Here is a 274,953-nt window from a genome sequence, read left to right as displayed (position 1 = left end):
CCTCATTTTAGACGCAGGAAGACTAGCAACTTGATTTTCTGCAAGAGGACTAGCAACTTGCCTTTCTGCATCTGGGAGGGCCATAGGCTCCCCATACCCGTTTTAGATGCCAGAGGACTAGGAACTTGACTTTCCACACTTGGGAGGGCCACAGGCTCCCCCTCCTCATTTTAATTTTAGATGCAGGAGGACTAGGAGCCTGTTTCCTCAAGAGGACTAGCAACTTGACTTCCCACTTCTGCAAGAGCCACAGGCTCCCCCTCCTCATTTTAGACGCATGAGGACTAGCAACTTGACTTCCCCCATCTGAGAAGGCCATAGGCTCCCCCTCCTCATTTTAGACGCATGAGGACTAGCAACTTGACTTTCCCCACCTGGGAGGGCCACAGGCTCCCCCTCCTCATTTTAGATACAAGAGGACTAGCAACTTGACTTCCCCCATCTGAGAAGGCCACAGGCTCCCCCTCCTCATTTTAGATACAAGAGGACTAGCAACTTGACTTCCCCCATCTGAGAAGGCCACAGGCTCCCCCTCCTCATTTTAGATACAAGAGGACTAGCAACTTGACTTCCCCCATCTGAGAAGGCCACAGGCTCCCCCTCCTCATTTTAGATACAAGAGGACTAGCAACTTGACTTCCCCCATCTGAGAAGGCCATAGGCTCCCCCTCCTCATTTTAGATACAAGAGGACTAGCAACTTGACTTCCCCCATCTGAGAAGGCCATAGGCTCCCCCTCCTCATTTTAGATACAAGAGGACTAGCAACTTGACTTCCCCCATCTGAGAAGGCCACAGGCTCCCCCTCCTCATTTTAGATACAAGAGGACTAGCAACTTGACTTCCCCCATCTGAGAAGGCCACAGGCTCCCCCTCCTCATTTTAGATACAAGAGGACTAGCAACTTGACTTCCCCCATCTGAGAAGGCCATAGGCTCCCCCTCCTCATTTTAGATACAAGAGGACTAGCAACTTGACTTCCCCCATCTGAGAAGGCCATAGGCTCCCCCTCCTCATTTTAGATACAAGAGGACTAGCAACTTGACTTCCCCCATCTGAGAAGGCCATAGGCTCCCCCTCCTCATTTTAGATACAAGAGGACTAGCAACTTGACTTCCCCCATCTGAGAAGGCCATAGGCTCCCCCTCCTCATTTTAGATACAAGAGGACTAGCAACTTGACTTCCCCCATCTGAGAAGGCCACAGGCTCCCCCTCCTCATTTTAGATACAAGAGGACTAGCAACTTGACTTCCCCCATCTGAGAAGGCCACAGGCTCCCCCTCCTCATTTTAGATACAAGAGGACTAGCAACTTGACTTCCCCCATCTGAGAAGGCCACAGGCTCCCCCTCCTCATTTTAGATACAAGAGGACTAGCAACTTGACTTCCCCCATCTGAGAAGGCCATAGGCTCCCCCTCCTCATTTTAGACGCATGAGGACTAGCAACTTGACTTTCCCCACCTGGGAGGGCCATAGGCTCCCCCTCCTCATTTTAGATACAAGAGGACTAGCAACTTGACTTTCCCCACCTGGGAGGGCCATAGGCTCCCCCTCCTCATTTTAGACGCATGAGGACTAGCAACTTGACTTTCCCCACCTGGGAGGGCCATAGGCTCCCCCTCCTCATTTTAGATACAAGAGGACTAGCAACTTGACTTTCCCCACCTGGGAGGGCCATAGGCTCCCCCTCCTCATTTTAGACGCATGAGGACTAGCAACTTGACTTCCCCCACCTGGGAGGGCCACAGGCTTTCCAATCCTCACTTTACATGCATGAGGACTAGTAACTTGACGTCCCAGACACCCAGCTCCATGCAGCTCTACACACACAAAATAACACACACACACACCCCGTTTTGGGGGCGCGCATCGCTTGGCATAACAGGTTGGCAACCACTGACCTCTGACGTCATCAGAAGGGGCCGGACGTCATCGGGAGGGGCCCGGCCGTTCAGGCCCGCGTCGCCTACCCGGCTCTCTCTCAGCGGCGGAGGCGGCGGCGGGTTCTCCTGCCGCCCCGAGGAAGCCCGACCGGCGCAGCCTCTCCTTCTTCCTCCTCCTCCTCCTCCTCCTCCTCGCTAAGCCACTTCCCCCTCGGCCCTCCATCTCGCGAGACTTCCCGCCCATTCCCGCAGGCTCTCGCGAGCTTCGCCTCCCCTCAGGCCACGGAGAGCAGGTATAGGTCGGCCACGCCCCCACCCACCCGAGATCTCGCGAGATCTCAGGGCGAGAGAGCCGACTGTCCTTTCGAAAGCTCCCGCGGCTCGGTAGAGAGAGGAGCAGAGGCGAAGTCTCGCGATACCTTGAGCGACGGATGGTCGCTATGGCAACCGCGTCGGCCTTTCGAGGTCTTATGTTTTTGGCGGGCAAAACGTGTGGAAAATAATACCGGCAAATCACATAATAATAATAATAATATCGTGATAAAACAACACACGCTCCTTTTCCTCACTACTTTATAGGGTTTTTACATTCCCTCCCTTCATTTTATTTTACTTTTTAAAAATTAATTTGCATTTTTTTTCGTCAGTGCAAAATAAACGGGGGGGGGAGAATACGTTTCATTTATTTATTTGTGCTTCAATTTCAATTTATTTCAATTTATTTGTATTTTAATTCGATTTTCTGGTTTCAGCCGACTATGTATTTATTTATTGAATTTATATATATATATATCCTTCAATTTTTATTTATTATTTCCGCACCCCGCCCCTTTGTAAAGCTGCTTTAGAGAATTAAGCGGTACATAAAACAGCTTGAATTAAGTGTAAATCCACGTGGGAATTCGTGGGCTGTGATAATTAAATTCACTACAGTATTTAATATTAAAGCTAAAGGCAGTTTGACAGGCTGCCTTTGAGCCACTAAAGAAAGCTGAGGTGATTTTAAAGCAGGGTTGCGAATTTCCCTCAGTGTCGTCGTTTTATCTCCTCACAAAACGCTTTAAGGGATTTTTTAAAAAATTATCATTTTTAACAATCAGGCCGTCTCTAAATTTTATTTTATACATATATATATAACACCACAAACAGAGCTTGGTTTTAATGAAGGAGGAGGAGAATGCAGACGTGTTTTATATCCACTTAATATACGCGAAATAATTATTAACCACACAAAATTCAAATTTTATTACATTGATTAAGTTTAGAGGCAGTTTGACAGGCTGCCTTTGAGGAAAAAAGAAAAGCTGAGGTATTTTTAAAGGAGGATTGTGAATTTCCCTCAGTGTCGTCGTTTTCTCTTCTCACAAAATGCTCTAAGGGATTTTTTATTATCATTTTTAACAATCAGGCCGTGTCTAAATTTTATTTTATACATATATATATATATATAACACCACAAACAGAGCTTGGTTTTAACGAAGGAGGAGAATGCAGACGTGTTTTAGATCCATTTAATATAGGCGAAATTATTTTTAGCCACACAAAATTCAAATTTTATTACATTGATTAAGTTTAACGGCGGTTTGACAGGCTGCCTTGAAACCCTTAAGCTGGGGTGATTTCAATGTTTTAGTGTTTTAACATTAAAATCACCTCAGCTTTAAAGTCAAACCACCTTTAAACTTAATGTAATAAAATTTGAATTGAATGTTCGCCTTCGGCTGGCGTCTTTCTCCAGCAAAGTCCTGAGGAAATAAATTAGCAGATCCATCTAAATTCTACTCAGAAATTAATAGTCATGATCTTTCATTGCTCTGAGTATAAAACCTATTTCCCCTCGGATTTAAATTAAATTCTTCGATGTTTGGTGTTTTCTGCTTGAACTGTTCGGTTCACAAAGTCTGATCAAACGTTAAAAACTGCTCAATTTAAAAAATAAATAAATGTCTGGCTTGGCTAACAAATATTTTATTTTCCTATTAATTTTTTATTCGGTATTAATAATTGTATTATAAATTGGTATTGTTATAATGAGGGTATTATTGGATGGTAATTGAAAACTACTAAGGTTTTTTAATTTTATTATTATTAATTTTATTTTTTAATATTTTAAAATTAGATATTACAATTCGACACATTTAACGTATAAAAGAGAAAAATAAAACACAACTCCCCCACCCTGGGACTTCCCTCAGCTTCCCCTTCTGGTTCTTTAACTATTTGCTACTTCTGTTTAATTTTTGTCTTATTTTCCATCTTTAAACTTTATGCTCTCATCTTCTTACCATTTTTATACCCAATTTTCTTCAAATCTTGCATTTAATTAATTTCCATATGGTTATTTCTTAAGCTTTACTCTTGTTTTCTTAGGTGTACGTTTTTACAAAAATAATAATAATAATAATTATTATTTATATCCCGCCCTCCCCAGCCGAAGCCGGGCTCAGGGCAGCTAACAACAATAAAATAGTACAACATTCTAAAATCATTCCATTATAAAATTAATTCAAAAATAATAATATTCTTTTAAATTTTATTAAAACCACTGTTAATTCGCATTCAGAATATCCGGCCTGCGTTTACAGCCATTGGTTTCACTGAGCTGTTTCAAATTGTTTCCAATGCTGCAGCCTTTGGGCAAACAAACAAATACAGTGATATTATTTATGGGTCGCAATGTTGGGGGGTTGGACTAGATGACCCACAGGGGTCCCTTTCTCCCAACCCTGTTCCAATTCCACGCTAGAATTCTGCGCTCAATCATTCCATTTATTTGCTCTTCTTTGTCTCCCTAGCTGCCCTTCCCACGCCTAGAAGTTGCCCGGATGAAGGACAGATACCAACAGAAAGGCTTGAAGATGTGGATTCATGGTGGATGGTAAGTAGGGTGAATAAAAATCAACGATTTTTTAAAGTAATAATTTTAAAATCAGTTTTTTTCTGGGTTAAATCGGGGGTTTTTTCCCATTTAAATCGGATTTTTAAAATAAAATGCTTTTGGAGGAAAAATCTTTCTATTTAAGTTACATTATAGACCAAAGGCTATTCATCAGGAAATGAGGATTTGTTTTAAGTTTTTCATGTGTGCTAAAACTCAGTCTAAGCTTCTTTTTTTTAAAAAAAAAAAATCCGTTTAACCACATCAGTTAACAAACATGGATACATATGCTATAATATTATTGTTTTAGTTAAATAAACTGTTTGAATTGTTACCAAGGAAATAAAGTACAGCAGAAAAGTTGTCCAAATATGAACAGTTAACTTATTAAACCTCACCACAGTTTCATAATTATCTTTCAATGTATTTCTAATAGTATAACCAAATCTGTAATTTTTGATATAAGTGTAAAAACTACTCTGAAAATTTATTATTCCAAAAATGAAACCTGAAAATGAAACCTGCATCTGCTATTAAGATTAAACCAGCAAGGCGGAGTCTTTCTGTAAAAAAAGTGATTTAAATCAACTTTTACTGACTAGTGATTTAAATCAACTCTTACTAATGCTTTAAATCGTGAATCAAATCAAATCCACCCAGATGGTAAGGCAATATTTCAACGGCTGCTGGCTCCGTTAGCCCTGAAATTTTGGGCAGAATTCTGCACGTGTTTTGTGCTGAAAACCTTGCATTTCGCGAGCCTCCCCTCCAAATGGAGAAATTGGCGCTGCAAATCGGGGTCACAAGTTAATTAATGCCGGTCCTATGATGGACTCCAAACAGGTGCCAAATTTTTGTGCCGGTTTTGTACTGACAACCCTATGTTTTGTGCCGCCTCCCCACCAAAAACCGAGCGATCGACACTCAAATTTGGTCCACAAGCAAATGGCCCCCAAACCCAACCTGGCTCCAAACTGGTGCCAGGGTTGTGTGTGCTGGGTTTGGCGCTGTTTTGTGCCGCTTTCCGTGCCACCCCGCAAAATCGATACCCAAACCGAACCTGTTTCCGATTGGCTGCAAAACTCGCAGCTTTGTCCGAAAGCAATTCTGCCCGTGGCTGGGAAACGCATGCGAAGAGGGAGAGGAGTTTGCAGGGAGCAGGTGCCAAGCCAGGGTGCAACGGTGCCCGGGACCCACCCGCCCCGCCAAGCAGGTGTGCGTGGGCCAGGAGAGCCCCTGGTGACCTCGGGGGGCCGCTACTCACTCAAGCACTGCAGCCCCGCTTTGTTCAGCAGGCTCTTGCCGCAGAGGGAGCAGCAGGCGGCGGCCGAGAAGGCGCCCGGCGTCAGCTCATGCCCATGCAGTGCCCGCGGCCGCTCCTTCACCTCCACCGCCTCCTTCTCGCGGCCTTTGCTCTTACCCTGAAAAGAAGAGCAGAAAATTCAGACCGTGGGAACCACTGGGGCCAAACGCAGGCAAGCTCAGGTCCAGGGGCCGAAGGTGGCCCTCCGCACCTCTCAGCCTGCCCCCCACCTGCCTGCCTCCTTGCTTACAACCGGTCAAGGGGGTGACCCTCCTCCTCCAGCTCATTGCTGCCCCTTGCAGAACTCAAGAAGGGGGGAGCAAAGCTAGAACTAGTTGGCTCCACCTTTCATTGCCTCTGACTCTGCCTCCTTCCCGGGCTCCAGTGGGCACCAGCCGCCACTGCCCTTTGGGAAAACCTTAGCCCCACCTCTTGTTGTTTCTAGCTCCGCCTCCCTTTGGAGCTCCCTGCTTTCCCAGTGGACACCTGCCACCACTGCCTTTCAGGGAAGCCTTAGCTCCACCTCTCCTTGCCTCTGGCTCCGCCTCCTTCATGAGCTCCAATGGATACCAGCCACCACTGCCCTTTGGGGAAGCCTTAGCTCCGCCTCTCCCTGCCTCTAGCTCCACCTCCTTTCTGGGACCAGCAGCCACTGCCATTTGGGGAAGCCTTAGCTCCGCCTCTCCCTGCCTCTGGCTCCGCCTCCTTTCTGGGCACCAGCCGCCACTGCCATTTGGGGAAGCCTTAGCTCCGCCTCTCCCTGCCTCTGGCTCCGCCTTCTTTCTAGGCACCAGCCGCCACTGCCTTTTTGGGAAGCCTTAGCTCCGCCTCTCCCTGCCTCTAGCTCCGCCTCCTTTCTGGGACCAGCAGCCACTGCCATTTGGGGAAGCCTTAGCTCCGCCTCTCCCTGCCTCTGGCTCCGCCTCCTTTCTGGGCACCAGCCGCCACTGCCATTTGGGGAAGCCTTAGCTCCGCCTCTCCCTGCCTCTGGCTCCGCCTTCTTTCTAGGCACCAGCCGCCACTGCCTTTTTGGGAAGCCTTAGCTCCGCCTCTCCCTGCCTCTAGCTCCGCCTCCTTTCTGGGCACCAGCCACTGCTGGCCTTGGGAGAAGTTTCAGCCCTGCCTCTCGTTGCTTCTGGTTCCGCCTCCTTTCCAGGCTCCCTGCTTCCCACCCTGCAAATCTCCCGTGGGCACCCACCTCCACTGGTTGGGGTGGAGCAGGAGAGAGCTCTCCCTCCCAAGGCAACCAGCAAAGACCACCCAAACCTCTGCCCAGCTCTGCCCCTCACCTTCTCCTTCTGCCACGATCCGGTGACCCGGTTGCGGAGGTTGCTCAAGCGGCGCCTCACCTTGGTCCCTCTCTCGGCCTTGTCGCTCTTCCCGCTGTCTTCAGTCCTGGGTCGGGAAAGAAAGAGCGGAGGGTGGTTCAGGGGGCTCATGTGAGCTTTATTAAATTCATTTCTTACATCTTTGGAGCGCGCTGCCCCCACCCTCGCTAGAATGGCTCACTCACTCGTTAGACAGGAACTCGAACCAGGTCAGGTTCTGCGGGGCTTCGCCGTTGCCTTCGGGGGCGCACAGCCCGTGCTTCGCCCTGGAAGGGGAGCCAGGCATGGAAATATGTCAGGAGGAGGGTGGGTGTCTGTGGCTCCTCTGAGCTTAGCGTCAAAATAGTGGCTACGAAACAGAGATGCTTCAGGGAGCAGGCTCAGCCCTGGGGCTCAGAAGCTGGGGCCTTCAGCCACCCCCCCCCCCGTCCCACTCTGAGATGATTCATTCCCACAACCCCCAAGACTCACCCGTGGTACTGAGTCAGCTCCTTCAGCACCTGTTGCACCATCAGCCTGTTGTTGAGAGAAGGGATAACGTCAGAGACGAAGGCGGGGCGGTTTGAGGCGAGAAGTGATGCCCGTGTCATGTCCATCTGCCCCCCTCCCCGCCTTTGTCAGGGGTGCAGCTATGCCCACAGCCCTGAATCTTTTCCTGGGACCCATGGGCAGCTCAGGTGGTAGAGCATGAGACCCTCATCTCAGGGTTGTGGGTTCAAGTGCAAAAAAAGGTCCCTGCACTGCAGGGGGTTGTATTAAATGACCCTCATGGTCCCTTTTCAACTCTGCAATTCTATGGTGTAAATAAAATACACCAGGCCAATTTTCCCAGCAGGAGATTCCTCACAGCTCCGTTTCAAACGGACCTGGGTCCTTGCGGGAGGGGGCCCTCCAGTTCTGCACTCTGCAGCGCTTCAGAGCAGATGGTGGTGGAAGTGTTTGGGGGGCATCCTCAGAGTCTGTGGGGTGTGTGAACTGGGGGCAAAGGGCAGAGGACACTTACACTTGCTCCGGAGCTACCTGCTCCTTTTCAATCAGCTCCAGCACCGGGGGCGCTATCCCTGAAACGCAACACCAGAAGCAGCAACATTTATTCACTGTACTTTTCCGTGTATATTTGGGGGGGGGGGTTGCTGAAAATCACTCACCCGCACATGTTAACAAATCCGCCTCTCATCTGTCCCCTTGCTAGCAGAAGCTGCCAATAACACGCCCAATAGCCGCTGACAGCCGCGGCAGCAGCCAATCAATCCTCCACCCTATGCACTATCCATGTATAAGACGACCCCCACTTTTTAGCATAGTTTTTAAAGAAAAAACCTAGTCTTGTACACAGAAAAGTATGGTGCTTATTATTTGAAAAGATGGATAAATTGATCACATTGTAAAATGATCAGCCTCTGGGTTTAAAAAAAACAAAACCACAACAGCCCCACATCCTGATTTGTCTGCATGAAAGTTTGTGGGGTGGGGAGGCATGTGGATTAGCCGACGTCTCGCGCTTCTTGAGCCTCCATTCCGACTTACTTGCACAGGGAAGTTAAAACAACACGGCACCGGAGCTATCACCCCATTTTCCTGTGCATCTTCTTGGCAAAAGAGAGAGGGAGGCTGATACATTTTTGGGGTGGGATAGGTGCAGGAATGGGGTCGTTGCGCCAGATGGCCAAAGCAGCTTTGATCAAGCAAGCCAAATTTGCCGCTGTGTGATTTGCATCCTCATCCACAAACACGGTTTGGTGTTTTCATACTGCAAACCGCCCTGTGGTCCTTGGATAGAGGTGCGTTATATAAATGAAATGAATGAAATGAAATAGCAGCAGTCTCCAGAAGGGCCCAATAATTCCAGCCCAAGGCCTATAGACTCCCTTGGATGGTTTCACCGTAGGGAGAAGCCTGGGAGAACCTCTCTTCCAAAAACAACTTCGAAGGAAAAACGGAGAGTTCCCTTCTCTGGGTCTGGACCCATCAGCCTGCATAAATGAGTCCTCCCACCAAATTTGGGGCTGGACAAGAAGCCCCCTCCCACCTCTGTCACTGTGCCTGCATGCAATCAAGACCATGTCCCACAAGGACCACTGACCCATGGTGACCGGAAGCGAGACCTCCAGGCTGCGGGACATGCGCAAGGAGGAGGCGCCATCGCAGGGGGCTGGGACAGACTTGGACCTCAACCGCTTCCCTCCACCACTGCTGAAACCCTGGGAAAAGCAAAGGAAGAGGAGGAGGGAGGAAGGAAGGAGATTCTGTTAGCATGGAGGGCCATGGAGGGCTTTGAATCCTATTCCAAAACCACCCCCAAACCACAAATCTGGTTGAATCCCTTTCCACAGAAAACTTCATGCTGCAAAATAGTATTCTTATTCTTATTTAATACCCGGAACCTCGTCTCGTATGCCAGATAAGTCTCTGCCTTATCGCGACTCACATCTTTGCCAGGCTTCTGGACGAGGCCCAGGTCCAGGCGCAAGGGCTCAATCTCCACTTTGATCACTGTGCTGCTGCTGCTGCTGCCGACGCCGCTCCAAGCTGCTAGTCCTGCTAGAGGCCCGTGTGGTGGATCGGGAGGCGGCTTCTCCTTTTCGTCGTCCTCCTGCTCCGTGTCGCTTCCCATTTCGGAGGCGTCCAGGCTGAACCTGGTTGTTTGGGGGAAGGAAGGAGAGGTTTGGCAGCTGTGCGTCACAACGAGAGAAACTCTGCAGTTAGGAGTCACAGATGTGCTCCTTGGGTTCGTCTCATCATCTGTTTCTGAAGCCATCCTAGTCAGAGGTTCCCTGGGGGAAGTGACAAGTCCTAAGACGAATCAGGCCCTGACTCTTCCCCACTCCTTACAGCTCCTTGCTCAAGTTCCCCCCTCGAAATTTCAGACTCGACAGCCAGGGAGGCAAAGCCCTCTTTGAAATCAATGGGCATGGTCAATTTCAGTCGTTCTCTAATGCTGGAGAAGAAGTACCGGTGAGGGATGAGGGAGGAATCCGACCCGGTTCACATTTAAAGCCGGGATGATCAAATCCACTCTTTCCAGAACACCACAGGACTCCCTCCACAGTCCGCGCTCCTCTGAAACCTGCGAGGCCGTTTTCCAAGCAGAGAACCTTTTGTGGAAAACGGGCATATTGGAGAGGGAAGCTGGCATGGAAATGAATACATTGTTGGTGGAAAATAATGCACAACAATGCATTAGAGGAGGAGGAGGGATAGCTTGCAAATCTCGTGTACAGTCACCAAAGAAAGTGCGTATTGGCAGAATTTGCCCTAAAATGAGGATTTATAAAGAAATGCAGGGAGCTTGACAGAAACTGGCAGAAGGAAATGTACGGATACTTCTACCCCTTTGTGCTCGCTGGTGAGGGCTGGTCAGATGTGGGGCAGGGAGGGGTTCCAGCCCCCTTGCAAAAATAAAATTAAAAGTCATCTATGCGCAAGTTTGGCTCAGGTTGCCACCAGTGCTGCCCCGTCTGCCAGGCCTCAGACACAAGCAGCGCAGCTCCTGCCCCTTTTCGACAAGAGAGCCCTGCCAAGATCGCCAAGGGAGATTGTTTCCCCCACCCCCACCCTGCCCTGGCACCTTATAAGGAGGGGAGAGTTAAAAATAGCCCCTCTCTCTCCTGGCCGATCAATAGTGCCCCTTCGGAGCCGCAGGGGAGGGACGTCTCCCCGCGAGAGATCTGCTCAGCCGCAGCCTTAAAAAGGGTGGCCGCCTGGCATCAGTTCCGTAGCCCCGCGGAACAAAATGTATTTTTAATTCTCCTTCGCAGGCCCTGCCAACGTTTCCACTCTGCAGAAGCGGCAGGGCAGGTTTTAAAGCCCAAAAGCTGTCTCTGTCTCTGTCACTGGTGCTTGGCACCCTAAATGAGATGGCTTTCGAGCGGCGTCAATTTGGGAACAAGAAACAGGAGCCAAGCAGGCTTTGCGAGGCCTGGGGTCACCGGAGCAAACTGGGGGCACTTGGCAGACTATTCAGGCATTCCCCCAAGGCAGCTGAATCAAGGGCACATTCCGTGGCAAGGCAAGAGCTGAGTAACGGCATAGGCAGGGGTGGCCAACTGGAGCATCAGGGAAGCGGCTGGATCAGGCCAGGGGCCCCTCTAGCCCACAGTGGCTGACCAGATGCCCCCATTCCCAGCTAAAGCGCAAGAGCTGATATTCAGAGCCGTCCTGGCTAGCAGCCACCGCTAGCCCTCTCCTCCTCCAGGAATTTGTCCCATCCTTTTTAAAAAGCCAAGTTGCTGGCCTTCCTTGCATTTCTGTGGCAGGGGTATGTGGTTTGGCTCCGCACTGCGTGAAGAAGAACCTTCCAAAATCCACAAGTGTTATGAGAGAGGGAACAAAGGCTGTACTGGAGGTTGAACAGGTTGCCCCCCCCCCCCAGCACGCAGGCCCAGGGGTGCGGCACAAAAACCTCTCCTCTCCACTCCGAGGACGGATACAAGGAAGTCAGGCAGATGGACCAACAGTGGAGGGGGAGGAGGAGAGCAGGCCTGACTCCAGTGGCTGTGGAGGAAGTCACTGGCGGAGTGCAAAAGGCTCCCAAAGCAAACTTGTTGAGTTTCCAGTCTCTCTCAGCTTTGGAGGCGCCATTACAACTCCTTGCTTAAGGAGCCCAGGTACGCCTCTGAGAGGGAGGAGACGTATCTGCCTCCACTTTCTGCATGCCTCACATAATTTTATAAACTCCTGCCATGTCGCCTTTTCTCAGGTGGCTTTAAGAGGAAGGGACGCGTTTGTGGCAGTCGCTCTGCCTTCCGCAGTTAATGCTTCTGGATAACAAACTCTGGAAACCACAGGAAGGGAGGTTTCACAGAGGCTCTCCTGGCCTCCTTGCGGGCTTCGTGTCAAGGCATCGGGTTGACTGCTGTGATGATGCGCAGGGTGGGTCAATGCCCTTCTTATGCTCACAGATCGGGAGATAAGAGGGGCTCGGCCGCCATCAGGGATCCCCACTTCCCAGCTGCAAGCTCAGCACCCCACCAGGATGGAGCAGCTGTCCAGCCTCCCCTCCTCCTTCACGTCAACTGCCTTAGGTTAAAAGAGTCGAGCCCAGAAAGGGCCAAACCGCCTCCCAGGCGCGTGGGTCTGATCCCCACGTCGGGCAAAAGATCCCTGCGTTGCCCAGGACGAGACGGCGCTCGCGGTCCCTTTCCAACTCTGCAATTCTGTGATTCCCCATGTTCTTCCTTCTCCACCAGAAGGAAGCCTGGATGAGGGCTTGTTTGCACCAGCCTGGCTGCGAGGCCAGGGAGACGGGGCTGTAGACCCACTGACACAGAGCAGACCCATTGACTTCCATGGAGAGATGACTAACTTAGGCCCATTAACTTCAGCGGGCCTGTTTCCAAGTAGAGGCGAAACCATGGGAGGAGGAGGCTTCTTCCCGCCCCCCTTCCACTGTTTATTTTTTGTCTGAGTGGAGCTATTTTCCCACAACCGCACAGCATCCGCGAGGCTGTTCAGGGTGATGAGAAGCAGCAACTTGACAGCAGGTCAGAGAGAGTTGGGGAGAGAGAGAGAAAGAACAGAGACCGTCTCCTTTGTCAAGGCTGCCCCAGAAAATCTCATGGAAGAAAGAAACACCCGACAGAGCCAAAGGCTCGGCCCAGGCAAGCCTGTTCATCTGAACACACGCAGAGTGTGTCCCTGAGCAAACTGCAGGGCTCCATGCGCAGCAGAAGGCTCCAGTAGGGGTGGCTTTCCCCCAACTCTTCCGACCCGCTGAATGGCTCCTTCAGGCCTCACTATAGAGGATAATTTCACACTTGGGGAGCCACTATCAAAAAGGCCCTGTTGCAAGTCAAGGCCAACTGGGCTGCCCCTGGCGGTGCCACCCCCAGCAAGGCCTCACCAGCCTGTATGGAGAAGGGGTGCTTTGGCATGACCCTAGCCAGACTCACCTGCGCTGGCCGTCCGTCGGAGACAAGGGGGCCTCCCAGCTGTGCCTCCGAGAGGTGGACATGGACCGGGCCAAAATGGGGAATGCTTCCGTGCCCTCCAGGGCAGCTCCTGACTCCTCCCCGGAGAAGGCCCCCCGGCCCCCGGCTCCGCACGAGCAGGCACAGTCGGCATCCAGGTAGTGAGGTGTCGCGTCCAAGCTGGCCTGCCCCTCAGGGCCACAGGGGCAAGGAGCCTGGGGAAGCACCCCACCGTGGCCCCTGGGCCTCTCAGCCAATGTGCAACAGCCGGGGGCTCCCCGGGATGTCCGTTCGAGGGAGAAGGCCGATGCGGAAGCCACACCGCCAGCCACAGCAGCCTCCATGGGCGGCCAGGAGAGTCCCAAGTCCTTGTAATACTCTGAGCCCTGCAGAGCCGAGTCTATCGAGAGGAGGTCCTCCGCACTGCTGTGGATCGTGCCCGGGGAGGCGTCCTGTTCTGGAGAGGAGGCATCCTCCTGCCGAGAGAGAGGGAGGGAGGGGTCAGAGTGGCCTACCTCGCAGGGGTGCTGTGAGGGTGCTGCCACCCTCAAGCTCCCTGGAGGGATAGAAAGGCAACAGAGACTGGGGCACAGTAAATATTATATTTATTACATTTATTTGCCACCTTCTTCACTTGGGAGTTCCCCAGCTAGTGCCTCTCACTATTCCTCTGCCTGCAACCAGTCCATGGTGTTGACTGCGGGCTGCTTTCTGCCCCCTCGCTCTGCCCTCCGTCCGGACAAATGAGAGACATCCCTGGAGCCCAGAGGCACATCTCAGACAGGCAGAAACTCTCAAGGAGGGCTGGCAAGAGGCATGGCCTGGAGGGGAGGCCGACGGGTCCGGCAGAGGGGGTTTCAAGGACCACATCCTGCTCCCAGGCCCAAGGCTCCTCACCCAGGCAACGCAGCCCACTGCTGGGACGGATCCCATGGTGCTTCCTTACCCTCTCTTCCGCCATGCTGCCGAAGAAGACCTCATCCTCCGCGGTCAAGGACGGGGACAAGGTGTCTGGGCTGCTGCAACCCGAGGCCGGGATGGTCCGGCTGCTGGGGAAATCCTGCGCTGCCGGCTTGCACTCAGACCCTGAAGAGGAAGGAGGGAGTTAACTGCGGCCCCCATGAAAAAGAATCTCCCAACTGAGCGAGGAGTTTGTGTCCTCCATCTGGGCCAGAAAGAGACATTCTCGATGTTCAAGGGCACTTTCCAACCGGACAGAAACACTCCAGGAAGATGGGGGAAGGGTGTGTGGCCTCAGGAAGGTTCTGTGGGCCAGAAAGAGGAGCCTGGGGGCCGCATTCAGCCCCTGTAACTGATGTTTGCCACTCCTGGATTAAGAAAAGGACAGCAGTTCATACATCCTACGAAGTGTGCTCGCAAACTCCACGTCACAAAGATTAAGACTCCAGAACCTTTGTTCCAGACTATCTCTCCCTCTACATATTTTCTTCTTTCTGAGCTTCAACTGTACTCCATTGCTGTGCCAAGCAGGCATGACAGGAGGCAGGGCCGAGGGCCACGTTTTCTGCTGCAGAGGGGCCACTTCCCAGTGCCAGCATCTTCCCTACACCCCCTCATCTCTGTCCAGCTTCCTCCCCACCTAGCGAGCCTCCAAGGGGCTCCATCATTCTCCCACTTACAGGGGACCTTCTGGCTCTTCCCCTCTGCCCACCCGAGAGGAGGGGCAAACAGCTCTTGTCTGAACTGAGACCTTTGGAGAAACACAGTGCAGCACTAACTGTAGGCAGAACCGGAGCCCTTCTCCCCTACTATCCGTTGCCAGTAGCCATTGACAGCCCTCTCCCCCCCCCCCCCGTGACTCGCAGTAGAGAGGAAACAGAAGTGGGGGCAAGAAGAACCACCCCGGAACTCTTGCAGCGTGGGAAGTTGTTGGATTTCAGCAGGAAGGTACGGGGCATGAGATCCACCACGAATTTGCCCTCTCCTCTTTAGAAGCCATTCAAGTCAGTGTGGTAGGGAGTTCCACAGCTCAGCTCTGTTCACAGAGGAGCAGCTGTGCTTGCAACTGCTGCTGTTTCAAGTGAGAGGTGGGGAGAAGAGAAACACCCGGATGTTTTGCTGCCCCAGATGTGCTGTCCTAGGCTCACCCAGGCCCTCTCTAACATTGATCCATAAACCTGAACCTCCCCCCCCCCGCCACCCGAGAGATGGGAGATGCTCCAGCCTCAACACTCGATAAATCAGGCCCTGTGGGCTCCGGGACATGCCGTGCGCAGGAGGGGCGGCTGCTTCAAGGGGAGAGGAAGCGCCCGAGGCTTCAGGGAGACCATTTTAGGCAATGTGCGGGCTGCCATGGATGAGAACACCAGGCGCTCTCGTTGGCTCGCTCTCACACGCAGCACCAACAACAGACACAAGCCCCTCTGCGCGTCTGGTCTGCTTGGCAATCCCCAGTTAGTACCATGGAGAGAGGCAGTGAAGGAGCACCAGAGGCAGGAGGGGATGGGGAGACCCCCCCCCTCCATCAAGGAAGGCCAGACTGTTCACCTCTGGCCTCGCCCGTCCCTCCAGACCAGGTGGAGGAAGGAGCTGTCAAACTCCAGCTTTTCCCCTTTCCACATTTCTGCAACAAAATCCTTGTGAAGATGCATTAGCATTTTAGTGCTAAATTCTCCCAATAAGCACCTTTTTTGGGGGGGCAAACCGTTTTGTAGAATCACAGGACTGTAGAGTTGAAAGGGAGCCGCCAAGGGTCATCGGGTCCAACCCCTGGCAAGGCAGGATTCACAGCTAAAGCATCCCTTGACAGGTGGCCACCCCAACCTCTGTTTAAAAACTCCAAGAAGCAGACCCCACCACCTTCCGAGGGAGCCTGTTCCACTTTTGAATGGCTCTAGGAGACACCATCACCGAGAAGACCCTCTGCCTGGTTCCCTGTAGCTTCACTTTTTGCAATGAGAGAACCGCCAGAAGGCCCTTGGAGCTGGACCCCGGTGTCCAGGGTGGAGACACTCCTTCAGGGATACAGGGCTGAGGCCGTTTAGGACTTTGAAGGTCAGCACCAACACTTTGAATTGTGCTCGGAAAAGCACTGGGAGCCAGTGAAGATCCTTCAGGACCGGTGTTGTGTGGTCCCAGTGGCCGCTCCCAGTCACCAGTCTGGCAGCCATGTTCTGGATTAGCTGTTGTTTCCGAGTCACCTTCAAGGATAGCCCCATGTAGAGCATATGGCAGTAGTCCAAGCGGGAGATAACCAGAATACGTACCACTCTGGCCAGACAGGGAGCAGGCAGGTAGGGTCTCAAATGGAGCTGGCAGACAGCCGCCCTGGACACAGAATTGACCTGCTCCTCCATGGACAGCTGTGAGTCCATAATGACCCCCTGTCTGCACATCTCATCCTTTAGGGGCACAGTTACCCCATTCAGGACCAGCGAATCCCCCACCCACCCCCTGTTCCCCATAAGCAGTACTTCTGTATTGTCAGGATTCAACCTCAATCCATTAAGTTGCCATCCATCCTTCAATTGCCTTCACCCCCTTCACTGGTTCCAATTTACAAGAGATGTAGAGCTGTGTATTATCCGCATACTGATGAACACCCAACCCAAACCCCCTGATGATCTCTCCTAGTGGCTCCATAGAGATGTTAAAAAACATGGGGGAGAGGATGGAGCCCTGAAGCACCTCATAAGTGAGAACCCAGGGGTCTGAACACTTATCTTCCGGCACCACTTTCTGGACACGGCCCAGGAGGAAGGAGCGGACCCACTGCACCACACTGCCCACCCTGGTCCTTGCTCCAGACTGCCGCTGTTTCTGAAGAGGGAGTCAGGAAGAAACCAGAACCTTGGAGCTGCACATTTCCAGCAGATTGTGGCAGCAGATCTGCTCTGTTTAAAAACTGGTGAGCACAAAGAGAAGCAAAGCCTTTGCAGCTGAGAAAGCGACAGGGAAGTAAATGCATCAAGAAGCGTCCGGCGGATCGACAGGAAGAGCTCTAGGCAGCCTGCAAGGCAACCAGGATGAAATGCTCTGGTGACACCTCCCACAAGCCAGCCACAGCCTGCAGGGCATTAGGATGGAGGGCAGGTAATAAAAGGCAACGTTGGTAAAAATAAGGACAACAACAAATGCTGGATCAAGACCAGACACGGGAGGAGGCCCTTACTGGACCTTTCGCTTCACAGGCCAGCAGCAAGCTCAGGTTGTGCAATCAGGGGTGACGCGGGGACGCCTTGCGCAGCGAAAACCCACTTCCTCCAAAGGTCCTTCGGAGGGTGGGGGTTGTGACGAGGAGGGCGGTGGGGAAGTTGCTCCGGGGCATCGCTTGCCTTGCAGCAGCCACCGCCCCATCATCTCGCCTCTCCATTGCGTCCTCTAAGTTCCCCATAAACAAGTGGGAGGCAGGGGAACGCTCCTTAAATGAGGGGACATCACCCTGCAAACAAAACCTGTTCAGCAGCCTATTCAACAGTGCGCACCGCCCCCCCCCCCAATAAGGCAACCCTTCCCACCCAACTTTCAGTACCATGTTGTCCAGGGCCGGATTTAGGTTGGATGAGGCCCTCAGCTCCTGAAGGTATATGTCAACAACAAATTGTCACTGTTCTTTGTGTTGAATATATGCTATATGGTAATTTATGGACCTGCTAAGTATCTCAAGCCATTTGCCCATGTTGCCCTGCAACCAGTCCATGCAGAATGTCGGCACCCTATATATAGAAAGGAGCAAAGCAGTGATATTTAGGGAGCAAGCTAGCCCATGACTCACATCCTTGGAGCCTACACAACACAAAACACTGTTGCTGTAGGTAGGTTTTTTTTTTTTTTAATCTTAACATTTTGGAAATGTACATCCAGTCTTTCTTTTCCCTTTAATTTTTTTTGTGGGGGGGCCTAAGAGAGTGGGGCCCTATGCTAGAGCTTGTTGAGCTTATATGTAAATCCGGGACTGGTGTTGTCTCCTGCAAATGTTTTGGGGCTCCTGCACTTGGCTCTGTCCTTCCTCCGTGTTTTGAGGTGTCTGAACGCCACTTGCTGGGAACTTCAGAAGGGGGAGAGATGCTCTCACGCCCGGGTCCTGCTTCTGGGCTCCATCCCTTTGGGGCCTCTGGGCGGCCACTGCGAGGATGGATGGGGGGGGGCATTTGGCCTGATCCCACGGGCTCTTCTGACTCTCATTCCCTGTCGCTGCTGACTTCCTGAAACTTACCACGCCACAAGAGTTCCACTTAACCTGAATTTAATTTTGTGCCCCGCTTCCTTTGCTGTGTAGCACAAGAGTTGACCCCTCCCCAGATAGCAATAGGGTGGCAACCTTGGGGAAGCAAACTCACAAAGCGGAACAGCTGTGTGGACGGCCCACAGATATTGCATCAGTGAGACACTGCAGAATGCGGAGGATCTGGAGGGGAGAGAAGAAGGAGGGAGGCACAAGGGGCGTCTGCCCACCTCCCCTCTCAATGGGGAGTTCTGCCTCTTTCCCAGATTCCTGCCACCTTGTGCAGAGCCCTTCGGAGCCCTTCGCCTCCCGAGATGTGGCCTGCACACCCAGGAAAACAACACCCTCCCAGGCCCGCTCGTTGGTTTACTTCGGTTTATGAGTCACTTCCCATAAAAGACATCCCAAAGCAATTAGCAATAAAAATCCTTAACAACAGATGCATCTATATCAACAGTATAAAACCGGGCATAAAAACAACCTGAACCAGACAGAAACCAGGACGAGAGCCTCAGCTTTTGAAGCCTTCTTGGAAAAAGGACAGTCTCAAAAGTGCAGAAGGGGATCCTCAGCACACGCACCCCGAGGCAGAATGTGGCCCTCCAAGGCTCTCTGTGCGGCCCCAGGAAAGGGAATGCAGCCCACAGACTGGAAATGGGCCCATTCTCCTCCCGTCCACAACCCGATTCAGCAATGGCTGGGGATGGGTGTGCGTGCTCAGGTCAGCGTTCGAATTCAGCCAGGAGCCCCAGTGAACAACGCTCAGCCCCTCTCCCCAGCCTGGCCTTCCTTCATAGGTCTGTTGTGAGAATAAAACTAATGGGGGGGAGGCCCCTTTGGAGGAAAGTGTGGGGTGCGAATCTATCAGGGCACCCTTAGCCTCTCTAGAGAAGCTGGGTGCGTGAATCGAGAAGGCGAAAGGGACAGGCCAGATGGTTTCTCCCTGAAGGAGCTGCGGTCCTCAGACCACCAGCCCCAGCCAGCTGTGTACTGTCCACACCGGCTGGCAGCAGCTCTCCAGCCTAGCCCTACCCAGAGAGGATTGAACCCAGGAGAAGCATGCGGCTGAGACATGGTCCTCCCCTTTACAATGAAGCAAGTTCTCATGGCTCCGAGCAAAAGTCTGCATTAAACGCAGGAAGTCAGCAAACGCCTCTGAATAATACCAAAAGGAGAGAGTCCCTGTTATATTCAGGCCCCGCTCGTGGGCTGCTTCCCATTGGGACACCTGGTCGGCCACTGTGAGAACAGGGGGCTGAAACAAGGCCCCCCCCCCAGGCCTGACCCAGCTGCTCTTCCTAGTTTCTTCTAGGAAGACCATTTCTGGGCGCCACAATTTAAGGAGGACGTTGACAAGCTGGAAGGTGTGCAGAGGGCGGCGACCAGGAGGATCAAGGGTCTGGAAACCTGACGAGGAAGGGCTGAAGGAGCTGGGTATGTTTAGCATGGAAAAGAGGAGACTGAGAAGAGATATGAGAGCCATCTTCCAATATCTGAAGGGCTGTGTCACATGGAAGAGGGAGCCAGCTTGTTTCCACCTGCTCCAGAGGGTAGGACTCGAACCCATGGCTTCAAGTGACAAGGAAGGAGATGCCAACTAAACCTCAGGAAGGACTTTCTGACAGTCAGAGCTGTTGGACGGGGGAACGGTCTCCCTCGAGAGGTTGTGGGTTGGACACGGTCATCTGCCATGGATGTATTAACTGAGATTCCTGCATTGCTGTGATTCTGATTCCTCCACGGAGCCTCCATGGGCAGAGCCAGCCTACCTTAGAACAGTGGAGAACCAGAGTGGGAAGAGGCTGTTGCTCTCAGGCCCTGGCTTATGGGGGCTTCCCTCTGGGGGCATGTGAGGACAGGCTGCTGGACTAGGCGGGGGGCCCCGTGGCCTGATCCAGCCGCAGGGTTTTTTGGAAAGGTATTAGAGAAATTCGCAGAGGATAAGACTGGCTATGGTGGTCGGAATCGCAAGCAGTGAGAGTTGCTGCTGCTGCGCTCAGTCCTCCTTGGGGACATTCTTCCCCTGGGGACTCATGTCTGGCCATCACGAGGACAGCAGGCCGGACCCCATGGGCCCCCTTTGGCATGACAAACATCCTGCTTCAGGACGCTTCCGATGTTCTTAATAAGCTCCTGGGGACATGAAGCAGATCCTGCAAATTGCCCATCTCCAGCGGTGAACCATAAAAGGCCATGGCTGCAGCACGGAAGCAGAACGGCCTCTGCCCCAGGACCCAGGCGCCCGGTAGCAGCTCTCCAGGGCTTTGGGCAGGGGGCACCCGTGAAAAAGGTGCTGGTTTAAATAGTCCTGTTGAGTCAGAGCCTTGGTCTGCCCTGACTGGCAGCAGAGGGTCAGGCGGGGGGTGGAGATGCCGCCGTCAGAGCCTGAGCTTGGGACCTTCTTCCTGAAAAACAGTGCTTCTTGCCAGCCAGCGATGGGCCTTTCCTTGGAGGTTTCAGCCCCCGTGGCAGCGACAAAAGGATCGGTTCGCTCAGGAACAGAGGAAGCTGCCCAGAGCGCAGGGCCGCCAACACTGACTGGCAGCACCGGCTCTCCAGGGAGAGAGTCTTGAGCTACAACACCTCCCTTTGCAAAAGAGTCAAGATTTGGGGGTGTCAGAGTAAAACGGGAGTTGAGGCACAGGAGGGATTCCTGGCTACCTGGAGAGGTTGGCCCCTGCCTCAGACAGAAGCAGCTGGTCCTTTGAACAGGGCAGGTGAAGGTTCAACAGGCACAGCCCAATCCTGCCAGCTACATCCAACCCACATTTTATGCACCGGTTATTTATTATGGCAATTTCCAGCCTGAAATACCAAACCCGCTACACCCCTGGGGTTACGGCGTACTGTAGAACTCCGGGCACAATGTAAAAACCACGCAGCATGCATGTCGAACCAACCTCGCCCCTAATTAAAACCGTGCAGGCAGAAATAGCAGAGCAGGTCAACAATGGATTCATGGGGTTGCATCGATTCATTCAGCGGAACCCACTTCAAAGAGAAGTCTCCTGAGGCCGGAGGACCCTCGCTGTGCCGCCCCTTCCTCCTCCCTGGAAGCAGGAAGCCCTGGGTGCTGGCGGGGGTCATAGCAAATCCTAGCACACACCCGCCCCACTCTGCCGCCCTTTGCAAAGGCAGCCTCCACCCCACCCCACCCCACCCCGCTTGGCGTTGCCCTTTGGCCAGGTTACCTCGCTTGAAGGACCACCTTTTCATCCATCGCCTGGAGAAAGACGGCCAGGAGTGGTTGAGGAGCGAGTCGGCCATGGGGGGGGGGGGGCTTTGCAGGGGAGAAGCTGTGAAAAGAAAGAAAGAAAGAAAGAAAGAAAGAAAGAAAGAAAGAAAGAGGGAGGCAGCTTCTTCTGAAGCCAGCGAGGAGGACTGGGAGAGAGGAGACAGGCAAGGACTTTGTCAAAGGCATCAGCTGATGATGGAGGAGGAGGAGCACAGGAGTAGAGGCAAGCCGGCCGCCTTGGCACCTGCTCGGGCGCGCCCACCGGAGCGCACAGGCAGCTCTGGAGAGGCAAATCGGGACGCCCGCTGCCTTGGTATTTTTGCTTAACGCCCTCCAGTGAAATCCTTCGTCTTTCGCCCTCCGTGCACGGCCCTCGCATTGTGAGGATGGGATTTCCAGCCTTGACTCGGAACCCCCGTTTTCCTCCTGGCACGAAAGTGGCTCAGAGCGACTTGGCGAAGCCTCGGGGACCAGCGCACAGCCAAGAAATACCTGAACACACACACGCGACGCACACACCCCGAGCCCGAATAAAAGGCTGGCTTTGCAGCAGCTGCCCCACTTAAAGGGGGCCAGAGGGTGTCGCTGTCACTTTGGAAGTGGGGCCGGAGGGGTCAGGAGACTCTGGGGCACAGAAGGGGCAGGTCTCTCTTTACCCATTTCATCCATTTGTTAAATTCGTGCCTCGCCGTCTTCCTTCCCCGGAGCTCGAGGCTTCCTGAGCAATTCCCCACCTTCCCATTTTGTCCTCCCAATAACCCTGCAAGGTGGGTCAGGCAGAGACTGAGCGACTGACACCGCCCGCCCCCCCGCGCCAGGCTACCACCCAGTGGGGATGTTGTTCTGTCTTGTGGAATAGAGCCTCCCTCCCTCTTCCCAAACTTGGGTTTGGAGGTTTTATGGACTTCCTTTGAGACTGAGGCACTTGGTGAAGCTGGAGAAGGGCGCTGGGAGGTCTGCTGGGGCAAAAGGGGCCCTGCCCCACCCGACCTCCTTCTGCCCCCAGCCGGTTCCCCGCATCGCCTTCTTCCTCCTGCTGACCTTCCTCCCTTTAAGACTGTGGCAAAATTTGCAGGAGGAGGACCAGAAGACCTTTGCTCTCTCCTCCTCGCTCTCTCAACCCCACTTCCCTCTGCATTTTAACATCCAGGCTGAAGAAGCATTCTGCTGAGCTCAGAGGCTTGCTCTCTCTGCTGGGGCGGACTTACCCAGATTCTATTTCTCTTGCTTCCTGACGCCTCTTCTCTCGCTGGGCACTCGGAGCGGCCAAAAAAAAAATGAAATAAAGGCAGTTGGCTCGCTAGGGTAACCAGTTCGAAACCGACCACTTCCTTTTTCTCTCAAGAAACCTCCTCCCTTCTCCGGAAGGTGAGACTGACTCACCCCTTCTTCATGCCACTCGCTTTCCTTTTGTGGGGGGCCACAAAATATACAGACAGCACCTTGTATGGAGTCCTTGGCACCCACCTTGCTCACTATTGCCTGCACGGACTGGCAGCAGCTCTGCAGGCTTTCTGAGCGACTTTGTTACCAGGTTTGTTAACCAGGAGAGCCGCTGCCGGCCTGTGCTGGCAATCCTGAGCTCGATGGAGGGTCTGCCATGGTTTAAGGCGGATTCCGATATGGAACGCTGTTTGGTTTCAGTTAAAGTCTACATACCGCTCAATTGCAATGGAACTGCTAGGTGATTTTTCAGGGAGTATTAAAACCATCGACAAAAACCAGCCAGCAGCATTTAAAGATCCTCAGTTAACATTAACAGGCACTTATGGGGTACTAATAGTAACACCTTGAGTAGCTCAGTCGGGGGAGCATGAGGCTATTAATCTCAGGGTTGTGGGTTTGAGTTTGACCATTCTACGATTCTATGAACTTGGCCCGGCAGAAATGTGCAGATCTCTGAGCTGCTGGCAAGGCCTCACTCTTGCCAGCAGCAGCGCTGCATCTAGCTACCATTTGTGGGAAACATAGCACGGGGCCACTCCAGGACTCATCAAGGCGGCTGGCAGCTGCCACAAACGTATCTGGGCACACAGAGCAACTGCCAATGTACCTCCTCTTCCCCCTTGTGCTAAAACTCACAGAAACAGCCTTTCTTCAATGGGACACCCTCCAGAGCTTTGGAGCTCCAATATTACACAGGCTGTGGGGGCCAATGGGAGTTGTAGTCCCAAGGCGCCCAAAAAGCAGGGGGGTTGTACGTGCCACATTTCCGAAGGGTGTCCAGAGACACACTCCTGAAACAAAACACTGGCAGGGCAGGGAGTTCCTCTGGCTCATCTCAGGCACCCGGTACTTGCGAAGGAAGTTGGGCAACCTGACTGCTCTCAGCCAGATAAGCAGCCACTTCTCAGCCTCAAAGCCACAGGCCGAATCAGCCCGAGGGACGCATGCAGGGCAGGTTCCCGAGAACCAGTGCGGACAGTCCTTAGCGAGATGGACCGACAAGCTGATAAGGCAGCCCTTGAAGAACCACAGAGCTGGAAGGGACCCCAAGGGCCATCTAGTCCACCCCGCTGCAGTGCAGGAATCCAGAATGCTGCTTTGGGGAGAGCAACTGCTTGGTGTGCAGAAAGAACCCCGCTTCCAAATGCAGCTGGGGCTGGCAGAGACCCCAAGGTCTTCGCCTCCGCCTCTGCGGTGGACCTGCGTCGACAATACTGGTATAGGCGGAGCGAGGGTCGGACTCTGGACAAAGGAGGCAGGTCCTGCACCCCTAACACTTGTCAGCATGGGCAACAGGAGCTGGGAGTCCCGAATCGATCGCCAGCTGCCCACTGCCAGGCTTTTAAAGAAGAGGCTTTTAAACTAAGGTGTGACCCAGCTGTTTATGGGAACATGAACTGGTTTGCTATTCAGAGTTTGCGGGAGCAGCTTTTAGAAATCATGGGCTTCACAGAATCCTAGAAACGTAGAGTTGGAAGGGAACCCCGGGGTCATCTAGCCCAACCCCCAGGAACTAAAGCACCCATGACAGGTGGCCATCCAACCTCTGCTTGAAACCCCCCAAGGACCTGCCAAACCGTCAGGAAGCTCTTCCTAATGTGGTCAGAATCTCCTGTCCTGCCATCTAAATCCACTGAGTTGGCAGTGGGTTGCCTCCAGCGAAGCCCTACTCAGACTCACCAAAATTAAGGGCTTAAATGACTCTTGAGTAGGACAGCGGCACTGGACACAAGCCTGCATTTATATATTACAGTATTATTATTATTATTATCATCAGTAATCCATTTTTATCTTGGTCTAACGCAACACTCCCTGGTAGCTTCAGGCTGGGAAGAGATTTTGTGAGCCTGCAAAGGGGCACAGAAACAGCGAAGAAGAAGGCGGCGGTGGCAGCAGGCTGGGATTTGCAAGGCTGGAGAATAAAGCAGAGTTTAGCAGCGCAGACCAGGACCCTCGGGAGTCGGAGGCATTCTTGGATAATTTATTCAGAATTTTGCTTTTGTTTTTTTTTTAATATAAACAGTTAATTGTTCAATATTTTACACACAGCAAAGAAAAATCCGTTTGATATTCAAAGATACTCTCTGTACACATCACTGCCTGGGCTCCGATATGAAAAGCACTGACAAAAGAAATACAAATCAAGTGGGCCTACTCTTTTTCTATGAATTCTTCTCAAAACCATGGCACATATTGATATTGATCCTTTTATTTTAAAAACAAGAGGTATTTTCTTTTCTTTCTCTCTCTCCAATGCCGCCCCTTCTCGGTGTTCGGGGACCATCGTCTGCACGTGTGGGGAAAGTGGGGCAGCGGGGTTGGGGGGGCTGGCTTCTCAGGCACTCCACGGCGGGCTTGGGGAACCCAGCGAGGCCTTTGCTTGGACCTCGGGGGGACCCAGGATGCAGCCCCATCCTGCCTGCCCGCCTCGCAAGGGGGAAGCCAGCCCAGCTTTCTCCGTGCAGAGATCCGTTAACCTTTCCAACGTTCCGGCAATGGGGCAATTCAAAACGTCCCTAGAAAACGCTTGCATTGTGATTCTTTTTATATATATATATATATATATAATAAAAAAACAAAACACGTTTTAAGACAGCTGGACCAGTCCTGAACAGCAGCAGCAGCAACAAAAAATCAACAAAAAGCAGTGTGTGTTGGTGGCGAGGTGATTTTACCAACAGGCAAGGCGGTGGGAAAACCCCCCTTCTGCTTCCGGGACAGGGCTGAGAAGCGCTCGACGGATTTCCACAGAGATAAACCGGGGCGAAGGAGCATACACAAGAGAGATGGCTGCGTCCAGCAAAAGTCCTAGAGAACACGCAGAGCTCACAGAGTCGTAAGGGACCCCCGAGGGTCATCCAGCCCAACCCCCTGCAACGCAGGCAAGGGAACTCCGGCTGACTCCGAAGCGAGCTGGAGTCCCCTCTGTGGGTCTCGCTTGGCAAAACGGAGAAGGATGCTTCTTCCACCCTGCAGGATCCTCCACGGGGTTCGGACAGAACGAAAGGCTGGCGAGTCAGAGTTCTCAAGGCAGGCCGGAACTCAAAAAACCGGAGTTTGTGACCTTAATGGGAAACAACCTAAACGAAGCCCCACATGTGACTTAAGTCTTGCCAGTTGCTTGCAACTATTCCGAAGGGAGGCAAGGCACAACGGAAACTCCCCTCCGTCCTGGCAGGAGGAACCGCACGGGAGGGCAGCTACTTGATGGTGGCTGCGGGCAGAAGGGGCAATTGGGAAGGCGAGGGAGGGAGAGAAGGCGGAGGACACACAAGCCGAGCAGCCGGCCTGGTTCACTTGCAGCTCACAGCGCCCCGTCCGCAATCCCAGCACAAAGAGGTCCGAATGCCGCGCCCGGCCCTTCCGTTAGACAGCGCAAGGCCCTTGCCTCAGGGGGAAGCAGTGCAAAAGGGGGACCCTGACCGCCTAGCACCCCACTGGGCCAGCCTCCACCCTCACCCAACGTCTAGGGAGCTGCTTCCCGACCCCACGAGACTCATCTACGCAGCTCTGCGCCCAACACAGAGCAGACCCACTGATGCCATCGAGGAACTGGACTCCATTGGAGATGACCCAGTTTGCCCGGGCACGAAGAGAGCTTTTTTAAAGCCCCGCTGCCAAGGAGAGGTTGCTGGGGATTGGAGTAGGACAAGCCCCCTTCTCCCCCCGCGAAGTGCTCAACCACTGAGCTGAGGTTCTCAGGAGAGGAATCTTTTCGAAAACGGTTTTTTCTATGTGCCTTTCTGCTCTCCCTTCCAGCACCAGCCCCCCCTGGCTCCCCTCAAACGGACAGGCACCCTGGGCCCTCCTCCCCTAAGTGCAACAGGCTCCGCAATATGGATAGCACCAAAAACTTTTGAACAGCAACGTGGCACATCTCTACCCAGGCTGGCAGATGTGAGGCCTCCTCTCTCTCTCTGTGCAAACTAGGGCCCAAACATCGCACTTCCCTTCCCGCTCTGTCCCACCAAGAGATGCCCCTGCAGGCGGCAATAAGGCGCCAACGTCGAGGAAGTGTTGCAGGAACGCTGCCTGGAAGGCCGAGGAGGAGCCCACCACGAATGTGCTATTAATTGTGACCATGGCGCCCACGAAAAACCCCACCGCTCTGGGAGGGGGGCCCTTGAGGCAGCTCCTAACAACAGCCCTGCTTTCCTGGGAGAGGCACACCACCCCAAACAATCTTCCTCGCTCCCCAGCACACGCCCCCCCATCAAATTCAAACCTCCATCCTCCTTGTGCTCAGCATAAAAAAAGAAGATAAATCAAGGTGCATTTTCAACGAAGGCAAGCAGAGTGGATTTTTTTTTGGGGGGGGGACAGAACCACCTATGTGCAATTAGTCTGTCCAGTACCCACAAGGCCTACAGATCCGCTTATTCCGTCAACTTGACAAGATCCACACTGGTTTCTTTTTCTCAGAACGATTCACATTATAAGGAAATACGGGGGTTTCTTTCTTTCTTTTTTTCTCTTTTTTATAGAAAAAGCTTATTTCAAATGACACTGAGGTAAGAGAGAGGTTTTGGCGATGCAAATTCCAGCAGGCGAACAATCGCCTGGGACTGAAGAGGAAATCTGAACTGAGGGGGAGGAGGAGGAGGAGCAGAGGGCAGACCCCACAAATTCTGTGGGGCCCACTGACTGGAGCAGAAAAGCTCTAAAGTGCAACACTGGGGAGGTTAGCGGGGGGGGGCGGGCGGGAAGAAACCCTAAAAAAGAAAACCCTAAGGGCTGAAAAGGGTGAAGTTCTTGCCCCCACCTCACAGGCGGGAGACACACAGGCAGATTGCACAACTGACCGGGTTTAGCAGGGCAGAAACATTTCCCCACCTGCCTTCTCCTCCTCCTCCATCTCTGCCTCCCTGGCAAATAATCACAGCGTTTGGGCTTATCCCCCCCCCAAAAAAGGGGGGCTGAGGCAAAGGCACAGGGGGCACAAGGCCAGAGCAAGACCGTTTGCCTACCTAGGCTAGTGTTGTCTGCATGGACCGGCAGCACACTCTCCAGGCGGGGAGCCCTTTCGCCAGTCCTGCCTGGAGATGCTGCCAGCGGGGCGCGCGCCTGGGACCTTCTGCGTGCCAAGCAGGAGCTCTGACGGCGGCCCTTCCGGCAAGATGCCAGGCTTTGTGGTTCTGGGCAGAAGAACTACGGTCCTCCAGCCGCTGGCAGGCGGCCCCTCAAGAGGGGGGTGTCTCCACCCCCTGTCTACCCGGACGTCCTGCCTGCAGACCAGCAGCTTGGCCAAGGGGCTCCGAGACCCTAGGTAGCCGCGATGGATCCTGCGTGAACTTCCCACCAAAATTCCCTAGCGCCGTCTGCCAACGTTGCCAAAACAGAGACGCAAACACTGAGCGAGTCTCCCTGTCAGATCCGCCACCAAGCAAGGCTCCCCCCCACCCTCGAAGGTTTTGGGGTGGGGGGGAATCAAGAAAGGCAACAATAATTTATAAGGAGGTTGGCTACCTCGGACTTAAATATGTCACAACAAACATATATATATATTTATGTACACACACACACACGCACAGGACGCTAACCGGACAGGGCCCAAAGGGAGGTGGCTCATTCTGTGCTATTTTTTAAGCCGCCAAAAAGCACTGGGGGGGGATCCTAAAGGGGGTGTTGGCTACTGCTTTGGCTACCTCGCTTTACTGGGGGGGAAACGACGACAGGGTGGGGAACCCTTCACCCCCAAAGTTCTTCAGTATAAAAATAATCTCTTGAGAATCCATTCACTCTGGGGCGGGGGCTGGCTCTCCCGCCCCTCCGTGGCTGGAGAAAACGGTTCTGTACAAAAAGACTCGCTCGCTCCCCCCATATAGCTCCGCACACACACACACGCACCGATTAACCCACTGAGAAAAGCAGCAGCGGTTGGTCAAATCGGGACAGAAAGACAGATCTGGGTGGGACACGCCTTCAGAGATCCTTCAGATCCTAATATTTTTAAATAAAAAAAAGAAGGAAAGAAAAAAATGGCAAAGGAATCCCCTCCGAAAGAGGGGGACAGGCAAGAAGAGAGGGAACACGTTTCCGGGTTCTGCTTGGGAAGGTGGTTCTGGGCTGTGGGCGCACTAAAGAGCCCCCCCACCACCGTGGGACTGGAGGCAGGCAGAGGGGTCTCCCCTCTCCCTCCTACTCGCCAGAAGCCCCTCCCCGTCTCAAAGCCACAGCGTTGTGCATGGGGATCCGGGCCGGGTGGAAATGCAGCAAAACGGCCGCTTGCGTCTTTCACAGACGAAGGCTGCTGGCAGCGAGTCAACGTTTGCGCGCCCCTAACCCCCCCTCAAAAAAAACCACCCCGACCCAGAAATACGACATGATTTGGGGGAGAAAAGTCACTGTCCTAGTAGTAGTAATAAGAATAATCTTCCACGACGATTAAAAAGTTCTGTCTTTTCGGTAGAAAGCGAGTCCGCGGTGTGTCTGCAAAAATACTGCCAGTCCTGAGATTTGTGTGGGAGAGGAACTGCCGGGGGCAGGGGGGGCGGGAACCAAAGGAGAGAACAGCAGGGTGCGCCCCCACCCCTGCCATTAGGAGGGGCTGGAGCGGGGCATGGAGAGGATGCGCCCGTTCTTCTTGCTGCCGTTCATATGCGTGTAGGGGACGTGCTCCTCGTAGCCGCCCTTGAGCGCCACCGAGAGGCCATTGTCCCTGCCCAGGACGCCGTCGTCCCGCTGGGAGTAGGAGGAGGCCGGGTCCAGGGGGATGCTCTCCATGTTCTCAAAGTCCATCTCAAAGTCCTCCGTCTCGGGGGGCTTGTTCTCCTCGCTGTAGAAGAAGGAGACGTCCCGGAAGGAGGGGTGCAGCTCCTCCTTCAGCATCTCAATCACCTCCGTGAAGGTCGGGCGCATTTTGGGGTTGTACTGCCAGCACAGCTGCATGAGGTCGTGGCTGCAGAGGGGGGACAAAGGCGCCAGGGGGTCAAGCGGGCAGCTCCACGGAAACCGTTCCGATGCCTCCCCCAAGCCCTCTGTTTCTGGGGCTGCCACTAGCAACCCTGGGGCAAAGAAGGCTGAGACCCCCCCCCCCACTAAAAAAAAGGACCTGTGTCCCTTTTTGCGCCAAGGGGGCAGGAGAGGTAAGGTGTGGTCAAGGACCCCTGGAGGGTTAAGTCCAGCCCAAGGCGACTCTGGGGTTGCGGCGCTCATCTTGCTTTCAGGCTGAGGGAGCCGGGGTTTGTCCACAGACAGCTTTTCCGGGTGACTAAACCACTTCTGGACCAACGGGACACCATGACGGAAACGCCATTTACCTTCCTGCCACAGCGGTACCTATTTATCTACTTGCGCTGGCGTGCTTTTGAACTGCTAGGTTGGCAGGATCTGGGACAGAGCAATGGGAGCTCACTCCGTTGTGAGGATTCGAACCACCGACCTTCCCATCAGCAAGCCCAAGAGGCTCACTGGTTTAGAGCACAGTGCTGCCTGGCGGCATGGCATGAATTCACCACCACTTCCTGAGACGATGGGCAGGAGGCAAGGAGCCTGCCAGCAGGTGGCGCCAGAGCCCGCTTCTCTCCGGACTCAGTCATAAGGGACAAGCCTGAGAAACTGGCTGGCCGGGCAGAGGGAGCCTGTTCCCCCTAGTTAAGCGGACCCTGGACTGTCCCCACCTGGAGGGCAAAGGAGTTGCCTGGTGCCCCACCCACCCCGAGGGCGGCCCCTGCCTCCCCTCCCCGACTCACAGCCTCTCGGTGCAGTTCTCCGGCTGCTCCAGGCACCCGCCGTCCATGACGAACTTGAGGACCTGCTCGTTGGAGAGGCCTTGGTAAGGCTGCTCAGCCAGGCTGCTGATCTCCCAGAGGACAACGCCAAAGGACCTGGGGGGAGACAGGAGGGTGAGGGCCAGGAAGCAGAGGGGACTCCCCAGGCAGAGGCCGTTCCAGGGTGTCCCCCCCCCTCCCGCAAGGCTGGAGGGAAAGGATTCTCCGCACAAAGGGCGCAGAAAGACCCCCAGCCTTGAAGCTTGCAGAGCTGCTGCCAGCCAGTGCAGACCACACTGTTGTGACTCGGGAGAAGGCGGCTCCCCACGCTTCGCATGCAGAAGGTCCCGGGTTCAGCCCCTATAGGGGCACCAGTCCCTCTCAAGAGACAATGGAGCACACCTACGGTGTTAGCAGCACCGAAGTGACTTCCTTGGGGGCGCCATCTGGGCCGTGTGTCTGGGGGTCCTGGGCTGCCCAGACGGCAAGACCCCCCCCCTCGGCCTCGCTGATGGGGCCCAAAGAGAACCAGAGCGAGATGCCTGGCACCTGCTTGGCTGCAGGAGTTGCTGCCCAACTGCCTTAGGGATTCCGCTCAGGATTTGGGTGAGGTTTACTCCTGAGCCTTTTCTCCCCAAATACCCCACAAGGCAGCGGAGGTTTCGGATCAGAGTTTCCCTTCTCCCCAGGATGGGCCGGGACAAAGACCCCCTGCCTGAAACTCTGCAGAGCTGCTGCTGCCAGCCAGAGTTGGCAATATGGAGCCAGATGGCTTGACTCGGGACAAGAGCGGCTTCCTACAGCCTCTCAGGCCTGCGAGGAGAGCCAGCGTCCTGCTGCATGCAGCCAGGAAGGGGGGTTGGGGGGCTCCCCACTCACCAGACGTCCGAGCAGGCGGTGAAGACGCCGTCCTTCAGCGACTCAGGGGCCATCCAGCGCACGGGGAGGAGCCCCTTCCCTCCTTTGCGGTAGTAATCCGTCTCGTAGATGTCCCTGGTCATGCCAAAGTCTGGGGGTTGCGGGGAGAGAGAGGAAGGGGGGGGAGAGCTCAGAGCTTCCCTCAAGGACATGTCTGCAGGGGCATGGCTGGGGGGGACCCGTCCTGGGGGGCCACATTTGGACCCCAACACAGAGGCCCCCACCACCCCTGAATACATGGGGCCTTCTCAACTCTCGCCTGCTGTCCGGAGACCTCCGTTATTCAGTGATCTGGGAAAAGGCCTTCGGAAACGATGCAATACTGAATGGTTTAGTTTGTGTAAAATATGCAGGGATTTATGCTACGCTAAATGAACCATGGAAAGAGAAGAAGGGAAGTCGTTGATATTTTAAGGTTGTCTATTCTAAATTGTAAAATGGTGTGTTTATTTGTGGGGGTGTTGCTATTGGGTTGTTGTTTTTATTTTCATTAGGTATTTTGTGGTTTTATATCTTGATTTTATTCTGTGAACTGCCCTGAGACCACTGGGTATAGGGCGGTATGGAAACAAAACAAAACAGAAAAGTGTGTGTGTACACACACACACACACACAGACATATATTAAAGGCCTTTGCAGTGGGGGCACCCCGATTATGGAATAACTCCCCGATCCCCCAACCTCAATGTATTTCTTGTAGGACATGGAGAGTTTGGGGAGTTTTGCTGCTAGAAATGTCACTCAACGAGGACACGCGTCTTTCTGCTCTTCCTTGGCCGTCTCAGCTGCAGGGCTCGTGCCGTGCTCTGAGAGGGGCTCGGAATAAATCCCTTTTGGGGTCCTCCCCCCGCCCCCCAGGAGGAAAGCCGCCCTACCTCCAATCTTGACGGTGAAGTCCTCGGCCACCATGCAGTTCCTTGCAGCCAAGTCCCGGTGGACGAATTTCTTTGCGTTCAGGTAGGCCATGCCGTCGGCGATCTCAGCAGCCATCTGGATCATCTCCTGGAGGGTGGGCGGGGGGCGGCCGGGGTTGTTCTGGGGGAGCCAAGAGGAGGTGGTGTGAGCAAAAGGGGGCCCAGCTTCTCTGCCTCGCCACCCCCCCCAAAAAAACCCCCAAACCTGGCTGTTACCTCTGCATCCGGGCGCAAGGACCTCAGGTAGCTCTTCAGGTCTCCGTGAGCCATCAGCTCCATGACCACCAGGGTGGGCTGCCCTTTCGACACCACCCCTAAGAGGCGGACCTGGGGAGAAGGAGGGCGAGAGGGAAGGGCCCGTCAGCCAATGAAGAACCCTGGCCGCCTGTCCCCTCGGTGGCCAAAGGACCTGAAGGGCCAAGGAATCAGTCTTCCCCGTTTGCAACTGCCTCCCCCCATGGTTCCCCAATGGGTTGGTTGAGCTGCGACCCCCCTGAGGAGCGGTCTTCTCAGCCCTCCCCTCCCACCACCCCCGTATCGCAGGGGGTTGGGCTGGATGACCTTCGGGGCCCCTCACCACGTGGTGGCAGCTGAAGCCTTTCATGACGGAGGCCTCGTTGAGGAACTCGATGCGCTCCCGCAGGCTGGCCGACTCGTTCACCGTCTTGACGGCCACCCGCATCTCCGCCTCGCCCTTCACGATGTCCTTGGCGATGCCCTCGTAGACCATCCCAAAGGAGCCCTGCCCCAGCTCCTGCAGGAGGGAGATCTTCTCGCGGGGGACCTCCCACTCGTCGGGGATGTACACTGCAAGTCGGGGAAAGAGGGAAGCGGGTGGGGCTAGATGACCCTCGGGTCCCTTCCAGGCTTGGCTTCTCTAGGAGGGCAGAGGCCGGCCCAGGGGAGAATGGCATGGAGTTCAGCTCGGCAACCCAGAGGATTCTCTCCAGCTCGGTTCTGGTCCGAGTCCGGAATGGCTGCATCCACCTCCTTTAACGCCCGTGGCCAGAAGGGCAGCGGAGGCACCTCGAAGCTTCCGAAGGGAAGGAGGAGTATCTGTTTTTTCCCAGTGGATCGTGCCCTCCCAAAGAAGAAGGAGAGGAAGGGCCCCGCCGCCTCGGCCTGCCACTCACCATCGTTGGCGCTGAGATACTCTGGGTTGGAGGAGGCGTAAAGCGGCCCCGTCGGTCCTTCCTTTTGCCTGGGGGGGAAGCAAGCACAGGAGAGGCGCCTGTCACCCATCGGGGATCCCAAAAACAGCAATGGCTGTGCGTGTGGGAGGGGCGTGCCTGGGCACGGAGGGGCCTGCGTAATCCGAAAGGACTCGAGCAATCGCCTAAAGGCACAAGGAGGTTTCTAGTCCTCAGGACAGTGTGTGTGTGTGTTTTCTGGCACTTAACGGGACATGCTCAAGCAAAACCAGGGGACAGGAAAGGAAGGAAGGGAAAGAAAGAAAGAAAGAAAGAAAGAAAGAAAGAAAGAAAGAAAGAAAGAAAGAAGAAAACCCAGGGCCAACAGTCTCGTATTTCTTATGGGATTCTTTGCTTCATAATAAAGCCTTGAAAAGAGAAAGAAAAACCAGGCAGGTGAGGGCATGTGACCCCCCCCACCCCCAGCCTATGGAATGCTTCTTATTATAAGAAGACGAAGAAGAATAAGTTAATTGATACCTCGCTTTTTCCTCTACCAGGGACTCAAGGCGTCTAACAGATAAAACAAGAACAGCTAAAACCCATTTTTTGGGGGGTGGGAAATGTTGCTGCCCGGTCCGTGAGGGAGAAGAAGGTGCCGCCCCACCAGTCGCAGTGGGGAAAGCTATACGCGGATCGGGAGGGGAAGGCGGTGCCCTTGGTTGTGGCCGCAAGCACCTGACAGCTCCCCCCTCTTCCCCGCCGCAAGAAGTCCGGAGTCTATGGGGAGGGAATCTGCAAACGAGGGGCAGCCCCACCTTTTCTTGATGAAGATGTAGGCACCTCCGATGACCCCCAGGAAGAAGACGGCGAAGATGATGGGGACGATGATGCTCACCAGGTTATTGTTGGGGGGAACTGCAGTGGGGGGGAGAGGGGGGGACCAGGTCAGGTTGGGTTAAAAAGAACTCACCTCTCCCCAAGCAACTTGTGCCCTGCCCCTCTCTCTCACTCCCCATAAAAGGGCACACAACCTCGCTCCTCTGACAGCAACAAGCAAGTCCTGCTTTCATGGCATCCTGAGGAACCCTCTGCCACTAGAGATCCTGCAGCAAGCGCCTGCTGTTCAAACTCCCAAACGCCCGCCAAAAACTCTCCCTCTGTGGGCAATTTACGGTTCATCATTCCACCACAGCCGGTTGGTCCCCGATCGCGGCTTTTCTATGTGGCTCTGTCGCTGCAAACCGCTTTGATATATTTGATGGATTTATGAATGCTTTATCGATGTAAATAGCTAAAACCGGTATGTACGCACACACACACACACACACACACACAGTATGAAACACCCACATCAGGGTTTCCCAAACTCAGGCCTCCAGCTGCTTTTGGACTACAACTCGCATCATCCCAGGACTGGCCAGGGATGATGGGAATCGTAGTCCCAAAGCAGCCCAGTCTGGAAAGCCCTAATCTACAGTCGCATGACTGCCCGCCCGCCCGCCCACAAACCGTGGCCCCTGGGTGGGTGGTTGTGGGAGCCCAGCTCCTCCGTGCCCCCCTGCCCCCCCCGGATCTTACAATAGTCATAGACGTAGAAGTAGATGGGCTCTGTCCAGGAGCCGTTCCCCGCCAGGGATGTGGCTCGCACCCGGACGCTGTAGTTGCCTGTCTGCAGCCCCGTCAGCTTGCAGCCCTGCTGAGTGGCGAACTTCAGGCGAGAGAGGCAGTAGCGCTGCTCCTGTGGGGAGACGGCATGCTCAGTGGGGGTCTCCCGGCGCCCCCCACCCCACATCCTTCAGAGCAGCGGCTTGCACAGCCCTGGGTGGATCACAGCGCTGAGGGGTGAAATGGCGCTTTCCTGACCATGCTGCAGCGCAAGCGGCTACCAGCAGTCGGGGAAGGTGAAGAACGGCATATCGCATGCGCATCCTCTGGGGCGGAAAGCCAGAAAAGGGAGAGAGGGGAAGAAAGGGGTTCTCACCTCCGAATCTCCGAGGCGGCCGTAGTTCACCTCGTAAAGGATGATCAGCCCGTTGGGCTCCTTCGGCTCCTGCCAGCGCAGGTGGACCACGTTCTTGTCCAGTTCGTGGGTCACGGGCCCCACAATATCGTCGGCTTTCGCTGGGAACACAACCAGGAGAAAAGGCTTGCTCAGTGTGAATTGGGACAACCGACGCAAGAGCCAGCGGTTAGGAGACCCGGGTTCAAAGCCCCGCTCCGTCACGAAGCTCAAACAGCCAAGCTGACTTCACAGGGTTGTTGGAAGGACAGAAAATGAGGGAAAGAGAGAATCTCAGAGGGAGAAATAATGGTAATAATAATAATAATATTATTTGCACCCTGCCCATCCGGCTGGGTTTCCAGCATGTATATAAAAACACAATAAAACAAGAAATATTCAAAAGCTTCTCCGTATGGAGAGCCAGCGCAGTGTAGTGGTCGGAGTGTCAGACCTGGGAGAGACCAGGGTTCGAATCCCCACTCAGGACGCTGAGTGACCTCGCAGGATTGTTGAAAGGATAAAATGGGGGGGGGGGGCGATCTGCGTGTGCCACCACCGTGAGCCCCTCAAGATGGAAAGTGAGGAAGACGAGGGCACTCCGCACGCACCGCGCGACCCGTAAAACGGGCCTGGCCAGGCGCCTCCCTGCTCACCTTCCGGCATGGTCCTGGCACTGACATAGGCCTCGCTGCTGCACTCCTGGGGCACCTCGTGGTTGCAGGCCTGGATCTTGATGCGGTAGCCCGTGAAGTGCTGCAGGTTGGAGATGACGATGGACTCCTTGAAGACCACCTTGGAGAAGGGCTTGGGCTCCGGGGGGCTGGCGGGGGCCGCCGTGGAGCCGTTCCCAAAGGCCGGCAGCGTCGGGGACGGGGTGGTGCTGTTGGCCGGGGCGCCCAGGTCTCTCCTGCGCCGCGTCACCGACGGCCTGCGGAGAAGGGGGGAGAGAGGCGTCGGTTGGAGCCCCGATTCCGAAAGCAGGCGGCTGGGCGGCTCAGAAACAAACTGGAGTTGTCCATTCAGGATTCCCTTTGGGGCAGAAGTGGGCGCTGGGGGAGAGGGGCTTTGCTTTGGCCCTTCCGGGGGTCCCCCCACTTTTAAAAGAGAGTTCTTAGCTCCCTGAGCTCAGACTTTGCCCATTCATCTTGATTGGTTTTCCTTTTTTTCCTTACAATTTCCCCCCAAAGTTGACTTCCCGCTCTCCGTCCTGGATGCGTCCCCTTCCCCCCCCACCATCCCTGCTCAATATTACATTCTTTTTTGCTTTTTATTTATACTTTTCAAATGTATACGTTTTCATTCGTTTTACCATCAATTTAACATTTCAGAACTTGACTTCCTTCTCCCTCTCTCTGTGGTTCCTTAAATTTATTTTTAAAATATTCTTCCGCATATGCAAATTCCTTTCACTTGCTTAATTATCTGCTGCAAATACGCCGCTCGATACTGCATCTTTGTTTCCGATTCACAATCGGCTCCTCGCGTTTGGTCGAGGGATGTGTGACCCCTTTGGTGCGTGGCCTCGTCTTGCAAACGCACGGGCAGAAATGGATCCGCCGGCAGCCTCGGCTCAGGCTCTGGGTTTCAAAACGTTCCCAGGAAGGGGCTCCGGGAGCAAAGAGAGGCTGCAGGGCCTGGCTCCCTTTCCGGCGGGATTACTCATTAATCCTGGGGTTGTGAGCAGCACAAGCGCCCGGCTGGACTGTGCCCCCTTCCGCAGCAGGGCAGGGTTCACAAGCTCCGTCACGCACCCCACACTTTCCTCTGCCCAAAGATCCAAGGGCACAAACAAACACCTTCCTTTGGGTTCAATACTGCCTGCACAGACTGGCAGCAGTGGCTCTCAGGGAGACGCCACCGGGGGTTGAACCCGCGCCCGTCTGCGTGCTACACAGGGGCTCTAACCACTGAGCCGCAGCAGGTTAAGCGCGGTTATTATCCTCTTGGGTCTGACCTGACACAGGCCTACAGAGCCATTTAACCCAGCACTGCCTGCACTGGTTGGCAGCAGCAGGTCCATTTAACCCAGCATTGCCTGTACTGGCTGGCAGCAGCAGCAGGCTCTTCTTCCACTTGCGCTTCCTGCTCCCACACCTGAGCCATAAGGGGGGGGGGTGAGGATCCGCGCTCGGCCTCTTACTTGGGGACAAAGACGATGTCGTGGAGGTAGTTCTCAAAGACCTTCCGGAAGGCGGACTCCTCGGTCTCCTTCATGATCTGCGACTCGGTCTTGGGGCAGGGGCAGCACTCCAGGCTGGGCTCCTCGCTGTTGCTGTCGTTCGGCTTGTGGGGGGAGTCCTCCGACTCCAGCGGGGGGGACCACGTCCGAGAGGGGAGCTTCAAGCCTGCGGGGGGGGGGAGGTTGTGAGGCCAAGGAAAGGCAACGGGGGAGCCATGGAGACGGTGTCCCAGGGCACCAGGCAGACTCTGGACAGTCCCCCCCCCCACTCCCTCTGTCGCAGCCATGGAGAACCTTTTTCTTTAGATAGATATATTCCTTTTCTAACTCGTGATAAGCAGCAGCAACAACACTCCGGAAAAGAGAAGAGGGGGCAGGAGTTTTATCTGGGGGAAATTCCCCCACCCAAGGCCCACCCTGGGGTTTCAAGGAAACCCAAGCAGCGGGTCTTGCCCCAAGGAGGCACTTGCGGGGTCGGAAAGTGTCTGCCTTCCCACTGCTCTCGAAGGCTCCTCCTTCCCCAGCAGTCTAAGGCGCCATCGTCTTGCCTCTCGCTGCGCCACCCTTTTTAAATTTTTCTTCTGGCCCTGGGAGACCAGCGAAGAGGGGAGCCAGTTGCAGCAGGAGGGGGAGACCCCTGTGACTTCATCTCTGCCTCTTGGCTTCCCTCCTCTCCAGCCTCAGCTTCTGCGCCTAGACTGCTCTCTGCCACCGACTCTCCCCGCTCACAGAGCCCTGTTCCCTCTCCGGTTTCCAACACCGCCTCTTCCCCATCTTCTCCCTCATTGTCACCCCACCTCCGCTCCCTGAGCTCTGTGGCACTAGGTGGGACCCAGGCGGGAGGGCGGGCAGGGCGGTGCCAGCAGCTCACCCTTCAGGCAGTAGTCCAGTTCGTAGAGCTCACTGTCCTCGGGCTGCTTTTCCCAGGAGACCTTGTAGTGCGTGATGTTCCCGTTGGGGTCGGAGGGCGGCTTCCACTTCAGGAAGATCTGCGACGAGCAGTTGGACACCGAGATGGGGTCCAGGGGGACGGTGGGCACTGCGGGGGGCAGAGGAGAGAGACAAAAGGTCACCCCAGGGCAATCCCCCCTCTCACCCCAGCCCTCCGCTTCCAACCGTGGACAGCCTCTCACCCGAGGCGTTGGTCTGGACGTAGATGATCTCGCTCTTGGCCCCGTAGGACTTGCGCTCGTCCGAGTGGGTGATCAGGGTCTTCACGAAGATGGCGTACTGCGTCCAGGGCTTGAGGCCGCGCAGAAGGTGCCCCGGCTTGGTGTCGCTGTTGCGGGGAGGCGGCTCAACATCCATCACCGTCCAGCTGTTGGCGCCGCAGACGTCCTGCCCGTCAAACTCCGTCACGTTCCGGAAGGGGCTGGGGGGGGGGGGAAGAAAAGGCCAAAAGGGGCTTTTATTTCAGAAAGACCCACCTGCAGAGGGAATTACGCTTTGGTGGAGAGATGTGAAAACGGCAAAAGGTTGGGAAAGCCTGTTGCAGAAATGAATTAAGGTCACGGAAATTTTTGGAAACTGAGCCGGTTGAGCTGCGGCTGCTCTTCCCACGTTCTGGCTTTTATTTCAAGCGCTGCCTCTACCGACCCTTCAATCCCAGCCACAGAAATGGCAGAATCTACTGGACAACTTCATTTTAGGGGGCAGCCCTCCAAACTCTGCATCGCCCGAGACAAAGGAGGAATAGGAGGACACCTCATCCTAAGTTATTTTGCAGAGAAGCCTTTCAACTTAAATAATGCACGTTCTTAGCGATTCGCCGGGGATCTTGTGGGTTCAAATGAAATCGCTCTGCGCCACTCCTTCAAATAATGCCCAGCCCTTTTAAAATCCTTCTTGGGCGAGGATTGGGAAAATACAGTCTCTTTCTTCAGTTGACTTTTAGGGTATAGAAGAGAGCGTGTTCACATTTAGTTTGGACTAAGGTGAAGGGACCTTTGACCATTAGGTCCAGTCGTGACCGACTCTGGGATTGCGGCGCTCATCTTGCTTTATTGGCCGAGGGAGCCGGCGTCATGTGGGTCACGTGGCCAGCATGACTAAGCCGCTTCTGGCGAACCAGAGCAGCGCACGGAAATGTCGTTTGCCTTCCTACCGGAGCGGTACCTATTTAGCTACTTGCACTGGCATGCTTTCAAACTGCTAGGTGGGCAGGATCAGGGACCGAGCAACGGGAGCTCACCCTGTTGCGGGGATTCGAACTGCCGACCTTCTGATCGGCAAGTCCCAGGCTCTGTGGTTTAACCCACAGTGCCACCCGTGTCCCCTTTTATTCCTAGACTGGACCATCCTCTTCCTCTTCCCCGGCTGCAACGAAACATGTCTCTCCCGCATGGGTCTCTGCAGCCACAGCAGGTGCTGTAACTCTCTCTGATCAAGCTGGGTGTGTGTGTTGTAGAATCCTGGAATTGAAGGGTTGGAAAGGACCCCCCCAGGGCCATCTAGTCCAACCCCCGGCAACCCAGCCAAAGAACCCCCCTCTCTCCCCAAGACCCAAAGTGCAGAAAGGAGCTCCCCGCCCCACTTTACTCACGCTTCCCTATACAAGAGCATGAAGCCCAGGAGGTCGCGGAAGTCCAGCGGCCAGTAAGGCTCCCACTTGACCATGATCTTGTCGCAGGTGGTTTTGATGTAGGAGAACTTGAGCACTTCGCTCTCGCCTGCAGGAAGGACGGAAAAGGCGTGTTGGAGACGGGAGAGCGTGGCCAAGGACCCACCGGGGGGCTCAGGTCATTCATTTTGATCGTGTCACTTTATGTTGTGAACCACCAACCACGTGGGAGGCCCTTAAGCGGAACCCCAGTCCAAGAGCACGCTCCCCCCCTCTCCCTTTCTCTCTCTCCTCTTCCTCCTTCTCTCTCCTTCTCTCCTTCTTTCTCTTTCCCTGTCCTTTTCGTTCTCTTTCTTCCTCTCTCCCTCTCCTTTTCTCTCCTCTCTCTCTTCCTATCCCTCTTCCTCCTTCTCTCCCTCTTTCTCCTCTTCCTCCCCCTCTCTCTCTCTTTCTTCCTCTCTCCCTCCCTCTCCCTCATTCTCTCCTTTTCATTCTCTTTCTCCCCCCTCTCTCTCTCCTGGAGGCTGTCGGTGCCAAGGGAGGCCCCTGGGAGGAGAAGCTGCCCTGCGTTCTGCCAGCCTGGCAGGCGCTCCAGGAGGGAGGGAGCCGAGACTGAGCAAACATATAGATGGTACACAGAGAGGAGGCGCCGGCCAGGAGGGAAAGAGGGCCGGAAGACAACCCTGGAAGCGCTCCTCTGGGAGAGCGGAGGGAGGGTATTGGGTGTGTACAGGGTTCGACCCCACCTCCAAGTGGCGTAGGGCAGGCTTAAGGGGGTCTTTATTATTAATATAATTAAGCTCAGGCCCAGGAGCTTGAAGGGCAGCCCTTCTGGTCTCAGGAAGCCAGCAGCCCTTGGGTCCGGCTTGGGGTCCTTCCTCTGGCCTGATCCTGCCAGGCTCTTCTGAAATGCCCTTCTACAGAGCTCTTCTACCTCACTGCTGTCCACACTGACTGGCAGCAGCAGCAGCAGCAGCTCTCCAGGACCTGTGGGGAGAACCTGAGACCCGCTACTTGGCCGCTGAGACACAGCCCTTTCCTGCGAGCTACTCCAAAGAAGAAGCCAAGACTCCAGTCCTCAAGGTTCTAGATGAAGAAGTGATTCAAGCAGGGCAATCGGAAGCTGCCTGCTACCTCTCCCTCTGAAGCATCTAGCTCCCTATCTCCTGCTCAGGCTGGCAGCAGTCCTCCGGGGTTTCAGGCAGGAGTGCCCGGGGAAAAGTGCCACGATTCGAACCTGGGACCGTTGTGCGTGCAAAAGCGCAGGGCCCACCCCTCGGCCGCCCCGCTTACAAGAGGCCTGGTCGCCGTTGGTCTTGAGGGCGATGTCGTTCTTCTCCTGGCGCCCCTTGGCCCCCGAGATCTCCTCCATCTTGTCGATCTCGGACAGGCAGAGCTTGGGGTTGTAGTGGAAGAAGAGCTTCCCGCGGGCGATGGTGAGGTTGTGCTTGCTCCAGTCCCACAGCTGGCGCAGGTTCTGGTTGTCCAAGGCGTAGAAGGAATAGTTCCTGGCGGGGAGGGGGAAAGAGCAAGGTGAATACGGCCGGGGGGGGGGGAGGAGAGAGAGGTGCCCCTTGGCCAAGGGGGGGAGCGGGCTCAGCAAGAAAGGGAACTCTTCCTTCAAAGAAAAAAGGCCCCTGCCTTCCCACAGCTGCCTAAATCTTGTGTCCTTCCCAAGCAATCTGAGACTTCTTTCTCCGCCTCGACTGCCTTTGCTCTGCCCTCTTCATCCCTCTCCTGGTTGCAGCAGCAGAGGAAGCCAGACTCCTCTCTCTTCTTCTCCAGCCAGACTCCTCTCTCTTTTTCCTTTAGAAATTTATTTATTCGGTTTTTCAGATTAAAACTTTACAGCCACATCTCCCAACATGCAACATAAAAACAAGATTCCAAGGAATCTCTTGCACTCCCCCCCCCCTCTGTGGGTCCTATTGTTAATCATTTCCTCCTGCATCTTTTATGATAATCCAAATCTTTTACCTCTCCGCTGCGTCCAAAATTCACCCTTAAACTACAAGTGTTATTCCAATCCTACTAATGATTTTAACGGTTTACAATGGTCTTTCAGATACAACTGTTTACTTTAAGAGTGGCTGGGGAAACCCAGTCAGATGGGCGGGGTAGAATTAGAATTATTCCCCATTCCTTATTTAAATTTTGGTCTTCCTGATTTCTGATTCTTTTGGTCATTTGGGGCACAGAGCTCTGAAGCTGAGCTACAGCTTCTTGCCAAGCAAACAGTGCGACGCCAGCGTTTGTTCCCTATCTGTTTTTGGACATGTCCAACCCCCCTTTTCCTCCAGGGAGCTCAGGCTGGCGTGCGTGTCCCGTCCCCCCATTTGATACCCACAACGCCCCTGCGAGGCAGGCCAGGGCGGAGGTGCACAACCCAGCGAGGATCGGGGCCCTGCTCCTAGCTGCCCCTTCCCAGGGGCCCCACTCACCCGGCTTCCAGGGCCTCCCCTCGGATCAGGTGGAGCTTCCGGAAGAAGGAGAGGGAGACCAGGGCGTAGGAGCGTCGGATCTTCAAGTAGCCCGTGATCTCCTCAATCAAGCCCAGGTTGGCCTCCAGCTCAGCTGCAATGTTGCCTGCAGGGGGGATGCAGAGCAAGCCTAGAAACTGGCCCTCCTGCTTCACAGGCTCACGGAACTGCGGGGTGGGAAGGGACCCCCAAAGGTCATCCAGCCCAACCCCCTTGGCAATGCAGGGATCTCGGGTGAAGAATCCCTGGAGGACGCCCCCCCCCCAGCTCTGCTTCAAAGCCTCCAAGGAAGGAGATTCCACTAGCGACCAAAAGAGTCCACAGAAAGTTCTCCAAGGGGCAGGAAGATTCAAGAAGCATTTGGGTGTATTCCAGTATCAAAATAATTCTTTTCCCATTGGCAGAATACGGATAGACATCTTTTCAAAATGAGAGCCCTCAAGCGATATGGAGGCCGATCCTAGTTCTGGGTTCCCCCCCCAAAGGGATTTCTTATTGGTAAAAAGCTTGGCGTGGTGCGAAGAAATTTTCTGCCCTAACTTTTAGTCGGAATGGCCTTTCTTGGAAGACATCGGTTCAGGTCCTCCAGAGCAACAGAAAACCAAGCTTGCTCCCACTTCCACGGGGCAGCCCTCGAGATATTTGGAGAGGACTCTCGTATCTCCTCTCGGTCTCCTCTTTCCCAGGCTAAACACCCCTAACTCTATCATTCCATATGTATGATCTAGTTGGGATTCCTGCACTGGGCCCCTTCCGACGCCACTATTCTACGATTCCAATTCTCTCCTCTGTGCACCTTCCAGCTTCTCCGTGACCTCCTTAGGCCCAGAACAGGACCAAGCCCTCATCTCCGTCGCTCTGCCGGCTTTTCCCTCTGGCCCTCTCCGCTCCCCACATCGGCACATGGCCCCCGGAAGAAGGGAATGCTGCCCTCCACTGGAAAGGCTCCCCCAGTGCTGAAGCCGTGAGGTTCTGGACTGGAGCAGGAAGCCCTTGCGTCCCAGAGAGAAAGACCCGTGGGGCAGAACCAGCTTCCAGGTGACTAGCTTGGCGTGGGGCAGAGAGAGAGAGAGGACCCTCTGGCTCCCCCCACATCCCGCCCCCCCCAAAAACTCACTTCCTCCGCGGATGTTGATGGTCAGGCTGCCGTTGACGACGGTACACCCCTGGAGCTCCTGGGCCGCCGTCACGGAGTCAATGGTCTTCTCCTTGACGGGCAACTCACAGATTTTGGGGCACAGCCCCTCGCAGGGGGTGCAGAGCAGGCTGCAGAAAAGACACGGCGGGGAAAGGGAGATGCCTCTTGCGCTACAAACGGCCACGGGGCTTTTCTCGCCGCCGCCAGAACCGATGCGCGTGTTCAGGAAAGCTCTGGGAGTTTGGCTTGTGCGCAGAGGCCGCAGAGACGCACCCGCAGCCTCTCGGATGGCCCTGTGGGGCCTGCAGACCCACATTCCCAACAGGGGAGAGGAAAGGAACCTCAGAACAGCTGGCTGGGTGAGGCCAGTGGCCAGCCCAGCCCAGCCCAGCCCAGCACTGTTCTCACAATGGCAGCCCCCCCCAAACACTCCAGTGCAATCTGAAAACAAGAGTCTTCTCCCCTCCTGTGGTTTCATGCAACTAGGATTCATGGAGGCAGAGCAGCTGTCGGCAATCTGTCCAGTCCTCTATTAAAGCCATCGCCGCCTCCTGTGGCAATGAGTTCCACAGGTTTACGATGTGTTGCTTGGGACAAGGACAGTGTCTTGGGGGCTGTGGGGCGGCACAGAACGAAGCCTCGTTCTAATCTCTCTTCCCCAGCAAGCAAATCGAGCTCAGGCAAAACAGGACGGCTGAAAGGGTCTCCGCTGCAAGGTCCTTAAGCACCCTGCTGGTCGGGGGGGGGGCTGCCTTCGAGATTCTGCTTCCTGTTTCCTGCCCCCTCCCTTTCGCAACCCCGTCATAGCAAGGAGGTTCGGGAAAAGAGCATTCGGAGAAAATGCCGTCTGCTTTGAGAACATTCATCCGGTGCAGGAGGAACAAGGTCTGCTGCTGCCGTCAGCTACAATTAGAGGCCAATTAGCTGCCCTTTCCCAAGAATGATCAGAACAGGCCATTTCCTCTCCTCCTCTGGCTCCTGGCTTTGCCCAAGAGCGTCAGGAAGCTGGTTTGCCAAGAAGAGGGAGGCAGAGATCCCCCCCCCCCGATCTAGATGGGTTCTAGATAGATAGGGGTCTAGATAGGTCTAGATGGGGCGACAAGAAAGGGGTGCTCCCCTTGCATTTGGAGGGGCAGCAGCCCCCCCCCAGCCTCTCACCCCGTCCTCACAGCGGGCAAATTTCAGAGACCCCCGTGACCCTAAGCTGCCTCCGATAAATGGACAAGTAACTCTGTTGATATCTTAAATATCAAACATACATCAAGTGTGGATTAAACTCCCTCCCATGGCATTATCAGACAGAGGCTCCTTGAAGGCCTGCCTCTTTCAGGAAGCGGAGGTCTGGAATGGTTCTAACTCTTCTCACTGGGCTAAGAGGAGACCCACTGAAATGAATCGGCCCGTTTCAACGAGTCTCCTCTGGGCAGGGGCGCAACCCGCTGCTTTAAGTCTGCAAATTCGCTTTCGTCGCTTTTCACATGATGAAATTGCTCGGTGCTTCATCCTCGACCCCATTTTCCGTTCCTTCCTCCATTAATAAACAAGATAAACCAAAGATAAAGAACAGAAATATTGTCACAGCAGGTTGACAGCCGCCTAAGATTGGGCACGATCACTGAACGTGTTTCCAAAGCCTTACCCAAAATGCCCATTTCCCCACAAACCTGCTGGGCTGCATTGTGCGCGATCTTTCGTAACAGGTGAGTTTAACCAGAGATCCTGCTGACCAATTATCTCTCCATCAGGACATAGCTCCCCTCACCTCCGTCTTTTAGCCAATTATAAATCTTAGCAGCCGTTCTAAGGCTGGACGCTATTTCTCAATCGTTTTCCAGAATGGTTTCCAAAACGTTAATGTTCCGTAGGGAGGCGTTTTTCAGACAAGGACCCCCAGCGGGAGTGGGGGGGGGGCTCAAACGCCCCTGAAATAAAAGGGGGGATCTCTGAGACTAGGGTGTCCAGCTCTCTCCACAGCACAAGAGCCCTCAGGGATCGGCAGCGAGCAGAAAAAGGGCTTTAAATCCTCATCGCCTTCTTCCTCAACGGGTTGGGAGGCTCACTCTGCGTTGCACTGACCTCTTTCTCTTCCCCAAATCATCATCACTTTTATTCTTATTATTATTGCTCTGTTTCAGGGCGTCTCGACTTCCACAAAGCGGTGAGTTGCACAGACTCTTGCAACTGGGACAGGGAGTCAAAGCAAGACCCCGATATTGGGGGGATGGTTGCCGATGAGAAGAGCCCCCCCCCTTGGTTTCTCCGCCCCCCTCCCCGGTGTGTGTGCGTGTTGCCAACTCACTTGGTGGAGTTCATGGTGTAGCCGGAAGGGCAGCCGGGGGCGCACTCTCCGTTGTGGATGACGGGGCAGTCCGACTGGCGGGCGGCCTTGCACTTGTTGTGCAGCTCCTGGCAGAAGTCGAAGGTGACGCAGCGCCACCCAGCGTAGCGGTAGGACCCGGCGGGGCACCTCTCCACGCACCTGCCCTCCAGGCTGAAGTGGCGGCAGGCCAGGCACTTCTCCGGGTCGCCGGGCTCCAGGCAGCTGCCCAGGCACTCTGCGTGGCAGCAGATGCCCTCCGAGGTACAGCCCTGGGACTTGCAGGCGGAAGGGCAGACTGCGGGGAGCAGAGGAGAAAGAGAGAAATGGAGAGGGATGAGAACACGCCCCGCAAGCCCCGCCTCTCGCAGAGGGCCTTCTCGGTGGTGGCGCCCTGCCATCTGATGCCAAGGAGATAAACACAGCTTCCGGAAGACATCTGAAGGGAAGTTTTCCACATTTCCTTGTGCTTTGAGATGTGCTGGAAGCCGCCCAGAGTGGCTGGGGAAACATAGCCAGATGGGCAGGGTATAAATAAGAGAATTATTGTTATAAAGCAACGCCTGCCCACATCTCTGCCCTTCCGTCTCCCTCTCACCCACCCCATTACCTGTCCTCCAATTTGGGGGGCAAACTGCTTCCCATTAGGCTGGCCTGCACACAGAACAGGGCCTCCGGCAGGTGGCTCCCCTAGTTACCGTCGCTTGAAATAGTCCGGAGCGGCCGACAGCTACGGTCCTTTCTCCACAATTCTGAATAAAGGGCTCGCTTAATGGGAATGACGGAAGCTGCCTTGCCCCAAGTCGGACCATCAGAGTTTTGAACAGCCTTTCCCAGCCCTGCTTGGAGATGCTGGGGTGCGTCTGTGCTGTACCTGTGCTGTACCCCCCAAAAGCAGGTGTTCTAATCACCGAGCTGCAGCTTTTTGTTCTACTTCTTCCCCCTCCTGTATTCTGAGAAAGATCCAGCCAAGGAAGGGATCACTTGCACAACAGGATCTCATGGGGGGGTGAACTAGCAAGTTGGTTGCCGCTTGCGCATAGGAAGAACAACCCATGTGTTTTTTGGAGGGGGCGACCCCATAAAACCCTTCTCAAATGCAAAATGTGGGACACAGACACCCCCCCCCCCGCATTGTCTGTCCTGTCTGGATTTAGTATTCATTTAGTATTGCTTTTGAATTCTGGTGCTGGAGGAGACTCTTGAGAGTCCCATGGACTGCAAGAAGATCCAGCCTCTCCATTCTGAAGGAAATCAGCCCTGAGTGCTCACTGGAAGGACAGATCCTGAAGCAGAGGCTCCAAGACTTTGGCCACCTCATGAGAAGAGAAGACTCCCTGGAAAAGACCCTGATGTTGGGAAAGATGGAGGGCACAAGGAGAAGGGGATGACAGAGGACGAGATGGTGGGACAGTGTTCTGGAAGCTACCAGCATGAGTTTGACCAAACTGCGGGAGGCAGTGGAAGACAGGAGGGCCTGGCGTGCTCTGGTCCAGGGGGTCACAAAGAGGCGGACACCACTAAACAACGAAGTATTGCATTTATATCCCACCTCCAAGGAGCTGAAGGCGACGTTCCTGGTTCTTCCCCTCCTCATTTAATCCCCACAACCACCTCCCTGCGAGGTAGGCACGGCTGAGAGGCAATGACTGGCAGCCAAGGTCACCTAGGGAGCTGCACGGCTGAGCGGGGATTCGAACCCTGGTCTCTCCCAGGTCCTAGTCAGAACACTCTAACCACTACACCACCCTGCCTCTCAGGTTCAAGGTTATTTCTCAGTATACTTTTCCGATACCTAATTGAGTCAGTCTAGGCCACGGAACATTACCATTACAACTGCAGCAAATCCTGTTACTCCTTTACTGTCGGTTGTTGCAGCTAATCTCGATTTCCCTTTCGTTTCTTTGCCTGCCTGCCATTATTTTAATAATAATAATCATAACAGGAGTAAAGCAAACCAGAAGACCTGGCGTGAGTCCAGACCGCAGGCCACGGGGAGGAGGAGAAAAATATATAAACATCTATCTCTAGATATGTCACATGGCTGCCGATCCCGAGAAATCCAGGCCGGGAAACAGGGCTCCCCCAGGAGAACCGCCCCCTCCCTGAACCAATGCCTTGGCTGCTTGGAGTGGCGAAGGGAGGGGGCCGTCATTCAAGACATTTCCCCTGCCTCTGCACAAAGCAAACAGATCCTTAACCCCTTCGGCCTCTTTCCCCGGCTGAGATCCAGCGCTGAAAAAGTTGCAAGCCACGTTGCAGCATCGGGGCTCGCGATAAATAACATGCCAGATCTGACAACCGAAGCCAAAACAAGAGGAGCTTAGCGAATGGCGTCGCCTGGAAACGCATGCCAGGAGGGAGCTGCCCTATAGAGCCAGGCACTGGCTGGCAGCGGCTGGCCAGGGTTTCAGGAAGAGGGTCTCTACCAGGCCTGGCTCGTGGCTGCTGGCACGGACTGGCAGCAGCAGCCCTCTGGGTTTTTAGATGGGGTTCCCCCCTACCAGTGACTGAGCTTCCGCGTTCGAATCAGGCGTGTCTCCCCCCCACCCCAGTCAAAATCCTTCCCTTAGAAATAAAGTTCAGATGGGCTGTATCAGGAAGTTTTTAAGCTCTGGCGTTTTATTATGTTTTCAATGTTGCTGGAAGCTGCCTAGAGTGGCCCCACCAGATGGGAAGGGGTATAAATAATAATATTACTACTACTCGTTGCTCTGAAAAAAGGCTGGATTGAAGGCAAAATTGAATATCCAATCATATAGACCCTTGGGTTGCTGGAAACAGCGGGAGGAGAAGGGGCTCTTGTGTTTGAATCCTGCTGGGGTGTCTGGATGGCACCCCAATAAAATTGTCAGCGTTCTTATTTAGGCTACTGGCCTGGATGGGCCCCCTTTGGCCCGACCCGTCAGGCTCTCAGTAATGCCTGCACTGACTGGCAGCAGTTCTCTGGGGTTTCCCCCCAGAGATGCCCCATGGGCCTTCTGCATGCGGAGCAGGTACCCTAACCACTAAACCACGGCTCTTCTGAAGGTGTGTCCTGCCTCTCACCATAGAAAGAGGCAGCTCTGCCCCCACAAAACATAGGAATGGAGCCCAACAAGCAGGAGGCACCACGCTCGTTGCCAGGATCACGCTCTCCACTGTCTATCCCTCTTTTGGAGCCACCCTGCGCACTTCGCTAAGACGGCAACTGCGGAAAAAGTTCCCAGGTTGAAGTGAGAAACCCAGAGAGAGAGAGAGAGAGACTGAGACTTGAGACTGCCGGTCCATGAAGGCAACGCAGGGCCAGATGGGCTGACTTATAGATCATGGAACTGTAGCGTTGGAAGGGACCCCCAGGGTCATCTAGTCCAACCCGCTTTGGAAAAGCCCAGGGCGCAGGAAAGCAAGCCAGTCCTGAACAACGGAGGGTGCCAAGAAGCCCACGCCTTCTGCACGGCCAATGCCGACTGGAATACGGGTGTGTCGGATCCACTCCTGAGCCAAAGTTGGGACCTGATCGAGACCTGGCACACGCAGAAATCATGGTTCTGGGGCGGAGAGGAGAAGAGAGGGCTCCCCTCCCCACCAGCAAAACTGCAGACAACTCTGCAGGGAGGGCGCGCCTGGGCTTTGAGGTTTGTGTTTGTGCGAGGCTCCTCAGACTCAGCGTCCTGCTGACGGGAACTGAACTCACATCTGCCACCAAATAGCCCCACCATATGAAACAGGTGCAGGGTGGTTCCGTGCCGTGTCAGAATCGGGCCTTTCGAGGGGTGCAGAACCCACCCTTCGCAGCACCTTCCCCTTGCGCATAAGGCAGACGCTGCCACTCTGGCCTTCTCAGCGCCTAAGAAGAGCAGGCAGAGGGCCCGTTTAGCCCAGCATCCCGTTCTCAGGAGGCAACTCTCAGTTTTGACCTCGGAATACATGGCAGTGGCCTCCCCCAACTCCTGTGGGAGGCAGTTCCAAAGGCGAACACAGCTCCTTCCTGAACCTTCCGGCATTCAGCTACAGCAGGCGCTATCCCCAAGGCGCCTTTCCAGCGGCAGACATCTCCATCTTAGTCTGTGTCCTGAACCGGCGGGACGACGGAGAGGAGGAAGAGGATTCTGCTGAGGGGGGAAGCCAGCGCTGGCTGGGACACCCCCCCCCCCCGGGCAAGCCAGGGCCTGGGGCGCAGCACGCCTGGGCTGCTGACCGGAGCTGGTTATCGGCAGCATGTGACAAGCCTGCTGAGGAATCCGCCCCGGCTGCCAAGATGCTACCGGGCCAAATTTAAAGTGTTGCTGTGAGCGGGCGAAGAAGCCCTGAATCCGAGACGCTGCCTTTTGCTGCCTTGAGGAAACACCGCGAGCTGCTCCTTACGGGTCGACGCTAACGGAGTTCCCTGCCTTTCCACACGACTTGTTTTCATCTCTTAGACTCGCATGCCGCCCTTCGATAAAAATATACAAGCTAAAAAGCACAAATGAATAGTTAAAAGAGCGAAACAAGAATCTCCCCTCCCACACAAAAAACCAACACCCCACTCAGTGAAATTTATCTGCCAAGGAAGCGGCTTAAGACAACAAATAAATAACGCGCGCTTTAAAACAAGCACAAAAAACCAGTTTTCTTCTTCTTGAACTCATTCATCTTTTTTATCTGATAGCAGGGAAGCAACAGGCCCTCCGGCCATCTGAAGAGTGAAACTTGAGTGGGTGTGTTTGTATATGTGCATGCGAGAGAGAGAGAGAGAGAGAGATTTCCCTCGAGAAACTACGCAGCCCTGATTCTCTCTTGCGCAGGAAGGAAAGCTGCCTTCTCCAGAGCCAGTTTTGTCCACTGGGCTCAATACGGTCTACACGGGCCGGCAGCAGCAGCAGGGATTCAGGGTGGGGAGGGAGCCAAGATCCTACAAGACATGACCGAGGAAGAGGGGGAAGTAGCAGATCCTGCCACCGCCTTGGCGCTCTCCAACTCTGCTCCAAGAAGTGGAAGGGACCCCAAGACACATCTAGTCCAACCCCCTGTTCAGAAAGGGGTGCAGCCCCTGCCCACCTGACGCCGCTGTTCTGAGATGTTTTGTTTTTATTCATCTGCTAGAAGTCAAACAAGAAGCAGCAAGTTTCTTTTCAGCCCCCCGTTTCCCCTGAACGCCTTTCTCCCCCCCGTTCTGGTCCCCCCTCCACGCACAAGCCCTTCTGCTCCTGCAAGTGTCAGCTTCCCCGCTTGCAAACCCAGGGCGGTTATGATGCAAGCCCAAGAGGGAAAACACCAGCCCTGCACTCCTCGCCTTCCCCTTAAACGCAGCAGCGCTGAATCGAGGCAGCAGGATCCCTCCCCAAAGCAATTGCACAAAGGGGTTTGGGTGGGGAGGGAACACCTTTGTAAGAATGAAGGGAGTTGCAAAAGCATCTTCCCTCAAGGAGCTGCTGGCGAAGGGCTCAGTGAAAATGCCAGGGGGGCTGCAGTGAGGAAAGAGGATTCGGGGCTAGCACATTGGAACCCACCAGGACCAGAAGCAGCAAGAACAGAGGGCTGGCAGACTTTGAAGTCAGGGAAGCAGGAATCTGGCGCCAGAGGAGGAAACATCTGCCCAATCTTCGCCACAACCTCGTTAAGCCGTGCCCTGGCCTCTAGCGCTTGCCCGCTAAAAATAATTTTGAAAAGAAGGGACGCCTAAAGGCGGCAAACAGCTGATGGGGGGTCCCAGCTCTGCTTGGCGTCTGCCGCCCTCTGCACGCCCGGGTCGAGAGCCAGGATGCAAGCGCTTCCCGGGGCAGGAAGGAAGGTGGTGTCTGGGCAGACGTGACCCCCGGGCCGTGCGCGGACAGAGAGCCAGAGCCCCATCGTTCCGCACTGTTTTGACCAGGACTCCGGTGATGTCAGTTCCAGAGAGGCGGCGTTCGCCCACCGGACATCCTATTCCTCGCGAGTCCTGTTGCGGCCGCTTGTGCCCGTGACGGCTCTGGGGTGGTTTCTGCGTGATCCTGCTTCCGAATACAAAAGGTACCTTGGTTTCCGCTTGCTGCCGGTCCCAGAACTTCCTGCAGAATCCCTCACAGAAGGCGGGATTTTGTTCCAGGAGGACGGAAGAAAGAGCTTGCTGGGTCAGCCCAAAGGGAGCCCACCTCATCCGCAGTCCTGCTCTTCTCAACTGTGGCCAAAGGGAAACTTGATGGCAGGACCCGAGTTCGAGAGCAGCTTCCCTCCTCTCCTGCAGTTTCTGGCAACTCACATTAAGGAGGATACTGAGCAGGGACGCAGCACACAGCCATCCTGGCTAGTACCCCTCCAGAGCCCTCTCCTCTTCCAAAAATTTGCCCAACCCTCTTCTTAAGCCCTCCAAGTTGGTGCCTCCTGCAGCAGGGAGTTCCACAGTTCTGACCATGTGCTGTGTGAAGAAGCCCGTTCTTTTGTCTTTCCTGAATCTCCCAACACTCAGCTTTGCTAGATGTCGACAAGAGGGGTGTGGGGGGGTATGTCTTCCTGTTCGCTTTCTCCACCTCACAGAATCCCAGAATCGTAGACTTGGAAAGGGACCCCCAGGGGTCATCCAGTCCAACCCCCTGCAATGCGGAAATCTCAGCGAAAGCATCCAAGGCAGAGGGTCACCCACGTTCTGCTTAGGAACCTCCAAGGAAGGAGAGTCCCTCCTACTGCCAAACACAGAACTCGAAGGGAACTTTAGCGGACAAAAATTCACAGGGGCGGCTCTCCCCTAATCCACCTGCTTGCTGAACCAGAACCAACAAAATGAGCTGAATTTGCAAGGGGCAAAGCTTTGGTAGAAAGAGAACAGTAGCCCCGGAAATCTGCGAGGAGGGAGCTTTCGGCAGGCGCCCCCAAAATGCCTCAAGAGCGCTCTGCCAGGCTAGCTGATGCTGCCATGTATTCCGAGGTCAAAACTGCAATAAATCAGGTCTGAAAGCGAGGCAGGAGGTCAACCCGGATTATTGCCGTGAGCGGAGGGTGGCGATTTGGAGCGACGGTGTGGAAGCCACATGGAACAAGACCGAGTAAAACCCAGACAGGCGACTTCAGAAGGGTTGCAGTTGGGGGAAGAGTCCATTTTGGGACAGGCGTGGTTTCAAAAAGGAAGGAAGGCACAGGTGAGGGCTGGGCTGACCTCAGCTGCACCTGGGTGGTGACTCCCCAAGGCGTGACTCGGTTTCCAGGGGACCAAGACCGTGGCTTGGTTTTGAAACGGCGAAATAAACAGCAAACGTTCCCCCCAGGACGTTTCCACAGCCATTCATTAATTCTCAACAGAAGCATCAGATAAGCTGTTTATTCCACAGCTGCATGTGGAATCTTAAGGCTAACCAAAAAAACCATATATATTTTTCCAAGTTTCAAAACTTTGAAAGGCTTTCTTTCACTTGTGGGTGAAGACAAAGAGGCCCACGTCAGATCGCACGCTCCCAGGGGCTGCGTCTGCACAAGGGGTGGGGGGCGAAGGGCCTCAGGGAGCTCCGGCTCCGACAGGCAACTTGCCGCGTAACGTACAAGGGCAGCTCCACATCTGTGGGAAGAGGAAGAGTGCGCCCCGTCTTACGCAAGGCTGTTGCAACACCGCGGCAGCACGTGAAAGACTTTGCAACCGTGGGTAGAGCTCTTGGCATTTCAGCAGTTCATTAATTCGTCCTGTTCTGGCTTCTGAGAAGGGAGATTTTTATCTCCTCCCCACCCCCACCCCCAGCTCCGCAGTTCAAATTTCCGACAAGGGAAAGTTCCCAAATCCCTTTTGCAGAATCTGGAGGGGCAGGGAGGGCAGGAGGAGGGAAGGGAATCCCTCCATTTCCTTCCTCTGGTCAGCCTCACTCGGCGAAGAGGGGATAGAAATCAGAGGAGCAGGATTTCACCCCTGCGAGGGCCTGCGCTTGCTATTCTTTGGGTTCTGGGGAACGCCAGAGAGAGGGAATTCCAGGAAAACATCTGGAGCGAGTCGTGCCCGGGCGAGACGCGGGGAACGTTTGCTGGAAGAGCTCCGATTACCTAAAGAACAGCAACGCAAGCAGAAGAGAAAGAGGAGGCCCACAAGGTCCAGGAGCCGAGAGACCCTCAGCGCCGCTGCCACACGGGCCAGCCCCACAGGGCTGTTGTTAACTCAGGGGCGCAAGAGCATATGAACCTTCCCAGGCTCTGAGATCATCTTCCACGGCCCTCCTTCATGTGCCTCCTCCTCGAGAGGTCAGGAGGGTGGCAAGACGAGAGCAGGGCCTTCTCTGCAGTGGCTCCCAGTTTGTAGGAATGCTCTCCCCAGGGAAGTTCGCCTGGTGCCTTCATTACACACCTTTAGGCACCAGGCAAAAACGTTCCATTTTAACCAGGCCTTTGGTTGGTCTGATTGACATCCTATTCCCTTTTAAAATGTGGCTCTCTTTTTTGGGCATTATCGGGTTGTTGTTTTTATTTTGGTTATATATATATATATATATATTGTGGTTTTTATGTTGATCTTTGATGTGAACCGCGGTTTATAAATTCAATTAATAAATAAATAGAAAGACCCGAGGCCAAGCAGCTAGAAAACACTGCTTTCTTCTTTCGAGAATGGAGGCGTCTGAGAATCACTCCCTGGTGCGCTTACGGCTTCTGCAGGCAACATCCGTGGAGGAAGCGAGGGTCCCGGAAGCCCCTCTGCCCGGCCAAAGGCAGCTCACTCTGCTTTGCATTGGACCCCCTCAGCAAGGCCAAGGCGGGCGTCATCTGGGCAGGCCAGGACCCCCAGACACACTGGCCAGGCATGCACCCCGGGGAGGTCACTTTGGTGTGCTGCTAACGCATCAGTTTGGCTCTCCAGACAGATTGCCTCTCCGATGCCCAGCCGTAATCATGAGGACTAGAACCTTCTTGTTTATTTTGAAGGAAAGGACCGTCGCTCAGCTGCAGAGCGCCCGCCCGGTGTCCAAAAAGCGCAGTTCCCCAACAGCTGGGAAAGACCCTCTCTGCCGGAAATCCTCGAGAGCCGCTGCCAGTCCGTGGAGACAACACAGCTCTCGATGGACTTGTGAGAAGGCACCAACCATTCCTGCCTTTTGCTCTGGGCTGCTTCTTGTCCCGCCTGCTCGCTCTCAAATTCGTTTGGCAAGCTCCGTTCCGCACAGATTTCTTTTTAAAGAAGGAGAGGCCTTCGTCGTCATCATCCTCCTCTCTCCCCCACCCCCCAGCTGACAGTCAGGGAGCCGCCTGGCGGTCCGGGCCCAGCGATTCCAGCGTGGCCACATAGCCAGCATTCCACAGGAATTCCGGAGCGACGGGCCTCCCGTGGAAGCTCAGAGGGACAAATGCGTGCGCTCTGCTAAGTGGGAAAGCATGCAGTGGGGAGGCTGTGCAAGGGAGGGCACGGCGCAAGCCGCTCTTGCACCCCTGGCCTTCCATCTTCCACCGTCATTTCACGCCTCTGCACCAGGAACTGTGCAGAATGTCAGGGCCGAAGGTGAGCCAGGCTGCGACTAGAAAAGGTGGCCAGTCTCCTGTCCATGCAGTGTCCAGCTATCTCCGGCCTCTTCCATCGGAGGCGATCTATGCTTTCCGCCTCCAGTTTCTGCTGTGCATTTGGGGGCTTCCCTTGCGGGGTCACCTGTGGTTGGCCACCGTGACTGCAGGGTGCCGGGCGGGACCCCTTTGGCCTGACCGAGACTGCCGTGTTTGAAATTAGAATTTTGCATCCGGTGCTGCGCATCGAAGGAGAACTATATGAAAATTATGTGCCATTGGTATTTAACACCTACAAAATTATCAAAGATGTATTTGTTGTTGTTGTTTAGTCGTTTAGTGGTGTCCGCCTCTTGGTGACCCCCTGGACCAGAGCACGCCAGGCCCTCCTGTCTTCCACTGCCTCCCGCAGTTTGGTCAAACCTTCGAGAACACTGTCCCACCATCTCGCCCTCCGTCGTCCCCTTCTCCTTGTGCCCTCCATCTTTCCCAACATCAGGGTCTTTTCCAGGGAGTCTTCTCTTCTCACGAGGTGCCCAAAGTCTTGGAGCCTCAGCTTCAGGATCTGTCCTTCCAGTGAGCACTCAGGGCTGATTTCCTTCAGAATGGAGAGGTTTGATCTTCTTGCAGTCCATGGGACTCTCAAGAGTCTCCTCCAGCACCAGAATTCAAAAGCATCCATTCTTTGGCGATCAGCCTTCTTGATGGTCCAGCTCTCACTTCCATATGTCACTACTGGGAAAACCAGAGCTTGAACTATACAGACCTTTGTTGGCAAGGGGATGTCTCTGCTTTTTAAGAGCTTTTAGGCAAATTAAGATAGGGAATAAAGCTCTCCGTGGCCCCAATGGCTGTGTTCTCCTCAGCCATCTCTGAATGCCAGTTGCCGCGGATCACAAGAAACCAAGCGTTTACCATCGCCGGCCCTGTGGAACTCCCTGCCACTAGAGGCTCAGCAGGAGTCTTCTGTGCCTGCTGAGAACTTTCCCATTCCGCCAGGCCTATGCAGGCTGCTGTAGAACCACAGGATTGTAGAGCCGGAAGGGACCCCAAACCGTTCCACAACACTGAATTGGTGCCTGCCTTTAACCCTTTTAATGGCTTTTGTCGCAGGGTTTTATGCTTTTATTGCCGAAAACCTGCTCTGACACCGCAGTATACAAATACTCTGATGGGTAAATAGGAGGGGAGGGAGTTGCTGTTGCACCCAGGTCCTGCTCGTGGCCTCGATCCAGGAGGCTCTTTTTATGAGTGTTCCTTTTGGGCCCCGGGCTTGCACGGTGCAGGCCGAGACGGTTGTTTATGCCAAAGTGAGGGGTGCTGCTCTTCCTTCCAGGGCCTCAAACCCCCTGCAAGTAACAGTTTGCCGTCTGCTGCCCGGGCTAATCTCTCCTCCTCTCTCTGATCCAGCAGACAAAACAAGGCAGGCGTGAGTGGGTGGGAGCTGAGGCCTCGACCGTGAATCCTGGCAAGACGAGGCTTTTCCCCACATACACATCCGTATTTTCCATTTCTGCAGTTGTATCTCTCCCTCTAGCCTCCATCTTTCCACTACTGCTCCCAAAACTGGCCACTCCAGCCCCGGTTTTGGCCCAGGTTCCCCCCAATTTCTTCCTGAGTTTTCCTCTGGTGCTGATCTGCAACGGCTGTAGGGAACGAGTGAGGAATTACGGGTTGTTTGGGGGGGGGAAACAGGGGAACCCTAGACGGCTGAGCCCTGAAGTCCTCTCCACCTAGTCTGATCGTCGTCATTATTAATAATAGTAATAATTAGAATTAATTTCTTAGGGTTGTGGGTCCCTCATTCCCCGAAGGTCTCCAAGCAACTCGCAGCACGCTTGAAATGTCTTGGGGAGCCCAAGGAAAGCTCTTTGCCTGCAGGAACAGCCTCGCTTCCTCATATTTTTCCCCCTTTCCCTGCTGCCGAGACTTTGCCTTCTCAGAGGGTGGCAAAGTTCAGAGGTGTGTGTGGGAAAAACAGCGTCTTGTAATGTTTGCTTAGGTGGGAACATTCCTTAGCAACAGTTTCCTGCGACTTAAAAATAAAAATAAAAATCCTGGGAATTCCTGTAAATCGTAAGCTGGTCTTTGCTGCGATCCACTTCCTTCTCCCACCCCATAACCCCGTCCCCTCTTGACACGGGAAACCAGGCCTATAGATAGCTCTGGATTAAATCAGCCCCGTTCTCTCAAGGGTGTGATGTTTCTTTAAAGCTCCAGGAAAAGCAAAGGAAAGGAATATATTTCCTGTTGCTGGTGGGAGAGAAGGAAGGAGGCCATTTCTTTCTTTATTTCAGACGTTGGCGCGTCTATTATTATTGGTGGAAGTTGGCAGCCGGCGGTTGCGGCACGTGCGTTTCCCCATCCTAGCAAGTGATGATATTTCCATCACCAACACACGCAAGGTGGGGCTTCTGAGAACACGTAGAGAGCCCTGCAGGCCGAGAATTTATCTTCTTTCCATCTCGGGGCCGGTAGTATCCGCGCTGCTGTTGTCGCATACATAAAGAATAGTTTCTGCTCCTTTGGTATCTCCGCACCTAAAATTCCTAGTAGAAAAAAAAGCCTGTTTTTTTCACAGACTTTTTTAAAACTCCCCCGCCCCCCAGCTCATTATATATCATTTCCCAGAATGCTCTTGTTACCTTGCACAGCCACCACACGTGGTCGAAAGTGCCTTCCTTCTCCTTACACTTCCAACATAGACTGAAGCAGTTCCCTACATCTTTGCAATGACAAACCTAGGCAGCATCTTAAAAAGCAGGGTCATGAAGAGGCAGACACCACTAAACCACTAAACAACAATTTGCCTAACCCCCCCCCCCTTTAAAGTCATTCATAAGAACATGAGAAGAACTCTGTAGCAGCCGCCCTGGTTCAGCCTCCTGTTCTCCCCCCAAGGAACCCCAAGATGCCCCCAGGGGAAGCCTTTACAAGCAGGACTTGTGATGATTCCCAGCAGAACCGGCACCTGCGTTTTCTGCAAAGGAGGGGACCTAGCCGTGGGGTCTAACAGCCCCCCAACAGCCTGGTTCCCCTCCGTGAATCTGTCTAATCTGTGCACGCATACAACAGCCGCTGTCTACGTAGCAAGCTCCTTCGAAATCTGGCAGTCAAAATATACACAAAGGAAGTTCGGCCGTGGCAGGAGTTTGCGGCGTTCAGAAAGCTTTCTCCAAGCTCTCTCTCTGTGTTTGTGTGTGTGTATATATATATATATCTCACCGGCTGCAAACGCTACCAGTCCAAATGTTTGGGGCTTGTAAAACAATTAAAGGAAAATAAAAAAGAACGCACGCAGAACCTACAAGGAAGCTTTGGGCAGGTTAAGTAAACCGGAGAAGGAGCTTAGCCATCACAAAGCCTTTGTTGTCTCTTCTCTCCTAGCAAGCGAGACCCAAACATTGACAGGAGAGATTCCAAATAATGAAGAAAGCAAACTACAAAAAAAGAAAAAAACCCCAGAAAAAGAGCCCTTTCCAGGCAGAACGCAGAAGTTAAGCAGCTACTGAAGTTAAATCGAACACAAAGCCTCGGGGTTTGCTTCAGAAGCTTGAAGCGGGGAAGGAAACCGATTTTGGACTTTGGTTAGTCCACCTGCTGCCGTTTGGTGCCCACAGATATTTGTGAGCGGGCTTCTCCGCCGCAGCGGCCATCCAAACAGAAACCAAAACCCAGCGCAGCCGCACAAAACGAGTTGCGAGTTGACGACTTTCCAACATCGCCTGCCACTGGAAGAGCAAACCTGCCCCGGGGTCTCACTGAAATGGGAGTCTTAAAAATCACCACCATTACCACTAGGTTTTGGCTAAAGCACTGGTTTTCATTTCGTGGTCATGCGAGGGTGGCATGATGTCTATCGCTCTGCGAACTGCCCTTTTCGGATTCATAACGTGCCTTATTTGCACTGCTAATTCGAAAGCAAATAGGAGAGGGTGGGTCCCGCGGTACAGGCTGGGAGTCCGAGGCGGGGGCTTTGTGTCGGGGCCAGTTAAGTACAGCTGCCCTCGGCAAACACCACGGACTCCGCCCAGCAACAGGACGTAAGAATTTACGTTCCCAAACTTGGGTCTTCCAAGGAGTCCAAGGCGGTGAGGCGCACGTGGCTCTTCCTCCTCATTTTATCCACACAACAACCCTGTGAGGTAGGATAGGCTAAGCCTGTGGTTCCCAACGGGGGGCAATTTGATTTTTAAGGGGGGCAATTTGAGAATGAGTTACAGTCGTATCTTGGTTCTCAAACAGATTGCGTTTGACTTCCGGAACTGTTCGAAAACCAAGACACGGCTACCGATTGGCTGCAAGCGCGTCATACAGCCAATCAGAAGCTGTGCCGGACGTTGCCAAAAATTGTTTGAAAACCAGAACACTCACTTCCGGTTTTCGATCATTCGGGAGCCGAAATGTACAAGTTCCAAGACATTCGGCAACCAAGATACGACTGTACAGTGGTACCTCGGGTTAAGTACTTAATTTGTTCCGAAGGTCCGTACTTAACTTGAAACTGTTCTTAACCTGAAGCACCACTTTAGCTCATGGGGCCTCCTGCTGCTGCCACATCGCCGGAGCATGATTTCTGTTCTCATCCTGAAGCAAAGTTCTTAACCTGAAGCACTATTTCTGGGTTAGCGGAGTCTTTAACCTGAAGCGTATGTAACCCGAGGTACCACTGTATCAACAAATGAATGGCCTTTTAGGCTTCCTCCACATGAATAGGAGTCCACTTTTTGAATAATAAGAATTATATGTCATGGGAGGGAGGTGCCACCAGAATTTTAGAGACGCTTAAGTGGGGCATGGCCAAAAAAAGAGGTTGGGAACCACTCGGCTAAATGGTGTTTCTCAAATTAGGGTTCCCAGCGGTTGGGCTACAATACCCATCATCCCTGACCCGCTAGCTAGGGATGATGGGAGCTGTAGTCCAAAAACAGCTGGTTTGGGAAACCCCGGATTAGAGCAGAGACCCACCCAGTCCAGAATCCTCTTCTCCCCCTCCTGCGGTTTACAGCAACCAGCATTCAGAAGCATCCCTTACCTCTCTGGCAATGCTCGTGGCTCCAGCAGCGCTCGATGAAGATGCCGTTGATCACCGTCGGGGAGCAGACGCTCTTCCCCTTGGCCTTCCCGGGGCAGATGTCCCCGCACTCCTCGTCCCGCTTGTTGGCGACGATGTAGTTGTCCTCGACGGAGTCCACGATCCGGGACCAGTCGATGGTGGAGAGGTAGCACAGCTCGGCGTTCTTCTCGATGCGCACGGCCCCCCGGGTGATGTTCATCAGGCTGGGAAGGCCCACCTCCTTCAGGTGGACCATCTCGAAGATGACCAGGGCGTAGTTGAAGAAGAGCCGCGTCCCCCGGATGACCGTCAGGTTGGGGAAGAGCGTCTGGAGGCTCTCCAGGCCGTAGACCCGGAAGAGAAGCAGGTATTCAGTGACCATGGTGAGCTTGGGGAAGCTGAGGCCCCGGAAGTTCTCCGTCTTGGCTCCGAACATGAGCAGGATCTGCAGGTGGCCCTCGATCACCGTGCAGTTCTCCAGCTGGCGGAAGTTGGAAATGTCGTTCCGGATGTTCATACTGGGGCAAACTGGAAAGAGAAGCGGGGACAAAAATGGTTAAAATAATCTGCTGGGAGAGCTTTCCAGCTGCCAAACAGACACCTCTCCTCCCAACAGGCAGCGGCAACAGCTTGTGACTCAGTGTTTGAAATTAGGAAATTGCACCTGGCTATTGGCCACTTTCTAGACAGCATCTTAAAAAGCAGAGACATCTCCTTGCCAACAAAGGTCCGTATAGTTAAAGCCATGGTTTTCCCTGTAGTGATGTATGGAAGTGAGAGCTGGACCATCAAGAAGGCTGATCGCCAAAGAATGGATGCTTTTGAATTCTGGTGCTGGAGGAGACTCTTGAGAGTCCCATGGACTGCAAGAAGATCAAACCTCTCCATTCTGAAGGAAATCAGCCCTGAGTGCTCACTGGAAGGACAGATCCTGAAGATGAGGCTCCAAGACTTTGGCCACCTCATGAGAAGAGAAGACTCCCTGGAAAAGACCCTGATGTTGGGAAAGATGGAGGGCACAAGGAGAAGGGGACAGCAGAAGACGAGATGGTGGGACAGTGTTCTCAAAGCTACCAGCATGAGGGAGGCAGTGGAAGACAGGAGGGCCTGGCGTGCTCTGGTCCAGGGGGTCACGAAGAGGCGGACACGACTAAACAACTAAACAACAACAACAATTGGCCACTTTCTGTTCTCAAAGTTCTCAACCTGGCTCAAGGTTGTCCTCTGAACTAGCCAGATGTTCAACTGAGAATTAGCCAATCATTCCATCATTTGATAAATAATACTTTAGAGCCGTCTTGCCCCAAAATGGCAACTAGACATTCCATTTTGGAGACCAAAACTGTGATTTGAAGTCCATCTGAGTTTCTAGCGCGGCTGTAACTTCAAGCCCTGCGGGTTTGCAACTGATCCGAGTTCCACTCCGAGCAGAGCCACTGAAATCAATAGGCCTACGTCAGTCAAGGGAGGAACTTAAGATGGATACAACCCACTGCCTGTGGGTTACATTAAGAGGGTCTTTGGGTTTTCTTTTCCAGCCACTCAGCCCCAAAGGGCAAACCCACAGCATGTGAAAACCCCAAACCTCTCTTTCTCCACCCTTGCCCTTTTTGGGGAGAGGGTTGCCCACCCCTTGCCTGGCCTCTATTTCACTTGGGCCAACCCAGAGGGCCACCGCTTGGGACAGGAAGGGCCGGTCTTGGGAATCTGAACCTTCCAGGCCAACTATCTGCTTCTCTCCCCCCCCCCCCAGCCCTTGGCCACGAAGACGCTCCGGTGTCATAATCTGATTTAGACATGCTAATCTGCGTTGGATAACCAGAGGGCCGGGATTAATATCCCCTCCCAGCTGCGGGATAAGCTGCCGGCGCTTAAAAGTCTTCATCTCCGAAAGCCAATTTGGCCGGCTCTGAGAGGGGATTTGAGCTAATTCGCTCCGTGGCCACTGGCCACGACAGCGACGGGCCACCCTACCAGCGTTGGGAGGGAGTGGGTTACATTTTATCCTGCTTATTACTGGATTTATAGCACGCCTTTCTTCCCAAGGGAGCCCAGGGCGGTATCCTGCTAAACTGCACTCAGAGTAGACCCGCTGAAATTCATGGGCCTGATTAGTTAGTCCGTGACCTTCCATTTCAACGGGTTGGCGTTACTCATACTCAAAGCAGATCCATTGAAACCAGCATATAGGATGAATAGGACTAGGTGATATATCAATATTGTGATACCGGTTTCATGATTCTATAATGTCAAGGATCATTATACTTGTGCGCTGCGCAGAAATCACAATGCGGAGAAAAGCGTGGAGCCATCCAGTGCCTCTCCATAAATCCATCCTTATTTCGGACACCGTGATATAATATTGGTTCTCAAACTGAATCCGTTCCGGAAGCCCGTTCCAAAACCAAAGCATTCCAAAACCATACAAAGTAATGCAACACGGATGAATCCATTCCAGACCTTTAAAAACAACCCCTAAAACAGCAACTTAACATGAATTTTGCTATCTAACGAGGCCATCAATCCATAAAATGAAAGCGATAAACAATGTGCTGCAGTCACACAATCAATTTATCAGTAGCTGAACTGGGTTCCACACAGTCACCAAAACAAAAAAAGAGACGCAAATACAAAAATGCAAAATAAACAGCAAAAACAGACAGACCTCAGCGTAAAACTCAAATCGGAAGCGTAACACTCAAAACGGAGCACTTTCGAAATAAGTTTGCAAACCGGAACACTTACTTCTGGGTTTGCAATGTTTGGGTTCCAAGTTGTTTGAGTCCCAAGGCGTTTGAGAACCAAGGGACCACTGTATATCACAACTGGTGACGACACTGAAAACCAGATATCGCCCTGCCCTATTGACAAACGCCAAGTCCGTCGATTCCAAGGGGTCTTTCTTATCTGAATATTACTATCCTTTGCTGCGTTCCTATCCTGCCCTTTTCTCTAAACGGCCGCACGTGTCCCAGAGAGAAGGAGAGCAGGGCCAGAGGTGGGGCCAGAGGTGGCCGAGGCCAGGCAACCCAATACCTGCAAAGGTCGCCCGTGCTTAACCCCGACAAATGTCACCGCAAGGCATCCAGCTAGACCACTTCCCTGCGTGTCCTTGTGTAGGCGAGCGGCAGCAGCCTAAGGCCAGGTATTTGGAAACGCCTCGCCGGAGCCCGCCTGCAAGTTCTGGGGCCAAAAGCCCAGGACACTGGATGTTGCTGCAACCTTGAGCTCATTCAGGAGCTGATCAGGCTAGAGGGACCCAGAGGGGACGAATTGGACTGCAAGGCTGGCTCCAGAGTTGCCTTCTCCCCGTGCAATTAAAACTCGAAAGCTCCTTTTACGAGTAATTGTTTAAAGCCCATTAATCGCAAATAAATTTTTTAGCTGGCAGTGCTGCTGCGGAATCTGGAACAATATGGCTGCTCAACGGCATTCTTCTGGCAAGAGGTCCAGGCCGCCTTGTAAATCGGCAGTGGAATTTTTCACCTTCCCCTCTTTTTAAAGATGCAGAAAGAAACGCGGCGTCAATCTTGCGTCTTTATAAAGGCAAGGCTGGAAAAGGGGCCCCTGGACAACGGTTTCCTCTTGAAGAAGCAAAAAAACCAGCAGAGAGACAAAGGAAGTAAAACGTTTTGCCCCAGTTTGGCATTTTAAGGATTCCTTGTGGGGCAAGGTATCGATTTAAACAGGTGGTTTGCATTTGGCGCAGAATCTGACCGGAAGCTTTCGGGAAGCCTGCAAACAGCTTTGCCTTGTTTGTGCCGCGGGGACTAACGTTCACAAGTAGACTGCCTCGGAGTCTGGAGGTTCAACTAAGAGCCACTGACGGACCCATCCTGCAGCAGATTAGACTAACTCCCCTTCCACAAGGTAGCTGGAGTTTTCTACGCCATCTCCGACAGCAGAGCCGTTGTGGCAAGCAGCCGTCACCTGCCGCGAACCTCCTCTTTTTATTAAGATCTCCGAGTCGGCGGCCCTCAGGGCTCCCAGGCCCCTCTAGCTCCTTGCAGTCTGCACTGACTGGCAGAATTGGCTCTCCAGATTTTCGGGCGTTACCTGGAGACACTGTCACCTGGGAGTGAGCTTGCGGCGTTCTGAACGCGAAGCTGAGCTGATTTAAAGAGGAACCCAGAGAGCTGCCTTGTGCTGGTTTTGGTCCATCTTACACTTCGACCCCCCCCCCTTCATGGATCACTGCCTTGCCGTGGCAAAGGGGCTTGAATAACTCAGAGAAGCTATGAACTATGCCAAGCAGGGCACCCAAGATGAACGGCCACCTCCTGAGAAGAGAAGACTCCCTGGAAAAGACCCTGATGCTGGGAAAGATGGAGGGCGCAAGGAGAAGGGGACGACGGAGGACGAGATGGTGGGACAGTGTTCTCGAAGCTACAAGCATGAGTTTGACCAAACTGCGGGAGGCAGTGGAAGACAGGAGGGCCTGGCGTGCTCTGGTCCAGGGGGTCACAAAGAGGCGGGCACAGCTAAACAACAACAACAACACGCTCCCCCCCCCCAAGCTGCTGAAACCTCATCTTTGCCTGGCTGCAAAAGGGGGCAACTGACCCTCAGGTGAGAACAGCCTTGCTGGGGGGCACCCCACGGCTGCCAACCAAATACCACCAGGGCCCCACAAACCCACAAGAGACCAGGGCCCTGCAGGACTTGACATCTTTCCGCAGGGCCTGCAAGACAGAGCTGTTCCACCAGGCCTTTGGTTAGGGCACAGCCTGACTCCCTCCTTTGGCAATCTTTACAATACTTTAGTTTATGGTTGCCATCAATTTTGATTTTAATTAATTCTTATGATGTTTTTATAATGTTGCACTATTTTAGTGTTGTTAGCTGCCCTGAGCCCGGCTTCGGCTGGGGAGGGCGGGATATAAATAAAATTTATTATTATTATTATTATTATTATTATTATTATTATTATTATTATTATTATTATTTTGGGCCAGGGTGCAGTCCGTGGATATGTCCTGACCCGCCAGCTGAAGACCCAGCCAGACTGGCCTTTTCCCGTTAAAGATGGCTCAGGTGGCAGAGCCTGAAGCTCTTGATCAAAACTCTCCTCCCTTGTACAACACCCTTCCTCCGATTCCGGCCTTCCCCTCCATGAATTTGAGGCTCCAAAGGGCCCGAGTGCAAGCCAGGACGCCCTTCCCATGTGTGGCTCCCAGCGACCGGTAGCCGGGGCCCGAACATGAGCCATCGCGGCCAGTAGGCACTTTTCGGGCGACCTCTGGCTTGCAAATCCTCCTGGCCTTTCTTGCAACGCTCCTTAGTCCAAACAACTCAAAACTTGCTTGTCTTTCCTTTAAAGCGGAGTGGGGGCAGAAAACCAAAGTACTGGGGCTTTTTTCCTCGCTGCTGTTCCTGCGCAGAAGGTTAGACTTATTTGTTAACCTTGAAAGCTACAAGCGCAAACCGTCTTGACAAACAAATCCTTGAGGGAAAATGTGCTTGCTCGAGATATTGCGCCGTTATCTGGGCCGGGGAGTTGTTCGGCCAGAGGCACGCACAGGTGCCACTCAAGGTCCCTCTCCGCTGGGCCGGCCAGGTGGCCGCTCCGGCCTCTGGAAGAACCGGCCGGCCTTGAGTTCCGGTCCTCCACCATCTCCCCATCCCCAGAGGAAAATGTTCGGGGAGATTGCAGGGCAGCAGTGAGGTCAAGTCTGCTGGACGGACGCACCTTGGTTGAGCCACGCAACCCGGTTCATTTGCTGAGTTGCAGAGTTGGAAGGGACCCCTAGGGGACATCTAGTCCAACCCCCCTGAGAAGCAGGGATCACAAGTTTCACTGCACAAACTGGGTAAGGCAGGTGTGTGCTAGAGAGCCATTTATATCCTGGAATGGATGGCATAGCTTGGTGCTACCTTTGCATGGAAGGACAGATCGTGAAGCTGAGGCTCCAAGACTTTGGCCACCTCAGGAGAAGAGAAGACTCCCTGGAAAAGACCCTGATGTTGGGAAAGATGGAGGGCACAAGGAGAAGGGGACGACGGAGGACGAGATGGTGGGACAGTGTTCTCCAAGCTACCAGCATGAGTTTGACCAAACTGCGGGAGGCGGTGGAAGACAGGAGGGCCTGGCGTGCTCTGGTCCAGGTGGTCACCAAGAGGCGGACACCACTAAACGACTCAACAACAACACCTTTGCATGTGCAACACCTTCCAGTGCGGCTGGGAGACAAACCCTAGGGAGCTGTTCCAACGCTGAGCGAGGCGGACAGACTCCCTCACCCCCAGCCTGAGCAGAATCGGAACCTTCTCGGCACACACACCCCAAATCTAAATTTTAAAGCAAAGCACAAGTCCCAGAAACACACAATGCAAAAACAACAAAGATGTTGCTTGCCAGCAAGCCGTTTGGGGTGGGGGGGCGAGAGAGCATCTTACATAAGCTCCGAAGGTAGCGTACCCTTGAGGCACCGAAAGAGCGAGGGCAATTCTGGAACGCAGCAAGAGCGTGTTTGTAGTAAACAATCTGGATAACAAACCTTTAATGACTCACGAGGGGCGGCCTCTGCACTTCGCATTTGAAGCAGCACCGTGCCATTTTGATTTGTCACGGCTTCCCCCCACCCACCCACCCACCGCCAAAAAATCCTGTAGTCTGTGCCATCTGAGTTGTCAAGAGACCCTCTCACAATTCTCAGCCGTTCAACTCTGGAACTCGCCACCGCAGGAGGAATGCGACAGTCGGCAAGCTCTTTGAAAGAGGGTTGGGCAAATTCAGAGAGCGGTAGCAGGAAATAATAATAATAATAATAATAATAATAATAATAATAATAATAATAATAATAATAATTTTTTATTTATACCCCGCCCTCCCCAGCCAAATCCGGGCTCAGGGCAGCTAACAACCAATAATAAAAACAAGTTGATTAAAATACAATTTAAAAGATTAAGATACAACATTAAAACAATTAGAGAGCAATCTCTTCATAGGAGGAGAAAGGAAAAAGAAAGAGGGGGAGGGAATCAAACTGATTCTGAGCCAAAGGCCAGGCGGAACAACTCTGTCTTGCAGGCCCTGCGGCAAGAAATCAGATCCTGCAGGGCCCTGGTTTCATGAGACAGAGCGTTCCACCAGCCCGGAGCCAGTGTTGAGAAGGCCCTGGGCTCTGGTAGAAGCTAATCTAACTTCCTTAGGGCCCGGGACCTCTAGGGTGTTGCTATTCATGGACCTTGAGGCTCTCCGTGGGGCAGACCGGGAGAGGCGGTCCCGTAGGTCCGAGGGTCCGAGGCTGTGAAGGGCTTTAAAAGTCAAAAGCAGCACCTTAAACCTGACCCTGTACTCCACCGGGAGCCAGTGCTTCCAAACAGCACTTGCTGGAAAGGGCAGGAGGGGAGAGAGGACTCATGGGCTCAAGGTGCATGTTTCGCACACGCATCTCTGTGAGAACGGGACGATGAGCAAGAAGAGCGTCAGCCTGACCCAGAAAGATCTTCTTATGTTCTTTCGTGTGCCTTTAAAGAGCCAGCCCCTCTTCCCCCCACAGGGAACTTTAACTCTGCAATGAGGGGAACACAGGCCTCCTAAGAACTACCGGCGCCCGCAACAAACTACAGTTCCCAGGATTCTCCCAGCATGAAACAGCCACAGCAGGCGCCGCGACTCTCCAGCCGCCTGCCTTCACCCCTCTTGCCTTGCCTCCCGACGCGGGCGGGTGCCAAGCGACTAAGGATGGGGCCTGGCAAGAACGGAAGAGGAGACTGAGGAGACTCGATACTGCGAACGCCAAGAGGTTCAGCGGCGCCAGGGGCTGGCCAGCCCTCTACATGAAAGAAACTGGCACAATCTTTTTGGCAGAAAGATACTCCTCTGCTTGCCTAGTTATAGTTCGCCGGGAATGATGCTGGGCACGGGGCCCCAGTATCTGAGGTTATTCCCAGGGGGTGGGGTGGGGAGGAGAGGGAGGCACCCACACCCTTGGGTTCCTTCCCCCCGTTAAATCAGCTTTTCTCAACCTGGTTACCCAACAGGGGTTGATGGTAGTAGCAGTCCAGTGCAGGTTGGTGAAAATTGCATTAAATATTTGGGGGAAGCAGGCTGTCTAAAATATAAAAGAATATGATTCTTAACAGTTGTGAAATGCAAGCTGCGATTTCTCTAAATCTGCTGCACACAGGACAGATCCGACTAATGCTTTTCTTTCTTTCTTTCTTTCTCTCTCTCTCTCTCTCTCTCTCTCTCTCTTTACAAGAGTTCTCCGAAGGGCCTTAAAAAACAGAAACCAAACAAAACAAACTCAGTGGGAAAGTTTTACTGAATTGTACCCAGGTCTCCGTTTAAAGCCTCCACTTTTATAGTATTGTTCATGAGGCAGCGAAGGGCGTGTGGCTCTTTCCACACTAGGTTGGTTTGAACTGGGAGTCGGCGCCTCTTGCAGAGCAGTCGTGTGGGGGGGGGGCTCTGGGTAGCCTTTGCCAGCTTGGTGCCCCCTCCTCCAGAGGTTTTGGACTAAAAAACCCAGGGGTCGAGGGGGGGAATATTGCACTCCAGAGCATCTGGGGGGCACCACGTTGCCAAAGCCTGCTGTGGAGGGTGAGCGCACGGCTTTGGCAAGGGCCTGAGGTTGCGTAACAAGCCTTTCTTCGCATCGCTGCCGTTTCAGGAGCCCAGGAAAGGGGCCTTGGGCAGCCAGACCACTGAACCCAGTGCTGGCAGCACTGACTGGCAGCAAGGGTTCCCTGCGGGTTCAGGCAGGCGGGAATCCCGGCCCTATGCAGAGGGAATGAACCCGGGAGCTGCTAGGCATACAAAGCCCTGCTCCTTCTCTTAAATGCCAAGCAGGTTGCTAGTCCTCATCATCCCAATCGAGGGCTGATTGAAATAAGGATGGAAGAAACTACCGATATTCTAGCAAGCTCCATATTGCCCACACTGACGCGGCAGCAGAGACACCACCGAGAACAGAACCTGCAAGAGGGCCGGCCTACCCTTGTTCATCGTCGCTTTCTATTATTTCCATTTCTGCTCAATGTTTCAGGGCAGCACTTTCAAAACAAGGACACACGCCCTGCCATTCTGCACGGGCTGGCAGCCTGCTGCGCGGGAGGGAAGTCTGGCAGAAGAGCAGCCTCAAAAAACGTCTGTTGGCGCACCCCCAAGCCCCAGAACGCCGCTCCGTGTTTTGCATGGAATAACGCTTGCACAAATGTGGCCGCTTCGACGCCCGCTTTTATATATAGCCAAAGGACGGATATATAGACAGGAGGGGCACAATTATACCCCTCTGTGTTCCAAATGCCACAGTCCAGAGAAGCCGTTTGGGGGACTGGTTCGGGACCCATTTGAGAAACGCTTGTGGGGAGGCCTGGAAGGCGGCGCGACCCACACCGCCTCTGCTTAAGCGTGGAGAAAACAGCCGGGTTCCTCGTTATCCCCCGGTTAAGCATTGCAACGCGCGATGTCAAACTTTAACTCGGATGCACGTAAACACGGCCGGCAGCTGGGTCAGAAGTCACTTGCTCGCGAGTAACCTCACTGCGTACGGACTCGCAGCGGACGGGGGAAACTCAAGGAACCGTCTCCCCTCGTCTCTCATGCTCAAAACCTGTTGTGATGTTGCTCAGCGCCGGGAGGGGAATGTTCCCCACTGAAAAGCAGCTGCTGCCAGCCCGTGTAGCCTGTATCAAGCTGGATGGATGAATGTGGCGCAAGGCAGCTTTCACAAGTCTGAGCTCCTTGCATTCTGGCCATGTAGTAAAAGCCGGGGGGGAACCAAAACTTCTTTTTCCTCTCTCTGCAAAGCCTCACGTAAGGAACCAACTTTTGGGATCTCAAAACCACGGGGCTTCCCTACACAAAAAACAACAACCCGTATCCGGGGTAAGAAAAAACCCCAACACCAACAACTAAAACAATCCTTAGTCCCGTCCAGAAGAAAAAGAGTTTTGTTTTCCAGCGCTTTCAAGGAACGCATTTCAGAAAATGGCTTAGGTCACGTCCGAGGTTGCCAAATGCATTTCTCAGATCGACCGCCTCGTTTTTTTTTCTAACACACTGGGGAAAAAACCAAAGAATGTACAACTGGGGGGAAAAAGAGAGGGAAGGGGAAGAACGAAAACTGTGCAGAGTATAACGGCCACCTCCAGTTATTGCAGGGTGCTTGTTTGGCACTGCAATGCCGAACTGCTTCCAAACTGACTGTGTTTATTTACTTACAAAATTATTATTATTTTTATCCCATCTGTCCCCATAAGGTTCCAGGGAGGGGTTACTACAAAACTATGAAACCAGACCCAAATAAGGTTCCAGTGGTCTGTCTGTCTTTCTTTCTTTCTCTCTCTCTCTCTCTCTCTCTCTCTCTCTCTCTCTCTCTTTCTCTCTCTCTTTCACCCATTCCAAATGGTAGAGGGCTGTATTAAATTCGCATCTCCCCCCAAAAATAATTCCACCTTCCCAGGAGATGCAAGGCAAGCGACGTCTTTTCCTGAAAGTGATGCCCATCTCTGGGTTTCACATGGGCAGAACCAGTCTGGCCTGAGAAGCCGAACTAGAAGTCAAAATGGGAAAGGCCAATCCCAGCAAACTGTGGGAGGGATGGGGGGGCAGAGAGGGCACATGCCCCGGAGTTTTACGGGCTGCACAAGCAGGCCGCTTCAGCTGGGAGCCGGACTGTGTGCTCACACAAGCACAATACTAGATTAAGAGGGGATTTGGCCACCTCTGGAGGAGAACCCCTTTCCTCCTCCTCCTGCTTCTCTGGAAACGAGAGGCAGAGAGAGAGCGCCTGGCGGGGAGGAAGGCCGACGAGGAACGGAATATAAAAGAGCGTGTTTCGCAGAAGCAAACAGAACGGCTGCTTCGTGTTTTGATTGGGGATAATGGCAGCTGCTTGCATCAAGCACAGAGAGAGAGACGGCCCCCGCCAAACAGAACGATCCCTGCTAATACGCGAGAGACCGTCCCTACGCAAAGCAAGGAACTTTGGCCTGGAAACGGGAGAGCTCTGATAAGCCAGCTTCCAGGTGATTCATCTCGTCAACAGGTGTCTTTCTTCCTGTTGTTATTAAGCCACTGCTCCAAATAAAAGCCCCCCATTGCCGGCAACGCTCTTTCAGGCCCGGTTCTAGGAACCCGACATCGCCAGGGTCTCCGTGACCAAAATACATCCCAAAACGCAAGTGATGCAACTGCCCAGGAGCCACGAGGCACAGAGGGAGGACAGACTGGCCCCACACAGCCCCAAATAACAGCCTGCCCAACCTGTACGTCAGCACAGACCCACACCAGCGCTGCTCCCCACGGACTGCCTCTAATATATCTATATATTCTCTCCTAGACAATGAAACCCTCGCAGACGCGGGTATCTTCCAGCTTAACAGGGAGCTCCTTCCCCCGAAATCTGGGAGCTACAGAGGGAACTGCCTTGCGCAGAGCCAGGGCCGCTGACTCCATCTAGCTCAATACTGCCCGCACTGGCTGGCAGCAGCTCTCTCCAGGATTTCTGCCAGATATTTTTCCTGAAATTATAATGATTGTTGCCAGGTGCTGAACCAATCAGCTCCGACATGGGGCCTCGCCGTGGCAGAAGGGGGATGTGCCCTGCAGGACCCCCCAACTCTTAGCGAAGCAAGGAGCACTGGGCCAGCCCCTCTCCTCCATTTCCTTCTCCCAGCTGCTCTGCCCCGAGAGACGGTCCTTTCCTTACAAACAAGCCAAGGTTCAAGTCCTCATGGGTCTGAACGAAGCGCCGGTTTCAGCAGGAAGCTGCCTTGGGGGCAGAATCGCCTCCCTCCTGCAAGCGGCTGGCCGAGGGGGTCCATCTATCTCAGCAATGTCTCCTGCACTGACCGACAGCAGCTGCCCAGGAGATGCCACCTGGAACAGAACCATGGCATGCCAACCGGGCCACGGAATCCAGTGTGGCACTTAATTACTGTTATGGATGGTCAGGATGCGCGGAGAAGGAGGCCTCCGGGAAGATAAGCGCGATCTGTTTATTATCTCATGCCTGTTTTTGTGCTCGCCGCCTCTTCCGTCTTGTTACGCTTTTAGTGTAACACAGCTTTTCCTTGTGATGTTTTCGCCTTTATTCGCTTGTCTCCACGTCCCGCGTGACGCCTTAAGAAGAGACGCAAGCGGGAACCATCTTCCCTCTGACATTCAGAGGCATCAGCCAACGATCTTACACTTTCAGAGCATGCCAACGACTTTTCAAGCTCCCCTCGCCTCCATCCTTATTCCGGACATCGTGATCTATCGGTCTGCCGCGATGTTTAACTGGTGACAGATCACAGATATCGCCCTGCCCTATTAGCGGCTTATGAAGCCTAAACTATGTTTTATGTTATTTTATTTTGGCTGAATGGCTTCCCATCATCTCGTACAAGTGCTTCAATACTTTTGGATGATAAGTGGCGTACGGATGCTGTTGATAACTAACTAAAGGAAACTTGCTTTGTGAAGCATATAAAATTTTCTAGGCACATAACAAGTCTTGTGTCCAAATGCAGAAGAGAATAATTCTAGAGATCTGCTCTCCATTCCTATTATTATTATTATTATTTCTACTCTTATCAGTTTCGTTAAAGCTTATTAATCAACGCCCTCCAGGCAAGTACAAAAGTCATAACTACCGCAAGAAGAGAGGGCATAATCCCAGACGGCTCCTTTCCAGTCACCTGGAACTGTTATGATTAATTCTAATTCTGCTAGTTACGGGTGATGCAAGCCCACACACGCTGACCCCGAAGCAAGCCCCACTGAACCAGTGGATTCTGAGTAGACCACACTTCCAGGCTGCTACTACCAATTCTAATTATGCAGATACTAGAATAACGCCCACCACTGTTACTGCTAGCGTGCCGCCGTAATACTGTTTATATCAATAAAACAAACTCTCGACAAGTCAAAAACACGAATCATGGCCACTCCTCTTATGGGGGAAGAGAAGAGCATCAGCCCAGAGGTCTCTCCTCTTCACGTGCCTTCTACTATCATAATTGAGGCTACTCCCGGTAATACTACCAGTAGTAAATGGAGCAATCAGCCCAGCGGTCTCTTCTCTAGACACACCCTGTCATTAGGATTTAAATCTTCTGCTACTACTATTCGCGATACCGAAAAATCACCCCAGAGGACTTCCCTGAACACAATCCCTTCGGTTGTGATTTCAAGCTCCTACTCTTTTTTGTTAGTTAATTGATTTCTGCACCACAACGTCTCAGAGGAGCAGCAGCCACAGCAGCAGCGGAGAAGTTAAACAGAGCATTGCAAGGACACATAGTTACGTATAAAAACATTGCATTAATACAAAGTTACGATAGAATAAGTAAAAAGAGGAGCTTCTGGAAACTGAGGAAGTCAGCTTAGTCTTTTGCTCTAGAATTGCCCAAGGTGGGATCCAGCTCTTCCTTCACCCTCCTCTGTCCTCTCCTCCTGTTCCACACCAGAAGCCTTCTTCCCTGAATGTCACGATGAATGACATTTCCACAACCGCTCCCCAGTTGCAGCACCCCAAGATCTGGGACAGGGGCCCGCCAAGGCGACCCCGGTCTCCTAAACTGGCAGTGCTTCCATTAATAAATGCAACCGAGTCTCCTCTCACCATTCCAATTCTCGTCGGCTACAACCCTATCGCTGGCGCCGCCCCGAATATTGCAACTGCCCTCAAAATCCCCCCTATGTAAACCTGGCACCCTAAACCTGGCACCTGAGGCCTCCCTTGAAAGCACCCCCTTCCATTGCAACTTGTGCCAGAACGCAACTCTTGACTGTTTTAAGTCTTCCACTCCTGCCAAGCGCATGGCAGACACACAGATGGGCACCACCAACAACAGCACCCCAGTCTTGAACGGTTACCCCCTTTCAAGGAAAGTTTTAAGTCTAGTTGAGCTGGCAGAGAGAGGTAGGGCTGTGGGTCCGAGCCCCACGATGGGCAAAACCTTGCAAGGGGTCGGGCCAAGTGACATTTGGCGTCCATCAAAACTCTGCAAATTCTCGCATTCTACTAAACGCATTGCAAACACTCCTGAGCGCAACTCCAAGCCGTCCAAAATCACTCCGGCCCCCAATACAACCCCCAGCATCCCGGTTAACGTACTGCAGTCGCCCCAGATGCCTCCCCACCAGGCAGAACTCCCCATAACTACTGGGGGGCACCCCAGAGGCCTCCTCCCCTCCCCACGCGCCCTCCAGCAAGTGTGGCCAGATGTTGGGAGCCCCACCCCCCGAGGCCTCCAATCCGCTGCCAGGCAGCTGGGCTTGGCGTCTGCAGCCCAGTTGGGGCCCCTTGAGGTCCGCTATGGGGCAGAGGCACAAAGAGGGGCCACGGCCAGGAAGCAAGGTTTTGAGTTCCCCCATTGGGGGGCTGAGCTGCAAAAGCCAAGGCCGGTTTTCTCCTGACACCTGCAGTGAAGGGCCCACCCCACAACTCACTGACCCTTCTGGCTGTTACCCCCCCCATCCACCCCCCACCTCAGGAGCCCCTCGATTCCCTCTCCCTCCTGTCCATTCACCCCCTATTCCTGCCCCCCTATTCTCCCTCTACCCCATTCACCCCCCACTCCACCTCAGGAGCCCTTTGATTCTTTCCCCCCACCTGTCTGTGCACCCCCTATTCCCTCCCCATATCCCTCCTCTCTCTCTCCCCTTCTGCACCCCCCATCTCAGGAGCCCCTCGCTTTTCTCCCTCCCTCCCTGTCCACCCCCACATCCCCCCCACCTGAGGAGCCCTACGATTACTGTTTCCCCCCATACCCCCCACTCGCCTTTCTGCATCCCCCAATGCCCCCCACTCCCTATTTCTTCCCTTCACCCCCCCACCCCATATCCTACCCCACTCGCACCCTCTTGTCCTACTCCCCCTACGTCTCAGCCTCCGATCCCCCACCCCTTCGCCCCCCATATCCCTCCTCTCGCTCTCCCCTTCTGCACCCCCCCCACCTCAGGAGCCCCTCGATTTTCTCCCTCCCTCCCGTCCCTTACCCCCTATTCCCCCATATACCCCCCCACCAGACAGTGGCGTAGCGTGGGTTGTCAGCACCCGGGGCAAGGCAAGTTATTTGCGCCCCTAACCCGTGGATTTGCGCCCCCTAACCCTAACCCCCAGATGTTGCGCCCGGCCCCCCTGCACCCCCCACGCTACCAGAGGAGTCCTACCATTCCCCCCACCCCATATCCCTCTCACTCGCCTTTCTGCACCCCCACCCCTCATATCCCCCACCTCCTATTCCCCACCCCTTCGCCCCCCATATCCTCCCTCTCTCTCCCCTTCTGCACCCCCCCCACCTCAGGAGCCCCTCGGTTTTCTCCCTCCCTCCCTCACCCCCTATTGCCCCATATACCCCCCCAACCAGAGGAGTCCTACGATTACCATTACCCCCCCCCACCTATATCCCCCCCTCACTGGCCTTTCTGCACCCCCTGTCCTGCTCCCCCCACCCCATGTCCCCCCTCCTCTTCTCCACCCCCCACCTCTGGAGCCCCTCGATTTCATCCCTCCTTTCCCGTCTGTTACCCCCTCCTCTCCACCCGCCGTTGCCCCCCATCTCCCCCCACCTGAGAAGTCCTTCGATTACCGTTACCCCCCCACCCCCCCATATCCCCCCCTCACTGGCCTTTCTGCACCCCCTGTCCTGCTCCCCCCACCCCTTCGCCCCCCATATTCCCCCCTTCTGCACCCCCCACCTCTGGAGCCCCTCCCTCCCTCCCGTCCCTCGCCCCCCATCTCCCCCCCCACTCACTCTCGGCTCGGCCCCCCCCGGCCCCGGCCAGGAGGGCGAGGGCGAGCCAGGCCAGGAGCCGCCCGCCGGGCAGAGGCATGATGGATGGCGGGGGGCCCGGGCCCGACCACGGCGGCGAGGACGGCGGCGAGGACGGCGAAGACGACGAGGCCTCCCTGCTCCTTCGCGGGCGACGCCGCGGCTGCTGCTGCTCCCGAGGTAAAGAGAGGCCTCCTCCGCCTCCGCCTCCTCCTCCTTCTCGTCCAGGCCCCGAGCTCGACGCCCAGGCCGCGCAAGAAGCCGCCGCCTCCCCGGGGGAGGGAGGGAGCGAGCGAGAGAGAGAGGGAGGCCCCGAGGCGCCTCCTCACGAGGAGACCCGCCAGGCGAGGAGCCCGAGGGACGCCCCCCCCCAGCTCCACTAGGATTACTACTACTATTATTATTAGTATTATTATTATTCTTGTTGCTATTTAGTCAGCTCCCAGGCCGACCGCCCCGCCTCCCCCCCCCCCACACACAAACAAGGTCTTTCGTTATTATTATTATTATTGCTGGGGTTATGCTCACTAACGTCCTCCTGGGGGGGCTATTATTATTATTATTATTATTATTATTATTATTATTATTATTATTATTATTATTATTTAGTCCGCTCCTAGGCCGAACTCCTCCCCCCCCCCCATTAAAAAAGGTCTTTCGTTATTAGTATTGTTGCGGTTGCTGTTATCACTAACGTCCCCCTGGGGGGCTAGTATTAGTACTGCTATTATTATTACTAACGCCCCAGGTGGCTATTAGTATTATTATTGCTGTTATTATTTTTATTGCTAACACCCCAGCTGGCTGCTGTTGTTGTTGTTGTTATTATTATTATTATTATTATTATTATTATTATTATTATTATTGCTGTTATTATTATTGCTAACACCCCAGCTGGCTATTATTATTGCTATTATTATTACTAACACCCCAGGTGCCTATTATTATTAGTACTGCTATTATTATTACTACTAATACCCCCAGGTGCCTATTATTATTAGTACTGCTATTATTATTATTATTAATACCCCAGCTGGCTATTATTATTAGTACTGCTATTATTATTACTAACACCCCAGGTGGCTATTATTATTATTATTATTATTGCTATTATTATTACTAACACACCCCAGATGGCTATTATGATTAACATCCCAGGTGGCAATAATAATAATAATTACTACTATTATTATTATTATTACTATTGTTGGAAGGAGAAGAACAGCTACAGAACCACAACCATCTGGGGGGTGAGGGTGGCGGCTATTTTCTCCAAAGGTCTCCAGTGGCTTTCATTATTATTACTGCTATTATTATTACTAACATCTCAGATGGTTATTACTCCTCCTCCTAAGGTTTTTGGTACCTTTCATCACCATCATCATCGTCATCATCACCGTTATTATTATTACTGTTGTTATTATCGCTACCACCTTCCTTGGCTTCTACCATTATTGAAACCATTCCCATTCTTCTCATTAGTTCAGCTCATAGGTTGCCCTTTTCCCCCAAAGGTCTCTGGTGTCTTTCTTCGTTATGATGGCTGTCATTAACACCCCTAGCAGCCTCCTGGGTGGCTTCCATTATTATGGAAATTAGGCTTATTATCATCTTTGTGCTGGTTGGCTATTACTATTATTATTACTACTACTATTACTATTGTTGGAAGGAGAAGAACTATCCCTCCTTTGGCAACCTGCACAGAATTTTTGCTTAATGGTTGCCATCCATTTGATTTTAATTAATTTTTGTAATGAAATGTTTTTAGCGTGTTGCGTTATTTTATTGTTGTTAGCCACCCTGAGCCCGGCTTCAGCTGGGGAGGACGGGATATTAATAATAATAATAATAATAATTATTATTATTATTATTATTATTATTATTATTATTATTATTACACCACAACCATCTGGGGGTGGGGGCTATTTTCCCCAAAGGTCTTGTGTGGCTTATTATTGCTGTTGTTATTATCGCCAACGTCCTTGGAAGCTTCTATTATTATTGCCATTATTGCCATTAATGTTGTTATATAAAATGATGCGCTTTGGGGACCCAGGCCCCCTGGGGAGTCAGTTAGCAACACCCCACCCCATTATTTTTTGATTATTATTATTAGCATTGTTAGTTCTGCGCTTATCAGGATATTACCCAGTATTGATTTCATTGAGCCGAGATTCCTTCATCGCAGGGGGTTGGACTGGATGACCCTCGGGGGTCCCTTCCAACTCTGCGATTCTGTGATTTCCGGGGCAACAGCAAAGGCTTGTCGTGCTCAGAGCAGGCTCCCTGCAAATCAATGGGTTTACACTGAGTAGGGCTGCTTTCACAAGGGCTTAATACCGCAGACAGGGGTTTCGCCACAAGGTTTAATATATTGGCTTTTCCACAGAAAAGGTAAATCTGGATTAAATGTGGGGGGGGAGGAATTCTGGCTGGCATTTCAATGCGAAATTTCAGGCGTGAAGAGCACTCATCCCATAATAAGCACCGACCCGACTTAGCTGAATATCACCCATCCTAATTGGTTTCCTCTTGCTAGGAATTGTGGATTTCCTGAAATTATGATTGGTTCCCTTAGAAGCTGGCTGGTTTTCATTATTTTATTGATTATTATTATTGGCTCCCTTCATGACCATTACTACAGTTTCCCTTAATAATAATTAATGGCTGGCAGTAGTAGTTGTATTAACGAACATGCGCTCGCCGCCTCCGGTCCTGTGGCAGGCTTAATAAACGTTAAGAAAATGTAACCATGTAAGAAATTGAAACAAATGGGCTAATTAATTGGGGGCCAAAGGGACACGGCTTGAGTCATTAGGAACTGATCGCTAATGAGCGAGTGGGGGAAAGTATATTTATTTATGTGTCAAGACTGCAGTCCTAGCCCTGCTTACTTCTGAGAAGACATAGGATTAGCTATTCCAGCTGGGGGAAAGGGGGAGCCCGATCATTTATTAATTGATTTATTAATTAATTAAGCACCCCGTTAATGGGCCACCTTCCTATAAGTCTCTTATTTTTGACCGGAGAAATTGAGAAGAGGGCATCTGATTGCTTGATGAGGACAGCAAAGAGGATTTAAATGTATTAATTACTGCTAATAATAGGGAGTTAATTAACCAGCTCGCAAGAACAGCAAACTGAGGCTGACCCATGTCGTAATAAAGGAGGATACCAGCAGGTTAATTTGCTTGTTAATTACAAAGAAGAACAGATTAATTACAAAGAAGAATAGATTGATGACACCTCTGTTTATGGGGTTGAATGGTTATCTGCAGGGAATAAGGGGTCGCGGGTGTTGGACGTTATTCCTGGGAATATGACAACATATTAGTAACGATATTAATGCGGGGTTAATTTCTTAACTATTCCAAACCGCGAGGGATTAAGCTTTTATTCATGAGAATAAGGGAGCCTGATCTGAGTAAGAATTCGTTTGCAGCGAGGAAATAGCAGGGGGCGCGGAAACATGTTACTGGATTAGTTACACAAGGCACTGTGCATCTATGAATTCAGAGTTGGAAAGGGACCCTGAGAGTCAATCTAGTCCAGCCCCCTGCAATGCAGGAATCTTTTGCACAACGTGGGCCTCAAACTCGCATCCTGGAGAATAAGAGTCTCCCGCTCTACGAACCAGGCTACCCCTTTGGGCATGATTAAAGGCAAAGGGACCCCTGACCATTAGGTCCAGTCGTGGTCGACTCTGGGGTTGCGGCGCTCATCTCGCTTTATTGGCCAAGGGAGCCAGTGTACAGCTTCCAGGTCATGTGGCCAGCAGGACTAAGCCGCTTCTGGCGAACCAGAGCAGCGCACGGAAACGCTGTTTACCTTCCCGCCGGAGCGGTACCTATTTATCTACTTGCACTTGACATGCTTTCGAACTGCTAAGTGGGCAGGAGCAGGGACTCAGCAACAGGAGCTCACCCCGTCATTGCGGGGATTCGAATCGCCGACCTTCTGATCAGCAAGCCCTAGGCTCTGTGGTTTAACCCACAGCGCCACCCGCGTCTTTACGGGCATGATTAACAGGGGGCAATTCATGATTCGACATGCATTCATTACCACTTGTTGCATATGCACTCATCCGGCTAATTAATTGCCTTCCCTTCCCCCCCCTTCACAACCACCCTGCGAGGTAGGATAAGCCAAGACGGGGAAAAAGTGTTGGAGGGGAGAGGGTTCTGGGCACCACAATTTAAGAAGGATGTTGACAATCTGGAAGGTGGGCAGAGGAGGGAGACCGAGACGATCAAGGGTCTGGAAACCTGATGAGGAACGGTTGAAGGAGCTGGGGATGTTTAGCCTGGAAAAGAGGAGCCTGAGAGGAGATAGGGGAGCCATCTTCCGATATCTTACATGGGAGAGGGAACAAGCTTGTTTTTCCCTGCTCTGGAGGGCAGGACTCGAACTCGTGGCCTCAAGTGACAATAAAGGAGATTCCGACTAAACCTCAGAACAACTTTCTGATGGTCAGAGCATTTCGATCATGGGATGGACGGTGATGGATTCTCCTTCCTGGGAGCTTTGGATGGCCATGCTTTAGTTGAGACCCCTGCTTTTCCGCGGGTTGGACTAGATGACCCTGCGGGGTCCCTTCCAGGTCTGAAACGCTGTGCTTCTATGCGTTATCATTCAGAGGCGCACTGACAGTCAGGACATAACTACGGATCGCCTCCTCTTCTGTGAGTTTTGTCTAATCCTCTTTGAAAGCCCTCCCGGCTGCCAGCCCTCATCCCCTCTCTCTCCAGAGGGCAAATTCCACGGGTTTTAACTCTGCGCAGCGAGAAGCCTTCTATTTTGTCTGCCTCAGAGCTTCCAAAACACGAAGCTTCCTCCAGTTTCCTTCCCCAGGGGAGCTGGGTTTAAACGCAGGGACCTGAGGCTGTTTGGGCCCTTTGCAACACTTGCAAATCCTTTGCAAACTGATTTCCTGGCAACCGAGGGAGAGAAAAACAACAAAAAACTCAGCTGCCCGACTTGTGTTTATTCTCAGCGCCCGCAGAACGTCTGCCATTATTATTATTTACTATTATTATCATTATTACTACTACAGTGGTACCTTGGTTCTCAAGCTTAATCCGTTCCGGAAGTCCTTTCCAGAACCAAAGCGTTCCAAAACCAAGGCACGCTTTCCCACAGAAAGGAATGCAAAACGGATTAATCCCTTCCAGACTTTGGAAAACAACCACCAAAGCAGCAATTGAACGTGGATTTTACTATCTAACGAGACCATTGAGCCATAAAATGGAAGCAATAAACAATGTACTGCAGTCACGCAGTAAATCAATCAGCAGCTGAACTAAGTTCCACACAGTCACAAAAAAAGCAAAATAAATAGGAAAAACAGACGGACCTCAGCGTAACACTCAAAACTGAAGTGTGGCACTCAAATTGGGAGCGTAAAACTCAAAACAGAGCACGTTCATCTTCCAAAAAAAGTTCGCAAACCAGAACACTTACTTCCGGGTTTGCAGTGTGTGGGTTTGAGTATACCAAGGCGTTTGAGAACCAAGGGACCGCTGTATTTGTTAAATTTATATACAGTGGTACTTCGGGTTAAGAACTTAATTCTTCCGGAGGTCTGTTCTTAACCTGAATCTGTTCTTAACCTGAAGCACCACTTTAGCTAATGGGGCCTCCTGCTGCCGCCGCGCCGCCAGAGCACGATTTCTGTTCTCATCCTGAAGCAAAGTTCTTGACCTGAAGCACTATTTCAGGGTTAGCGGAGTCTGTAACCTGAAGCGTATGCAACCTGAAACGTATGTAACCCGAGGTACCACTGTACCACCCTATACCCGGGGGTCTCGGTGGTTCACAGAATAAAATCAAGATATGAAACCACAAAATGTCTAATTTAAAAACAAAACAAAACCACAACTCCCACCTGCCCAGCACAGCTGGGAGTTGTAGTTCAGAACATCTGGAAGGTGCCTGGTTGGCAAATCCTGACTCTGCCCTCCTTGCCAGGCTGTCTGGGAGCGGGTTAATTCTATGAAAAGAATGCAAGCTATTAACCATAAACCCAACCTGTTGCCACATGACCACCCAAAATACTGGACTGCATCCCATCAGCCGGGCATGACTCAGAGCCTCTCTGCCACCGTGCGCCCTGGATCCAGAACCGGGTTATTTATTAATTCCGCCTTATTGCGTTATTAACCCCTCAAGACACTCCCTCGGCGGGGCGTGCTAAACTCAAGGGCCCTTGCTCGTTCCTCTTCAAAACCATTTTCCTTTTTTTTCTACATAATTTTTATTAAATTTTCTGTTTCACAGCTCCTTTTTACATCCTTCAGCTGTCAACGACTTCCCTTCTTTCCATTTTACATATCATAAATCCCTGCATATTTTGCAAAAACTATACCATTCGGTCTTCCGTTATTGCATCCATCAGAGCTTACTTACGCTGTTGAATTTATCTTAATGCTGCCAGCGTCTTCAGCTGTGCAGTTATTTCCCATATATTCAATAAAATCCAATTTTCACTAAACGTATGTTCTTCTGGTTCTCTTATTCCATATGTTAAGTCTGCAAGCTGCGCATATTCCGTCAATTTAAGCTGCCGTTTTTCTTTGGTTGGGACCTCGCTCGTTTTCCATTTGGCGGCTAAAGAAACTCGGGCCGCAGTAGTGGCAGACGTAAAATAACCTTTTTTGTCACCTGAGCCTTCAAAACCATTTCTCCACCGCTAAACCACATTCAGGGAAGCCTCCGGCTTAATGGGTTGACAGTCTTATTACTCATGCAGTTTGGTTTTCCTGTCTTTCGTTTTGCGGTTTGCAACCTGCTCTAAAATAATCCCAACCCGGCCCATCGTTCAGGAACCCCCATATTTTATATATGGCACCCTGTAATGTTTTCTTCCAAAATGTTCGGTTTTTGGTGGGGGGATAGACTTTGCCGTGTTCAATGTCTTCTTCCGTAGTTGACCTTTGTAATGTTTTGTTTTGAAACCTTTGCAGTAATATTTTCGTTTCCTGTTCATTAATGTTGCTTCGATTGCGTATGTTATAGTTGCTATATTTTTTATCCTGGATTGTAATGGGCGGGGTATAAAGAATAATTATTGTTACATGTGCTGTCAACAGCTTTGAGATTTTTTTCCTTGAAGATATAAAGCCATATAGAAACGAATTTAATAATAATAATAATAATAATAATAATAATAATAATAATAATAATATATGGCAGCCTTGGGCCTCCAATCAGAATTAAAAGCTGCTGCCATTGCTAGATAAGACTAGCATAGAATGGCAGAATTGTAGGACCCCCAGGGGTCATCTACCCCAACCCCCGGCAGTGCAGGATCCTCAGCTAAAGAATCCCTGGCCATACAACCTCTATTAAAAATAAAAACAAGGGAGGAGGGAGCCCCACGGCCGAACGGCTCCTAACATTCGGAATAACGTTCGGAGGTCGGAATCCCATTTCTCGCCCTTTGAATCCATTGGTTCAGGTCATCTGAGACCAAGCTTGTTCCGTCTTCCCGTTCCCCTTCTAGCAGGCCTTGGGCTGATGGACATCCGATGCCCTTTAAGAATGTGTTGGGGGGGGGTCATTCTTGTTTTTATTTTTATTCTGGTTTTATCTTGTGAACCACCCTGAGACCGGCGGTGTACAAGTTTAATCGGTCGTAATCAATAATCCCAGTTCCTGCAAACTGCTGGCTTCAAGGTGGGGCCCCTGCAAGGACAGGATGGGACCCCAGAGTCTTCTCTTACGTTCTGTGCAAGGGTAAATCGAAGGGCACCAATTGCCCTTTCTGCACCCTCGGTTCGTAGTTCAACCGCCTGGAGCTGGCTTGACCGACTGGGTGCCAGCCATCCGAGGCAGGAGGAGAACGCTGCCCGCAATTGGACGGGGCGGGAGGGGGGGGTCACATGCCAGAAAGTGGCCTCAGCACCTCTGGGAACAGAGCAGCCTGAATGGGGCAGCTGTGCCCCCCGAAGGACCAGGTGTGCAGCCTGGGAGTCATTTTGGACTCACAGCTGTCCATGGAGGCGCAGGTCAGTTCTGTGTCCAGGGCGGCTCCATCTGGGATGCAGGATGAGACCCCACCTGCCTGCAGACTGTGTGGCCAGAGTGGTGCCTGCTCTGGTTATCTCCTGCTTGGACTACTGCCATGCAGTCTCCGTGGGGCTCCCTTGGAAGGTGACTCAGAAACTGCAGCTAATTCAGAATGTGGCAGCCAGACTGGGGACTGGGAGTGGAGACCATATAACACCAGTCCTGAAAGACCTACATTGGCTCCCAGGACGTTTCCAGGCACAATTCAAAGGGTTTGGTGCTGAAAGCCCTAAATGGCCCAGTATCCCTGAAGGAGCATCTCCACCCCGGACACCGGGGTCCTCCTCCTAAGGGTCTTCTGGTGGTTCCCTCCCTGCGAGAAGCAAGGTTGCAGGGAACTAGGCAGAGGGCCTTCTCAGTGGTGGCACCCACCTTGTGGAACATCCTCCCGCAAGATGCCAAGGAAATCAACAACTACCTGACTTTTAGAAGACATCTGAAGGCAGCCCTCTTTAGGGAAGGTTTTAATGCTTGATGCTTTATTGCAATTTTAATATTCTGTTGGAAGCCGCCTAGAGTGGCTGGGGAAACCCAGCCAGATGGGCACGGTATAAATAAATATTATTATTATTATTATTGGCTCTCCGTGGTTTTGGACTCCCAGCCTTCCTTGGAGACTGGCCTTGGGGTCTCTTGCATGCAATACAGGTGTTCTGCAGACCTTTCCCTGTGGACGTTTCTGGCGTCAGGCCGCTCGTCTCCCTAGGACCCTGAGACCCTCCCTGCCCGAAATCCCCTTGGCATCACCACTCACGCAAAAGAGCCGTTGCCGCTGGTGAATTTCCCCTCTTTCAGCTGTCACCTAGATACCACCACACACACACACACACACACACACACACACACACAAAAACAGTAACTGGAATCTGGTTGCCAAAAGAAATTATATTCTTCCCGTCGCTGGGAATTCTCAGGGGCAAGGTGGGTTTCTTACGGGCAGCCTGGGCGGCAGAGAGCAGTAAATTACGACACTCACTTTCTTCCTCTTTGTTAATGGGGGGGGGTGTAGGTGGGGGGCAACTGAATCTTCCGAGACCTCCCATTCCACACTGCTTCTTCCATGCTTCAACCCGATAGCTTTTGCTTCGACATCACCAAAACTGGTTACTTCAAGGCTGGATTGCTGCAATGTGCTCTCTGTGGGGCTTCCCTCGCAAAGTCTTGCCGGGTGTTTCAAAAGCCGATAACCCATTTTGTCCATTATTATCTTGGTCTAAGTTTAAAACCCCCCCCCCAATTGATAGTCATTGCTTTGGCTTTCTCATAAACCATCTTTGGATTATAATCCCCACCCCTGCCCAATTAATTTATTTTTCCCTTTGTACCCCCTTTATCTCGCCTCCCAAGGAGCTCGAGACGAGTGTGTGTGGCTCTTCCCTTTGCCAGGCTATCCTTGCGACAACCCTGAGTTGTAGGCCTGAGAAGCGACTGGCTCGAGGGTCACCCAGCCAGCTTTGTGCCCCGAGTGGAGATCTGAACCCTGGCCTGGCAGGAACCTCCTGTGCTCTTAACGGCCCCTCCCTGCCCCCTATCTCACTTACAGAGGCCTATCTCTAGCACAGACAGAGATCGAACTCTGGGGGCGTTTTCTGAAGATCCAGAAAGCCCCATCGTTCTGCAAGCCCAGTTTAGTGGCACCCAACCCCAAAAGGGAAGCCCGCTTACCCACAGAGGGCAGCTTGAGGGCCCCTTCTGCCTCCCCCACCCCTGCCCCGGCCCTCCAGGACCCACGGCCTGGAAAGTTCCCCCGGCCAGAGGATATCCTCCTCCGTCACCAGTCGCTGGCACCAAGAGCTTGGGAAGATGACCCCTCGCTGGTTCCTGCGAGCCTGGGAGCGCCAAGACGGCTTCTGCATCACCGCACCTCCCTTCCCGCTTCCTTCCAGGCGGGGAGAGCGCCGGCAGGATGGGGATCCTGCCACCTTAGGTGTGAAGAGAATGAAGGGCTTCCCAGAAGCGTCCCTCGCCCGCAGCAGGAAGCGCCAGAGGCTCCCGTTGAGGCAGAGCCATCTCAATCTGCCCCTCCGCCGGCAGGACACCTGCTTGGCAGGCAGAAGGCGCCAAGGCGTCTCCGGCTAAGCTGCCTCCCACGGAGGGGAGTTCCGCAGTTGAACTCTCCACCGCTGAGCGCAGAGCCCCACGACAAAGGGGGCTGCGGGTGCAGAGCTGCTGCCCCCCAACCGCCCCGGCCGCACGCACAAAAGAATCACACCGTGGCAGCGAGTCGGATTTTGCTTTTAATGCGCGAGTGGCGGCAGGCAGGCTGGCTGGCGTTGCATCACTCGGCTCCCTCCCTGGCAGGGCGAAGTGCATTTTCCGTGCGGCGGGGGGCAAGCAGAGGCTCATCGCTCTGGCGCAGGGAAGTGGGGGCGACGCAGAGCCCCGGCGTTTGGGCGGCCAAGGCAGGGCCTCTGCCCCTCGGGGGACTGCGCCTCTCCCGGCCCACATGCCAAGCTGACTGTGCGCAGCGTGAGGCCCCCACTGGGGAGCGGCGCCTCTTTCTGCAGGTGATTCACCGCCGCTGCGAGGTGGGGGCGCCTTTGCTCTCGAAATGGGGAGGTGCCTCCAGCAGCCCTCGTTCCCCCTGCTGTCGCTGTGGCACATGCACTCTAACCCCAGACGTAAGAACTGTGGCCAACACCCCCCCAAAGTTGTGTTTTCCTTTTTGGCTGGGAGGGAGAAAGAAGAGCAGAACCTGGCGGAGTCCTTATACCTGAATGTTTAGGACCTGGGGCTTTGGGGGGAGAAGAACAGAATAGGTGATTTCCTCCCCCCCCCCCCACCAACCTGCCCCAACTTGTCGGCCAAGAATCCCCCAGCTCCAGAGTCCTGGTTTTCCTCTACAGGCGGCAGAACCTCGTTAGAGGTAAACGAAACCCCAACGGCCTCGTATTCCTCCTTCCAGGCCGTCCCCAAATGGTAGCTGAGCTGTGAAGGTGCACTTTTTTGGGGGGGGGATACAGGGGGTTTTACACGATGACAGAATGGTCGCCCTCATCCAAACAGGGACTCGGCTCCCTGCGGGTGGAAAAGTAGCAGTCAGGAGGAAGAAGAAATGTTCCTGTCGGATTCCCCACTGCCCCCCGCAGGCAACAGAGACTGGGCCTGGTCTGGCAACTCCGCCTCTGCCTGGGGAAACCAGGCTCTTGGAAGCAACCCCCATACCCAGGTCCCAAACGGCTTGAACCCCCAACTGCTCTCCCTGCTCGGGCCCAGCTTATGAGCTGAAGGAGCCTCCCCACTGTCAACCGTATAAGCAGGCGGGACGTTTTCTCCCAGAGCAGCTCCCTTCCAGCGAGTGTCTTCAGAGACTCCGTCAGAGAAGCGCCAGGAGCTCCCTTCCAGCGAGTGTCTTCAGAGACTCCGTCAGAGAAGCGCCAGGAGCTCCCTTCCAGCGAGTGTCTTCAGAGACTCCGTCAGAGAAGCGCCAAGAGCTCCCTTCCAGCGAGTGTCTTCAGAGACTCCGTCAGAGAAGCGCCAGGAGCTCCCTTCCAGCGAGTGTCTTCAGAGACTCCGTCAGAGAAGCGCCGGGAGGCCTCGGACTTTGTGGGCAACGGTGTGAGGCGAACCGAGGAGTCGCCAGGTTGCCGCCCGCGGCCTGAGGAATCACCTGAGCTTGGGGAAGATGCGGATGAAGAGGATCATGCTGATGAAGATGAAGCAGACGACGATGAGCATCAGCCAGAGGAGCCAGTTGACGGACTTCTTGGCGTGCTGCTCCAGGCGGTCAGACTCGTCCTTCAGCTTCTCAAAGTTGTGGTCGGCCAGCTTGAGCGAGTGGGACAGAGTCTGCATGGAAACACTGAGTTACAACCTGTGCAACTGGGGGCGGGGGGGCAGGCAGGGGTATCCACAAGCCATGCTCCCCCCGTCTCTCGAGTACCCGCCTCACCTGGTTGTCTTGCTTGATCACGTTCTGCGCCACCAGAGTGTTGTTCTTGAGGTTGCGCGCCAGGTGGAGCATCTCCTCGGCCAGCTTCTCCTGGATGCTGTGGTGGTGCTGGAGGACGGCGTCCAGCTCAGCGGCCGACTGCTTCTCGTCCGGGAGGGGGCCCCTGGGGTGTATCAACAGAGAGAGAGAGCCCTCCTTACATTTGTGCTTGGGGCTGTGCCACTGGTCACTTCGCTCGCCAGGCACACCTACTCCTCCCTCCAACAACCCCAGAGAAGGGGGCCTGGGGCTGGCAGGCCTCAAGGAGCCAGTGGATCGGGGGGGGGGCTGCTGCAGCCTGCTCTGGCTCCCCCCCCCCACTGCTTGCCTGGACCACTCGCCCACCAGCTCTCTCCTTCAAGCTGTACTGCACAGCACCACCTGCCTGTGACCAAGTGAACAGCAGCGTGACGACATCCTTACCTTTTTATTATATAGTAAAGGGACGTCCAACTCCCAGTAGACTGCGATCTACTCACAGTATTAAAAAACTGGCAGTTATTTGATCTACCCACTGTCGTTGGATGAAGCCAAAGTTGTTGAGCTTTTTTGGGAACTTCTCCTACATCCCAGGTCAAAGGATAGAAGATCCTTCTTCCAGCCCAAGGTCCACATTCTGCAACTGCCTACCCCCCGCCCCCCGGACTGGCACACACACTTTGTGTTCCTGGCAGAGCAAGCCAGGACAGCCCCACCCTCCCCTTCCTGCCCCCCACCAAAACCCGGCCTCCCCAAATAGAACAAAGGACGTCTTCTGAGTCACGCCGCCCCAGAGCAAAAGCCCCGCGAGACACTCACGTGCGTTTTCTCAGGCTCGTCTCCTCCAGATCTGGGGAAGGAAGGAGGAAAAGGTTTTGTCTGTGTTCATCAGCTGGGGGAGAGGTGCAAAGGAAAGGCCAGAGGCCAGCAGAAGGTGACCTGCAGGCGGACAGGGGTAGAGAGGGAAGGGTGGAGGCACAGCGCCCCAAAAGTAATGGCAGGCAGGCAGGGGAAGGAGCGACAGGGACCCCCAAAAGCTGACAGACAGCCAGAAACAGCGAGCGCCCAAAGGATGGGATGATACAGGGTCCTACTCAGAGGAGACCCATTGAAATCAACAGACATGACTGAACTGAGGCCCTTCCGACTTTACAATTCTCCCACCCCGTGAAAACCGGTTTGATGAGCGACAGAACCGCCCCAAATGAACTCGAGGAGGAGGAGAAAGCAGTTCTGTCGGAAATAAAAACGGATCTCCCAAACGGGCGAAGTTGATTCCTCAAAAAGACACAAAGGCGCCTTCTGAAGCGCTTTTGTACGCATGGATCTGAGCAGACACTTACCAGGGAGGTGTGAGGGGTCCTGGTGAAGCAGAAAGGTGGGGAGGAAGAGAGAGAGAGCGTTCAGTGACAGGGGGGAATTGGGGTCGGAGGTATTGGGGCCTTTGGAGGCCTCCTGCCTCGTTGTAGGCTGAGGAACTACATTTGCCCAGGAACAGGGAACGTCAGGCTCCATGTGGCCCTCTGAACATCTCTACCCGGCCCCTGCAACACTCCCCAGGCCACCCCTCTCTCTGGCTCTGCTCGCAGCTGCCTTTAGCTCTTGGGCTTGGTGGACAGTCCCTGAATCAAGTGACTTTCCTCCTTCCAAGTTCTCTTAACCCTGCTCAAGGTTGTCTTCCGAACTAGCCAGCTTTTAACTGGGACTCAACCACAGCCAGTCCATCCTTTGCAAAGACTTGCCCCAAAATGGCAACCAGATACAGCCGTACCTTGGATCCCAGACGCCTTGCGAGTCAGATGTTTTGGCTCCCGGATGCCGCAAACCCGGAAGCGAGCGTTCCGGTTTGTGAACGCTTTTCGGAAGCCGAACGTCCGACGCGGCTTTCGGCTGAGCGCAGGAAGCTCCTGCAGCTGATCAGAAGCCGTGCCTCGGTTTTTGAACCATTTCGACTCCCGGAACAGATGTAAGTTCGACAACCGAGGTCCGACTGTATCTGTTTTTGTGACTGCAACCTCGGTTTAAGGAGCCATTGGCACCCAGCTGACGTAGCTAACACTGGTTCCTGGAAGGGCACAAAAGGATTCCCCCACCCTGAACTTGGCCTGTCCCTAAAGACAGAAGATGCCATTGGGGGAGACCCCACACAGAAACAGGTGCCCACACAGAGAGCCAGAGCCGAGGTGAAGGAAGCAGCGAGCCCAAGCGACCCCCCAGGGGGAAGCGGCGAGAGGATCCGCCGCCGCCAGCCTCGGCCGGTGAGACATAACTGTACCAAGAAGCTCGTTCCTCATCTCGCCCGTGTAGCGGGCCTTGGTTTGTAGGTGCACCGTCTTGGTGGCCGGCATCCTCTCCTTGGTGGTGGTGGGGGTCCTCCCGGGGGCCAGGAACTGGTTGGCCAGGGCCTTTTCGGACGACGACGACTGCGGAGGAAGAGAGAGAGAGGGAGAAAGGGGCTTGCGACTGTGATAGGAACTTTATGGTCTTAGATATATGGTAATGTTCCTAAGTGTGCCAACCAAGCACGTACATAGATCAGCACAGGAAGACCGACCTGGAACCATTTTGATTCCTAAACTGAGCAAATGTTTTCTCTGCAAGGTCAAAGTGGAAAAGCCTCCCCATTGTCTTTTCCTTCACAAATCCTGTCTTAAGGGTATGTCTGTGTTTGAATAGGGTGTGAGCCTGTGACCTGGCCCAGGAACTAAGCACACTGTATTTTTTGCTCTATAAGACGCACCTGACCACAAGACGCACCTAGTTTTTGGAGGAGGAAAACAAGGAAAAAAATATTCTGAATCTTAGAAGCCAGAACAGAACTGCTACGCAGCGAAAGCAGCAATCCCTCTTGCTGTTCTGGCTTCTGGGATAGCTGCGCAGCCTGCATTCGCTCCATAAGATGCACACACATTTCCCCTTACTTTTTGGGAGGGAAAAAGTGAGTCTTATAGAGCAAAAAATATGGTATATATCATTACAAAAGATTGGCCAGGCTCGCCAGGCAATCCAATCAAGTAACCTGCCAGACAGGAGATAAACAACAACAGGAGAAAACAATATTCAAATTTCTGTTTTAGACCGCCTTTTCTGTGATGTATCTGAGGGGTGGTCTTAGGTTACACCCCTTCTGTGATGTATGTATGATGTTTCTGGGGGTGGTCTTGATCTACAGGGTGGCAATTTCAAAAGTCTTTATAAGGCCTTGCACACCATTTTTCTGGGTTCCTCCTCTCTCCTGCAGGTGAGGGGAGCACCCTGTTGCAACAGATCAATAAAGATCAGGCTCACTAGCTGCTTTGCTTCTCAATATTCTCTGCTTGGCCTCTGTTATTCTCTCCTACCAAGAGGGAACCTATGTAAGGACTCTATATGGGCTCTTGGGTACCCCATAAGGGAAGAAGGGCAATTTTTGTTTACAACATGACGACGCAGCCCGGCCTTCTGCTATTGGGGAGAAGGACCACCACGAAGGAAGTCCACACACAACGGGCCTTACCAGCTTGTCTGCTTCCAGCAGCCCCTTCAGGAAATCCACCTTGCGGGAATATTCGTTCAGCACCTCGGGAGCAGGTTTGCTGAAAGGGGAACATCGGGATGTTAAGGAAAGTGCCTGGATCAGGCTGGTGGACTGCCTGGTCTCTGGCATCCCTGCTCTCCCCCTGCCTGAAACCCAATGGTCCGACATGGCAGAAAGCAGTTTCCTACATCTGTTTTGCTAAGAGTCTGGAGAAGGCCCTTGAGGTCAACTGTGTGATGCAGCAGCAGAAAAGGCGAGTGCTGTTCTAGGCTGCCTCAAGAGAAGTCTAGTGTCCAGATCAAGGGAAGCCATATTACCGCTCCATTCTGCCTTGGTCAGACCCCACCTGGAGTCCCGAGTTCAGTTCTGGGTACCTCCAGAGGAGATTGACAAGCCGGAGGGCGTTCAGAGGAGGGCGACCAAGACGATCAAGGGTCTGGAGACCCAAGCCTTACGAGGAACGGTTGAAGAAGTTGGGAGTGTTCAGCCTGGAGAAGAGGAGGCTGAGAGGAGATATCTGAAGGGCTGTGTCACATGGGAGATGGCGCAAGCTTGGTTTTCTCCTGCTCTGGAGGGGAGGACTCGAACCCAGGCCTTCAAGTTCCAAGAAAGGAGATTCTGACTAAAGACCAGGAAGAACTTTCTGAAGGCAAGAGCTGTTCGAAAGGGGAAGGGACTCCCTCAGACTCGCCTTTCTTGGGGGTGTTTAAGCAGCGATTGGAAGCTTTGGTTGGGATTTCTGCCTTGCAGAATTCTATGGTTCTGAGACCTCTGCAGATCCCACCAGGGAAAGGAACTCACCTGGAGTGTTTCTTGAGGTCCAGGAGCATCTCTTCCAGGGCAGAGACGTACTGGGAACGAAAGAGAGGGAACTGGTGTGAGCAGCACTGGGCCAGAGGCTTCTTCAAGCGAAGGAGCATTCGGTTTGGAGGTGCCACAGAGACCCGCCTTCAGGTAACCTATTTAGGGCATTTAAAGGGGCTTTTCGTGGCCGCACTTCTTCACAGAGAAGTAAGGAGGAAAATGTACAAATGCTAAAAGATGTAAAAAGAAAAATTCAGGTAGCCACGAGTTGGGAGGGAAGGAGGTCGACATTTCAACTGAATCAATATCATAGAAAAATGTTATGGTATTTTAATAATATAAAATGGAAATTTAATAAATATTGCATTTTTTTAAAAAAAGATTTGGAAGAATCTGGTTTTATTTCAAAATTTAACTGGGATAATTGTGTGATTTATTTTGTAAAACCATTTCCCCCCCCCCAAAGAAAGGGGGTGGTCAGGCCCTCCTGTCCTCTCCCAGTGGCTGGCTACATGCACCAGTTTGCACCAGTTCCAGTTGCAACTGGAAGCAGGATTTGACTGTAGCAGCAGCAGCAACTCTCCCCGCTTGCAATTCCTAGCAGAGTGTTAGGACTTAAGGGACGTTCCCTGCCTCCAACGGTGGAGGGAGACCACGAGGGGACAGCAACCCTCTGGCTCTGAACGGACCCATGACGTGGCAGGTTGATAGGGGGGGGGGCGGAGAGGCTCGTTCCGTCAAGGTCCTCCCAAGGCAAAGCTGGAGCGGAGCCCCTTTAGGCCGAGGGCGACACCCAGTGGCGACCGTGTGGCAGGTGGCAGGACATTCCATGAGATTGCCAGCGCTCCAAAAACCTTCTGAAATTACAACCTTCGGGTTAGGGGTGCCACCAAGACCCACCCACCCCCCAGCTTAAAAAGGAACTTAAAAATGGAAAGCGTAATGCTGGTGGTCAACAAAAGAGGTTCAAAGACCCTCTCAAGGCAAAGCTAAAAAAATGGAGTATAAACACCGACAACTGGGAAACACTGGCCTGCGAACGCTCCAGTTGGAGAACAGACTTGACCAAAGGTGTCCTGGGCTTTGAAGACACTCGAACTCAGGACACAAGGGAGAAATGTGCCAAGAGGAAGGCATGCTTGGCAAACCCTCACCGGGATCAACTCCTGCCTGGAAATCAATGTCCCCACTGTGGAAGGATGTGGGGATCCAGAACTGGCCTCCACAGTCACTTACGGACTCAATGTTAAGACCGTGTTTATGGAAGACAATCTTACTCGGCTACAAGGGATCGAAGAAGAAGTTGTGTGTGTTTAAAACCATTTTTGCTACAATATGATATGACCTCAGAGATTTTCTTTACGTTTTCAGATTCCTTGCATGTGTTACACGGACGTAAGGCCGAGACTGGTAGCTGGAATGTGTGATCTAATCCAGACATGCCTTTGATCTTGTGCCTTGACATTTTAATTTGTACTTTTAAAAAAATAAAACCCATTGCTATGCTGCTCCATGAACTTTTTTGAGCCACGGGGCAGCATAAAAATTAGTAAACAACAAAGCACAACGGCTGATAATAATTGCAAAGACTGTTTGCAAATAATGCGCGTCTACTTGTAAATCTACGTTGAGCCATTTAAGTGATCTTCAGACTTATTGGATTGGAAGTTGTTTATAATCTAGGAAAGATTTTTTAATTCTTTTAACAAGTGAAAGTATTTATAATTGCTATTTTTAACTCTTCAAATCCTGAGAGTATATGAAATTGCGTATTCTTATTTTTTAAAAACCCAAATCTGATAAGAGAGACCTGCGAGACAGGCAGGCGGCCTCCGGGTGCTGCTGCTCTTTGCAGGGAAAGCTGCCCCTGCCGGATGCCGGCCTGCCAGGCAGCTGCCCAAAGGGGGCGGCCCCCCCGTTCCCATAGCAACCCCGCCCTGCATTGTGGGTCCCCGCCCCTCGCCGCCGCGCACGGACCTTCTCCAGGCGCCACTCCTCCGGCCCGCGCCGGTCGGCCGCCAGCGCCTCGCAGCGGCTCAGCAGCCGCACCAGCTTCAGCTCCGCCCGGGGAACCGGCATCGCCGCCGCCGCCGCCGCCATGTCAGAGCCAGAAACGACAACTTCCGGGTCGGGACGATCACATCCGTCCTCTCTGGGAAGCGGCGTCTCTATGGTTTCCTCCATTTCCGGCGGGGCTGGGTCGCGCAAGCGCACATAGCCGCCGCCTCCACTTCCGGCGTTCCTTTTTCCGGCGGGACCTGGAGGGAGCAGCAGCGGCGGCAGGTGAGCTCCGCCGGGGCGGCCAGGCAGAATCCGCGGCCATCCTCCGCGGCGGGGCGGCGGGCGAGGCGGAGGGGAGCCCGGGGGAGGCGAGGGGGTCCCGGCCGAGGCGGGGCGGAGGGAGGCGGCTCCGTAGGGGGCGCCCTTTCCAGGGCCAGGAGGGGCCCCATGGAGACCCCACTAGGCCATGGTGGGGGGGGGGAGCTGGAGGCAGAGCGGGGCCCCGGAGCATGCTGGGAGTGGCGCCCCCCCCCAGAAAGAAGTGGGGGGCGCATTACGCCCAAAGGGCCAAAAAGAGCAGAAAAATCGGAAATCTGCAGGGCCAAAACTAAAGAAACGGGGGCAGTTTCAAAGTTTGTCTTAAAGGAACCATCGTGAAAAAATAGATGCCTTATTGGTTCAGAGCTTTATAACAATAGGCAAAGTGAGAAATGAAAAAAGAAGCAATTATTCCTGCTTTTAGAAGACATCTGAAGGCAGCCCTGGCTAGGCAAGCTTTTAATGTTCGATGTGTTACAGTATTTTAATATTTTTCTGGAAACTGCCCACAGTGGGTGGGGTTTAATTATATTATTATTATTATTATTATTATTATTATTATTATTATTATTATTATTGTTTTGTGTATACATTTGTGATTAAGTTTTTTTACAAGGCTTCCCATCTTCCCCTTTTGTTCCCGAATCAAATTCCTTAAATACCCGCTTAGACTTTAGTTTCTCCATGTGATTTGACTTACTGTCAGTTTTATTTTATAAAAATAGCCTCATTGCACATCGAAGCCCAACCAATGGATTGCTCTTTTGGCAACGTTCTTTTACGTAGACTCTGTGTATATCCCATCCCATTGCGAGCTGTTCCAGTCGTTAGTGGGGTTGCAATTTCACTTAGTATTTGATCCCCTGCTAAATTTGCCCCCTGACGAAGAATTGACCAGTCCATAATTTGAATGGTAGGCTTGTTGTAGCTGTGAGAGACAGAATAACAACAGGAAAAACCCCAGAAGACAAAAGTGAGAGGTGGATGTGCATTCTAATGAGTGAAATAAGTATTTGATCTGGTATTTTCACTGTCTGTAACGAGCTGAGATTAGAAGCACCTGCTGCAAGGGAGAGAGGTCTGGCCTGTAATCTCAGATTTTTGTAATAATGGTGATTATGCCTTACTCAGTTGAATTTTCTGGGTAGCCTGGCCATTCCTGGGAGATGGTAAATACTCAGTTCCTGAATCTCTTGCGCATCTTGGTAGTTTGCTCAGCTTAACAGATACTTGCCAGACTGTCTTTTGAAAGGGAGGTGTAAGTCCCTGCAGTCCAAATGGAAAGACACTTATTATTGTTCCCCTTTCCTTCCTCCTTGCAGAGAAAGAGTTGAGGTCAACTTGGGAGAGTTGCTCTCCTGTAAACGTGGTTTCTATACTTATGTGTTTGCCTGGTACATTTATGAACGTTTTATTCTACATTTGAGACCTTAGAATTCTTATAGGGGGTGCAAGGGGGCAAACAAACTATTATTTTATTCTCATTATAGTTATTATTGTAATTGTTGTTGTTATCTTTATTCCTGCTCTGGTGTGTTTGATCCCTTCGCAAAAAATGACTTAGTACTTAGTGGCAAAACCCTTGTTGGCAATTTCAGACGTGTCTTGTAGGCGGCCACCAGGTTTGCACACATCTCAGGGGGTATTTCGTCCCACTCCTCTTTGCAGATCTTCTCCAAGTCAGTAAGATTTTGAGGCTGATGTGTAGCTACTCAAACCTCCCTCCACAGATTTTTGAAGGGATTAAGGTCCGGAGACTGGCTAGGCCACTCATGCTTCCTCTTGAGCCACTCCTTTGTTGCCTTGGCCGTGTGTTTCGGGTCATTTTCGACCCATTTTCAGGGCCCTGGTTTGATTGTTTGCTTCTGTCGACAGGTGTCTTTTGGTACTGTGACGAGCTGGGATGATGGGCAAGACCTCTCCCTTACAGCAGGTGCTTCTAATCTCAGCTTGTTACATACAGTGAAGATACCAGGTAGCCTGACACCGGGCTGGTTGATGGGGGATCAAATACTTATTTCACGCATTATGATGCACATCAATCTGGGACTTCTGGGTTTCTTGGGGGGGGGGTTCCTGTTGTTATTCTGTCTCTCACAGCTACAGCAAACCTACCATTAGGTTTCTTCACCAGACGGCAAAAGGGCAAATTTAGCAGGGGATCAAATACTTTTCCCCCTCACTGTAAGTGAGATATAAAAATTTGGATTGTTGTAAAAGATGCAGAAGGAAAGAGTTAACACTAAGACCCCCGTCCCCAAAGGGGAGAAGCCCAGGAGATTCTTGGGAATCTTGTTTATATAGAGTATGTTGTGCTGTGATTGTAAATTTTAATGTGGAAAATCAAATTTTGGGGATGGGGGGATAAAGAGGAAGAAATGACTAAGCCCCATGGAACTCCTTGCCACAAGGTAAAGGGGTGTCACAGGCATAGATGGCTTTAAAAGGGGACGAGAGGGGAAAGGCACAGATAATATCTAGCCCAAAGGGTCACCCAGTTGCCCCAAAGCCATGCTTCTCAAACGGGGGTCCCCAGCGGCTGTTGGACTACAAATCCCATCATCCCTGGACTCTTGACATATTCAGTGGCCAGGTCTTGTGCTGCTAGGATTGACACATGTGCCATTGAAGGTTTGATTGACATGCTCTGTGCGCTTTCATGCTTCGCTGTGGCCATAATAAAAGATTTGGAGTTGGTCGGTCGGTCGCTGACCACTGGTCCTGCTGGCTAGGGATGAGATGGGAGTCGTAGTCAGACAAGAATCCTTGCTTGAGAAACGCTCCCTCGCCGTGGCTTCTGGTATTATTCAGCCGCACAGCTAGCAGCCATCATTGCTCACCGCCTTTTCCTCTCTGGATGTGTCTAATGTGTTTTTATTATGTATTTTGCGGTTTTAGGTCTTGATTTTATTCTGCCCTGGGTATAGGGCGATATATAAATCCAATAAATAATTACAATAATCCTCTTTGGAAGCCCCCTAAGGCTACAGCCGTCACTGACTCCTGTGGCAAGGAGTTCCACAGGTTAACTGTCCGTAACTATGGCACTCCTCATTTGGAGAATGCAATCAGAACCACCTTCAAATCCCTGCTCAGCCCCAAAGGGTGGCCTTGGCCTCGCCTGCCCCACAGGGTTGTTGTACGGTGAGTGTAGATGAGGTAATAACAACCTTTCTTTCTCTCTCTAGCCATGGCGATCCGCTACCCGATGGCCGTGGGCCTGAACAAGGGCCACAAGGTGACCAAGAACGTGGTGAAGCCACGCCAGTGCCGACGCCGTGGGGTGAGTTTGGGGTCAGGGGAAAAGGGGGGTGGGTTGTGGGCTCCTGCTCTTCCGAACTTGTCTGGGATCCTGTAAAGCAGTCACCCCCAAACTCGGCCCTCCAGATGTTCTGGGACTACAGTTCCCATCATCCCTGACCACTGGTCCTGTTAGCTAGGGATGATGGGAGTTGCAGTCCCAAAACATCTCGAGAGCCAAGTTTGGGGGTGCCTGCTGTAAAGGATCTGCAACTGCCAGGCGAGTGTTTCCTCAAACTTGGGGTCCCCAGCTGTTATAAACGACAATCCCCATCATCCCCTGCCCACCCACCGGTCCTGCTAGATGGGAACGGTGGGAGTTGTAGTCCGGCAAGGGCCGGCGACCCCCAAGTTTGAGAAACAATGCCGCTTAAGCTGACAGAATAGTTGCAGCTTGCAGACTGAGAGAACAATAAGAACTTAACATTTAGAGGAGATTGGAAGACGTTTATTGAATTTATAGGGGAAACTGTATTTTTGAAAACGCTGGCAGCATTAAGATAAATTAAACAGTGTAGGTAAGCTTGGGCGGATGCAATCATGGAATACTGAATGGTTTATGTAAAATAGGCAGGGATTTATGGTGCAAAACAAACCATGGAAGGAGCAGGAGGGAAGTCATTGATCTTTGAAGGATGTTAAAATGAGTGTTTCAAATTGCTGAACCGAAAATTTAATAAAATATGTGTGTGCCTCCAGAGACCTAAAACAAACCAGTGTTCTAGTCTTCATGACTCTGAACAAAGGCCCAGTTGAATAGGAGCCTTAACCCAAGTCGCCCACCCAGCCCTCTGTCCACAGTGGCTGCAGCGCTTCCCTTTGCTCTCAGGGTAAATGCTTAAAAATAAGTGTACACCGGAAACATTGGCAGCGTTAAGATAAATTCAGCAGTGTAAATAAGCTTTGATGGGTGCAATAATGGAATACTGAATGGTTTAGCTTTTGTGAAATATCCAGGGGTTTATGATACGTAAAATCAACCGTGGAAGGAGAGGATCATTGATATCTTGTAAAAAGGAGTATTTTGAATTGTAAAACCTAAGAGTTAAAACAAATGGTGTATACAATGGAACCTTGGTTGTCGAATGTCTCCATTGTCGTATGTTTCGGATGCTGAATGTGGCTTCCACTTTGAGTTTCCCTATTGTGTTGAGGCTCCCGCTTTCAGAACGGTCTTCTGGAATGGATTACGTTCGAAAACCGAGGTTCCACTGTGTGTGTGCATATATGTATGTACCCTATTTTTGCTCCATAAGACGCACACACATTTCCCCTTCCTTTTTAGGAGGGAAAGTGTGCGTCTTATGGAGCAAAAAATACGGTTCTTGCTGGCTTTCCCCGAGGAGGGAGAAGGGCAGCCCGTCAATCCCTTCTTCCTCCTTGGAGAAAAGCCCCCAAGAGCCACTGCCAGGCTCTGCTCAGTGCTCCCTTGTAAGGGCTCCCTTTCATCCCGCTGGGAAGCCAGCAGAACAAGACGCTCTGCGCAGCTATCGCAGGGTTGAAAGCAAGAGCTGCTTACATGCTCTGGGCAGAATATCTGAAGAAGTGTGCATGTATCTGAAGAAGTGTGCATGCACACGAAAGCTCATACCAAGAACTAACTTAGTTGGTCTTTAAGGTGCTACTGGAAGGAATTTTTTTATTTTGTGCAGAATATTTTTCTTCCTGCTTTCCACCTCTAAAAACTAGGTACGTCTCATGGAGTGAAAAATACGGGGTGTATGTATATACCGTATTTTTTGCTCTATAAAACACGTTTTCCCTAGTAAAAAGTAAGGGGAACTGTGTGTGTGTGTCCTATGGAGTGAATGCAGGCTGCGCGGGTATCCCAGAAGCCAGAGCAGCAAGAGGGATTGCTGCGCAGTGCTCCCTCTTGCTGCTCTGGCTTCATCCTGCTGCCCTGAGGTCAAGGCTTCATGGGGCTTTTGCAGGAGATTTAAGTGTATATGTGTGTATATAGCAGGAGGAGGCTTGTTACAGTGGAATTGACAAATCTATTGCTCAAGGTCTGACTTGAACCCGAGATGAAGAGTCTTGTGCTCTGCCAGCTTGAGTTAAACTCAACAGGGCAAAAAACAACAACACCAGAAACGAGTATTTTTCCCCACTGTCTTGCTTTAATTCTTGTATTTCTTCTCCTCCAGCGGCTGACCAAACACACCAAGTTCGTCCGCGACATGATCCGGGAAGTGTGCGGCTTTGCCCCCTACGAGAGGCGCGCAATGGAGCTTCTCAAGGTCTCCAAAGACAAGCGAGCTCTGAAGTTCATCAAGAAAAGGGTGAGTGCTCCAAAATGCAGGGGCCAGGGTGGGGGAGCCTGCAGGGTTGTACTCGAGTAGAAGCTGACCCACCTAATTTTAGAACAAAAAAGTGGGAAAACTTGACTCGAGTAGAAGCCTGTTCACCCACCACAAACCTGGGGGTGGCGGAAGGACAAGCAGCCCAAAAGGAGCAGTGAGAGGTGGGACCAGTGGCGAGAAAGGGCTCCTTTTGGGCTGCTTGTCCTGCCGCTGCCGCCTCACTCGAGTCTAAGCAGAGAGTGGCTTTTTCAGCATAAAAAATGTGCTGACAAAGTCGGCTTATACTTGAGTGTACTGTATTTTTCGCTCTATAGGATGCACTTTTTCCCCTCCAAAAGTGAAGGGGAAATGTGTGTGCGTCCTATGGAGCGAATGCAGGCTCCTTGGCTTCAGCGAGAGCAACGCGACATCTCCGAAGCGCAGAGGGCGCGCTCCCTCCCCACGCCGGAGGCTTCGCGTTGCTTTCGCTGAAGCCTGGAGAGGGAGACTGCACCCCTGACCCCACAGCAGAGAGTCAGGGCACCACCTGAGTCACCCCTCCAGCATTTATCCGGGGGGGGGGGTTGTAAGTGTGCCCCCCAAGTGCACACAACGTCCAGAGCAGGGCCTCCCGAACTTGGACTCTTTTCAGCTACAATTCCCCTCATCCCTTCTGCCTAGGGGTGATGGGGGCTGGATCCCCCTGTGCGCCCCCCCCCCCGGTCTCGTGACTGCTTCTTTTTTGCTTCTGCAGGTGGGCACCCACATCCGCGCCAAGAGGAAGAGGGAGGAGCTGAGCAACGTCCTGGCGGCCATGAGGAAAGCAGCTGCCAAGAAGGACTAGCGGCTCCCTGTTCCCCCAAAGAAAGCACCCAATAAAACTTATTTCAAAGAAATAAACCTGGAAGCATCATCTGTGGGGATTGAGGGAGACCGAGGGGGTGGGTTACCATATTTTTCGCTCTAGGAGACGCAGACTCTGCACAGCTCTTGCTGGTGGGAGAAGGGACTGAGGGGCTGCCCTCCATCCCTTCTCCCCCCTGCCTAAAAAGCTGGCTTCTCAGCAAAGCAGAATGAGGGACAAAAGGGGCTCCCTTCCGCCCCTCATCCTGCTTTGCTGGGAAGCCAGCAGAACAAGAGGCGCTGCGCAGCCTGCATTCGCTCCCTAAGACGCACACACATCTCCCCTTGCTTTTTAGGAGGGAAAAAGTGTGTCTCACGGAGCGAAAAATATGGTAACCTGAGGGGGGGAAAGGTGGAACCTCTGTTGTCAAACGCTTTGGAAGCTGAACAAGTTGGTTCCGTTTTCAAATCATTTTGGGAAGTCGGTCTCTGTTGATGCCAATTTTGGGTTGCCAGACAGTCTTCCAGAACATGTTTGAAAACTGAGGTTCCGCCGCACAGCCTTACCCTGCAAGCTTCTCTCTAGCGTCTGTCTTCGTGCGATGCGCAACTCTTCCCCACTTGCGTCTGCCGCCCTTTGCCGTTCCAACACATTCCACAGGACTTCCCTTTGCGTTGGAAATTTCACTCAAAGGCTTTTTAATTGGTTCATAATTCACATCATTTGGTGTGCAGCCCATCTCGTGGCAACGGAGGCATAATTGGAGGGTGGCCCACTCTCTTTGACCTGGACCCGGGGCCGGAGCTCAGACGCGGCGGCGTGAGGAGGAACAAAGGCAGCGAGATCCCAGGCGCTCAGTCGTCTCCTCCCTGGGCATCGTGCTTTGGGAAAACAATGTCAAAGATCTCCTTGTAGTGCTCGACAAAATGCACTTCCAGTCCTTCCGTGATGAAGTCCGCCAGGTCGCAGTAGTCCTTCTTGTTCTCCAGAGGCAGGATCATGCAGGAGACCCCGGCTCGCTTGGCCTAGGAGGGCGGGGAGAAAGGCACGGTTAATGGGAAATGAGCAAAAAAACATTTACACTGCTTGGTTGGAGGCAATAGCAATGAGCCAAAAACTCAGAGCAGTTTGCAAAAGAATAAAATCAAGGAAAGTTAACTGCAGTGGTACCTTGGTTTAAGAACAGCTTCGTTTATGAACAACTTGGATTAAGAAGGCTGCCTTGTGAACTTTGGGCTTGGAAGCAGAATATGTTCCGCTTCCTGCTGAGTGTAAATTGAGCCCCCCACTGCTATGGGAAAGCACGCCTTGGTTGAAGAATGGAATTCCAGAACAGATTAAGTTCGTAAACCAAGGTACCACTGTATTTTAAACACACTGAAAAGTAACCAAAATGGACAACAAGCTAAAAACCAGGTTAAAACACACATTTTAATCTGAAAAATGGGGCAGGGCAGTTCACAGAATAAAATCAAGATATAAAACCACAAAATACCCAATAAAAAAACAACCCAATAGCAACCCCCCCGAAAAAAACACAGTTTAAAAGGGCATCGGAGGTCTTGTTGGCTCCTGTCCCGGGATAGCTCATTCGGTATGGAGCTTGAGACTCTTAATCTTGGGGCTGTGGGTTCGAGCCCCGTGCTGGGCAAAAAGATTCCTGCCTTGCAGGGGGTTGGCCTGGATGACCCTCGGGGTCCCTTCCCAACGCTACCATTCTTGGGGATAAGAAATGGTAGCCTAATAGACAAATGCTACAGGTACACAGAATGGAGAACGGTTGGCAGAGTTGGTGAGCAGGATCAATCCCCAATCCCTGCCTGGAAGACCTGCTGCAGTTCTGCTCCCCGACTTACCGCAATGGTCTTCTCCTTGATTCCTCCAACGGGAAGGATCTTGCCTGTCAGAGACACCTCCCCGGTCATGGCCACGTTCTGCCTCGCGGGCTGCCCCATCGCCAGGGACAGCAAGGCCGTCACGATCGTGCAGCCGGCGCTGGGCCCGTCCTTTGGGGTGGCTCCCTGCGCACAGAGAGGGAGAGGGGCAAGGCTTAGTCTGCGCAGATCAGAGACCAGGAACTCCCACCCAGTAATAATAACAACAGAGAGGGTGGGGGAATCTTGCCGCCTTCAAACTCAGAGTGGCACATGCTCTGGTTTTCTCCCGCTTGGACTACTGCCATGCGCTCTACGTGGGGCTCCCTTGGAAGGTGACCCCGAAACTGCAATTAATCCAAAATGTGGCAGCTAGACTGGGGACTGGGAGTGGAGACCATATAACACATGTCCTGAAAGACCTACATTGGCTCCCAGGACGTTTCCGAGCACAATTCAGAGTGTTGGTGCTGACCTTGAAAGCCCTAAATGGCCCAGTAGACCTGAAGGAGTGTCTCCACCCCCATCGTTCAGCCCGGACACTGAGGTCCAGCTCTGAGGGTCTTCTGGCAGTTCCCTCCCTACAGGGAACCAGGCAGAGGGCCTTCTTGGTGGTGGCACCCTCTCCCATCAGATGTCAAGGAAATAAACAACTGACTTTTAGAAGACATCCGAAGGCAGATTAATGACTGATGTTTTATTGTATTTTAAATCTCTTGTTGGAAGCCGCCCAGAGTGGCTGGGGAAACCCAGGCAGATGGGTAGGGTATAAATTAATTTTAGTAATTTCCTGACTCAAAAGCTTGAGAGAGCAAAAAACAGCAACCTCTGTGCCACCAGCAAAAAGTGCTTTGTGAGGACTAGAAAGCTTAATGACTGTTTGTTTGCGATGGGAGAAGGAGGAAGAGGGAACCCTGAACAGCACCCCATCCTGCCTCGTTCCTACCTCCGGGACGTGCAGGTGGAGGTGAGACGTCACCAGGAAGTCGTTGCCAGGATCCCTCTCCATCAGGAAGGCCCGGGCGAAGGTGTAGGCGATCTTGGCGCTCTCCTTCATGACGTCGCCCAGCTGCCCGGTGACCTCCAGGGAGCCCTCCTTGCTCTCTCGGTCCTTGGGGCGGCGGAGGGAGGTCTCAACAAACAAGGTGGAGCCGCCTGGGAGGGGAAAAGGGGGCGAGACATTCAGTGGAACCTTGGCTCCCAAACACCAAAAACCCAGAAGTAAGAGCTGGGGACCCAACCAAGGGCCAGTCGCACCTCGAAACCTCGAGCGCCCCAGATATAACACCACCTCTTTTATGAATACAGTGGGACCTTGGTTCTCAAACACGAAAATCCGGAAGTAAGAGTTCCGTTTTCCGGCTGTCGACTATTATTTCTGGGGCGCCTGCACCAATCAGAAGCCGCGCCTCGGTTTCTGAACATTTCGGAAGTCAAACAGATTTTCGGAATGGATTAAGTTTGGCCAGGGGGCAGCAGACTTTTTCAACAGGGGGCCAGTCCACTGTCCCTCAGACCTTGTGGGGGGCCGGACTATATTTTGGGGGGAAGTATGAACGAATTCCTATGCCCCACAAATAACCCAGAGATGCGTTTTTAATAAAAACACACATTCTACTCATGTAAAAACACGCTGATTCCTGGACCGTCCGGGGGCCGGATTGAGAAGGCGACTGGGCCGCATCCAGCCCCTGGGCCTTAGTTTCCCTACCCATGAGTTTGGCACTTTGGTTTTTGCTCTTTATTTTGCCTTTTTGTTTTTGAGGCATTTCCAGTTAATTTGTTTTTGCGACTGTGTGGAACCCAGTTCAGCTACTGATCGATTGATTGTGCAACTGGGGAAATGGATAAAAGCCCCCCATCCAAACAAAGACTGTCATCAGTGCAGCTAAGAAAAAAGTTTAATCTTCATTTTATCATCTACAATACTGTCTTATTTATTTTATAGTACAGTACATTAATTCTGGCTTCCATTTTATGGCTCAGTAGTCTCATTAGATAGCTAATGAGAGTCAGTGTGGTGTAGTGGTTAAGAGCGGTAGTCACGTAATCTGGGTAACCGGGTTCGCGTCTCCGCTCCTCCACATGCAGCTGCTGGGTGACCTTGGGCCAGTCACACTTCTTTGAAGTCTCTCAGCCCCACTCACCTCACAGAGTGTTTGTTGTGGGGGAGGAAGGGAAAGGAGATTGTTAGCCGCTTTGAGACTCCTGAAGGGGAGTGAAAGGCGGGATATCAAATCCAAACTCTTCTTCTTCTTCTTCTTCTTCTAAATCCATGTTCAATTGCTGTCTTAGGGGTTGTTCTCAAAAGTCTTGTTTTGCATTGCTTTCCATGGGAAAGCGCTCCTTGGGTTTTGGAACGGACTTCCTGGTTTTCGGCATTTGAGAACCAAGGTACCACTGTATCGGGAATTGTATTGTCATTTTGACATTGATACAATGAGGCTAGAATTGGATTATTGTAATTGAAAACTAATAAAATTATTATCCAAAGAGAGAGAGAGAGAGAGAAAAGGCGTTTCCGAGTCTCACCCATGGCGGTCCAGGCCAGCCCCATCACCACCCCAGGGGGGGTGACGTCGTACATCCGGTCCACCGTGAAGATGGGCCTTCCGACAAAATTCTGGAGATTTTCCGGCGTCACCTCCACCTTCTCCGCCTCCCCGCTGACAATCTTGTAGGCCGATTTCCGCAGCACCTGAGCGAGCAAATGGGATGGGGGTTGGAGCCCTTGTTTTGGGGGGCGACACAATGCCTCAGTTCTCCCCCCTTCCCCACCAGCCAAAGGGGGGTTCCTTTCTCACCTTCTCCACTTGCTTCTGCAGGTTCCTCACTCCGCTCTCCCGGCAGTACTGCTTAATGAGGACGGTCAGGACGTCCGGTGTGATGCTGGTCTTGGCCTCATCCAGACCGCACAGGACCCTGGCCTGGGGGACGAGGTATCTCTGGGGGAGGGAAAGAGAGATGGGGTCAGGCTCCCCACAAAAGACACAAAACCCTATATAACACACTGTATTTTTCGTGTATAACACGCCCCTGTGTATAGGACGCCCCCTATTTTGTGGGACTTGAAATTTAGAAAATTTTGAGGGCGACTGCCCACAGTTTTGGAGCTTTTTTTGGGGGGGGGAGGCAGAAAATTGTTCACCCAACTGCCCAACATAAGCCAATGCTCACTTGCCGCTGCCAATCTCCCACTCACAGAATCCCGTCCCCCCCTCTGCACTACCCATGTATAAGACAGCTACAAATTTTTGACACTGATTTATCAGAAAAATAACTTGGCTTATACATGGGAAAATGTGGTAGATGTCATAAAGGAACGCCCGATCATATAAACAGCGCCTGGGGGATCTGGTCCTCATTGAAACCTCATTTTCCCTCCATCCCAGAGTGAGTTGTGTTGAATGCCCACTCTGGGGCTGTTCCCACCCCACCCCTGAGTTGAGATCCCTGCATTGTAGGGGGTGGACTAAATGGGCTCTGGGAGTCCCTTCCAATTCTACCATTCTTAGGAGCAGCTCACCTCCCGCCCTCTTTTGTGGGTCTTGCAAAAAGCTAAACCCAGAGGCAGACTTAAGCCCGGTGCCCGCTAAAAAGAGAATTTCCCTCCTCGTCTCCCTAAACCCATCGCAGACGAAACTGCCTTTCCGCAAGAGCTGGGCTCATTCATTTCAAGCAAATTTCAAGTTAAGACGAGGCCCTGCGAGACCAGGGTTCGAATCCCGCTTGGCCAGGGCTTTGGGGGTTTGAGAGGCGCAAGCCGAGCCCCAGGGGGGCGCTAGGGGCTGCCAGGCCCAAGGCTCACCTCCGCGATGGCCAGCTTCTCCTGTGCCACGTAGCCCGAGATGTTGATCATCTCCATCCTGTCCCGCAGGGGCTCCGGGATCGTCTCCGTCACGTTGGCCGTGCAAATGAAGAGCACCTGGGGGGGGGGGCACACGAGGCGGAGAGCGCGGTTGGGCCTGGGCAGACCCACAAAGCCAGACCAGAGCCACTCTGGCCTTGCGGGCGCAGAGAAGCGGCGCTCAGTCCTGGCCGCTTTGCGATTCATGTGCAGGAAAAGGGGCAGAGATAGGAGTTGTGTAAAAAGGAAGGGTGTTTGGCCCACCAAAAAAACCCACCTTTTCTGCTAGGGATTACAGGGACAGAAATTCCCCCAAAAAATATATAGTTAAAATATGAAATTATTCAGATTATTTGAAGAAATACTACAACATGAAGCATCTGTGAGCAGGACTGGAACAGGAAAATTTAGAGACGGTAGTGTTACGATTTTGACGTAAGAAGAGGGAGGACGAGCTGCGACAAATGCGGGGAGGGTTAAGAAAAATGTCACAGGGAAAGAGGTGGGAAATTGCTAATTTAAAGGATTTTTAAAAAAAATTCTGTAGTGGAATTTCTGGAAATTGGGTAATTGGGAATTTGGAAATTTCTGGAAATTGGGTAAAACGTTTTTAAAAGATGAAAAGCAGTATATAGAAATATGCCCATCCCAACTCCCCTCGCCACAGATGGCGAATCAGTAACCCCCAAGGAGTTTCTCAATCCCGGGCTCCCTCCCCGCTAACCACTGGTCCTGCTGGGGGGCCCAGCCAAACACCCCCCCCCCACCGCCAAAGGTCCAGGGAGCCCAGCAGAGAGAGAGAGAGAGAGAGAGAGAGAGAGAGAGAGAGGGAACGCACCTTGGAGAGGTCGACCGGGACGTCCAGGTAGTGGTCCAGGAAGTTGGCGTTCTGCTCTGGGTCCAGCAGCTCGAGGAGGGCGGAGGAAGGGTCCCCTTGGTAGCCCCTGCCAATCTTGTCCACCTGCGGCACAGGAGCCGCGTCAGCGCCAGGGAGGAGCAGGCCCCTCAAGGGCGCTGACACGAGAGTGGGGCCTTTTCTGTGGCGGCTCCACATTTGTGGAACGCTCTCCCCAGGGAGGCTCGCCTGGCCCCTTCATTACACTAGGCAAAACTCTTCCTCTTCAACCAGGCCTTGAGCTGACTAGCGTCCTATATATACCCATTTAAATGCGTTGATGGGGAGGGGGGGTTATAGTTTTCTGGGGGGGGGGTGCTGTTCCTGTTTCCATTACGTAACTTGGGTTATGTTATGTTGTGAGCTGCCATCAGATGTAGGGCGGAATACAAATCAATCAATCAGTCGATGAATCAATTAGTAAGAGCCGGGGGGAGAGAATAATGATAATTTCTAATTTATACCCTGCCCGTCTGGATGGGTTTCCCCATCTATTCCCCATTTTATTGGTGGCTCCCAATAGAATATTAAAAGCAGAATAAAACTTCAAACATTAAAAACTTCCCTAAACAGGGCTGCCTTCAGATATCTTCTAAAAGTCAAAGAGTTATTTCCTTGACATCTGATGGGAGGGTGTTCCACAAGGCAGGCGCCACCACTGAGAAGGCCCTCTGCCTGGTTCCCTGTAACTCGCTTCTCGCAGGGAGGGAACTACCAGGAGGCCCTCGGGAGAGGGACCCCAGTGTCCGGGCTGAACGATGGGGGTGGCATACGAATAATAACAATAATTTATTATTTATACCCCGCCCATCTGTCTGGGTTTCCTCAGCCACTCTGGGCAGCTTCCAACCAACAATCAAAATTACACGAAAACAATCATTCATTAAAAACCTCCCGACAAATCAATCAGTCAATCAATGAGCAAGACCCCATTACCTCATCGATCAGAATGAGGGGGTTCTCCGTCTTGGTCTTCTTCAGGCACTGGATGATCTTTCCGGGCATGGCCCCCACGTACGTCCGCCTGCGTGAGAAGCACAGGACCGCAGAGTTGGAACCAGGGAGCCCCAGGGCATCATCTAGTCCACCCCCCAACTAAACTGTCTGCGGCCGACGGCCCCCCACCTGTGCCCCTTGATCTCGGCCACGTCCGTCATCCCTCCGACGCTGAATCGGAAATACTCGCGGTTCAAGGCCCGGGCGATGGAGCGGGCGATGCTGGTCTTGCCCACGCCGGGGGGGCCAAAGAAGCAGAGGATCTTGCCCTGAGTGGAGCCTCGCAGCTGGCTGACCGCAATGAATTCCTGGGCAGCCGAGGGGACAGAGATGGGTCAGAAAGACAGCAAAGAAAACAAGTTTATTTCCTGTTGTTGTTACATACTAGTTTTCAATTATTAATATGCTTTAACGGAAAATAAAAACATAAATATGTATATATGTATGTATGTGTGTGTGTATATAATTGTAACTGCACAGGGTAAAATAAGATGTGGAAAAGGGGGGGGGTGGACAGCACCCATATACAATACAATTTAAAAAACCCAGAACTTATTGCGAGATTGCTACTGTAGTTGCCCTGTATTTAAGCTAAAACAAGTGTTTTTAAAAACGAAAGCCAAATATCACTTAAAGTTTGTCTACTTTCTGCTTGTTCTGTGAACTGCCCTGAGACCTCTGGGTATAGGGTGGCATATAAATTCAATTAATAATAAGAATAATACGCTAATACCCCATTTGTTCACGAGCTGCGAGTTTGTACATGCCTTCTGTCCGTTGCTCTTAAAAAAGAAGAAAGGGAGCAAACCATGGTTCATACCTAACCGTGGTTTAGAGGGCAATATATAAATTCAATAAATAAGAATAAAAGAAAATACCCTATTTTTTGCTCTATAAGACTCCCTTTCCCCCCCCCCCTCAAAAGTAAGGGGAAATGTGTGTGCGTCTTATGGAGCGAATGCAGGCTGCGCAGCTATCCCAGAAGCCAGAACAGCAAGAGGGATTACTGCTTTCGCTGCGCAGCGATCCCTCTTGCTGTTCTGGCTTCTGAGATTCAGAATATTTTTTTTCTTGTTTTCCTCCTCCAAAAACTAGGTGTGTCTTGTGGTCTGGTGAGTCTTACAGAGCGAAAAATACGGTGCCTATCTTCTGTCCGTTGCTCTTAAAAAAGAAGCAAGGGAGCAAACCGTGGTTCATAGCTAACCGTGGTTCAGCGCTTGGGGGAAACACGGCCTGCGTTTCCGCCCGGCCTCGGAGGCGCAGCGTGTGCCCTTACCAGAACCCTCTTCTTGACGTCCTCCATGCCGTAGTGGTCCTCTTCCAGGACGGCCTGGGCCCTGGACAGCTCCAGGTTCTCCTCGCTGCACTTTCCCCAGGGGATGGAGGTCAGCCAGTCCAGGTAGTTCCGCGTGACGTTGAACTCGGACGAGTGGTTGTCCAGCAGCCCCAGCTTGTTCAGCTCCTCGTCGATGACCTCCATGACGTGCTGGGGGACCACAAGGTCCTTCAGCCGCTCCCGGAACTTCTCCTCGATGGCGTCCTTGTCCTCCTTCTCCAGGCCCAGCTCCTTCTTGATGATCTTCAGCTGCTCGTGCAAGAGGTACTTGCGGTGCGTCTGCTTGATCTTCTCCTCCACCTGACGGAGGGGAGACAGGGGAGACGGCGGAGGGGCGTTGGTGGGAGGAGGCCGCCCTGTCCTGAATGGGGCAACTGGGTCCCCGAAGGACCAGGTGCGCAGCCTGGGGGTCATTTTGGACTCCCAGCTGTCCATGGAGGCGCAGGTCAGTTCTGTGTCCAGGGCAGCTGACTCCCAGCTCCATCTGGTACGCAGGATGAGACCCTCCCTGCCCATGGACTGTCTCGCCAGAGTGGCGCATGCTCTGGTTATCTCCCGCTTGGACTACTGCCATGCGCTCTCCGTGGGGCTCCCTTTGAAGGTGACCCGGAAACTGCAACTAATTCAGAATGTGGCAGCCGGACTGGGGACTGGGAGTGGAGACCACATAACACCGGTCCCTGAAAGACCTACATTGGCTCCCAGGACGTTTCTGAGCGCAATTCAAAGTGTTGGTACTGACCCTGAAAGCCCTAAACGGCCCAGTATCCCTGAAGGAGCGTCTCCACCCCGGACACCGGGGTCCATTTCCTGAGAGCCTTCTGACGGTTCCCTCCCTGCGAGAAGTGAGGTTGCAGAGAACCAGGCAGAGGGCCTTCTCGGTGGGGGCTCCCGCCCTGTGGAATGCCCTCCCGTCAGATGTCAAGGAGGGAAACAACTATCTGACTTTTAGAAGACATCTGGAAAATGTTCCCTGTTTAGGGACATTTTTAATGACTGATGTTTTAATGTATTTTTAATCTTTTGTTGGAAGCCGCCCAGAGTGGCTGGGGAAACCCAGCCAGATGGGCAGGGTAGAAATAATAAATTATTATTATTATAATATTATATTATAATCAACATCATCATCGCCTCGTTCTGCCCCCAAATACCTCCCAGGAGACCTTCTGCTCACCTCCCGCCCAAGACGTTGCTGGAGTTTGCTGAGTTCATACTCTTTCTTCAGCAGAGAGAGGGCTTTGTAGAGGCGCTTGGGAATCTAGGAGGAAAGGAAAGAAATCCCCATGTGTGTCTTTTCGGGGCCTTGGGGTTCAGGGGAGGGCGAGTCACGTCCAAGAATTCTTGATCCGTATATTTCTAGCCCGCCTTTCTCCCAAGGTTCAAGGAGACACCCGACATATTAAACACATCATCATAAAATGAAATCGTTACTAGTTAAAAAAACAATAGTTTGAATGAATCACAAGCCCATCCGGATCCTTGTTATAGCAGTTCTCTGCTTTATATGAAATTAATTATCTTTGCAAAACGATAGTGCTGCGCATCTGGAGCCAGGAATTAAAACAGGAGCCCAAGTGTCCACCATCGCCTGCACCTAAGTTTCCAAAGACCTGCCTTGAAATATTTCCCGCCTGGAAAAATATTAAGGGGGGGGGAGTACCGAAGCGATTTTTAGCAACACCCCCCTCCAAAAAAAAATCCCCCAATGTGGCTGCCGCCGAGGAAAGGTGCGACAATAAGTAACCAAACAACTAAACCCCTGTGTTGCAAACAATTATCAGTAATTTCCAAGGCAACACGATGACCAAGTACAACAATGCAATATCAATATAAACTCTTTATATAATCTATAATATCAATATAAATAAAACCAAAAGTACATACCCCATCTAGACGGTGCATGGAATTGTATAACAACAATATCTATGGAGCAGTGGTCATAAAGTTCTGTAACCACTGCTACTGACTGCATGTTGCCAGAAACCTGAAAAGCCGACCCCAGGTGGGGCTCCTCACCAGGAGATTGAGCTTAAAGATACAGCACAATTTAACAGCCAGAATGTAAAGAATCAAATAAAACTAATGAGATCCAATTCAGAATTAAGTCCTCCTGGTGAACGGTTTTGAACATAAAGATAAACCGAGATTCCTGCTGTCGTAAGCGTCTTTCATAATCTTGTCTAATACTTATGGCTTTCTGATTCACCCACAATACCGTGAATAATAAATTCATGTCCGAATGGTTATGAGAAACAAAATGTTCCACAAGAGGAGCCTCCAAATTGCCTCCGTTCACGCATTCGTAATGCCAGTTTGGAGGCGCCACTTTTGGTTTTATTTCATATTTCATACTGAATTGTCAATATAGTACATGCAGGTCATTGTTTCAATAATTCATTTGCAGTTTATGAAGCGTGTCTGTATCCTTCTGCTGTGCTGAAGAAAAATTCCACAAAACAGTGGGTATATCCGGAATCACTGTTCACTACGTCTGTTTGCAGACCACTTTGGCAGCGACGGACGTCATAAAACAAAGCTTTACAGCTTGTTTTCACCAGATAAGAATCTGGCCCACTGCATCTTTCAGAGACTTGCACAGTCCACAAAGACTTTCAGAGACTGATAAGACTTACTTTCAGGGACTTATGAGATTCTGCTTATTGCTCAATGTTCCGTATAGATTATATAAAGAGTTTATATTGATATTGCATTGTTGTACTTGGTCATCGTGTGGCCTTGGAAATTACCGACGAAAGGCCCTCAGCACCCGGCAGGTTCATCTAGAGAAGGCACATCCAGCTCTCTAGAGACTGCGATCGACTCTCAGGACAATAAAACTGGCAGCGATCCACCCATTGTCCTTGCCTAGAGTTGTTGGGCCTTTTTTGGGGGGGGGGGAGAGCACTGTCCAGAATTTTTAAGCTTCTGTTGGGAGGAGTGGCAAGAGTTGTTCAGCTTTTTCGGGGGGGGGGGTGGGATGCTGAAAATCGCTCACCCAACAGTCCACCGCCGCAGAGAATACAGACTTTCACAGGGGCGACGGGACATTGCGCCTCCCCACTTACGTTTGTCTCTTCCAGGATGTCCTGCAGCTCGTGGGACTCGGCCCCCGTCAGAGCGGCCCCCATGTCGCTCAGGTAGATGGGGTTGTCAACGACCCTCTGCCCCGCCTGCATCATCTGAAGCACGGACTCCCTGCGAGGACGGACAAAACCGCAAGTCAGAAGAGCAAGGCTGCCTCTTTCCCGCAAGAGTCCTTCGTTCCCAGAAAAAAGACTGGTTTCTTTCCACACATGGGCAGCTTCTGGGCTCGACTGAGATGTTTCGTATGAGGGAAACTTTTGTCGTATGCGGTGGAATTGCAAAATGATGAAGGAATTCCGGGAAATGATATATAATGAATTGGGAAAAAATGTTTAAAATAACTTTACAGTGGTACCATGGTTCTCAAACTTAATCCGTTCCGGAAGTCTGTTCCAAAACCAAGGAGTGCTTTCCCATAGAAAGGAATGCAAAATAGATTAATCCATTCCAGACTTTTAAAAACAAGCCCTAAGACAGCAATTGAACATGAATTTTACTATCTAACGAGACCACTGATCCATAAAACAAAAGCAAGAATCAATGTGCTGTGCTATAAAATAAATAAGGCAGCATTGTAGATGATAGAAATTTTAAAAAATAAAAAATTCTGACACAGACTGACGATGGTCATTGTTTGGATGGGGGGGCTTTTATCCATTTCCGCAGTCATACAATCAATCCATTAGTAGCTGAACTGGGTTCCACAGAGTCACAGAAATGAAGTCGCAAGTCAGTCATAGTAAAAAAAAAAACCCCTCAAAAAGTCACACAAATAAAAACGCAAAAAAGCAAAGCTCCAAATATGACTTTAGTTTTGGAACGGACTTCCGGAACGAATTCAGTTTGCATTTTGCCCTGCTAAGGCGGAGGAGGGTAATTGGAAGTGCACTGGACCCAAGGACAGAGATGTTTGGTTTGCCTAACAAAACTCCCAATAGGTTGTGAACTCCATATACGAAACCAACACTCATTCGCTCCGTTCCTAAATCCCTCACCCACCCTCTGCCCCAGGGTGTGTGGCAATGGTAAAAAAAATACACAATTCTGAAAGAAGTAAGATGGTTCCAGCATGAAAAATGCAAAAAATAATAATATATCTTTAGGAATCTGAACGTTTACAGACTGTTCAACATATAAAAATGGTCCCAAGGGAGAATAAGACTGGGAGAAGTTTGCTATTCAGTTTGTGGTCGGCTTTCCAAGGCAGCTCCTCAAGGGGGGTCGTGTGAAGGGCCACTTCCTGGGAGGGGGGCATGTGCTGGGGGGAGGCAGGGCCAGGGGGGCAAAGAGGGCGTCGCGAAAGCCTTCTCCGAACCCACCTGTACAGCGGGTTCAGCGCGATGATGTCCCGGATGGTCTTGACGATTTCGGCCGTCAGGGCCTGCGAAGGAAGACAGCGAGAGGGGCGGTTGGAGGGTGGGAAGGGAGAGGGACACCCCTGAGGAACGAACCTCCGTTTCCACTCACCAGACGCCTGCCCAGGAAGGGCAGCGTGACCTTTGCCGCCTTGCCAACTCCTGGTGGTCGACTCTCACTCACCTTGACCTCTTCCGTGACCTGGAATTCCTCGTGGGCCACGTTGTCCACTTCCACCATCAGCACCTCCCCTGGGGAGGCTTCCAGGGGCTCCAACACCACGTCCCCCACGGCCTCCGCCACTTCGCCTGCCTCCCTCTTCGACCGCTTCTGCTTCCGGCGGGTCTTCGGCTTGCTCTCCTCAGCCGCCTCTTCGGGGTCCACCTCCAGCTGCTTGTTGATCCGGATCCTGCAGGCCCAGAGGGGGGAGATGGGGTCAGTCAAGGGATCCCCATTCTCTCTCTCATATATACACACACACACACAGTCTCCAGGCACATGTCTGAGCACAAGTCAAAGTGTTGGTGCTGATTTTTAAAGCCCTGTATGCCTGAAGGAGCGTCTCCACCCCCATCGTTCTGCCCGGACACGGAGGTCCAGCTCCAAGGGTCTTCTGGCGGCTCCCTCACTGCGAGAAGCCAAGTTACAGGGAAGCAGGCAGAGGGCCTTCTCGGTGGTGGCGCCCGCCTTGTGGAACACCCTCCCAGCAGATTTCAAGGAAATACAGTGGTACCTCTGGATGCGAACGGGATCCGTTCCGGAGCACTGTTTGCATCCTGAGTAGAACGTAAGACATGACTGAACGTGTCGCGTTTTGCCACTTCTGCGCATGACGTCATTTTGAGCATCTGCCCATGTGCGAGTGGTGAAACCCGGAAGTAACGCGCTCCGTTACTTCCGGGTCGCCACGGAGCGTAACTTGAAAACGCTCAACATGGAGCACATTTAACCCGAGGTATGACTGTAAATTTCTACAGTCGTACCTCAGAAGTTGAACAGAATCCTTTCCGGAACTCTGTTCAACTTCCAAAACATTCAGAAACCAAGACACGGCTTCCGATCAGCCAAAGAAGAAGAGGAGGAGGAGGAGGAGGAGGAGGAGAGAGGGCAGAATGGAGCAAAGCTATCACTCCCCAGTCGCAAGCGCTCGTCATCCAGTCTTCATCTTTCTCATTTGCTGCTTCCTTCCACGACCCTCCCCTTCGCCGGCGAGGAGGCCAGTGAGGAAGCAGAAGGGGGGGTCTGGGGGGGGTTTACCTCCGGTGCCCCATGACGATCATCCTCAGACGGTCTCCCAGGTCTTGCATCTCGTGAATCTGCACAAAGGTTCCCATCTGGTAGATCTCGTCCAGGTTCTCCACCACGTCCGACTCGTTGCTGGAGATCCCAGCAGGTGTTCAGAATGGCAGGCAGAGAGAGATTTATTTTATTGGGGGTGGGGGGGAACAGTGGCTCTCCAGGGTTTCAGGACCTTCTGCATGCAAAGCAAGTGATCCGCGCCTGAGCTGCAGACCCCACCCCCTTAACTGAAGAAAGGCGGGACATTCAATGCGGGGGGAGAGATTTAAAACTGCGCTTGGCCTTTGGAGCACAATATATGGGTGGCGTTTCTCGCGTGGGACCCCAGGAATGACTGGGGTGAAAGCTCAGGGCTCACCTGTCGTCCTTTTTGAGGAAGACACCAGCGTACGGTTGGGCAAGGCTGACTTTCCTCCGCAGCAACTCAACCAACTTCTTGTTTTTCACCTAAAAGGTTTAATTATTTATTATTATTAATGAATTACCCACCCTTCACCCTAAGGTTCGGGAGCGGGTTAAATCAATTAAAATGCAACACTAAGAACAGCTTAAAACATTTTGCAGTCACAGGAGGAAGGTGGGTCCTAAAAAATAAAGATCTCAAGTGTCCAAAGCCACAGAAGGACGCGTGTCAGTCAGTTAAGGCAAGCCTAGAAGAGAGAGTCTGGCAAAGAGGGGAGCACTGACCTCCAAGTTGAAGCTTTTCTTGGAACAAAGCCCATTTGCTAGGGAGCCAGCCCCAATGAATAAATGAAATCTTTATTGCTAAAAGCTATAAGCCATCGCAATGGGTCACAATGTGGTTAAACATTTTTTTTTTTAAACCCCACCTTAGACTGAGTTTTAGCACACATGAAAAACTTAAAACAAATTCTTATTTCCTGTTAATAGCCTTTGGACTATAATGTAACTTAAACAGAAAACTATCTTTAGAAAGACTTTTCCTCCCAAAGCATTTTATTTTAAAAGTCCGATTTAAAAAATAAATAAATCTGATTTATTTAAAAAAATCATTTTTATAAACACCCTGACTAGAATTAAGGTTTGCTCCTTGTATTTTGAGTAGAAATCAGATGAACGATGGCCGCAGGAAGGTTGTACAAGGCCCCTGATGAGCATTCAGCCATCTCTCTCTCTCTCAGTTCTGCCCTTCCATACCAGCATTTCTAAAATGTGAGATGTCACATCTATCACAGTCCAAGGAAACCAGAGATGCTGAACTGCGGCTTCTGCCCAAGCAAGAGCAGCCCCCATCTCTCCCCCCCAGTCTATCTACCAAACAAATCCTTGAAAAGGTGGCCTTGGCAAGCGCTGGGCCTCTCAAGGGAAAAGCAATGCAAAGGGCAGCATGTCTAATGCGAGTTCTGGACAACACCAAGGCCAAAATCACACAACAGCAGAATTGGGAAGGAGGCAAAAAGCCCTTCAGCTGGAACCACAGCGAAAGAACAGCTGAGAGTTCGAAGCAAAGGAGCTGCGCTTCTATTTTCTTGAAACGAGCGGCAAAGGAGGAGATGATGAAACGCAGTGAAATCTCAGCAGACGGCCGGTTTATGAGTCACATCCTAAAATTCCAGGGATTGTGTGTGTGGCCTCTCCTCCCCTCTCCCACACCAGAGCAGGAAGATAACAACAACAACAACAATAATATAACAATTACAATAATAACTGTAATAATAAAATAATAGTTTGTTTGCATCCTTCCCCCCCCCCCATTATAAGAATGGTAAGGTCTCAAATGTAGAATAAAACATTCATAAATGTACCAGGCAAACACACAAGTATAGAAACCACGTTTACAGGAGAGCAACTCTCCCAAGTTGACCTCAACTCTTTCTCTGCAAGGAGGAAGGAAAGGGGAACAATAATAAGTGTCTTTCCATTTGGACTGCAGGGACTTACACCTCCCTTTCAAAAGACAGTCTGGCAAGTATCTGTTAAGCTGAGCAAACTACCAAGATGCGCAAGAGATTCAGGAACTAAGTATTTTCCATCTCCCAGGAATGGCCAGGCTACCCAGAAAATTCAACTGAGTAAGGCATAATCACCATTATTACAAAAATCTGGGATTACAGGCCAGACCTCTCTCCCTTGCAGCAGGTGCTTCTAATCTCAGCTCATTACACAGTGAAAATACCAGAAAATACCAGTGAAATACTTATTTCACTCATTAGAATGCACATCCATCTCTGACTTTTGTCTTCTGGGTTTCTGTGAGAGTCAGAATAACAACAGGAATTCTAATGCGTGAAATAAGTATTTGATCCCCTCTCAACCAGCCCCGGTGTCAGGCTACCTGGTATCTTCACTGCAGGTAACGAGCTGAGATTAGAAGCAGCTGCCGTAAGGGAGAGATCTTACCTGTAATCCCAGCTCGTTATAGTACCAAAAGACACCTGTCGACAGAAGCAAGCAATCCGGCAGATTCCAAAATAGCCACCATGGACCAAAGAGCTGTCCAAGGATGTCAGGGACAAGATTGTAGACCCACATAAGGCTGGACTGGGCTACAAGACTACCAGCTACAATAAACCTACCATTAACATTATGGACTGGTCATTTCTTCGTCAGAGGGCAAATTTAGTAGGGAATCAAATACTCCCCCCCCCCACTGTAACTGTTTTTTTCCTTTAATAAAGGTCAAGTTTCCTAGCAGCTTTGCTTCTCAATGTTATTTTATTATTTATTGAATTTATATACTGATCTATTAAAGGGGGGGGTGCAGCCTTCTTGGACTTTACCAGTCTAAATTGGTGGGGTCTGCGTTGCCACCGAGGTTGATTCAGAGAAAGAGTTTATTCTGCTCTCCGGGGGGCAGAAGGCCCTTGCGTGGTCAGTCCAAAGAAATGAGGAATTTCATTTTAGAAATGCTCTCTTGGAGAAGGAAAAATGCGGATTTGGGGGCCCGTTTCAGACTGACTGCCCGGTCAGGTTGGGAAACCCCTTCCTTCAGTGGGGCATAGGAATTCCTTCATTGCCCCCCCCCGGTCCGAGACCCCGCCCCCCCCCGCAAAGCTTGCTGCCCCTTGGTCTGGGGGGGGGGACTGGGGGCGCCTTGGGGTCCTACCTCGATGATCTTGATGAAGCGGGGGAAGACGGGGTTCCGGGCCACGGCGATGAGCGGCACGTGCGGGACCCTCTCGGGGACCATGAGGGGCGCCAGCGCCGTCACCGGCCCGCCGCCCGACTCCGCGCCCGAGCCGCCGCCTCCTGCCTCGCCCCCCTCGCCGCCGTCCTCCAGGCCGCCGTCCGAGGGGCCTCGCAGGAAGGAGAGCAGGCGCTGGGGAGGAGGCCGCGGAGCCGCCGGCGGGGGGAGCCAGGCCCGCCCGGAGCCCGCCCTCGCCGCCGCCGCCGCCCAGGGCCGGGCCGCCGCCGCCGGAGCCCGCCTCGGGTCCAGCCGCCCCCGGCACCGCCACAGCAGCCGCAGCGGAGACGCCGCCGACATGGACGCCGCCATCTTGGACAGCGCCGCGCGCGGAGTGATGACGACACCGCGCGACGGCGGAGGGAGGGAGAGAGAGGGAGCGGAAGTGGCGGGGCAGAGCGGCCACTGCCGAACTTCCGGGGGCGAAGGAGGAGGGTCGGAGGCCAGGCGCGGCGGCCGCTGATTGGCCAGTTGCCTTTGCTGGGGCTTTGAATGGGGGAAAGGAAGGAGTTGAAAAAGGAGACATTGCAGTTTATATACGTGTGCTAGATATATATTCATTATATTATATCATATTATAGTCTCATTTTATTTTATTTTACAGTGTATATATATGTGTGTGTGTATGTTGTGTTCATCATTTTATTTTACACTGTATATATGTCTTTGTTTTATTTTACTGTATATTATTTTCCAGTGCTTATGCGTTATATCATTTTATTTTACTTTATTTTGCAGTGTATATGTATGTATTGTATTATATCATATCATTTTACTTAATTTTACAGTGTATATATGTGTGTTACATTGTATTGTACCATTTTACTTTATTTCAGACACGTGGTTCATGTCCTTTATTATTATTATTATTATTATTATTATTATTATTATTATTATTATTATTATTATTATTATTTATATACTGCCCTATACCCGGGGGTCTCAGGGCGGTTCACGGAATAAAATCAAGATATAAAACCACAAAAGACATAATAAAAATTAAAATGACAACCCAATAGCTTCCCCCCAACCCCCAAATTTATAAAAGAGCAACTGATACGGGCTTCAAACCGGTTAGGGACGATATATCAATATATCTCCCGGCCCTAATGGGCGTCAGCCTAGATGGCTTTAAAAATGGATCAGAGACGAAAACCATCAACGGCGCCAGTGACTTGGCTTTCAGAGGCAGCTGTGCTCCTGAATCCCAGTGTCTGGAATTTGCCGAAGGGGAGAGGGTCTTGAGTGCGAATTCCGATTACAGTAGCTCCCCCGACCCCAATCCCATTCCCCCCCCCCATCATGGACATTTCATAATTCTCCGCTTTAATAACCATCTTCAGTGCTCCCCCCCCTAAAAAAGAACATTTAGTGGTCCTCTCATTTTCACTTGAGAAAATCACCATTTTATAGTTCAAATCGGCAGGGGAAATAAATCCAGCGACCAAAGTACAAATGATTCACAAAACGTTTAGGGGTGTGTGCCCCCCCCCCACCCCCAGGAAAAAAGCGCCAACCGTCATCATAAATAAACAGCGTTTATTTTCTACGCCGGTAAAGCATCACATCTATACAATCTTTCTTTTTTTTTACAAAAAAAGTGTGTTTTGCTTCAAGTGTTGGAAAGACGAGGGTTTGTTTTTTTGGAGTGGGGATGAACATGATTCGGGGAGGGGGTGGGAAGCACAAAAAAGGAATATTGGCACCAGATTTAAATAACGTGGAAACCCCCGTGATCGAAAGAAGAGGCGCTGCGGCGGAGAGAGAGAGAGGCGCGAGTTCGAATCCTGATCCTTTCGTGCAAAATTGTCACCGTTAGAGATCCGTCGCTGCCTGCTCTCATTTTTTGGCCTGTAATGATGTATCAGAATATGGGGGAAGGGGGAAGAATTTGGGGAAGGGGATAAGGATGATGGCTGCGCCTCTCCTTGGCATTTCACAGTCGGTCGATGGCTCCAATCCAGACAGGCCCGGCCCCGGCCCCCGGCTGCCTCCCCGGCCCCTCCTGGGCGCCATCACATCGCGGTCTCTCCGCTGAGGTGCTTGTGGGTGTCGTTTTCCGGGTAGATCAAGTGGTAGGGCTTCTCGTTCTCCTCGGCCCCCGAGTCGCCCCCCAAGTCGGCGTCTTGCAGCTCCAGCTCGTGGCGCGACAAATGCTCCACCACGCCCGCGCCCAGAGAGTCGCCCAGGACGTTGATGGTGGTCCGCAGGCGGTCTCTGGGGGAAGAAATGGCAGTTAAGATGGGGTGGGAAAGGATGTGGGGGTCTGGGTGGACCGCAAGCCGAAAGGGACCTCAGCAGATGGGAGAAATGGACTCAAACAAAATGAATTTACATGGGGGCAATGTCAGTTTCTGCACTTCGGCAGGAAGAACCAGATGCACAGATATAGGCTGGGAGATACCTGGCTCACTAGCAGGACATGGGAAAAGGATCTGGGGGTCTTAGTGGACCACAAGCTGAACACGAGTCCACAGTGTGATGCAGCAGCAAAAAAGGCGAATGCTATTCTAGGCTGCATCCACAGAAGTCTAGTGTCCAGATCAAGGGAAGTCATAGTCCCACTCTGTTCTGCGGGTGGCGCTGTGGGTTAAACCACAGAGCCTAGGACTTGCCGATCAGAAGGTCAGAGGTTCGAATCCCCACAATGACGGGGTGAGCTCCCGTTGCTCGATCCCAGCTCCTGCCCACCTAGCAGTTCGAAAGCACGTCAAAGTGCAAGTAGATAAATAGGTACCACTCCGGCAGGAAGGTAAGGGGCGTTTCCGTGCGCTGCTCTGGTTCGCCAGAAGCGGCTCAGTCCTGCTGGCCACATGACCCAGAAGCTGTGCGCCGTCTCCCTCGGCCAGTAAAGCGAGATGAGCGCCGCAACCCCAGAGTCGGCCACGACCGGACCTAATGGTCAGGGGTCCCTTTACCTTTACCTTTTTATTCTGCCCTGGTCAGGCCACACCTGGAATCCTGTGTCCAGTTCTGGGCACCACAATTTAAGAAGGATGTTGACAAGCTGGAAGGTGGGCAGAGGAGGGCGACCGAGAGGGTCAAGGGTCAGGAAACCGAGCCTGATGAGGAACGTTTGAAGGAGCTGGGTGTGTTTAGCCCGGAAAAGAGGAGATAGGAGAGCCATCCTCTAATATCTCACATGGAAGAAGGAACAAGCTTATTTTCTGCTGCTCCAGAGGGTGGGACTCGCACCCGTGGCTTCAAGTTCCCGGAAAGGAGATTCCAGGAAAAAATCTTTCTGGCAGTGAGAGCTGTTTGGGATGGAAGGTGGTGGACTCTCCTTCCTTGGAGGTTTTTAAAGCAGAGGTTGGAAGGTCCTGTGCCATGGATGTTTCAGCTGAGATTCCTGCATTGCAGAGGGGTCAGGCTGGATGACCCCTGGGGTCCCCTTCTACTGAGCAGACTCGATATAAGACAGCTTCCTATGCTCCTATTTCAAGTGGACCCTGAAGACTAGAAACCTGGGGTCATTCCCTGAAAAACAAGCTGCCTCTCTGATTTTCTCCAAGGCCGTGGGTGCAGCTTCTGGGCCAAAGCGGTCGAGAAAGCCTCACGATTCATAACTGCAAAATCTCATTAAAAAATAAAATGAAAATTATATCATTTTGAAAGATAACTGTAAGCAATCAACATCGTTTGCACGGTTATCTGAAGATTTGCAAGATGAAATTGCTCCCTATCTGGGTTGAGTAATACATTATTTTAGGTCGCGGTTTAACACGGATAGGAAACGAAGCGAAATGGAAAGATGGAAAGTTTGATTTTGTAAACCGTCAGACGGGAGGGAGGGAAGCCGTCGGGCTCAGTTGAGCCAAGGAGATAAAATAAGAGGATATGAGGTGATGTTACGTGATGATGTGTAAAACCAGCAAAAATTATTTTAGAAAAATAAATGAGTAAATAAATAAACATGATCCCTCCAGCCCAGGCAGGCAGCGTCACCCCTTCCCGCCTCGCGGGGACTTACAGGAACCAGTCGACTGCCATGATCAAGGTGATGTCTTCGGTTGGCAGCCCCACGGATGTCAGGACGATCACCATGGTAACCAGACCCGCCTGGGGAATGCCGGCCGCCCCGATGCTGGCGGCCGTGGCCGTGATGCTGCAGAGAGCAAGAGGGAGTTGGGTGAGCTGGGGTTTCGGGGTTGGGCTAGATGCCCCTTGAGGGTCCCTTGGCCAAGATGCCAAAGGGTCCCTTTGAGCACTGCGCTCAAAATGCGCTCACAATTTGGAATGCGTCAGGGAAAAGGGAGAAATAGATGGGAAATTACCGTGTCTTTCCGTCTATAAGACGACCACATGTATAAGATTTCCCTGTTTTGGGGGACTTCGATTTAAGAAAACGGGGGAAAATCTATATAAGACCCCCCAAATTTTGGACATAATTTTTTTAGGGGAGAAAAACTAGTCTTATACAGGGAAAAATACAGTAAATAAAATGGGAAATTTCATAAATATTTTTCAAAGAAAGAAAGAAGGGAGCCCCTCTTTCGCCCCCGCACCTGATGGTGAGGATCTGGCCAAAGTCCAGTTCGTAGTTGTTGACCTGCGCAATGAAGATGGCGGCCAGCGCCTCATAGAGCGCCGTCCCATCCATGTTGATGGTGGCCCCCACCGGCAGGACGAAGCGTGTCACCCTCTTGTCCACGCCGTTGTTCTCCTCCAGGCACCGGAACGTGACGGGGAGCGTGGCCGAGCTGCGGGAGGGAGGACAGGGCGGCCCCGGGGTGAGCGAGACTGAAACCCTACTCAGAGTAGACCACCCTCACCCCCCCCGAGGTCCAGGTCTGAAGGGGATTCGCACCCGCAGCTCCTTTCCCCCCAGAGGACCCTGGGAACTGTAGTTGCAGAAGGCTGGCCAGCTTTCAAAAAGTGAAAATTGGGACACAAAGGTGGCTTTTTTTTTTTTTTTTTTGCAAAACCTCCCCCCAAAATTAAGCAATCTTAAAGGGTTTAAGGGAGCGAGCTCGTTTTCTGCTTAAAGATTTGCACATTTGCACGTGCAGAATGTCGGCACCCTATATGTGGAAAGGAGCAAACCTGTGATATTTGAGGGAGCAGGCGGGGCCCATGACTTACATCCGAGGAGCCGACACAACACAAAACACGGTTGCTGGATGTAGGTTTTATTTTATTTGCTTTTATCTTATATTTTGGAAATGGACATCCAGGTGTTTTCCCTTTAATATTTTGGGGGGGCCCCAAGAGAGTGGGGCCCTAAGCTAGAGCTTGTTTGGCTTATATGTAAATCCGGTACTGGCATAGATAGATAGATAGATAGATAGATAGATAGATAGATAGATAGATAGATGATAGATGAGAGAGAGATGATAGATAGATAGATATAGATAGACAGACAGACAGACAGACAGACATAGATAGATAGATCAATCGATTGAAACATAGACAGATAGACAGATGATAGATGAGAGAGATGATAGAATGATAGATAGATGATAGATAAATAGATAGACAGACAGACAGATATAGATAGATGATCAATCGATCGAAAGTTAGACAAATAGACAGATGATAGATTGACAGATGAGAGAGATGATAGAGAGATAGATAGATAGATGATAGATAGATGTGAGATGGTAGAAATATAGAGAGATAGATAGATAGATAGATAGATAGATAGATAGATAGATAGATAGATGATAGAAAGATTTTATTTTGGAAATATACATCCAGGGTTTTTTCCCCTTTAAATTTTTTTGTGGCCCCCCAAGAGAGTGGGGCCCTAAGCTAGAGCTTGTTGAGCTTGTATGTCAATCCGGCGCTGGGCCTGATCCGTTCAGGGTGCCAGGAAGGGCGGCACAACCACCCCACCCCCGGGGTTGCCCCCCGCTTACCTGGAGGAGGTCCCGAAGGCGGTGACCAGGGCCTGGAGGAGCCCCCCCACGAAGCGCCAGGGGTTCTTGCGGGTGACGGCGAAGTAGATGAGGGGCAGGACGAGGAGGCCGTGGACCAGCAGCCCCACAATGACCGTCAGAGTGTACATGCCCAGCTGGCCCCCCATCACCGCCAGGTCCTCCATCTCCAGGATCTTGCCTGCGATCAGGAAGAGGATCCCAATGGGGGCGTACCTGGGGGGGGGGGAGAAGGGCGCCCCACGCGGGGAGGTCAGGACCAGCCGGAGACTCTGCCAGCTGCTCATAATCACCATTTTTGTGGCTTGTGGGCTTCTGGGAAGCAAAGCAAGGCTTTAGTCCACATGAGGGAGAAGGACTTAGGAATCTGCCTTGCGGCTAGCCAGGCCACTGAGATCAGTGCTGTCTGCACTGACGGGCAGCTCCAGCACACCAGGTTGATTTTAATTCTTATTTTTTGAAGCAGTTCTTTTTACTGAGAATTTTATTTTGTTTCTTGTAAACCACTTTGAAGGAACTCCCTAAGAAAGTTAGACTGGCTTCAACCAGAGCCAGGGCCTTTTCAACACTGGCTCCGGCCTGGTGGAACGCTCTGCCTCATGAGACCAGGGCCCTGTGGGATCTGATTTCTTTCCGCAGGGCCTGCAAGACAGAGTTCTTCCGCCTGGCCTTTGGCTTGGAGCCCATTTGATTCCCTCCCTCCCTCTCTTTCTTTTTTCCTTTCCTTCTCCTCCTGCGATGAGGCTACATTGTAATATTTCAATGTTGTATTTTAATGTTGTATTTAAGTTGTAATCATTCAACTTGTTTTTATTCTTGCTTGTAAGCCGCTCTGAGTCCGGCCTTGGCTGGGGAGGGCGGGGTATAAATAAAAATTATTATTATTATTATTATTATTATTATTATTATTATTATTATTATTATTATCATTTAATTAGACTTGATATTTTTGTTGGTTGGTGTTGGTGTTCTTAAATCTCAACAAAAAGCATTTGAAAGGGGGGGGGGGGAAACGAACCCGCAACCCGGAGATCCCCGGGTTCGACGCTCACCAGATGATGACGGCCACCATGCGGAGGATGGCCTCGTTGAGGGAGTCGAAAAACTCCCGCAGGGGGAGCCCCCTCTGCTTCATGTTCCCGATGACCAGGCCAAAGCAGATGGAGAAGACCACCAGGCCCAGGGCGTTGACTCCGTTGACCGACCCGGCGCCCGGGACCACCTCCTCGGAGCTCAGCACCTCCGGGAGGGCGCCCAGCGCCTGGGAGACATTGCGCCAGATGCCAGTGGTGTTCTCAGGCGGCAGCAGCGGCGAGGGGGGTGAAGCCAGGGCGGCAGCGGCAGCGGAGAGGCTGGTGCTGGTGCTGCTGCTGCCGTTATGGGGCAAGGCCTGGGGGGCGGCGGTGGGGGCTCCCGTGGCCAGGGTCCGGTTGACGACTCTGACGCTGTACTGGGTCTTGTACTGGGGAGAGGGAAAACAGAGGATTGATTTGATGCAAAACCAGGAAAGCTGCCCATTGAGCTCCATAGTGCCTGCACTGGCTGGCAGCAGCAGCTCTCCAGGCAGGCAGGTGGGCTGGTACTGAGCCCAAGAGAGGAAGGATCCAGTCCTCACGAATTCAAATCAAGGGGTTAATTGAATACAAACTCCGGAAACTGCTGCCTGGCCCATGGAGCTCCATAGTGCCAGCACTGGCTGGCAGCAGCAGCTGTCCAGAGTTCTGGGCCCCCAATGCAGTTGGTCTGGCCCTGAGCCCCAGAGAGGAAGGATCCAGTCCTCAGGATTCAGAATCAAGGGACTCATTTAATACAGACTCAGGAATCTGTTCTCCGACCCATCAAGCGCAATATGGCCCACACGGACCGGCAGCAGCGGCCCTCCACGGTTTCAGGCAGGTGGTCTAGCCCCGAGTCCAAGCAAGGAAGGATCCAGTCCTCATGAATCCGAATCAAGGGGTGGATTGAATACAAACTCGGGAGACCGTTGCCTGGTCCACCAATCTCACCTACACTGGCCGGCAGCAACAGTCTTAAGACCGAGCCGGATCCACTACACTGGATGGGGCGAGACGGGGAACCCGCCCCTCTTACCTGTCTGAAGCAGGCCTCCACCAGGTTCGGGGGGAACATGTTCCTGCGGACGGAAGGGGGAAAGAAAAGCAGATTATTTGGGTGGGCTGCCTGCCTGGGATGGTTCAGCTGGGACCCCTGCCTTTCAGGGGGTTGGGCTGGATGACCCCCCGGGGTCCCGCTCACCGGACGAGGTCCAGGAAGGCGTCGGTGGTGTGGACCTGCTCGACGGTGCCCTGGCGGTGCAAGGCGTCCTTGCTGCCCTTTCCGGGGTGGATGATGAGGACCATGAAGATGCCAATGAAGACGGCGATCAGGGTGGTCAGCATGTAATAGACGACGGCGCGGAAGCCCATCTTGCCCGAAGCACTGCTGTCCAGAGACGCCATGCCTGCCGGGCCGGACGAGAGAGAGAAGTTGGGGGAAACTAGATCTTGATTTGAACTCCAATTCGATATCAAATCCAAATTCAAAGTAAATATTTAAGTATAAGTAACGAAATTCAAATTTGAAACTGAAATTCAAAATGTTTAAATATAAGTAATGAAATTCAAATTCAAAATAAATATTTAAATATAAGTAATGAAATTCAAATTTGAAATTGAGATTCAAAGTAAATGTTTCAATATAAGTAATGAAATTCAAATTTGAAATTCAAATGCGAAGTAAATGTAAGTAATGAAATTCAAATGCGAAGTAAAGGTTTAAATACAAGTAACGAAATCCAAATTTGAAATTCAAATTGAAATTCAAAGTATTTAAATATAAGCCATTAAATTCAAATTCCAATGCAACGTTTAAATACACATAATTTAATTCAGATTCAAAGCGAAAATTTAAATATAAGTCATCAAATCCAAATCTGATTTTAATTGCTTATATTTAAATATTTATGTTTATTTAAACATTAGACATTGACATTTCTATATTTATACGACACGCACACAGGCATTTATCGTGCAAAAGCGCCAAGGATCCCCTCCTGGCCCGCCCGGCAGGGTCGTCGTCCGGCATGGGCTCACCTGTGATGAGGCTGGAGACGATGAGGGGCAGGACCAGCATCTGCAGCATTCGCATCAGGAGCTCCCCGGGGAAGGAGAAGTACTTCACCTGCCGGAAGGTGAGCTTGTAGGGCCGCAGGGCCAGCGCCAGGGTGACCCCTGCGGGGCGGAAGGAGGGGCTCAGAGATCCGCTCCCGGGTCAAGAGCTCCCAGAGGCATGGGCAGAGTGCAGCCAGGGACGGAGAAGCTCAGAGCCAGAGGCGGACTACAACTCCCATGGTCCCCTGACCCCACTTGCAGGGGATGATGGGAACCGGAGTCCCGGACTTTAAAAAGTCACTTAAATCCCTTCTTTAGCCAATTTGGACGTGGGCCCACAGAGCTCAGAAACCCAAACTATTTATCGAATTTTTAGTTGTGTTTCAAGAATATCGGCTGGTTATTTTGTCCGCCTTTGACCTGCTTAATAATAATAATAATAATAATAATAATAATAATAATAATAATAATATATTCTATTGGCGGCTCCCAATACAATATTAAAAACATCAAACATTAAAAATTTCCCTTTATGGAAGTGCAGCTAGTATATACTTAAAAGGGGAGGTGGGGAGATATTTAAAGAACAGCTTAAATATTTCCCTTTTTAAAAATAAAATAAAATAGAGAGTTTTCATGCAGTTCTTTCCCTGCAAGCCAATTAATTCCCAGACCAGGATGCAACAAATTTGGGGAAGGAATAAAAACAAAAATATATGAAATTGAGATTAACTGCAAAGAGACCAGATTAGGAAATGTAAACTGCAAAACTTTAAATTATTTTTGTAAAGTTTTAAAAATAAGCTTTTAAAAATGTATCATTCTTTTTTGAGATCTTGCAAGCGGAGAGAGCGAAGCAGATCTCCTCTCTGCAGCTCGCTAGAGTTTTTTCCCCTCCCAATCCTCTGTAATCCTCGCTAATTTCTCTGGCTCTTTTTCTCCTCCCTCTCTTCTTAATTTTTATTTTTGTTTAGGTACTGGGAGCCATTTGGCCTCAGCCTGCAAGCAGCTCGTGACCGGCTTAATCTGACCCACACACGCAAAGCGGGGCGGCAGCCTTCCCCGTCCGGCGCTGGCCGATCCCCAGATCTCCCAGAAGGGACCCCTGGGGCTCATCTAGTCCAACCCCCTCTTCCCCAGCGCAGCATTCGAACTCGTGTCCCTGTGGTCGAGTCTCGCGCCGACTGAGCTACGTATTTTGGATTTAAAGAAAGCAGAGCATTATCTGCTTTCCAGGGGCCAGATGTGGAACCTCAAACCTTACCCAGCCAGATGTGGAGGGTATTATTATTATTATTATTCTGCTGCCCTGGCTGCAGTTCTTTGACTGGGCTCCTGGGTTAAGCAACCCCAGGCTTGAAATTGGATGGGCTCCCCAAAGGTCATCCATCCCAACCCCAGAGGGAGTCCATTTTGGGTGGTCACCTTGTGGCTTGGAGGGGGTCAGATGTTAAGGAAGAGGCTTAACCCACCCACCCCACAGCCTGGCTCTTCCTAGCGACGATACCCTTTCAGAGAAGCGGTGGGATCGCTCAGCGGCCCACGATTCGAATCCTGCTCGCGATTTCATCCTGCGATTGCCCTTTTCTCTCCGAAAAGAGCCCTTCGCTCTCCGGCAAAGATCCGGGGCTGTGCCTCAGTACCCCCCATTGCAATTTGGTTGGGAGAAGCCGCGCACGCCGCAAATTTCCCCGGTCCTCTTTTAAATCCTGTAGCGGGGAGTTCCGCCGGTTCGCTCTGCACACAATCAGGGCTTTCTCGGGACGGCAAGGGGATTTGGCCCCGCCGGACCCCTGGCACCCCAAAGACGCCCCTCTGAGGCTACGCAGGGACCCCAAGCCCCCCCTTGCACCCCCTTACCCAGAAGGACGGCGGCGACGGTGAGCAGGACGAAGGCGTTCCTCTGCAGGCAGCTGCGGACGCTCTCCCGGGTGACGGCGTACATCCTGGCCTGCGCCCGGGCCGCCCTCTTGCGCAGGACATGGCGCAGGCGCTGCCCCCGCCCGCCCCCCGGCCCCAGCGCCTTGGACTCCTCCTCGTTCAGGAACAGGCTGTTGGCGCGGGCCTGGCGCTCACCCATCGCGGGGGCCCCTCAGCACCCCGGGGACCTGGGTTCGGGGAGAAGAAGGCGAGAGCCAGGGGGGATTAAAGCAGCCAAAGCCGGCCGGACCAGGAAAAACCACATGGGGGGGGGCTGGCCTGCCTCCTCCCTCCCTTCCTTCCTTCCTTCCTTCCTTCCTTCCTTCCTTCGCCACCTAATTCCTTCCTTCCTTCCTTCCTTCCTTCCTTCCTTCCTTCCTTCCTTCCTTCCTTCCTTCCCCACCTAATCTTTCTTTCTTTCTTTCTTTCTTTCTTTCTTTCTTTCTTTCTTTCTTTCTTTTCCCCTTCCTTCCTTCCCTCCTTTGCCACCTAATTTCTCTTCCTTCCTTCGCCACCTAATCTTTCTTTCCTTCCTTCCCCATCTAATTCCTTCCTTCCTTCCTTCCTTCCTTCCTTCCTTCCTTCCTTCCTTTGACACCTAATTTCTTCCTTCCTTCCTTCCTTCCTTTGCCACCTAATTTCTTCCTTCCTTCCTTCCTTCCTTCGCCACCTAATCTTTCTTTCTTTCTTTCTTTCTTTCTTTCTTTCTTTCTTTCTTTCTTTCTTTCTTTTCCCCTTCCTTTCCTTCCCTCCTTTGCCTAATTTCTCTTCCTTCCTTCGCCACCTAATCTTTCTTTCCTTCCTTCCTTCCTTCCCTCCCCATCTAATTCCTCCCTCCCTCCCTCCCTCCCTCCCTCCCTCCCTCCCTTCCTTCCTTCCTTTAATACCTTGCTGCTTTACTGACAGACCCTTCGGAACTGTCATATCATTATACCTTTTAAAAGTCCTAAAGGATTAACCTGAAATACAAGAGTTTTATATACGGTATATATATATGGAAAGGGGTCCCCAGGGGTCATCCAGTCCAACCCCTTGATTCCCAGAATAACTGACAGCGAAGGGACCCTGCGGACATCTAGCCCAACCCGCTGCAAGGCAGGAATCTGGGCTGCGCCTCTGCCCCAGTTGGGTTGCCCCGATTAAAACCGCCGTCCAGAACCAGCTCCCACCCCCAGAAAACCCCTTGGCGCAACCTCTGGGCGAAAAGCAACAGGCCCATTTCCCGGAGGGGGAGACTGAGGCTTTGCTGGCCGGGCGAGTGCCCTGAGGGCACCCGAGGACACAGCTGGCATGCCAAGACCTGGCTTGGCACAGGGAGCCGGGATTTTAAAAACCAGCTGTCTGCAAAGCAGACCGGCCTCTCCGGACAGGCCAGACCCCTTGAGTGGCCCCACCTCTGGGTGCTATGAGGGGGTCCTTGGGACGGGCGAGGGGCGGCCCAGATCCGTGGCTTACCTGGAGGAGCCTCTGCCCGGCTCAGGGAAACCTCTCTCCTCCACCGCCGCTGAGCTCTGGCAAGGAAAGAGAAGTCCGGGTGAGGCTTGGAGGGAGGAGGCGGCGCCAGCCCTGCGCGTGGGGCTTTGGGCCCCCCGTGGGACGCCGGGAGAGGAGCTTAACCCTCTTGCGCCAGCCTGGGGATGGAGTCGGGGCGGGATCAAGCCCAGGGCTCAGGGCAGCTCCGGCTGCCGTGGATCTGTTGCTCTAGGTTCCTGCACAGGGAGAACCCAAAGGTCATCCAGCCCAACCCCGAGGGAACCCCAGCTATGCGGCCCTCGGAAGGTCGCGAGTGAGGGCATGTGGTCCCCGGCTTAGAAGGAAAGGCCCGATTGTGGGAGGAAATATTTTCCGTCTTTCTTTTTAGAAAGCTCCATCCTGGGTTTCTGTTGCCCACAGCACCCAGAGAACGGATGTTGTTTGGCAATGGCAGGTAGACTGTGCCTGGGAGGGGAGGCTCCCTTCAGGGAGCAGGAGAGGAGAACTGCCTCGCAGGGGTGCAAGCGAGATGGGGGGCACCCCCTCGGAGGATAAAAAGCAGGATAGGACCGGCGGAATCCCAGCGCTGGCATCCCGTGCCGCGCAATGAATGGAAAATTGCAACGGAGAGGAAATTGCGACATGCCATACGGCGCAGAACAAATTGCAATGCCAGCATTGGATTGCAATGAAATTAAAGCGAAATGGAGATTTGGGGCAGAAAAGAACGGAGGTCGGGGGGGGGCGCTCCTTCCCTAGCAGCCGCTTTCTGCTTCCCGAGGCAGGGAATGCTTCCTTCCGGATTCGAGTTCCTGGAAAGGGGCTCTGGGGCTCAAACCCTGGCAAACTGTGGGCGCTGCTGTCTCCCTTCCAGGCGGCAAAGCGATTTGCGATGCTCAGGGCATCATGTGGGCATGCAAAGTCCCCCCCCCACCGTCCCCCCCCTATTTCTGTGCCCCCCATTTTCCCTGCATGGCTTACTGACAAATCCTTTCCGCACCAGACGGACAAGCTCTTTCGCTCTCTCTCCTTGCCAAAAATCTCTGGATGCAAAGAAGAGAAGGACCACCTCCGAACAAAGCAGGCGAGATCGGAAAGGGGGGGGGGCAGAGCGGCTGTGTGCCCACGCCTGGGGAGGGAACGGGGGGGGGGGAGATGCGGAGAGGGGCCCAATCCGGAGGAGAGAGTCTGTTGCCAAGGCCATCTCCCCGGAAATCTGGAGCGGAGATGAAGGCACAGCCCCCTAGACCCACACGTGGGGGGCTGAATCGGCCTGGGGGCGGGTTGCTTCCAAGCAGCCCCCTCCCCAATTCAAAGCCACAATCTGGCTTCTTCCGGAGGGGAAAACCAGGCATGCGGTGCTTTGCAAATTTCAGAAAGCTGGAGGCACGGATCGCTTAAAAAGAAAAGATGGCAACTTGCAAAAAAAAAAGGAATTTCAGTTTGCGAAAGGGGAAAATAACCTAATCAGAATTAATCCTTCCGCAGAGCTGAATCCGGTGGGTGGGCTATAGGGGAAATTTGTGTTTTATATTTATGTTTCTACTGTTCTGCATTGAATTGGAGGCCGCTATGGACGTAATCGAAAGGGAGACCTGGGTTCGGATCCTCAATTGTTAAGTCGCAAGCGTCCTACTCCACAGGGCTGTTGTGGGGATTAAATGAGGGAGAACCACAGGCAGATGGGCGGAGTAGAAATAATAAATTATTATTATTATTATTATTATTATTATTATTATTACTCATGCCGCCTCGAGCTCCTTGGAGAACGAAGGCCGGCGTGTCAATGCAAGGAATGAATAAAATGGATCCATCGTCCTGCCTCAGTTTTTTTGGGCATCTTTGCTCCGTTCCCAACAACCCGGGGCCTGCTCCCATTTTACAGGACTGTAAAAAGTCCAGGGAGGCTCCGAATTATCAGCCTGAGAGCCAGGAACCGAAGGAGCAGAGATGCCCCCGAGAGGCCTGGGCACGGGGCCCAAAGAGCGCCTCTGAGCACGTGGGGAGCGCCTGCGGGAAAAACGGACCTGGAATCTGGGAGCAGGATTTCCTCGCTCCTGCCAAACCCGTTTCGCCAGGAGGATTTGAAACCTTACACCCGCTGCTGCGGAGAAAAAATAAAAAGCGTTTCCAGATTAAATAAAAACGAAGGCATTCAGGAATGTACTCCCTCCTGCGTCAGGGAACGAGCCTCCATCTTTCCCTGTGCAGAAACCCTGCAAAAACCAGAATTTTGGAGCAAAAAGGGCCCCCAAAACAGCAGATCGGGACCGTTTGTTTTCTGTTCAAAGTCAAGAGCAAATGCCATTCTATTATTATACGCAGAGGCAGGGAAGGCGCTCTGAGTGCAGAAGGTCGGGCAGCTGCAAAAGGCTGCAGGCGCAGAGGGCTTATCCACTGGTGTTGCCGGCACTGACCGGCAGGGTGACAAGGGACGGGCGCAGCAACGCCAAACCGCTGGACCTTCTGCATGCAGAACCCCTGTTCTGGCGCTGGGCAAAGGTGGTGCTCTTAAAAGCCGAGTTTCTGGTCCTCAGCGCTGTGAAGAAGGGCATGGAGATCTGCTTTGCATCACCCGCACTGGCTGGCAGCAGCGGCTGTCCTACCTTGAAGGGGGAGGGCCTTCTGCACTCAGGCGCTTGACCGCTGAGCTCCGGTCTTTCCCAAGATGCCGGTCCTCATGAGTCTGAATACAAGCTGAAGGAATGGAAGAAGCTGCCTTGGACCATTGCTCTGCCTAGCTGAATACAGCCTGCACTGACTGGCAGCAGCACTCTTTCTAGGAGATCCCAGGTTTGGACCTGGGAAACCTTCCGCATGCCAAGCACCTGCCCTTCCCTGGTCCTCAATTTTATCAACAGGCGGCTCGTTTAAACGGAGCTGAAATCGGCCCAGCTAGCTCCATAAAGCCTGCACTGGCTGGCAGCCACTCTCCTGCTAGGAGGTCCCACCTAGCTCACCTCTGCCAGCACTGGCTGGCAGCAGCAGCTCTCCACAGTTTTGAGCAGGGAGTCTTTTCCCGGCCCTGCCTGGGGGCGGACCCCAAGACCTTCTGCATGCAGAGCACCCTCTCTGCTCTGCACATGACCCTCGCCTTTGCAAGGCAGAAGCTGCCAGTTGAGACTGGGCCCAGAAGGCGGGGTTTTTCCCTCCCCCAGTGAATCCTTCCTGGCGTCTTGGCCAGGGCAGCTCAGTCGGCGGAGCCTGAAACTCGTGATCCCAGGGTTGTGAGTTCGAGACCAAGATTGCCGGGGGTTGGACTGGATGACCCCCGGGGGTCCCTCCCCTTCTATGCTTCTACATCTGGAGCGCCGGGCAGATGTTCCTCGCTCTTTCTTCCCTGGAGAGGAAGAGACTTCCCCTATTTCGCTTTCATCATTTCGCCCCACGAGGGCCGGCTGCCCCCCTTTCAACGCTGGGGGGCTGGGGGGACCCCGGGACCCCCTGAGGTCGCCAGACCCCACAGACGTCCCACCCACCTGACTCCCCACAATGCCACCATCCAACCATGATTTTTAAGGGGCACCAGGGGCCCCCATCAATCTCTCCTGCTCCCCTTTCCCCTGACAATGACCCTGCGAGGAAGGCTTCATTTATATTTATTTATAATATTAAAGCTTATCGAGAAAAAGACAAAACAAAAATGCAAAATGCAAAACGAAAATACGAAAATACGAAATACAAATACAAAACGAAAATACAAAATATCTTTTTCCCTTTTCCTAAGCAAACCAAGCAATGCAAACACCAAAACGGGGCGAGAGCAACAGAGGAGGACACGGGAATTGGGGTGGGGAGCCTCGGCCCTCCGCCCACTAGGCAACCCTCTTGTTGGAGGGGCAATGGCGCCCCCTTTCCTCTCCAACCGCCCCCTCCTCAGTCCCACCTGGTGGGGGTTCCCCCTTCCTCCCCACCTAGACACGCGTCACGTGTGAAGGAGGCAGGGTGGCGCGCAGGCGGGTAGGGAAACGTGGCGAAGCTGCTGCTGCCCTACCTGGCCGGGCTGCTGCTCCTTCCCCGTCCGCACGTGCGCTGCTGCCCGCCCGCGCCTCCCTCTTCCTGGGCTGCTGCTGCTGCCTGCCCGGCGCGCGGAGGCGGAGGCGCGCCTCCCCGGAGCCCATTGGCCGCGCCGGGCGGGCGGGCGGGTCCGCGCCCAGGGCCGCCTCCCAGCAGGGCAGCCGCGGAGGAGGAGGAGGGCGCCCCGGGGCATACGCAGAGCGCGCCCGGCCCCGGCCCGCCAGAGGAAGGACAAGGGCGCCTCGGGGCATACGCAAAGCGTGCAGCTTCCCCCCTTGAAAGACAGGAAAGAAAGGGTGACTCTGGGCATACGCAGAGTGCACCCGGCCGAGCATACCAAAGGAAGGACAAGGGCGCCTCTGGGCATATGCAGAGCGTGCAGCTTTCCCCCTTGAAAGAAAGGAAAGGGTGTCTCTGGGCATATGCAGGGCCCCTGGCCCAAGCCTCCGAAATGAAGGACAAGGGTGCCTCTGGACATATGCAGAGTGCACCCGGCCCGAGCCTGCCAAAGGAAGGACAAGGCTGCCTCTGGGCATACACTGCCTGAGCATGCCAGCTGCCTTTCCTCTTGCAGGAAAAGGCCATACGCAGAGCGGGCAGCTCCCCCCGTGAAAGGAATGAAAGGGTGACTCTGGGCATACGCAGAGTGCACCCGGACCAAGCCTCCCAAATGAAGGACAAGGGCGCCTCGGGGCATATGCAGAGAGGGTGCTGCCGGAGCATGCCAGCTGCCTCTCCTCTTGCAGGAAAAGGGTGCCTCTGGGCATACGCAGAGTCCCAAAGGAAGGCCAAGGGTGCCTCTGGGCATATGTAGAGTGGGCCCTGCCCAAGCCTGCTAACCACCTCTCCCCTTGCAGCAATGGATGGACAAGGGCGCCTCTGGGCATACGCAGAGCGTGCCCCGCCCAAGCCTGCCAGCCGCCTCTCCCCTTGCAGGAAAGGGCCACTTCTGAGCACGCACAGAGTGCGGCCCGGGCCTGCAGTTTGCCTCTCCCCTTGCAGGGGGAGCCAGAGAAGCGGGAATCAGTTGCCCCCGAGGCTGCGCAACCCATTCGCACATGCGCTCTGTTCCTGTTTGGGGGCTCTCCATCTGGGGAGAGGAGAGGGCGCAGGTTCCTAAATGGAGCCTCCAGGGACAGAGCCAGTCTGCCTCAGAGCAGCAGCGGAAGAAGCCCTGATGCAGTTGCTCGAGAGGCAGGATCCGCACCCGGGGCCGGAAACAGATGCAGGATTGCGAAGCCCGCCCCGCCCCTCGCACCTGCTGCCTGGTAGGCAAAAGCTCTTCCTGCCTCCCGGGTAACAAAACCAGAATTTGTGGGCCTCCCGGGAAGCGGGAGGTTAGGAGATGCAGCTTGGGTAAACTGGGGAACTCCCTGCCACAAGACCCGCCTTGGCCAAGCACAGATCCCGGCATCCAATCATCTTGGATTCATGTCGGTTTTCCTCCTGAGCCTTCCAGCTCAATAATAATAATAATAATAATAATAATAATAATAATAATAATAATAATAATTGGCCCCAATACATGAGGAGTCGGGGGCCCTATCAAATCGCCCCTTTTCAAAGCGGATTAAGGGCATTACACACATTTATTAATTATATCTATTAATTATAATAATCGATTAGAATCACAGAACTGCTGAGTTGGAAGGGACCCTGAGGGTCATCCATCCCAACCCCAATCTTTTTGCCCAAATACAGGATTCGAACTCGTGATCCCAAAATACGAGTAGATTTAAAGATCTGCTTTCCAAGGGGCAGGTTTGGACCCCCAAAAGCTTCCGATCTGGCCCTCCGGGCTCTCTCATCGGCCTGGGAGCTTCCTTCCCTGCCCTCGAACTCGGCTCTACCTTCGTCCGCCAAACAAGGACAGGAGGCTCTTGAGGTCCGCGTCCCGTTTTGGGGGGGTCCGGATCCTGGGTTCGAGGGGGGACCCCTGGGGGCCCGATCCTGCCGGATTTCTGATCCAGGCCGGCAGCTCAAAGTCGCCGTGACTTCTAGGCCGCGTCTCCCCGGAGATGCCGACCCGGGAACGTCACACGCCCTGAATAAAGCGGGGAGGCCCAAAAATAGAGACGAGAGGAGGCCGGGCGCCTGATTTGCCGGGCAGAAAAGGGGGCACCTCCTCTGGCGCCCCGGCCCTCCGGGATTCACGTGCCCTGGCCGTGGGGCAGCCCCGTTCCTGGTGCCAAGAGGGGGGGGGGCAGAAGTGTGTCACCGAATCCGCACCCGGTGCCTCCGAGGGGCTATTAAAAGATTTAATTGGCGCAGGGCAAGGCGGGCATCTAGGGCAGAGGCGGGCGGGGGCCGCATTCCCCTCCAGCCCCGATCGTCTGGGGTGGGGGAGCCCTTTTTAGCCTGGGGGGCGCATGCCAGGGGTAGGATTTTCCCCACGGGCAGCGGGGTGCAGTGAGCGGAGCATGGGGGGCAAAGGCCTGGGAGGGGGGTGACCCTGTTGCAAAGTGGGCTGGGGGTCCGCAGCCACCTCTCTACCTCGCAAGGACCATATTTTCCCCTCTTTTGAGCCCAAAATGAAGAAATACACATACATTATATTTATATCGCAAGTCTTTTCCTGTGTATGACGGCCCCTATTTTTTTGAGCCCAAAATTAAGAAATAAACACTATACATAAAATAATTATATATGAAATAATTATACATAAAATAAAAATTATATTTCTAAAAATAATCGCAATAGTCCAAGATGTTTTAAACTTAAAAAAGGGGGGGGGGGATATATCTTCTACACAGAAAAATGCAGTCTGTAGGTAGATTTGCACCCAGCTTCTCCATCCTCCAGCCAGGGGGGGAAGAGGCACAGTTGGGGTTCAAGGATGGTGTGGGGAGACAGAGAGGCTTTGGGGGGTGTTTGCGCCCCATCCGGGGTCTGCGCTCCCCAAATAGTGGAACAGAGCCTCCTGGGGCAGGAGCAGTCTACCCCTTTCGAAGAAAACCACCAAGGGGAAGGTGGTTAGAGCCCCCCAGGAGGTTGAACCCCTTTCCAGGTAGGGCTGAAAATCCCCCCCCCCAATCTGAAACCCTGGAGAGCAGCTGCTGCCGGTCAGTGTGGGGCTGCAGTTCTGAGATCGGCGCTCCCGCAAGCCTGGCAGCTCTCTCTTCAAACCGCCCTCCATAAACGGGAGAGTTTTTCAAACTGCTGGTCTAAAAGAAGCCAGACCCTTGGTCCTTGTAGCTCCATATTGCCCACACAGGCCGGCAGCAGCGCCTTAGGGTTCGAGGTCTTTCCCCCGAGCTCTGCCCAGGTCAAACTTCTTCTACGGCAGAGCTGTGGGTCTTCTTTGAAACAGAAGTGGTTTGACCCGGGCAGAACACGGGGAAAAGACCTCGAACCCCGAAGAGATGCTGCCGGCCCGTGTGGGCAATATGGAGCTACAAGGACCAAGGACCTGGATTTTGAATAAATGCGCTGCTCCTGTTTTGAATCTTACCCAGCTATTTCCCCTCTCTTTTATAATGTTTTATTCAATTTCCACAAAAAATTCCATAGTAATTTATACTTTTGTTTTATCAACTTCCCATCCAGTTTTCCATGGTTGTTGCTGTTTGTAAATATACTACCTGATTGCAGCAGCCTCTCTGCCGTGTCATTTCCCCACATACAGGGGGTCACACAATCTGAACGATGCTCTTGACAGGGGGGAAGTAGTATTAATAATAATAATAATAATAATAATAATAATAATAATAATAACCCCACCCATATGGGACCGTGAAGCTGTAGGCCTGTGGACATTTGGAACATCCTCTGTTTTAATAGATTTTCAAGGATAAAATAACCAATAGATTTAAATCGGATCCGCGGTGGAAATATCTACAATATAAGGAACCGCAGGAAGGGGGAGAGGGGGGGACATGAAGTTTCGGTAGTGCTGTTTTTGTGGGGTGACACATACCCCTAAACATTGTGTGAATCATTTGTACTTTGTACTTTTGTCCATTTACTCTATTTATTTTTCCCATTTACTGGTGATTCTCTCGGGTCAAAATGAGAGTACCTCTAAACATTTTTTTAAGGGGAAAAAAGCAAGGAGTTTCGGTATTCCAAATTGGCCGCGCAAATTTATATTGTTATGATTTTGTAAAATGGCTATTTGGACTCATTAAGGAATGCAGTATAATATTAGATCATCACGCCCCGAACTTCAGAGCACAGGAAGACACCCAAAGATATATAATTTGGCTTTTTAAAATTGTGTCATAATTTGGAATGTTTTAATGTGGTTTTTGTTGGATTGCTAAAATGGGAAACTTAATAGTATTAAAAATAAAAAATTCTGTAAGATGAGAAAATGGGAAAAAACAACAACCCAATGTGTTTTAAGACACATTTTAAGAGTTTTAGGGTCTGTCTGTATAGGAAGCCACAAAGAGGAATTTTGCAGGGACCGCAAAGGGTCAACGCTTTTATTTGCAGGGCCCGATTCCCCCGGGACGACTGGCTCCGGGATTTCGGGGGTTTCCCGCTAAGTCCTTGTCCACGCCCCGGGACGTGGTGGGTGGCGATCGCGCGCCTCGCTCGGAGGACGGAGAGGGCGGCTCCGGGTTCAGAGTTCGGGAGGCCCCAGCCAGCGCCAGCCTTCCTTCTTGCCGATTTTGGCCAGGAAGGCGGCCGAGCCGAGGCCCACGCAGGCCGCAGTGCCGGTGGCGAAGCTGTGGGCTGGAGAGGAGAGAGAGGAGAGGTGAGAGGACTCTGAATTCGGGGGGAAAGGGAGAAATGTTCAATGCAATCAAACTCGGCCCGCCAGCTGTCTTGGGACTACAACTCTCATCATGCCTAGCTAACAGGACCAGTGGCCAGGGATGGTGGGAACTGTATTTTGGGACTACAACTCCCATCATCCCTAGCTAAGAGGACCAGGGGTCAGGGATGATGGGAATTGTAGTCCCAAAACAGCTGGAGGGCCGAGTTTGGCCATGCCTGCAAGGTTAAGCTTTGCATACAGATATTTACATTAGTAGAACTCTTAAAAGTCACTTGTAACAAGACAAAGAAGGTTCAAAACTGGATCATTAAGAAGATAGGGTTTAAAGACATGCAGAAACATGCACTAAAGAGTGGAACCAAGAGGGAGAGCGGAGGGAAGTCAAGCAAAGTGATGGCTTAAAAATTTGTTTATGAGGTTTCCTTTTTTTCATGTAGTGTTGTTATTTTGTTGCTATGTTATTTTTGGAAATGAATAAAATGTTATCTCCAAAAAGAGAGAGAGAGAGAGAGAGAGAAGGCCCGTTGTCCCGCAGAGCGTGGTCAGACTGTGGAACTCTCTGCCACTGGGAGGGCCAAAAAACTCGGATGCCTTGGAAAGAGGATTAGAGAAGAAAGGGGCATGGAAAAGGAATTGCAGGCTGGCGCCTTGGCAAGGCACCTTCAGCTAACCAGGCCTTGGGTTGACAGACATCCGATGGCCTTTTAAAATGTGCGGTGGGATTATTGGGTCGCCTTTGCTTTTATTTTTATCATTTATTTTGCGTTCTTATACAGTCAAACTTATACAGTCGAACACAATCTGTTCTAGAAGACCGTTTTGACTTCCGAAATGTTCGGCAACCGAGGCGCAGCTTCCGATCGGTTGCCAGAGCTTCTTGCATTGATGTTCAGGTTCCGAAAAAGAGAGCATTTACTTCTGGGTTTTCAAAATTCGGGAGCCAAAACGTTAGAGAACTAAGCTGTCTGAAAACCAAGGTTTCGCTGCATTGCTATTTTCATAGGGCAGCATGCACATCTAAATTAATAATAATAATAATAATCATCATCATCATCATCATCATCATCGTCATCATCATCATCATCTAGCAGTTCCCCAAATATACAGAGCCCTTCTGCAACAGAATATGGGGTCAAAGTGTATTTGGGGAAACAGACTTGGAAATGGAGCAGGAATCCTGGGAGATTCCAATTTTTTCGGAACAAGCATTTAATCAGAGAAGTGCAATTACAGTCTCCAGAATCTGCGTTTCAATGGGAATCGGGGCTTGGAGGAGAAACCGTTCAGGGGATTTCTCTTTGCGGCAATTACCGTATTTTTCGCTCCATAGGACGCACTTTTTCCCCTCCAAAAATGAAGGGGAAATGTGTGTGCGTCCTATGGAGCGAATGCAGGATCCTCGGCTTCACCACGAGGCGCCTGACCTGGAAGCCGGAGGAGGAACAGAAGGGACTCCTTCTGTTCCTTCTCCAGCTTCGCTGAAGGGCGCCACGCCTTCTCCCTCTCTGCGCAGAGAGAGAGAGAAGGCGCAGCGCCCCTTGAGCAATGAGCCTATCAAGCGAAGCCCAAGGAGGAACAGAAGGGTCTCCTTCTATTCCTTCTCCAGCTTCGCTGAAGGGTGCTGTGCCTTCTCCCTCTCTGCGCAGCACCTTTCCTGTGAAGGAGGGGCGCTGCACAGAGAGGGAGAAGGCGCAGAGCCCCTTGAGCGGCGCGCCTGCCATGCGAAGCCGGAGGAGGAACAGAAGGGACTCCTTCTGTTCCTCCTCCCGCTTCGCAGCGACGCGCCTGTCCAGCAAAGCCCGAGGAGGAACAGAAGGGTCTCCTTCTATTCCTTCTCCAGCTTCGCTGATGGGCGCTGCGCCTTCTCCCTCTCTGCACAGCGCCTCTCCTGTGAAGGAGAGGCGCTGAGCAGAGAGAGAGAGAGAGAAGGCGCAGCGCCCTTGAGCGGCGCGCCTGTCATGCGAAGCCGGAGGAGGAACAGAAGGGTCTCCTTCTATTCCTTCTCCAGCTTCACTGAAGGGTGCTACGCCTTCTCCCTCTCTGTGCAGCGCCTCTCCTGTGAAGGAGAGGTGCTGCGCAGAGAGGGAGAAGGTGCAGCGCCCCTTGAGCGGCACGCCTGTCCAGCGAAGCCCGAGGAGGAACAGAAGGGTCTCCTTCTGTTCCTCCTCCCGCTTCGCAGTGACGCGCCTTTCCAGCGAAGCCGGAGGAGGAACAGAAGGGTCTCCTTCTGTTCCTTCTCCAGCTTCGCTGAAGGGCGCTGTGCCTTCTCCCTCTCTGCGCAGCGCCTCTCCTTCACAGGAGAGGCGCTGCGCAGAGAGGGAGAGAGAGAGAGAGAGAGAGAGAGAGAGAGAGAGAGAGAAGGCACAGCGCCCCTTCAGCGACGCGCCTGTTATGCGAAGCCGGAGGAGGAACAGAAGGGTCTCCTTCTGTTCCTTCTCCAGCTTCGCTGATGGGCGCTGCGCCTTCTCCCTCTCTGCGCAGCGCCTCTCCTGTGAAGGAGAGGCGCTGAGCAGAGAGAGAGAGAGAGAAGGCGCAGCGCCCTTCAGCCGCGCGCCTGTCATGCGAAGCCGGAGGGGATACAGAAGGGTCTCCTGTTCCTTCTCCCGCTTCGCAGCGACGCGCCTTTCCAGCGAAGCCGGAGGAGGAATAGAAGGGTCTCCTTCTGTTCCTTCTCCAGCTTCGCTGAAGGGCGCTGTGCCTTCTCCCTCTCTGCGCAGCGCCTCTCCTGTGAAGTAGAGGCGCTTGCCAGAGAGAGAGAGAAGGCGCAGCGCCCCTTGAGCAACGCGCCTATCAAGCGAAGCCGGAGGAGGAACAGAAGGATCTTCTTCTGTTCCTTCTCCAGCTTCGCTGAAGGGCGCTGCGCCTTCTCCCTCTCTGCGCAGAGAGAGAAGGCGCAGCGCCCCTTCAGCGACGCGCCTGTCCTGGCTTCTGCTTTAGCCCTGCGCAGCCTCTTCGGGCAGGGGGAACCTTCATCCCGCTGCCCTGAAGAGGCTTGGCGCGGTTATCCCAGAAGCCAGAACAGCCACAAGGTATCCCAGAAGCCAGATCCCTCTTGCTGTTCTGGCTTCTGGGGTTCAGAATAAGTTTTTCTTGTTTTCCGCCTCCCAAAACTAGGTGCGCCCTATGGTCCGGTGCGCCCTATGGAGCGAAAAATACGGTAATGGGGTTTCTGGTGCATTTTTGCCCTGTGGAACGCCCTCCCGCCAGATGTCAAAGAAATAAACAGCCATCTGACCACCCCAAGGGCCTTCTGGTGCACCTTCAGTGTGAGAAGCGAGGTTGCAGGGAACCAGGCAGAGGGCCTTCTCGGTGGTGGCACCTGCCCTGTGGAACGCCCTCCCGTCAGATGTCAAGGAAATAAACAACCATCTGACTTTTAGAGGACATCTGAAGGCAGCCCCGTTTAGGGAAGCTTTGAACATTTGCTGAATTATTGTGTTTTAATATTTTGCTGGAAGCCGTCCAGAGTGGCTGGGGAAACCCAGCCAGATGGGCAGGGTATAAATAATAAATTATTATTATTATTATTATTATTATTATTATTATTATTATTACTGCTACTGTGGAAAAACTGAGCCAGCAATTGAGGCCGGCGAGAGGAGCGCACAGCACAGAGAGAAACCTGCAGGAGAACGGAACGGTTTCCTTTCGTTCCCAAATTCCCCAAAGACCAGTTCCCATTTATTTATTTGGGGGGGGGATCCCTTCCTTGCATGGACGGGAACACCGGTGTGCTTTGGGGAGGTCTCTGGGGAAATTGCAAGAACGAAAAGGGAAGCATGGCATCATCCCAAATTGGCCAAATTTGCATCGGGACGGCAGGTGACCGACCTCTGGCTCCCCAGATGGCGCCTGAGGCGCAGCCTCCGATGAAATAGTTTTTGGGGTCCTCTGGGTTGTCCCGGAGCTGGGCGCTGAGGCAAGTGGTGACCCCGAATACGGCCCCCAAGGTGGCTGCAGAGACAAAAGAAAACAGGCGGAGGGGAGGGAAGAGAAGAAATCGAGAGAATACAGCAGCACTTCATCTGGTTAGAGCCTCTTGGGAGAGCTGCTGCTGCCAGCCCGTGTAGGCAATACTGAACTAAGCAGACTCTATAAGGCAGCCCTAATATTCCTACAGCAGTGCTGCCCCCCCCCCCCAGCAAAGTTCAGATTTCGCTCCCGGAGTTTGAGAGCTGCTCCATTCGACCTTGCCCTGGTTTGATCGCGAAGGAAGTTTGAATTAATTACAGAACAGCCAGCTATAAGTAGAACTGTATTTGCGGCGGTGGGGGACAAATAATAAAATGATTATCGCCAGTCCTATTTTTCTTTTTAAAAAATTGCCCTATTCATATTGAAATACTGCCCCTCAATGAGGCCAAAGTTAGATTCACAAAATGTTTGGGGTCTGCGTACCCCTGCACCTCCCACCCCCCAAAAACACCGATGATGATGATGATGATTATTATTATTATTATTATTATTATTATTATTATTTAGATTTAATGCTAACTACATCCTTATATAGAGGCTCCCTTATCTACATGAATAAGCACAGCTTCTCATTCTCCTCTCCCAAATATCAAGTGGGCTGGACTGCTGCCGACCAGAGTCCGCGCAGGACTTACCCATGGTGACGGTTCCGGTGGTCGCCCTCTGAAAAGCCCCCAGGGCCGTTTCGGACGGGAAGAGGGTGAGGCGGTAAGCAGAGCCCACCAGACCTTCAGGAAAACAGGAAAATTGGGCATTTTTACGTTCTTTATTATTCTTCTAAAACATGGATAGGCAAACTAAGGCCCGGGGGCCGGATCTGGCCCAATCGCCTTCTCAATCTGGCCCTCGGACGGTCAGGGAAGCAGCGTGTTTTTACATGAGTGGAATGTGTCCTTTTCTTTCAAATGCATCTCTGGGTTATTTGTGGGGCATCGGAATTCATTTATTTCCCCCAAAATATATTCCGGCCCCCTGGCTGAAAAGGTTTGCTGACCCCTGGTCTAAAACCCCAAGCCAGAAATATAATATACCTTGTTTGTCTTTCTTATTGTTAATCTTTTCTTTTTTTTACTATGTTTATCTCCTGAAAATAATAAATCTTATTTGAAGAGAAATATAATGTACCTTCAGCTGCTTTTAAAAAACTGGTCCTCCCTTAAATTCTAACGGGAAAAATGGATTTTATGGGCCACCCGTCCTTCTTTCAAGACCCCAAAGAACTGCACCTCCCTTTTATTTTCTTGGGTTAGTCTGACTGAATTATTATTATTATATAATATATTATATTATTATATTATAATATATAGATTATAATTTTTATTATTATTATTATTAAGAACGTATTTTTTTGTTGAAGATTTATTGGTTTGCAAAAGTATGTGCAATGTCTCTTTTTTCCAAGTTACATTTTCTGCACTTCCCACCCCTGACAAATTATAGGGGGACCCACAAGCTTCCTCAAGCCTGGAGTCAACCTCAGATGAATTCCTATGGCGGGATGTGTGCACACGGACCCTTGTGAACGAAATGAATCTGGAGTCACTCTGAATTGACCCCGGAGCCAGAATGCGGCTAGTCCAGAGCCAGCCAGCGGGACCTCGATGGCTGCAAAGAGGACTAATCTGCAGCCTGTGTTAACGCAGCTCATGCGTTACTATTATCACATTTAATTACTTCCAAGTTTATACGCCCTTTAAACTGACCCTGGATTCTGTTTAAGTTTATATATGCCCTTCAAATTGGCCCTGGACAAGGACTGCGCCCAAAGGCAAGCAGGGGCTCTCATCCCGCGCCAAAACGGCAGAATCCAGAGTCACTCCGAATTGACCCAAGGATTTGTCCTGGGGGGGGTGCCCTTCCTCACCCCCCCCCCCGATGCATCGCACAGCATGAACAGAGCCTCTCGTCCCTCTCAGGGCAAAACCTGGTCCCCACCCCCCAACACGCTTCGGTTGGTGTGAACGGGGCTAATCTGGAGTCACTCCGAATTGACCCAAGGATTTGTGCTCTCTCTCTCTGTGTGTGGGGGGGTCCTTCACCACATTGCCCCGAATGCATTGCCCAACGTGAACAGAGCCTCTCGTCTGACTCAGGGCCAAAGCTGACCCAACCCCCCGCTCCCATTGGCGCGAACGGGGCTAACCCGGAGTCACTCCGAATTGACACCCCTCCCCCTTCATGCGTGCGCTTCGCGGGGTTCTCTCTCTCCCCCTTCATGCGCCGCAAAGCGTGGTCGAGGGGCCCAACTCGCTCCGGTGCGTGTGAACGCGGCTAATCCGGAGTGACTCCGGAGTCGCTCGGGGAGGGGGGCGAGCGGCTCCCCGCCCTCCGTCGCCTCCCCCCGTCCGCCCGAGCCGCCGCCTCCTCACCGAGAATGGCCCCGAGCCGCGTCGTGAGCCAAGTTTTCCGGCCGCAGTCGGTGCCCTCAGGGATGTCCCAGTAGTCAGCCATCTTGGCGGCGGCCGCTCTCGCGAGACTCCGGCGGGTTCCCTTCTCGCGGCGGGGCGGGACCAATGGCTGCTGCGGGAAGCGGGATTGATGCAGGGGCCGGCTTCCGCCCTTCTGATTGGCCCGTCGCGCCGCGGGTTCCTCCCCCTCGGAGGCAGGCCATTGGCTGCGCCTCAGAGCGGCTCCCTCGCTTCCGCCCTCCAGCCCAGGACGTGGCTTCTTCTCCATTGGCCGGGCCTGGGTGGGTGGGCGGGGCGTGCGGCGGCGGCGTGGCCCCTGACTGGCTCCCCGAGTCCGGGGGCGAGGCGCCATTGGCCGAGGGCGGGGCGGGGGGGCGGGTCTGGGGGCGATGGCGTCCTCCTCTCCGCCGACGCCGGTGCAGATCCGGGAGGCGAACGCGCACCTGGCGGCGCTGCACGGGCGCGTGGCCGAGCTGGAGGCGCGCCTGGCCGCCGCCGAGGAGACCGTGCGGGGCCAGGCCGGCAGCCTCATCCGGAAGGACGCCGAGACCCGCAGGGCCCTGGAGGAGGTCGGGCGCCAGAAGGGAAGGTAGGACCACGAGGACTAGCGCCTTGCGGGGTAAAAGACCAGAGTTGAAGGACCATGAGGACTAGCACCTTGAGAAGTCAAGGAGAAGGGCAGGGAGATGGATCATGAAGACTAGTGCCTTGGGGAGTAAAGAAGCCAAGGGTCAGGGCTGTGAGGACTAGCGCCTTGCGGGGTAAAAGACCAGAGTTGAAGGACCATGAGGACTAGAGCCTTGGGCAGAGGAGGAAAGGGGAAGGAGCAGGGAGATGGAGCTTGAGAACTAGCGCCTGGCAGGTAAAGGACCGGAGTGGAAGGGCCGTGAGGACTAGCGCCTTGCACAGAGGAGGGGGAAAGGAGAATGGTAGGGAGATGGATCATGAGGACCAGTGCGCCTTGGGGAGAAAAAGAGCAGAGTTGAAGGGCCATGAGGACTAGCACCTTGGGCAGAGGAGGAGGAAATGGGATGGGCAGGGAGATGGACCTGGAGGACTAGTGCCTTGGGAAGTAAAGAAGCCAAGGGTCAGGGCCATGAGGACTAGCGCCTTGGCAGGGAGATGGACCTGGAGGACTAGTGCTTTGGGTGGAGAAGAAGAAAAGGCGAAGGAGCAGGGCGATGGATCATGAGGACTAGCGCCTTGGGGAGTAAAGGAGCCAAGCTGAAGGGCCGTTAGGACTCGTGCCTTTCGCAGAGGAGGAGGGAAGGAGCGTTCCTTCCTTTCTCTTCTCCCTCCCCACAAAAAGGGGGGGGGCTGTCAGAAGGCTCCCCTTTGGGAAACACTTGCCCCCTTTTTCAAGAGAGAGGCAGGGTGGGAAGAAAGAGGACCGGCGGCCTAAGACAAAACATTGAGGACCAGCGCCTTAATCCCCGCACCGCCCAACCTGACTGCCGCTTTCCCTCCTCCTTTCTCAAGGGAAATCGCCGCCCTGGAGGAGCAGCTCCGCTCGTCGGAAGAGCGCGTGCAGGAGCTCCTGGGCCTCATCCGGGAGAAGGACGGCCTGATCCTGCGCCTCCGCCACCGCAGCCGCCTGCTGGGCGAGATCTGCCGCTGCCGGCCCGTGCTGGAGACCCTCCTGGCCCAGATGTCCGAAGGGGAGAGGCTGGGGCCCGACAGCGGAGAAGACTCCCCGGACTCCGGCGGCCTCTTGCCGGACTCCAACTGCGTCCCGGACGGCGCCAGGGACTTCTCCCTGGGCAGCGACCCCCAGGATTCGGACATGGCGCTTTTTGGGACGACGGTCTGAGCGCGGGTGCGAGTCGCTGTTGGGGGTCCGGAGTTGGCGGCGGCGGCCCCTGGTGAAGGCAGACATTTTGGAATTATTTGCCCCCTCCTGGCATCACCGGTTCGCCCTCAGGACAATTTGCTTGGGGACTAGTGACTTGACTTCTCTCTTTGACGGCAGCTGAATGAGCGTTCCTGGAAAGCGGGGGGTTCGGGGAAGCCTGCAGGATCAGGCCAAACAGGGGACCCATCTTGCTGCCTGTTCTCACAGGATGCCGGCCGGTTGGGAAGCCCGGATCCGAGTGCGAATGCTGGCGATTAAGAAGCGTCGCTGCCTCTGGCCCCAGAAGCAGAGCAGAGTCGTTTCCTGGCTTAGGAGCCATATAGATAGCCCTCTTCTCCCCTTCCAGGGATTTGCCCTGTCCTCTGTTTGAAGCCATCCAGACTGCGGGGTCTCTCCTGTGGCAGCGAGTTCCGCAGGTTAACCGGGTCGTTTTGTGTATTTCTCAGCAGCCGCGACTCACGAGGGGGAGAGCGCAATAATTCTGGGGTGCTCTGGATGGAGATAGGGGGACGGGGGGGTGTGATGCCGATTCTGGACCACCAGCACCAAATATTTTAAAGGGAAGGTCTCCTGTGGGACTGACTGTGACTTCCCCTCTCTGCGTTAACTCGTCTGGAGGAATCTTGCCGTTCTGCGGGTCGGAAGGGAGCCCCGTGTGGGGTCATCTAGTCCAACCCCCTGCGGCACAGAGATCTTTCGCTCGAACTCGCAACCCCGAGAGTCTCATGAGCTATTCCGACCCAGAAATACAGGAATTAGATCTCGCTGTGCACCAATTTTCCTGGACTGGGTGGGGGGCCGTTACAGTCCCTGCGGCAGCTCTCCCCCCCCCCTCTACCTCAGATAAATGCAGGGAGCAAGCCCCAGCAAGGGGGTCAGAACACCTGCCTGGCATGCAGAAGGAGCCCAGGGTGCCTGGAGAAAGCTAGTTTCTTAGCCTTCATTGGGAACCATGAGGTCTGGAAGCTTGCTTTTAGTTTTAAAAAGAGGGTGCTGGGAGCGCGTGCCCTGCATGCAGAACGTCCCAGGCTCAGCCCCTTCCAACTGGAGGCAAGGCCATTTTACATGTCCCGATTTGAACCAGCGAGACCATGAGATCTGGAAACTTGTTTTTCAATCAGTGCAGCATTCTAGATTCCTATTCACATTAATGGGAGATAATGTTCCTTTTTCCCCAACGACGTGTCTTAACAGGAAATAAGGGCTTTCAATCGGCCCTTCGGTTCCGAACAATGAGGACTAGCCTCCTGCTTCGTTTTTTTAAGGACCTCAAGGGCTCCCGGCGTTCTGCTGCCGGTCCGTGCTGGTAATACTGACTTGGATGGTAGCGGATTCTCTTCCCTTGGCCACCTTTCAGGGATTCTTTCACTTCCATTCCTGCAGTGCCCAGGGGGTTGGGCTAGATGACCACTGGTTGCCCCTTCCAACTTCCTTTTATGCCTCCATTTCTGTTTTTTTTTTGTACCCATTTCCTTGACTTACCCATCAATCCACAGCTTGAGAGACAGACTGTGTTCTTAAGGAATTATGAGCGCAGAATCAGTCTCACTTCTGCTCCACGACTGTTACCATACTCACGGGTCAACCTTGCTCCTGGCTTCACCTTCAAGTGCCTATAACGGGGGGATTTTGTTACACCGGAAACCTCTATTTAAAACCGTTCCTCCTCCACTGGAGCCAATAATAAACCTATTTTGCTATACTCGGAATCTGTGTGCTTTGTGAGTCTTTGTTCCTAGCCAAATCAGTCTCGTTTTCAGGTGCGAAGTGGAGTTTTTTCCTCAAGCAAAAAGCACCCAGCTCTTTGGGGGTGTCTGTGCCACTGGTCAACGGGGGGGGGGGGGGCTTCTTTTGCCACAGTCCCCGAGTGCTGCCCCCAAATCGAAGGTCTGGAAAGCAAGCCAGAGGAATGGTTGAAGGAGCTGGGAGGAGATAGGACAGCCATCTTCAAATATATCACATAACACCTTTGGGAAAGGCTGTTCTCCAATTGTAATGCTTGCAGGCCAGTGTTTCCTAGTTGTCGGTGCTTATACTCCATTTTTAAAGATTTGCCTTAAGAGTCTTTGAACCTCTTTTGTTGACCACCAGCATTATGCTTTCCATTTTAAAGTTCGGAATAGAGGAGTTGCTTTGGAAGACGATCATCAGGCATCCGCACAACATGACCAGTCCAACGAAGTTGATGTTGAAGAATCATCGCTTTGACACTGGAGATCTTTGCTTCTTCCAGTACACGGGTATTAGTTCACCTGTCTTCCCAAGTGATGTGTAAATTTTTCTGGAGACGCTGTCGATGGAATCTTTCGAGGAGTTGGAGATGTCCTTTGTAAGTGGTCCATGTTTCACAAGCGTACAGTAAGGTTGGTAGTACAATAGCTTTGCAAACAAGCATTTTGGTTTCCCTGCGAATGTCCTGGTCCTCAAACACTCTGCGCTTCAATCAGGAGAAAACCGCTCTCACAGAACTCAGGCAGTGCTGGATTTTGGCATCAATGTCGGCCCTTGTAGAAAGATAACTGCCCAGGTAGGAGAAGTGACCAACACTTTCCAACGTTACACCACTGAGTTGAATGCCCCCCTAGGGGTCATGTAGATCAACCCCCTCAATGCATGGGACTCAAGGTGCCCACCTTGAAATTGCACGTCGCCCCTTCTGTGCCACCCCACAAATTACTATTTTTCCCTGGCCCTGGAAGAGCCACCAGGATCCTTGAGGGCTTCCAATATGATGTGGCACACTGTCATTTTACTTTATTTTTTTACGTGGCAGGCTGGACTCCCTTGCTGTGCCAATTGCCGTGCCCGCCCGCCTGCCAGGCCTTCCCCTGGGCTGCCAGCCCGGCCCCGAAGGCGCCTCCTGGCAACCGGGGGATATTGCTATGGAGACGTCTGCCAGCAAACTCAGGATCGCCGCCAGCTCCGTGCAAGGAAGTTTGCCAGGCAGAGCTCAGACGCCACCAGGAAGCAGAAGAGGAAACACCCAGGTAGGAGGTTTTGCAAAGAAACAATAATAATGTCCTTTTAATGGCTTTCTCTAAACTGCTCCCAATAGTCCCGTGGAAATTAAAGGGGTTTTATTACTTCACCCTGCGTGTTGGGAGCAGGGTTTTGCCTCATCCTGGCAGCAAAGTCCAGGAGAGCACTCTGTACGAGGCCAGAGGCCTTTTGCAACGTCCTCCCGTCTCCCCTGGGTCTTGGGATGCTCTGGCCGGTTCGATCTCAGCCGAGGGAAGTCTGGAATTTAATTCCCCAAAGAGCCAAGGAGGGAGATTTAAGTGGAGGTTGCAAAACCAAGGCGAGGTTGAGCCCAGTCCAAGATGCAATTCCGGGTCGTGGTCCGAGACGGATTTCGGAGGAGCGGAGCGAAGAGCGGCGAAGGAAGGCGGATGTGGTTTGGGAAGGAGGGAGCCGGCGGACGGGAGTTTCCCAACATCCTGGAGGCTCCGGGGGGGGGGGGCAAATTCTCTTTTAATTTTTATCTACAATACTGCATTGTTTATAGTACAGCACATTGATTCTTGCTTTCGTTTTATGGATTGATGGTCTCGTTAGATAGTAAAATTCACGTTAAATTGCAGTTTTAGGGGTTGCTTTTAAAAGTCTGGAACGGATTAATCCGTTTTGCATTCCTTTCTATGGGAAAGCAGTGCACCTCGGTTTTGGAATGGACTTCTGGAACGGATTAAGTCTGAAAACCAAAGGACCACGGTATTCTTAAATACTCAGGCCTCCTAGACAGCACCTTGACCACAGCTGATGGCAGCGAAGGTGTTTTGGGGACCATTTGCTCCCGAGCATTGCAGGGGGTTGGGCTGGATGACCCTTAGGGTCCCCTCCCAACTGATTATGCCAGAAAATTTGGTGGGCCCACAATGACTGAACATTGGGTTCATTCATTACAACACATTTGAGCAGGGCGACAGGGAAGAGGGCGAGGGCCCGATCCACCCTGGGTGTCTTTTTCCCTCCGCAGATTCCCCGGCGTAGAAGTCAAAATGGAGACAGGTGCCATCGTGAAACTCCGGGCCAAGTGTCTGGAAAGAGGAGCCTCAGGGATTAAGGGGTTGGCCAGGTATGTAAAGGACATTTGTTCTGTCTGACAGCAGTTACTCATTTCTTGCTGAATACCAGAGCGTTTCCCCCCTAAAAAAGTGTTTAGGGGTACTCTCATTTTGACTCAAGAAAAGCACCATTTTATAGTTCAAATCGGGGGAAATAAACACCGTAAATAGGCAAATGATGCACAAAATTTTTAGGGGTGTGTGTACCCGTGTCCCCCGCAAAAGCACTGCTGAAAAACATTTTGTTATCTTGTCCAGACATCTTGGCATGTGTTTACCTCGCCCCCCCTCCAAGCATCACAATTTAATTGCAAACGTTTTAAACAGCTGTTTTCGCTGGCAAGTTTACAGTTTCATCCTTCCTGTAGACCACTTTGAGCTTTGTCAATTTTCTTTCTGCACTCCAGCGGAATATATAAAATAAGTAAAACAAATATCTCACGGGAAAGCAAAAACTTCCTTTTCTATTCTTGCAGGTTTTTCCGGGTCATGGATGACGACCGGAGCAAAACTTTGGACCTGGAGGAATTTGTGAAGGGGCTCCGCGACGCAGGGGTCCCCCTGGAACGGTCCGAGGCACAGGAGATTTTCGCCTTCTGCGACAAGAACCGGAGCGGCACGCTGGACTTTGACGAATTCCTGGAGGCCTTGCGGGTGAGAGTGTCTTGTTCCCTGCCTTTCTAAGGTAGACTGTCTCCATCCATGGAGGCGCCATTTCGATGCTGCAGCAGCAGAAACTCTCTGCAACGGGCCCTGCTTGTTTTAATCCTTGTGTTTCATTTTTTGAACCGCCCTGGGATTTCATGATGAAAGGTGGTATACGATGCAAATAAATAAATTCAGAAGCACCCGGTCTGCTGTGGCGGGAGAGCTTAGAAGCTGCACCCTCCTCCATAAAGTTGTCTGACCCTCTTTCCAAAGTTGGTGCTCGTCCCTGTCTCCTGTGGCAGAGAGTTCCGCTGTTTAACTCTGCACTTCATGAAGACGTTCTTCCTTTTATCCATCCCAAATTTCCCAATGCTCAGCTTCAGTTTATGCCCACGAAGTTTTCTTTTTTATAAAGCCTGCATCCCATTACCCCCGTTTTCCTTGAACTAAAAAGGTCGCAAAACCTCCTTTATACTTCCCCGCCACCCATCCACGTTGCCTCTGCCTTGCAACTTTAAACAATCACAAGCAACATGCGGCTAATAAGAATATTAGTAATTAATACCCAATTCCGTTCACGCAACAGCGATAGACTCTCCTTCTCTGTTATTCTATTGCATACTTTCTGTTTAAGAATTTCTAAGCTTGGAGCTTCTACTATCGCAAGGTTACTGGGTTGTGACTTTTGAAAGGCTTGTTTGCCTTTGTGATATTATTTGACTACCTGTTCTAATTTGGTACCTGCATCCATCATCCATCCATCTTATCTATCTCATTAGCCGCGTGTTGCCTGTGATAGTTTAGAGGTCATCTATTTTTGCAATCTATTTTTCCTTTGTAAAACCCCTAGTAACTGGCACTGAGGGTAGACTGCTCCTGGCTTCGGAGGCTCGACTGAGCATTTGCCATTGATAAACAGACACCTGGAACCGCCACCTTGCCTCTCTCTCTCTCTGCTTCTCCTCCCAGCCCCCCATGTCTGAAGCCAGGAAGGAGGTCATCCGCCAGGCCTTCCAAAAACTGGACCGGACAGGCGACGGCCTGGTGACGGTGGAGGACCTCCGCGGGGTCTACAACGGCCGCTCCCACCCCAAGTTCAAGAGCGGCGAGTGGACGGAGGAGCAGGTCTTCCGTTCTTTCCTGGACAGCTTTGACTCCCCGGACGATAAGGACGGGAAGGTGAGAGGAAGGGACACCCAAGGTCCTCTAGTCCAACCCCTGGCACTGTGGGAAGCTTTTCCCCGGCGGGGGGCTCGATGGGCCGCTGGTCTGATCCAGGACAGCTCTTCTCAGGTCCTTTGGGATGGAGTAACCTGCCGTTTTGGCTGCCGCTCCTCCCACCCGCATCGCTAACCATTGCCCATGCTGGTCCCTGGGGATCCCAAAGCCCAGGGGCCACAGATCGCTCTGCCTGGACATAAAAACCTGGCTGGTTTTCACCTTATGCCGAGAAGCGCCCCGAGATCTATGGCTGAAAGGAGGTATAAAAGCTTATATAATTACTAGAATCCTAGAACTGCAGAGCCCAACGGGACCCTGAGGGTCCTTTAGTCTGACCCCCGGAAATGCAGGAATAAATGATCCATCTGGAACGCAGGATGAGACCCTCCCTGCCCACAGACTGTGTGGCCAGAGTGGTGCCTGCTCTGGTTATCTCCTGCTTGGACTACTGCCATGCGCTCTCCGTGGGGCTGCCTTTGAAGGTGACCCAGAAACTACAACTAATTCAGAATGTGGCAGCCAGACTGGGGACTGGGAGTGGAGACCATATAACCCCGGTCCTGAAAGACCTACACTGGCTCCCAGGACGTTTCCGGGCACAATTCAAAGGGTTGGTGCTGACCTTGAAAGCCCTAAATGGCCCAGTAGACCTGAAGGAGCGTCTCCAGCCCGGACACCAGGGTCCATCTCCCGAGGGCCTTCTGGCTGTTCCCTCCCTGCGAGAAGCGAGGTTGCAGGGAACCAGGCAGAGGGCCTTCTCGGTGGTGGCTCCCACCCTGTGGAATGCCCTCCCGTCAGATGTCAAGGAGGGAAACAACTATCTGACTTTTAGAAGACATCTGAAGGCAGCCCTGTTTAGGGAAGTTTTTAACGTTTGATGTTTTATTTTGCCTTTAATACTCTGTTGCGAGCTGCCCAGAGTGGCTGGGGCAACCGAGTTAGCTGGACAGGTTATTAAGAATAGAAATAATAAATGAGGGGAGGGCCACAGATATTCGCCCTGCCTGGAAAGCAAAACCTAGTTGGTTTTCACCTTGTATTTTTACGCATACAGCTTTGGTTAGTACTTACATAACGACGACCCTAGAATCCGAGAACTGCAGAGGTGGATGGGATCCCTGAGGGTCCTGTAGTCTGACCCCCGGCAAGGCAGGAATAAATGGTCGTGAGGGTGGTGCATGTCGAAGAGGCGGCAGACCCGTCAGGCTTTCTGTACCCGCAGGTGACGGCTGAGGAGTTCCTGAACTACTACAGCGCAGTCAGCGCCTCCATTGACAGCGACGACTATTTCGTGGGCATGGTGAAAGCCGCCTGGAAGATTTAGCGAGAAGGGAAGAAAAACCCAGCCAAGCAAGCAAGGACTTAGCCTTACAAGTTTTGTCTCTTTTTTTTTTAATGTAATTCCCAAATACATCTGATATGACAATTGTACAGAAATCTTCCAAAACACAGGGGGCGTTGTCTGAGTCTTTTGCTTTTTTTTGGGGGGGGGGGAATCGTATTTTGCATTTTTCCCAACTTCTCACTAGCTGGGCTCGAAGTGGGCAGGCGCCGGGGGGAGCGTTGAAAATGGGGGGGGGGGGAGGAAGGGAAAAGTTTCAACACAGCAGCCTTGTCTCTGGCCCAGCCAACCTTCCTCCACCCCTGGGGAGAGGAATAAGGGGGCCATAATAGGGGGGGGGGAACGGGTGTTTTCTGACCGGCTAAAGTATGCACAGAAACGAGAGACGAGAAATTATTTTAAAAATTCCATCTTCCCGTCCACCCTCTCCTCTTCTTTTGCCACAAGTCACCTGTGTCCGGCTCCAAACCACATCCATAAATAGCTGCCAGATATATATATATGTGTGTATAATTTCTTTCCGCCCCCCCCCCCTGAAAGGATGAACTCTGTGGGAGGAAAACTGTTGAAACACATTCAATGCAACGTTAACCATTGGAACCATTCAAGCGATGCCCTCTTGCGAACCTTTTCGCACATGTGAGAGCCAAACGGGGGAGCCCTCAGCCCCCTGGCCAGGCCTGCGTAAAAGCACATCTTGCGAGTCTCTCTCTTTCTCACCCCGAGGACCAGATTTCCCCACCCAATTTTCTCCGGTAAAAATAAAGAGTCGGGAAAGTTGTCGCACTTTGCAGAGGCAGAAACGGCCTGCGCTGGAGGAGCCGTCCTGCCAGGGGGGACAGGAGCTGGGGCTGCCTCGGCTCGAGGGGCAAGAGACCCTTTGGCCTTCTGGGCATTGCTGAACTAGAACTCCCGCCTTCCCAGACTAGATGGGAGTCATAGTTCAGCCGCACCAAGGCTGCCCACCAGACAAGGCCCTGTTGGTTTGGGAACTGTGGGCCCAGCAGAGGTAGCGGCCTGCTTTTCCAACCGTTCTCTGTGGATCGGTCCCCCCCCCCCCACTCTCCGCCTTCTTGCCAGCCGTTTCATGCGCGGCTTGGCCGAGGTGTAGGGAGCAAGGGGGCGTCCCCCCAAATCCAGAACCTGAAGGGTGCGATGTCTGGTTCCCAGCCACATACGCTTTGAGGCTGCCTTTGTTTAACCCTGGAGGCATCTTCGCTACCCACTAGAAATCCAGAAAATGACAGAGCGGACCTTCTTTGGCTGGCAAAAAACCACAGGGGCAGAGAATACAACCCCACCCCCTGCCCCATCCTAAAGGTGGCGATTCCAGGGCACGTTCCGATTTTTAAAGTAATAATAATAATAATAACACACAGCAGCAGGTTTTTACCAAGCCAGAAAAGAAATAAACACACAGACCCAAAACCCCAGGTTGGCTGATCAAGGGGAAAGGCGCTTGGGGTGGGTATCTCTTTCTCTCTTTGTGTGCCCAGCAAATATTCCCGGATCGGGCGGGGCGGGGGGAGCAAATCAAAGCCCCCTTCTCACCCTACAAACCAGCTGTTTGGCGCCGTGACAAGACCAGGAGGAAAGGGGGGGGGACCAACACACACACACAAGCCGACAGACACACTGGCGCCAGTTATATATATGTGTGTGTATATGGCTTTGCTTGTCTTAAATAAGAACAGAAATGAAGGTCGTCCCCCCCCATTTGCTCAACGCACTAGAGAGATGGAGAATCTGTTTCAAAACTGGGGGGGGGGGTACCTTTCAAGGAGAAGTTTCTGCCACGACTGACGCCAGGCAAACCAGTAGTAATAATAACAAGAACAACAAACCGGAGTAAGGAATCGGCCTGGTGAGATGTAACTGGGGGGAAAAGGCATAGTTTAAAAAGAACACCCCCCCAAAAAAAAAATTAGCAAAGCGTCTCTGCGCATCAGCCACGATTGGGTGGATGTTTGGGGCCGAGGCGAGGAAGGAGAAAACACGACAAGAGATGTCTGTCGGACGAGAGGTCCGGGAGCAAAAGGTTCTTCTGCTGGGGCGAGTGTTTTTTTCTAAAAAAAAAAGGGGAAAAATGGCAAATTGGGGTGGAGGAGAAGAGAGTCTTCTGTGTGGAATCCGGCAGGGATGGCGGTCGGAGGAGGGATTCGTCTGCGGCGCAGGCCTGGAGGGCTACCGGAGAGGAGAATGGGGAGGTTTCCCCGTGGGCAAGTCGTGGCAAGTCTCAAGGTGCCTCCCTCCCCCTCAAATATTCGCCAAGTGTGGAGAGACGGGGGGCAGAGAGAGGAAGGGAGGAAAAGGGGATTCCTCTCCTCCCTGGGCTCATCAATATGATGAGCATTTTCTTTCTCTTTTTGTACATGTCCCAAAACCACATTCAGCCTGTTTTGTCCAAAGTCCGCTGCGTTTTCTCGTTTTAATATGGAATTGACAGATCCGCCCCCCTGCCCCGCCCCCCCAAAAGTCCAACGCACGATGGGGGAGGAAGGGGGGAAAGAAAAAAAAACCCAAAAAAACAGAACTGGGATGTGCAGAGTTCGTCAATCTCGAGCGCTTCCGTCGCTGCCCGGAGCAAGAGCTGGTCGGAGGGAGGGCAGCTCTCCCCGCCCCGCAAGAGGGGGGTCTGCAAAGAGGGCGGTGGTGTCGGCGGGTGGCGGCGGCTCTTGCCGGCGGCGCGGATCGCAGCTGCTATGTGCCGCCCGTCGTCTGCCCGTCCCCTTCGTTGGTGGGACCTGCGGGTGGGGGGAGAGAAGGAGGCGCTGCAAAACCGGCCCCTGGGCTCACCTAGGGAGACCAGAGCGCGGCTCCAGGCGACTAATTTCCCCCGACAAATAAATCCAAATGACATGCAAATAAAAAAAACACACCCATGAAATATGATAATGGACAACCCCCCATATAAGCGCCCACAAGGGCTCGCTGCGAAGCCGGCACACAAAGCGGCAAAAATGGTCTTAAGAGAACATGAAAATGGAACAAAAACCGCAACAGCAAAGCCTTGCACCGATCTTTGAGGGTTGTGGAAAGTTGGTAGGTTGAGCAAGGTTGGGAGGGAGCAATTATGGTGGATGTCTGGTTTTTTAAAAAGTAATAATAATAATAATAGTATTATAATAATTTATTCTTTATACCCTGCCCATCTGGCTGCTTTCCCCAGCCACTCTGGGCGGCTTCCAACAAAGGGTTGAAAAGACATTAAAACATCAGCCAGATTGGCGGAGTAAAAATATTAAAAAATAAGAAGAAGAAACATTCCCACACACTCTACAATGCTGTGTGATTATCTCCCTTTCAAGCCCCCCCCCCCAAACCCTATTCCTTGCAAATCCTCAAACCTCCTCTGCCGTTAGTAAAGCCCCCGGTCAAGGAAACTGAAAATGCAACGCCGAAAAACGTGGGAGATTGTTAAGGCCCCTGGAAAGGGGAGACCTGCCCCCCTCCCGCCGCCCTGGCTCACCACTTCCGGGGGACCCCGAGGGGGCGAGGACGTCGTCGTCGCTGTCTTCCTCGTTGGACTGGGTCACTTCGGGCTCCGGCGCCGCGCTGCTGGCTTCCTGCTCCTGCTCCACGCGACTCCGCAAGGCCAGGATCCGGTGGTGCAAGGCCGCGTAGAGCTGCCCCGTGTCTTTGGAGCTGGCCTGCGGGGCAAAGAGGGGCTCGCTCTCAAAAGTAACCCCTCCACCGCTTTCCCCCTTCTTCTTCCTAATGTAACCCTAATGCAGGGGTGGGCAAACTAAGGCCCGGGGGCCGGATCTGACCCAAGCGCCATGGACGATCCGGGAACCAGCGTGTTTTTACATGAGTAGAATGTGTGCTTTTATTTAAAATGCATCTCGGGGTTGTGGAGCATAGGAAAATTGGGCGTATATATTTTAAAGAATTTCAATTTTCGCACAATTTAGGCTAATGCAATTTCTGCGTCAGTTTAGGGGGGGGAAGTATGACACATGGAAATCCCGCCTCCTTACCGATATGAGGAAAACCTTGACTCCTTGGTCCTCTGTGTCCATCGCTGTGATTCGGATGCTCTTTTCGCTGGCTTTGTCAATCTGCATCTGAGCCCACAGTTTGGTGTTCAGGATTAGCCGAAGGCTGCCTTGCGTTCTCATCACTGAGGAGAGAGAGAGAGAGAGATTTCAAAAGAGCCAACAAGCGTTTATTTCAGATCACAGCGTCTCCAGCCCCATCATTCAGCCCGGACACCGGGGTCCTCCTCCCGAAGGCCTTCTGGCGGTTCCCTCCCTGAGAGAAGCGAGGTTACAGAGAACCAGGCAGAGGGCCTTCTCGGTGGTGGCGCCCTCCCATCAGATGTCAAGGAAATAATCAACTACCTGACTTTTAGACGACATCTGAAGGCAGCCCTGTTCAGGGAAGATTTCAATGTCTGGTGTTTAATTCTGTTTTTAATCTGTTGGGAGCCACCCAGAGTGGCTGGGCGAACCCAGCTGGATGGGCAGGGTATAAATAATAAATTATTATTACCATTATTAGCAACAAAATGGCTTTCAGAAGACATCTGAAGGCAGCCCTGTTCAGGGAAGTTTTTAATGTTTGATGGTGTTTTTAAAGTTCTGTTGGGAGCCGCCCAGAGTGTCTTTATTATCCTCATCATTATTGCATCATCTTGCTGTCAGAAAGCTCCTCCTCGTTTCCGTCGGAATCAGTGGCATTTGAATATCTTTCTAAGGAAGTGATCTATCTCCTCTGGGCATCCTGCTCAGCCCCAACGACCGGCTTGCCTTTGCAACGCTTCCCCTGGCAGACCCTTCCCCGGCTGCGACCCCCAGTTCACGGGGGCTTCCCCTCTGCCCCTGCTCTTACCAAGGCGCGACTGTAGCGTCCCGTCGTCCGTGGAAGCCATGTCGTTGAGCCTCAGGAGTCCCCGGCCTCTTTCGACCCAAGACTGGGAGTTCTTATCAAAGACAAACAACTTGCATTGTATCTGCAACAGAGGAAAGGGGCTGAAGGACGTTAGCAGCGAAGGCAGCAGAGATCGAAAGCTGCAGGAGGAAAGACCCCCGTTCCCCGCAAAGCCCCGCGAACAGGAACTCCAGGACGTGCCCAGCGCGGAAGGCGGAGGCAGCAGCAAGGAGCATCTGCGGGGAAAGGAAACTGGAGCATGCGCAGAGCACCGAGACTGGCGTGAAGGAGGCTGCGAGGGGAACAGGGGCTGCCAGTCAACAAGGTGCAAACCAAGGCTGACAAACCAAGTCGACGGACTATGCCGAACTGGCAAAACTAACTGGGAAGCTCAGAAATCAAGAAGACAAGAACTGCAGCCAATCGGAAGCTGCACCTTGGTTTTTGAATGGTTTCGGGAGTCGGATGGACTTCCGGAACGGATTCCATTTGAGAACCAAGGTACGACTGTATATTATTTTATATTTGGTATAGTCTATTATATAATGCTTGTATAGTATAGCCCGCTCCTTCTCCCAAATCAGGATTCAAGTCCACTTCTGACACTGCTGTGCTTCTGACCAATCCAACTGTCTTAAATGTTGCAAATGTCCCTGCAGAGATGTGGCGCATGGGATGCTGCCACTGCCCGCGTCTCCTGCTTACCTGTAGGACGTTGCTCTCGGCTTCTTCCCCCGTGATCACCTCCACCTTCTCCAGAAGACACCTCCTGGCCGTCGCCTTCGTGTAGGCTGCGGCAGACTCGGCCAGCGACTCTGAAATGTTGTTGGCTGGAGAACAGATAGGCCACATCGTCATTATTATTAAAATTAAAATTCAATCTTTACTGGTTTAAAAATGAGACAGACACACAAATAATAATTATAATAAAAACACAGCACATAACTCACAAAAAAAGAAAACAGTACAAATGCGAAAGCGCAAAACCATTTCAGCCATCGACTTCTGACCTCCTTGCTGATGATTCTTTGCTTCCTTGCTACTTGCCTCTATTTTTCAATAAACTTGGCCTGTATTACATCTTATTTGTGTTCTTTATACCGTATGCAATTCAGAGAGTTACTCAAAGCCTTCCAAAGTTTTACTATGGGGACAACGTTCTTTTAAATACTGCCTACGAATCTCCCGTTCCTTTTAAAACTTTTGGGTCGACCGAAACGGAAACACGGTTTACCTTCCTGCCAGAGCGGTACCTATTTATCTACTTGAACTGGTATGCTTTCGAACTGCTAGGTAGGCAGGCGCTGGGATAGAACAATGGGAGCTCACCCCATTGCGGGGATTCGAACCGCCAACCTTCTGATCGGCAAGCACAAGAGGCTCAGTGGTTTAGACCACAGCGCCACCTGCGCTTACCTTAAAATAAAATAAGCCGCATTATTGGTGGCGAGGTGGAGAGGGGCTCTGAAACGTCACGGCACGAACGGTTCCTCCCCTCCCTGACTTGACACCCGGGTCAAGGAAGAGCACAGCTGCCAAAACCCACCGGACTTTGGCGCATGCGACTCTTGAGTCGATGGAGAGACGGGGAGAAGAGGGAGCGCGACGCCCGTACCTTTCTCGGGAGTGGCTTCTTGCGACGAGGACTCCGAGCCCGAATCTCCGCCGGCGTTCTCCTTGACGCTGTCCGTGCTGGCTTCGCTCGACTTGGGGGGGCTCTGCCGGGAAGGAGCGGCGGTCAGAAAACAGGGGCGCTACCGAGGAAACGCTCCAGACTGGCTTCCAGGGGGACGGGCGACCTGGCGGCTGTCCTGGGGCTGCGTCCCGCTGGGAAGTTGAGCTGGCTGCCCTGCAATAAGTTCCCACCGGGGTGGGACTTGCCCACAAGTCTTTGAATTCTGGAATGGACTCCCCAGGGCGGCTGTGGGCTCTTCTTCCTGGGAGGCTTTTAAGCAGAAGTTGGGGTCCCTTTCCAAATTTACGATTTCATGACTCTATGGAGCCAGGACACTCAAGCACCCTGTTCCATCTTTGCTGTCTAAATCTACAGAACTGAAAGCTCTCAGAAGCAATGGACACAGCTGCCAGAACCTTGTAAAAAGGTAAAGGTCAAGGGACCCCTGACCATTAGGTCCAGTCGTGGCCGACTCTGGGGTTGTGGTGCTCATCTGGCTTTACTGGCCGAGGGAGCTGGCGTACAGCTTCCGGGTCATGTGGCCGGCATGACTAAGCCGCTTCTGGCGAGCCAGAGCAGCGCACGGAAACGCCGTTTACCTTCCTGCCGGAGCGGTACCTATTGATCTACTTGTACTTTGATGTGCTTTCAAACTGCTAGGTTGGCAGGAGCAGGGACCAAGCAACGGGAGCTCACCCTGACATCACGGGGATTTGAACCACTGACCTTCTGATCGGCAAGCCCTAGGCTCTGTGGTTTAACCCACAGCGCCACCCACATCCCTTGCCAGAACCTCAATTGCCCCCCAAATGGAGAGGGGGAAAAACCTAGATTTGTTTTCACTTTGGTATTCAAAGACTTCATTGAGTGATTGAATTTGCACCCTGCCTTTCTACTGCCTGGAGCTCAGGCGATGTGCACGGTTCCCCGCACTTCCTCCTTCTATCCCCACAACAACCCAGTGAGGCGGGCTGGCCTTAGAGGCGCCCCCCGGCCCCCAAGGAACCTTCACAAGTCACTGCAGGGCCTTAGAGGGGGAGAAGTGTGCAGGCCGCCCTGAGCCGGGAAGCAAAAAGCGACATCTAGAAATGCAACGAAGAGGAAGGCAAACAGACGGTCAGTGGCCTCGCAGGGATGTTGTTCTCTGTCTCTGGACTCGGGAAGAAGGGAGGCGGACTCACCAAGACTCTCTCGCTCATGTTCTGGCCAAACACAAACTTGTTACTGGGGGCCTCCGCGCTGTGCGTCGAGTTTTCTATGCTGCAGGGAAAAGAGGAACACTCTGTTTCCCCCCTGCGACAGCGACACGGCGGACTCGCTGCCCTCTCGGCGCAGAGGAAGGAGGGAAGGCCTGGGGTTCGAGGCTGCTGCAGAACCCAAGGAGAGGGAGGGAAGGGGAGGGGGAATCGTTGGCGGTCTCTTCCCCACCTGGAGCTGATGTACTGGAGGAAGTAGTTTGTGGCCAGAGGTGCCTCCGAGTTGGGGAGCCGGGAGTTCTGTGCGTCGACGGCGCCGTCGGCCTCGTCCCCTAGCTGGGATGGAGACGGGAAGCAGTGAGACGCACCGAGATTTGGGGGGCGGGGAGGGCTGAGGAAGGCCGTCGCCTCTCTCTAGCTCAGTTTATTACAGGAAAGCAGTTTCTACGTGTGCCGTAGGGGGAAGTGGGAGGGGGGGAGGCAGATGGGAAGGGAGCCCGTCGAGGAAAATGCTGACCCGAAACTTTGTGGGACATCTTTGGGAGAAGAAAAGGCTCTGGAAGAAACCCGACACAAATCTGGAGTCCCCAAGGATGACGCCTTGTATGGCTCCTTCCGGCAGCCAAGCAGGTGCCAAAAACATCTGGCTCAGCGAGGGGGTTCTTGTCGTCTGGGCAGCCCAGGACTCCCAGACCCACTGCCCAGGTTTGCGCCCCAGAAGGTCACTTCAGTGCCTATCAGACAGCTATTTGGCTTTACTCGCTTGTCTCTCAGGACAGACGGGTGCCAACAATATGTCCACCCTGCCTATCGCATCGACTATCAAATTTACACGTACCTTCACACGGTCCCTTAGGTTCTGCCCAAACACGAAGGACTGTGGCGTGTTCTGGTCTGCCTTCTCTGTCTCCGAGGTGCTGGTGGACTCCTTAAGCAACGCACAAAAACACATGGTTGGAAAGCACCACAAAAACATCTAAAAGCAGACGTTCCGGGGGAGATACTGGCCTAAAAAGTGTGTCTTTGGGAGCCAGGGAATGCCTGGAGTGAGGGAGCCCCCTGTATTCCTGCAGCGAGGGTGCCCCCCAACACCACAAGCCAATCATCAAATTGCAGAATAAAAACCCAGGACTGGCAGACGAGACACCGGCCCACGTCCTCCCTTCCGCCAGCACCTCAGGGCTCCCGACAGACTCACCTTCTCCTCTGTGTCGGGGCTTTTGGGCACGGCGTTCGTTGCGGATTCTGACACGGCGGCCACGGGGTCCGGAGGGATGCTTACGCCGTTGGTCCCGCTGCTTGGAACTGCGGAGGAGAAAACGCCCCGTTTAAAAGCACGCAAGGAGCACCCGCTTTGTTCTTGCAAGAGCCCTTATTTTTTGTTGGTTTTTAAAAGCGGGGCGGAATCGCAAGGGCTTAAGCAGAGCCCGGCTGCGGGATCAGGCCCGTCTCGTCCAGCGTCCTGGTGCTCCGAGGGGAAGTCAAAAAGAGGGACCTACATCCATGACCCATTTTTACCACAAAGCAAAATCAATACAGTCATACCTTGGATTCCAAACACCTTGTAAGTTAAACATTTTGGCTCCTGAATACCACAAACCCAGAAGTGACTGTTCCGGTTTGCGCACTCTTTTCGGAAGCCGAAGGTCCAGAGCTTCCTGCAGCCAATCAGAAGCTGCTCTTTGGTTTGCAAATGTTTTGGAAGCTGAACGGATTTTCAGAACGAATTGCGTTTGACCTCTGAGGTACGACTGTACTTGAATGGGTTTGGTTCCATTAGCACAAGGAGTTCGGCTTGTTCGACAGAAATCTCCCTTTGCCCTGGAGGGTTGGGGGAAACCCCAGAACACATTTTGGGTGTATGTGGTGGCGGTGATTGAGTTCCTTTGAGCTAACAGAGTGGGCCCCTGCTTCGGGGGCTTCCCTTTGGGGGTCTCTGTTTGGGCAAAAAGTCAAGGACCCCTGGACGGTTAAGGCCAGTCCAAGGTGAATATGGGGTTGCAGTGCTCATCTCGCTTCAGGCTGAGGGAGCCGGCATTTGTCTGAAGACAGTTTTTTGTGTTATGTGGCCAGCAGGACTAAACCGCTTAATGGGACACCGTGACGGAAACCAGAGCTCACGGAAACACCGTTTACCTTCTTGCCACAGCGCTACCCATATATCTACTTGCACTGGTATGCTTTCAAACTGCTAGGTTGGCAGGAGCTGGGACAGAGCAGCGGGAGCTCACCCCGTCATTACGGGGATTCGAACCGCCGACCTCCTGGCAAGCCCAAGAGGCTCAGTGGTTTAGACCCCAGCGCCATCCCGGTTGCACAGGATGCAGGGATTTGATGGAGACCCTCTTCCTTGCCAGAAACAAGGCTGCTCACGGACCCAGGAGGCAAGTCTGTCTGCTCCCTCCCGCGCCCAGGGGAGTCACTTGCCTGTTTGCGAGAAAGCCTTTGGCTGGGGGGCTTGTAATACTGCCGGGCGCAGGACGCTTCTCTGCTGTTCCTTCGGTTTCTGGCTGGGGACCCCTGCGGGGGGGAGGAGAAGAGAAGAAAGGATTCCCTTGGGCCTTCTGCAGAGATGAGGGAGGGCATTCCCCCCCCAGCCCGGTCCAAAGCTCACCAGCAGCCCCTAACCTGGACGCCCTTCCTAATGTTTGGGACGCCAACTTCTTATAAGACGCCCCTTATTTTGGGGGACTCCGATTTAAGAAAATGGAGGAAAGGTGGAATATTAACATAATCATACTAGCAGCAAATAGGCCCCTCTGTTTTCCCAGTGCCCTCGGGTAAAAAAACGTGTTCCTTACCTGCGCTGGGCGCCTGGCCATGGATGAGAGTGGGAGGCTTCAACCTGAATCCAGTGCTTTTTTCCTCTAGAATGAAAAATGGAAAACATTGCCCTCTCTTCCAAAACTGGGAGGGGGTGGGGAGGCGGGGGGGGCAGCCCAGCCGAGACCCTCACCTGGCTCAGAGTCGGAGTTCCCCGCCGAAGGCTCGCATAAGCTTGATGGCATGAAGACATTGTTCTTTGTCACTGGGAGAGGAGAGAGGGTGAGAGAGGATGCTCAGAGCCTGGGGGACAATGCCCACCCCCATTTTGCTGCCCGCCCCCAGAGAATCAGCATAAGTGTGGAAGCTAGGAGAGAGCTGAGTTTGAATCCCCACCCCAACTTCTTTTTTAAAGAGTATGTTTCCTTTTTTGAATGCTTTATTGATTGAAAACTTTATAACAGAAATGTACAATAGACGTTATAGGCAAAATGAGAAACAAAAAATACACAATTATTAATTTTTAAACTAATACTTGCTTTGTACACCAATTTGCGATTAAATCTGACAAGACCTCCAATCTTCCCCGCGTTCCCGAATTGAATGTCTTAAATGCGTGCTTAAACTTTACTTTCTCTGTGTTATTTAACTATAAATTTTACTTTCTAAAATTATCCTATTTACGCACCGAAGCTCAATCAAAACCTGCCAACGGATTGATCTTTTGACAATGTTCTTTTACATAGACTCTGTATATATCCCACTCTCTGATAAATTTTTCATCTGTAACGTTCTCTTAGCCTTGCTGATAACCCCGGCAACTCAGTGTACTCTCTTATTTTATTTTGCCAGTCTAATTTGGATGGGATATCCTCTCCCTTCCAGCCTTTTGCGATTATAATTCTAGCAGCGACTGTAACATACATAAAGACTCTCCTGAACTTTTCGGGGATTTCATTAGCCTTAATTCCTTAATTCAGGTTTTTAAGGGAAAGAGCATTTAGAGTATTTTGCTCTATAAGACTCCCTTTTTCCCTCCTAAAAAGGGGAAATGTGTGTGCGTCTTATGGAGCGAATGCAGGCTGCACAGCTATCTCGGAAGCCAGAACAGCAAGAGGGATTGCTGCTTTCACTGCGCAGAGATCCCTCTTGCTGTTCTGGCTTCTGAGATTCAGAATATTTTTTTTCTTGTTTTCCTCCTCCAGAAACTAGGTGCGTCTTGTGGTCTGGTGCGTCTTATAGAGCGAAAAATATGGTATGTTTCCAACTGTCCCTGGAAAGCTTAGAGGACAAGACACGTAGCTCCTTTCTAAGCAATTTCTACGAAATGGGAGGGTGTATTTTCCCTGGTGCTGAGTAAAGACCCCCTGTTGCAGTTAAGAGAGAAACCGCTTGTGTTTGTGAAAACAATACTGAGTGGTATCCCCAACCAGGACACCACTTGCTCCCCACAACAAGCATATGTAAAAACAGAAGACAAGTTTTGCTGGATGAGACCACCAGCCCATCTGCCCCAGAGCCGTTTCATTTCACACTTAATTTGCTCACACCCTTTCTCCATTGCTAGATAGACAGTGAATGGGCAATTTATGTCACAGCCGTCCTTTCTGTTATCAGCCCAGCACAAAATCTGGAGCCCAGAGCTGTGTTTCCTGGCAGCCAGACCCATTCCCAGATCTACCTCCCCTTCCGCTCCTAGCTGAAGTGCCCCCTGAGAAAATAAACCGCCCCCCTTTACCTGACTGCGAAGGCGGGAACTGTGTGAGGGAAGAGGTCCTTTCGCGCTTGACGGGGGGGCAGTAGCTCCCATCCTCTCGGTCGGACTCTGTGGGGAAGGAGAGAGAGAGAGAGAGGGTGAAAGGGAAGCCCACTTTCTGCCGTCTCAGCCTTCGGGGTTGAAACCCAACTAGCAGGAGGGACCACCTGGAAGCAGGCTTTGAAAACAGATGGGCACTCCTCTGATGGCTGTGTCTTCCATGCCGGCCCTGCCATGAGAAAGAGTGGGGCAGCTGCCTCAGGCGGCAGAAACCGAGGGGCAAGGAGTGGCCAGAGTTGTCACTGCCGTGCGGCCTGCCCTATGCCTGCTACGGTGTCTTCCCACCAGTTTCCGAGTAAGATTCAACTACTAGCCCTGGGAGAGGGTCCTTCTGGTCCTCAGGCGGCAAAACGTCTTGAGTGGGCCCGAAGGAAGGGGGCGTCTGTGGTCCCCCAAGTGCTGCTGGCCTCTGACCCCCAGTAGCCTCTGCCGGCCAGCGTGGCTGTCGCTCACAGCTCTCCCTCTCTTATCCCTTGTCTGGCCCTCCCCTGGAACCCACCACCTCCCTCTCACGCCCAACATGAGAGCCGGCCCCACCAACTGCCAGGAGTTTTTTTTACTTGCGGGAGCAAAACCCTTGGCCGGAACGGCGGGAATGAAATAAGCCCCTTCACCCTGGCCGGCGACGCAAACATGTCGGCCTTCCACACAACCCATCCCGACAGTGTCTCTTTCTGGCACAGGGGGATCATCACCCCGAGAATGGGAATTCGGGGCGCCTCTGGACTGGCTCTAGGCAGCGGACACGAAGTCTCCCTCACCTTCCCCGTCTTCTGGACTTGACCCATCTGCTGACCTCTGTAACAAATATATATACACGCGTGTAAGAGTTAGATTTCATTGTCCTCTCTCTCTCTCTCTCTCTCACACACACACACACACACACACACACACACACGATTATTGGGAATCCAAGCCATGGCAAATCGCCCACCTTGAAAACAACTCACGTGAGTGAAAAGGACCCAGGGGTCAAAGTGCCTAAGACAACTTCGTTGCCGTTTGGTCCATTTTAGTTTACAGTGGTACTGTGGTTCCCGAACAAATCGGCTCCCGAACGCGGCAAACCCGGAAGCAAGTGTTCTGATCTGCAAACATTTTTCAGAAGCCAAACGTCCAATGTGGCTTCCAATTGGCTGCAGGACAGAAGCCGCAACTCGGCTTCCGAACGGTTCCAGGAGTCGAACGGACTCCCAGGACAGATTAAGTTCGAGAGCCAAGGTAGCACTTTGTATGCAGATATGGCAGCTAAGAAGGTCCCACAGGTCTACTCGAGTGTCTGGATTTAGCACACTCCAAGCTTACTTTTCAATTGTTTAAGTGAAAAAGAAAAGGATAGAAGCAACTTTTTTAATTCAGGGCGCGGGACTCTTTGTGATGACAGGCGCAGGCATTCTTTCCCTGCTTTCCTAAGGACGCAGGAAGTCATAGAATTGTCCTCTCCAACTCTGCAATTCTACGATTCTTTGACCCAAAGGATCCTGTGGTCCAAACTTCTGCAATGCAGGAATTGCAGCTGAGAAGCCCATCGCCTTCCTCTGCCAAAGACCTGTTACTGCCAGGGAGTTCTTCCTAATGTTTAGCACAGCTGGACAACCGTGAAAACCTTTTTTTAAAAAAACACACATTTTTTCTGTATTCACCCCCCGAAAGCTATTTGATGCTATTAAAAATTCAATTAAAAATAAGTATAAAATGGCCAAAATCACAGAACAGGAGAGCAAGTTTGGGAGCTGCACCCAAGGATGGAAGAGGAGGAGGAAGGAGGGAATCGGAGGGAAGGAGAACTTCAGGCCAAGAAATGGGAAATGGGTGGCCCTCCAAAGGTTGCTGCCTTCCCAGTTCTCGTTCCTGGCTTCTGGAGCTGCTGGGTGCCCTGAGCCCCAGCGGCGTCTGGGAGGGCCACCCTGGGGGGGGGGCGGATTGATTTTTAAACACTGCCAAGGCTGCAGCGCTGCCCCAGATTAAGCGGCGAGGGTGCTGTCTTCGCTTCATTTTCCAAATCCCGACACTTCCCAAGAGGGCAGGCGTCCCCTGCCAACCCCCAGCCCAAAGACATGCTGCGGAGACATAACCCTGAAGCACCTTCCTCTCCCTCGCCACCCCGTCCAATAACTGCTATTTCCCTTCCATTGAAGGGCACCGGCTCAGGGGCGCAGAGGGCGCCCAAGGCCCCGGCGGCATATCCAGCAAACAAAGACCCCCGCCTGAAACCCTGGAATGCCGCCGGATGCCAGTCAGAGTGGGCAACGCAGAGCTAGGCTTCAAATCCCCACTTGGTCATGAAGTCAAGTTGCAGCCTCTTCACCTCCTTTGCAAGGCTGTTGTAGGGAGAATGGAGGAGGGGTGTGTGAACCATGTACTCCTTGGAGAAAGAGGTGGGAGATGAATGCAGCAAATGAGCTCTTCTTCTGCTGACCTGCTTAAGAAAGCCAGAGGGCCCAGCCAGAGGGAGGTGCCCGCTGCCAGCCTGGCACCCAGAGATCTCCACGCGGTTGCAAGCAGACCCATGCCAGTCGCAAAACGGGGCCTGGCACCTGGGGGTTTCGAACACTGGGCAGGACCATCACTCCTGACTTGGAAACATCCCATGCCCCCGCATCACTTTGGGCCCTTCGGACAAAGGGCAGAATAAAACCAAAAATAATACCACCCCTTTTGTACAGTGGTACCTCGGGTTAAGTACTTAATTCGTTCTGGAGGTCCGTTCTTAACCTGAAACTGTTCTAAGCCTGAAGCACCACTTTAGCTAATGGGTTTTCCCGCTGCCGCAGCACGATTTCTGTTCTCATCCTGAAGCAAAGCTCTTAACCCGAGGTACTATTTCTGGGTTAGTGGAGTCTGTAACCTGAAGCATCTGTAACCCGAGGTACCACTGTATTTCTATCCACCACCACCCTTGCCTTGGAGCTCATGGGGCATCTGTTAGCCGTTTGAAACCTCTAAAAACAGGACTGCATCCTTGGCACACTCAAAGACGACAGACACCCTGTTTCGTTCCCTCCCTTACCAAGCAGACCTTTGCCCGCCCCCGTCCCAGAATTTCCACCGAATGCGCACCCAAGCCTGCGCTTGACCCTCCCAAGGCCCACACAGCGGACGGCCACCCTCACCCCCGGATACAGGGCAAAGGAGGCCTGGTTCCATGTCTCCAGGCCGAGCTGGCCACGCTTGTGCCCTCCGGGCGCTCCTGGAGCACCAACTCCCAGCAGGGCCAATGGTCAGGCAGGTGGAAAGCCAGAGACCTTGGGAGGGCATCCGATTCCTCGGCCGGAATGGAGACGGGTGTGGGGACCCCTCCTCTGCGGACCACGCCTCTCGCTGGGATGGCTTCCTGTCTCCATCAAGCACCCTGAACTGTGGCGATTTGGCCAGCCTACTGTACAAGGAACCACATTGATTGCACGGCCCCCTTTTTTGCCTCTGCCCTCCAAAAGCTGCACCCTTGGGGGAGTGGGGCATCGGGCTGCGGAAATTAGGAGAAACTGTGTCCTCTTCTCTCAGCGCTGCTGACTTTGGGAGGGAGAAACCAAAGCTCAGGGAAGGCATTTTGTGCCGCTGCAGACAAGTTAAACTGCAAGGCTGGGTCATATATATTGAAGTGCAGAGAAAATGTATATTTTGGGGAGGGGGGAGAAACAGAACTCAAGAGAGAGTTTCCGTGGAAGGCCTTTCCGGCCAGCTTTTCCAAGACTTACCCTCGCCAGTCCGGGCCGAACCGGAAGAATGCGGGAAACGGCCCCTGGGGGGGCGGGAGCCTCAAAGTTGCACCCCCCTGGTGACTTGGGGTGACCCGCAGGCCGGCGAGGAGGCTCTGCTTCTCCCGGGGGGTCCTCGCCTGAGTCCGACACCCCTTTTTGCTCTGCAAGGGACTGGGGAGCAAAGGAGAAGAGGAGCCCTTCAGTGCCAGGCAATGGAAGGAGGGAGGAGGGCGCGGAGGGGGGGGTCCACTGGGAGCCGGGCATCACCACCAGCATCACGGTCCCGCAGCGTCAAGGCCCCACGGCGTCTCCTGTGTTTGGGGAGCTGGGTTTGGTTCTTGGGGCAAGCGGCCTCCTGAGGTCCTGCTGTCTCCCATCAACGACCCCCCCCCCTTGAAAAAGAGAGATGAGACCCCAAGGAATCTTTCAGGCCTTATTTACGGGTATCGGCAGCAGGGTGCTCTGGCTAGTTGTGCTTCCACTACCGACTGCTGCATTTAAGCTGTGGTTCCTGAATGGCAGGGGGTTGGACTGGATGACCCCTGGGGTCCCCTCAGAGCAGTTTACAAAACAACAACAACAAACCAGTACAGTGATACCTCGGTTCTCGAACGTAATCTTTTCCGGAAGACCATTTGACTTCCGAAACATTCAAAAACTGAGGCACAAAGGGCTGTCTGCACACTCAGTCTGCACACAGAAGCCATTTGAAAACAGAAGCATTTACTTCTGGGTTTTGGGCATTCGGGTTCCAAAACGTTCATCAACAGAGACGTTCGAGAACAGAGGGACCACTGTACTAAGAAACAATAATTGGCAGGAAAGCCAAAAGTCCTTAAACTGCCACTGATCTCTTTGCAAGGCTGCAGCAACAGACACCGGCCTTTCCAAGCTGCTTTCACGGGTCTTGGTTGGGACTGTTTTCCCAGGCGCCTCCTCCCCTGAACTATACGGCCTGAACATGCAGGGATCTTCCTAGGTCCTTCGGAAAGGCAGAGTATGCGGAATTTGCGCTTTACTATCCTCCTGCCACGTGCAACGACCTTGCAGAGCAGGCTTTGTCTCTGGCATGAATAACACCCATGAGCTGGATAGATTATCACGGCTACTTCACACATCCAGAGCGCCTAAAGAAAATGATATAGCCAGGCACTTATAAGAAGATCAGACTGTCCCTGCCTGTGGGCTCACAATTGAACACGGGAAAAACAGAACTGCACAAAGGTTGGTGGCTTCAAAACTGAACACCCCTTCCCATAAAACACCACATTGCCAAGCTATTCAAAACACAACTTTTCTGTAGGAGTGGCTGAAGGGAAGTCAGCCTTAAAACCGCCTTAGACGAAAACACACAGACAAAATAATAATATTAAGACTCAGCTCTATGGGCCAGGTACATTTCCACTCCAATTTGACAGAGAAAACACGCAACTCTCAAGTCCAGCGGAAGCCAGCGGATTCTCAGGGCAGCAGAGGCCACCGTGTTTCAACAAACGCCGCGGGGCGAAAAACCCAATGGCAAAAAGGAGTTGCAAAGCCGCGGCAAAGAAATCAGGGCCCCCGCCCAAACAATTTTTAATCCACCCATCTTATGAGTTTCTCAAGTCGCCGACTTGCCTACGACTAAATCAGCACATGGGTAAAATGAATGGTGGCTCGCAAAACAAGGGGGACGTGCTGCTTTGGGCTTTAAGATCCAGGCCAAGGTAGCTCCCTCGGCCTGAGGGCTGCCTTCCCTTCCCAGGGGCTAGAGGCAAAATTGGGCAGCGGAGCGTCTGGCACAAGCAGCAGTTACCTTTGTACAGTAGGCTAGATTTTACGCACCTTTGTGCATGTCCGCCCCAGGATCCGGCCGGCCGAGAGGCGCCGTCAGAATCTAAAGACACACCCCAGCCAGGCCCCCACCCCCCCAAAAAAGGTGCAAAGGGTGAGGAGGGGTGTGTGGTTTGGGGACAGCACCAAAGGCCACACTCTCCCTCACCCCTGCTTAAGATATGGGGGGGGGGTCTCCGGAGTCAGGCTCGCTGGTAGCCTTCCTTACATCACTTTGGGTGCCAGGCAAAACCGTCTCTCTATAGCTGGGCCTTTGTATTTCTGCGGACTTCTCACGGTTTTGGCAGGACGGGGGGTCATTGGTTTCCTTTTCGTTCCGTTATGTATTTTGCATCTCCGGAGGAAGGGCGGTGGGCAAATTGAGCAAGCAAATAAAATAAAAACGAACGAGATGGTACACACACAGGCGTGTTGCGGCAGATGTAAATCATAGAAGGCGCGACGCCCTCCCCCTTTTGCGAGGAGCTTTTTATCAAAGGTCTGCATTAAACTACGTCAAACTTTTATTCGTTCTAATGAAAAGGAACCTGCCTCCCCATTTAAGGAGGACCTTTCTAATTGATTGAGGAAAGGCCCAAATTCAAGGACCCCCCCAACAGCCCCCCCTTGGTCACACTGGGGCTGAAGTCCAACCAAGTCTGGAGAGCACAGACAGCACTGACCCTCTCAAATTTACAGTCGATTCTTAGGCTGAGTCAAAGTGGGGGCGTTTTGTTCTTCCCAACTGAACTAACTGATCCAATCGAGTCCTAACTCTCTCACCATCAACCACACTCCCCCCAAGAGACCTTTCGGGTCCAGCCAAGAGCTCCCAGCCTCCCTCGCAGGGGCCTTCGGGAGAAAACAGTGGCAAGGGGAAGGAAAAACAGGCATGCCACTTTGAGCTCCTTGGACCAAAGGTGGGATATAAATCAGGGGAATAAATAAGGGAGCCATGCCCAGTGTTTGACTAACATGGGGTGCACACGCCCCACTGTTGTCATAGGATTGTCTGCCCTGCAGGATGTAAACATGAAGACGTTAGCAGGGGGAGACCTGCAAACCTTTCCTTTTCTGCACAGAAACCTTGCTGCCCTGCACCCCGTCTCCTTGGGGCCTTCCCAAAGCAGGGATTTCTGAATGTGGGCGCAAGGACCCTTTAGTCCCCCCAGGGGCTGAGGAACTACAGCCACCAGCAGCCAGCCCTGTCGCTGTCGTCCAGCAGCAAGCGGAGAGCCAAGGGTTCCCCGAACCCAGCTTCCCAAGAAGGGGTGCCTGTCCCTCTCAGCCCCTCGCCAAGCCCCGGCTCCTTACCTTCTGTGCCTTTTCCTTCTGAAACACAAAGACAGGGGGGGCGATGGCTGGCTTTTCTGCAGAGAGACCAAAAGCCGAAAGGCACTCGGGTTAACTGAGAACGCACAGCCCGCGGCTGTCTTCACAAGTGCGCAACAAGGCTCCGCCCATGCTCAGAGGCACTCTCGCCTCCCGGAATTCATTCTGCCTGAACCAGGCTTGCTTTCCCCTTTCCCTGCCTGGCTCCGTTCTCTCTGCCTCTGCTGATCCTCTCCTGCCCAGCCTAAAATACCTACCTGCACCAATATGCGCTATACACAAATATATATGGGAGCAGGAGGGGGCGGCTGCTCTTAATCTGGTCTGCTCCTCAGCCCAAGCACCCTCTGCCTATGCTCAGAGGCGCTGCTACCTCTCAACATCTATCATGCAATAGATATTTATGTGAACTGAGACCTTCGGGTTTAGGGCAGTAGAGAAATTTAATAATAATAATAATAATAATAATATCATTCCCTTGCCGTTTATCTCCACGAGGAAACAGAGGGCAGGCTCCTCCTCCTCCCAACAAGCCCAGGCGCTCTGCCCATGCTCAGAGGTCCTGCTGCCTCTCATCCTAAAGCGAGAGTCCACTTGCTGGTGCCCCTCTGCCCATGCTCAGAGGCACGGCTCCCCTTCTGCAGCCCTCCCTCCGCCGTTTAACCCTTGGCCCGCCTCCCCTGGGGCAAGCACTCTGCTTATGCTCAGAGGCACTGATGCCTCTCAACATCCATCACTCCCTTATTCCACGAGGAAACGGAGGGGCGGGCCAGAGGTGGGGACACGCCAGGCTCCTCCTCCTCCTCCAAACAAACCCAGCCCTCTGCCTATGCTCAGAGGCACGGCTGCCTCTCAACATCCCCCATTCCCTTCTTTCCCGAGGAAACGGAGGGGCGGGCCACACGCCAGGCTCCTCCCAACAAGCCCCGGCGCTCTGCCCATGCTCCGAGGCGCCCTCTCCCCGCCGGCCAGGCCGCTCCCTTTGTCCGGCCGGGCCGCGCCCTCCCGGGCCGGGCCTGGCGGCGCCTCCTCCTCGGGCCGGGCGGGCGGGCGGCTTCTCCCTCCGTGGCCGCCCCCTCCGTGGCCGCCGCCTCCCCGGCCCCGCCGCCCCTCGCCGCCCGCCTCCCCCCCCCCCCGGCCGCCTACCTTCGTTAGCCAGGTCCGCCATTTTCCTTCCTCAGCCACTCCCCACAATGCCCCGCGCCCAGCCCGGGCAAAAGAGCCGCTCTGCCCGGCCGGGGGAGGCGCACGGGGAGCGGGGGCGCATGCGCGGCGCGGGGGAGGAGGAGTCGCCGGGGCAACGGCCCGCCTCCTCAGGGGCGCAGGCGCAGAAGGGCCTCATAGAGGCGCCGCCCCCTAACGCCCAAAGGCGGGAATAATAATAATAATAATAATAATAATAATAATAATAATAATAATAATAATAATAATAATAATAATAATAATAATAATAATAATAATAATAATTTTTATTTATACCCCGCCCTCCCCAGCCAAGGCCAGGCTCAGAGCGGCTTACAAGCAAGAATAAAAACAAGTTGAATGATTACAACTTAAAAACAAAGTTAAAATACAACATTAAAATATTACAATGTAGCCTCATCGCAGGAGGAGAAGGAAAGGAAAAAAGAAAGAGAGGGAGGGAGGGAATCAAATGGGCTCCAATCCAAAGGCCAGGCGGAACAACTCTGTCTTGCAGGCCCTGCGGAAAGAAATCAGATCCCGCAGGGCCCTGGTCTCATGAGGCAGAGCGTTCCACCAGGCCGGAGCCATCACTGAAAAGGCCCTGGCTGTAGCTGAAGCTAATCTGACTTCCTTAGGGCCCGGGACCTCTAGGGTGTTGCTATTCATGGACCCTGAGGCTCTCCGTGGGGCATACAGCCCCATAGGTACAAGGGCTTGAAAGGTCAAAAGCAGCACCTTAAACCTGACCCTGTCCTCCCCCGGGAGCCAGTGCGGCTGGAAAAGCACTGGGTGAATCTGCTCCCCTGGCAGAGACCCCGTGAGGAGCCTGGCTGCAGCATTCTGCACCCGCTGGAGTTTCTGGGACAGCTTCAAGGGCAGCCCCGCGTAGAGCGAATTACAGGAGTCAAGCCTTAGTTATTAATGCTGCTAGTCCTTATGATAAAGACTAATAGTACCAAACCCCCAAAAACTGTGTTATTAGAAATTCGTAAATGGAGTTTAATTGATGTTTAATAAAGTAGTTGTTCTTTAGTCGTTTAGTGGTGTCCGCCTCTTTGTGGCCCCCTGGACCAGAGCAGGCCAGGCCCTCCTGTCTTCCACTGCCTCCCGCAGTTTGGTCAAACTCATGCTGGCAGCTTCGAGAACACTGTCCCACCATCTCGTCCTCTGTCATCCCCTTCTCCTTTTGCCCTCCATCTTTCCCAACATCAGGGTCTTTTCCGGGGAGTCTTCTCTTCTCATGAGGTGGCCAAAGTCTTGGAGCCTCAGCTTCACGATCTGTCCTTCCAGTGAGCACTCAGGGCTGATTTCCCTAAGAATGGAGAGGTTGGATCTTCTGGCAGTCCATGGGACTCCCCAGAGTCTCCTCCAGCACCAGAATTCAAAAGCATCCATTCTTCAATAATAAAGTTAATTTGAATTAAAAGAAAGAAATGTTCAGCCTCTCATCTACCTCCCCAGCCAGCGAACCACTTCACTGCGTCCGAAAACATCTTGATCACAATCCGCAGTATGCAATAATAATAATAATTCATTAATTGAATTCCTATCAACCAGCCAGATTTTAATAATCCTCACCTACCTCCCCAGCCAGCGACCCACTTCACTGTTTCCCAAAACATCCAGGGGGCTGCCCCTCTCCTCAAGCACAGCGCCTGCAGCTCATCCCCCTCCTCTGGGCGTCTGGGGCAGGGGAAACCCCCCACCCAGCCCACCCTGGAGTCCCCCTTTATGATGGCGGCGATGACAGTTCCTCTGCCCCCTTGGGAGGAGGGGGAGGAGGGCTGCCGAGCTGGGGCTGCTCTGATCCTTCCCCTCCCCGGTTCCAAGAGCTCCTCTGACTCTGACAGAAACTGTAGGGTTGGAAAGGGCTCCAAGGGTCATCTAGCCCAACCCGCAGGCAAGGCTCCCCTGGCAGAACACCACTCCGCCTCTCTTTATTCATTTCTTTATTTCATTTTTTAAAAAACATTCATTAAATTTCATTTTTTTTAGTTTCAAAAAATTGACTTCCTTCCCCCTTTCTGCGGTTCCTTAAATTTATAAAAAGAATTCATTTCATTTCCTCCTCTGTTGGTCTGCTTTAAATATAGACTCCTCTAAAACTGCAGGTCTTTACAACTATCCTGCCAGTGTTTTTGTCTGTTGGCAATTTATCTTTCCATTTTTATATATATAAAAAAGTTGGTTATCTGGATTTCTTCTTCTCCCGGGAGGTTTCGCCTTTTCTGCCACATCCCCTTTTTCCAGCAGCCGCGACGCTCTAGCTAATTCGCTCTTCCCCCCCCTCCAGGAGCCGCGACGCTCTAGCCCGCTCTCTCAATGCCTCTTTCCCCCTCCCCTTCCGGGACCCGCGTTTCCGGCCGCGCCAGGCGGTTGCCGCGGCAACCAGGAAGTGCTGCCCGGCGGGGCTTCCGGTCCGCCGGTCAAAGCCTTCCCCCGGCGGGTTTCTTCTTCTTCAGCCATGGCCGACTCGTTCAAGGCGAGGAAGCTGCCCAAGGGGACGCGGCGCTCCCCGGAGCCGCACGCCTACGACCCGTGGGGCTGGGGGGACGCCGAGTGGGACTGGGAGCTGCCGCCGCCGCCCCGGGCCTGCTGGGAGTCGGAGAGGCTGGCGCCGCGGGGGAGGGGCAAGGGGCGGGGTTTCTGGGGGGCCCGCGAGGAGCCCCCGAGCTGGAGGGGGAGGGGGCGGGATCGGTGGGGGGGAGGGAGCCCCCCCGAGGAGGAGGAGGAAGAAAAACACTGGAGGGGTTCTCGCCGAGGGGGGCGGGGTTTTCGCAGAGGGGGGAGGGGCCCTCGTAGAGGGGGGAGGGGCCGGGATTCGTGGGGGGCAGGGAGCCCCCCCAAGGAGGAGGAAGAGTCGTGGAGGGGGAGGGGCCGGGATCCGTGGGGGGGAGAGAGCCCCCCCAAGGAGGAGGAGGAAGAAGAGCCCTGGAGGGGGAGGGGTCCTCGCAGAGGGGGGAGGGGCTGGGATCCGTGGGAGGGAGGAAGCCCCCCCAAGGAGGAAGAAGAGCCCCCCCAGCAGGAGCAGGAGGAGGACCCCTTTAGCAGGAGGAGCCGGTGGGGCATCCGGGAGAGGGAGCCCTCCTCGTGGGAGGAGCCGCCTCCGGCCAAGGCCCCCCGGAAATCCCACTGGGGGGGCAGCCCCACCAGGGAAGCGGGGACGCGGGTGCTGCTGACGCCGCCAAGGCAGAGCAGCCCGGAGCAGGGGGCCCCCCACAGGCCGCGGGGCAGGGGGGAGTGGGACTCGGCCAGGCACGGGGTCCGCTCCCCCGCCAGCCCCCCTCGGGGTGGGAGCTGGTGGGGCGAGGCCGAGAGGAGGCATGGGGAGAGCCCCGGCCGAGAGGAAAGGGGGCGCGGGAGGCAGGCCGAGGAGGGAGCCCGGGACCAGGCACCCTGGGGCGGCTCGGAGCACGGGGGCGTTTTGAGCAGCCTGGAGCGGCTGGCTTGGGAGCAGGGCGGGGACCAGTGGAGGAACCCCGACTGGGCCAAGGACCAACCCGCGACCCTCGCCAGGGGCGGAAGCCCCGCAAGGTCCGACTGGCAGCACAGCCAGAGCGGAGACCCCGACGGCTGGGGCAGCTCCGCCAGTTTCCAGAGCGGGTGGGCGGCCGACGGAACCGAGGAGGGGACCCCCGAGATGGAGGAGGAGGTGGGGTGGGGCGCGGCCGGAGAGGACGGCGTGGCAGCAGGCTCGGACGGCGCCCGCCCCGCCCCACAGGAGTGGACGCCGTGCCAGGAGGTGGTGGAGTACTGGACGAGGTCGTGCCGCACCTGCCTGAGTCTCCGCCAGAGGAGGCGACTCATGTCCTTCTGCCCGCGCCCCACCTTGCCCGACAGGAGCCACGAGACGCCCGCCCTCAACGCCGACATTGCCAGCCTGGGCGTTGCGCCGCAGCAGAGGGCGGAGCTGGTCGAAGCCCGGAAGCTGGGCTGGCTCCAGGACGAGGTTCTGGACACGCTGGCCCCGGCCATGAGCGTCTACGAGATGGCCGAAGAGGCCCTGGAGAAGCGGGTGCCTGTCGACCCCCTGGAGTTGCGGGAGTCGGCCCAGCGCCTCCTCCGCCTCCTGGGCAGCCTGAGCGCCCGGCTGACCCTCCACCGCCGCGTCAAGGTCCTGCGCGCCATCAACCCCCGCCTGCAGTCCATCTGCTCCAAGATGACCAGCCGCAACTGCAACGGGATGCTCTTTGGCGAGGACAAAGTCCAGCTCCTGAAGGAGCTGCTGTCCCGCTTCCCCCAGCTCATCCAGAACAACACCACCTACAAGCGGACCCGCACTCAGCGCCGGAAGAGCAAGGTGTACAGCGGCCAGCCGCCCCAAGGCGCAGGTAAGGCCGCCTTTGCCCGCACTCTAACGCTGGTGGCCAAGGCCAAGCCGGTGCCCACCCTCGCCCGACATTTTGGGCTGCGCCTCGGGGCCAACGGGGGTTCCAAAGGTTGGGGGACACCGGCTTGGGGATGCCCTGGGCAGCTCCAAAGTTGCGTGGCCTTTTAGCTGTTTAGCACGTGTCCGTCAGCCTCCAAGTCTCCCCGGATGTGGTTGGGCTACAACTTCCAGCACCCTGGAGACCCGGCAGGAGGGAAATGCTGGGAGCAGAGACACGTTTTAGTAGGGTGGCGCAGGGGTCTGACCCACGGAGCCTCTTGGGCTTGCCGATTGGAAGGTTGGCGGTTCAAAACCCCGTGACAGGGTGAGCTCCTGTTGCTCTGCCCCAACTCCTGCCAACATTCCAGTTTGAAAGCATGCCAGGGCAAGTAGATAAAGAGGTACTGCTCTGGTGGGAAGGTAAACGGTGTTTCCATGCGCTCTGGTTTCCGCCATGCACCAGAAGCAGTTTAGTTCTGCTGGCCACACGACCCGGAAAGCTGTCTGTGGACAAACACCGGCTTCCTCGGCCTGAAAGTGAGGCGAGCGCCGCAATCCCATAGCCGCCTTAGACTGGACTTAACCGTCCAGGGGTCCTTTGCTTTTACCTTTTAAACGCCAAATAGCACCAGCCCAGAAGGGCTGAAAACCCACTTTGACAGGAACCGAAGAAGAGCGTGCCAGCTGTGTGGAAGAGCTCTGTGGATTTCCAGTAGGCCTCCCTCACCCCAGAGCAGCTGGGGCTCCTTTCTTTAAGACGCCTTGGCTAGCAGTAGCCAAAGGCACTGAGCCCTGTGGCCTGTTCCATGGCGGTGCTACTCCTTGTGTCTTAACTGGAGTCCTTCTTCGTTGCTCAGCCTTCTTCCACAGGTGGCTTAGCTGGCCACTGAGAGGACCAGCTGTTTTTTCAGAGAGGAAGGGGCATGTTGCCTCCCGTTGAACAGCCAGGGGAACTTTATTTTTCTGCCCCACAGCTTTGGGGAGACAAGTATCTCCTCGGTTATCAAGAAGCCCAAAACAGGGTCTTTCCTGGAATCAAATTCCAAGCCGTATTATTATCATTAAGGGACGCAGGTGGCGCTGTGGTCTAAACCACTGAGCCTCTTGAGCTTGCTGAATCCCTGCGATGGGCTGAGCTCCCGTTGCTCTGTCCCAGCTCCTGCCAACCTAGCAGTTCGAAAGCATACCAGTGCAAGTAGATAAATAGGTACCGCTGCGGCGGGAAGGTAAACAGCATTTCTGTGCGCTCTGGTTTCCATCACGGTGTCCTGTTGTGCCAGAAGTGGTTTAGTCCTGCTGGCCATGTCCTGGAAAAAGCTGTCTGCGGACAAAGGCCGGCTCCCTTGGCCTGAAAGCAGAGATGAGCGCCGCGACCCCAGAGTCGCCTTCGACTGGGTCCTTTACCTTTTACCTACCATTAATTATTATTATTATTATTATTTACATCTCTACCCAACCTTTTTTGCCAAGGAACTCAAGGTGGTGGAATGCTTTGCTTCAAGGAGGAGTTCCAGCAGACGGACACCGTCTCACAAGGTGAGCTCCGACCCGCACAAATGATCACCATCTTGTATTAGGTGCTAGGAGCTGAGATGTATAAACGAAGCACCAAATGGCTCCTTAAACCAAGTTGCCAACACGGAACTTGCAGTTGCTCTTTTTTTATGCCAGATGGCTCCGAAGTCTTAATTTTCAAATGATGGCCTGGCACTGATTGATTCAGTTAAACATTGTGCTGTGGTCTAAACCACTGAGCCTCTTGGGCTTGCCAACCGTAAGGTCAGTGGTTCGAATCCCCGCAATGACGGGCTGAGCTCCCATTGCTCTGTCCCAGATTCTGCCAGCCTAGCAGTTTGGAAGCACACCAGCGCACGTAGATAAACTGCGGCGTTGGGAAGGTAAACGGTGTTTCCATGCGCTGGTTTCTGTCATGGTGTCCTGTTGCGCCAGAAGCAGTTTAGTCCTGCTGGCCACATGACCCGGAAAGTTGTCTGCGGACAAAGGCCAGATCCCTCGGCCTGAAAGCGAGATGAGCACCGCAACCCCAAAGTTACCTTGGACTGGACTTAACCGTCCGGGGTCCTTGACCTTTTTCCTTTTTCCGTACTTCTTTTTCTTAATGGTGACACAGACCACTAATAACGTAGGAATATTCTTCACAACGGTGAGCAGGGGGAAGCGAAGGCAACAATGCGCTCTAATGCCACTCGCCGCTCCTGCTCAGGCTGCCCAGAAAAAGCATTTTGGTTCCAGAAATTCAAAATCTAACTGATAAAATTCTACAGGATCTGGGTGTTAGCGTGTGAAAGCAGTCCAGATCCGGGAATCCCCAGATGACTATCGCAGGCGGCAAAATGCCCATGGTGAATTTCGAACGCCAGTCAGGGATAGCTCAGTGGCGGTGGAGTTTGTGATTTGCCCACACAAAGTCTGGGGGTTCAATCCCAGGTTTGGGGTTGGCCGACTCTCCTTCGTTGCCGGGTTCTAGGAAGAGGTTGGAGGGCTCTCTGCCAGGGGCTGGGCTAGATGACCGCTGGTGCCCCTTCCGCCTCTACAGCTCTGTGATTCTGTTATTCTAGGTATCTGGGCCGGCACAGATAGCTCCCTGCCTGAGCCCCAGCAGGACCATGCGCTGAACTGGTCCAACTTCGGTTCCTGATCGGTCGGGGACGGGGCGGCGGAAAAACCAATGGTGCCCGCTTGCCAACCCCCCCCCCTTTCTCAGGGGCTTAACTGGCCCCACAGACACCCAGAAGGAACTTACCGGGGCAGAGGGAACCATTTTTGCAACAGAGAGGGGGAGCAGAGGGGCCAGGAAGCCGGAAGCGGACCGTTCCTCTCGACGGAAGAGACCCCCCCCCGCACTTGCCCCCCCTGCCTGCTCAAGAGTCTGTCCCTTGGCGAGCCAGGCAGGGCCACCATTGAGCAGTTGGGGGGCCACAGGGCAGAACGGAGCCAAGAAGACAACACTTTTAAACACGACTCTTCCAATCCTCTCGACTCTGCAGCAAGACTGTCTTCCCCCCCCCGGGGGGGGGCGCAAGCTCAAGCAGGGGCGTTTTATTGCAGCCCCCCCCCCTTTTGTGTGAAAGGCCTCTTGGTTTAGAGAGAGAAGACATAGCTTCCTTCCATTACAAGAAGAGTTTTTTCTCCCAACGGTGCAAAACTGTTTCTGTTTGAACTTGATTTTGTTGTTGTTGAATATTTTCTGTGGTTTTTTGCGGGGGGGGGGGTGCTTGCTGGCAGCAGGAAAACCCAGACCCCTCCTTTTTAAAGGCCTTTTGCCTCGCAACAGGAGGGGGCAGCCTTTTCAAATCTTGGGCTTTCCTGCATTTTTGTTTCCTGACGGAGGCGTCTTGTGGCAGGGAGTTCCAGCTGGGCTCATATATTTTTTTGCCTACTTCCCCCCTCAAAAAAAGGGTTTTCACCTGGAGGCAGGAAACAGACCCACGGGCCTTTTTTTCTTTTTTGGCCGATGGTTTTCCCGTGTCAGATCTCTGGCGGACTCTCTTTTTTTCCTCCTCCACCCGAAATCGGCTGCTTGGCTGAAGAAACCACATCCCGACGGCTGAGGTCCGAGAGGAGACCCCCCCCCCCCAAGGTTAAGAGGACCACGTTTGCTGGATTCCTGCAAAGAGAGTCCCAGGGAACCGACCGATTCCTTATCGGTTTGCAACCGAAGCGGCAATCGGGACTGGAGCAAGACCTTGGAAGTCTGTTTCTGGGAACCTTCTCTAATTGAATAAATGTTCTTTTGTCTTCACAAGCCGTGTCTTTTCGTTTAATGCTTCCCCATCGCACCAGGAAACACGCCCCCCTCCAATTAAAATAGAATCACATTGGAATCATGGCTGTCGTTTTGGGATGTTGGAAGAAGGATGAGGGGCAAAGGGGGCCTTTGCCTACGAAACGGTTAAGCGTCTCGCCTGGAATTGGCCTGCCTGTCTCTGCGCTTCCCTGTATTTCCTTTTTCTTTTCTTTCTGTTTTGAAATAAATTCTTCTTGGTTTTGCAAATGCAAAATATATACAAACGCAAACTGCAAAAACAAATCGGTATAAAAGAGATTCTCCCCATCTCCCCTTCCTCTCCGTGGGGTCCCATTTTAAGCCTCTAAAACTGCATATTCATCCAGACGCCAATTTTTGTATCAGGCCATATTATCCGCAATAATTTTGGCACTACAAGTGAGTCAAAATCCTGCTCTGGTTTCCATCTGCTTTCAGTGGTCTCCTAAAAACCTTATAAATTATTTTATAAAGTTTTTATCCTCTTTGTCTCTTGAGTTTTCCAGTGAGTTTTGCCATCTTGGCATAGTCTATCATCTTGATTTGCCATTATTCTCTGGTAGGGACTTTTATTTCCTTTCCAGTTCTGGGCTAATAACATCTGGGCGGCCGTTGTTCCATACATGAAGAGTCTCTTCTGCTCCTTTGAGATGTCGGTACATGTAATTCCTAATAAAAAAAGCCTTCTGGTTTCCTAACAAAAGCTATTTTAAACAGAGCTTCCCTGTATTTTCAAGCCATAAAAGCCCTTTTTGTGGAATGCCTGAAAGATTCCTATTGGGACCCAAAAGAGAGAAGGGGGGGGGAGGAAGAAAGGAGTGTAAAAAGAGAGAAAGAGGGAAGGGAAAGGAAAGGAAAGGAAAGGAGGAAGGAAGGTAAAAAGATAAGAGAAGGAAATAGAAAGAAGGAAAGGGGAGGGAGGGAGATAAAAAATAGAGAAGGGAAGGGGAGGAAGGGGGAAAAAGAGTGAGAGAAAGAAGGAAAGGGGAGGGAGGAAGGAAGAGAGAGAAGCAAAGGGGAGGAAGGTAGGAAGATAAAAAAAATAAGAGAGGGAAAGGAGGGATGGAGGAAGGAAGATAGAGAAGGAAAGTGGGGACGGAGGAAGATAAAAAAGTAGAAGGAAAGGGGAGGAAGGAAGGAAGGGAGAGAGAGAGAAGGAAAGGGCAGGGAGGAAGAGAAGGAAAAGAGGAAGGAAGATAAAAAGAGAAATAGAATGAGAAAGGAAAGGGGAGGAAGGGGGAAGATAAAAAGAAAAGAGAAGCAGAGATAAAGAAAGGGAGAGAAGAAAAGGAAAGGAATGTGGCTCTGGGCAGGGGCCGGCCTTTCCCTCGGGCGCCACTGGGGGCGCCCTCCCTCCCCGCCCCGGACTTCCGATCTCGCGACACTTGCGTCAAGATGGCTACAAGGTAGCAGCAGCTCGGCCCCTTGGATGCTGCGCGAGAAGGAGGAGGAGGCGGCAGCTGGGAAGGAGCAGCGGAGAGAAGCAGAGGGGATCCCCGGCCCCGAGATGGTAAGGCTCTCTGGTCCCCCTTGGCAAGATCGGGGGGGGGGAGTCCCCTTTGAACCCCCTCCTCTCCTGGAGGGGCCGCAGCGATTGCATAACAACAATGCCCAGAGCCAGACACGCGAGTCGGGCCCCTTCACACGTGCACAGGGGGAGAGTGGAGCCGGGCAGGGAAAGGGGGACGTCGCTGCCCAGAACGCACCAAACCGGCTTGCAATGTTAGGCCCATGCTGTCTGCACTGGCCGGCAGCCGGGGCCAGGATCCGAACCCGGGGTCTTCTGCATGCCAAGCACCCGCTCAGAATAAACCCAGGTTTCCAGGGGGTTTCATGGGTGGGAAGAAAGGGCTGGTTTTAATTCAGAGATGCCCCCCGAGCGGCTTCCCTGCACAAGGCAGGGGCGCTAACCACTGAGACTCACAGCCCTGGCCTGAATTTCAACAGCCGATTTATACAACTTTTTACTGGGGTGTTTCAGCTATAAATATGGTGCGCATGTGGGATTATTGTTTTGTTGTTTTGGTTTAACTATTTACTTTTGTTTGAAGGTTGATCTATAAATGTTAATAATAATAATAATAATAATAATAATAATAATAATAATAATAATAATAATAATATATTATTTATACCCCACTCATCTGGCTGGGTTCCCCCAGTTCATAGTAGTAGTAGCAATAATAATAATTTATTACTTATACCCCACTCATTTGGCTGGGTTCCCCCAGCCACTCTGGGCAGCTTCCAGCAAAATATTAAACTACAATAATTAATCAAATATTAAAAGCTTCCCAACTTGTTTTGTTGTTTTCGTTTATTTACTTTTGTTTGAAGGTCGGTGTATAAATTTTCGTTAATAATAATAAGAATAGCAGTAGTAACAGAAGGTAATATTTTGCCTGAACACAACTGCCAGCAATATTTGAGCGCAGGGCATGTTCTGTAGACAAAAGGCCTACAAATCTTTGCTTGCCTTCCTCCAGCGAAGGGGCTTTTGGAACACCCTACCCTACAAAGCTGTTGTGGACTATATATATATATATATATATATATATTCAAATGTCAAAAAGAAGCCCTGCATGTTGGTTAGCGGACATCAGTGTTGATGCTTGAAGGCTGCCAGGGGAAAAATAAAACGAAAGCAGCTTTTTGAGACAAATTTTGGCTTCTCATTCGCTGCCAAAGAGTTCCTGTTTCTGCAGTTTTGCAAAACAACCCGCTTTTGAGATTCTGATTTGGGTTGCATGTTCCCCTCAATCCTCTAAAGGCTCGTCATCATCATCATTTTGTTTGCATTGTCTCTTCCCCCAAATAAGAGGCCAAGATCAAGAGCAAAACCCCTGCCTGTCTGAATAGGAAATCAGGTCAGCCAGAAAAACCCGATGTCTGCTTGGCGCCCAAAAATCAAACCCAGCCCACCTTCTTCAAATATCCCTTTAGCCCAGAAACGCTCTTTAGATGGTTTATCAATGCTAATTTATAATGGTTTTGCCCTTCATGATTTGATCTGACCACCGCTTCCCCGCAGGAGCTGCAAAAAGTGGATTAAAAAACCCCAACGACCAATTTTTAAAAACCCAAATAAAGGAATATATTGTGACTGTAATGAATTCACTGTAAGGGGGGGGAAATCACTCTCAATCAATTCAAGAATGCAAAGAAGCAATCTTTCCTCTCCTATGTGGGATAATAATAATAACCAGCTGCCCCCTTTCACCCCTCCGGCCAGGAGAAGACGCCGCCACCTGATGCCCCACTTGCACCCCTAGACCTTCGGGCGTCCCCCCCCAGCCGCGCCAGGAGCAAAGCGGAGAAGGAAGATGGGCCCCCGCCGCTGGTGACCTCTCCCATGGCCTCTTTGGGGGGTGAGTAGGGGAGGGAAATCAGGCCTATTCCCCCCCCCAAAAAAAACCACAAAGCCAACTTTCTAGTCCTCATGAAGGCTCAAGGAAGTGGCTCACGGCCTGGCAGCAATTCACATGGGGGCGATTCCCATCCCTACCCGGAGATGCCTGGGGGGTGTGGAGCTGGAGGGGGGGGCCTTCGCAAGCCCAGCAGGGACCCTGCCGCAATCCCCAGCCCGGAGGGAGCCACCAGTGACGTCTCTTCTTCCTAGGCCCGGCCAATTCGGGGGTTTCGGCGACCCACAGCCACCCCACGCCGAGCGGCGGGGGGCGGAAGCAGGACCTGCGGCTGCCCAAGAGGAGACCCCCAGGTGAGCTGGAGGCCGGGGCGGCCCTTTCTAGCAGGGGGCTAAGGAACGGGGCGCACGGGGCCTAGTTTGGGGGTGGCCCCCTCTCCTTTCTCCCCAAAGGTGGGGCCAAGAACCTTGCCCCTCCTCCCCGGCTCTGCTGCACAACACCCACATTTCCCCAGGCTGAGAGCTTTGCCTACGTTTTCCTCCGGCCCCCCACCACTGCCAAGAGGCCCTTGGAAGATTATCCAGGGAGGGGAAGACGGCCCTCGCGCCAAATAGGATTCCCAGTTTCCTATGGATCCTTTGGGTCGATGTGTCTTTTGCCCTAGAGAGGACGTGTGTCGGTTGTTCCCATTTCACAGAAAGGGAAAATAGAGGCACAGGGCTGTGAGCTGCTCCAGGCAGGGCTGCCAAGGCCTCTTGAATCGTAGAATAATGGAATTGTATTGTTGGAAGGGGCCCCCCAGGGGCCATCCAGCCCAGCCCCCTTCGGCTAATTCTCCTGCCTCGCCCTAGGGAGACGCTACCAGTGCTCTGGGGACGGCTGCCGCCTGGCCTGCCGCAACATGAAGGAGCTGCTGGATCACATTCGGGTTCATTATCGGCCCACGCAGTCAGTGGAGGGTAAGTCCGTGGGGGGGGGGGGAATCTCAAGCTGCCTTTGCTCCCTCACACTTTCCACCGCAGTAACTATTTTTGGGGGGGGCATGTGTAAAGTTTTTTCATTTTTTAAAATGAAAATAAAACGGAGAAAAATTGTAACGATGGAAAAGAATCGGAAGGTGAAAAGCAAGGCTATTGAAATGGGCTTGTAGAACGAATGATCCCAGCTGCCCCTCTCCTTTCTCCCAGGGAAGATTTTCCGCTGTTCCTCCCCGGGCTGCTTGGAATCTTTCCCCAACATGCAAGTTCTCATGGAACACATCAAGGTCCACTACAAGCCCAACCGCTACTTCAAGTAAGGCCTTATTCTTATGATGATGATGATGATGAAGGGCAGGATCTAGAGGGGGCCAAGTAAAACTACTCCCAAAGCTCAGGGGTTTTATCTGGTATTTTATGCATTGTGATTTGCTATTTCTATCCATGACAGAAGAGTCATTCTTTATTATAATACATGTATACTGTCTAATTAATTACTTGCTGGCGTTTGATTTTGGCGTTTACTATGGGATTCTAATGCATTATTGCACATAGCTTTATTTGGTATAAGCTGTTTATTTTAAAGTCGTTGTGGCTTTTTATATAGGATCCGATTGTTGTGGTTTGATGTTTTATTATTAATTTTGTGTGTGTTGGAAGCCGCCCAGAGTGGCTGGGGAAATTTAGCCAGATGGGCGATGAAATAGTAGTAATAATGATGATGATGATGATGTCAGGAGCTGCCCGAAGGCGTGGGCGATGGAGGGCCCCCCCCCCGTACACCCGTTTCTCAATCCTCCCTGTTTGGAGCAGCTGGGATTGAGCCGCCAACCTCCAGAATCAAAAGATGGGGGGTGTAGTGTGTGGGAACGGGCCCTCCAGAGGTCTTCCATCCCAACCCCCTGCAACCTGTCCCCCCCTCCAGGTGCGAGAACTGCATGACGCGTTTCCGGACGTACCGGTCCCTCTTCAAGCACCTCCACAGTTGCTCCTCCGCCGGAACCACCGCTGGTGCAGCCGCTGCCGCCGCCACCCCACCCATGGCGCCGGAGAAGCCCCTCCCGGAAAAGGAGCCCCCCGGGAAGCTGCTGGAGGTCCTCCCCAAACTGCAGGCGGTCATCCAGCAGCTCAGGACGGAAGCCATACTCCCCGGCGAGATGGAGGCGCCGCCGGTGGCCCCCGACCCACTCCCTGCCGGCCCCCTGGGGCCCTTGCCCGCCCTGCCCCCGGGGCCCCACGCCTTCCCTCTGTTGGAGCCCTCCCTCTTTGGACCCCCGCCGCCCCTGGCCAGGTTTCCGGGGCCGGCTCCCCACACGCTCCCGGGACCCTTCCTGCCTTACGTCCATCCGGGGAGCTACGCCTTGCCTCCCGCCGCCGTCCAGAGCCGCCTGCGGCCGTTCCTGCCGGGACAGGGACTCCCCATCTCCAACGCCGTCTGGAAGAAAAGCCAGGGTGAGCGGAAGACCTCCCCCCCCTTCGCTACCCCAGGAGGGTCTCTCTGCCCCCCATCGTTACCTGTCTGCCAGTCCAGCGATTGTGCCCAATTTGCTCAGATTTGAGATGGCCCTAATCCACGTTTCTAGTCCTCATGACTGCACCAGGGGGCGGGAATACTCAAGAGGGTTGGGAACTGCCCTTAAATGTTTCGCTCTCTGTAAGGCTCCGCTCAATCTGGAAGCTGCAGTCAGGGCAGGATGCTGCAGAGGAAGTGCTTTAAGCAATAACAGGCAACACGTGGGCTCATAATGTTCTAACAAAATATATGTAACCTGTATTATTTCACAGTTCTTAAACCATGAGTAGGCAAACTATCACCTTCTCAATTACATGAGAAGAATGTGTCCTTTTATTTCAAATGCATCTCTGGGTTATTTGTGGGGCATAGGAATTTGTTCATTTTTTTTCTTCCCAAAATATAGCCTGGCCCCCCACATGGTCTGGGGGACAGTGGACCGGCCCCCTGCTGATAAAGTTTGCTGACCCCTGATTTAAATCAATCAATTTGATTTAAATCAAAACCACCCTGGAGAGAAACCTCCCCAGATATTTAGGAAGTTGGCGCAGGTTTCCATCTCCTCTTAAGCGCATTTGTCCCTTTGCTCCGGGGCTGATCCTTCTCTTTTTTGCGCCCCCGCAGGGCACTCCTCCAACAGCCGCATCGTGTGGGAGCACACGCGGGGGCGCTACAACTGCCTGCAGTGCTCCTACTCGACGGCGTCGCGGGAGGAGGTCACCCAGCACGTCGAGGACCACCGCAAGAACCCCTCCCCGCCCGGGCGCCTGGACGGAGAAATGGGTGAGCGGGGGGCTGGCGGGTGACCTTCCCTTTGTCCCCGGCACCTGGGGCAGCACGGGAGGTGGCTGGGTTGCCTGGCAGGCGCGGGGGACCCCCGCTCAGGACTACAGCTCCCGTTGCCCCCGGAGTTGTAGTTTGGCAGCGCCCGGTTTCCCCAAATCCTACTCAGAGCAGAGCCCAGGGGTCTACTCGAGTTTGGCCAGTGTTGGGATGTAACGTCCGACACCGAGGAGGTTGGGCTACAACTCCCATCAGGCGGAGGTGAGGGGAACTGTAGTTTGCAGCGCCCGGAGGCCGGCTTCTCACTGACCTGGCTCTGCTCATTGGGAGTTGTAGTCCAACCATCTCTAGCTGGGAGCGCCCAGTTTAGCCAAGGCGATTTGACTCCATCAGTTGGGGTTTTTTGCAGTTTTTATCAGTTCTGCGTTTCTGCAACGGACAAGTTTTGCTTTGTGATGGATTTTGAATGTCCCTTAAAAACAACAACTGATGATTCCCCCTATTTTCCTCTTTCCTCCACCAGACTTTGGGGTGGGGCTCCCCTCGTTCCACCCCAGACTGACGCCGGAAGTGGAGAACACCCTCTTCTCCCCGCTGTGAGGCTTCCACGGTGCCGACCCCCCCTCGTTTTGTCACCATCTTCATCCCCCCTTTTAAGGTGCAGTAAGGATGGTGGGGGAATCCTGGCTCCTCCCCACCCCCCCAAAAAAGGGGTAGAGGGTGCAGACACCCCCAGGAGGTCTTTCCTCTCCACAAATGGATGGTGTTTGATGGAAAGGGGGTTGAAATTTAATTATTATTGATATTAATTTAATCTAGAACTTTTTCCGGTGCATTCTTCTTCCCTCTTTTTTCTCCCCCCCCCCCCAAGAAAAAGGTTTCTCTTGCTTTAAAGGCAAAATGCTCACCCCCCCCATTCTCTTGGTGAGGACCCCTCCAGCCCCTCCTTCCCTAAAGCCGATGATCAGGTTTGCTCAGGTTTGTTATAGCGGGCTATTTGCTGCTTTTGCAAAAAAACACAAAAAACCAGAAATAAAATGGGAATTGTACAGAAAACGTGAGCGAGCCTTCTTGTCTTGGGGTGTGTCTTTTGAGCCCTATTTTCAAGGGGGGGCAGTGACAAAGGCAAAGAAATACACCTACCTCTTGCCGGGTGGGGGGGCAAGGAACATTCTTTGTTTTTAAAAACCCCATTTGGTTAGATTTAAGCAACCCTCCCCACCCCTCTACTCACACACACAGAGAGAGAAACTGCTCAGGGTTCAAGGCGAGTTCCACCAGCAGAAACACAAGCAGAATTTTGGGGTGTGTGGGACTGCGAGGAGTGAGGTCTGCATGAGCAGCACCCTGCTCTCTGCTCCTGCAGGGATGAAGGGGGGAGCCCACAAGCGCCCCCCCCCCAGCCTTGGCCAACTCCCAGAGTCCAGCCCTGAGCCGGTCAGGGAGGCGCCTCCGTCCCGCTGCCAAGAACGACTCCGACTCCCTTCTCCTCGCTCAAAAAAGTGCACGGTTTTAATATGAACAACGATGCATCTCGTCTTCTTTTTGGTCTCTGTTCAAAGCGTTATTACAAAAACAACAACAAAACACAAACCCAACAGTTCTTGTAAACCACTTGGAAAGTCCTCAGACAGGACGGAGGAAGGGGATGCGAAATGGAAAGGGGGGGCATCTCTCTGCCCCCCGACTCCCCTCCGAGGGGTCCGGTCGGAGTCGGTCGGGAGAAAGGGTGGGCAAGGCACCATGGACTAGGGAAGAGGAGAAGTGCTAAGGCCGTTTCCCCAGGCTGCTCCCAATCGCCAGCTCCTTTTCCCAGGACGGGACTCCTCCGTAGGCAGAGGGCCAGGAGAACTTTCCTTGTGGGGCAGCTCTGGAGCCAGGCTTGCCAGAGAATCAGGAGGGTGGAGGAGATGTCCAGCCAGACCCCGGGTCCTGGGGTCCAGGGCTGCAGAGAAGCAGCTGGAGCTTGGCAGTTCACAGCAGTGGCCCTTCCTGGAGCAGCAACAGCAGCAGCAGCGGAGGAGGCGGCGGCAGCTCCCGCCCGGAGGCAGAGGGGGTGAGGGGCAGTCTTGCCCCGGCGGGGAAGACCAGGGTGCTTGGCGATCCGGCCGCGTCTTTGGCAGGTGGGGGGAGGCACCGGGCGCAAGGGGCTCACCGCTTCCTTCAAAGAGAGAACGGGGACACAAGGGGCTGTGAGCAGCCGGTGCCGTCCAAGAAATATCTCAGCAACGACGGGCAGGGTGGCACAGCACCGCCCAGTGGGTGGCTGGAGGGGGTCTGGGTGGCAGGGCCTGAGAACGCCCCCTGCCTGAAATCCCAGCCAGTGTGGACACCACTGGTGCACCAGAAGGCATGAGGACCAGAATTGCGTTCCTGTTTGAAGGGGAGGCGGTCAGAGAACGTCCCAGCTCCAAACCCGGGGCAGCGCCATGTTGGTGATGGGAAGGGCTCCTCCTGCCTTCGGACGTCTGGTGCCAGCGCTGGGCCAAGGGGGTGGGCTCAGTCCGAGGCAGGTTCCCCGGAAAGCAGAATCGGGCACCTTAATACTGGCTGTCGGGGTCCGGGCGGCCCCCTCGCTCTTCCAGCAGGCTCTCGGTGCTGGCCGACGTCTCCGAGTCCAGGTTCTCCTCATCGGAACCCCTCTGGTCAAGCTCTGGCAATCGGTAGGTGATGTCTTCCCTGTGGAAAAACGTTCCCCTCAGGCTAGATCTTGTGGGACGCCCAGATTGCTGCGGCAATCGCTGTCCCTGAAATGCCAGGGCAGCTGGGAGGGAAACTCCTCCTCTGACTCCCAGCCAACCCCCCCCTCCGCTCCCCCCTTGGAGGCCTGCCACTCACTTCTCCTCCTTGATCGACTGGATCCTCTCGATCAACAGCTCTTTCTCCCGGTTGTCCGTCTCCTCTCCCTCCGGGATAGCGCCCAGTTTCGCCGCAGTGCCATCGTCTGACCCAGCCTCTGGGGAGCCTTTGCTCTGGAAGGAATTGGGGGGGGTGAGAGATAGCAAAATCCGGTGTCTCTTCTGGGCCAGGAAGGAGGCAAAGGGTCCTTCAAAGCCCGTCCAGCCAAAAAGCCTCCTCCAGGGTTGCAATGAGACACAAAGCAGCATCCTTTGGGTGGGCAATTTGACGCTCGCCGGCTTTTCCCAGGCGGCAAAACCAACCGGTGCAGTGTGGAAAGGGCGCTGAGGAGGAAGGAGGATGATTCGGGGGCAGCGCAGGTAAAGGGGCCACTCTTGGGTCTACCTCACAGGGCTGTGGTGAGGCTGAACTGGGAGGAGAACCCCAAAGGTTTCAGTAGCCTCACAGCCTGCTCCACGCTTCCTGTGTATCCAGGAATGTTTGTTTTTATACACCGTGAGATTGGGAGGGGGGGACACACACCCGACACAGTGTTAAAGGCTGCTTCTGCCCATGTGCAAAGAACCTTCTTCCCTTGCCACCAAGCAGACACCAGCCAGACAGCGTATGCTACTTTAATTATAATAAAAGGCACATATATATGACTATATATATGAATAGAGCGTCAGGTGTTAGTGTGAAATCCTTTTTTTAAAAGAAAGAAAGAGTGGGGGTGACTTCCAAGGCAGCCCTGAGAAGACTAGCAGCAGTTTCTATTTTCTGAAAGAGAAGCACAGCTTTACAACCTCCCCACAAACCACAATTTGGACACGACTGTTGTAACTCGGGAAACGTGCAGCCACGCAGCATGCGGTACAGGTTAAAAAACAAAACGGCTCTGAAAAGTCGCCTTTTCTGGCTTTGGGGGTCATGCTGTGTGGCCGTCAAAGAGAAAGCGGGGGACGCACACCAATTGTCATGCACTGAGAGAGTGTCTACCTACCGGCGCTCCCTTGCGGGGAGAGGAAAACCCAAGTTTTACAGGCCATAGCTAGAAAAAGGGAGAAAGAGACGATGGCCACACTCAAACACGTCAGAGGCGCACACTTTCTTTCCGGACTCTCCTTGAATCAATTGCAAAATTGTCGGCGTGGTCTTGGTGGCCTGCCTGCTGCAGCAATTGCAACGTGCTGTGCTAGACGCAGGACGATTTCCAAATCTGTTTCCGTGGCTCCTTTCGTTTCTTTCCCCGCAGAATTCAAATTGCAAGACGCACACACAAAGATGTGATATTGGGAATGAAAGAAACATTCTTACTTTGTTTACTCCCAATGTTGTTGTTGCAATTTGAATCCCAGAGAACTGAAACAGGAGCACAACAAATTGCAAAAAGGAGCAATAAAAACACAAGGAAAAACTAGTCGTGGCGCAGGTGTACTGCAGAGCAGGGACCCCTGGCGGTGGGGAACACCTGCCCTGATCCAACCAGTCCATGTTGTATCCCAATCCGTTACACTCAGAGTAAACCCACTGACATGAATGGAGCTAAGTTCGTCACATCCATTTACTTTAATGGGTCTCTTCTAGGGATGCCACACTAGGAAGTGTGTTATCTTAATAAGCTTTTGGCCGGGTTTTCTTTTTCTAAATTTGTAAATTTGGGCCTGACTCTGCTGAGGGCTCTTTGGATGTTCTGAACTCCTGGAGGGGGCCAGCGGACGTGCCCGCTCAGACAGGCAGCGGCTCACACTTCACAAGCCACTTCCCCACCCCACCGGGCAATCCACAGCTTACCGAGTTCTGCCGCAGCAAGGAGAGCCGCCGGAAGGCGATGCTCTCGGCAGCCTCCAGCTGGCAGATCTCATCCATCTTCACCTTGTACTTCCGCATCTGCTCCTTGATGATCATCTCCACACAGCTGAGGCAGAGCAGTTGGGAGAGGAGAGTGAGGGCGAGAGGCTGGCGGGGAGCAGAACCCCCTCTCAAGAGACCTCTGGCGGCGTGGGTGGAGAGGAATGGGAGGGGAGGGGTACATGGGAGGGGGTGTGATGGGAGGGCAGAGGAGAGGGTGGTCACAGGCGAGAGGCACACAAGCCAAGCTCCGTTTTCTCCCTAGGCAGATCATCCTCACCCTTCCAGGAGGGACTGATCCAGGCTCTACAGCCTCACAGGAGGGAGGCAGCAGGGTCACAAAAAGGAAACCAGTTCCCAGCGCAGGAGCTGAGTCTCTATTCGTGGGGCAGCAGCTCACGAAAGGCCTTGTGGGAGCAAAGGAGGCGAGAGGACCCTCCCCTGCCGAGCGCCTATGAGCGCTGCTCCTCCTGCCCCACTAATCCCAGGCCGGGCTTCCCTTGGGCTCACTCACATGGTGGTTTTCGAGACGTCCTTCATGCTGGTGAGGGGGTCCGAGGTGTCAGGGCAGCGCAAGAGGCAAGGGGCAAAGACGATGGCCAGGGCGTTGGGAGACATGCGGTTGAAGTCCTCCACTAGGGCGACCCTGTGCCAGAGAGAGAGAGAGAGATTTTACACATTGGAAAAGAGAGAGAAAGGACACACTGGCGGTCTCTGTGGATGCTGCCAGCATCTTTTGCTGGCCCCGGTGGGAGGACAATGCTGTCTTAAGAGGTCACCTTGGAAACGCATCTCCCTCCTCGCCCTTCTCCCTCCCCTCCCTCTTTCCTTGTGTGCCTGCTTATCTGAGTTCTGCAAGCCTGACGCTGCGACTCCTCTCTTGCTTAGAAACCCACAATTAGTGACTTTGGAAAAGGATCGTCCGAAAAGCAGGACAAACACAAAGTCAGTGACATCCCTCTCGGGATTTCAGATGCGCATGCAAATACTGTGGAGCTGTGGCTACACACGGGGGGGACACGGAGCATGTGGGGGGTGCGCGGTGTCCTTACTTGACTAGGTGGAAGACCAGTCGCTCCAGAGTGTCGTGGTGGGCCTGTGGGAGCTGCTCCAGGACGCTGTAGATGGTGCAGAGCTGCTCCTGTTTCCCCGGGAGCTCTGTGGGGAGAAGGGGGAAGGTAAGAGGAGAGCATGGGGGCCCACAGGCAAGGGAGCCCCTCGCCCCCCGCTGCTGCCGACCACCCACAAGAGGTGCTCAGAGCTGAAGATGGAAGTTCTGCCAATTGAAAAGGAGGTCTAAACAGATAATTCCTAAAAAAAACCTGAAGCCTTTTTGCTAGGAATAACGGGGACAGGAGTCCCCAAAAAGCTGACTTATTTATGTACGCTAGAACTTTATATGCAGAAGAAGGAATGCCGCCAGCGAAGGAGGGATGGCTTATGAAACGGAGGGACTCTGCTGAAATGAATTAAGGCTTAAGGATGGAGGGGCGCTTTCTCTCACACAGGCTCACAGCCCGGCCCTCAGAAACTCACCCACGGCCCGCAGGAAATCGTGGTACTGGGCGAAGGTCATGAGGGGGTCGGGAAGCTCCCTCAGCCACTGCTTGAAGATCCCGGTGATGGTGTGGATGGGGTAATTCTCCAGCCGCACCGAGTTTGGGTCTGAGGAGGAGGAGAAACAGGAGGAGGAGGGAAGGTGGGTGATATTAGAAAAGAACGCTGTGGTTTAAGAAGGGACTTCCGGAACAGATTCACTTTGTAAACCAAGGTACCACTGTACTGTCCTCCTGCTCCTGGGAAGACTCAGGGTCTGGATCCAGAGCAGGGGGGGGGGCTCCCACCGCTCCTCCTCAGCACAGCCCCCTGGGAAAGCAAACACACCCACCCTGCTGCCGCTTACCCGCCTGGAGGGCCTGCCTTAGCTCCCGCATGCGGTTGGCGGAGCCCGACTTCCGGTAGATGCCTTCCGTGTAGAGGCCGTGCATCTCCACGTACTCCAGCAGCTTCTCCATGACGACGGGGACAGAGTTCTTCTCACTGGTCAGGGCGCCGACACCCACCCCAAAGTGGCGGGGCTCCGGGTCGTGGTCGCCCTGGGAACGGGAGAGGGGGCAGAGCGTGAGCCAAGGGGGGCAGCATATTTGTGTGAGAGAGACAGACAGACAGACAGACAGACTCTAAACCAGGCTTCCTTCAAGTGTTTTGGACTGCAACATGGCCGGGCCACCTGGGGCTGATGGGAGACCCAGCCCCAAACCCCTGGGGGGCCTGGGCAGGGGGAGTGTGCGTCGCCCACCTTCTTTCCAGCCGAGGACATGCATCCGCTCTGGATCTTGCAGAGGCACTTCTTGTGGCAAGTCAGCTTGCAGACTAGGAGAGAAACGGCGTAGCATTGGAATGTGACACCCAGTAAAATGGCAAAAACGTGCAGAACCAGCTCAAAGGTGTGCCGGAAATGTAAAAGGAAAGGGAGGGTGGCAGGTGGCAAAGCTGTGAGCCCCTCCCTCTGCCCCCCCCCGCACTTACTGCGGCAGAGACAGGCCTTCTCCATGGGCCAGATGTAGGAGCAGCACTGCTCACACGACTGCAGGATGTTCACCTGGTAGCTCCCAAACATGTGTCCATTCAGCTCTTCGATCTGCAAGTGGGACGGGCAAAGGGAAGGGGCGTTACGGCTCCGCCGCTTCTCTCCGGAGGGAACGGCGCTCTTAACATGCTTAGGAGCATGGGGACTCGGGGAGCTAGGCCCTTATTCCCACTTAAGCCACCAGGGTCGAGGGAATCTGAGCACTGGCGGAATGCCACTCACCACGCGCTCCTGTTTCCGCTTCTTCTTCTGAGCCTTGCTCTGCTGTTGGGGGTCGGGGGGGGGGGAGAATGAGAAGGAAAAAATATCATTCCCCCCTCTCTTTTCTCTTCCCATCATCCTCAGTGTCGGCACAGCTAGGGGAGGAAGGATGGGAATTGCAGCTCCCAACCCTTTTACCCGAGGATCCGGCCTGCCAAGAGTCAAAACTGGCTGAGGGGGACAATAAAAACAGCCCCAACGGGCTGAGGGAGGATATTCTGGGCACAGGTCTCCATCCCTAAGCGACCCATATGACCCACACCCACAAAACTCTCCTGGGACGTCTGGCTGGCCCCACAAGGGAAGGAAGAGCCGCCACAGACCTTGGCTGGCCCCAGGTCTTCCTTCTTGGCGTAGCTGCGGGCGAACTCGTCGAGGAGGGACTGGAAGAGGTTGAGGACCAGCTTGACCTCTTTCTCCTCCCTCTGCTTCGCCATGTTGACCACAAGCAGCTGGAAGTTCTCCATCAAGTCTTGGTAGCCGACGTGGATCTGCCCGTTCTGCGGAGAGAGGCCGCGCTGCAAGTTCACTCATTTAACAGCCAGCCGCCTCTGCCGCACAGGGCTCTGGGCTAGAGGGGCTTCCCCTCTGATTTGCTGGGGAAGCGCTTCCTCAGTCTGGAAAGGTGGGAGCAGGATGTTAGACACGAAGTCCCCGCTCCCAGTGCTACTTACGGGCGTGGAGTACATCGTCTTTATGTTGCCCCGGAACTTCTCGGTGGCTTCGAAAAACAAGCACTCGATGGCGGACTTTTGCGAATGGAGATCGTTTATCTGGGAGGTGCGGGGGAAGCAGAGACACGGATTTAATCGCCGATACTCTGAAGAGGAAGGTGCATTCTGTAATCTCTATAAAAACTGGATTTATCTGTTTGTGCTCTATCTGGTTAAGTCACTTTGATTCCTCTGTTTAATGATGCAGCCATCTCAGGCATCCGGACAGCTTTTTAAGATGAAGTGAAATCCAGAATAAAAAACCCTGACTTCTTGTGGCTGGGCTGGGCCACTCTCACCTTGTTCAGAAGAAATTCGTCCAAGTACTTCAGCTCGTTGGCGTTGGTGATATCCCTCAGGAACGGCGCACGCCACTTCTCGGGCGCTGTCTTCACTTTCCTGATCTTCAGGGTGCGGCTTCTCTTCGCCTTGCCCCCTTCTTTGGCTTGGCGCTCCTCCCCAGGGGGGTGGTCCGGAGGCCCGGAAGGAGCTGCGGGGGACAAACGCAGAGGGCAGGGCTCAAGGCGGCTCTTCTCTGCCAGACCATAACCCCCCTCAGCTAGAAACCCCTCAGAGAAGACGCACAAGCCTTCAGCTTATGTCGGGGAGGGGAAAACGCTTGTTGGTATGAGGGCCACATTCTCTCCTGGGCAAGCTTCCGAGGGCCGCCTGCGGGTGGCAAGGCAGAGCAACGAATGTGAATTGTATGTTTTGTACAGGAGGCAAGATGCTTGCGAGACCCGGAGGTCAACCACCCAGGAAAGGCTCCCTTCTTCCCTTCTGCCTGCCTGCCTCTCTCTCCTGACCACATACCCGGCTACTCATAAACCTCACCTTCTGCCGCCCTCTGCGCTGGACCCTCCATGGGAAGCACGCAGGCCAGGAGCTGGAAACTCTCGCCCTCGTCCGACACATTGGGACTCTCCTTGAGGTTCTTCCTCTCTGGCTTCGGCCCAAAGAATTTCCACAGGGGGCTCTTGAAGGCAGACCTGATGGGGGAAAGGAGGCTTTGAGGAGGAGGGTGGCGGCAGGATGAAAGGGCCTGCCAGCCAGAAGGAGCTGCCGCTGCTTGGGATTTTATTTCCAGCATCACACAGCAACTCCCCTTTCCCTCCAAGCTGCTCAAAGCAGCTGGCAGATGGGCGGGGTATAAATAATAATAAATCATCATACACCTGGCTTTCAATCCGGGTGGCTAAACTAGGTGGGGCTAATAGGAACCGGCTGGGGGGGACCTAAGGCGGAAGAACACTTCCCCCCACCCCACAATGACTCCCAGGATCAGGGGCGACTCTGTCCCACGAGGCCCAAACTTGGGGACGCACGGCTGGGCCTGTAGAAAACAAGGGTTGGGACCCTAAGAGGTGAAGAAGGAGCAGCGTTGCCAACCATGAATTTTGCACCAGAGCAGCTCTCTTTGTAGAACAACCGCTAAGTTGTTAGAGTGGGTCTGGGATACTAGGACAGCACGGGGGTGGGGTGGGGGTGGGCTCTCCAGCGCCAATGTCTGCACTGAAAGAGCCCTTTGGGTTTTCTGCCTGGACAAGCAGAGCATGAGCACATACCTGCTGTCCACCTGCTGGCCGGCGGTGGCTGTGGGGCTGGCTGCGTCCAGGACGGAAGGAGGAAGCAACTCCTGGGCCTGCCTGGGGGGTGAGAGAGGCTTCTTGTCGTTCCGGTCACCTTCCAGCAGGTTCTGAGGTTGTTGTGCGAGATGGAAAGAAGCAAACTGCTCGTGAGAAAGGAAGAAGACTCCAGCAGCAGCAGCTGGATCCAACCCAAAGGGGCCCGGCATCGAGTCCTTACAGGGACTGACCAGATGCCCCTTTTAGGAAACGCACAAGCAGGGCTGGAGCCCCACAGCAGCCATTCTCCTTGCTTGTGATTCCTAGCAAGCTGGTTTGATGCAGGAATAACACACTGGGGCTGTACTGACCCAATCCTACTCAGGCTAGAACCCCTGAAATTAACATGCACAAGCAACTTCCATCTGTTAGTTCCAGTGAGTCTTCTCTGCGTAGAACTCGGCCGGATGCAACTCGTAGGACCCTCTGCCACTCTTTGCTCAAACTGTGGTGGGGGGCAGAATTCTGTAACTGCCCCCCCCAACCAAACAAACCAGGTCCAATCTGCCTGAGCACTGCCCTTACCTGGGTGGGGACAGCGAGCCTGGGAATGTCGTCCAAGGAAGACGCCGTCTCCTTTTTCCTGCAAAGAGGGAGAAAGAGGCGTTTCAAAATGGAGCCACCCATTCCAGGGATCGGGGGGGGGGCCCTTTGGGAAGCCTGCTGCTGGAGGGCTGCAGGTGTTTCTTGGCTTTGGAAAGGGGGCCCCTTGGAGGCCAAGAACAGGCACGGACAAACCGTCAGCACAAAGCTAGCCCTCTTTGGCCACTGTCGTTTGGCTTTGATATCGCATTGTCTGCCTATAAAATAAGACAGAACTGGGTTGCTGCATATTTAGGGGTTGGGGGGAAAGCGGCTTCCCTATGGTCCTTTCAACACCCCTCTAAATACGGAGGCCGCAGCCACAAAATTGACAGGCAGGAAAGAAATCAAGCAAGTCTAGGGACAGGCACACAACCCTGCGTTATAGCTCTTTCTCTGATCCTTCTCAGTATCTCATCCAGCCGGGAGAGCTGCTCTCCTTTGGCTTATGTGACTCTACAAAAGCTCTCCTAGCCAGAGGCTCGTATGTCTCTATGGCCGTAGTTATAGCATGCGCTTCAAGCGCTGCGATGCTACTTCCTGGCTTCCCCTAAAGAGTCCTGGGGGACTCAGTGCTCCTTCCACCCCCTGGAAGCCGGGTGCAGCAGGCCTCACCTGAGCTGTGGGGAGGGAGACCGGGCCGGCTGCCCCCTCTCGTCCAAGGACTGGCTCTGCCCCTCGCTCTGCCCGCCTCCGGCCAGCCGCCTCTTCCCCTTCCACCTCTCCCGCTTGTCCCGCAGCTTCCCGGGGTCATCCTGGTACCGCTGGATGTGGAAGGAAGGGGGGCTGTCCAGCTCCTTCTGAGACGCCCGCCGGCCTTTGTCGGCCGGGCTCCGGAAGCTCCAGCTGCTGGCCAGGCCGCCAGGGTGGACGAGGGCCAGATCCGTGGGCCGCTCGGGGTACGTGAAGCTCTGGCTGACGCGGATTTTGGGGCTGTCCAGCCTCCCCAGCCCATTGGAGTCCTCTTTTGCCCCAGCTCTGTCCTCTTGCTTCAGTGCAGGGGCCGGAATGCCACTGTCCACAGGAAACCGGTCCTCCTTGCCGCCTGGAGCTCTCTCTCCCGGCACGCTGCCAGGATGCGCTTGAGGGGAGACCCCCGCCTCCTGCTCCCCTTCTGCTCTGGGCCGCTCAGGCGCATGGCCCCCTTCCCCCCTGGACGGGCCGCCTTCCCCACTGCTGCGGGGGTCGTCCACTGAGAAGGCAACATGCTTGCTCTGCAGCTCATTGTGCTGCAGGCCCCTCTGCCGGCGGAACGCCCGCTTCTCCCGGCTGCTGGCCAGACCTTTTTGGGAGAGCGGAGGGGACTGGTCCCTGCTGTCGCCGCTGCTCCCGGCTCCTTCCTCGTCCTCTGCCTTGCCTGCCTGGTCCAGGGACGCCTCCGTGGGCTCTGCCGGAGCCTGGCTTGAGACGTGCTCCTCTGGCTGGTGTAGCCCGTTCACCTGCTGCTGCTGCTGCTGCCGCTGCTGCTCCGCAAGAGCCTGCGCGACCGCTTCTTCCTCTTGCTTTTTGTCGGCGATCATTTGATGAAATCTAGATTGCAAGGTGTGTGTGGGGAATCAACAGTTGGTTTAATGGGGCATGGTAAGAGAAAATGAAGGGAGACACCAAGCGCAAAGGCTGAACAACGCCGGCCCTGGCGGACTTCTTGTCTGATCAGGCAGGGTTCTCTTCCCGCACCCCAGTTCCCCCCCCCCAAGGGCTCAAAATGCGCAGAGCGCGCCTTGCCCCCCTCACCTCTTGCGCTGCAGGTGTCCTCGGACCAGAGCCTGAACAAGGCAAATCCTCGCCTTCTGCTGGCCGTAAGACTTCCGCTCCCGGTACCCGCGCCACGCCGACTGGATGTAGAGGGCCGCGTTCTCCCTCTCCAGCGCCCTCCGGACACGGTAGGAACGCCAGCAAGCCTGGGGGGTCCAGGAAAGACAGGAGAGAAGCTGTGCGTCTTTGCTTCTCACATTGTATTGTGTTGTTTCCTGCACTGCAACTTGCTGCTGTTTTTACTGGCTACAGTTTAGAAGTTATTTATTGTAATTGTTAAGAGTGAATCTATTATTTGCTGATATTTAATTTTACTGTGCACTATTATATTGTAATGGACTACTGAATATTACTTTATTTAATATACGTTGTTTAAAATAATAATCAGATCCTATATAAAAAGTCACAATAAATTTTAAAAAAACTTATACCAAATAACGCAGTATGCAGTAAGGCATTAGAATCCAAGAGTAAACACTCAAATTAAACATCAGCAAGTACTGTAATGAAATGGAACGGCTGGGTGGGTGGGGTGTAAATAATAAAATTATTGAAAATATTATTATTATTAGCAGGTAGGGGCAGATGGACCACCTGGCTTCTGGTCGTCCATTTCAGGTGGTGTGGACTGAGTCTCTCCCCCCTGCAAATTAATCTGCTGCCTGTTGGTGCAGGAAATCCCTAGGAGGACGGGAGGACGGGCCGGACTCTGCGCAAGGGAGCGTCTTGTGTTTCTGTGAGGTGGGGAGAGGATGGACGACCCTCCTACCTGCAAGGTGACGGCCGCCTGCTGAGCCCGCAAGAAGCGCCTCCTCTCCAGCACCATCCGCAGCCAGCTCTGGAGGACGATGATCTTGCGGATGACTTCCTTGTGGAGAGTGTCCTGCAGTGCCTGCCGCACGGCCTCCTTCATGAACACCTGCGGGAGGGAGGCAGGGAAGGAGACGCCAGCCGGGGTCACTTGGGGAAAGACTGGCCCCATGTGCTGCTCAGGAGCGACCACGGCTCTCAAGCTATGCTTTCCACGCAATGCCCGTTAATTTATTTTGTAAAACTTATATACTCAGCTCGACTGCAGAAACAAAACAAAAGCTCAAAGCGGTTTACAAAAAAAGGTAAAGCAATAAAATTAACAACAGCTAAAGGACTTTTGAAAAGTTAAAAACAGACTAAAAGCTGGTTAAAACACACCAGCTTTCTAAACATCAAGGTAGGCTTGTCTGAACAAAACTGCACTTAGTAGGTGTCTGATATCAATAGGCAAAGAGCTATGCTTTTATACTTTTTAAAAGTTTAGTGTTGTGTTTTGGTTTAAATGATGTTGTTTCATGTTGTATACCACTTGTATACATATATATCCAGGGCTTTTCTCTAGTAAAAGTGGTGGGCGATGCTGAGCAGCCAAAGTTGATGAGCCTAAAGTGCTGTCAGAACACACCTGAAAGGTGCCAGAAATCCAGTGGGTTTCAGCTGAAAAAAAGCACTGTGTATATCTAAGATTAATATAGGTGCATGTAAGAATGGCTGATAAAGATGATGGACCAAGCCAAAATGGCGAAAGTGACCGGTAAAATCAGAGATCAAGAGGACAATAAATTTAATAAAGAACGGGGAAATTTTATAAGCTGCTTGAAAGAGCACTGTAAGCAATTAAAAACATTGGCAGGATTGTAAAAAAACAACACTTGCCATGAAGTGAGAATCATGGTTACCACTGAGTTTTAAGAAAATTTAGAGAATAAGATACGATGCAGTTTGAAAAGAATATTTAGGGAAACCATGGAGGGAAGTCTTGGGATTTTGAGAATCCTATTTGTAAAATGATTATGATCTAAGTATGATGACCATTGCTAAAAATGAAAACGAATAAAAGGTGCATGTGTGTGATTCATACAAGTTTTAAAAATAAATCAATGTACCCCCAGGAAGAGGGCTTTCTGTGCTCAAAACCCCCCTGGCGGCTTGCTCTCCACACACAAGGATTCTTAAGAAGGCTTTGCGGCTCCTGGAGGGAGATTGGGTCGGCTCAGAAGCAACAACAAGCCCCACAAGGACAGACCTTGGTCTTCCCGATCTGGTAGCTGCCGGCACCCAGCTGCAGCTTCGTCAACAAGGCCGCGATCTCCTCCTTACAGGCTTTGGCACTCTTGGGCAGCAGGACTTGGAACTGGTCGACAAAATCCTGGGGAGGCAGCGACAAGAAGCAAACAACTTAGCAAACACCTCCGGTTTCTGAAAAGGAGAAGGTGGCTCTGTACCCAAGACCCTGGAAAGATGCTGCCGGCCAGAGCGTATAAAAGTAGGGCTGTATAAACTAATTAAAGTAGGGTGGCCATATTTCAAAAAGTGAAATCTTTCAGTGCCCCGATGAATTGCAGAGGAGGGTACACTTTTGCCCCAGACCAAGCCAGGAATAAACCCACGATCTCTGATGGATGCTGAAGCAAGGGGGGTCTTCTTCCCTGGCATGAGGGCAAGGGAGAGAGCTGCCTGCTCCACTGCTCAGTGGTACCTGGAAGGTGAACTTGGCACTGTAGCCGGACTGGCGGATTCTCACGGTTTCCAGCATCCCCGTGTACCTGAGCTGCTGGAGGACGAGGCGCTCGTCGAAAAGGAGCTCCCTCTGGAACAGAAAGCAGGAGAGGGTCAAGCAGAGATCTGCCTGCGCTGGCCTCCCCTCCCCAACAAGAAGCCCCGTCCACCCCAAGGGACGTGGTTTGCTGAGGCCACCAGCACTCTCCGGATCCTGCACACTGGCAGAGCTCAAGTCCGTGCCTGGCAAATGGAAGGAGCAGGATTCGACCTCTCAGGGCTGCAACTAATCAGCCCATCATGCTAATTCAAGATTAGCCCATGTGGTGCCCCAAGAATCAGGTGGGACTACAGCTCCCATCATCCATGACTGTCGGGTTGCCTTGGCTGCTGGAAACTGAAGCCCAAAAGCACCAGGGCACAGATGGTCCTCATCCCCGATCTGAGAAGGGGCGCTCCCTGCTCTTACGTAGAGAGGCAGTCCTCCGTCTCTTGCGCACCACAGGGAACGCTACTTCTGAGGTTAGCAGTGGAGAACGTCTGTGGCCTTTCAGACGCTGCCGGGCTCCAGACTCTCGTCACTGTCATCCCCGCCCCTGCTGGGAGCCCAGTGGCATCGACGTCGGCTGCTCCTGCGCCAGCATAAGGCAACAGCCTCCTGGGGGAAGGCCCTACCTTTTCCGAGTTGGAGCGGATGCAGCGGATGAAGAAGGGCTCGGCTTTCCCCAAGGTCTCCAGGAGCTTGTTGAGAGAGGTCTGCAACGAGTCACAGGTGCGAGAGAGGAGTCAAGTGCTGCCCCTTGAGAGAGCTGGTCTGGCAGCAGGGGGTGGGGGGGGAGGCCAACCTAACCGCTTTGGGTGGGCTGCAGGCATACGAGTGGTTAGAATGTCGGACCAGAGCCTGGGAGAGACAAGGGTTCGAATCCTCCCACTGGGCCATGAAGCGCTCACTGGGTGTGACCTCAAGGCCTTGCCTCTCAAGCCTAACCCACCGCGCAGGGTTGTCGTGAAGATTAAACAAGCAGGGCAGGGGAATCGTGTACATCCCTTCAAGCTCCTTGCAGAAAAAGGTGGAATACAACCAAATAACTAATAAATAAGAGAATAAATCAAGGTTTCTCAAATTTGGGTCTCCCCAGCTGCTGCTGGACTACAACTCCCATCATCCCTAGCTAGCAGGACCAGTGGTCAGGGTTTAAGTGGTGGGGAAGTTGTGTGTCTCTGTTTCTCAATTTGACCGTTTTACATGGTTTTGTATGTATAGTGGTATTTTATGCAGTGATTCTTATTGATCACAGTTTGGTATTTATTGTAATTGTTAAGAATGAATTTCTGTGTAATTATTCTTTGCTGACGCTTTGAGAGTTAATTCTATTATGTGCTATTATAGATTATTGAATATTACTTTAAAGTTACGTTTTATCATGACTTTTTGCATTGGATCAGATTATTATAAGGTGCGTGTTCTTTGCTGCATATTTTTGTTGCCGCAAACCGCCTTGCGTTGAGTAATGCAGAAAGGTGGTATACAAATTAAAAGTGAAATGAGGGGATGATGGGAGTTGTAGAACAACAGTTTGAGAAACCCTGGAATAAATCACAGTGGCTGGCCGGAATCTCAAGGAACTTTGTGTCTCGGTTAGTGGAAGCTCCCTGCCATGTTTCCCTCGGAGGTGAGGGGCGCCTGCTCACCTGGAATTGAGCGCTGATGCTGGGCGGCTTCTTCTTCTTATGCAGGTGCAGGAGGGACTTGGTGGTGCGGTCGTGCAACGTCATGCTCACAATGAGCTTCAGGGACTTGGAGTCCAGCAGGTTCTGCAGCCAAAGGGGACACAGCTAGAGAGCCACACCCTCCACGGAGCGAGCCCCAATCCCTCTGCAACGGCAGGGGGCGGCTGGCACTGAGCGCGAGGGGTTCAGTTTGCACTTCCGCTGACATCGCGCAGTTGTGTGGGTGTGTTGGACAACAGCCAAGCACCGCTGTGCTCTGGCAATGGGCCTCAGCGCCCCTGATTCCCCACCTCCTCATGAGGACTGGAAACTTGGCATTTTGTTCCAAGCTAAGACTGAGCTGCCTCAAGTGCCTGATCTCTGATCAGAAGGCCTTGGAGTTAGTGCCATGTAGCAGATGGAGTGTCAGACTAGGCCCTAAAATCCACTCTTAACGGCCACACCACACCAGCTCTCTCATCTGCTTCGGAATATTGCTGCTTATTTGTTTTTAAATGGCATTCTTTGGAAGGGAGGGTGAGATGTAACTTTCATACATATGACAGAATCATAGCATTAGAAGGGGCCACTCAAACCCACAACCCTGAAACGGAGTCTCAAGCTCTCTCTATATTGCCTAGCAAGTTGACTCTGGTACTGCGTCAAATTCACACACATTTTGCAGGGCACGACAACGTGAAACTGACACCATTTATTTATTCTATGCTGTCTTTCATCATTATGCCCTCCAACCAGCCCTGAAACGGTTTCTCTTCCAAAGGAAAACACAGCCCAGCAAATCTCTGGACGTTCTCCACCCAGCTCACCTTTGGGATGGCCTGTTTCTGCTTCGGGCCTCTGCTCTTCCTGTTGAAATAGACACAGATATATCTGTATTTTCAAAAGTTACTGGCACGATGAGTGCTAAGCAGCAGCCCTGGTTTCGTTAGTTCAGCGAAGCCATGCCTAGCGAATTAGATGAAGCAAAGCAGGCTCCGTGAGCCAGATAATGAGCGGGCGACTCTAAGGGTCCTGCTCCAAAGGGTGGCATGGAAAGCGTGTCCCATGACACTAATCCCGCCTTGCCAACTCCTGCAATCCGGCAAGGCGCTTCCTTGCTTTGATTGTAAGCCCCGAGCCTTTGAAAAGTCAGAATTTCACGCCCTGTTTCTGTTACGCTTGAGCTTTTGTTGCGAGCAAGTCAGTAAGAAACCCGAAGGGTGGTCCCTGCAGCTGCTAACTAGCACACAAGGTAAGCTCTTCAGAGGATCTGCAAGCAGCTGCTTAGCTCCACACTTGCCACTCTCCTCCTCCGTGCAAATTTTGCAAAGCACGCAAGTCTTGGTTTTCTCTCCGCCCCCCCCCCCCGCCCCACTCCACCGCAAACTCACAGGAAGTGGCAAGTGGGCCTCTGGAGCCGGCTGAGCGATTGAAGGAGCTTGCGGGGATCTTCGCCCTGCCAGGGCAGGGCCTTGATAGTCCTGACTATTTGCTCATGCAAGTCCCTAAGACACGACACACACCCGACACGAGGAAACACAACACACACACAGAGAGAGACCGCCGTGAAGAGACAGAACCACCAGGGATTAAACGGAAGAGACCCATCATTGCCCGGCATGCTCAAAGGATGGGTGACAAGAGAGGAGATGGTCCTGGGGTTGACCTGCTGTTAAACGTAGAGGTTTGGGGTGTGTAAATGGGGGTGCTGCTGCTGCTTGACCACAATCACAATTTAGTGTCCTTAATATGCATGAATTATCAAGCATTAATTTGACAACATTGCTCCTCCCTCCAAGTTTTTACATAAAATGCCTGTTCAGATTCCTTCCAACACTGTTTGCAGAGCTGAATTATCTCAGGATTTATAGATTGTATATATCTCAGTTGGTTAGAGCCTGGCGCTGATAATGCCAAGGTCACTGGTTCCATAATCCTTGTACAGGCCAGCTGCATATTCCTGCACTGCAGGGGGCTGCACTAGATGGCCCTTGGGGGTCCCTTCCGACCCTAAAGGTCTCTGGATCCGCCCCATAGCCCTGGCTCTGCACAAATGCTTCTTGTTCCATGTTTAGCTCCCCAGGTCAGCCAAGGAAGATCTCCTCCAGCCCTCCACTCATGCACCATGCTTGTGGAGAAAGTGCCTCCACACACACACGTGCACGCGCGCGCGCGCACAAAACCCTTACCTTTGCCACCCTCCAGAGAGAGGCACAAACCAGAAAGAGGACAACAGAAATGTGTGAAAAGCCACTCCTGGGCAGATGAGCACTTCACAATGCTTCTGGGCTGTGCTGACGGCCTTCGGATTTGGATTATTTGCATATGGCATGTCCCCACCCCTCAATTTCTCAAAATGTTTAGTAGCTTTAGGGTGTAAACTGCTGCAATTTTTGCACCGCCGAGTAAGCTGAGAACAAGGGGCCACGGCGGCTGCTGCAGCCAGGACATTCTGAGCGGACAGAAATTAGCCCGATTTGGACCTTTACGCTATGGCAAGGCTGAGGTTAGAGCTTTGGCTCAGGGTGGGTGCCAGCTCCCTCTCCTGCTCTGCCCGCCCTGTGTGCCTGGTTCCCTGCGCCTGGCAGGCACGGAAGGTCCATCTGCCCAGGATAGCGTTCCCCCTGGCTGTCGAGCCCGCTCCTCCGCCTCTCCCCCACTTACTTCTTGCTTCCGTACGAAGCAAAGATGTCCTCAAAAGCGTTTATATCAAACTCCTCAGAGCAATCAAAGGAGAAATCAAGCACTGAGCAGCTGCAAAAAGGGAGGGGGACACATGCAGAGAGAGGCTAAATCAACAGAGTAATACAGAAGCGAGCAGAGAGAACAGCGGCGGCGGCAGCGGCAGGAAGGAGATCATCATATCCCTCCCCCCACTCCCCAAAGTCTTCATCCTCCACATCAATTGCCGGCTCAGATGCCCAGAGAGAAAAAGCGGGTGCAAGCAACTGATGCTTTTGGGTGGCAGAGGGCAGACACATACTCAGCCCCCCAGGAGGGACACAACAGGCTGAAAGGAAAGACACAAGAAATCTGGAAACCAGGAAGAGGCTGCAAATACACAGCTGCAGGAGAAAGGTGATGCCCTGGTTATTAGGCTAAGCCAGTAGTTCCCATACTTTGGGGGGCCGCTGCCCTACCAGTTCCATGAGCTCGCCCCCAGGGCCCCCTAGCCTACAAAAAGCTTTATTCAGAATTGCAGTTTGCACGACTCACTCAGGAAGTCCCCCTATCTCTCCAGATAACATTGGGACAATGCCTGGATCAGGGATGGGGGGAAATTGCATCCCTCCCCAACACTACTGGGAGACTGGAATGGTGGTGGGAGTTGGGGAGGCCACTGACACCTGTAGGGCTGCCCCCGCCCGGCCTAAAAGGGAAAGGACACATTTCTCTTTCAGAACTAACTTTTAAGTTCAGTTGATGGATCAGTGTGACACTTGGCAGAGTCATCCCCCACTTGGCCACTTCCTCATTAACTGTTCTTTCATGGGGCCAGGCGAAGGGAGAAGGATCCTGGTAAACAAAACTCCCCTGCTGCTGCCCACCGGCCTCCCTGGTGGCTCTCGGGGGCCCTGAAACAGTCCAGGGACACAGCTCTAGGCAAAAGAGAACCAGCAACTTCAAGCAGGGGAGCCCACCAACCCAAGCGTGGAGTCACGACACCCATTACAAAGAAGGGTGGGGGGGTGGGGGCTCTGGTGAGAGGCTGGATCAGAGAAAGGTGCCGAGGGGACCAGCCCACTTTAACCTTCCTTCCCCCCCCATGACCTCCTTAGCTACAGATTTCAGATGGTTAAAGGGGTGGGGGGATTTCATGGGGTGCCTACCTCTTCCACCATAATCCGAGCACTGGCTGGGGAGACAGGAAGGCAGAGAGAGAGAGAAAAAGAGAGAGAGAGAAAGAGAGCGTGTGTATATCCAGGCGGATGCAGAGTGCAGGTCACTGATGGCGACAAGGAGGAGGAAGGGTGAGGAACCTTAGGCCCAGAGAACAAATGCGCTCCCCCAAGTTTCTCTGTGTGGCCCTTGGAAGTGGCCACACGCCTTGCGGGCCCTGCGTGCTTCTGCCCCCCCCCCCCCGCCACTCAGAGGTGTCCCACTGAAAAGGGTTCCTCACCCCGGAAGCAGAGGGCCTGCGCACCCCTTCGGACTGCAGAGAGAGGGGCTTTGCGGAAGCGAAGATGCTATAAAGGGAAAGCCCGAAGAAGCCATGGGGGGGGGGGAGGCAGGGCCCCAATCCAGGCACAGCAGTGAAGGGGAGCAGCTGGCTTCCCCAATGCACGGACCCAGAGTCCTCAGCCCCTCCCACAAAACCAGGGCACCTCTCTCCCCACTTCACCCCAGCTTCTCCTTTCCGCTAGAGTTTCTTCAGGCTGGCCCCACACCCACCCACCATTCGAGGGATTTCCCCCCCCCCTCAACTTGTTTCAAGCTTGTGTGTTACAAGTCTCAAAAAGGCACCCAAAGGGATATTGGTGAAGGCAACAGGACTACTGGGATGTGATGAGAAGAAGGGCAGGGAGTGACACAATCCAAGGCCTCCCCTTTCTGGTCTAAAAGAAATAAAGAAAAAAAGAGTAGTAATCCAAGCCTACCGATAAACTCTCTCGATTGGGGTGTTGGCTTGCTGCAGTTCGCCCAGGGGTACTCTGGGTCCGTGGCGGACCACGCCTGGCAGGGGAGAAAGAAGAGAGAGAGACTCCGTTGGCACAAAATAGATTGCCTGCCAGGGGCAACAAGCGGTCTTTCCTCCGCCCTTTTTGAGGTTTTTCTTGGTTTCAGTCGCTCGGAAAGGCTTCCCGACAAAGGCAAGAGCCACTCGAAGAGGGAGCCTGCCTTCTCCTTGCAGGTGTCTTTGTTTTCAGGTCACCTCTTTCCTGGCCTGCTCCTCCAAACTGACTCCTGTGCGGTTTGTTATCGCGTAATCTGTTCTTAGTTTACAGAACACTTAATGCCAAAATAAGCTTCACAGTGGTATAAAAACCAGTTAGGAAAACATTAGCATCTGATTTCCCCTTCTCCCCTTGTGTGCTGTGTTGTTTTAGGTTGTAAGCCTACAGGGGCAACCTTGTCTTAATGGATTGTAGGTGAGCCGCCCGGGGAGCCCTCTTGCCTGAAGCGTGGAGTGCAAACGCTCTAAAACAAACATTAAAATATACACACACGTAATTAAAATGAACGGCAAAACAAACCCACTGAAACAACATAGTAATTAAAACAGGAGACTCAGGTAGAGAGGCTGAGGAACGCCTGAGCAAACAGATACGTCTTCAAAAGCCGTAGGGGATGACAGCAAAAAAGCCTGCCTCCCTGTTACCACAATAAAGGAATTAAAAAATACAAAATCAACTTTAAAATCAGGAATGCCAGATTTAAGGTGGAGGCAGTGCTGAGCCAAGGAGGTGTAGAATGGAAAGCGAGAGGGAGGAGGGCGTGAAAATAATAAATATTTAGGGGCGGAGCACCTAATCTTATCCTTGCTCAAGGCGCCATATTACCAAAGTCTGCCCCTGAGATGACGCCAGGGAAGGAACCTGGGATCTCGCGCAGGCAAAGCAGGAGCCACGGCCCCTCACAATGCAATAGCAGACGAGAAGCGATCAGGAAACTGCAGATAAAAGGAGCGGGCTGCAATAATTAATTCAAGGGCCTGAAAGAATAAAGGAAGGTTTTAGACGGCTCGATAAATGATATCAGCCTTGGCACAAGCTGCGCCTTCCTGGGGTCAAAGCTAGCGCCATTCTGCGGCAAATAATTGCCAGCCATTAAAGCTGCAATCCATCCCTTTTCCAGAGGAGAAACCCGGCTTTTAGGTCTGTTGCAGCAAAATGCAATAGAGGAGTCTTGGCAGCTCAATGCCACAGAGAAAAACAGGCTGTAGAGTGCTTGGGTTCAAGCAAGGCTTGGGTTCAAAGCTCGTTGGGTGACCCTGGGTTGCTCACTGTCCTCTCCTGACCTAACCTGCCTCGCAGGGCCGTTGTGAGGGGGAAATGTGTCCGGAGGCCATAGACAAAGTGCTCATTGCCTCCAGTCACAAAACATGCAGGGATGTATGGTATGCAAAATGAACCACGGAAAGAAAAGAAGGGAAGTAATTGACTTAAGGTTGTTTAAATGAACAACCTTAAATCAATTTAAGTGGCGAAGGGATGCGGGTGGGGCTGTGGGTTAAACCACAGAGCCTAGGACTTGCCGATCAGAAGGTCGGCAGTTCGAATCCCCATGACGGGCTAAGCTCCTGTTGCTCTGTCCTTGCTCCTGCCAGCCTAGCAGTTCGAAAGCACGTCAAAGTGCAAGTAGATAAATAGGTGCCGCTCCAGCGGGAAGGTAAATGGCGTTTCCGTGCGCTGCTCTGGTTCGCCAAAAGCAGCTTAGTCCTGCTGGCCACATGACCCAGAAGCTGTACGCCGGCTCCCTCGGCCAATAAAGCAAGATGAGCGCCGCAACCCCAGAGTCGGCCACGACTGGACCTAATGGTCAGGGGTCCTTTTACCTTTATTTTAAAAGAATATTGTGAAATGTCACACACACCTGCCATTTTCTGGGCTCTCTGGCGGCCGCCCTCCGCAAAAACGGCCATGGCTCGGATGGCGGCTCGGAGCGTGGCCCACCGGAAGACGGCCACGGGGTCCATCCCAATGAGCTCCCGGACGTAAGCGCTGTCGCTGCTCCGCAGCAAGGCGACGATGTCGGGCCGCATGTAATCCATGTTCTTCTCCCGGAAATCCTGCAGGGAAGGGAGGGCCAGTGAAGGCGAACGGCAGAGCAAGGCAGGCAACCCCAGACCTGGTGCTTCTGCCCCCCCCCTACCTTTATCTGGTACTTCACTTTGCCTGCAAAGTGCTGGATGATGAAGGCCGGCTCCAGGACGGGCGTCCCAATGAAGAACCTGTTGTCCTCGTGCTGCTGCTTGAACTTGGCAAGGAGGGTCTGGCTGGTGGCGTGCGGGAAGCTGAAACGAAGAGACAAACACTTCTCATATTGTTGTCGGTGGCGTCTGCCTTGAGAGGCAATGGAGTGTGGTTCCAGGCATGAAATAAAACTGACCAAAGTGACCTCCACGGGGCGCAGGCATGGGCAGCGTGCATGGAGGTCCTGGCCTGTCAGATCTCTCTCTCTCTCTCTCTCTCACACACACACACACACACACACACACACACACAGGAAAGCAGAGCAAGATGTTTGGCACCAGCTTGGCTGCAGGAACTGCCAGAAGGGACCCTCCATGAAAATGTCACTCTTTCCCGGGGTTTGCTCTGAGCAAAGCTCAGTCGAAGGCCAAGCTCTGCGCCAACTGAACTTACTTGCTTTCCTCGTCCAGCAGGTAGAAGAGGCCAGTGGGCTTCTTGCTGATGAGGTGGATGCAGGCCACGTTGTCGGTATAGTCAATGTTGTGCCATGCGATCCCTTCGCTCTGATACTCTTCCTGTGGACAAATGAAACAGACCCTTGAAAAGCCGATGTCCCCTGGCCTCATGAGATGGGAGCTGGGGAGGGGCGGCATCCAATGGAATTGACTGGCAGAGGGCAGGACAAATGGTCATGCGGTGGTTTAAACTTGTGCAAAGAGGTGGATGCTTTGAAGGAGGATGGTTTTCATTTCATGAAATTCATTTACTGCTTGACTGAGGGGAAACCCCTGAAAGCGGGTTTCCAAGCATGGTAAAACAATTAAATTATCAGTAAGATCCAAGCAATTATCCTCCCATCCAAGCAAGAAATGAGGCATTTCCATTCCCAGCAGGGTGAAAACCCTGAAAGAAGCAAGGCCTGGTGAGAGAGTTCTGTGGGCCAGAAAGAGAGGCCGGGAGCGCCAACATTTCAGCCCTGGAATATTGAAGCTCGCCCCCCACCAAGCGATTCCTTACCTGTTCGAGCTTGAAGATGTGCTGGTTGAAATAATACTGCAGCTGCTCGTTGGCGTAGTTTATGCAGAACTGCTCGAAGCTGTTGGTGTTGAAGTCCTCAAAGCCAAAGATGTCGAGCACCCCGATGGAAAAGCACTGTACAGTGAGAAGGAGGGAGGGGAGGGAGGGAGGAAGGAAGGAGCGAAGCAAAAGAGGGGGGCGTCAGAAGGACAGTGGGGCCCGTGATCTTTGCCAACTGCAAGCGGCAAGAAAGGCCATGCTCGTTGGGTGTGTAATTGGGGCAGAGAGTCTGCTAGGGCTGGGAAATATATTGATATATCGTCCCAAACCGATCTGAAGTCTGTATCGTGATATCGGTTTCATAACTGCTGCAAATCATGATGTGTGTGTCTGTGTGTGCGCTATGCAGAAATCACAATGTGGGGGAAACCGCAAAGCCCGCCAATGCCTCTACATTCCAGACATTGTGATATATCAGCATATCGCGATGTTTAGCTGGCAACGTTGAAAAGCAAGTATCGCCCAGCCCCAGAGGCTGCCATTGTTCCCTGAAGACATACCACCACAGATTCCTCCATGTCCTTCTTGTTGAGGAGTGCGTGGTTAATTCGCAGAACGATCCAGTCGAAAAGGGCGCTGTAGAGAGACTTGGCCATGGAGTCGCGAGCCGTGACGGCCTGCAGGTTGGAGAAAGAGGCACAGACGAAGGAACGTTGAGGAAATCTCGGAAGATCAGGCTCGATGGGGCCTCTCGGTCCTGTTCCCACACTGACTTAACCAGACGCTCGGAAGGGAAGCTTCCACGCAGGACCCGCGCTGCTCTTAGTGTTCTTTACTTGCACATCAATAGACCTCAGAGCAGTACACAGTATAAAAATACCCACAGCATACGAGTCCACCAAAATCAGTGTTGTCTACACTAACTGGCAGCCACTCTGGCTTCAAGCAGGGCATCGTTCCCCAGACTGAACCCAGGCCTTCTCAGCTCTGTGAGGACCCCTGGAGGGTTAAGTCCAGGCGAATTTGACTTTGGGGTGCAGCGCTCATCTCTGCTTTCAGGCTGAGGAAGCCGACATTTGACCACAGACAGCTTTTCCAGGTCACGTGGCCAGCATGACTAGACTGCTTCAAGCGCAAGGGGACACCGTGACGAGTGCCAGAGCGCATGGAAACGCCATTTACCTTCCTGCGGCAGCAGTACCTGTTTACTCGCACTGGCGTGCTTTCGAACTGCTAGGTTGGCAGGAGCTGGGACAAATCAACAGGAGCTCACCCCGTCACAGGGATTTGAACTCCGACCTTCCGACTGGCAAGCCCAAGAGGCTCCGTGGTTTAGACCCCAGCGCCACCCACGTCCCATCTGCTGTAGCTGTATCTCTGTGACTCCTGCTGTTATGACACTTCTCTCCTTTTTTTTTTTAGTTGTTTTCTTTCAAATCATGAGAACCGTCCTAAGGCAGCTTATGAAAACCTCGAAATAAAGAAGCCCATCAGCTCAGCTCACCCTGTGATCCAACCTACTCCTAAAAAAACAAATGTCGCCTTTCTCTGTGCTCTTATCAGTAACACTCGTTGGCCAGCTCTTGGCACACGCCATCTCACCTCGCTGAGGCTGTAGGGCAGGATCAGCTTGTCGTTCGCCGTCACCGTTTTTCTTTTCGTTAATACTTCCACCAAGATTTCACGTTTCACCTGGAAGAGTGGGGAGGGCGGGAGCAAGATCAGGAATGCTTGACCTGACAGAGCCAGCCTGCAGTGGCTTTGCTACCCCTCGGCCCAGAGTGTCCCCCAGGGACCTGCTCCCTCAGTCCATTAGATATATTGGAGTTTGGCATCTGGAGGCCACATATCTCCCCCCCCCCCAAGATAAACCTCCACCACTCCTGGATCACTTTTAAACTCTGGGGTGGAGAACCTCTGTGGCCCTCCAGAAAAGAAGAACGAGAGAACTAAATGTTTGGGAAGAAGAATAAGTAAAATGTTGGGTGTCATTGTCCCTTCCATACCGCCCCCCCCGGCAATCAATTGGCAGATTTTCTTAATGGGGGGGGGGGTCTGGAACCTTCAGGAGCTGGGAGAGAATGTCCAGCACTTCGGGGGGTCCGACCTCCAGGCCCTCGTCCCGACCTGCCGCCCGCTTCTTGTAGGTGACGTTCCCCAGGTACAGAATAGCAGACAGGACGGAAAAAATCCTGGAGAAAGAAAAAGACAGAAAGCAGAGTTGAAGACACCAGCTTGCATGTGCTGATTCCCAGAGCGGCTGGGGCAACTCAAGTCAGATGGGCGGCGTAATAAAAAATAAAACTGGCTGCAACTTTCTCAATATCTGGGTAGACTTGTCTAAACAACAATGTTTTCAGCATGGAAGGCTCCCTTTGGGGTGTCTAGTTATCCACGGTGAGAACTGACACCCTGTGAGCCAGCCTGACCCCCCTGCTGCAGGGCTTTCCCCATGTTCTTATGCACTTACTGCTTTTTGGTCGCCGGAAGGAAGCCGACCATCTCCATGGCTTGCTTAAGCCGCTCAAAGTCGTGCTTGAGGTCTTCCCCATCTTCAATTTTCAAGTTATGCTGCAAGAAGAAAAAAGCAAATGAACGGCTAAATCTAAGCAGAGAAACAAAATCGTGGTCTCCCTCAAAAGATGGCGCCTGTTCCTTCCCTGGAGGTTTTTAAGCAGAGGCTGCGGAGGCTTCAGCTGAGATTCCTGCATTGCAGGGGACTGGACTAGATGAGGTCCCACCCGACTTTACGATTCTATGATATGTGTGTGTGTTAGTATTAAATATCATGAATAAAACAAGGATAACTTTTTTTATTAGAAAAAGAAGAGGGAGGCATGTGGCGCTCCAGAGTGGGGTGTCCAGCTGGCTGCATCAGGCCTGACCCGGCGAGGAAGCCCTCCTCAAGACACGCGACCTCTGGCCTTCTGGGGCTGGGCAAGGCGATCCCTGCCGAACACTTGAGTGGGAACAAAGGAGGCCTGTTGGGGGTGTGCCCCCCCCGCCACTACCTCTGGAGCGTGGGGCAGACACAAAAGCGCCTTTGCCATCTGTCCCAGCCAGGCTCACATAAGGAGGCCCTTTGTGTACCTGGTTGAGGTAGAAATAGTCTTCGGGTTGCTTGAGGTGGAATTCCTGACGCTCCTCCTCGCTGACGCCCAGCAGCAAATAGTAGAACACATGGTAGTTCCTTCGGGAAGGAGAACGAAAACACACACACACAGAGACACGTCTGTTAACAGAAGCCGCTTGGCTCACTCTTTTCATAGCTTGTGCACCTGAAGTGGATCCAGATTGTCTGTAGAAGGTGGTCAACGGACCCCCTGGACAGGTATGGGCCTCTGCAGATTTGGGAAGTTACCTGCCCGTTCCTGTTTACACCCCTGAGTGTTCCCATTTTATCTTCACCACAAGCTACACAGAGCATTAGGCTTAAAGGCAGTGTCTGGCTGAAGAGATTTAATCCCAGGTCCCAGGGATTTTGCACGTCTTAATAGATTTCTGGCTTCTAAATTATTTGAGCCCTCCCTCGTTCATCCACCCTTATCTCTCCTCGGTTCCTACTCTGGGTGCATAATAATAATAATAATAATAATAATAATAATAATTTATTAGCGATGACTTTCCCTTTTCCAAAGTGTAAAATTCACCATGTATTTCAAGTTAAACCACAGACTTTCTCCTCACCTTTCGTTCTTTTCCCGGGACACCAAGCGAGATTTTTCAAGCAGGTACTTTTCAACCACAGCCCTGGAATCCACCAAGAGAAAAAAAGAGTGAATGGAGGAAAAGAAAGACCAGCTGCCCCCCCCCCCCCGCAACAAGGTTCTATGGTGCCAGAATCCGTGGAGCCAAGCAGGCCATTTCCCTTATGAACGACAAGGGGGGAAGGAGGAGAGGGGCTCTCACTTCCAGCCATATTCTGCTGGGGGAGGACAACTGCTTTGTGAAACAGCGAGGACAACGCTGCCCCCCCCCAAGAGCCTGGAAGCTGCACTCACCCCCGGACAATGCCGTTCTCCAAATAGTTGACCTGGATGAATTTCCCAAACCGGCTGGAATTGTTGTTGTGGGCCGTCTTTGCGTTTCCAAAGGCCTGCAGTGAAGTGAAATAATGAGGCAAATGTCCGCAGCAAAGTTCAGAAATGACTGACAGTAGCATTGGTCAGTTAAGTATTTTTACTTGTTTACTTGATGGGGGGCAGCTCCCCCTCCCCCCTCAGCTACACTCATGGGCAGTAGCTCTCGGGGTTTCTTGGACTGCTGACAATCCCAGTCCTAAATGGACCGCTGGGACATTCAGCGAGGAAAGCCTGCGCCCTATCACTGAGCTGTGGCCCTTGCCCTAAAAATAATGTACGATTCTAGTCCTCACGGTCGACAAACCATGGTCTATGCTTATAAAGAGCTGAATTGTTCCTCTTCTCTACTCAAATAACTAAAGGCAGCCAGGATTAAACCAGAGATTTTCCGTACTCAGCAGGTGCTAGGCTCTGCTGTTGACACTCGGATAGAGTAACAAAGCTCTCTCTCTCTCTCTCTCTCACACACACACACACACACACACACACACACACAGCTCAAAGTGCTGGCAGCACATCACCCAGTCTTATTTAAATCCAGAAAACCGTACTATATAAATTTATTGTGCTTGTAAAACAAAGTTCAGCACCAGTCCTCCTTTGGACCCCATCAGGGAGGCCGAGAGGGAAGTCTTGTCCCAGGTTCACTCTGTTGTCTCTGGAGACAGATGGATGCCAGAAAGGAGGCATGGAGGCTGGACCAAACAGCTTTCTCACCTACTCCCCTCCTGCAAGTGCGCACACACACACACACTCCTGCATTGTGGCAGGCAGCTGGCTGCAACACCCACAACATTTAGCATCTAGCTCACAGGCCTGGGCGGAAACCAACCCCAAACTGGGGCTGACTCATTTATCCTAGAGTCTCAGAGCCAACACAACACCCTTGTGACATCAGAAGAATAAGCAGGGCTCTTTCTTTTTTAAAAAAGAGGAAGCTAGGGCCTTCCCTCACCCTCCTCTCTCAGAAAACCTCTTGACTTGATGACCTCCTCCCCGTCAGCTGCAACCCCCTGGGCTGAGCCCAGGAAGAAAGTGAGAAACGGAGGGGAGAGAAGGTGAAGGGACAAAAACCACCCCAAACAAAGACCAAAGGTGGCTTTCAGAACAATTCAACTCCGGAAGGTTGCAGGAGGGAAGGGAGGGCTTTGGTTAAGAAGGCTCCTGCCACCACTGTCTCCTGTGGGAGGGAGTTCCACAGTCTAACCCTGCATTTTCTTTTGTCTGTCCTGAACTTTCCAACATTCAGCTTCACTTCATGAATTCTAGCGTTATGAGGGAGGGAGAAGAACGCGCTTTCTCCAAGCCACGCAGAATGTTATAAACTGGACAGTCACCTCTCACTCGCCTTTCCTCTTTACTACAAAGACCCGGATGCTGCAATCTTTCCTCACAGCTGCATGTCTGGTGGCTGGATGACTAAAGAAGGCTTTAGGTCAGGGGTGAGGAAGGTCTGTGGCCCTCCAGATGTTACCAGATGCCATCATCATCATCATCACCACCACCATCCAAGACCTTTGACCCTACTGGCTTCAAGGACTGCTGAGAGCTCAATCCCCAACTCCCTCCCTGCACTTTAGGTTACATTCCTAGATTTACGCAGGCTCCATTTTGTTGCAAACCGACAGGTTTTTCGTTGTTCCAACAGGATGCATTGAGGTCATTTTGAGAAACACCATGAATTTTGAACTGGGAAGCCTGGGTTTTAAAGCTCAGTCTGCCCTGACCGATCTCCTAATTTCCTTTCCTCTCCGCCCCGTTTTACAATTACCCATGTAAGCCGCCTATGGTTTTCTGAAAGGAACCCAAGAGTGTGATGACCTCATCTGTGTGGTATTTAGCCCAACTACAGAGCAAATTCTCCAAAGCTGATTAAAAAAATTAAAAAATAAACCCAAGCTGGGCCATATAAAGTCCCCAAACCATGTCCGTGGCAGCGAAATGTGGCTATTTTTGAGAAAGGGTACCCACCTATTCTTACAGCCTCTCAGAGAGAACCCCCCACCTCCACCCCCACCAAAACCCAAAGTAAGTTGCTAGATTAAGAGAACGAAAAAGAAACACTCTCCAAAATGCTACCCGCAGTGTCAGGACTCTCTTCCCGGCCCCCGGCCCCCATTTCATTGGGCTTCATCCCCTGGCGAGTCCGGTGGCACGGAAGAAGTCGTCCCTGAAGCCATGGAAGCCAAGGGCTTGAGATGAGTCTGGCTCAACGCAGAACTCTCTTCCCCGTGCCAGAAGGCAGGCATGACTCCGAAAGCACCGGAGCAAGAGCCCTTTCTCGGAAACTTCCAAGAAATGAATTTCTGGAGGCAGACGTGTGTGTGTGTGGGGGGGTGTTTCTTCCCAACTACTGCACAAGAATCCCCGCTTCCCAGACAGCCTGCAGCCACACAGGCATTCTGGGAGGAGTCCTCACATTTCCTTATGATATTTCAGAGCACCTGAAGACCCTTCGTACCATCTGCTGGGGGCAGCAATGCTACCAGTTGCAGGAAACCACAGGAGGGGAGAGGGCGCTTGCGCTCACGTCCCCCTAACTTGTGGGCTTCCCAGAAGAGCCGTCCAGTCGGGGCTGGACTAGATGGTCCGCTGGCCTCAGCCACCAGGCTCTTCTTAACCTTTCCTCAAATGGAGCCTGAAGGCCTTCCCTTCCCCTCTCCCCCTCTGAAAGTCTGAATGAGTGAGCAGCAACCAATGCCATGCCATCAGCTGATCCCGAAGGGGCTCCCCGCAGCGACCTCCTTCCTGTTTTGGCCGACAGACCACAAGTGGAAGAAGCTCAAAGAGGTAGCCAAGCCTCAGAGATCTTCACTTCTGCTTTCTGGCGGAGGTGGGGAGGGGAGGGGGAAGGACAGGCGCGCCATGCAGGAGCTCTGAAGCATCCTGGCCAAGTCACTTTGTGAATGGAAGCAAGGTTTCTTTGGGGGGGGGGCAGCGCCTGTCTCTGTTTGCCAGCTGAGGTAGATCCTCCTTACCTGGGCTTAAGAAATCAGAGGTGCTAAGAGAGCGGAACTTATTTAGGTGTCAGAGCAAAATCGCACGCCTTGCTGAGAAACTCACTAGAGCAGCCTTTCTGCATGTTGCTGGACTACAACTTCACTGGTCCTGCTAGCTAGGGGTGGTGGGAGCTGTAGTCTCAACAACAGCTGGGGACCCAAGGTTGAGAAAGGCTACAGAAGAGGACAGGCAGAGCACCTGTGGCCCCTCCAGATGCTACTCCCATCCTCCTCCTCCTCCTCCACGGAAGACTGGGCCATGCTGGCTGTTGGGTTTGATGATGCTTGGGAGCAGGAGGGCCACAAATGTTTCCCCAGCCCCAAGTTAAAAGCTCTTGGGCTCAGTTCCTGCCTGTGGGTTTCCTGCAGGCATCTGGTAGGCCACCGTAAGAACAAGGACACTGCACTAGAGGGGCCCCCTTTGGCCTGACCCCGCAGGCTCTTCTGTTCTGGTGATCTCAAGCAAGCAACCACAGACCTGGGTGTTCCACAGTACAAATAAAATATTCAGATAAAAATGCAGAGACATCTGGACATAAGGGGCGAGGACAGCAAGAAGCCTGAGCCAGCTGGCCTGAAAGCTCAACAGTGGCTGTGTCCCGTCCCCCCAGTTGTTATTTTCTGCTTTTAACAGTATTTATTGTATTATGTTTCTGGAACCCCGCCCAGATTAAAGGCTCTGAATGCAAATAATAAATAGAGCTGACTGGTCTGCAGCACAGGAAAAGGATTATTATGCTTATTCTGAGGAAGGCAAGAAACTGTCTCATCCCAGTTCAGACTAATCCTTTGTTTAGCCAAAGGTGGTCTGCGCTCTCCAGGAGTCGTTCCTTCCTACCAGGAGATAACGGGGAAGAACCAGGGACAGTCTGCCTGCAAAGCAGCTGCTCTGCTACTGAGTGACTGGCTCCCTTCTCCAGTGGTCCTTAACACCTTGAAGCCTGAGCTGCAACCGGAAGAAAGTCTCTCAGATGCTCCTCCCAGAGTGCTTTCCCTGCATGCTCCTGAGCTGAGCAGATGCCTTCTCTTCCCATTTTTAAGCACCGGCTGGGAATTTGTCTATTCCTTCAGGCAACTAGGAATACACATTTCCACAACAGCTGGCTCATTTTTTTTACATACGGTTTTATGTACTACTATTGTAAACTGCTCTGGGGTGTACAGGGCGTTATGGGGGGGGAGACCTCTGGTGGGGGACATGTCATGCTCCTTCTGGGGGTAGTTTGTCCACCTTTGGTCCCCACCCTGCACTCAGCTGTCAGCGTGCAGCAACGGCCGCACTCTGGGAGCGGCTTCAACTGGCTGGCTAAGCCAGGCGAGGGCTGTTGGTGGGTCTCAAACCCTCAGGGGATTCCCTTGCATGTGAGGACAGGCTGCAGAGGATGGAGTGGGCGAGAGCAAGAGGGGCCCCAACGGTAAATAAGGGGGTTTCTGCCCCTGTTGTAGAGGAAAGTGAGGGGCAGGTGGGGCTTGCCCATCTGGGAGAAGGGAAACTCTGACCCTAAATCTCCTCTACCTTGTGGGAGATCTTGGGGAGAAGAAAAGGCTCCGGAGCAAACCTTCCGCAAATCCAGAGTCCCTGAGGCACTTGGACGGCGCCTGGTGCGCTGAAGTGGTGAAACGGCGCAGGCTGGTGTTGGGAGCCCCCTGGAACTCTGCAAGGACCCAGGAGTGACGGAAGCCGTTCACCTGAGCTGCAGCCAGCCTATTTGAGGAAGAGGGTTCTTTGCTCTCCGAGGATTAGGAAACAGAAGCAAGCATGTGACAGAAAAAGAGCAGTTGGGGGGGTGAGAAAGAAAGGCCTATGCAAAGCAGAGTGCAGAAAGGCTGGGTCTTGGTGGAGACTTTTGCTGCCTCTCGCTCTGATTAAGTGAAACCAAGCCGTGAGGTCAGCTTCAGCTCAGGACTAGAAAAGAAAACGGCAGCCAACATCCAATGACACCCCCCTCCTGTTTCTTAATCTCCATTTGTGAAAGACAGCATGGGTCAAATATGAGTAAATAAGGAGAGGTCTTTGAAATCCCGGGGAAAAATTTGGTGAGGGGGGGAGGAAGATGCTGCTAAGGAGAGGGTCAGGAGGAGAGGCCTGCACAGAAAACAAAGCAGCGCCCAGCACAGAGGAAAAGGCCCCGTCTTAATACTTCCTTCCTCAGAGCTGTCCAAAACCTCAACAGTGAGCGGCTTAAAAACCCACATCAGAACATCCGAGGAGCCCTGCAGCAGCTGAGTCCAGGCACAGCGAGCCCACGTAGACCAGCCTCCCGTCCTCGCAAAGGGAAGACTGCAAGCAGGAGCTGGAGACAACAGAAGCACCTCTCCTCACTGGTGAATCAGAACACAGCCTTCGCAGCCTCGGCAGCCTGACGCATTTGTCAAACCCTCTTTCAAAGCCATCCAAGTTGGGCGTCATCATGACAGCCCGTGGGAGCAAATCCTACACTGGCTCCCCACTACGCTTCCAAGTGTTGGTGCTGACCTTGAAAGCCCTAAACGGCCCAGTATACCTGAAGGAGTGTCTCCACCCCCATCGTTCAGCCCAGACACGGAGATCCAGCTCCGAGGGCCTTCTGGCAGTTCCCTCCCTGTGAGAGGTGAGGTTACAGGAAACCAGGCAGAGGATCTTCACAGTAGTGGTGCCTGCCTTTGTGCAACACCCTCCCGACAGATGTCAAGGAAATAAACCACTATCTGAGTTTTAGAAGACAGCTGAAGGCAGCTCTGTATGGGGAAGTTTTTAAATGTTTGATGTTTTACTGTGCTCAATTTGATTCATTTGTTGGAAGCCACCCAGAGTGGCTGGAGCAACCCCGGCAGATGGGGGGCATATCAATAATTTTGTTGTTGTTGTTGTTTAGCCAAGCACTGGGTAAAGCTGTACTGTACTTTCTTATGCCTGCCCTGAATCTCCCGTAAGGACCTAAGAAGATTCAGAGCGAGCCCATCTGGACCAGCCACCCATCCTGTCCCCCCGTGGCCTGAGCTCCACAGAAGCAATCCTCCCCACTTGAGACCCCCAGAGACCGAACCCATCCTTCCCGGCTACAAAAAGGACTTGACAGCAGAGAGAGAGAGAGTTTTACGGGTTGCTTTTCACCTCCAGCACCGGCCCAGCGCCCAGAATGGTCCTCTCCACCCCGCTGGCGTAGCCCTTCTGGCTGAGGGCGGTGAGGCAGTGGATCAGGAAGTTGGTGCTCTGCGTCTTGCCGGAGCCGCTCTCCCCGGAGATGACGATGCACTGGTTGACGTGCTTCTTCAGCATGGTGTGGTAGGCCACGTCGGCGATGGCGAAGATGTGGGGCTCCAGCTTGCCCAGCGGGTGGCTCTCGTACATCTGGACGTACTTGGGGTTGTAGATGGGCAGGAACTTGAAGGGGTTGATGGCGATGAGGATGCTGCCGGCGTAGGTGTAGATCTTCTGCTTCAGGAAGCGCCGCTGGAGGTTCTCCAGGAGCGTGGCCTCCGTCAGGTTGGGCAGGTTGCACAGGTCGTTGACGTCCTCCTGCAGCCAGGGGAGGAAGCCCCGCTCGACCAGCCGCCGCGCCTCCTCCCGCCCCTTGTCCTCCCCGGAGGCCAGCTGCAGGTGGACGTACTTGATGCTGCCGTCCGTGTTCCTCTCCTGCAGCAGGAAGTAGTAGCCGTCCTGCCGGGGGTGCTCGTCTTGCGCCCGCCGGGGCCACAGCAGGACCCTGTGCACCGGGGAGTCATTCCCGTCCAGCACCCACTCCTCCCCGCCCGACTCCTTCACCTCCACCAGCACATAGTGCTTAGAGACGTCCAGGCTCAGGGAGCCGATGACGTCCCGGATGACGTCGGCGGTGGTGGCGTCTTTGGTTGCCGTCACGCGGCAGCAGGAGGCGCTTTCGGCCGAGAGCTGGGGGTAAATATGAAGAGTGTAGGCCGCCTTCTCGGGGCAAGCTGCACCGCCGGCATCTTTCGCGCTCATCCTGCCTCGGCATACCGCCCTGGGCTCGGCTGCGGGGCTGGGTATCTGGAAGGAGAAGGAAGGAGAGAGGCGGGTCAGGGGAGGAGCCCAAAGCGGAGGCGCTGGGCAATGGGAGACCGGGGTTCGAATCCCCACTCGGCCGTGAAGCTCACTGGGTGACTTTGGGCCAGTCACTCTCTCCCAGCCTAACCTACCTCACTGGCAGCGTTAGAAACACAGGATATATAAGCAGGACACAAAACGGCTCCTTAAACCGAGGTTGCAGTCGCCAAAATGGAATGTCTAGTTGCCATTTTGGGGCAAGACAGCTCATTTTTTCAAATGATGGACTGACTGGGACTGAGTGAACATCTGGCTAGTTCAGAGGGCAACCTTGAGCTAGGTGAAGAACTTTGAAAGATGGCGGAGATGTCAGGCGCCACCCTTGGTCTGACTTGAAACAAGGCAGCTTTCTGTGCTCCTATGAACAGCAGCAGAAGCGCCTGCAGAGACGAGGTGGCCACTGTGGCTGGAAGGGGGCCAGGGCCATTGCTCCTGGGGAAGAGATGACACGCACCCTCACAGCGGGAACATTCAGTTTGCACTGTTTGCTACAAGCTGCTCCGAGTCTCTGCGGCAAAGCCTGGGCAAAACAGACCCAAAATCAAACTCTCCAATACACAAAGCTGCTTTGGATGGGGAAGATTCAGGAGAAATGGCAAAGGGACACATATGACTTTGTTTTTTTAAGCTCCTTGAAGACACCAGCGTTGCTCCAGGTCTAGGCAAGCCCAAAGTATCATCACCTTGGATTTCTGATGTCCCAAGGGACATGGTACAATGTGGGGGATCTTTCCCACCTCAGGGGAAATTTCTACAACACATTTTTCAGTGGAAAATTTTCTCCCATTTTAAAAGAAATCTGTAACATTAGCTAGTGACATTGTAAGATGCCAAACCAAGCAGCTGGAATGAACACGGCAGTAATCAAATCTGCAAATCAGAAGCTGCAATTAGCTTCTTTCACGTGATTAGTCCGAAGTGGTACATACATTCACAGTCAAGGATGGTAACAATTCCAAGTGCCTTCACTTTTTTCCTTAAAATCCGCTGTAAGGAATGTTATTGCCATATCTTGAAACATTTGCAAGCATTTCATTACAAAGTACTTTCCAATGGTTGTATCGAACCAAGTTCTACTCAAGAATAGACCCCCAATGATACAGATGCAACTGAGTTTGTAATGTCCTATAACTTCATTGGGACTACTCGTTTGATACAACCCTTAAAAAAGCTTCCAGTTTGTTTAGAGCAGGGAGGCAGAGAAGCACGAGGCGACAGCAGCCACAGCCGTCCAACTGCCAGGCCAGTCTCAGCCTCGCTGCCCAGGCGCAGAGGGACCCCAACGTAGAAGCCACCTGCGCAAATGGACAGTGACATTTTTTTAAAGAGCCCTATGCACACAGAATTAACTTCAGTTCTCGATGGGAGGAGCCACACCTTAAGACAACTTGTAAAAACAGCCCAACACCGAGCTGTGAGAGAAGGTAAAAACTCAACACCTAACCAGGTAGGCAGGGTGAAGGAAAGCAGCCCGGCCAAATCGCCAGGGTCAAGCTGAAAGGGGAGTTGGAGTGGACGGCCCTTTGCACCCCACTTCCAACTCCACAACTCTGTGATCCTGCTATTCTCCAGAACATTGACTCGCAGAGCCAGTCACCAGGGTCGGTTTCATACATTTTTGTGCCTGGAGCAGAAGAGGAGATGGGTGTCCCCTTTCCCCAAGCGTACCCTCCTCTGACCAAGTTATTTTGGTGTCTGAAACAAGAACACCTCACCATCACCTGTCCTGGGGAGCAAAATGACAGCATTGTGTTAAAAACTTAAGAGAATAGCTTGCAATTCCCAAAAACTGACATTCCGAGGCACCATCATCGCTTACAGCCTTTGATGGTATATTTGTCTCGATTTTGAGGCATGCAAATTAGAGATCATTACTAACATCTTGTGGGAACAAATTCCGCAGTGCCTATGTGAATAAGGACTTCCTTTCGTCTGTCCTGAACCTTCCAACATTTGGCCCCAAATTCCAGTGCGACAACGGGAGAAGACCTCTCCCTATCTGCTTTCTCCACACCACAGATATACAGCTTTTAGCATGCCCTCCTTGCTAATACAGCAGTAATGAACCATTTACAGCCTTTTTGTGACACCGAAAGTCAGCTGTCAGCTGCCCATCACGTTGTGCTCAATGGGAGAGGCAGCCTGGCAAGGTCTGGGTTCATCTGTCACACCAGCCACACTCAATTGACATGACCACAACCGGCCCTATCATCTTATCATCAAGGAGCACTTGCCCTCCAGGATCTTCTGAGCCACAGGAGGAAACAAGCAGCTCGATAACCCCCAGGGTTTTAGCAGGCAGCAGTGCCATTCCAAAGATGCTCTCCAAAAAGCGAGTCCTAAGCCTGAAAAGCAGCCAGGCATCATCAAAGCAGCACAAAAGAAGGCAGGAAGAGCCAGGCCAAGGGATGAGCGTTCGCTCTCATTTGTTCTCCCCAAAGGAGACAAGAGAACAAAATGCATCACTGGGTCACTGGGTCCCACAAGTGGGGAGAGTTCTTCTTGAGCTCCCCTGCCTCTGCCCCCTTTTCCCAATGGGTAGGGAAGTGGCGTTTCTCCTTCCCTCCCGTAGGAAATGCAAAACAATATGGGCAGCCTTGTCGCAAATCCTGGAAGGCAGCGGGACAGTTTACCTGAGCCTCAGGAAGATGGCAGGAAAGGGGGCCGCAAAGAGGAAGGGGTGAACGGCTGCCTCCTCATTGGCAGGAGTGAGGCAAGGCACCCACCCCCAGGCCGTCTCTGTGACCCGTTGATTTAGCCAAAGCAGGCACCCCGTGCTGCCGGAAAGGAGAGTCCAGGAACAGACGCGGCTTTGTCTCTTGCTGCCCGTGGGCTCTGGCGGAACAAACCGGCTGCAACGTGACCGCTTAGGAAACACGCCTACTTAGGGGAGAAGTCAAGGGTCAGGCAAATTCTCCTCCCCAGGCATGTCTTGAGTTCTTACCGGAGTGGAGGGAGGCCGCCCCGCTCTCAAGGCAGATGAGGACCCGGAGAGCTCACTCCTTCCTCCCTTCCTTCCAAGGGGAAGGCATGACACATAGGAAACTCAGCTCACTTCTCCTTCAGCTAAGCCACGGAGGGGAAGCTGTGGAATCTCTTTCCTCTGGAGGTTTTCAGAAGGCTCTGGTGCCAGCGAATGCCCTTTCCTGGGCACTGAGAGCTACAGCTTCTTCCAATTTGGAGCAATGGTCTGTTTGCCAAGGGAGGGCCGCTGGGTTAAGAGGAGGGAGCTGCTATTTGGGCTAGAGCCGAAGCAGCAGAGAAAAGGGAAGCAAATTTCTGGCTTCGTAGAAAGTAATTTGCCGGAGCCTTTTGCAGACAGAAATTCTGAGGCTGTTTCTCAAGGCCCAAGGCTTCCCAGCACAACCTGACAGAAAGCACCTCGGCGTCAAAGGATTCGCAAAGTGCGCAGAGAACTCTTACCTTGTGCATATCACAGCCTCTGGAAAACACGGCAGAGTGTCTGTCCCCATCCCATCCCGCCAATCTGTCCGAGGCAGCGGTTTAGTCTACATAAACCCGTAATTTTGAGCTGCATGTTTAACCAATGAATCATGCCAAGGCTAAAAAGGGAAAGCTACCATTATAGCAAAACTGGGCAGCCGGGGGGTGGGTGGGGGAATAAAAGACACATTTCTGCAAGTGAACCACTTTGGCTCAATAAGTTCTTCCCTGCTAAACTGGGATTTATTGCCGCCCCCTCTGGAGGAGGCAGAATTGTCACAGAAGCAACAGCCTCAAATAACTCATTCCAAAAAAAAACCCTCCATCGACCCACACACTTTATTTACAAATATGGGCCTTTCTGTCCCTGCCGACAGAGATGGGGGATTTCTGAAGGCCCTGAGTTGTGAAGGGCAGAGATCCCAAAACTATGGCAAAAGGAAACAGAAAACTCCTTCAGACTGCTGAAAACATTACAGGTCCGCTATAGAGGAACTCCAGAAGCTGCTCTGTACCAGATCAGACCATTCACTCCACCCAGCTCAGTATAGTCTACACTGACTGGCAGCAAAATCTCTCCTGGATTTCGGACAGGAGACCACTCCCACCCCTACTTGGGGTTCCTGCAGACTGAACTTGGGACCTGTCTGTCTGTCTGTCCACCCCTGAGCAACTTACTTGATTTTTATGAGAAGGGCAGTAAGATTCTATTCCTCATGATTATGACTGAAGGACTGGTTTAAACAGGCAGCTGCTGCACAGAGTCAGACCACTGGTTCACCTGACGCTCAGCATTGTCTACACTGACAGGCAGCAGCCCCACCTGGAGATGCCTGGGATTGAACATGGTGCCTTCAAAGGCAAAGCTGGTATCCTACCATCCAGCGACGACCCTTGAGCATCTCGGTCTCCCTCCTCTGCACGCCTTCCAGCTTGCCAACGTCCTTCTTAAATTGTGATGCCCAGAACTGGACACAGGATTCCAGGTGTGGCCTAACCAGGGCAGAACAGAGTGGGACTATGACTTCCCTTGATCTGGACACTAGACTTCTGTGGATGCAGCCTAGAATAGCATTCGCCTTTTTTGCTGCTGCATCACACTGTGGACTCGTGTTAAGCTTGTGGTCCACTAGGACCCCCAGATCCTTTTCCCATGTCCTGCTAGTGAGCCAGGTATCTCCCATCCTCTATTTGTGCATCTGGTTCTTCCTGCCAAAGTGCAGAACCTGACATTTGTCCCTATGGAAATTCATTTTGTTTGGGTCAAGTTCTCCAATCTGTTGAGGTCACTTTGAATTCTGATTCTGTCTTCTGCGGTGTTGGCTACCCCTCCCAGTTTGGTGTCATCTGCAAATCTGATGAGCATCCCAATTCCTTCATCCAAGTCGTTTATAAAGATGTTGAACAATAGGCCCAGGACAGAACCCGACAGCACCCACTTGTTACTTTTATCCAGGATGATGAGGAACCATTAATGTGTACTCTTTGGGTTCAGTCGGTCACCCAGCTACAAATCCACCTAAGAGTTACTTCATTCAACCCACATTTTACCAGCCTCCTCACAAGAATATCATGGGGGACTCCGTCAAAAACTTGACTGCTATCAAAATACACTCTATTCGCAGCATTCCCCTGATCCACCAAGCTTGTAACTCCATCCTAAAAAGAAATGAGGTTTGTCTGACATGACTTATTTTTGAGAAACCCATGTTGGGTCTTAGAAATCATGGCATCCTTTTCTAGGTGCTCACAAACCAACTGTTGAATTTTCTGTTCTGGGACCTTTCCTGGTAGCGATGTCAAGCTCACCGGTCGGTAGTTAGCTGGGTCTTCTTTCCCCTTTCTGAAGATGGGAACCACATTTGCCCACCTCCGGTCTGTAGGGACCTCACCTGTCCTCAAAGAATTCTCCAAGATCATAGACAAGGGCTCTGAGATTACATCCGCACACTCCTTTAGCACCCTTGGGTGCAGCTCATCAGGCCCTGGAGATGTGAATTCACTTAAAGCAGCTAGGTGTTTCCATTCCACCTCTTTTCCTACACTGACAAGTTAATGCAAAGTTTTGCTTTTCAAAAGCAGACAATTCAGCTTTGGCGGACTCACACTATTGTAAGATAGCACCTCTCTCTCTCACACACACACAGAGAGAGATCACAACCATTAGGCCTGGGCCTAAAATATTTAAGGAGCTTCCCTTTGAAAGGCAACAGGACCACCTTTGTCTGAGTGCTGTATTGTGTTACAGCAGCTCCGCTAAAGTCCAGAGCTTCCATGCTCCATTTCACTACCAAAAAGGCTTCTGAGAGCGTTAGGAAACAGAACTAAGCACACACACACAAGAGGAGGACTTTGTAGACATGAATGGATTTTTTTTTTTTTGAAAAAACAAACACAGACCCAAACAACAACAGCAAGGGAGGATTTGCTAATCCCTGTGCAAACACTGGGCAGTTCAGTGCCAAGGGCACAGGACTGTGCGTAGTTGCAGCACAGTGTTTTACAGACTGCAACTGCTTCACTGATTATCTGTTAATTATTCTATAGAATTTATGCTGTAGTTGCGATGTTCTATTGTGCTCTCTCATGCTATTGCTATTTATTGATTGTGAGCCGCTTTGGAGTCCACTGGAATGGAAAGCGGCATAGAAATATGGGAAATCAAATCAAAAGGAATCCTACACTGATCATGTCTGCATAGGTTGTGTATAGGAAGGCTGCTGAGTGAACCGATGGTTGCAAGTTTTTCCCAGCTGCAGACTCAAAGACTAGGTGGTGGTGTCAGTTTCTAAATACCTCATCGCAGGTCTTAGTCAGAACAAAGAGAAAGAAACACATAGCTTTTTTAAAACCTAGAGCCTTGAATATGAATGCTCGAGATCAGCCATTGAGGGGCTGCTCCCACCGCCCCGTATGTGATTTGAACCCAGGGCCTGCAGCCAAGATTGCTGCCCCGATCAATACTTCCATAGCGGGAGTGAAGCCACAGAACTTCCCTGGCAAGCTGAGACCTCAAGTCCTGGGGCAGGGTCGGAAATCAGATGTCTAGCGCTGAACTCTCAAAGAAAAGGTCCCCACAAGGAAATTTAAGATCTGTCCGGGTTGGAGTCTCCTGACCCATGAAGTGCAATAAAAGGGTAGGTAACTGAGGGCTAGAAGCAAGCGACTCAAGCGGTTTATTCATACTCTGGATTATTCAAGCTAACATCGTCCATGAATCACTCTTTTCCACAAAAAAGGGCTGTCTGCTTGAAGTTTCAGCCACCAGATATGTGCGTCTTCTTTTTCATACACACTTCAGCAGACAGCGTGTAACCCTCTTTCAATTATTCAGGGAGACAAATGTTGAAGGTTGTGTGGCAGGTCTGAGAGAGGAGCCCAGAGGCCTGGCGCTCTGCCCCTATCACACAGCCCAGACGCTTTGGGGTTTGGTTTGAGTGACACAGAAAACGGACTGAGTCAACCTCTGAAGGAGGGGGGGGGCAGGCGGGAGAGAAGAAATCTCTTTGTTTAGTCAGCTAGTCATCCTCCAGACGCAGAGAGCAAAAGGCATGGCTCACTTAGGAAGAGAGAGGAAGTTATCAAGAACATCTGCAGCTGAAAAATGCAGAGGGGAAGCGGGGGGGGGCGGAGAGGGGAGAAGGCAGCCTAGGAGGCTCCCGCATCAAGGGGCCTCCTCCAAGTTTGGAAGAAAGAAAGTGGGGACTCCCCCTGCCTTCCCCACCCCACGCAAGAACCAGCGCCTCTGAAGTCGGAGGTTAGGAAAGGTCTTGCAGCGAGAGGTTGAAAGCAAGAGAAACCATGCAGAAACTTTTAAAGACTTTTTTTTTACAGCTGACAGCCACACACAGCTACCCAAGGTGTCTGCTTATCAAATGGAGAGCACGGTGTATTTAATCCGCATCCCATCACTTCCTCAAGCCAGTAGAGACAAGAGCTCTCTCCCTCTTGTTCTCCTGAACACCTTGAGGGAGAAGGGAGGGTTAGAGGTGGTAGCTGCACGGCTGGCGAGGGGGCAAGGACGGAAACCTCGCCAAAATCCCATTTTAAAAAATACAATCAAGCATTAGAGGCCTCCTAACCAAATTTATTGGGCATTCCTCAATTCAAAACGAAACAACACCCTGCTCTCCCTCTCTGCACAGAACATCCATCAATGACGCTCTCCTTGTGTGTTGACACCCGCCTTCCCTCAGAAGCACCCAGGGGAAGCGCCTGCACCATGAATTTAAAGCGCACCCTGCCGCAAATTAGAATTCTGGAAACTGTAGTTTGCCCCTCACAAAACGACAATTCGCTAGATTCTAAGAGTGCTTCCATTGAGCCACACTAGTGTTATGTCGCGCCCCCCCCCCCCTTTCTCCTTGACAGGGAACTTTAAGAAGTGAAACCTCTTCAAAAATAGAGCAATCCAGAAGGCCTGGCTTGATATTTCTGGTATTTCTTGCCCTAACTTATCCCCTCCAGATGGGGGGGGGGCTGGTATGTGCAGAGGGGGTGTGAGGGGGGGGGAGAGAAATCTGTTGGTTACAAAGTTGAGGCAAGACGCAGAGGCTGCTGCCCAAGCCACATAAGGGTGTGAGCGCTCTGCTCTGCCTCATGAGATCATCTTCGGACGCGCACACAACCCAGCCTGCCCTAAAAATCTCTGCTCTCTTGAGCGCTGGCGAGTAAATTTCAAACAGACACACACAGAAAGGGGGGGCAGCTAGGAGAGCAGTGGGGCCAACTGGCTGCTTCAAGTTCTTCCTAGGTCTGCCGGGGGGGGGGGGAATAAACAAAATCAGACAGCACCACCAGCCCTTTCCTACCACTGTAGTAAATCCAGGCGCATTGAGGTGCTCCGAATGGGGCGGCCCGATTAGTAATGCATCCGCGAGGCAAAGTGATGCAAGATGGCACAGCCCCCGCCGGATGGGGACTGCTCTCCAGAAAGCGGGATCCGTGGCCCCAGGCTGCTGGCGGGAGAGCCCAGCCACCAACTCCCAGCCTTAATTGCAGGGAAGGGAGAGGAGTCACCCCAAGGGCCTGGCAGAAAGCGGCAGGAAACAGCCAAGATCTCCCAGGTTGTACACACCAGGCCCGGCACCTGAAACAGAGGCGGCAGAAGAAGGGCTCCAAAATGATGCCACTTCTTCCTTCCAGCACAATGAACCAATTACCGTATTTTTCACTCTATAAGACGCACTTTTCCCCTCCTAAAAAGTAAGGGGAAATGTGTGTGTGCGTCTTATGGAGTGAATGCAGCCTGCGCAGCTATCCCAGAAGCCAGAACAGCAAGAGGGGTTGCTGCTTTCGCTGCGCAGAGATCCTTCTTGCTGTTCTGGCTTCTGGGATTCAGAATATTTTTTCCCTTGTTTTCCTCCTGCAAAAACTAGGTGCGTCTTGTGGTCTGGTGCATCTTACAGAGCGAAAAATACGGTAAGTGGAGCAAAAGGTAAAGATGCTGTCACTCACACTCAGCCCTGATCCGCATAGACAAAAAAAGATATATAAAGGCAGCTCACAGGGTCCCTCTCTGGATAAGCAACCTCAAGACGGGTAGTCTTGAAAATAATAATAATAATAATAATAATAATAATAATAATAATAATAATAATAATAATAATAATAAAGCATCCAACTACCTGCAAACCCCCCTCTGTGCCCCCAAATCTCTCGGCTTTCAGGTAAATCCCTCACCTTGGGATCCAGGACTGACGAAAGCAATCACTGTATCACACACAGTATGCACTGAAATTATGGGATTCACTCTCACAATATGTTGCGATGGAGGACTCTAAAATAACAAGAGGATCGTAGAGATGGAAGGGTCCCCTGAGGGTCATCTAGCCCAACCCCCAGCAAGGCAGGAATGTTTTGACCAATGTGGGGCTCAAAAATCACTTTGTTTTCTTACCTCTTTAATGTGATGATTTTATATTTATCATTGTTGTAACACTATTTCCCATTGTTTTTAAATCTTTCATAGTATACTTAACGTATCATGATGTGTTTCCTTCCATATCTTCTCTACTGGTCATTGACCGAGAGAAAGCAATAAAAATATCATACACACACAGTGCTTTTTTCTGGGGGGACGTGTACCCCTAAACATTATGTGAATCTTTGTACTTTGTCTGTTTACTGTATTTCCCCCCCCCCCCCCAATTTGAACTATAAAATGGTGATTTTCTGGAGTCAAAATGAGAGTACCCCTAAGCATTTTTTAAAGAAAAAAAGCACTGTATATAATAATATAGCAAAATATAGTACAGTATAGTATAGCATAATGTAATGTAATGCAATGCAATATATATTATATAAATATACACACATATATGTTATACACACACAAACATAGCATATCATACCATATATTATATTGTATATGTATGTACTGTATAACACAGTACATACATTATATATACACACATATACACATATATATGCTACATATACACAAACATATCATAGCATACCTTGTATGTACTGTATAACATAATGTATATATTATATATACACACTCATATACATGTTATATACACACAAACATATTAGACCATACCATATATTGTATTATATTATATATGTTTGTACCCTATAGATATAACATAATATATATACCCTATAAAATATATAATATGCATTATATATACATATATAAACCCCCCCACAAAAGCCCCTCCCCCGCAAGGAACCCCCCCCCAAACTACCTCAGCAAACAGAAACCCCCATGTATGTCTTTGCTGCCCCCTTGGAGATAACATTGGGGGGGGGGTCGGGGGAGCTCGACCACATGACACGCCCCCCCTTTGAACGGGGCTTCCCTTCAACGTCTTTCTTTGAGGCGTGTGTGGAAGAGAGCGAAGGGGCCTCGGACCTGGCTTTATTCTTATTCTTATTCTGGGGGGGGGTGTCTTCTAAATGCCTCCCCAGGAGAAAACTCCTTCAGCCTCAGTTCCCCCCCCAAGGGAGACCCTTCTTAGAGGGGGTACACGAAGCTGAGGGGGGGAGAGAGAGAGAGAATTGTGCCCCCCTCCCAAAGCCAAACATTACCTCATAAACCCCCCCAAATCACCCCATAAAGCCCCATATTTAACTCAGACCCCCCCAAATTCCCTCAGACCCCCCCAAATCACCTCCAATCACCTCAGAAACCCCCCAAGTGAACTCCTAACCCCCCAAATTGCAGCACCTCAGACCCCGCCCCCCAGAAATCACCTCAGAAACCCCTCCCCAAAATCCCCCCGTGCCCCCCCATTTACCACAGAGCCCCCCCCCATTCTTTACCTCTCTCCGCCCGCTCCGAGCCCCGCGGCTCCTCCGGGCTCCTCGCTCCCCGCGGCTGAGAGAGGCGACGGCCGGGAGCCGCCTCGTCCCGCCCCGCTCCCTTCCCGCCCACAGCCGAGGCGGCCACTTCCGGGTTGGACGACGCCACGGCGCACGCGCGGAAGGGGGAGCAGGAAGCGGAAGGAGAGGGACGGCCGCGCAGGCGCAAACCGCGCAGGCGAAGCCCGAGAGCCGCCCGGTGCCCTTCCTTTCCTGGGAATGGTTAAAAATTGGGACTCAATGGGTTTTTTTGTCAATTATTGATTATTCAGAGATACACAAAAAATATGGATATTTCATTTTGGGGGAAAATTGTGTATTAAAAATTTATTATTATTATTATTAAAATGTTATATTGATATTTTTTTCAGAAACATACCAAAACGCATCCCCATCACGAAGTATCTTATTAGGTATTTTGTGGTTAAAAATATATATATTTATTTGCATCAGCCGTCGGCCACAGCAATAAAACAACAATGCAATATTGAAAGAATAGAAATGAAAAGTCAATTATGTAAAATACATTTTAGGGTTTTGACTCGTGTCAAATAGTGGATCGTACTCTGATTGCCCCAGCTAAAAACCTTGCAACCTTTGCTGTCCCCTGCTCATCTTGATCTGCCAAGAGAAAGGACATTGGGGCAGTGGCTGGGCGACCCGGAATGGGCAATAAAAGAGGGTTTTGCATCTTGGTTTTATTCTGTGAACCGCCCCTAGACCCCCCGGATATGTTCTTGTTGTTTAGTTGTTTAGTCTTGTCCGCCTCTTCATGACCCCCTGGACCAGAGCACGCCAGGCCCTCCTGTCTTCCACTGCCTCCCCCAGTTTGGTCAAACTCATGCTGGCAGCTTCCAGAACACTCTCCCACCATCTCATCCTCTGTCGTCCCCTTCTCCTTGCGCCCTCCATCTTTCCCAACATCAGGGTCTTTTCCAGGGAGTCTTCTCTTCTCATGAGGTGGCCAAACTATTGGAGCCTCAGCTTCAGGATCTGTCCTTCCAGTGAGCACTCAGGGCTGATTTCCTTAAGAATCTTTGATCTTCTTGCAGTCCATGGGACTCTCCAGAGTCTCCTCCAGCACCAGAATTCAAAAGCATCAATTCTTTGGCGATCAGCCTTCTTGATGGTCCAGATCTCACTTCCATACATCACTACTGGGAAAACCAGAGCTTTAACTATACGGACCCCCGGATATAGGGCGGCATAATAATAATAATAATAATAATAATAATAATAATAAATAAATAAATAAATAAATAAATAAAAACAGGCCAAAAGGAAAAAAATTCCTTCCAGTAGCACCTTAAAGACCAACTAAGTTAGTTCTTGGTATGAGCTTTCGTGTGCATGCACACTTCTTCAGATACACTGAAACAGAAGTTGCCAGATCTTTCTATATAGTGAGAAGGTGGGGAGGGCTTTTACTCAGAAGGGTGGTGGGAATGGGAGATTGGCAGATAGCTGAGATGAGCCTGTTGACGACTCTTAACGTGGCCAAAAGAAGACACTGTTGCAACCAGACTTTGCAGTGAAAGAGTGATGTGCTTTAATACAAAAATTCAATTTAATACAAAAATCCAAGCAGCCTGGCAGAGAGGGCGGCTTCAGCTGCCGGGTTCGGGATGAGAGGCCTGGGGGGGGGGCCAGCCTGGGGGTCGGGGCCTAGCCAAAGTAGAGCTGCTTCATCCTCTCAACCCCCTGGGCGTCTTCAAAGACCTTCTGGCAGCGCAGGGAGGCCTCTTTGCCAACATCGGCCGACAAGTCCAGTCCGTGCGCGAAGGTCCTGGAGGAGGAGGAGGAGAGCGGGAAATGGGAGCAGAGAAGCAGACAGGCTCATCTCCTTGCGAAAGATCTAGCAGGACCCATTGCTAAGAACATGGGAGCGGCAGGTCCTGATGACAGCTCAGACCGACCAATGTTCAACATTGTCGCTCCAACCAGGTGCTTCCTCGAAGGAAACAAGGGCCTTCTGGAGGTTCCCTCCCTGCGAGAAGCGAGGTTGCAGGGAAACAGGCAGAGGGCCTTCTCGGTGGTGGCGCCCGCCCTGTGGAACACTCTCCCATCAGATGTCAAGGAAATAAACCACTATCTGACTTTTAGAAGACATCTGAAGGCAGCCCTGTTCAGGGAAGTTTTTAATGACTGATGTTTTGTCGTGTTTTTAATTTTATCGTGTTTTTAAGATTCTATTGGGAGCTGCCCAGCGTGGCTGGGGAAACCCAGCCAGATGGGTGGGGTATAAATAAATTATTATTTCTTCTTCTTCTTATTGGTTCCATTGCACCATCATGGCGAATGACCACTCAGGGATCTCCAACCGTACCCAAAGTACACCCAAGGAAAGCGGGCACGTCCCTTAAATCCACTGGGTCTGCTCTGACTAATCCCTTCGTTTCCAATAAATAAATGAGTTTGTAGCCAGCTTCTCCTGAATAGCATCACGTGGATGAGCCTAAATCCTCCCTTTGAAGCCGCCTGAGCCTGTGGCAGTGAGTCCCATGGGTGAACGGGCTGCTGAGTGAAGAACAACTTCCTTTCGGAAGCACTGGGCGACCAGTTCTAGTACTTACGAGCAAATGAGAATACCTTCTCTCTACGCATTTGTTTTCTGCAATTTCTGCCTTGTTCTTAGTGTTCTTCTAAGCCGGTTCCAAAAAGGCCCACAATCTCACTGTTTTGTATAGTGAATCTCCAAGCAAAGCAGATGCTCTACTTCAGCAGGAGGGGAAATGGGACATCATATTTCTGTCTCATTCTTGGAAAGTTTGTGTTCCCAACATGGAGGAAGTCTGTATTCCCAACACGATTCACCAAGATCTCTCTCAGCCCCTTAAAAACTTGCCTCTTCCTCCTCCTCCTCCACCACCCTACCAAACAGGAACCAAGTTCCTTAGGTTCTTTTAAAATGTGCTTTTACTCTAAATACCTTGGCAGCTCGGCAGCCACCTCCAAGGACGTCTCCTCCAGCTCCTTTGTGACGCTCAGGCCCTTGGCGTTTTCCTTGGCGTGCTCCGGCAGGGCTCTGCGCAGAGCTTCCTGAGTGGCGGCCAAGGCCCTCTGCAAGTCGTCTGCAAGTCGAGGGAAGAGATTCAGAGAGAGGCAGAGATCCTCTTAGATGGCAGGCATCAGACCAGGAACCCTCCCCATTGAAAAGCAGATTCTTGGAGAGGATTGTTCCCAGTTGCTGCAACTCCTGCCCTCGGAGGTCTCGCAAGGTGCTGCAGGAGGCGGCTTGTGAGGGCTGTTTCTTGGACCAAGCTGAAACTGCAAATCACCCTCGCTGTCAGGGTGGATAAAAATCGATGATTTTTTTTATTTAAATCAGAATTTTTTAAAAAAATTAAATCGTATTTTTAAAATAAAATGTTTTTGGAGGGAAAATCTGCTCCCTTTCTCTTTCCCCAATCTTCTTGTACATTCTGCCTGCTTCCTGCATCACCTGGACTGGACTGCTGGCTGCCACACCTGTTCCCCAGGTTATCTCCCATACGGGGTAAACCTGTTTGTAACTTAAAGCCTTAAGCCTGCCTTCAGGGATCACACTGCGCTCTTCCTGGTCGTGAGTAAAACGACTTTTTGTTACTTATGAATAAGCCTGCGGTGTCTTTATTCTTTTAGGAGGGATTCAAGGGGTCTTACCAGGAAAATAATAGAACCCATTTCAATCTGGCCAAGCCAGATGGAATTGCTTATTGTCTTAAGAAACTCACACAAGTTTGCAACCAGCTTTCTGCTGCGTAAGAAGGGGAAGGCGCTCTGCTAGGTGAAGGAACTCGCTAGCGCAAGTTAGGAAGGATATTAATAAGCAATATATCCTCTCCTGCCACCCTCAACGTTCCCGCAAGCAGATGCTTCCTGACTCCACATGGGGCTGGATCCAGGAGTCTCTGCCATTGAGGTGGAACCACTCCCCTACCTAGATACTGGCTCTTGTCCTCGCCCAGGTAGATCTCGTTCACCGGCAGCTCGTGTCTCGCCGTGTCCAGGGCGGTGGCAAAGTGCCTGTATTCCTCTTCAAATGCCGGGCTCTGCTCAAAAACGGGACCAAGCGCTTCGAGCTGGAAGCCCGGGTGTTGGAAGGAAGGAGAGACGTTAGCCGCAGGACAGACTCAAGCCGGTCCTGTCCTCACATCTGCCCCCTGGGAAGCAGGAAGCCCCCATACCTGTCTGCCCAGCGACTCGGAGAGCTGGCGGTCTTTCCTTAGGCGCTGCAGCCTGCGACGTTTCTTCTGGGCCTCCGCCTGCAGCCTCGCAGCCTCCCTGCTGAGGGTTAACAGGCTCCTCTCGGATCGCCCTTCCAGGAAGGCGGTATTCTTCTCCATCTGTTTGCGATGCAATGTTGTCGGGTTTCGAACACGCGTCCACAAAAGGCAAGTGAAAGAAGAAGTATTTAGTGCAGGGGCTTTTAAAGGGGGGGGTTCTCCCTCCTCCTCCTTTATATACCACTTTATATTTTAAAGGGAAAAAATCTCAAAGGCATTTACAACACATTAAAGCGGCATATGAAACAATCCAGAATAAAACAAACTCAAGGGAAATATTTCAGATCCTTCTATAAGTGACGTTTTCCCGCCGGCTCTCAAAGCAGGGATAAGACGGTTGGTCTCTTACCTTTAGGGAGGCATAGGTCAACAGAAGTGTCTCCGATTCCAGCATCCGAATCAGGTCGTCAGAATCAGGAGAGACCTGGAAGAAAACAAAGCCGATTCTTTAACAAGTCAAACGGGTGGGAAACTGTCAAGAAAAGCAGGGAGGAAGGGCGAATCTGCTGCAATTCTCTTTTCATGCTTAAGAAAGTATAGCACTGCAGTTTTTTAAATGATAGAAACCTTAGGTCCCAGATGCTGGTGATCATTAAGCTATGAATTGCCTTCTAAACCGGCGTCTCAAAGCGATTTACACATAAGATAATTAAAGACAACTAAAAGCACAAAAACAACAAATGCATTCAAAACAAGACAAGTGGACCCTCGTGGCCAAGACTGGCTCACCCGTCTGGGAGAGTTTACTGCCACCAAAACGCCTCCATAACAGCAGACTTAAGAGTATCTGTTTGACAACAAGAACCTGTAGCCCCTCACTAGAAAATAAAATCTGCATTCAATGTCTCCGCATGACTCACCAGGCTCTGCTTTTCTCGGGGGGTGGATTTTAGGTGGTGTTTCGAACTCAATGCTCTGGGGCAGCTTTTGCCTAGAAGTGGCAACCAGAGAAAAGACAAACACACACACATACATTCCAGTTAACAGTCAAAAGCTGATAGGAGACTGGGCTGCAACTGGGAGGAGGGAACCCACAAATGGCTGCGACAATGACCCTCCTGCTTTTTCCATTTAGTGTTTTCCTGTGCTTTGTATACTTGAAGGTCTCCACCCCCATCATTCTGCCCGGACACGGAGGTCCAGCTCCGAGGGCCTTCTGGCTGTTCCCTCCCTGCGAGAAGTGAGGCTACAGGGAAGCAGGCAGAGGGCCTTCTCAGTGGTGGCGCCCTCCCATCAGATGTCAAGGAAATAAACAACTAAATGACTTTTAGGAGGCATCCGAACTTTTTAATGTTTTGAGGTTTTGTTGTGCTTTAAAATATTCTGTTGGGTGCCTTGGACACCTCTGGGGGTGGCTAAACTAAATTTGGGGGCACCAGGTGGATCTTTGCACCCCGGCAGTGCATATGCTAAAGACGTCTCTCGGGGAGAGCTCAGGCGGTCTCGTCCTGGACAAAAGGAGTTGCCTTATATATCCCACATGGGGGGAAAGACATCATTGAACCCCTGGGTCTTCTGCGGGACATGGCCCCCCACCCCTCTGAAAACCACGCAGAAGTTCTCTCATTGGGGGCGAGAAAGGAGGCCAGCACCTCTGCAACCAGTTCAAGGCTGGAACTGGAGGGAACACACGTACTTTTGATGACAGAGACCTCCAGTTCAGGCCGGCATCTTCCGTGGCTCTCCACCAGAGTGGACTGCAAAACCTCGTGAGGGTCTAGAGGAGGGGAGGAAAACCCAATCATACGTGGTCTCTAAGGTGCTACTGGAGATGGAGATATAGATATAGATATAGATATAGATATAGATATAGATATAGATATAGATATAGATATAGATATAGATATAGATATAGATATAGATATAGATATAGATATAGATATAGATATAGATATATATACACCCCAATTATCCTGGTTTGCCGGAGCGGCTCCCAAGCGGTTTACCGGCGTTGAACTAATTGCATGATAGAGACAAATAAACACAGATCAAAATCAGAAATGGCTGAAATGAAACCGCAAAGAATAGACCTTGTCTTCCAAGAGCCAGTTGCATAACGAAAGCGATGGGGGCTTCTTGTATTCCAGGAGGGAATTACCAACCCAGATGGCCTTCTCGACAGATTTAACCGTGTCGGAAGGAACCCCCATCATGTGAACTTGCCCCCGAGAAAGGCAGGTGCACCTCAGAGAGCACCTTCAAGATACTTGACACCCCCCCCAAAAAAAAACTCACCAGCTGTGGCTTTGGCAGCGGCCTGGAAATGAAGAATAAGACATGGCAAGTTAGGCATGGGCTGTTATGTCACGGTTGGGGAGTGTGAGTGTTTCAACACACTCCAGCAATTGGACAAATCAAAATAAAAGGGTTTACACCTCTCCCCACACCCACCCCAAGCACGTTTCGGTGGATTTTATTTCAAGGATTATTATTAATTATTAGATTTATAAACCGCCCTTTGTCATAAGATTTCAGGGCGGTTCACAGAAGAAAACCTGGGATAAAAACAAGTAAACAATTAAAGCAAAACAGCAAAACAGTGATAGCCCCCTTCTCACAGACACATTTAAAAAGCTGTAGAATATTAATCAGCCCAAGGCCTGGCTGAAGATGAACATTCTCGCCAGGAGCCAAAAACCTATAATAAAGGCACCAGGCAAACCTCCTGAGACAGCGATCCACAAACCAGGAGCCACAACCCGTTTATTAGCGATTATTTTACCAAAGACTTCTCAAGAGCAAGTGACACACAAACCGAAAGCGGAAACGCCAAAGAGAGGAATTTCACATCCCGATCTCACCTTTCCGGATCCTTTTTGATAGTCCAGGTATCGCGAGGGCACGATTCTTGCCCCTAAGGAGGCAGAAAGGAGGCAAAAGGGGAAAGCGTGAAACGGGAAGAGGCACGGTGGCTCTGAGCACGTCAGGAGCAGCTTTTCTGAAGACTGTGGCAGGAGGGGGCAAAGCGCCTCCCCTCTCCAGAATGGCAGCAAGCACGTGCAGAGTTCCTCTTGCTCCTGTGGGGCCCCTTGCCCTCCCCAATGGGCATAGCCAGGGGGGCAGCTGCTCACCCAAAATCAATAAAAATTCTGAACTAGTTGAAGTTCTGCCTCCCCCAACATAAATCAGGACTATGCCCAGGCAGAGGGCCTTCTCGGTGGTGGCACCCTCTCCCTTCAGATGTCAAGGAAACAAACCACTATCTGACTTTTAGAAGACATCTGAAGGCAGCTCTGTTTAGGGAAGCTTTAAATGTTTGATAGTGTTTTTAATATTCTGTTGGAAGCCACCCAGAGTGGCTGGGGAAACCTAGCCAGAAGGGCGGGGTATAAATAATATATTATTATTATTACGTGCAGAGGCCTCTGTCCCCCCTGCGTATCTGCATCTCCTTCTCCCCCACCCACAACATGTGCATCACACTTACCCCCATAACCCCCCCCCCCATCATACGGGTCTTATTTTATATTATAATTAGATGGATCTTCCGCCCTTGCTCAGGGGATCTCAGGGTGGCTTACAAAATAAAGCAAACAAATGATTAAGACAAAACAGCAACCATCCCGACTAGGGAAGAATGGCAACCCCAAATTGCCGGATTATGCCCAAATTTGTTTTATTTATTTATTTCCTATACCGCCCTAAACCTGAAGGTCTCAGGGAGGTTCAGGTGAAATAGCTCAATGGCTAAACTAACCAAGGAATCAAGAAGATAAAAGGCTTTTAAAAAAAATGGGGGGGGGGGTTTATAACCTATCTAGGAGACCGTTGTAAACAGATTAAAACGTGAGCTGGAGTTTTAAAAAAATCACTTGTAAAGAAACGAAGTTTGTGGACCATTCAGAAAAATGAGAATTATGGAAACTGTATTGATGTGTAAACTTGGGAAAATAGTCATTAGGGTCCATTTAAGAGATGGAGGGAAGTCATAATTTGTTGCAAAATACATTAAAGAAAAAATAATTTGTTGCAAAATTGTATACGTAAAAATACATGAAGGAAAAAAGAAGCGGCGGTGCTCCCGAGCATGTGCAGAGCGCGGGCGCCTTCTCCCCCGCGCATGCGCCGAGCGGCCCCGCCGCCCCCGAGCATGTGCAGAGTGCCGTCACCTCTCGGCTTGGGCCGGGCTCCCGCCTTCTCCTCCGACGCCAGGCCGGGCTCCGCGCGGAGAGCAGCGCCGCTCCGGAGAGGCGAAGAAGCCGCCGCCGCCTCCTTTCCCGCCATGGCCCTCAGACGAAAAGGGCCCGCGGCGCATGCGCAGGGACACCGAGACGGAGGAAGCCGCGCGGCCAGAGCGGTCCCCGACCTCGCTTCCGGGCGGGCGTCTCCTAGGCGGCGTCACGTGGCTCTGCCGCTCACGTGACCCCGCGGAGGCGGAAGCGGGATGCGGCGGCCGTGGCTCGGACTCTGACCCTCCTCGTGTTCCCCTGGGCTTCCCGCGAGGAGGCGGCGGAAGGAGAGGCCCGAGGTGAGAGTGCCTCTGAGCATGCACAGAGTGCCGCAGGCGGACTGGCGAGGGCGGGCGGAGGCCAGGACGGTTGTTGCTCTTGCTCATATTCCTAATTAATTAATTAATTAATAATAATATTAATTATACCCCGCCCATCTGGCTGGGATTCCCCAGCCACTCTGAGCGGCTCCCAACATAATATTTAAAACGCGATAAAAAGCACACTAAAGCTTCTACCTAAAACTACAGTGGTGCCTCAGGTTACAGACTCCGCTAACCCAGAAATAGTACCTCGGGTTAAGAACTTTGCTTCAGGATGAGAACAGAAATTGTGCTCCGGCGGCGCGGCAGCAGCAGGAGGCCCCATTAGCTAAAGTGGTGCTTCAGGTTAAGAACGGACCTCCTGAACGAATTAAGTTCTTAACCTGAGGTACCACTGTACTCAGTTGGTCTCTAAGGTGCTACATTATCATTTTTAAATTCTTCTGGAAGGATTCCTTTAAAGACTTCCTTAGCTCATATAACCTTTTTGAAGACTTGATTCTTTTAAAGGAGTTTTTAGGCTCTGAAGAAGAGTCTTTTTAATTAGCTTTTTAAAGAATTGCTTTAATTTATTTTGACTACGGCAGACCAACACGGCTAGCTACATAAACCTAAAAGACTTCCCCAAACAGGGCTGCCTTCAGGTGTCTTCTAAAAGTCAGAGAGTTGTTTATTTCCTTGACATCTGATGGGAGGGCGTTCCACAGGGCGGGCACCACCACCGAGAAGGCCCTCTGCCTGCTTCCCTGCAACCTCGCTTCTTGCAGGGAGGGAACCGCCGTGGGAGGAAGCTCACCATCTTGTTTGTGTCCCCCCTCTCTGCTGTTCTCCCCCCAGCCAGCCGCTGGGCCTGCGACGAAGGGCCGAGATGATGGCCCGCGGCCGGCAGATCTTCTCCGTCTACTGGAAGCCGCTCTTCCAAGGCCGCCTCCTGCTGGTGACCAACACCGTCAGCTGCGGGGGGCTCCTGGCTGCCGGGGACACACTCCGCCAGGCCTGGGAGATGAGGCAGGATCCCAAGCGCAAGCGGGATCTGGCCCGCACAGGTGAGCCCTGCCTGCCTCTTGCTCGAAACTGCCTTTCCACGGTGCTGCCTGGGATTTCAACCCCGGGGGTGCAGAGTCAGGCCATCGGTCTGTGAGTCATGGCCATTAAGCCATGCTCCTCGAGAGGTCAGGAGGGCGGCAACACGAGAGCAGGGCCTTCTGTATTACACTGAGATCTGTCTGTTTTTGCTATTAATTTCACGTTTCTGTGGCTCTTTTTTTTATTTTGTTTTTGTGACTGTGGAACCCAGTTTAGCTGCCGATTGGTTGATTGTGTGACTGCAGTACATTGTTTATTGCTTTCATTTTATGGTCTCGTTAAGATAGTAAAATTCATGCTAAACGGCTGTCTTAGGGGTTGTTTTTAATGGTCTGGAATGGATTAATCCATTTTTGCATTCCTTTCTATGGGAAAGCGCGCCTTGGTTTGGGAACGCTTTGGTTTTGGAACGGACTCCTGGAAGTCCCCTCCACCTCAGCTTTTCACAAGCGCTCCATTTAGACTTCCAAGTGATGGAGCCTCTTTTCTTTGCCTGTGGTAAAGGTAAAGGGACCCCTGACCATTAGGTCCAGTCGTGGTCGACTCTGGGGTTGCAGTGTTCATCTCGCTTTATTGGCCGAGGGAGCCGGCGCACAGCTTCTGGGTCATGTGGCCAGGATGACTAAGCCGCTTCTGGCGAACCAGAGCAGCGCACGGAAACACCGTTTACCTTCCCGCCAGAGCGGTACCTATTGATCTACTTGCACTTTGATGGGCTTTCGAACTGCTAGGTTGGCAGGAGCAGGGACCGAGCAACGGGAGCTCACCCTGTCATTGCGGGGTTTCGAACTGCCGACCTTCTGATCAGCAAGTCCTAGCCTAGGCTCAGTGGTTGAACCCACTACAAATATGCCTTCTATTCCTCCTCAGCCCGCATGTTTGCCATCGGCTGCAGCATGGGCCCCCTAATGCACTACTGGTACCTGTGGCTCGACCGCACCTTCCCTGCCGCCGGCTTCAGCGGGATCCGCAGCGTCCTCAAGAAGGTTTTCATCGACCAGATTGTGGCCTCCCCGGCGCTGGGTGTTTGGTACTTCTTGGGTGAGTAAGGACATTGACACCGCTAGGAGAAAAATCCGGCTTGGGAGGGATTGTATGCGTGTGGAGGGGGTCAGGTAGGGCCCAGGACTGGCATCATCCTGCACCCCCCTCCCAAGCATTTCCTTTCTCTCCCTGCAGGGATGGGGTCTCTGGAGGGGCAGACGCTGGACCAGAGCTGGCAAGAGTTGGAGGACAATTTCTGGGAGTTCTATAAGGTAAGACTCTTCCCTCCCCCTCCCTGACATCACATCCTGTCCCGTGGGGCAGCTGACCCCCGTTTCCTTTCCCCGCTCGCAGATGGACTGGTGCGTGTGGCCCCCGGCGCAGCTGATCAACTTCCTCTTCCTGCCCGCCGCCTACCGGGTGCTCTACATGAACGTCATCACCCTCGGCTGGGACACCTACCTGTCGTACCTGAAGCACCGGGTGGGTAAACTGAGGCAGCGGCACAGGGCGCGCGTTTGGGCTCTCCGGTGGAGAGAGGTTATCCCAGAACTGCAGCCTCAGATCCTTTGAATCAGGAGTTCGGGGGCCATGTTCTCTTGCAGGGCAGAGGTGGGCAGGACAGCAGAATCATTTCTTATTTCTAGCCCACCCATCTGACTGGGTTTCCCCAATATTTTAAAGCACAATAAAAACCTCAAAACTCGGCCCTCCATGTTTTGGGACTACAATTCCCATCATCCCTGACAGTGGTCCTGTTAGCTAGGCATGATGGGAGTTGTAGTCCCAAACAGCTAGAGGGCCGAGTTTGGGGCTGCCTGCCTTAAGGGATCATTTCAGCAGGCTGTGGTCCGCCCAGCAGCAGCTCTCCCGGGTTTCTGGGTCAAGAGGATACTCTCTGCTCTAGCCAGAGATCCCACCAGCTGCATAGATCCCCAACTGATGAGATCCCACCCCGCTTTCTCTTTAGCCTAAGCACCCATCACTCAGCCTGGAGGAAAACGAGGAAGCCGACACAGTCGAGATGGAAACGACCGGGTGAACGAGGGCCACTCCCTTCTGCCAAGGTTGGATCCAGAACTCGTGCCGGAGCCAGCAGGGTGCCCCACCAGATCGGTGACTGGATCCGGGAAGCAGGCGCCGTCGCCCGGGTGCGCAGCCTTCTCTCCTCCCAGCCGAGGCCTCGACTCCTCTTCCAGCAGCGCCTCGGATCCTGAAACGGGCTGGGGGGCAGATTTGGCACGGGCATCTCCCGACTGCCAACCCCGGTCCTTCTCGATTCATTCGAAAGTGCCAGATCTTTTTGCGCTTCCCAATTAAAGAAAAAGTAGGTGGCCTTTTTTTGCCCGCCGTTGCCAAGACAGGTGGTGGTTCTCTCTGGTTGCCGTCGGGTTCAGGCGGTTTGTCCTTTTAATGACTGATGTTTTAATGTGTTTTGAATCTGTTGGAAGCTGCCCAGAGTGGCTGGGGAAACTCAGCCAGATGGGCGGGCTAGAAGTAATAAATTATTCTTATTCTTCTTACTAAATTATATTTTGAGTGCGGCGGAGCTGCCAGGCTCCGGACTGCAGTCGAGCGGCAACGGCTGGCCACACGCCAAGCTTGCAGGTTTGATCCCCGTATGGGACAGCTGCGTATTCCTGCCTTGCGGCGGGTTGGAATAGATGACCCTCTGGGTCCCTTCCGACTCTAGAATCCCAGTCTTTCCTCGTTTCTAAAAACTTACTCAGCCTCCCAGCCTCACCACAGCCAAAGCCCCCTGCGAGAGCAACAGCGTGGCGCTCCCTGCTTGCGGTTCCCAGCAGGTAGACTGCCTCTGTTGTTGGAGGCGCAGCCACACCACTAAGCCCCAGCCCACTCCACAAACTGGGGGAGAAAACTCCTTTGAAAAGCACCCGGCCCCCCTTGCCACATCAGACCCCCTTCAAGTGCTCGGCCTCCCCCCTTCCTTCACAGGGACTTGCGGCATGGAATGCTTCTCGTGATCAGAATTTTATTTCTTCACAGCTCTCCTTGGTACCACGATATTGGGATTTCCTTTCCACCCCATAGCTTTCCATTGTTTTTGTTTTTTTTAAGAAACTGAACTCATTTTGACACTTCCGACAAGTTTTCTTTTAAATACAGTACAGCATATATATATTTTTATATTTATATATATATATAATTTTCCCCATAGAAGTAAACTTCACAAAGAGAGAATGTTTTGTGTCTAAATATCCGCCAAAACGAGGAAAAAACCCCAAAACCGTACGTAGCATTTCCATGAAAAAAGAAAAGGGGGGTCGTGGGATGGAGGGGGTGAGGAATGAGAGAAAAAGGGAATGTTTTAAACAGTGAGAGTTTGGTCGTTTGAGAAGATTGAAAGGCAGGAGTTCTCCAGGTGAAGCGGGGAAAGATCGCTTGCGGGTCCGAGGGGGCGGGAGCAGCAAGTGGGGACAAGGCAGCCTTTCCCCCCTCCTACAGCACAACAGCCTCTTCCCCAACCACCAGCCTTGGGCCAAAGGGGTTCGGGTTCATAGGAACCGCGGTCCAAGAAAAAACCTGGAATGGGGGGTGCAGGGAATGTAGAAGCTGGACAGGGGAAACCAGCCTTCCAGATGTTGGCTAGGCTCCCAACAGCTGGCTGCTGAAGGGATCTGGAGCCCCAGAAGACCCAAGGGGGCAACAAGTTCCCCCTCCCCGTGTTGGAAGGGAAGGCAAGAGTCCTGCTCCAGAGTAGGCCCATTGAAACAGGCCGCCCTACGCCAGCCACGTCAGTTCATTTCGGGTTACAGAGGCTGCATCTGAACTCTACGCGGAGAGGATACTGCAGTCACGGCTACCCCCCCTTCCACCCCAAAAAGCTGGGAGCTGTAGTTTTCAGGGTGCCGAGAGCTCTTAAGAGACACCCCGCCTCCCTCAATTCCCCTTAGGATTTCCAGGCGGCATTATGATCTCTCTTTTAGCGCTTGGGAATTCTCCTCTTGCAACCTTTGACCCTGTCAGCATTTCCCAAAACTTGGGCCCTGTGTGTGTTTTCCAGGACTACAACTCCCATCCTCCCTGGCTAGCAGGACCAGTGGGTCGGGGAGCGCTGAAAGTATGCTGAGAGTTGGTAGGGGACCCCGATTCCCTTTGCAGAGCCTACCCTTCCCCCCGTTTTCTGGGAAGAGGGGCTGGCTCTGTGGTGGAAATCTGTGCCTCCTATTCCCAGCTCTCAGCGTCCTTGACAAACAACGCTTCCCATAATCCTTTAGGGGAACCTATGGCTGCTTAAAGTGCAATGGTGCTGCCGTGGCTATTCAGTGCAGACGGGGCCGGAATCTGACTTCCTGCCCTGCAAAGTACAGAAAGCCAAAGCTCACAAATTCCCAATTGCAAATCAGTTGCGTCGACACAACTGGGTCTGGAAGATCAACAGGACTGGATCAGACTGGTGGACTTGACTGGGGACGGTGGTTCCACAAAAGTGGACCTGTGTAATTTGAAAACGTCCAGAGACCCAAGTTTGGGGAACGCAGCCCTAAGTGGTCTGCGCCATCAAGGACCCAAACATGCTCCCAGAGGGTATATGTCAGGGCAAAGAGGAAGCTGCGTTATACAGAATCCCATGTCGCTCAGGACTGTCAACACTGACTGGCAGCAGCGGTCCAGGGTTTCCAGCTCTGTGCAGATCACAGAAACTGAACCCGGGACCTGTCACTGGAAGAAACTTAAGACACTGGCCCTCATTGGCCAAATGGAAAGGATGGAGTTGCCTGTGATGGTGAACCCACTCTGGGAATTGTAGCTCCGTGAGGGGATGGGGGTCTCCAGTTCCCAGGGATCTTTGGGGAGGGGTTTTGGAGTGCTTTAAATGCTGCCCTACAGTTCCCTGGAAAGAAGAGTTGATTGTTAAACCGATTTGGGAACTGTAGCTCTGCAAAGGGAAGAAACTACTATTCCCATGTTTCTTTGGGGGGAGTGCGGGCAACTCTCACTCTTTAAAGTGGTGCGATACTGCTTTAAACGGGGATTAATCCGAGGAGGAGTTTAGCGGCTGCTTCTGTTGCCAACCTCCCTTCCTCGGCCCGCCTTATTCTCGTTCATCTTATTAAATACGGTGTTGTTGTTGTTTTTAAAAAAGAGAATAACCTACAAGCAACTGAAAAACCGTGTATGTTAACATTTTCTTTAAATAAATAAAAAAAACCCCAAACGCACGCTCACACGCACATGAAACATAAATAAAACCACCAGCAGCACAAAGCACGGCACGGCAAGAGGACCTCCAAACACACACACACACACTTCAGAGTCTACTTCTATTTACAGGGAACGGGCCTTGGGGATTGCATTTCCTTTTTCCTGTACACCAAGGAAGACGGGAGGAGGACCGGACAGGGGTTTTTGCAGGGGAAAAGAAGGGAGAGAGAAAGAAAGAGAGAGAGACACAAGCCATCCTCTGCAGGGCAGCGGTGGGAATCAAGGAAAGCTCTCCTGGCGGCATTTTGGCCACGCCGGACTGGCAAGGAGGGTCTTTGCCCTCCCTGGCTAGCCAGCCTGCGAGGCCAAAAAGTTTGGAAAGCTGGGAGATCTGTGTCCAGACAAATCGGAGGCCAGGAGATCCCCACAACTGCAAATTGAGCCGTTTCCTAGATTGTGCCTGTCGTATGAAAGCATACAGAGCCAGGCGGCGTTTTCTACGCTGCCGAAGGAGGCTTCAGAAGGGAGATCTGCAGACCTCCAGATTTTCTGGGGTTCCCAACTCCCTCGCTGACCGCCAGCCACACTGGCTAGCAGGTCAGGAGCTGGACGTTGCCTGGAGGGCCGGAAATGTCCTGCCCTGAAGATGCCACAATAGCCACACGCCGCCTCTTCGGGAGGAAGAGAGACGGAGAGGACTGATTTGGGGGAGGAAGGACCCCACAACTGCACAGCCGGAGGGGCAGGCACGGAAGCAGGTGTGGGCCTCCCCACTAGCGGCGCTGCAGGACCAATCCTGCTTTGGAGAGAGGCCAAATGGGGAGGGCGGCAGCTGCAGAATTGAAACACGGGGGCTTAAGTAATTCGGCTTCACAGGAGTCAGACCGTTGGGTCTGTCTCGCTCGGTATATTGTCTACACTGACCGGCAGTGGCCCTCCAGGCAGCGGCGGGGGGGGGGGTTGTTTCCAACTCCACCTAGAGATACCACTGGGGACTGAGGACCGGAGGGCAGGTGCTCTACTGCTGAGCAACGGCCCAATTGATTTCAACGAATATGCCTTGTGAGGAATGAAGTCACTGGTCCATTTAGCTTAGCGCTGCGCCCACTGGCTGGCAGCATCTCTCCGAGGTTTCTTTCCCCCAGCCTTACCTGGAGCCGAGACCAGGGACCGGAACAGGGAGAACTTCCTTCGGCACAGAAAGCAGCCGCTCTAACCGAGGAGTCAAACTCTTGCAGCAACGGCAGGTCCAGGCATGGGGTGCCTGCTCTGCTCTCTTCAACAAGACGGGGGGTGTTTTTTGGGGGGAGACACACAGAATGCATGGACAAAAGAACCAGCAAAGGAAGGCGGAGGAGGAGGAGGAAGAAAGAGGAACAGCGGTGGACACCCAGATTTGCCAAACCAAGAACAGCTACAAATCGAGAGGCGTGTGGTCCAATAAATAAATAAATAAATAGCATAAAGAAGAACCCAGAACAGTGGAAACAGCTTCCTCTCGACGCTGACCACCTGCCTCCCCAGCCCGCCCCACAAAGAAAAGACGATCCACACAGAGAAGACAGGCAGGGGGCTTAATTCTCACCCCTCCCTTAAAGGAGAGCGAGGGGAGGTGGTTTGTTTTTAAGCTTTGACACCCCTCCTAGGTTTGGGGTCTCGTCCCCCCCACCCCCACCCCAAAAACCAACAACCCCACAAAGGATAAAGCAATGGGATGAGTCAATGGGGGTGGGGAGATGGCTAGGCCAGGACTCCATAGTTACTCGGGAGGTGGCGGGGGGGGGGGGAGAGATGAGGCAGGCAAGGAGGAAGGTGCGGCAGGAGGGGGGCAGGGGAGGTTTGGGGGGCTCCGCCTGGGAGTCTCTTCAACAGGCACAGTCCTGGTGCGGGGGGGCTTGCTGGTCGGTCAGCTGCGGACCCTGCTTGGCCCCAGTGACGGCGGGGTCGGCCGTGTCCAGCGACTCGGACATCTTTTCGCAGATAATGTCCACCAGGCGCTCAAAGGTCTGCTTGACGTTGATGTTGTCTTTGGCGCTGGCCTCAAAGAACTCGAACCCTGGCACAGAGGGGAAGGGGGGGGTGCAAAAATGAAATAAAATAATGAACACAGAGAGAGACAGAGAGCAGGGGGGGCAGGAAATGCAGGAGAGCCCCAGAAGGAGAAACAGGGATCTCAAAACGCCTAACAGGACCCCCGACAAGGCAGAGACCCTCCTCCCTTGGCCAAACACAAGAGGGGGGGAGACAGAGACAGAAACTGCCCCCTACCTGAGGGTGAACCTCTCCCATATTCCCCTGCCTCATATTCCCCCCCTTCTTCTCCTTCCATCATTAACACCATCCTCATCCTGAATCGTCTGATTATTATTATGATGATTATTATTATTATTGTAACTGTTCGCATTATTTCATTTATATGCAACCAATCAGGGCGGCCCCCGACAGAACATTAAAAACACAACAAAGCTGCCTTGTGGAAGATGGGAGCCAGCTTGTTTTCTGCTGCTCTGGAGGGCAGAACCTGAACTCATGGCTTCAGGTTCCAAGAAAGAACTAAATATCAGGCAGAACGTTCTGACAGTAAGAGCCGTTTGACAGTGGAAGAGTCTCCCTCCTTGGGAGGGTGTGGCCTCTCCTTCCTTGGAGGTTTCCAAGCAGAGCTTGGGTGGCCATCGGTCTGGGATGCTTTAGCCGAGATGCCTGCATTGCAGGGGGCTAGACTGGATCCAGGGCCCCTTCCAACTCAAACAATTCTATGAATCACCATTCATTATTGTTATCATACCACTTAGTATTGCAGTGGCACCTCGGTTTTTGAACGTCTCAGAAGTTGGATGTTTTGGATGTCAAACTCCAAAACCCGGAAGGAAATGCTTGGGTTTTCAAACGCTTTTCCGAAGGCAAACATGCTATGCGGCTTCCATATTGAGTTTAAAGGTCAAGGGACCCCTGACCATTAGGTCCAGTCGTGGACGACTCAGGGGTTGCGGCGCTCATCTCGCTTTACTGGCCGAGGGAGCCGGCATACAGCTTCCGGGTCATGTGGCCAGCAGGACTGAGCCGCTTCTGGCGAACCAGAGCAGCGCACGGAAACGCTGTTTACCTTCCCGCCGGAGTGGTACCTACTGATCTACTTGCACTTTGACGTGCTTTCAAACTGCTAGGTTGGCAGGAGCAGGGACCAAGTAACAGGAGCTCACCCCGTCACGGGGATTCGAACCGCCGACCTTCTGATCGGCAAGCCCTAGGCTCTACTTCCAGAAGTAAATGCTTCGGTTTCCGAACGCTTTTCGCAAGTCGAAAGGTCTTCCGGAATAGATTACGTTTGAAAACCAAGGTGCCACTGTCTTTTAGCCACCACCACCACCAATTATTAATATTACCATCATTATTTTTATCACCGTTGCTTTTATTACTCTCCTCTCCATCGTTCTTATTACACTAATACGCCCTTTTCCTCCAAAGAGCACAAGCCGCTGCTCATGGGCCTCCCCCCCCCATCGTCACAACAAACCTGCGAGGCAGCCTAAGCCATCCTTGGCGGCTCAGAAGAAACCTTGCAAAGCCCTGAAGCCTCTCCCCCTCCTGGATTCCTGCTTTCCCATCTCTCTCTCATTCCCACAACCCCCAGAGCGCCTTCTTCCGGCTGCCGACTCACCCAGGTGCTCGGCTAGCTGGCGGCCCCGCTCCGACGAGACGACCCGCTCGTCCTCCATGTCGCACTTGTTCCCCACCAGCAGGACCTGGGCATTGTCCCATGAGTAGGTCTTGATCTGGGTCGACCTGGCGGAGAGACGGAAGCAGCAAGGGGGGTCACGGGAAGACTGGACAGCCAAAAAGACCACTCACCGCCTCCCCTTCCTGTGGAGCTTCTAAACCAGTGATGGCCAAACTCGGCCCTCCAGCTGTTTTGGGACTGCAACTCCCATCATCCCTAGCTAACAGGACCAGTGGTCAGGGATGATGGGAATTGTAGTCCCAAAACAGCTGAGGGGCCCTTCCAATGACTGGACTATGTGCTTCAGAAGCTGAGAGATCTCTGGCCTCCATCTGGGCTAGCAAAGAGCAGCCTTAAGTCTCTTTCTCCCCCAGAGTACACTTCTGTATTGCCCGCACTCAGGGTGGATTTGATTTAAATCAAATCGATTTAAATCACGATTTAAATCATTAGTAAGACTTGATTCAAATCACTAGGCAGTAAGACTTGATTCAAATCACTTCTTTTTTTTTACAGAAAGACTCATTCTTGCTGGTATAATCTTAATATTTACAACCAGAGGAAGGCTTCCTTTTTGGAATAATAAATTTTCAGAGTCGTTTTTTACTGATTTGGTTACACTATTAGAAATACATTGACAGATAATTATGAAATCATGATGAGGTTTAATAAGTCAAGAGTTTCTATTTGGACAACTTTTCTGCTGTACTTTGTTGGAAGGAGGAAAATAATCAATTCCTTAATAACAATTTAAACAATTTATTTAACTAGAACAATAACGTTATAGCATGTACACGGAAAAATACAGTATATCTTGGTATTGTTACAGTGAGGCTATTATTGGATTATAATGGAAAATTAGTAAACATTATTATCAAAAAGATGAATAATAGTGCAGAGGCTGGTGACACCCCCCTCCCACCCCCAGGGTCTCCCCCGGGACTCACCAGTCCTGGACGGCGTTGAAGGACTCCTCGTTGGTGATATCGTACATCAGGATGAAGCCCATGGCTCCCCGGTAGTAGGCGGTGGTGATGGTCCGGTATCGCTCTTGCCCGGCCGTGTCCTGGGGAAAGGCCAAGAGAGGCTGTTACAGAGGGGCCTGGCAGGATCAGGCCCCCAATTCTGTCCCCACATCAGCCGGAAGGAGCTCTTTCTTGGCGGAGAAATGGGGCGGCTCTTTCAACCACATTGAAAGATCACACCTGAAGGCAGCCCTGTTTAGGGAAGCTTTTAATCTGTGATGTATTACTGTATTTTAATATTTGGTTGGAAGCCGCCCAGAGTGGCTGGGGTATAAATAATAAATAATAATAATAATAATAATAATTATTATTATTATTATTATTATTATTACTACTACTACTACTACTACTACTCCTTTTTTCCCTTAGCGAGGGACCCTGTGAGGCGGGCCCTTTCCTTACCCAGATCTGCAGCTTGATCCGCTTGTCGTTGCGGTAGATGGTCTTGACTTTGAAGTCGATGCCGACGGTGCTGACGAAGGCGGGCGTGAAGGAGTCGTCGGCGTAGCGGAAGAGGAAGGAGGTCTTGCCGACGCTGCTGTTGCCGATGATGAGGATCTTGAACATGTAGTCAAAGTTCTGGTCGGAGGACTCTTTCTGGCCATAGCGGGCGTCGGTGGCAGAGGCCATCTGAGGAGGGAGGGAGGGAGGGCAGGAAAGGTGGTGAGACATGGGGGGGTGACCGGGGTGACCCTCGCTAGCACCCCAGGAGACACCCGTGGAAGCCAGAAAGGATTAAAGAGAAACCAAAGCAAGAGCTCATGCGCTCTCTGTGGGGCTCCCTTGGAAGGTGACCCAGAAACGGCAACTAATCCAGAATGTGGCAGCCAGACTGGGGACTGGGAGTGGAGACCACATAACACCGGTCCTGAAAAACCTACATTGGCTCCCAGGACATTTCCAAGCACAATTCAGAGTGTTGGTGCTGTAAGTCCTCAACGGTCCAGTAGACCTGAAGGAGCATCTCTACCCCCATCATTCAGCCCGGACACCGGGGTCCATCTCCCAAGGGCCTTCTGGAGGTTCCCTCCCTGTGAGAAGTGAGATTACAGGGAACCAGGCAGAGGGCCTTCTCAGTGGTGGCACCCTCTCCCATCAGACGTCAGGGAAATAAACAACTATCTGACTTTTAGAAGGCATCTGAAGGCAGCCCTGTTTAGGGAAGTCTTTAAGCTTTAATGTTTTAACATGTTTTTAATATTCTGTTGGGAGCCACCCAGAGTGGCTGGGGTAACCCAGTCAGATGGGTGGCATATTGATAAATTATCATCATCATTAGAGATCTGTTTCTCAAAGGAGCCTCCCTCAAAGGGCTGTTTTGGGCAAAAATAAAATAGTAATGATAACAAGGCTCCCAGCCCTGTCTTTCCCCCTTATCTTAACCATGCAAAAAAGGACCAGCGTCATTAATGGTGCAACAGACTGGGAAGAAAACGAATCCCAGTTTCCGTTCCACATCCACCTTCCTCCACCCACTCCTGCAAAGCAGCTCAAATGCGAGCTGGCAAAAAATGCTTGAGGAGGAGATAAATAATAATGAATATGTGGTTGTTAGTCAAAGTGACACCCAGAGAACGGCCTTCCGCTGGGGGGGAATGTCAATGCGAAGGCAGCAAAGGCTTTCGGCACGGAAGCCTGTTCGGTTCCCCTTTCAAATCCCATCATTCGTTGCCATGTTTTGCCGGGCACGATAAAAAATACAGCATCTCCACCTTTGTAAATAAATGCATGTATTTAAACGTCGGTGGGGATGCATCAACCCCAAGGCAAGTTTTAAGAATCCGGAACAGAGAAAAGGACCGTTCATTTCCGGCCAGGGGCTTTCCACGAATCCGTCGCCATCTTTTCCAATCGAGCCCCCCCCCCATCTCATTCGCCCACTGCCCCAGATCCCTTTCTAACCCTGTGGGATTAAAACCGCTGAGCGAAATAAATTTGCAAATCTCTCTTTGCGGACAGCGTCCACAAAACGCTGCTTCTGGCCAGATTTCCCCGGGAGTCTGGGGGTGGGGAGGGCCGCAGCCCTATTAAACGGCCCTTCAACCCGCACGCTTTGTTCCACGGCCTACTTTTCCTTCTGCATAACCCTTTTAGCTAATTAAACGGCCAGCCGCTCGCATCAGGCAAATCTTGGGGCCGCTGAGCCGTTCCTACAGGAGGCGTCAAAGCGACCTAAACCGGGATTTTATGGGAGGGGGAGACACATTTGCACACTCAGGCCGGGGAGGATTAAATAAATAAAAAACCCAGATCCTAGTTAGCGGTATTTTCGTGCATCGGGGGGGGGGGGTCCCCAAGCTGCGTTGGGAAGGATGCTTCCCCCGGTTCACCCCAAACCTCCAGGAATTTTAATTCTGGCAAAGAAGCTAAACCCCCAAAAAGGATAACAAGGAAACAGGATTAAGTGAGATCAAGGCAAGAGACGGGCAGCTTGCTTTTGCCAACGCAAAACTCCTTATTTCCTTCGAAGAAATGGAGAGATGCCCTCCCCACCACAGATGACCGACAACTTGCGCCCCCCCCCACTGCCTGCCTGTTTGTGGCATGTAGGATTAACACCACCAGATAAAAGGGTGACTAATTTGGGAAGAGTCTGGATACGGGAAGAGGGCTGATCTGCCTTTTTCAGGCTACGGCTATCTCAAGCCCTGACTGCAGTGGGGTGTCAACGCAGCGCCCCTCCTTCAGATGCCGTTGCACTACAAAGCCCATCATCCTTCTCCTTCAGCGGCACTGGCCGATGGGAGTTGTAGTCCAAAAACGCCCCAGGTATTCTTGCACATCGAATCACACTTTCCCCCTTCTTCCCAGCAAGGGAGAAAAAATTGTGCCTTTGTGAGCAGGCAAAGGAGAAGAAGAGCCACGTTTTCCTGCGTCAGAGGAGGCGGTCCGGAAAGCTAAATTTGCCCACGCGGGATGTTCTGTCCCTGGTATCGGGAACAGGCTGCCTGCCGGCTGCGATCCTGCGGGGTCTGCTTCCTTCTGCAACCCCGACGACACACACAGAGGGGTAAAAGAAGCTGTCTTATGTGGAATCCAGACCAGCTTGCCTACCTAGCTCAGTGAAGCCTGCTCTGACTGCCAGCAACGGCTTCCCAGGTGGATGAACGTGGGACCTGAATGCAAAGCAACTGCATTCAAACTTTCACGGGGGGGGGGAGGAAACGCCCTGCTTTCAGCTCCCTCCCCACCCAGAATGGGGACCCCCACCCACTGATCTTGCTTACAGGAAATGAATATAGGCTGCATGGCATATTATTGTTGTTGTTATTGCTATTATTATTTATTGAATTTATATACCGCCCTATACCTGGAGGTTATCAGGGCAGTTCACAGAATAAAATCAAAATATAAAAATACATAAAATAAAAACAACAACATATCCATGATTATAACAATGTTACATGTCTCCTCTTTCTTCCAAGGATGACTGAAGTAAGATTACAGCCGTTTCACTGCATAACTCACATTTGCCCCAAGAATTGTTCTGATAATAATGATAATATTATTATCTGCTCTGTATCCCATATTTCCTCTGAGGATTACTCGATATAGATATCTCCTCTTCCAAGGATGATCGAAATAATATTATGGTTATTTATTACATAACTCACATTTGCTCCAAGAATTGCTGTAATAATCATAACATTGTAATTTATTGTGTATTCCGTATTTCCTCTGAGTTCTCACATATTAAAATTGTTTATTAGATATCCATATTTATGTAATTATTCCACTTCAACTAGGCCTTTGGCTGATTTGACATCCAATGCCCTTTTAAAATGTGTTGGGGAGTTGGGGCGCGATTGGATTGCTCTCATTTTTATTTTTATTCTGCATGTTGTGGTTTTATATTGCGATTTTATCTTGTGAACTGCCCTGAGACCTGCGGGTATCAGGCGGTAGACAAATTTACTTAATAATAAATATATTTATTGCCTGGCCAACCACTCCTCCCAGAATTCCTCTAATAATGCAGAAAACAACTATTCTACTTATTATGCAGCGTCTCAAACATTGTAAATATTTGTTGCATTTCCTCCAGGACGCTTAATTTGCTCCCACCCTCCTCTTCCCCATTTCATCATCACAACAACCCTGAGAGGCAGGACAGGATGAGAAGACACTCAACAGCCTCCAAGGTCACCCGGCGCATGGCTGAGCGGCGATTTGAACCCGGGCCCTCGCCTGCCTTGCTTCCCCCTATCCTGCCCTCCCCGCCGGCCCTGCGTGGCCCCAAGGGCCACACTGTGCGCTGTGCAATTGTCCCAGGGGCCGCACGGCCTCACGGTGGGTGGGGCCAGGAGCGGGAGGAGCCACCAATGCAAATCTTGCCTCCAAGAGGCCTGGTCCGAGAGCAACATTCCAGCCAGTCCAAAACCAAGAGGAGGGTGCCAAGGGCCTGGTAAGAGAGGCCCCGGGGCCGCATGCGAGATTCGATCGAATCCTGCCCAATGCAATCTAACAGCCGACAACAACGGAGGCGGATCCTCAAGCAGCAGGGCCCCATCTCTTTGCCTGTCCGCAGATAGACTGCTCCTGAAGAGGGGGCTCCGCCTGAGCCACCCACAGGCCCTCTCCTCCTCCCCACACATTTGGGACACACACACACACAGCCCACTTTTAAATGCCACCCAGGCAGGGCCGGATTGAGGTCTGATGCGGCCCTCAGCTCCTGAAGGTAACGGGGCCCTTTCTATGTCCAGCTGTTCTTTGTCCACTACAAATTGTCGCTGTTTTTGGTGCTGAATATATGCTAGATGGTCATTGATGGACCTCATAGGCATCTCAAGCCATTTGCACATGCAGAGTGTCGGCACCCTATATATAGAAAGGAGCAAAGCAGGGATCTTTGAGGGAGCAGGCGGGGCCCATGACTTACATCCCAGGAGCCGACACAACATAAAACACAGTTGCTGGATGTAGGTTTTCTTTCACTTGTTATGTTATATTTTGGAAATGGACATCCAGTTTTTTCTCCCTTTAATTTTTTGGGGGGCCGCCAAGAGAGTGGGGCCCTAAGCTAGAGCTTGCTGAGCTTCGACGTAAATCGGGCCCTGCACCCAGGCTAACAGCCATCATCAGCCCCGGTCCCCGCAGAAAAGATGTCGATCTTGGCGACATCAATAGGCCCCAGCTTCCTGGTTGCCCTTGGCACCCGGGCATCAATCATTCATATGCCAGGCGTTGCGTGGCAGCCCTTTGGCCTGGACAGCCGTCCATCAACAGGACACACGCTCCTTTCTCCCCCTGCACAAATCTGATCCAGTTGCAAACGGATGAAAACCAAGAGGATAGGAGGTGGAATTGCAAAAAAGGGGGCACATTCTGGAAGCAAGGGATGTGTGCGATGCTTCAATAGGTCTACTCCGAGTAGGGCTAAGGCTGGCCCAATCCATTCCATTTTCTCTCCTTCCCGTGCAAAAGGCAAGGAAAGCACCCCAAACCATCATCTCCTTGCCTACATTCAATGCTGCATCGCTCACCCCCGAAAAGCACGCAGTGGCTTGCAATTATGGTCTGCCAAAGGGGGTGGGGGTGGGGAGGGGATCCAAAAAACGTGAATGAATTGCCTCTCTCCGCCTTGATTTTTCGTTTTTTAGCTTTGCAACTGGCAAGCTCTCTCTGCATCAGAGGAATTGGAAAAGGGGGCAGAGGGAGAAAGAAAAAAAACCATCTTAAGCTCGTTCTTCTCATCCGAAAGGTGAGCTCCTGCCAAAGCGATTCGGATCCAGCTCCTTACAAAACGCAGAGGTTTGGGAAGGGTTTTTTTTTGCTTTTTTGAGTTGAGGTTTTTGCTTTTTTTGCAAAAAGCAGCCTCCCCCCCCCCCTTGCAAATAAGGCCCACCAGATCTGGCTCCTTTTCCAACCTGCGCTGCTCGCTCCCCCCCCCCGTCCCTCCTTTCCCAATCCGCCTGTTTACCATCTGCATCGCCGAAGCCTCTTTTGCCAGGCCAGCATTTCCAGCTTAGCCCATCGCCGCCCATGGCCAGAAAATGCATAATAAAAAAGGAAAGCACCGCTCCCGTTAGCAAGCCAGCATCATCCCTGTCCAAAACACCTCCATTTTTAATTATATCTTTTTGGTAAAGAATCCAGCGCTTTAGGCTTGGCTTTTTTTCTCTCCCTCCCCCCCTGCAATTTTGCATCTTCTTTTTTGCATGTGTCAAATGAAGGTTACCAGCCCCCCCCCCCCGAGACGCGTTCTTTCGCATGCAATGCAGGGATGCAAAAGGTGCAATGCAGGAAAGGGGAAAAGACGGCCCCGGGGGGGGGTGCAAAGCTTGGGGGGGTTGCCCAAGGCGCGCACTCACCTCGGGAACGCGCTTCGGGTCTAGCAGCAAATGCAGCAGCAGCACAAGCGGCGCGAGGCGACGGCACCTGCCTGCAGAACCCGGGCTGACGTCACCAGCGCTCCGAAAGGGGAGGGCGGCTATGCAAATAGGGCGGGTGACGTCAGGGAGCAAGGCGCCGCCTCCGCAGCTCCTGGAGGCGGGATGGGTGGGAGCTGCCATCCCGCCACGCGATTGGAGGATCGCCTAGGATTGGCAGCCCCGTCACCAGCTCGCTTGAAACCCAACGGGGCTGATTTCTCAGGAGAGAAGCCTCGCGAAACCTCGCGAGATTTCTTTCTCCCGCCATTTTTTCCCCCTTACCCCCCCAGGCGTATCTATGGCGAGGCAAATCACGTGACCCTGAGGGAAAATTATTTATTCTTAAATTCTATTTTTATTCGAGGGCTATTAAGCTATTAAGCCCTCGAATAAATGCTGGTCCTGAGGGGAATTTATTTATTCTTAATTCTGTTTTTATTCAAGGGCTATTAAGCCCCCTCAGAGTCATTTCAATGCTGCTCATCCAGAAATAAATCCCGTAAAGCAGAAGAAGAGAGACCAGAGGGGAATTTCTGACCAATTTTCCACCTCAGGATAGTCTGCTGTTGTGCTTTTCTGTTCAATTATCACCATGGTTTTTATCTCACCAAAAATGCTCGCCTGACGTTTCAGACAAAAATAAAATACAATGCCACATATAGAAGCCCGCTGGTGTCAAAGCCATTATATAATCCACAAATCTATGAGGAACGATGCTGGAGATTGTTCTGGCCATATAAGATCAATTATGGATTGAGGGGTTTTTTAATAATAATAATATCAAGCCAAATACACGTTTATTGCTGCTGTTATGATGAAAACATCCATCTTTCAACATGGCAGCCCTTAAAACTTTGGAACTCCCTGCCTCTTGACACGATTGACATTTTATTCTGGGTTTTATTTGGTGCCTTAATGTATCTCGTCAACCGCTTTGAGATTCTTTCCTTAAAAACATAAAGAGGTACAGAAATGAAATTAATAATAATATGATGCCAACATTATGACACCACTCGTATTAGCTTTCAAAAGCTTCCCCCCCCATTTTATCTGTGTTCCATTGATAATTTCTTTTTTAAAGAAAAATATTGTATTTTCCCCATTTCTCATTTTACCGTGTTTCTCCATCTGAACAAAACCCAAAATTTCCTTCAACTTCCCTCCTCCGCTCTTCTCTGCGGTTCCTTGTTTTATATCACCACTTCCAACCTGTTTATAAATGTCATCTTTTTGCTCTCCAGAAGTTTATTTTTTACGCCTCATGTTTATGTCAAGCCTGCTAAACTTTTTAATCGCTTACAGTAATAGCACTATTGTTATAAGAAAAAACACCCGTATAGAGTCCTTATTTAGGGCTGACCAAAATTGTTGAGCTTTTAAGGATTGAAGAGTTGTTGAACTTTTTATACAATTTTACACCAAAGTTGTTGAGCTTTTAGGATTGAAGAGTTGTTCAGCTTTTTTTTGGGGGGGGGGATTTGACCCCAGGACATATACTGCCACGGGGGCTGAATGATGATGATGATGATGATGATGATGATTATTATTATTATTATTATTAATTTATACCCTGCCCACTCTTGGCTGCTTCCCAAAAAATTAATATTAAAATACTATAATACATTGAACATTTAAATCGACCGGCGGGCAGGATTAGGCCCCCCCACTGGACTTTGGACATGCCTGCATACAAATACTGCAAGGGATTTATGTATAAATGGGGGGGGGGTTGCCCCTCCAGCAGATCTCATGCACATGCCGCCCACTACCAAAACCAGCACCATCCCTTGGGTGACTTGTCTCCACCAAACCCTTCATCCCCGTTTCTTCCTGTCTCTTCCAAGGGCCTTTGCTGCACGATACACCAAATGATCCATGTCTCTCTGGACTGGCTCCCTGGGGAAACTTCAGAGGTTCATCTAGACCTGTGAGCCCCTCGGCCTGAGGGATCATCCCTGGCCTCCCGAGGGCGCATGCAGAGATCACAAGCCCAGATGGAGACCAAAGGGGGGGGGGATGAACTGGGCTGGGAAACAGGGAAATGGGAATACAGTGGTGCCCCGCAAGACGAATGCCTCGCAAGACGGAAAACTCGCTAGACAAAAGGGTTTTGCGGTTTTTGAGCTGCTTCGCAAGACAATTTTCCCTATGGGCTTGCTTCACAAGACAAAAACGTCTTGCGTTTTTTGCAAGTTTGTTTCCTTTTTCTTAACACCGTTAATACAGTTGCGACTTGACTTCGAGGAGCAACTCATAGAACGTGGTGTGGTAGCCTTTTTTGAGGTTTTTGGTGATTTTTGAAGCTTTTCCAAAACTTTCCCGACACCGTGCTTCACAAAACGAAAAATTCGCTAGACGAAAAAACTCGCGGAACGAATTAATTTCGTCTTGCGAGGCACCACTGTATCTCTTTTGTTCCACTTGATGGGTGTTTGGTGGAGGGCAAGGAGAACCCTTCCATGATGGAGTTTGTGGGGGGGGGGTGTAACATGGGGATGAGCAGCTCATCCAAGTTTGGGTTCTCTTTTGTTCTGGGCTTCCATCTTGTTCCACCTGGGGGCAGGTGGGAGTCCTGGCGCGACCGTCTTCCATCAAGACCAAGCCGACTGGCTGCTCTTTTGCTCTGGGATGCCTTGTTTTTTGTCCAAGGAGCCCTCAGATTTCTCCCTTAACAGATACACCACAGAGGGAGGCAGGTCGACAGCAGAAATCCTGCCGGCCAGGAGACCTCTTGCTGGGTTGACCTGGCTGAGAGCCCGGCCCTCCTTTGGTGAGGATCCATCTTAATTCCCCTCTTCACCCCCAAGGTGCCCTCAAGGCAGGATTGGGGGCAGGGGGGAGACAAGGGGGAAGCTTTTCCCCTCTCCATCCCAACTGCAGAGGAAGAGTTGAGGCCCCGGAAAGAGTCCAAAGGGCTTCCGGACTCTCTTCCTGCCCTGTTTCAGGCATGTGGCTCATATACTTATGGAGGTGTCTGCCTGGTACGTTTAGGAACATTTATTTGACACCTTAGCTCTTCTAATTCTCATAACATTAGTTATGCTTCTTAATTAGTCCTTGAGCATCACCTGAGTCGCAGCATCTCTTTGGCTTGGCGCTTGCTGGTCATTTTCTGACAGGAAATTTCCCTCCTTTTAATCAAATAGCTCTAGCACTTTATGAAACTGGTTCTTCTGTGTCTCTGGGTACGTTTCTCTGTGGGCTTTCACTTCGTATCACGACGCTGCCACCAATTAATATGGGCGCAACAGCCCTTTCCCCCCTGGCGCCGTTGGGCTGTTCTCTCGCTTCAAAATGGAGGCCCGCCTCACAGACCACCACTTCTGCTCAACTTTATGCTTCTCTTTCTCTCCTTCAGCTTTAGCCAAGTCCCATCTCAGTCTCCTCATCTCTCATTCAGGGGGAGGATTTTCCTCAGATGCAGCAGCTCTGCACTGGGTCACCCTGAGTCTCTTTCGCTTGGCGCTTGCTGGTCATTTTCTGACAGGAAATTTCCCTCCTTTTAATCAAATAGCTCCAGCACTTTATGAAACTGGTTCTTCTGTGTTCTCTGTGGGATTTCACTTGGTATCATGGCGCTGCCACCCATTCCTATGCAACGGCCTCTCACTTCCACCAGTTCCCTCCAACTCCCTCAGATGGTCTTGGAGGGACTTTTGTGAGGTAAAACTTCACCATGAGGAGTCTCCGGCAGGATTTGTTCAAACGAAGAAGAAGTCCATGACCCGGGGGGATGAGACTTTGGAGACCTCAGCTCTTCCAAGGTTCTTTCCCTTCAAGCTTTTCTCCCTTGTTTTGCGCTTCATCCTCTGGCTCTGAAGAAGGGGGTCCTTCCTTCCTTTCTGTCCGTTCCTCCGGAGGGACCTCCAAGTCCCAGACCCAAGAGATCTCTTTCCAGAAGAATCTCTCCCCTCCGGAGGAGACCTCTCTGTCCACCTTCTCTTCCTCCTCTTTCCGCCTCCCAGTTAATTCCTGGCCTGATTACTCTTCTCGGTGCTTTGAGAATTGTAAGCTCTGAGGTAGAAAATCCAGTGGTGCCTCGGGTTAAGAACCTAATTCGTTCCGGAGTCCGTTCTTCACCTGAAACCGTTCTTCACCTGAGGTACCACTGGAGCTCATGGAGTCTCCCGCTGCCACTGGCGCACAATGTCTGTTGTCATCCTGAGGTAAATTCTTAACCTGAAGCACTATTTCTGGGTTAGCGGAGTCTGTAACCCGAAGTGTTTGCAACCCGAGGTGCCACTGTAAATGGGCCAGGCAAACACATGCATAAATATATAAGCCGCATGTCTGAAACAGTACAGGGGAAAAGTCCTGAAACCATTTTGCCTCTCCCAAATGGACCTCAAATGTTTCTTTTGCAAGGACAAAGGAAATGGGGAAACCTCCCCATTGTGTCTTTGCTCACAAATCCTGCCTTAAGGGCCTATCTGTGTGTGAATAGGGTGAGCCTGTGACCTGGGTTCGGGAATTGAGTATTTGCCAGCACAAAGGAACGGCCCAAAAGACGTCTGAAGGCAGCCCTGTTTAGGGAAGTTTTTTAATGACTGGTGTTTTAATGTATTTTTAATCTCCTGTTGGAAGCCGCTCAGAGTGGCTGGGGAAACCCAGCCAGATGGGCGGGGTATAAGTAAATTATTTATTATTATTATTATTATTATTATTATTATTATTATTATTATTATTATTATTATTATTATCTTCCTACCCAACCTCCCTCCTCCACCACCCCCTAATTCCAAAGCCTCTCCTTTTAAACTCTCTGTTATGTACTAAGCTTGGATCCTAGACCAATAGGCAGGTAGGATCCTATAATGCAACCACCTGATTGGCCCAGTCAGACCCCAGGAGGGACACATAATCAACCAGTCAGACGGGACACTGGTTGTGTAAATATTAAAGCCCGGGGTTTGGGGGGGAATTCATTCAATAAAGAGCATGAAATCTGAGTATCTTTCAATCTCCCTCCTGGAAGCACAGCCAATCAGGGGCTGGCAGGAGAAAAAAGCAAAAAGAAACACTTGTGGAACCAACTTTTTCCGTCACAAATGTCCTCTATACTGAAAAGGTCCACTATTTCTATTATTATTATTTTTGGTGCCAGAGGGGAGAATTTGTATCGGTTCATAAATCGGTTTGCAATGTGGCGGAGGATTCTACAGACTTCCCATGTGGCCACAAGGTGGCAACCGAACTCCAATGTTAAGTTTAGGTTTTGGAAACACCCAGGTTGTTGCAAGGATCCTGGAAGAATCCCTTCGCAGCTGCTGCAGAGGGGAGGCACTCTGCACCTGCACAGAGGCACGGGTCCCGGCCTAGCTGCTCCACCCTCCGAGCGCCCCTATTTCCCAGGATGATTTCTCATCTGATCCTGCTTTTCTGCTGTTTAGGGAAGCTTTTAATATTTGATGAACTATTGTATTTTAATATTTTGCTGGAAGCCGCCCAGAGTGGCTGGGGAATAAATAATAATTTATTATATTATTATTATTTCCTTAGCACCTCCCTATTTTCACGGGAGAAATGCTGGAAGGGGGTGGAGTTATGTGGCCCCCCGCACCAAGGAGATAAGTGGCCATCCAACTTTTAGAAGACATCGGTTCTGTTTCTATGTATGTTGGAAGTCGCCTGGAGAGGCTGGGGCAACTGGTCAGATGAGCAGGGTACAAAGAATAAAATATTATCGTCATCATGGAACAGGACATTTCCCTCTCTATGTTGGAGGGTATGCCTTTCATCTGTGCTGCCCTTGCCGTTTGACTTCCCCTGTCTCCATTGCCTCCTTCACACCTCCAGTTTTTTTCTACGTTTCACATGAATTTGCTGTTTTAGGGGTTGTTTTTAAAAGTCTTCCCATCTCATTTTTGACCACATCCAACTTACCAAGGTTCATGGGTCTTACATTCCAGGTTCCTATGCAATATTTTTCTTTACAGCATTGGACTTTCCTTTCGCTTCCAGGCATATCCGCAACTGAGCGTCCGTTTCGCTTTGGCCCAGCCGCTTCATCAGCTCTGAATCTACTTGTCCTTGTCCTCTGCTCTTCCTCAGTGGCATGTTGGACCTGAGGGGCTCATCTTCCAGCGTCAGAACTTTTATATGCCTGTTGTCTTTGTCCATGGAGTTTTCTTGGCAGGGATACTGGAGTGGGTTGCGGTTCCTGCTCCAGGTGGATCACCTTTGGTCAAAACTCTCCACTATGACCCGTCCATCTTGGGTGGCCCTGCACGGCAGAGCTCATAGCTTCTCTGAGTTATTCAAGCTCCTTCGCAAGGCAGTGATCCACAAAGGGATCACTTTGGCCACCTCAGGAGAAGAGAAGACTCCCTGGAAAAGACCCTGATATTGGGAAAGATGGAGGGCACAAGGAGGAGGGGACGACGGAGGACGAGATGGTGGGACAGTGTTTTTGAAGCTACCAGCATGAGTTTGACCAAACTGGGGGAGGCAGTGGAAGACAGGAGGGCCTGGCGTGTTCTGGTCCAGGGGGTCACAAAGAGGCCGACACGACTAAACATTTAAAAGTCTGGAATGGTTTTGCATGACTTCCTATGGGAAAGCGCGCCTTGGTTTTGGAATGCTTTGGTTTTGGAACGGACTTCTGGAATGGATGAAGTTTGAGAATCAAGGGACCCTGTATATATATATGAGAAATGGGAGCTCTTGCAAGCTGGCCCAACTGGCTCCCCAACTGCAGTCCACAAATCCTCGTGGAGACATCTTGAACCGGGCGTTGACATGCATGCAATGAATCAAGGGTGCCGAGGGGAAGCAGCAAGCCGGCAGCAAAGATAAGCTGTCCCACCTTGGGCTTAAATATTTATGTTATTTGGAAGCCGGGCCTGTCAGTGACGGATTTGCAGAGAGGGAAGGAGGGTTGGGGGTGAGCGGGGAAAAGGGGCATTTGTCATCTTCTCCTTGTAAGGCGGCCTTACAAGAAGAACGTCAAAAGCCCCGGCAGAGCCTCTCTTCTTCCGTGAAAGAGTGTATCATAAGACACGGCTTGCCCTCTTGATAAAGACTTGAGGAATGAGATTATCACCCCTCTTTTATCGTCCATTCCAGGTCGCCCAGCCACTGCCCCAGGGTCCTTTCTCCTGGCAGATCAAGATATGAGAAAGAGAGAGAGAGAGAGAGAGAGAGAGAGAGAGAGAGAGAGAGAGAGAGAGAGAGAAAGAAAGAAAGAAAGAAAGAGAAAGAAAGAGGAAAAAAGGAAGAGAAGGAAGGAGGAAAGAAGGAAGGAAAGAGAAGGAAAGAAGGTGAGAGAGAGAGAAGGAAGGAAGCAAGGAGGGAGAAAGAGAGAGAGAGAGAGAGAGAGAGAGAGAGAGAAAGAGAGAAGGAAGGAAGGAAGGAGAAAGAAAGATAGAAAAAGAGAGAGAGAAGGAAGGAAAGAAAGAAAGAAATAAAAGGAAGGAAAGAGAGAGAGAGAGAGAAAAGAAAGGAAGGAAGGAAGGAAGGAAGGAAGGAAGGAAGGAAGGAAGGAAGGAAGGAAGGAAGGGTCCTTCAGGGGTCAGCAAACCTTTTCAGTGGGGGGGGGCAACTATATTGGGGGGGGGGGAATGAACGAATTCCTATGCCCCACAAATAACCCAGAGGTGCATTTGAAATAAAAGGACACATTCTACTCATGTGAAAACACATCCGGGGGCCGGATTGAGAAGGCGATTGGGCCGGATCCGGCCCCTGGGCCTTAGGTTGCCTACCCCAGGTCTAGTCCTCGTGGTTCTGAAGAAAGGAGCTGTCTCAAGAGCAGTGTAGGAAGCCGTGGCTCTGGAGGGCTTTGGGCAGAGTTTCTCCCTAGAGTTGCCCTGAAGGACTGAGCGACTGAAACCGTGTTACGGAAATGACATGGGGGGGGGGGGCACATCTTGAAAGTTGTTGCAATGGTACAACTCTTATGCCTGAGTGTATCCTTTCGACGTGACAGCCCAGGGAAGATGCCTAGCTTCATCAATATGTGGAAAATCCATACTTGAATCCACTCTCCTCATTCCAACGCCATTTGAACCCTGAGAGAAAGGTGAGTTGGGGCTCCACCTCCCTCCATGAACCAAGAAGCAGGAACAGGGCAACCCGCCAGAATTCCCCCAGGGCAACAAGAGACCTCCGCAGAGGCAGGTGTTCTGAAAGCCCATCTCCAGACCAGTGCGGAGGGCAAGGAGATGTCAAGAGTTGTCTTGTTCTTTCCGTGATGGGGACTTCAGAGGCCGGGGGAAAGGTGTCTGATCAAGAGACCTAATGTCAAGCTTGTGTAACCCTTGTATACCCCTCCCCTAGGACACAGGGGGTGCTTTGGTCTAAGCAAGGCACCTCCAACAGGTAGATAGTGATCTACCAGTAGATCACTGGATGTCTGTGGTAGATCACTGGCTCCCCCCCCAAAAGTTAAACGTTTAAATTGCCCTGCACCCCCCACAAACAGGGCTTTCGTCCTCCCTCCCAAAATGGGGCATTTCTTCCTAAAAAAAGCTCAGCAACTTTGACCTGAACCCCCCCAAAAAGCTGGTAGATCACTGCCAGTCTTTAACTGTGAGTAGATCACAGTCTCTTGGGAGTTGGCCGCCCCTGGTCTAAGCCACTGAGCCTCTTGGGCTTGCTGATCAGAAGGTCAGCGGTTCGAATCCACACAATGGGGTGAGCTCCCATTGCTCTGTCCCAGCTCCTGCCAACCTACCAGCTTGGAAGCACACCAGCGCAAGTAGATAAACTGCTGCGGTGGGAAGGTAAACGGCGTTTCCGTGCGCCCTGGTTTCCGTCACGGTGTCCCTCTGCTCCAGAAGCGGTTTCTCCTGCTGGCCACATGATCCAGAAAGCTGTCTGTGGACAAACGCCGGCTCCCTCGACCTGAAAGCGAGGTGAGCGCCGCAACCCCAGAGTCGCCTTGGACAGGACTTCACCATCCGGGGGTCCTTTATTTTCTACCTCTTACCCCTCCCCATTTGTGGCATGCTAGTGATGTAGTGATGATGCCTTAATGATGCCTCTCAAAGTGTATTCTGGGGGAAAGAAGGAAGGTTTAAAAGAGGAGGGCCCTTTCATATTGCCTAGTAGCCTCTGGTGCCCTTAATAAGCGTAATAATAATAATTTTATTATTTGTACCCTGCCCATCTGATTGGGTTGCCCCAGCTTCCAACTGCTTCTAAGGTTTTTTTTAACAATGAAGTGGTGTATATATAATAATAATAATACTGTAATAATAAATGTGTTCTCAGCCATCATATTGTCGGCTCTCTCTTCCTTTGAATTTCTTCCCAAATTTTCCTGTATCTCCTTCTCCCTCGCCTCATCACTGCCACTGCAAACCGCCCTGAGACCTCTGGGTATAGGGCGGTATATAAATTCCATAAATCATCATAATCACAACCAACTCACTGCACTTCCATCTTCCCACCCACCAACGTTTTTTTTGGCCATTTTTCTGTTATCGCAAGATCTTTGGTGCAGAGACTTAGGTTTCAAGTGCTGTAGCTTTATAGCATGGTTTTAAAAATATATATAAAATAAAATAAATCAGCATTTGGTTTTTTTACATGGAAATTATACTGGGGGAGACAAGGTGCCGTAGAAAAACAAGGTGCGGTTCCCAGCCAAGGGCTCAGCGGCCGGTCAGGAAACTCAAAGTGCCATGTGGGGGGAAAATATTATATACGCACACATAACGCAGTGTTTCTGAACACAAGTCACAGTAATATCAGTATCGGACAACGAAATAGGGGGGAGCGGACTGGTTGTGAGGGTTAGCACACTTCAAATTCAACACGTCCAGGTTATTATTGTTAAAACTTAAGGCTACAAAAACTCCGTAAAATGTATACTCATCTAATAAATTAAAGGCGGTATCCTCGTTTGCTGTGGCTTGGGGACTCCCCCCATCCCAATTTCCTTGCTTGTACAGTGGTACCTTGGTACTCAAATGTCTGGGTTCCCAAATGCCGAAAACCTGGAAGTGAGTGTTCCGGTTTTGGAACGTTTTTCAGAAGCCGGTCGTCCAATGCAGCTGTCGGCTATTGTTTCCTGGGTGCCTGCAGCCATCAGAAGCCATGCCTTGGTTTTCGAACATTTCGGAAGTCAAACGGACTTCCGGAACGGATTAAGTTTGGCGCTTTGGTTTTTGCTCTTTATTTTGCCTTTTTGTTTCTGAGGCTTTTTCTGTTCATTTGTTTCTGTGACCGTGCGGAACCCAGTTCAGCTACTGATGGATTGATTGTGTGACTGCGAAATGGATAAAAGCCCCCCATCCAAACAATGACTATCATCAGTGCAGCCAAGATTTTAAAAAGAAATTTACCATCTACAATACTGTCTTATTTATTTTGTAGCACAGTGCGTTGGTGGTTGCTTTCGTTTTATCAATCAATGGTCTCATTAGATAGTAAAATTCACGTTAAATTGCAGTTTTAGTGGCTGCTTTTAAAAGTCTGGAACGGATTTATCCGTTTTGCATGACTTCCTATGGGAAAACGCGCTTTGGTTTTGGAACGGACTTCCGGAACGGATTCAGTTTGAGAACCAAGGCACCACTGTATATAAGATTCTTAGAGTCTTAAGGGCTCTGCTCTAAAGATGAATTAACCCCGCAGGGTCTCTCCCCCTCACAGACACCCCCCTGGATGTCTTATTCACTTCCTATTTTGTTCCCGAGAACATCCCCAACCCCGATCTCCTTTTCAAAATACCCAGCTTCATCTCTTCCCAAATCCTGAAAGTATTTATATCCATTCTGCCCTTTCGGGGGGGGGGGGCACTGCAAAAGGGGAAAATGGAAAATGGAAAGGGTGGGGGAGGAAATGTAAGGGGTGTTTTCATTCCGAAGAGAAAAAACGTGGCAGATTTCTTCTTCTTTTTTAAAAATAGCTGTCTATAAATATTTCCATCGAGGAGAAAAGACAGCGCGGGACGTTAGCCTGCCGAAGTTTGTTTCCAGCGCGGCTCTCGGGGGCGAGAAAACGTGGAGCAAGGCCTGGATCCCTGCAGGTTCCAGGAGCAGACTTAGAAAGGGAGAAGAGAAAGGAGGTGAATCTCCCATTGCAGGGCATGGGGGAGCCTGCTGGGTGAAGAGCAATAACTGGAGGCAATTTCTCACTGGAGGGATACTGGTTTGCTTGTGCTGGGGAGAGCGGCGTTGGGTGCTTTCTCTCTGCACAGCCCTCCGCTTGCAACACCCAAAGGGGCCTTTTCAAGTCCAGTGCAACTCACCCATCCATCCCCACGTCGCACGCAAGGTCTCAAGCCGAAGTGGGATTCGAACCTGGACCAAGAAGCGGGATTTGAACCTGGACCACGCACAGC

The 274,953-nt window shown here is 52.4% G+C and overlaps 17 protein-coding genes and 3 long non-coding RNA genes across 31 annotated transcripts in view; 8 read left to right on the top strand and 12 right to left on the bottom strand.

Moving 5' to 3' along the window:
* The window catches only part of ARHGEF18 (Rho/Rac guanine nucleotide exchange factor 18), a 52,280-nt gene extending 29,143 nt beyond the window's left edge, over window positions 1–23,137 (bottom strand). Inside the window, exons 1-10 of one of the 2 annotated variants that reach the window (XM_081177590.1) lie at window positions 22,931–23,137; window positions 14,249–14,388; window positions 13,285–13,778; window positions 9,822–10,029; window positions 9,477–9,594; window positions 8,397–8,454; window positions 7,865–7,909; window positions 7,579–7,659; window positions 7,355–7,460; window positions 6,027–6,183 (exon numbers count right to left, since the gene is read on the bottom strand). In XM_081177590.1, the coding sequence (XP_081033716.1) occupies window positions 6,027–6,183; window positions 7,355–7,460; window positions 7,579–7,659; window positions 7,865–7,909; window positions 8,397–8,454; window positions 9,477–9,594; window positions 9,822–10,029; window positions 13,285–13,778; window positions 14,249–14,263 (1,282 nt within the window). In that variant the 5' untranslated portion in view covers window positions 14,264–14,388; window positions 22,931–23,137. Of the gene's footprint in view, window positions 1–6,026; window positions 6,184–7,354; window positions 7,461–7,578; window positions 7,660–7,864; window positions 7,910–8,396; window positions 8,455–9,476; window positions 9,595–9,821; window positions 10,030–13,284; window positions 13,779–14,248; window positions 14,389–21,678; window positions 22,228–22,930 lie in introns of those variants that run through there. The other variant, XM_081177589.1, reaches the window with a different exon arrangement.
* Window positions 1–48,819, top strand: part of LOC308577789 — a 166,552-nt gene extending 117,733 nt beyond the window's left edge. The window contains exon 2 of the long non-coding RNA XR_014003688.1: window positions 48,015–48,819. This is a non-coding gene — a long non-coding RNA (uncharacterized lncRNA). The remainder of the gene's footprint in view (window positions 1–48,014) is intronic.
* LOC308577773 lies at window positions 26,573–28,986 on the top strand. Its single transcript, XR_014003672.1, has 2 exons — window positions 26,573–28,297; window positions 28,341–28,986. It is a non-coding gene; the product is annotated as an uncharacterized lncRNA (long non-coding RNA).
* On the bottom strand, window positions 29,601–76,694 carry INSR (insulin receptor). 2 transcript variants are annotated; one of them, XM_081177604.1, is made up of 21 exons: window positions 76,676–76,694; window positions 60,959–61,507; window positions 46,501–46,816; window positions 44,181–44,329; window positions 43,025–43,169; window positions 41,877–42,091; window positions 40,566–40,692; window positions 39,157–39,395; window positions 38,895–39,062; window positions 37,985–38,189; window positions 36,498–36,772; window positions 35,824–35,963; window positions 35,421–35,580; window positions 34,658–34,757; window positions 33,843–33,910; window positions 33,287–33,516; window positions 32,926–33,036; window positions 32,671–32,830; window positions 31,757–31,886; window positions 30,860–30,994; window positions 29,601–30,066 (listed from the first exon to the last, which is right to left on the bottom strand). In XM_081177604.1, the coding sequence occupies exons 2-21, from the start codon at window positions 61,494–61,496 to the stop codon at window positions 29,706–29,708; spliced, it is 3,972 nt and encodes a 1,323-aa protein (XP_081033730.1). In that variant the 5' UTR covers window positions 61,497–61,507; window positions 76,676–76,694; the 3' UTR covers window positions 29,601–29,705. The 2 variants fall into 2 exon arrangements, with proteins under 2 accessions (XP_081033730.1, XP_081033729.1); XM_081177603.1 differs by lacking the exon at window positions 76,676–76,694 and adding an exon at window positions 75,034–75,091.
* Window positions 76,695–86,981: 10,287 nt separating this feature from the next.
* On the bottom strand, window positions 86,982–95,441 carry USE1 (unconventional SNARE in the ER 1; the record flags this gene model as incomplete). Its single annotated transcript, XM_081177960.1, is given in 9 exon segments — window positions 86,982–88,549; window positions 88,653–88,815; window positions 89,490–89,520; window positions 90,946–91,093; window positions 92,167–92,245; window positions 92,989–93,038; window positions 94,969–95,163; window positions 95,165–95,339; window positions 95,341–95,441. Coding segments are annotated over 9 exon segments (1,125 nt in total). The 3' UTR covers window positions 86,982–88,366.
* Window positions 95,141–101,789, top strand: RPL36 (ribosomal protein L36). The gene is made up of 4 exons (XM_081178161.1): window positions 95,141–95,274; window positions 98,499–98,593; window positions 100,755–100,889; window positions 101,644–101,789. Exons 2-4 carry the CDS (start codon window positions 98,501–98,503, stop codon window positions 101,731–101,733), a joined length of 318 nt encoding a protein of 105 aa, XP_081034287.1. The 5' UTR covers window positions 95,141–95,274; window positions 98,499–98,500; the 3' UTR covers window positions 101,734–101,789.
* Window positions 101,790–102,401: 612 nt separating this feature from the next.
* LONP1 (lon peptidase 1, mitochondrial) lies at window positions 102,402–119,872 on the bottom strand. Its single transcript, XM_081177658.1, has 17 exons — window positions 119,488–119,872; window positions 116,779–116,867; window positions 116,379–116,498; window positions 115,305–115,530; window positions 115,085–115,146; window positions 113,747–113,876; window positions 111,856–111,939; window positions 110,622–110,981; window positions 109,475–109,653; window positions 109,286–109,373; window positions 108,293–108,415; window positions 107,416–107,532; window positions 106,412–106,552; window positions 106,140–106,305; window positions 104,554–104,762; window positions 103,590–103,754; window positions 102,402–102,758 (listed from the first exon to the last, which is right to left on the bottom strand). Exons 1-17 carry the CDS (start codon window positions 119,863–119,865, stop codon window positions 102,588–102,590), a joined length of 2,808 nt encoding a protein of 935 aa, XP_081033784.1. The 5' UTR covers window positions 119,866–119,872; the 3' UTR covers window positions 102,402–102,587.
* A 1,212-nt stretch (window positions 119,873–121,084) lies between these two features.
* Window positions 121,085–131,968, bottom strand: LOC308577523 (excitatory amino acid transporter 1-like). Its single transcript, XM_081177799.1, has 10 exons — window positions 131,927–131,968; window positions 130,412–130,659; window positions 128,534–128,671; window positions 127,698–127,902; window positions 127,533–127,575; window positions 126,494–126,903; window positions 125,424–125,657; window positions 124,071–124,265; window positions 123,536–123,670; window positions 121,085–121,782 (listed from the first exon to the last, which is right to left on the bottom strand). Exons 2-10 carry the CDS (start codon window positions 130,629–130,631, stop codon window positions 121,581–121,583), a joined length of 1,782 nt encoding a protein of 593 aa, XP_081033925.1. The 5' UTR covers window positions 130,632–130,659; window positions 131,927–131,968; the 3' UTR covers window positions 121,085–121,580.
* A 1,840-nt stretch (window positions 131,969–133,808) lies between these two features.
* LOC308577775 lies at window positions 133,809–136,044 on the bottom strand. Its single transcript, XR_014003674.1, has 2 exons — window positions 135,939–136,044; window positions 133,809–134,641 (listed from the first exon to the last, which is right to left on the bottom strand). It is a non-coding gene; the product is annotated as an uncharacterized lncRNA (long non-coding RNA).
* Window positions 136,045–139,732: 3,688 nt separating this feature from the next.
* NDUFA11 (NADH:ubiquinone oxidoreductase subunit A11) lies at window positions 139,733–147,183 on the bottom strand. The gene is made up of 4 exons (XM_081177485.1): window positions 147,032–147,183; window positions 145,298–145,390; window positions 144,519–144,641; window positions 139,733–140,641 (listed from the first exon to the last, which is right to left on the bottom strand). The coding sequence occupies exons 1-4, from the start codon at window positions 147,111–147,113 to the stop codon at window positions 140,529–140,531; spliced, it is 411 nt and encodes a 136-aa protein (XP_081033611.1). The 5' UTR covers window positions 147,114–147,183; the 3' UTR covers window positions 139,733–140,528.
* Window positions 147,184–147,459: 276 nt separating this feature from the next.
* On the top strand, window positions 147,460–149,835 carry VMAC (vimentin type intermediate filament associated coiled-coil protein; the record flags this gene model as incomplete). The annotated part of the gene is made up of 2 exons (XM_081177481.1): window positions 147,460–147,659; window positions 148,550–149,835. 2 exons carry the CDS (start codon window positions 147,460–147,462, stop codon window positions 148,878–148,880), a joined length of 531 nt encoding a protein of 176 aa, XP_081033607.1. The 3' UTR covers window positions 148,881–149,835.
* A 2,547-nt stretch (window positions 149,836–152,382) lies between these two features.
* CAPS (calcyphosine) lies at window positions 152,383–156,304 on the top strand. The gene is made up of 4 exons (XM_081178121.1): window positions 152,383–152,997; window positions 153,463–153,640; window positions 154,604–154,813; window positions 156,078–156,304. Exons 1-4 carry the CDS (start codon window positions 152,921–152,923, stop codon window positions 156,177–156,179), a joined length of 567 nt encoding a protein of 188 aa, XP_081034247.1. The 5' UTR covers window positions 152,383–152,920; the 3' UTR covers window positions 156,180–156,304.
* Window positions 156,305–156,721: 417 nt separating this feature from the next.
* RANBP3 (RAN binding protein 3) lies at window positions 156,722–178,245 on the bottom strand. 4 transcript variants are annotated; one of them, XM_081177810.1, is made up of 18 exons: window positions 178,132–178,245; window positions 175,347–175,402; window positions 172,218–172,391; window positions 169,281–169,317; window positions 168,442–168,528; window positions 166,897–166,968; window positions 166,742–166,807; window positions 166,368–166,460; window positions 165,139–165,245; window positions 164,779–164,868; window positions 164,173–164,276; window positions 163,926–164,004; window positions 162,685–162,787; window positions 161,775–161,899; window positions 161,031–161,151; window positions 160,178–160,320; window positions 159,667–159,847; window positions 156,722–158,941 (listed from the first exon to the last, which is right to left on the bottom strand). In XM_081177810.1, exons 1-18 carry the CDS (start codon window positions 178,169–178,171, stop codon window positions 158,898–158,900), a joined length of 1,722 nt encoding a protein of 573 aa, XP_081033936.1. In that variant the 5' UTR covers window positions 178,172–178,245; the 3' UTR covers window positions 156,722–158,897. The 4 variants fall into 4 exon arrangements, with proteins under 4 accessions (XP_081033936.1, XP_081033937.1, XP_081033938.1 ...); XM_081177811.1 differs by lacking the exon at window positions 178,132–178,245 and adding an exon at window positions 176,511–176,623; XM_081177812.1 differs by lacking the exon at window positions 172,218–172,391.
* A 768-nt stretch (window positions 178,246–179,013) lies between these two features.
* LOC308577401 (uncharacterized protein) lies at window positions 179,014–184,684 on the top strand (the record flags this gene model as incomplete). Its single annotated transcript, XM_081177516.1, has 4 exons — window positions 179,014–179,159; window positions 179,331–180,880; window positions 182,389–182,454; window positions 183,498–184,684. The coding sequence occupies 4 exons, from the start codon at window positions 179,014–179,016 to the stop codon at window positions 183,575–183,577; spliced, it is 1,842 nt and encodes a 613-aa protein (XP_081033642.1). The 3' UTR covers window positions 183,578–184,684.
* A 2,319-nt stretch (window positions 184,685–187,003) lies between these two features.
* ZNF414 (zinc finger protein 414) lies at window positions 187,004–192,091 on the top strand. Its single transcript, XM_081177523.1, is given in 8 exon segments — window positions 187,004–187,927; window positions 187,930–188,073; window positions 188,325–188,423; window positions 188,922–189,029; window positions 189,258–189,363; window positions 189,973–190,499; window positions 191,185–191,343; window positions 191,867–192,091. Coding segments are annotated over 8 exon segments (1,287 nt in total). The 5' UTR covers window positions 187,004–187,860; the 3' UTR covers window positions 191,944–192,091.
* A 736-nt stretch (window positions 192,092–192,827) lies between these two features.
* Window positions 192,828–226,740, bottom strand: MYO9B (myosin IXB). 6 transcript variants are annotated; one of them, XM_081177553.1, is made up of 41 exons: window positions 225,847–226,740; window positions 219,673–219,767; window positions 219,359–219,421; window positions 218,762–218,861; window positions 218,142–218,242; window positions 217,734–217,863; window positions 217,274–217,363; window positions 216,232–216,348; window positions 215,672–215,806; window positions 215,108–215,229; window positions 214,614–214,755; window positions 214,335–214,530; window positions 212,399–212,474; window positions 210,465–210,554; window positions 209,192–209,305; window positions 208,628–208,667; window positions 207,783–207,905; window positions 206,766–206,846; window positions 206,071–206,181; window positions 205,618–205,740; window positions 204,328–204,477; window positions 203,538–203,704; window positions 202,419–203,333; window positions 201,747–201,804; window positions 201,162–201,292; window positions 200,431–200,585; window positions 199,896–200,086; window positions 199,558–199,656; window positions 199,207–199,383; window positions 198,845–198,886; window positions 198,562–198,673; window positions 198,332–198,405; window positions 197,936–198,128; window positions 197,569–197,697; window positions 197,085–197,190; window positions 196,547–196,678; window positions 195,976–196,099; window positions 195,185–195,232; window positions 194,182–194,315; window positions 193,883–194,022; window positions 192,828–193,504 (listed from the first exon to the last, which is right to left on the bottom strand). In XM_081177553.1, exons 1-40 carry the CDS (start codon window positions 226,693–226,695, stop codon window positions 193,884–193,886), a joined length of 6,174 nt encoding a protein of 2,057 aa, XP_081033679.1. In that variant the 5' UTR covers window positions 226,696–226,740; the 3' UTR covers window positions 192,828–193,504; window position 193,883. The 6 variants fall into 6 exon arrangements, with proteins under 6 accessions (XP_081033679.1, XP_081033680.1, XP_081033681.1 ...); XM_081177554.1 differs by having other exon boundaries at window positions 198,845–198,883; XM_081177555.1 differs by lacking the exon at window positions 195,185–195,232.
* Window positions 226,741–239,077: 12,337 nt separating this feature from the next.
* HAUS8 (HAUS augmin like complex subunit 8) lies at window positions 239,078–246,075 on the bottom strand. The gene is made up of 10 exons (XM_081177529.1): window positions 245,927–246,075; window positions 244,619–244,671; window positions 244,053–244,074; window positions 243,454–243,534; window positions 242,678–242,748; window positions 242,167–242,241; window positions 241,719–241,877; window positions 241,472–241,613; window positions 240,482–240,623; window positions 239,078–239,338 (listed from the first exon to the last, which is right to left on the bottom strand). The coding sequence occupies exons 1-10, from the start codon at window positions 246,039–246,041 to the stop codon at window positions 239,218–239,220; spliced, it is 981 nt and encodes a 326-aa protein (XP_081033655.1). The 5' UTR covers window positions 246,042–246,075; the 3' UTR covers window positions 239,078–239,217.
* A 1,039-nt stretch (window positions 246,076–247,114) lies between these two features.
* Window positions 247,115–249,907, top strand: MPV17L2 (MPV17 mitochondrial inner membrane protein like 2). The gene is made up of 5 exons (XM_081178018.1): window positions 247,115–247,355; window positions 248,266–248,436; window positions 248,575–248,651; window positions 248,734–248,862; window positions 249,350–249,907. The coding sequence occupies exons 1-5, from the start codon at window positions 247,178–247,180 to the stop codon at window positions 249,419–249,421; spliced, it is 627 nt and encodes a 208-aa protein (XP_081034144.1). The 5' UTR covers window positions 247,115–247,177; the 3' UTR covers window positions 249,422–249,907.
* A 964-nt stretch (window positions 249,908–250,871) lies between these two features.
* Window positions 250,872–263,894, bottom strand: RAB3A (RAB3A, member RAS oncogene family). Its single transcript, XM_081178009.1, has 5 exons — window positions 263,604–263,894; window positions 257,692–257,919; window positions 257,212–257,330; window positions 256,205–256,329; window positions 250,872–254,602 (listed from the first exon to the last, which is right to left on the bottom strand). Exons 1-5 carry the CDS (start codon window positions 263,802–263,804, stop codon window positions 254,412–254,414), a joined length of 864 nt encoding a protein of 287 aa, XP_081034135.1. The 5' UTR covers window positions 263,805–263,894; the 3' UTR covers window positions 250,872–254,411.
* A 9,223-nt stretch (window positions 263,895–273,117) lies between these two features.
* The window catches only part of PDE4C (phosphodiesterase 4C), a 51,306-nt gene continuing 49,470 nt past the window's right edge, over window positions 273,118–274,953 (bottom strand). For both annotated transcript variants that reach the window (XM_081177714.1, XM_081177715.1), the window contains one exon: window positions 273,118–274,953. This exon is cut by the window's right edge and continues 1,049 nt beyond it. The gene's annotated coding sequence lies outside the window, so the exon portion shown is untranslated.

Source organism: Podarcis bocagei (genome assembly GCF_964188305.1).
Source record: "Podarcis bocagei genome assembly, chromosome: 18".
NCBI lineage: Eukaryota > Metazoa > Chordata > Lepidosauria > Squamata > Lacertidae > Podarcis > Podarcis bocagei.
The sequence above is the reverse complement of the archived record's forward strand: the minus strand, read 5'-3'. Positions and strand labels throughout refer to the sequence as shown.

Coding starts and splice junctions, on each gene's coding strand:
- RAB3A (XM_081178009.1), bottom strand. CDS start 263,804: ATGGCAGCTCCCACCCATCCCGCCTCCAGGAGCTGCGGAGGCGGCGCC. Junction 257,920..263,603: donor ACCCGAAGCGCGTTCCCGAG/GTGAGTGCGCGC, acceptor CTCCCTCCTCAG/ATGGCCTCTGCCACCGACGC. Junction 254,603..256,204: donor CCAGCTAGCCGAGCACCTGG/GTGAGTCGGCAG, acceptor CCTCTGTGCCAG/GGTTCGAGTTCTTTGAGGCC.
- LOC308577523 (XM_081177799.1), bottom strand. CDS start 130,631: ATGGGTGAGCGCCAGGCCCGCGCCAACAGCCTGTTCCTGAACGAGGAG. Junction 127,576..127,697: donor GCCTTCCTGGACCTCGTCCG/GTGAGCGGGACC, acceptor TTCCGTCCGCAG/GAACATGTTCCCCCCGAACC. Junction 125,658..126,493: donor ATGGTGGCCGTCATCATCTG/GTGAGCGTCGAA, acceptor CCCCCCCCCCAG/GTACGCCCCCATTGGGATCC.
- HAUS8 (XM_081177529.1), bottom strand. CDS start 246,041: ATGGCGGGAAAGGAGGCGGCGGCGGCTTCTTCGCCTCTCCGGAGCGGC. Junction 244,075..244,618: donor ATCAAAAAGGATCCGGAAAG/GTGAGATCGGGA, acceptor CTTCATTTCCAG/GCCGCTGCCAAAGCCACAGC. Junction 243,535..244,052: donor CGCTGCCAAAGCCACAGCTG/GTGAGTTTTTTT, acceptor CCCCTCCTCTAG/ACCCTCACGAGGTTTTGCAG.
- CAPS (XM_081178121.1), top strand. CDS start 152,921: ATGGAGACAGGTGCCATCGTGAAACTCCGGGCCAAGTGTCTGGAAAGA. Junction 152,998..153,462: donor GGGATTAAGGGGTTGGCCAG/GTATGTAAAGGA, acceptor CTATTCTTGCAG/GTTTTTCCGGGTCATGGATG. Junction 153,641..154,603: donor AATTCCTGGAGGCCTTGCGG/GTGAGAGTGTCT, acceptor TTCTCCTCCCAG/CCCCCCATGTCTGAAGCCAG.
- MYO9B (XM_081177553.1), bottom strand. CDS start 226,695: ATGAGCGCGAAAGATGCCGGCGGTGCAGCTTGCCCCGAGAAGGCGGCC. Junction 198,674..198,844: donor AGCGGAAACAGGAGCGCGTG/GTGAGTGGCATT, acceptor TCCCACTTGCAG/ATCGAAGAGCTGAATGGACA. Junction 198,129..198,331: donor TGTCCTCGGCTGGAAAGAAG/GTGGGCGACGCA, acceptor TCCCGTTCCCAG/GGCGACCACGACCCGGAGCC.
- RPL36 (XM_081178161.1), top strand. CDS start 98,501: ATGGCGATCCGCTACCCGATGGCCGTGGGCCTGAACAAGGGCCACAAG. Junction 98,594..100,754: donor GCCAGTGCCGACGCCGTGGG/GTGAGTTTGGGG, acceptor CTTCTCCTCCAG/CGGCTGACCAAACACACCAA. Junction 100,890..101,643: donor TGAAGTTCATCAAGAAAAGG/GTGAGTGCTCCA, acceptor TTGCTTCTGCAG/GTGGGCACCCACATCCGCGC.
- LONP1 (XM_081177658.1), bottom strand. CDS start 119,865: ATGTCGGCGGCGTCTCCGCTGCGGCTGCTGTGGCGGTGCCGGGGGCGG. Junction 113,877..115,084: donor GCGCTGAACCCGCTGTACAG/GTGGGTTCGGAG, acceptor CCGTCCTCGCAG/GGAGTCCGTGCTTCAGATGA. Junction 106,306..106,411: donor TGCAGAAGCAAGTGGAGAAG/GTGAGAAAGGAA, acceptor TTGCTCGCTCAG/GTGCTGCGGAAATCGGCCTA.
- NDUFA11 (XM_081177485.1), bottom strand. CDS start 147,113: ATGGCTGACTACTGGGACATCCCTGAGGGCACCGACTGCGGCCGGAAA. Junction 145,391..147,031: donor GCGGCTCGGGGCCATTCTCG/GTGAGGAGGCGG, acceptor GTTTTCCTGAAG/GTCTGGTGGGCTCTGCTTAC. Junction 144,642..145,297: donor CACCGGAACCGTCACCATGG/GTAAGTCCTGCG, acceptor TTGTCTCTGCAG/CCACCTTGGGGGCCGTATTC.
- MPV17L2 (XM_081178018.1), top strand. CDS start 247,178: ATGATGGCCCGCGGCCGGCAGATCTTCTCCGTCTACTGGAAGCCGCTC. Junction 248,652..248,733: donor ATTTCTGGGAGTTCTATAAG/GTAAGACTCTTC, acceptor CCCCGCTCGCAG/ATGGACTGGTGCGTGTGGCC. Junction 248,863..249,349: donor TGTCGTACCTGAAGCACCGG/GTGGGTAAACTG, acceptor CTTTCTCTTTAG/CCTAAGCACCCATCACTCAG.
- INSR (XM_081177603.1), bottom strand. CDS start 75,076: ATGGGGAGTTCTGCCTGGTGGGGAGGCATCTGGGGCGACTGCA. Junction 40,693..41,876: donor CAACGGCGACCAGGCCTCTT/GTAAGCGGGGCG, acceptor TCCTTCCTGCAG/GCGAGAGCGAAGTGCTCAAG. Junction 36,773..37,984: donor GACATCGTCTTTGTCCCCAA/GTAAGAGGCCGA, acceptor CCTTCTCCGCAG/GCCGTCGGTGACGCGGCGCA.
- RANBP3 (XM_081177810.1), bottom strand. CDS start 178,171: ATGTTTTGGGAAACAGTGAAGTGGGTCGCTGGCTGGGGAG. Junction 166,969..168,441: donor GTTCCCGCCTTCGCAGTCAG/GTAAAGGGGGGC, acceptor CTCCTCTCCCAG/TGACAAAGAACAATGTCTTC. Junction 166,461..166,741: donor TGGCCAGGCGCCCAGCGCAG/GTAAGGAACACG, acceptor TCCCCCCCGCAG/GGGTCCCCAGCCAGAAACCG.